Source organism: Triturus cristatus, chromosome 5_1, assembly GCF_964204655.1.
Source record: "Triturus cristatus chromosome 5_1, aTriCri1.1, whole genome shotgun sequence".
Taxonomy (NCBI): domain Eukaryota; kingdom Metazoa; phylum Chordata; class Amphibia; order Caudata; family Salamandridae; genus Triturus; species Triturus cristatus.
This window is the reverse complement of record NC_140587.1, coordinates 154565583-154853940: the sequence shown is the minus strand read 5'-3', so window position 1 is coordinate 154853940 and position 288358 is coordinate 154565583.

Here is a 288358-nt window from a genome sequence, read left to right as displayed (position 1 = left end):
GGCACAGCTGGGAGGACTCTGCACCCACCCCTCCTGTCTCTGGGCACTGCTGGGAGTGATAGGCACACACCCCTCCTGTCTCTGGGCACTGCTGGGAGTGATAGGCACCCACCCCTCCTGTGTCTGGGCACTGCTGGGAGGACTCTGCACACACCCCTCCTGTCTCTGGGCACTGCTGGGAGGACTCTGCAGACACTCCTCCTGCGTCTGGGCACTGCTGGGAGGACTCTGCACACACCACTCTTGTGACTGGGCACTGCTGGGAGGACTCTACACCCACCCCTCCTGTCTCTGGGCACTGCTGGGAGTGATAGGCACACACCCCTCCTGTGTCTGGGCACTGCTGGGAGGACTCTGCACCCACCCCTCCTGTCTCTGGGCACTGCTGGGAGGACTCTGCACCCACCCCTCTTATGACTGGGCACTGCTGGGAGGACTCTGCACCCACCCCTCCTGTGTCTGGGCACTGCTGGGAGGACTCTGCACCCACCCCTCCTGTGTCTGGGCACAGCTGGGAGGACTCTGCACCCACCCCTCCTGTCTCTGGGCACTGCTGGGAGTGATAGGCACACACCCCTCCTGTCTCTGGGCACTGCTGGGAGTGATAGGCACCCACCCCTCCTGTGTCTGGGCACTGCTGGGAGGACTCTGCACCCACCCCTCCTGTCTCTGGGCACTGCTGTGAGTGATAGGCACCCACCCCTCCTGTCTCTGGGCACTGCTGGGAGGACTCTGCAACCACCCCTCCTATTTCACGATATGTACGCTTAGAACATACACGGGTGTGGGTTTGCTCCATGCATACGCGGGTTGGGGTACGGGTCGTATTTACACTGTTGGGGTGGGGGGTACTCTCCATACGTACGCGGGTGAGGGTACGGGTCGTACTTACACTGTTGGGGTGGGGGGTACGCTCCATACGTACGCGGGTGAGGGTGCGGGTCGTACTTACACTGGTGGGGTGGGGGATACGCTCCATACGTACGCGGGTGAGGGTACGGGTCGTACTTACACTGTTGGGGTGGGGGATACGCTCCATACGTACGCGGGTGAGGGTACGGGTCATACTTACACTGTTGGGGTGGGGGTACGCTCCATACGTACGCGGGTGAGGGTACGGGTCGTACTTACACTGTTGGGGTGGGGGGTACGCTCCATACGTACGAGGGTGAGGGTACTGGTCGTACTTACACTGTTGGGGTGGGGGGTACGCTCCATACGTACGTGGGTGAGGGTACGAGTCTTACATGCACGGTTGGGGTGGGGGTACGGTCCGTACATCCACGGTTGGGGTGGGGGTACGCTCCATGCATATGCGGGTGAGGGTACGGGTCGTACATACACGGTTGGGGTGGGGGGTATGCTCCATACGTACGCGGGTGAGGGTATGGGTCGTACTTACACTGTTGGGGTGGGGGGTACGCTCCATACGTACGCGGGTGAGGGTACGAGTCGTACATACATGGTTGGGGTGGGGGTACGCTCCATGCATATGCAGGTGAGGGTACGGGTCGTACATACACGGTTGGGGTGGGGGTACGCTCCATGCATACGCGGGTGAGGGTACGGGTCGTACATACACTGTTGGGGTGGGGGTACGCTCCATACGTACGCGGGTGTGGGTAGGGGTCGTACTTACACTGTTGGGGTGGGGGGTACGCTCCATACGTACGCGGGTGTGGGTATCGGTCATACTTACACTGTTGGGGTGGGGGGTACGCTCCATACGTACGCGGGTGAGGGTACGGGTCGTACTTACACTGTTGGGGTGGGGGTTACGCTCCATACGTACGCGGGTGTGGGTAGGGGTCGTACTTACACTGTTGGGGTGGGGGGTACGCTCCATACGTACGTGGGTGTGGGTAGGGGTCGTACTTACACTGTTGGGGTGGGGGTACGCTCCATACGTACGCAGGTGAGGGTACTGGTCGTACTTACACTGTTGGGGTGGGGGGTACGCTCCATACGTACGCGGGTGAGGGTACGAGTCTTACATGCACGGTTGGGGTGGGGGTACAGTCCGTACATCCACGGTTGGGGTGGGGGTACGCTCCATGCATACGCGGGTGAGGGTACGGGTCGTACATCCACGGTTGGGGTGGGGGTACGTGTCGTACATACACGGTTGGGGTGGGGGGTACGCTCCATACGTACGCGGGTGAGGGTACGGGTCGTACTTACACTGTTGGGGTGGGGGGTACGCTCCATACGTACGCGGGTGAGGGTACGGGTCGTACATACATGGTTGGGGTGGGGGTACGGTCCGTACATACACGGTTGGGGTGGAGGGTACGCTCCATACGTACGCGGGTGAGGGTACGAGTCTTACATGCACGGTTGGGGTGGGGGTACGGTCCGTACATCCACGGTTGGGGTGGGGGTATGCTCCATGCATACGCGGGTGAGGGTACGGGTCGTACATCCACGGTTGGGGTGGGGGTACGTGTCGTACATACACGGTTGGGGTGGGGGGTACGCTCCATACGTACGCGGGTGAGGGTACGGGTCATTCTTACACTGTTGGGGTGGGGGTTACGCTCCATACGTACGCGGGTGAGGGTACGGGTCGTACATACACGGTTGGGGTGGGGGTACGGTCCGTACATACACGGTTGGGGTGGGGGTACGCTCCATACATACGTGGGTGAGGGTACGGGTCATACATACACGGTTGGGGTGGGGGTACGGTCCGTACATACACGGTTGAGATGGGGGTACGCTCTATACATACGCGGGTGAGGGTACGGGTCAGACATCCACGGTTGGGGTGGGGGGTACGCTCCATACGTCCGCGGGTGAGGGTACGGGTCGTACTTACACTGTTGTGGTTGGGGGTACGCTCCATGCATACGGGGGGGGTACGGTCCGTACATATGCGTCCCCACGCTATGTGATGCTTGTGCGGGCCGTACCCAGGCCTTTGCCACGTGGGTACAGCCGTCCCGCCATTGTTGGGATGACGTAGGTGTGGGCGTGGTACGACTCGTACCCACGCTCTTAAGCGTATTGTAAGTGTATTGTTGTGTTGCCGGTTCGCGTCGTCAAGCACTTTTGTTGTGGCGGACGCTGGCTTTGCTGGACATGCCCCCACCCCCTCGTGGTGACCAGGGCCTGGGGGTCAGCTATGTCCAGGGCATGTGTGCTGTGTGACTTTGGTGGGGGTTTTGTGGCCTGCCCCTGCTCCTGCCCCCCCCTTTACCCCCTCCCTTTGTTGTTCTGACCTTCTGTAGCGTCTGCGTCCGAACCTGTAGAGGAGGTCGACTGCTATGAGGGCCGGGATGACACGTAGGTTCGGGTCCATGTCTGTCCGTCACGTACAGGTACTCCTTGTTCGCGTCGTCCTGATTTCCCGGCAGTTTTTGGCAGCCGGAAAATATTCACCGTGCGGGATGACGTCGGTGCGAATCGTGATTCCGGGTTCGTGAATGGCAGGCTGCGTGCGTCCCGACGTCACGTCGGCGCTTTCCCGGATCACATTTGTATGTTTATTTTGGTCGGTCGGGGTTTTGTACGATTCGTACGGAAATGGTGTTTCCGTGCGAATCGTAATTCCATGTTTGTATATTTTGACGACCGGGAACGCGTCGGACGGAGAATATGCTCCGTCCGACGGTTCGTACCCGGTTTTTACAGGATCGTGATCGGCACCATAATAGCAATTAAAATAAATTTCAAACCATCAAAAAACAAACAAAAATACTTTCTCTAATTAGTGTAATATAAAACAACACTAAGAATAACAAATAAACATTAAAAAAATCCAAAATACCAAAATAAACAGAACTATATAGTTACATTAAAAGAGAAACACTAATTAGCACTCAGAATAAAAGGTATTAACTGATAAAAAAAAAAACTAAACAAAAATATCCAATAAATACAACCATAAAGCAAACTATCCAATAATAATAGAAAACTAATTAAAAGTACAATATAAAAGGAACACTTATCACATTAAAAAATTCTAAAGCTGCAAGACAACGACAATCTGCAGTGAGCAAAAATGTATTTAAATATAGTGGAAAGTAAGTGATTTAAAAATACAAATAACTAACCAAACTCTCTATTTTAAGTTATCTACAAAACTTTAGGTACTATATAAAAGTACAACATCATCAACAACCTACAGACCCAACAATAAAATTCAACAATTGAACACCAGGAAAAATGAACATAAAAAGTAAGCATCATCAAACCACTTCTGAATAATAGCTAAATCTTAAGATTAAAAAATAAAACTAAAAGCCCTCAACCCTTACAAACTGCCCACAAATAAACACTTAAAATATAACTAACAAACCTTTTTTCCCCAACAGCTAATAAACCACATGATCCACATTAGAACACATTTAACGGAAAACTGAAAAATAGAACTGTAATTATTTTATTCATATCAACGATATAGCCCCATTAAACAATGGATATATATATATATATATATTTTTTTTTTTCAAAACAGATATGTAAAAACATCGTATCCATCCACAATTGGCTTTGTGCCACCACCAGTTTGCCACAAGTAAGAGCCTATTTTCATACAATTGTGTTTTCACACAGATTTAATAACTGAACGAATGAGACTGTGACAGAATGATAGATTTTACAGGTGTGACAGTTTGGAGAAACTGAACGTTCTATGATCGGCTGATCATTGAGCATTGGAGAAGGTAAGGGCTTATGAGCAGAGGAGGCTTTTAGAGATAGGGGTCCTTATGGTCAACAACTAAGACAAGGATATTTCTCTTTTGTGTTTTCCAGCTATTCTGGTCCTGATGAGAATCCCCAAACATTTGGAGGGGTTCGAAACGAGTAGACCATTGGGTTAAGGCCAATCAAAGACCAAATCTGCATATGTTTTCGATTTAGAGAAATCTTTTTTGTTGATGACCTTGTTCAATCAATCAATCAATCAATCATAACATTTGTAAAGTGCGCTACATACCCGTGAGGGTCTCAAGGCGCTGGGGGGGGGCTGCTACTGATCGAAGAGCCAGGTCTTGAGAAGTCTTCTGAAGGCAAGCAGGTCCTGGGTCTGTCGTAGGTCGTTGGGGAGAGTGTTCCAGGTCTTGGCGGCGAGGTGTATTGGAAAAATTTTTTTTTTTAATTTTTGTTAACATTTTGTAAATTAGTTGGGTTTTGTGTATGTTGGTATGTGAAGAGTGTTTCTTGATGGAATGAGTGAGGTGGTGAACCTGTTAGAATAAATGGAGAGTTGAGAGCATGTTCAAGTAAAGTCTGTATGAAAGTAAATGTGTTTTATTGTTGTCTGTGAGGGTATAAAGGGTGTGTAGAGATATATGTCTTATTAAAAATTCAAAGATGTTTGTATTGTGGTGTTTAAATCTTTTTATGTGAATTGAAAAAATTGGGATTAAATCCAACGGAAAAGGCGGTTGATGTGACATTGTTTCTTTTCAATGCACGGTTAATAGAATTTGAATGTAGTAGTAGCACTGGCATTCTCTTTGTTATGTGCCTACAACACGCAGGGCAACAGTCCCACCACTTGTGACAATGGAAACAGAGGATGAGGCACAAGTAACACCAGTGTCTGGCCTGGCTCAAGTAACACCTACGCCGACTCCCCAAGCACAGCCCCGGAGCAGCACAGTCCGATTCAGGCGGCGACAAACCAGGTCACAAAACACACGGCAGGAGGAACAACCAACTGATGTCTGGGGTGGTCTGGAGGGCCAGATGTTCCGGGTGCAGCGCCTGCAGGCGAAAAACATGTGCTCAGTGCAGGCTCAAATAGGGGAGATGTCAGGCAACATTGCAGTCCTGACAGATTGAGTGAGGGAACTGACCAGGGTGATGAGGGGGGGGACATGTGTCACAGAAAAGACACCATCGCCAGCTGATGCAGCGCATGCATGTATATGCCAAATCAAATAATAGGCTGGCCTTGACGACTGCACTGCTGGCACGTAGGTCTGTGACAATGCAGACTGAGCTGTCCCATTGGTGTGGGGATGTGGCAAAGGCACTGGGCCAGGTGACGACTGCAGTGGAATTAATGCAGGCTGCCACAGTTGGGTCTAATATTGCCACACTGGAAGAGGGAAGTGAGGAGGCCTCAAGCCTCAGCAGTCTATCTATTCCTGTCTCCACTTCAAGTAGGTGCCACACACGGTGCAGTAAACCCTCTGCTACCAACATGAGGGATGAAGATGCAGCATACGAAAGGCGTCTGGGTGTGTGTGGGAAGAAGAAATAGACTGGCATGGCCACAGACATTCCGTCATGGTGAGGTAACCATTGACGGAGACAGTTGTGACTGACTTTTGATTCTAGATATTATTTCCATTTCCATTTATGTCTGTTCATTAATGCTATTCCTGTGCCATTGGGAACATGATATGTGTGCATCAACACTAAAGTCCCTATAATTTGATATAAACAAAGTTGGATAGCAATAGCCGTGTGCTGTCTCATCATTACTCACCTCAGAAAAAGTTTTGTGTGATTTCCGTGCGTCTCCTGCGCCCTTCTGTTGCGCTTGCCCCATGTTCTGCACGTTGGTGTGGCCCTTGCTGGTTGTCGTCCTTTGACTCGCTATCAGACACCTTTATAGGAATTCCTTTCCTTGTGGAAATGTTGTGTAATATGGCACATGCAGCCACTGTCCTGCAGCATTGTCTGGTTTGTATTTTAATGCTCTACCTGTTTTGTGTAGGCATCTGAAGTGGCTCTTCAACAGCCCAAACGTGCGCTCAATCTTGTTCCTTATGGAGCATTGTACCTCTGCTCATTGGGGGTTGTAGGATTTAGGTACGGCGTCATGATGTAATTCCGCAAGGCGTATGCGCTGTCACCTACATGGAAGTAAGCAAAGGGTCAGTGGCGGTAGTGCATTGGAATACGTGCTATGTTGGAGAGAATTAATAACACATGTTTGCCAAGCAGATGTCCCTCTCCAAATTCACCCCTGGACAGACAAGTGGCTCTGGCAGAATATATAGGAATCATGGGCGCTTCCTGGGTATTGAGCCACTATGTCAGATATTATGTTTTTTTCATTGCATACTATCTGTATGTTTAGGGAATGATAATATTTCCTATTCCTATACATGTATTCATTACCTGCATGGGGACATATTGCTACATGGGTGCAATCAATACAACCTAAGACTTGTGGGAAGCGGGCTATCTGATAAAAATTCCTGTTTGGTCTTGGTTAGGTCATGTGCGGTTTTGGGGAAGCTGATGTGGGAGTTGATCCAGGACATCATGGCATTAAGGAATGCTTTAAAGATACGTGAAAGTGCGCTTTGGGACACACCTACAGCTACTGCTATGACCCCATGACAAATACCTGTCTCCAGTAGGTGCAAGCAACATAGGACCTGCACATGTGTATTGCATGTATTGCATTGGTCCTACGTGTCTGACGCTGCAAAAAGGGATCCAATTCAGTTATTAAATCAATGATCATTGCAGCATTGAGCCTATACTTGTCGTATATCTCCTCCTCAGTTTGTCCTAGCAATGTAATGCGGACACTGAAGATGCACTCCTGTATTCTCCTCCTTCTGTGTGCTGCTGCCTGTAGCCTCATCCTCCTTGCCATCAGGTAAAGCGCTGCCATTGTGAAATGTTCAGGGGCATTCTGGGCGTGTTTAAGTAAGTTTCTGTTGGATTTAAGCTGTATGTGATTGGCACTCATGATTACCACCTGGTTGTGATCCTTCTTATATCGCACTTGCTAAATTGTGATTTTCCAGGAATTAGCAATTTACGATTTTACATGCATAGGATTGCGATTATTTAATTGTGATTCACTAATTGGGAGACGCAATTACAAATTCGCAATCCTATTCTCAGAATTATTTGCGATTCCTTATTTTAGCCGAAACGTGTTTTCGCAGTATTTTCGTTCATGCATTGCTGGCGGGTACTCTGCGCTCGCAAATGGGTTATTTTTGCGATTCGCAAATTTGGCGAATTTTTTTAAGGTTGATGCATGTGCCTGAAACTGTTCCCAAATCACATCCTAAAAGGTGGTACAGACAGTGGCATAAACTCACGCCCAAACAGTTTCAAGACCTTTTCATACCACCACAGAATTCCAATTCCGATAGTATGGAGGAGCGCTTAGCATCCTTCAACGCCAGTATGGAAACCACTGTTATTCACCTAGCCCCCTTAAAACAGGGCTCAATATCTGCCAAACACCACCAGACTACGTGGTACTCTGCCAAACTCCGAACTGAAAAAAGTCATTGCAAAAAACTGGAACGCCACTGGCGCCTCTCACATGACCTACTAGACAAAGAAAGATTTAAACTAGCACCGACCCAATACCATAAAAATCTGAAATCCGTCCGTAAAATGCATATTGCATCACAACTGGAACAGGCAGGGAACACCCCTAGAACACTCTACCAGATTTTAAAAACTTTCACCAACCCTAAGGCATGCGACACCAAAGAGGCTCCAACCCAAGTCCTATGCGATAATATAGCAAATCATCTCACCCTGAAAATTGAAACAATCTACAACAAAATCACCTCGACTAGTGACTCCCAGAAAGGCACTAAAATAGATTATCCACTGTCTACTCCAAATGCTGTAACTCTGGAGAATGTTCCTGCACTTACGCCGGATAAGGTAGAATCCCTTTTTAAAATAGTTAAATCTGGGTCCCCATTAGAACTTATCTCTGCCAAAACCACTTCCCTACTATCCAAGCAGCTCGCTGCCCCCATATACTCAATTCTTAATAGCTCCTTGAAGGAAGGCAGTCTCCCTCCAGAGTGGAAAGCTGCACAGATTATCCCCATCAGGAAAAATTCTAAAGCCCCCTTGGACGATGCATCCAACTATCGTCCCATCTCCCTGCTCCCTTTACAGAGCAAACTCCTAGAAAAACACATCAGTAAGCACCTGTCTGAATTTGTCGAAGCCTCAAACTGCCTTGATCCCTCTCAGTCGGGGTTTCAACCCAGACATAGTACAGAGTCTGCACTGGTGGCAGTTACTAATAACCTCATAATGTCCCTAGATAATGGTCAAGCAGAACTTCTGGTGCTGCTTGACCTATCTGCAGCCTTCGATACTATCTCTCACCAGACTCTTCTCAGGAGACTTAGGGACAGTGGCCTCCAACGGAATGCTTTAAAATGGTTGTCCAATTTCTTGGCGGATAGAACCCAGACTATGAACTTGGGCCCTTTTCGTTCCCAGACCACATAAGTGACCAAGGGAGTACCGCAGGGCTCCTGTTTGAGCCATACTTTAATCAACATTTACGTCACTCCCTTGGCAAGACTACTGAGGAAATTAGGATTCTGTCCTATCTCCTATGCTGATAACACTCAGCTTCTACTCTCCTTCGACAAAACTAACCCTAACACTCAGACCAGCTTTACGGAGGGTATGAGGGTCATCGCTGACTGGATGAGGGATAACGTCCTCCAGCTTAACGCAGGAAAATCAGAGATAATGTTGTTCGGAGACGCTGTGACAAGGTGGTCCCCTGGATGGTGGCCAGAGGAACTAGGTTCTGCCCCAATCCCAAAACAGGTGGTTAAAAACCTAGGAATTTGTATAGATCAAAAAATGACACTAAAGGAGCACGCCACCACCACGGCTGGGGCTTTCTTCCACACACCCGCCACCCTAGCAGTGCTGGAACCTGCCGCCAGTAGTGCGGCGGTCTCGCACCGCCAATTAGGATGCGATCGCCACTGTGGCGGTCGCATCCCACATATTCAACATTGTGGCGGGCGGTGCTGTGAGTAGGACCCGCCACAATGTAGAAAATGCATGTTGTGCATTGGCATGCACAACGTGACAGGCACCGCGCAGTGCTTGCCACCTTGTGTATGCCAATGTAGGGGGGTACCATGGGTACCCCCTTGTGCAGCCTCCTACTCTCCCACCCCACCGGGGGCCCACAACGGCGGAGTCTCTTCCATGGAAAGGCATAAAACCGCCTACATCATAATATGGATGGCAGTGCCTGCAAGTCACCGCCACCATATTATAGGCCTTTTCTGCCCGGTAGGCAATCGTGACGATTGCCTACTGGCGGAAAAGCGGCAGACGGTCTTTCCGTCTGCCGTGGTACCCCCCCCCCCGCCATGCTAATGTGGCGTGGGTAAAAGGCCGTCTGGCGGGGTGTTTTGGCGGGTGGAAAGCCACCGCCTGTTGGGCGGTGGAGATTTGCCCCCCATGCCAATAGGCCCCTTAGTCTCCTACGAAGAGTTTTCCCTTTCTTGCCATCCTCCACGTGGAAAACTTTGATCCAGACATTAGTGCTAAGCCGCCTGGACTACTGCAATGCTCTGCTGATTTCAGCCAAAGAAGTTTCCTTGAATAAGTTGCAGGTTGTCCAGAATACTGCGGCCCGCCTGGTTACCAATGCCCCTCCTAGAACAGCTTCTCTTCCCTTACTTCAAAAGCTCCACTGGCTCCCGGTTCGGAAAAGGATTAAATTCAAGATCTGCTGCGTTGCTTACAAATCTTTAAACGACCTGGGTCCTACCTATCTATCAGACAAATTCATCAGACACCAGCCATCCAGGTCCCTCTGGTCAGGGTCCAAAGCACTTCTGCACATCCCATGCTTTAAAAAAGCTTGCATGGGTGGCAAAGCGTTCTTCCATCTAGCTCCCCTTTATTAGAACCAACTTCCTATCCACCTACTCCTATGTACTGACTTCCTGGTATTTAGAAAGCTGCTGAAAACCCTATTGTTCGGAGTTGTCCCTCCCTAGTTGGTTACAGCAGTCATAGCGCGGAGATACCCCTGATGGGGTGATTCGGGCACTTTATAAATCAATATATAAAATCAAATATATCACCTCACAGAGTAGTCAATTAATCTTGCATATGGACTACACTTACAGCCAAGAAAGCACAAGGTTCGAGAATGTTAATTGGAAATGTACAAAATCATACTTAAATGCATGTTATGGGAGGGCTACTATGAAAAAATATGTTGTCAACATGAATGAACACAACCACCCCCCTAATGTCACCGAAATTTCAATAATTCATGTACTTCAAGATTTGAAAGAGGCAAGCACTATTCTCAAAATCACACTATTAAAAATCAAAAAGATATACTCTTAAACTACCTGTTAACACATCACAGGACAGCTACCAGCTATACCCATTTTAAAACACGAAATAGCCCAAATTAACAAAGCTAGTAGTGATACTCCTGCTGCTCCTAGAAGATGTGAAGACATCCAAATTCCTGAATACTTAACTACCGCAAATAACGATGAACCCTTCCTCCTACATGAAAACCTTAATAATGACAAATGTATAAGTATATTTTCTACAGCAGATACTTTATTAAACCTAAGCCAATATCAAACATGGATGATGAACGGAACATTTAAAATGTGCCCAGAACCAGTACTTCCTAGAATTTGTAGAACCACAACCCAATATTTCGAATGACAAACTTACCTACCTAATCCTATCTAGCTTTAATTGACATGAGGGGGGCAATGTTTTAATGTAACTGAAGTATCATGTAGTAGCGCGCTGTCATTAGGATATAGGAACTTTTCCATTGAAAGGGCCACTGAATTTGCACAGAGATAACGTTTTACTGATAAAACTACATTGCATACAAACAATAATGTGCAGAAATCAGGTTTTAGTGAATATTTATCATTTGTGCATCACCAAGTAAAGCATAACGTGTCAGAATTACAAAAACAGGCCTTAATTTTTGCTTTCTTCGCTGCTGAATGTGTATAGTTCATTTACAGGAATTTACATTTTGTTGTGTGGTACAAAAAATTGACATCCTAAAGCCTTTCCTTTCACATTCCCTGTACCCCAACAAGATTGTCGGATAATCTACTTTACTTTACATTTCATTCTCTGACTGCAAAGTGAGTGGGGTTTGTAAACATCAATCCCCATGAAAAAATAATCAGCAATATGGCAGAAGACATAGCTTAAAATTTGACCCCAGTCTTTGAAGCGCAGCAAATGTGAGTGGATAAATACTAAATTTAAAGGTGTCTTCATTTCTTGGAATTTTGTGACCCATCAAAAATCATTTAATGACCCACTTGTGGGTAGCGACACACAGTTTTAGAAACACTGCCTTAAACATTCCCTCAGATATACGCCACACATGGTGAGTATCAAAATGCTAATTTACCCCTCATATACGTCTTGCTACCCAATAAACCAAGTAGCACTCGCTGCAGTTGCGAACTCCCATTACCCTTTGAGAGCTTGTGCGGCGGTCGCAAACCCCCTCAGCACAAGCTCCCATAGAGAAATGGGAGTCACTGTAAATCCATGTACCGTGTGGCAGGCACCTCACGGATTTACAGGGGGGCACCTTAGGTGCCCCCTCGGCCCCCAACCGGAAGCCACTACAGAAGGGGGCCCTGCTAGGGGCCCCCAAAATCGCTTTCCGACAGGCTTTCCATGTTCGAAAGCCCAACATTGAAAGACTGTTGGAAATCGACATCATAATCCTGATGGTGGAAACGGAATCCATATGGGATTATTGTGGCGGTTCCGACTGGCTGACGGGCCCCTTGAGCCTTTCAGAAGTCAGCCGGTTTGAATTCAGACTGCTGCAATCGTAATACGGTGGTCGGAAGTCAAACCAAGGATGCGGTCGGAGGCTTTCCGACCAACATCCTTATTAGGGCCATTGTAATGACATCAAATACACCTGCCTAATAAAATATAACATTCCCACCTACAAATAAATAAATATATTACATTTACAGTTCTCTAGCTGTAGATCTCCATCCACATCCATCTTGACAAAATATAAGCCACCAAAAAGGAAAAAGGAAATTCCAAGAAAGCCTAAAACAAATGCAAAATAGTAGGCATGCAAGTTAAATCTCTCAAAGTAATCTAAAGAGTTGACATGTACTATCCCCTCTCCAATCTAACCCATTAGGGGAAGTGTTGAGCACTAAAGGGGTGTCATTTATTATTTCCACTCCAATGTAAGCCATTTAGGGGAGGTGTCTGGACACTATAGGGGTGAGATTTACTTTTCCCACTCCAATCCAAGCCCTGTATTAGAAGGTATTGGAAACTAAAGGGGTGTTGCCTTTTCACCGCCCTTTTTAAGGTGGTGAGCCCACCATGAAAAAGGGTGGCAGGGCGGCAACTAAGGGAGCCCTAACACGGCCCCCTGCTGGATCTGGGCCAGGAGGTGCATGCAGGGGGGAACATGTTGTGCCCCCTGTAATTGCTCCCCCTATTCCTGCACAGTGTGGCATGCATGTCACACCATGCAGACGGAGCTCTCATGACAGCGTTCTGCATGATAGGTTCTCCTATGAGTCTAACACTCAACTCTGAACCTGCCGGGTGGGCGGGTGCACCACAGCCTTGGCAGTCCTCCTGCGAACGGAGAGGAGGTGGTCCTCCTGCGAACGGAGAGGAGGTGGTGCAGGAGGACTGACAAAGTTGTAATAAGGCCTGTAATATAATTAATAGATAATAATTTTCAATCACGTATATTTAAATAAATATAGTACATTAAAAACACATCAAATAACTAAATATATATTCAATATGCAACCAACTTAAAGCAAAACAACTATGAATAATAAAAACTATTTTTCATATACTCTTTAAAAACATAGCACAACAGTAAACCTATACATTACACGCAAAAATTGATAATTTATTTACTTTTTCTACAATATACTTAGAAGTAATTTTACTTAAAATAAACATAATCTATTGTATTAATTGAATATTAAAAAATGATGTTAAATATGTAATAAATAACTGAAATGCTATTAATTATCCATTAATAAAATATAAAAATGTGTAATTAATCCACACCTAATATATATAATTCTAAAACTATTTATAATTCACATTTTTACAAAATTAAAAATGAATATAAAAATGTAAAACATTATAAATAATATATATTACTGCATAATAAAAATAAATGTAATTTAACATTAAACCGTAAACATAATTTTTTAACAAATTATATTAAAAATTTCACACTACAATAATTTGTAAAAATAATGAATTTAAATCAATATCTTTTTTGTCAATAAATTAACTTTATTATTTTAAATATTTTTACTGAATTATATAGCAAGTTTATAAAACAAAATAAATATTTAAAAAATACAAATCAATAGAACAAAATTCATTTTTTTACGAAATAATTTTTCAAACTATTCGAAAAAATATTCTCCTAAAACAGAACATTTTCAATTTTAAATTACACATTTTAATAAAATTACAAACTTATTTAAAAAATCTCCCAAGCCTTTTGCCCTACCAACCCAACACTTATAACATTATAAAACTTATTCAAACACAACATTCCTCTAATCAATACTTTAAAAAATTATTTCTTTTTACAAATTACAATAAATAAGTTAGAAATTAGTTAGAGGATAAGTAACCAGAAGATCAACAGTGCTTTCCCAGAGAGTTTCCCGTGGTCCAAGCAAACTGCTCCTGCGTGCCCCGTGTGTTGCAGTCGAAGTTCGGAATCGATGCTTAGTGCATGTGGAGTCAAAGCGCAACTCCAGTTGCTGTAAAGAAGTTGAAGACAATGAAACAATGAGACAAAGAAAGCTACATATCGGTGACCGAGAACCTGCTGGTCAGACTGCATATCAAGGTACTACGCTGCTACGCAATATACAGCCATGTGTAATCCAGAGGGTTAACGCAAAAGGCAGTTACAACCTGGCTTTCAAAGAGCAGCTATTAATAATCGCAAGTTTCAAGATAACGTTACAGTTTGAAAGTGGTGAAGACAAAGTGCACGTACAGAGATGTCAGAGAAAAAAAAAGTTCTTTTACTCACCAGAACCTGAGTAAAGTGATCCGGTATGACCTCAACGCCAGGTGCTGCAACCCAGACAAAGCACAGGGGTTCATGCGTATGATGCTGGTGGGACTTTTCAAGCCAACTGAAGGGCCGTGATGGCGGTCAGAACAGCAACATAGCAGTGGGCGACAATCAGAACAGTTGCAGATTTCTTTGGAATACTGAAACGTTGCTTGTCTAAAGAAGGCAAAAACCGAGGCTGTTATTTCAAAACTCATCATGGATGATCCATAAGCCAGCACATCTGATGACTCACATGAACTGAACCAAGATGAACCGCTAAGCGAGCCGGAGAGAGTTCCACGCTCAATATTAACCACTCCCAGAAATTGATACAATGCTGCTGCTTTCCTGAAACCACCACCACCGTTTGATACCGCCAAAAAGCAAAATATTGCATATACCATTGACTGTTCATGTACACCCACCACAAAATCCTACCTTAGAATCTGGCGACAACAGGTGGCTGAGTGTCGAGGTCCAATTGGCAAATAGCATCAGCACAGGGAAGACCTGTACATTGGCATTGAAAACAGAATCGGTCGTGGGACCCCAAAAAAAGGTGAGTTTTCACCCCTTCTTCTCCAGTTCTGCCAACCTGAGATTGGAGGTTTCCCACCTACAGTTGCCTTGTGAGTTAGGCACTTCATGATCTGGACGGCGGGAATCTTGGCGTGGGTTTTCTCTAACAGCAGCTTCAGCCTCTGACGACGTTGACTCTTTTCACTTTGGGACTTTAACTAATCGTTCATCAGATCTAACCGTTGACGGAGAGACTGAGTCTGAACCATCCGTGACTGCTGTTAACTATACACTGCAGATGCATATCCTGGATATTGGTGATAACAATTACCAGTTTTCGAGAACAAGATCAGATCAAACAATTAACGTGCCAAAAAGATTGATTAAAGAGATTTAATTGTGTGTGTCTATCTGTATATTTTGTAAAAAAATATATATATATATTTAACGGAGAGGGTGATGTAGTGTCTTGCAAGTAAGTAATAATGGAACCCCTTTGCCCCCTGAGAGACAATGTAGAATTGCGATGTAAGTGTTAGAGTGGAAAGCATTAAAGGCTTGTTTTCCAACGTTGGGTTCTCAGTTTCACACAGATTAATAAAGGCGTGTAAAGTAAGCTCCATGTGTGGTGTAGTCATTGGTGGGTAGGGTACCCTGGCTGGGGAAGAAGCTACACATGCCAGGTAGCGTTTTGGCCTCTTCTACTTTTGGTGAGGAGGAAAAACATTGGATGCAGTTGAATACTGTTGCTGCTGCATACACTTGTCAGAATAACATAACTTGTTCTAAAACAATCGTTTGTTGGTCTAGAAAGCAATATATAATGAAAGCATTAGGCTGTGTGTTAACATCTTCGATATGCAGTTAGCAAGCGGTTTAGTAAATTTCAGTGGCATAACACAAAATGATTGGGTCCTTCTGCAGAAAGTGATGATGGACTGAGTCTCCAATATCTCACAGATATACATGGGCCATTGGACCTTGGGTTGGATGGGTCCTTGGTAAAGGTTATGACTCTAGTTCCAGAAATGTGGCAATAAAACAGACCTACAGTGGCTAAGTACTTCAAAAAATGTATGTTAAAGAAAGGTGCAGCATTCACCATTGAGGTACCGAATACACTCCAAATGAGCCGGATCCGGAGTGTTTTCCGACGGAGCCAGAATCCTTCAGTCCGACCGAGCGAGTACGATGCGGCCGTATGCTGCCAGACTCGGTTCGGTCGGACTCCCATAGAAGTCAATGGGAGCCGATCATACAACGCGTACGTGGGCTCCCATTGACTGAATGGGTACTTCTTGCGCAAGGGCGACCCCTACAGTGGGTACGCGTCGGTGCCATCCACACCGTACATGCCTGTGTTGGAGGGACCCTTGGGTCTCCCCCTGTGTCCGAGTCGTAGGGCTGCGGGTGACAGGGGGTCCGACGCGGACCCCCAAAGGCAACCACCCGGATGTTTTGCGAGCCGGACACTCCGGCTCACACAGGCTGTCCGATGCGTGCATCGTACTGGCTCGGTCGTAAATCGCATCCATTGCATGACACGGTTAGCTTATGACCGAGACGTACAGAGCGGTTTGGACCCGGAAACGACTCGGTCGGTGAATTTTACGTAGCTCGCATCGTACTTGCTTGCTCGTACAGCTGTACGAGTCGGGCGGAAAACACGCGTACAGCTCGTAGTTTTTCCGGCCAGATCGCGTTCGGTGCCCTTCCGACCCGGATCGGAATTGGCCCCTGAGTGTCAGATGGTATTATCTGTGGTAGAAATAAAGAATGTTCAGAGTAATTAAAAGAACACCAAAATTAGGATGTATACGTGCCGGACAAACATTTTTAGTGTTTGCATTTTTGGTGGTGCACTTTTATTGCCTGTTAAACAGGGTATTCTGACAACCCCTGGAAGCGCCTCAGTAACATTCTTTTAGCTTCTGTAGTCTGGGCAGTGTTGCTGCCTTAAGACCATCATACGATTTAATGCTACAAAAAAATAAGAATGTTTAAATGGTTTTACTGCTCAATGATTTCTTTTTTGTATAGAAGAGATATTGGAAATATTATTAAACTGGCCAATAAAGGTTTTTCATTCATCCATGTATTAATTAATTCTGATTACTCAGATAAATCTTCCACTGCAGCTGAGACCAAAGCTCTCGAGTACTGTCATCAACCTGAGAAGCCAGCATCCAACGAGCAAGTGAGGCAACATGAGATGCATGTATAGCCATGAACAGACGACCATGAATTCTAAAGCAGCCATTTGAGCATGAATCCCATGCCTTTGCCTCACAGGACGCTGCTGTTGAGGAGATCTGTTAAGAGATGCCACAAGCAGAATGCAGTGACCATTGAAAAAGCACAAAAGATGATGTGAGGAATGCTTGCAAAAAGTCAAAACGCTGACAATCACTCGTGGTAGCAATCCAGCACATCGCTTTTCACCCATTGTGCCACTCTAGACAAAGGCCCGCCTCATGCAAATCCGTATCGACCCCGCTGTTCTTGGGAACAGTCCATCCTGGACTGCCAGGCGAGGCCTTCTCAAAAAGGGTACACAAGCAATTTGATAGAAGACACATGCAGGTCTCTCCAGACCCAACTCCAATGAATATCATTCGACTGTAGTGAAAAAGTGCCATCTGCCTCTTTCAGGAGCCCTCCATGAACTGACAGTTATGAACCCCTGTGAGACCCTTCATCACCTCCTTGGGAGAGGTACAGAGACCTGAGAGGATTCTGGCAGCTTTCTCAGCAAACCCCAGATGAATTTCGTTTTATCTCTACTGAAGAGGGATGAAATCCAGAAACACATGTGTCTAGAGATTAACAGCACTAACCTGCACCAACTTTGGTGAGACACTCTGCAAAATTTCAAGTAAGCATTTAAAATTGAACTGCATGTACCAGGATGCAAAGGGGTGAACTGTGCTGGGAGGTAGCAGTGTGCTCCCATCCCCCTTCTATCACCTCCTTGTGGTAGGGTGCCCAGTCATCCAGGCCCCTGGAGATGTAGATGGGCCACCAACTGAGCCAGTACTTTAGTGAATAATCTGCGGGTGGGTAGAGTGAAGAATTTCATCCTTGTCCAACAGTTCCTGCAGGGCCCATTCTCGACTCATCCTCTTAGCAGACAGGTGGTTGGCCATGGAGTCTAGATGACATCTGAAGCTGGAGAGAGAGAGGAGAACTCAGTGACATAGTCAGAGCCGACTACTTCAAGTAGCCAGGAGTCTGAAACATTTGCCTCTCAAACATGAGATAATTGCTCAGCCCACCCTGAAGTGGCCACTGTAGACCAGCCTCTGCATAGTCAGGAAGAATGCTTGCACTCAGGAGACGCTGTCTGCTGTTTCTGCAACCCCCGCCCACCACTGCTGATGTGGGATGATGAACAGAGAGCAGACTTATGGTGTGACAAGGGTGAAGGCTGCAACGTCTACTTCCTGAAAGACGAAGAGTGCTTCCATTGTTTGAGGATCGAGTGAAGCCCGTCCTGCAGTTCTTTCCTCCATGGTTGAACCGTCAAGGCTGTAGTCTTCCAGATAGCGTCTGTATGCCAGTCGTGGAGGAGAAGAGTGTGGCGTGCCACGGCCAAGGCACACGCAGAGAAAGCCACAGCCTGGACCCTGATAATGAAAGATAATGTCATAGAGGAAGTCCATCTGGCATTCCATGACCTCCAGATATGGCAAACATTCACAAAACTCCTCAACAGCCTTGGACAAATCCTTAAGGTCAGGGAGCAATGACGGGTGTTATAGCCCCTGTACAAACCAGCCCACAGACGAAAATGAGAGCCGGAGTACTTTTTCTTCAGAGCCAAGTCAAACTTCCTATTGGTAGGGTTCCTCGGACAGTGTTCTCTGCCCTGCCCACCAATCTAGCCATCAGCGAGTCACATGGACCCAGATCCAGGACAAGTTTATTCCTGTCCACCAGGGGATGCAACCTTGCATGGAGCGAGAGAGTCCATATCCTGCTGGTCCCTCTTAATGTACTGGTGAAGAGGCAGGCCAAGGTAATGTTTCAGCTGGAACTGGCACAAGAGAATGTAGAATGAAGTAATTGGGTCTTGTGGGGTTGAAAAGCCCAAATTGTGCCAGATTTTTGTAGGGCAGCCTAGAGGTTCTCCTTCTACTTCCCAAGGTGTTCAGAAGGACTACCTTCCTCAGCACTAGCCTGTGCAGCCTCAGGGGTTTCCAGCCCCTTAGACTGGGAAGGGTCAGTGGCCCCCCTTATGAGTCAGGTTGTCTTGCTTCCAAAGGGTCCACCGGGGCCTCAGCTGCAAAGCACAAAATCTTGTTAAAAAATCGAGACCACCATCATGTCGTGCTTTTTACAGGGAGTCGATGGGGTGCGGGACAAGGAGGACTTCGACTCAATGTGGTACACTTTTGTCAAATGTTGCCTGATGGCAGGAATCAGCAAATGGCAGACATGTGCACCCACATCCTTGCATTGATGCCTTTACCCAAGACCTCAATTAGGGTTGGGCAGAGCTGGAAAGAGGGGAAACACCCATTACAACGATGGCATTGCTACGTGGTGCCATGGCAACGCAACTTTTACATCTCACGATCCTTTGCATCGCATGCCTTTACAACGCATGCTATAACAGCGCACTGACATTTTCATCGCATGCTATTACAACGCATGTGATTATTCGGGATGCCATTACAGTTTCAAATGTACATTCATATTCGTGCTCTAATGATGCCTTTACAGTTTAAATGCTTGCAATTTCAAATGTACATGTAATGCTATCATGCTATAAATCACAATATTATTATTAAGATTACTTAAAATATTTTTATTTTCATTTTTTTTAAATTTATTTGGAATTATATTCCATAAATACATAGGGGCAGATTTATGAGCCCCTTGCGCCAGTTTTGCGTCACTTTTAACATGGGAAAAGTGACGCAAAAGTGGCGCAAGGGGCTCATAAATCTGCCCCATAGTTTGGATGTATTTTCCCACAGTTTCACATTGGAGTTCATGGCGAAAATTGTCCTTTTTTATTTTCACAGTAAGCGATGACGTTTGTGACGTTTGCGTTCATGCGTGCTTTTCGTCATTCATTGGGTCGTCCCGAGCCACAGAAGATGGCAGGGACAGCTCCGTTAAGGTAACACTTTTTTACCAAATTACTTTTTTTTTTGTATTTATTTATTTATAGAGCATTATTAATGTATTATTGTTGAATATTATGTAATATAATTCCAAATTAATTCTTTTGTATTTTTGTAATTATATAGCATTATTAATGGATTGATGCTGGGGTACTAATACTGTGATTTATCCCAGCCTCCCGGTACTCCTTCCTTTAGCGTGCTGCTTAATGGTCTGAACTGGAGTTCCCCGGAGGAAGCCTGACCTGCGCTGTTTGTCTTTATGCCTCGCCTTTTGTTTTTCTTTTAGTTTTTTGTGTCTGTTGGACTTAAGTCTCCTGTTCCTTTAGAACTATCCGGAGCCACTACGGGGCCGAGCCCCGGGAACCGACTGCAGCCTTAATAAATGTATATTTCATTCTGTACTTAGCGGCCGGCCCTGGTGGTTGTAGGCCCGTGCTTGTAATCGAATTATTGTTCAATAAAAAAATTTAAAAAAAATAAATAAATAAAAAATACTGTGATTTATAGCATGATAGCATTACATGTACATTTATGTAATATAATTCCAAATTAATTTAATTGTATTTATTTATATAGCATTATTAATGAATTAATGCTGCGGTACTTTTAATACCCGAGTACTTATTATCGTACTCAGGTGCTATTCTTATAATGACATTTTTAGTACACTACCCCACCCTAAAACCCCTGGTTTCCCGACATCCCATCCCAGGGAGTTATTGGACTCAGAAAAAACAAGCATTGGCATAGCCAATAGGTCTCGCCTTTTGGACCTTATAAGTGTTTAGCTATGCAACAGTTGCATAACTAAATACTTATAAGGTCCCAAAAGCGAGACCTATTGGCTATGCCAAGCGACCGTGCGGCCACAAAAGTGAAAGTGATCGGGATCAAACATCAAAGCGGCCGTGCGCGGCAGCGAAAGGGAAAGTGATCGCGATCGCAATCAAACATCAAAGCGGCCGTGCGCGAAAGTGAAAGTAATCGTGGCGCGCGCGCCCGCGCTCATGCACTGTAGCTCTAGGCTGGCCTGGTAGCACTTTTTGGAGCCCTCTCAATAAGTCTCGCCAGACCAGCGCATGCGCTGGGTCAGGCGAGACCTAAAAAGCGTTGTAACGGGAGATGATTTTATCGACTGCGTTGAAATGGCAAAAACCAGCTGAGACACTACAACTGGTAGCAACAGCATGCAATGTAAATGCGTGCGAGGTAATTGCTTTTACGATGTAAAAACGGCGTGGTGGTAGCTTGCGTTGTTCCAGTTTACGATGTAGCATCATACATCCAGCCATATTATGGTAGCCGCCCATCCACCAAAGCTATGGTTCCCCTGCTATATTTATAGTCCGGAGAACAGCCGGCTTTCCCTCTGTGGACGGTCTGCTGGGTCGGATGAAGACAACCCCCGATCCAGCAGTCGATTCACAAAAAATGCTGGGTCATAGAGGCAGTCGCTGTACCCTATTAAGGGCGAGGCGACAGCAAGTCATTTTCACTGGCTGCTTCCTCCATGGATGGACCTGGGCAGGGAAAATGCAGAATACTCCACTAAGGGAGAAAACTCCCTCTGTGTCGGGACAATTTATTTTCTGTTTAGACAAAAGTAACTCATGCTTTGAGAGTTTGCTTTCTCTGAACAAATACATTTCCTGAACAGGGGCTTTAAATGCGTTGCCTTTTGGGCAGACTTTAATGCTGTTAGGAGAAACGCTGTGATACCCAGACTCGGCAGATAAAGATCTCTAAATAGGACAAACAGTTCTCCACTAGGGTGGTGGAGGCCATGATCTTTGCCCCCTCAGGGACCAGTGTACCCTCTGCTTGGTCTACATGTGCTTGCTCGTCACAGTTCGCATTGATGGGTTCCACAACAGGGGGTATATTTGCTAACTTTTGCTGTAACGCAGCACTGCAGCCAAACTTGGTTCACAGTGTACATCAAAGGGAGAGAGAAAAACAGCACCATATCTACTAAGATATACCTCTTTTTTTTTCTCCTGGCCCTCGCGCGCAATGGGCTGCCATGCGGAAAGCCCCTACTGCCCTTTTCTTGCTACATCACATAGCCAGGTAGAGTGCACACTGGCGACACACGTGCACGCAGTCCATCCATGTGTGTGGAACGCTTCCACAGCGGCCTGTCACAGTTCACACAGCACAGCATCCGATGACGTAAGGCCCCGCGCGCCGAGACGACTGACCAATACAAATGGGTTAACACGCTAAGGGTCTTTCAGAAGCGCAATTAATTTGATTATGCGTAAATAAACTCCAGCTTCGGGACGGAACTAGCGGGGATGTTTTAATCACAGGCAGGAGATGGATCGACGGCGCGATAATGCCAGAGTGCTGGACACAATAACGGTAATTTATGGCCTGCGTTGCCACATAGTCAATTTCGCTTTAATTTTGCTCTATTGCTGGGCCTCTTTTATTGCCGCTATCTGTAATGGAAATCGGATGCTGGGAGGCAGCTGCGGTTGCTGCATTAATAGGGGAAAGGTTATCCCAGATGCCACTTACCGTGGTGCAGAGGAGAAGCGCCTCCCTGGCATCCCTTCAGCTCTGTCCTGTACTGAAGGTGGTACCCTTAGTATTTATTATCTATGACTTCCAGCTACCCGCATACCATAACACGTCAGCTGCTGTGATGTCACACCAGTGTAAAAACACATGAAGCCATACACTATTCAGGTTTTTGTACAGCATGCACTGCAAACAGGACTAGTGCCAGGTGTTCTCAAATTGGTCATCAAAATTGATGGAGAATGAAGACAAGCGATCTGCCTAGGATCACACCATTTGGCCAAGTAGTGAAGCAGGGATTTGATCCTGTTTTCTGGTTGTACATTGTGGAGGTTGAACCACTGGATGAATATCGCGCTATCACGTTTTTTCGATCTGACACTCTATGTGCACCTATAATAAGCTAAGTGTAAAAGAAAACCGGTTCTTAATACTTGACAAACACAATTATTTTGGAGAGGCTCAGCACCTCCATTTTGGCACTTGAAAAGATTAGCAGAACAGAGAGGTCTTAGAGACCCCACAGAGACTGCTCTTAGGTTTCACCCCTACAAGAAAACACAAGAAGTGAAGCCGAGCATAGACGTTCTGCGTATCTTTGAACCCCAATTTCTACTTTGCTGCATTGCCCATCTTTGCAAATCAGGGTAGTTTTGAACTTTTAAACATGGTGTATACGTTTTTTGCAAAGTATGGAGACTCTATGCATTTGGGTTTGTTGCAGACGGTGGTTATGGTATTACCAGAGAAATCAACAGTAAAACAAGCATTGGCAGTAGGCGCTGGCCACCAGCCTTATGGCAATTTTTCTTATTGTTTTCATGGTTTTTGCAAACGTTATTGTTCAAAGCTTCAGAGCCCTCATCAATCCAATAAAACTTTGGTTAAAAGCAACAAAGGTTTTGGTCTAAAAAAATCAGACATTATCATCGAACTCCCTGGCACTGAAAGGAACTAATTTGTGGGTGGATGTGCATCTTGTGAAAGGGCCGCATGCCATGACCGTCGCTCCATTAACACCATTTCGGTGTGTCTTGAAAAACCAAGAAAACGCCCTTCACGTGCATTCAAACTCTAGACTCGAAACTTTGAACAGCAACAACAGCCAACAAACACAACAGACAGGAACGTAAGAAACTTGATGTGCAATTCACTGAGAGGGAAATGCTAAACCCTAAATACTAAGAGGCTCATATAGACAATCAAAGCAATACCTGTTAACCGCTGTCACACCTGACAGTAATACACAGGAAGAGTATTAGATCGTAGGGTAAATGTGTGGTAGTTGTGGACAGACTTCACAGAGTCCCCCCCCTATTTATAAATTTGCTGCTATGTCCAACCCATTTCAGGTCAACTTTCCCAATACATTGTGAAAATAAACTTGCAGGTCGGATAAATGCTCCAATGATCTGGGAAGGGGATTTCACTGGGCCATATGACTGCTTAGAACAAGTCAGAGCAATGTCAGCTTGTTGGACTTGGCCCTTTTTGCAGGGTTATCCCCAAACTTGTTGCTTCTTCCTCCTATTTATTCCTGTCCTGTTGTTGGTTTTAGGACTCTGGGCACTTTACCACTACTGATCAGTGCTAAAGTGCATATGCTCTCTGTGTAAATTGTTATTATGATTGGTTCTTCCTGATCGGCATATTTGATTTACTGGTCAGTCCTGCGTAAAGTGCACTGAGTGTGCAGGGGCTGGTAAATCAAATACTACTAGTGGACTGGCAGGATGGATTGTGCCACCCACATGAGTAGTTCTGAAACTCAGACCTGCCACTGCAGTGTCTGTGACCAGTTGTTAACTGCCATGTTGACTTGGCAAGTGCACCTACTTGCCAGGCCCTAACCTTCCCTTTTCTTACATGTCAGTCACCCCTAAGGTAAGCCCAAGTTACCCCTGTGGGCAGGGTACAGTGTATGTGAAAGGAAACAGCCTTTTTAATGCCACCGTTACAACGCATGCGGTTACATCGCATGCCGTTGCAACGCAAAAGGTGTGTAGCAGTGGGTAGAAGGTGTTGGATTTAACTCCAACGCCTTCCCTACTGTTGTACACACTGGGGTTGGAATAGAAAATTAATCTATTCCAACTTCCAGCGCTCCTCCGACAGAAAGTCGGGGTAAAGTTTTGCGTTGCAACGGCATGCGATATAATAGCATACGTTGTAATGTCACATATTTGTATGTGAACGGTAGGACATGTACTGGTGTGAGTGTGACATGTCCTGATAGTGAAATACAGTAAATTTAGTTTTTCACTATTGAAAGGCTATCTAGCCCCATAGTACAGAATGGGGAATGCTTTGTAACATTTTACAAGCATATCCTGCCATAGGGATAAGAGGGAATAATAAAGTTTAGGCTCTCTGAACTCAGAATTTAATGACACCTCTTTTACTAAAGATGGTTTTTACATTGTGTGTTTGAAAACGCCACTTTTAGAAAGTAGGCATTTTCTTTTTTAACCATTCTGTGTGCATCTGCCTGTTTGTGTATTGACTGTCTGGTTTTGGAGTGACAGGGGCTGGGGAGGTGATGTGTGTCCTGCCTTTCCTGAATGAGTCAGGGCTGGGCTGAATAGACCTGGGCTGCATTCAGAGTAGGGGGAGGAATTCTCACAAGCACCTAAATAGGCCCGGTCTGCATTTAGAATGGTGGGAGGAGATTTCCCTTGCACCTGAATAGGGCCTGTCTGCCTTACACAATGCTGTCTCCACCTCCTGCCGGGCAGCTGCACCAGAGAGGACAGAATTGGTTTGGACTGGACTCATAGACCCTTGCACAAAGAGAACAAAGACATTTTGGGGTATAAGTATTGGACCTAAAACCGCTGAACTTTAGACTACTTCTGGAATCAAGAGGACCTTTGCTGAGTAGAAGAGCTGGAGAAACTGAGAAGTACTGCCATTGCTGTGTGTCTGGGGTTGGCCTGCAGTTGGTGTTTCTGCCAAAGAAAGGAGAAGGACTTTGCTGTTTGCTGTGTCCCCTGCTTGAGGAAAGTCTCCAAGGGCTTGAGTAGAGCTTGCCTTCTGTTTTAAAGTTTTAGGAACACAAAGACGTCACCCCCCCCATCTCCCCAGAACTTCCTTGCTGGGAGTTCTGACCTGCCAGGAGTGACTTTTACTGTGTGGGGCCTCTGGAGGTTGTTTCTGCTGCTGGGAGCTGGAAAGCAACTCAACAGCAAGAATATCGACGCATTGCTCTTCTGGCGACGGTTTTTCCGCTGCAACGGCGTGGTGCAAGAAGAATCTCCCCACACCGCCACGCTGCTGCTGAAACCGACGCAGCGCCTGTTGCCGCTGCAAGAATCGATGCATTGAGGTATCGTGTCTGAGAAGGTCAATGCAGCGCCGCTCGCTGACGCCACATCGTTCCCCAACGCATTCTGGATTTCCACGCAGCGTCCCTGTGCTGCAGGTTTTCCCCGATGCATCACCCGCGGATCGGAGTCGTCTCAGAATTGACGCATTGCTTCCCCCTACAGACCGGACCCGATGCATCGCTCCCCCGTGTACAGCGGAACTGTCGCATCGCATCCCCGAAGGTCTCAGGAATGACGCATCTCTTCGTTTTTTGACACTTTTCATTGCTGTGGCTATTTGTTTGGTGAATTTTGTCGCAACAACAGGTACTTTGCAAGAAATCACACATCCTTAGTTTTCTATGGACTCAGTTGCTAAAACCTTTTGTAAGTCATTTTTCTTAATACTTTTATGTTGGATTTTTGTTGTTTTGGTCTTGTTAAGTTTAGATAAAGATACTTTATTTTCTAAATCGGTGTGGTGTCCATTTGTGGTGTTATCACTGTGTTACTGTGAGTGTTGGTACAAATACTTTACACATTGCCTTTGGGATAAGCCTGTCTGCTCGTGCCAAGCTACCAAGGGGGTGAGCAGGAGTTATCTAAAGTATGTATCCCCCTTACCATGACTAGAAGCAAGGGTCCTTATTTGGACAAAGGTGCCTACCTCTGCCTACTAGAGACCCCCATTTCTAACACAGCTCAATTTTGTAAATAGCTTCCTCACTGCAACATCTCAGTCATATGGAGAGCCTCAAATCCACTGTGTTGAAAGTGGGTTCCACCCATTTAATATGTCCAGATTTTTGCTTTTTCATAACCCAGTTTTGGACCTTTGTTGTGGATGAGTCCCACTGCCTGAGTCTCATTCCCAGTCATTTGATGAGTAGTGCATGTGTTTACCGCCAGTGTCTGCCTTTTAAGATAAGGTTGTTGCTACGCAACTAGGATAAGGAGCACTGGGATGGTTAAACATGAACAAGTGAACGCACACACGCATGTGTGAACTGGTGCAGGCTGCACGTGAAACTACAGTTGTGCCAGTTTTACATGGCAAATTTGACCAGTAAAAATACCCTTTTTTGACACACCTAAACCTTCCTTTTAATTATTAATAAGTCACCCATGTGTAGGCCTCATTGCCCATAAAGGCATGGTGCAGATATTCAAATAGGGCGTGTAGAAATTAATATTGAAAATGTCCTTACAGTGAAATACTTCCAAAAACAATTTTCACTGTAGCATGGCTGGCTGCAGTCCCAGGGATTCATTGGGTTACATTGTTACATTTGTTGAATGCTACAGTTGAGTGGGTAGCAGCGAGTAAAATACTTTGTAATCTATTTTGAACTGTAACTTAAAGTTCTTTATAAATGCTTAGGTTGGATTTTAAATTATTTTAAAAATGCCACATTTAGAAAGTTTGCCATTTTTCCACCTAAAGTTTCTGGGAGTTTCCAGCTGCCTGGGCGGTGAGGACTTTGCCAATGGGAAATGCGTATTTTAGCCAGACATTGCACAAATAGGACTGCGTTTCGAGAGGAAAGGGTCTTTCTGATAGGATAACTAGTGAGGAATGGGCCCTGCACTGGTTACACTTCAAGGAGATTTCCCCAGCACACACAAAGAGATCCGACACCAGCACTTTATTTCAAGAGCCAGGCTGGACCCAAACCCAGGGTTAGAGGGGAGAACTGAACAGAACCAATTTTGGGGTCATACCAATGGGTGTCCCATAGGCTGGACTTGGCACAAAAGTGGCATTTCAGAACATAAAAGAGAGCAAGACTTTGACCTGGACTACAACAGCGGCAACACCATGGACAGTTGGAAGGACATGCTCCCTGATCCCCTAAGGGACTGAGATTTTTGTCTGCAGCTGACCCCAAGACTAGTGGTCTCTCCAGGGCCAGTGATGCTCACCCCCTACCCTGGGCCAGCATATATTTTGAAGGAGGCCCATGACCTAATCCCCAGGCACAAAGATAAATATCAAGTCCAGAGACGCAGAAGAACTAGACTTCTCCCCACCATGGGGAACGTGTTTCTGCACTGCAGGAGCAGGAAAAACAGATGTTGCCAGCTCCCACCCAGCATGGAGCAAAGCGTGGAGAGCTGGCAGGGGTCACGGGGGCCTTATGTTTCCCCTGGGGCCTCCACAGGAAAACCTTCCTTGTCCCGGATGGGGCCGGGCACCCTCATTTGAGACGAAGAAAAAAGAGAGAGAGAATAAGGATCACAGCTCTCTCAACACAGCAGAAGATGCTTCTGTGATATTCCCTGCTCCACAGAAAGAGCACCCCATTCTGTAGGGCTCAATGGGCAATTTTCTCTGCTTGTGGTGGCCGTGCGAGGGCAGGGGCACCACCACTGTAAATGTTAGGGATTGTGGGTGCTGGAATGTTTGCAAAAGCCCCTAGGATGCATAAAAAAAAATGGATTCCTATGTCTTCTAGGTCAAAGGATGCATTCCCTAGAGAGGCTTTTACATTATTTTTCAAGCGTTTCTAAGGCTGGAACTTTTGTTCTATGGCCTGGGATGGCAGGGACCTCAAGTGGCTGGTTCGATGGCTGCATTTTATATGCCCTAAATGTGTGTAAGAAATATTCAGACACGTAATGTTGATTTTAAATGCTTTATTTATGGTATACTGCTATCAGTGATTTTTGATAAACATTACCATGTTGTATTGACAATAATGTTTGTATTTAAACATGGGTACTAAGCTGAATGATATAATGGTGATTTTTAACATGTTTGTTGGTCTTTTACTGTGATGACCCCTTGATAAACCCACAAGGATTGTAAAATAATACGTATGATTTAGAAATGTGTGTATTAAATGTACTTTTCCTTTTTTAAAGAAACTACTGACTGGACAATCATGTATTGAGTGTTATTATTGCGTGCCAGCGAACAGCGATTGCTAGCCCACACCACCTCCCCTGAGGAAGCCTGGGACTACTCTGCTTTGCTACCCTAAGAGAGTCAAGTGCTACAATAAGGTGCTTGGTTCCCAGTAAGGATAAATTGTGGTTCTATTATTTGTTCAGATCTCACATCCTGTACAACTAATAGCCCAATTTCTTAACCACTGAAACAAGTTGCTCCTTTAATTGCCCGGTCCACGACCTACACTGAAGGCTGGACCTGTTTTATGCACCCCACATTTGCTGCAGCAGAATAAAGAGACTGAATATATGCGGAAGGCTCTTTCAGCTCATAGCCTCTTATTATTAGCCCTCACATGGGATAGGCCTAGCACATATAGGCCATCATGGCGAATGCAAGTGTTATTTATTTATTCACAGATTTGTAAGTGCAACTGTTGCCCATGAAAGCAGACATCCTGGCACGGTAAGACGGCGAGAAGCCCTAACATCTAAGGTTTGGTTAAAAATGAGGTTTTAAGCTTTTTCTTAAATAAGTGAGGATTGGAAGCATTTTTGATGTCAAGGGGCAGAGAATTCCATGTTTTTTATGGTAAGATCAGAGAAAGTGCAAGCCTGTGAGCAACTACGATGGGTAGAGGGAATAACCAGAAGGCTGTCTGAAGACGTCCTCAGAGGGAGCGAAAGCAGATAGCGGAAGAGTCTGTCCGAGAGATAGGGGGAGGTGCATCTTATGACGGCCCTGTAAACTAAGCACGGACATCTGAAAACAGGGCGTTTGGCCTTAGGTAAGCAATGGCGCTTCTCAAGGTGTAGGAAAACAGATGTGTGGGGAGGGAGGTCAGGCATGATTCGGGCAGCAGAGTTGTCCAGGCAGTCGAGATATAAGGAACCCCTGTAATCTATTCTGATGGTGATTAGGACCTGAATCATTGTCCTGCAACTGTCCAGAAGAAGGAATTCAAAAACCATGCTCAACACCATAGTGAGATAAAAACAGACAACAACTACTTGGGTACTTGTGAAGTGAGGGGATAGCTCTTGATCCAACAGGATTGATTGTTTGGATTCTGGCTATTGGAATGGGGGAAGGTGGAGTGCCCAAGTCGAAGGGTCACTAGGTTGAGAATTAGGGTAAAGGTGGGTTGCCAAACAGAATGACCTCCATTTTTTCACTATTGTCATTCTGACAACTGGAAGCCATCCAGTTTGCAACCAATAACTTGCAAGATATGAAAGCAGCTTGAGAGGCAGAGGGTTTAGCTGAGATTTTCAGGATTATTTGAGTGTTTTCGGCATATGAGTCTATGTCGAAGTAAATGAATGACTAGAAGAGGGCGATGATGGAGCATAGCTGTTGATGCGCTGTGTTGTATAAACTCTTTTTGAATCTGGCCCTAAAACTTTAGCCCTTCCTCCTCCTATTGTATTTTACACCATCTTTTAATTGGCCACGCACTGTATTTAGTACCTTCTGAATCTAGAATGAAATTAGAATTCTAGAACACAGTCTAAAAGGCAGAAACAATCAAATCCCCACTACCCGAGAAAGAACAGTCATAAGTTCACCAAGTTTGTAGGATGCTGAAGGTAAGCTCCTGTAAAACTCTGTGTCCAGAAGGGCCTAATAGTAATTGTTCTCAGTGCATTGCACTCAGTCAGAGCTGGCGGTGAGGTTAGACCAGTTAGCAACTCAAGGGGACATGTTGTCTGCTGGAGAGGCAATTTCAAGCTTCGTATCTCAACAGTTGTTGTTTGCATGCACCCACTGGGCCCAAAGGTTTACCCGGTAGGAACATGGGAAGTAGGATTTGGGGTCAGGAGCCAGACAACACCTGGCCCAACACAGGGAGGAGCTTCAGACTCAGAGCAGAAAGGCAATGGTTCACTGAGTCCAACAGATATTGTGGAGTATCAGGGCAGGGACCCAGGACTCTAAAAACATGCAGATTGATCACTAAGACCACATATCGACAAAGACAAACTAGAGGGGACTGATCATGCTGCTCAGATACACACTACATCTTCCAAGGACAACATTCCTATTGAACATGGACTTTTGGTCTCATACATGTAAGAGACAAACATGTAACATGTCACACTCAGTGCTTATCAAATTTGCTTACCATGGGGAGGAAGGTAGCTCATCTATTTGGGGTACTGCACAGGGGAGAGGCTGGTAGGTCATCTCCCCTCCAGTGGGACAGATAAAATGGCCAAGGCTCTGGGGCCAGAATCAGCTAGCACCTACTGTTAGTATCCCCATAGCTAGTTACTATGGTTATGGCTCTACTCTTGTATTATCTCTACTGTCTTCTCTCTTGATGATTTCACAAAATTGCTTTCACCGGGGGTAAAGTACAGAGTAGGTCAGAAAATGTCAAACATGGGCGGGGTGGTATAGCTTCATGGGTCATGGAAGGACCTTTGACCCTACAACCACCACCATCACGTGTGCAAGTTAAACTACGTCACCAAGTACAAAGTGACATTTCTTTGCTCTTGTTAGAAGCCCTACTAGCCTTCTCTTTCCTTGAATTTCCTTGGTATGCTTAAAATGTGAATCCCAGACTGGGATAAGAGCTGTAACATCATCAAAATACGCTAATTACCACTGTTCCAGTCCAGCTTACCCCATTTTCATAAACAGTGGGATCACTTGTCCCATCAAAGGGATTGATGATGTACTCAAAGAGTCAAAACAAGAACATAAAGGATACTTTGACCTCTGTTGATCTATGACCTTTATTTGATGGTATCCTAATGTCATGAAAATGTACACTGAATGTCCCCCTCATCTACTCTCATGGGTGTGATTCTCGCTTTGCCATCTGGCTCAGAATCAGAACATGTCTTTAGAAGCTTGCAGCATCAAATTTTAGGAAAAATGGAAAGACAGGCTATTGATTAGCAGCAAGGTGTAAGCCCACTGGATGTCTACCAAGAGCGCTGTACAGGCACAGTACAAAAGGCCAAGTAAATAGCAACCTAGGACATGAAGAAGATATAGCAGTCATGTTCTTGGATGAGATCTCAAGCAAAGAGCTGCCAGGCTCATGCTACGGCTGCTTTGTATACATAGTAGTTAAGTGCACCACTGGTCAAACATCTACCCTAATATGTGCACTGCAGTAACAGCTACCTGAATAAAGCGCCCTCTTCTCCTCAACTAGGCACAACTCCTTCTCAATGTATCCTGCTAATTCAACGGAACATTAGAGGAGATAACCATGTGAACTTCTTCGCTGGGGATAGTCAACGACTTGGGATCCAAACTGCTTTTCCCAACTGGGCGTTGAACCCGGTCGTAGTCCTGACCTCATCTTCTCCCAGATCCTGACCCCCCACGTAACAAAGTACTGCAATTTGTGTGGTCTGATCATGTCACCATCTTTTTCAAGAACTTCAATGAACAGCATATAGTGCGGATAAAACCTCAAGTTTAAAGCACTCCATCCTTCCACAGAAGTCTGCTCAAGATCCTTCCCATTCCAGTTCATCCAAATACTCTCCTCTATTGAGATGCCCATCTACAGCCCAGCTGCAGACATCCTGGCCCCTATTGTGCAAGTAGTGACTCAAGCCCATGTTCAACCATGTGGTTCTCACTGATGACCTCCTCACTTTTTTAAGCCTGGCTTTACAGCCCAGCTGTCCTCTGCACCTATAGTTACCAAAACTTACAAATATACATAGAGCGAGTGAGCTTTGGTTCCTCTCAGAGGAGTATTTCTCTTTCACCTCAATAAATTGCTTGTTTGGTGTATCATTTTGCACAAGGGACTTCTTTAAATCTCAGAAATATAGTCAATTGTTAAATATATCTAATACACACGTTGTACTCCTGAGGCGGAAGCCAGGAGGTAATTTTAACGCTCTATTGTGTTTGACCCGCATTGTAATTTTAACTGTTGTTAGGCCACTTATGCTCTCAATCCTCACCCATATTACCTGTGTCTTGCTGCCACTGCCATTGTTCGGACCCGTCGCGATTCTGCGAGCGGAGGACTTGGTTGCCAGCAGCAGGCTGCCATCTTGGGTGGGGGTTGCGGTTAGCGTTCCAGGCGCCGCGAGCCCGAGGATACAAATCCCGGATGCCAGCGCAAGCGCATAGCACACGTTGTACTCCTGAGGCGGAAGCCGGGAGGTAATTTTAACGCTCTATTGTGTTTGACCCGCATTGTAATTTTAACTGTTGTTAGGCCACTTATGCTCTCAATCCTCACCCATATTACCTGTGTCTTGCTGCCACTGCCATTGTTCGGACCCGTCGCGCTTCCGCGAGCGGAGGACTTGGTTGCCAGCAGCAGGCTGCCATCTTGGGTGGGGATTGCGGTTAGCGTTCCAGGCGCCGCGAGCCCGAGGATACAAATCCCGGATGCCAGCGCAAGCGCATAGCACACGTTGTACTCCTGAGGCAGAAGCCGAGAGGTAATTTTAACGCTCTATTGTGTTTGACCCGCATTGTAATTTTAACTGTTGTTAGGCCACTTATGCTCTCAATCCTCACCCATATTACCTGTGTCTTGCTGCCACTGCCATTGTTCGGACCCGTCGCGCTTCCGCGAGCGGAGGACTTGGTTGCCAGCAGCAGGCTGCCATCTTAGGTGGGGGTTGCGGTTAGCGTTCCAGGCGCCGCGAGCCCGAGGATACAAATCCCGGATGCCAGCGCAAGCGCGCAGCGGACGCGCGCAGCGGGCGCGCCAAAGGCGCGCTTAAGGCAAGCACGTCTGCGCCCGTCCGCGGCAGTACGGGACCAGGGGCCTGCCACCCTGCCCATTTCTACTCATACTCCGCTAATGATTTACGTGCTCTTCACCATGACTGGCCCGTTACTCCTCGCCTAAAACGGAAGTTATCCTCTTGCGGGATTCTATCTCCATGGCACACTTTGCCAGCACTCCCCCGCCCACTGCACAGAGAGTGTTCTCCTGTCCTCCCGGTAGATACTTCCAACCCTTCTCATCATACCAAATTGCCTTTGAAGTTCTACTACCTCAATACGCGATCATTACCCAAACATCAATTAGAAATCTTCCACCTCCTTGATTCCGAAAAACCTGATGTGCTCTTTCTTTCTGAAACCTGGCTTACGGATGACTCTCTACCAGACATCCTGGCCGTAATCCCTACGGGGTATTATATATTGCAGACCAATAGACCCTCTGGGAAGCCAGGTGGTGGTGTGGCTGCTATTATTCATCACGATTTACAATTCACCGCTTTAACTGTTACTAATATTCCCTCTGTGGAGAGTCTTGTTATAAAGCTTGAGTCCTCTTATGCCCCCCTTATTTGCGCCCTTTTCTATCAGCCTCCCCATTCCACGCCCTCCTTCCCTCAGTTAGCTGGGGATCTAATCTCCCAACTAGTCATCAACAACTCCAAATTAATTATAATTGGTGACTTCAATTATTGGCCCTCTGACCCCAAAGAAAGTCTCAATTCCCGAGACTTCACAGATCTTCTTTCTGGCCTTAACTGTACCCAGCATGTCCACACTGCCACCCACACTAAAGGCCATCTCCTGGACCAGCTCTGGACAGCCAATCTGCCCATTTCTTCCTTGTCCATTTCTCCCTGTCCTTGGTCCGATCACCACTCTATTCAATTTTCCCTGGACTTGCCCCGTTTGGCTAAACCCTTGACACTGGGTAAGCTTCAAGCCAGGAACTGGAACCGGGCCAACAAAGATGAGTTCTGCTCCCTACTCTCCACCTCCTTACCCGTAGAAACTGACTGCCTCAACGATCAGGCAACTGCTATCAATCACTGGCTAGTCTCTGCCAGTAATATCGTTGCCCCTTGCAAACTCTCTACACTTAGACGGCCTCGTGACGCTCAGCGTTGGTTCACAGAGGATCTTAAACTAAAAAAACTCTTCCTTAGACAAGCGGAACGGTGTTGGAGACGAAACTACTCTCCAGATAAAAAAGACATCTTCACTGGGCTCCTAAATGAATATAAAAAATCTATCATTGTGGCTAAATCCACATATTTCTCAACAAAAATCATGAGTTCCGCCACCAAAACTAAAGACATCTTCTCTATCGTGAATGAATTATCTCTGCCTGATAGAGTAACTGTCAAACCTCCACCTACTCAACACCTTTGTGACGCCCTTAATGATTTTTTTGTTCAGAAAATTATTACTATCAAAAGGAGTATTCCTCTGCCCACCACTCCCTCAGTCTCGGGGACCCTGCCTAAGAACACGCAAGTATTAGATCAAATACCTCTGATCTCCAAAGAGGACTTTTTCATACTTCTAAAAAAGGTCGGCTCTGGTTCCCCTTTAGATCCCTGTCCCCCCCTCTTTCTCCAGGAAGCTTTTTTCTCCTGCCCCGACCCTCCTCTTGCACTCCTTAATAACTCCTTAAAAACAGGTGTTGTCCCTGACTCCTTTAAAGTGGCAGAGGTCATTCCCATTCTAAAGAAACCTAACGCTGATCCCACTAACCTCACTAACTACCGCCCCATCTCCCTTCTTCCTTACTTGAGTAAGATCTTGGAAGCTCATGTTACGCATTGCCTTAGCTCCTTTATCGAACTCTCGTCCTTTCTTGACCCCCAACAGGCTGGTTTTAGGCCTGCTCATTCCACCGAGCTGGTCATACTTGCCGTCATGAATGAGCTCAGAAAGGGGGCCGACAACAATCTCTCCCAGGCCCTTGTCCTTTTGGATCTTTCTGCCGCCTTTGACACGGTCGATCATAAACTTTTGATTGACCGTGTCAGGGAAGCTGGCGTGCATGGCACGGCTCTAAAATGGATCTCCTCTTTTCTGGAGAATCGGTCGCAGGCTGTTCGCCTTGATACCTTTTCTGCCAAAAGGACCAGCTTGACCTGCGGTGTACCTCAGGGGTCCTCTCTTTCCCCTCTTCCATTTAACCTATACATGGTCCCTCTAATCCATTCCCTCCGCAACTTTGAGGTAGCTTGCTTTAATTATGCCGACGACCTCCAACTTGTGTTTAATATCAATTCCTCCCCTATGTCCGTCTCCAGCTTTCAGGCCACTTTATGTTTCATTAGGGATTGGATGAACGCCAGCCAACTCAAGCTCAATCCGGATAAGACCCAGCTGGTTCTGAGCGCTACTTCCAATCCCTGGAACAACAATTTTTGGCCCCCCACATTAGGCAACCCCCCTTTACCTACTAAGTCCGTTAAAAGCCTCGGAGTGATAATCAGTAATGATTTGACCATGAAATCTCAGATCTGTGCAGTTACATCTTCATGCTTTTTCATCTTCGCAGAATCCGCAAGATCTTGAGATTCCTAACCACCGAGGCTCTTACTGTGGTCCTCATGGCTTTAGTCATCTCTCGGTTAGACTATGCCAATTCACTCTACGTCGGTATTCCTGTTTATCAACTCCACCGCCTTCAATTGGTTCAGAACCAAGCTGCTCGGCTTATCTCTCATCAACCACGTACTCAACACGTCCGTCCCCTGTTGAAACGCCTTCATTGGCTTCCAGTGGCCAAGCATTGTTTGTTCAAACTGGGCTGTACTACTTTCAAAGCCTTAGCCGGTCTTGGTCTAGCTTTTATCTCCTCTTTAATCTCTCGCTACATCCCATCTCGTGCTCTCCGCTCGTCTCGTGCTAACTTTCTCACCATCTCTCACTTTAACCGGAAAAAACATGGTGGACTCAGTTTTTCTTTTTTGGCGCCTCAAATATGGAATTCTCTTCCCTCGGAACTCAGACTTGAAACATCGCTTCCACGTTTCAGAACCCTCCTGAAAACTCTCTTATTCACGCAGGCTTACCTATAACCTCTTGGTCTAGTACACTACTGCTACAGCGCCATGAAACCGTTTGGTGTACGAGCGCTTTATAAATAATTTTAACATAACATAACATAACATATAGTGTGTGCAGAAATAAATTTGCTGCACGTCCTCACTCCGGTCCATGTGTTTTTCTCTCGTCCAGCGCGGGCCCCAACCAACTCCCCAAACCAATCCTGGTGCTGCTCTCATGCTATTAACTAGCAAGAGAGAAGCGCAAGGATTGGATGGAGCGGGCTCTCTCAGCATTCCCATTGGCACTGGAGGCCTGTGCTTGTTCTCCACCCAGCTGCCTATAGCTGGGTTGGAGAGGCTTAAAGTGCACATGTCTGGCTAGCCATCGCAAGAGAGCAGGCCGAAGTGACATGCACACTTTAAACTTGAGTGCCTAGCCCACCACTCCTCCCTGCAGCTGCCACTCAGCAGCAGTGGTCCTGCCCCGCCCTCACACTCAGATCAGGACACGGGTTAGTTAAAAATAAAATTTTAATAAATTAACTTTATTACCATTTTATTTGTCATCTCTGGGGCATTTTCTGGGGAATTTTTATTAGATGGGCGCTGCTCCTCCACCCTAATGAAAGAACCGCTCCTGGTCTCTTATTGATGTTAATGTTAATGTTAACAGGAATTATAAAGCGCACGAATACCGCGGGGTGTCTTGGCACGGAGGACACAGTACGCCCGCACTAACGTCTAATTCATGAACAGACAGGTTTTTAGATCTTTCCTGAAGGTGGAAAGGGAGCTTGCACTTCTGAGCTCACTCGGAAGAGTGTTCCAGAGTTTGGAGGTGCTGTAGGGAAAGCTGCAGCAGGCCCAGCGCAATGTTCGAGTTCTGGGCACTGTCAAGAATCTGGCCCCTGTGGAACGAAGGTGTCTTGTTGGTTCATACCAAGCAAACAGGTTTTGCAGACAATAAGGACCTGTGAGGTTCAGTGCTTTATACGCCAAACAAAGAGCCTTGAATTTGATGCGTTGTGCCACCAGAAGCCAGTGCAGGTTACGAATCTCTTTGGATACAGATCTTCCCCTAGGGATGTTGACCAGTAAACGTACCGCTGAGTTTTGAACCATCTGGAGCTTTTTTAAGCACTGTTTCTGTATATTCAGGTAAAGCCAGTTGCAATAAGCCAATTTAGACTGGATTAGCGAGGTTACCACGGTTTTCCTGGTATCCACAGGAATATAAGGAAAATTCTTCCTTATTTTCTTGATAAGAAAGTGGTCTGCTGAGGGAGCGATCATTTGTTGTCAAACCATACTTCAAGGTTCTTAGCCTTGACCGCTGGTTTTGGTGGTTCTCCCATCTCTGCCGGCCACCACAGATTACCCCAGTTTGGCTGCATATGTTCTGGTGGCCTTGCATTCGAGGTCTCTCTGATCTTCTTGCTCTTCGTGGCTGTGCACTGTGATATCTCTTGTCTCTTTATGGTGTTCTGGTGACTGTCCACCTCGAGCTCTTGCTGATCTTCATGCACATTTGGTGGCTGCGCGCTGTGTTATCTCTCCTCTCTTGATACTGTTCCGGTTGCCGTGCACCTTGTTGCCTCTCTTCACTACTTATGTCATATATGTTTCAATGTAATTACTCTGTGCTGATCTGGCACTCTACATCTCTACCCTTCTAGGTTTATATCATGCAGTGGCACGGCGTGGGTTGCCAGCGCCCAGGGCAAGCCAAGTATTGTGTGGCGCAATTTGCACCCACAATTTTGTGCCCCTAAGAATTTTACCGCCCATGTGGGTCCCACGTTACGCAACTGATATCATGCAAACGCATCAGATGGCCGGGGATTCAGAGAGCCAAGGTGTGCCTTCCCGCAGTGCCATTAGTCAATGTTCAATGAACACAAAATTCAAGCGACACTGTGAATGATGAGGCACGACTGCGGCACTTTGAGATGGACAGCAAAACATGTGTAGCTGATGTATGATGCCTGGCATGGAATTCTGGTTGCTATTCATCAGATCTCTGCCGCTTCTCTTTCTGCTTCATGCAAACCTGATAAATGTGCACTTCTTTAAAAGTGCATCTCATTTTTTAACAGTTTAATTGGCTCCTTTATGTTTTCTTCGTGGTACTCGCTGGCAAGCAGCTCAATGTTTAGACTTGGAAAATGTATTTTATGGGCTTGGCATCTCTCTGCAGAACTCACGCTGTCAGGCCTCCTACAGGATAGTAACATAGTAGAAATCTCCATTGTGATAGTGTTACTGTATGCCACAATATCGCCTTTGAGCTATCGGCATACAAAAACATTGCATGTACTATATTGACCACTGCTATATCGTCAAGGTAAGTAGTTATATATAATTAAAACAATTTCCTATATTAGAATATTGGAATGTTGGGAGCTCCATTGAAAACAATGGCGTGCTCCGGGCTTTTAATTGCCGGTAGAGGCCCGAAGCATCAACATTCCAATGTTGTCGTTCACAGCTGTTGCTGTGAGCAAAGACCTCACGGAACCTGAGGGGATATCATTCCCCTCCAGAACTTCTTTCCCCTCGGGTTTAGTTAAAACCTTTGTTTTTCATTTGTTCGTACATTATGTCCTCCAGTGGCTGAATGTTCTAATAGCCTTATATCCCTTCATAGCTGGGCTATACCAGCAATAAAGTCCCGCTCCCTTGGAAATGGCCTGAGCTGCGTTAGAGCGCTATGGCAGGCTAAAGGCTATAATAGGTGACTGGAATGTTCAGAGCTCCGTTGAACACAATGAAGTGGCTTGGGGCTAAATAATAATAAGTAGAAGCCTTCTGCACCAGCATTAAAATGTTCTATGTCTTTCTGTTTCTCGCTTTTTAATTGAGAACAATCTACCTTCAGTGGGTGGAGTTCTAAAAGCTTTATAGCCCTTCGGCCTTGGTCTATACAGGTTGTTAAGGCCCTCTTGTGGGTTGCTGGCTTGGTATGTGGTGTACACTTATGTAAGTGGGCACCATGCACCAATCCAGACAGCCCTTATCTTGATTTTAGTGGTTTTAGACAACCTTAGAAATCTCTCTAAGTGGTAGCTGTGGAGAGCAGCCTTCATGCTTAGTCCAGAAGGAGTGTAAAGCAGCTTGTTTTACCAGAACATAATCTTATTGATATAGATTAAGTGAACCACACAGTGTATTTATATAAATATGTATCTATTATATAACACTCACTAACAATTACAGGTATCTTCTAGCTGGAGATACACACAATGCACACAATACTTCTCTTTTTTTTTTAAACAATCTTTATTCATTTTGCATTTTCAACCCCCTCATACCCCACCCACCTCCCTCCTCAGCTCAGACAGGTATGATTATAATACACATCTAAATCCCAAAAATTCCTTACAATATTTTTTCATGTGCAATAAGTTAATCACGTCAGCTATTACTTAATACAGTACACTTAATTCAACCTACGATAAACAGCTAATATGACACCAATAAAAAATACAAAGTGACGTGCAGGGTTTTCCCTTTTAATATAATACAATATAAGTTCTTGCTACCTTTTTTTGAACCCACTGAGTGGGGTAAGTGTTCTTACTGGATCATTCCCCACTTTGGGTTTGGATCCAAGTAAGTAGGGGGTTCCAAATGTTCATACCTTTCCTACGCAGGTTCCCCCTTTTACATTTATAGATGGATATTTCTAAACTATACTTTGCTAACAACCTGCCAAGCCATTGCTGGAAAACCAGAGCGTTGGGATCCAACCAGGCGGGTGCAATACACATTCTTAAAACTGCCATAGCGATAAAAATCAATTCATGTCCCACTCTTACAAGATTAGTTTCGGAGATCCCTAGCAAAATTACTTCATCAGTCAATATTATTTCGTTTTTTAAATCTACGTTAAAAAATGTTGCTATATCTTTGATTAATTTTTTTAACCCGCTCCATGATGCAAAGATATGAACACTATCTGCATTATGGAACAATAGATGACAGTGAACCCTGCAAAGAGACCAGCACCTGACCCGCTATCCCCAAAAATGTATACGTGCGGTGGAGATCGCCCACCATTAATGTGTGCACACTGTTAATGCACCCAATGTCCCAGTGCCATCCAATACAGGATAATAACAGTTTGTCTTTAAACTATATGCATTATAAAGTACACATCGAGGACAAAAAGTTCCCTTTCCACCCCCCCATTTGGCGATTTGTCAGGTGTGTAATACAAAAGGAAGCAGGTTTTATAAAATTGTGCCTGTAACCTAGTAGATATTAAAATGGACTGTAACAGCTCATATGCATACCTAAAGGTCCCGTCTGACACCCCTACTTTCGCCTGCCACTCCTGTTAATATTTATCCAGGTCATCTGGCAAGGCTGCATTTATAAGTATGCATACCTCATCGATAAAGCTTACTTTGTCCTGGGTTATTCTTTCAATGATTTCCACTTTCTCAAATTTGCCCCCCCCCCCTCCCTTCCATAACAGAAAAATCTCTAATCTGGAGAAACTTTAAAAAGTCTCGCCAGTCTACAGTAAAGTCTCTTTTCAATTCTTCAAAGGATCGGAAGCCAGCGGGGGAAAAGAAGCAGCCAATCCGATCAATTCCGTCTCTCTTCCATTTTCCCATACATGAATCTCTAAAAACCTCTGGGAGAGTATGATTATAATCTAAAGGTGCATAGAAAGATAGTCTACCAATTCCTAATACTCTCCGTATGGCTCTCTATACTTTAAAAACGCTAAAGAGGGTTTTAAACCGGACTTTTTTGTAGTAACTATCATGTAGTTGATGCCACAAACAACCGCTGGTCTCTCTCCCCAACAGAAGTTCAAAGATGGATGGTATTTTATCTGTCCGCATGCTATCTGTTTTGATCTGAAGTAACTCTCGACTATAAATTATTGTGGTTGTAATATAATTTTAGGTTCGGAAATGCCAGCCCCTCCCCGTCCCTAGGTGCACACAATACTTCTCAAAAGAAACAGGTAAGTAGCATGTAATACACAATGGTCACCGGGGGACACAAAACCATATACTAAATTAGAGGAATGCGAACCATGACTTGAGTCAAGACTGCGCCCAGAAGACGTAGAATTTTCCGGGACCCAAGGAACCACCCGAGGTAAATAACTAGGAGCCCCACAGTGGTCGTGTGCTAAGTGGAAACACCACCGCGTGATCAATACAAGTCAATGGATACGTCGCAGTTGAAATTTTAAAGAAGAAGGACCCTTCTCAGCAGACCCTGAAGAAACCCTGTGGAAGACAGAGGTTGGAGAGCCACCCCACCTGTGGATACCTTAGGAACCAGGATACCTGCCCCAGGGAAGCCGGGTGCATAGGTGGGAAGTGGCATTGGAAACCGCCGTCAATTCCAACGGAGGACTTCAGAAAGATGCTGCTGCTGGAGAAGGTGAAAGTGTCCAGTGGAACCCAAAGGTGGATTCAAGCTGTGAAGAACCTGCAAGCAGAGGAGACAGAGTCTATGTCACTCAGAAGTGACCAGAAGGCACGGAAAGCAAATGCCCACCGATGTCGGGTGCTGCAGGGGAGCTGACGGTGATAACTGCAGCTGTGTGGACCAGGCAAGGCTGTGGAAGATCAGGAGCTGTACACAAACTGTCCCACATTGGATGTCAAGAGTTGAGGGGTCGGTGTCCGACGGGAGCACTAACAAGCCTTGGCAACTGCAACCAAAGTGGAAGTGGACAAAGGTGCATTGTCTGGACCAGCAAGGTCCAGGAGACTCACCACAAGCATGGGAGTCAGGGCAGGCCCCGATCAATCAGGGGAGCCCAAAGAATACAATGACGAGCCTCAAGAGGTCCCACAGGCTGGAGGCACTGGAGTCACAAGAGGACCTCGAACAGCTCACCAAAGATGCAAGCCCATGATGCAAGAGATGTGGTGAGGATGAAGATCTTGGTCACTGGAGATGCTTGAGGTTGGGGCTACTTGGAGCCCAAAGATCTTGATGGAAGGAAGCCAACAAGCCTTTGTAACTGCAAGTCGACGCAGAGCACAGGGGTTCAGTTCCTGCGGTTCCTACAAGGGATACTGGCCTCAAACTTGGTGAGAGGACAGGGCAGGCCTTGACTTATGTGAAGAACTATCATTTGTGTTGCTTAGCCTTTCGGAGTCCGTGGGAGCTTAGGATAAGCAGGCCAGTCAGCTTAGTTGCGGTGCCTGCAGATGCAGGGAAGTGACTCCTTCGATTCAAGGGACATTCCTTCAGGTGTCTTGGATACCCACAGGCCTTGGACGGTTCCTGTATGGGACACAGGCATGAAAGTTGCAGCAGACGAGCAGGGTGACGAGATCAGGAGTAGCAGGAATCTTCTTAGTTGCAGCCTTGATGCAGGGAGCGAAGTCCAGCAAAGTCCAGAGCGCCCAGACGGTCGAAGAAGCAGTGGTGTCGGAAATTAATCTTGTCCGACAACAAATCTAGGGACCCACCCACAGGTAAGCCCTTAAATACCCTAAGGAAAGGGTTGGGACAATTCAGGGGTCCCTCCCAGAGGAGGAGTTGGACAAGCGGGAGGATACTTGCCTGTTCTTTGTGCAGGTATGCGCCAGAGCGGGAGCAACCGGCTCCCTCAACTGGTATGAGCTGGACTATGCATGGAGGGCACCTAGTGTGCCTCGCACGCAGACTATGTGGCGCTGGCCAGCGCTCCCACCCTGCCCCAATACACTAAATCCTGTCTGGGGGTGGTCACACCTGCCTGTGACAGGATGCCTATTGTTCTACCTTCCCCTGCCCGAGCTTGGCTCAGCAGCAGGAGGGCAGAAACATGTCTCTGACCGACAGCAGCCCTGGCTTGCTGTCCAGGTCTGGAAGACTGGTACCGGGAGTACTGAGGGCCTAACGGAGGGCCTTTCCAGCGCTTGGAATCATACCTCCCACACCGTTCACGGTGTGGGAGGTATGATTCCACCATGTTTGAAACCAAACATGATAGGATTCGTTGCAGCCAGTTTCGAGATGGTCACCGCGTAATGAAGCAGTGCCTCTCTATATGTCATATGGCTGCCTCACTTGCAACCCGGGAGAATAGACTCCGTAGGTCGTAGGGGTGTCCTGCTCATGCAGGGGCATCCTCACACTTAGAACCAAGCATCCTGCCTGCAGGATTGCAAAGGCCTGCTGTAGGGGTGATTTATATGTTTTAATTGCAGTGACCTTAGATGTAGGGAAACCTATATCTTTCGTAAGTGGTGCTAGCACCAGCTTACACAAGCTGCAATGGCAGGTCTGTAGAGATAGTTTGAATGGTCTCCCATAGGTGGCATAATACATACTTCAGCCTATGGGGGACCCATGGGGTACCTATGCCCTACGTAACTTAGTACCATTTACTAGGGACTGATAAGGGTACCCCGGTATCCAATCTGGGATGTACCCAAGTACTTACCATCACCATTTAGGGGAGAAAGCACCAAGACTGGGTTCCTGATTAGTAGGATCCCAGTCAGATTAGTCAGAAACAGCCTAGCACCAGGCAAAAAGTGGGGGTAATCATGCAGAAGGATCCTACTTTCCTACACCTCTTCCTCGTTAAAGGCCCTTGCTTGGGGCTCAGACCTACAACTCAGGTTCAGGGCCTTTAACAACCAGTATTTCCCTCACCACCGAGCTATAGAATAGATTTGTTATTCTTAACTCCACATGTTTATAGCTTGAGGATGTAGTGGTAGTCGATGCGATATTGTGGATGCACTATTTTTGTAGATCGATATTTTGTCCTTGATAACGCACCCCTCCCACCCATACGCTTATAGTCAAGGTGAGTGAGTTCATTACCCTGTGTAAGGATGAATGTCCAGAGCGATCTGTTCCAACTGGACTGTCTTGTGAATCCGCCCCCACCCCCCAAGGATATACTTATATTGCAGGTTTGTTCACCATGGGGATTGTGGCGTAGAGACCACCCAAGTGCCATCAAAAAGCTACCTTCTGGTAAGGCTAGCCGCTCTGTGGTTGAAGAGCGAAGAGCATTTAAAGTGCTCCTCCTTTTATCCCCAGGGAGACATTCCATGGAAGGCTGTGGGTGACTGCCTGTTTCGTCACAGTATGTTGTGAGCCCCAGGATTTGGAATAAGGCCACCTCCTCCATCAGAACAGCATCAAACCTCCTACAATTCAGGAAAAAACTGGAAATTCAAATGTTCAAGGAACACTACCTCAAATGGGCTAACTTCCCACCCCTTCCACTACCTAAACATCCTCCCTCTGTTCCCTCCCCTTTACATCCCCACTGGGGCTTGCCCACTGTACAGTGCTTCATTGCGAGCCAGCTGGGTTTGTGCTTTGAACATATCAAACATAAATACATAGCTATTAGCCTGGTGAATGTGGCTTGGTACAAGCCAGAGACCCCTACTAGTGCCTGTACCAATGTTGCCTAGTAGGTGGCTAGGTTATCATGGGTTATCCCGAGAAGGTCACTATCGTTTCGCCCCCCCCCCCCCCCGTCTCATACCAGGATGGTCTCCCCAGCATCCTGCTTCATGCACGCACTTGTTTTGTAGCAGCCGAAACAGCACAACTGTGCCAGCCCTGGGCTATGAATCTGTAGTTGTTCTCAATAGGCTGACAGGTAGATTTTGACAAGCAGTAATATGCGTGTATATATTTATAGTCTATTAGAAGAATTCTGCATGTATGTATTTATAGGGAGCTGATCTAGTTACACAGCAGAGGGCGCTTTACAAAAAAGGGGAGGGTTACAAGATAGGCAGGAGTAATGAGAGGACTGTACACAGGAAATGGAGCTTCTAGAGGGAACTGGAGGGGCTGCCCTCATGTGGATGAGGAGGAACAATGGTGTTTGTCAGACCTGGGCTGGGATCCTCCTCCAAATTCGCAGGAGAACACTTGGGGGGTATATTTACTAACTTTTAGTGTAGTGTTTCTGACACAAAGGTGACACACATCGATGCAAAATCTTTTTTTACTAATTTACTTTCCCGTGCTAAACTTGTTTATCGCTGGAAAATCACTCTAAAGGTAGTGCAAAGCAGCGTATAGCGCTGCTTTGATCTACTTAGCGCCAAGGGGGTGTCCCATGGGCGGTGCATGGGCGTACCCATGCAACCTCCCAAGGTTTCTGATGCTAAGCCCTATTTACCTTAAAAAGTAGACAGTATTTAGCGTGAGAAAATAGTGCCCATTTCAAATAGGCGCTATGAAGGAGGAATGTTTTCATTTCTCCTTTCTTTTCTGACTTTGTATATGTGCTGCACTCTACAGCACACATACAAAGTGGGAAAAGGTTTCAGGTTAGTCTAAGCCAGGGGTCTCCAACCAGTAGCTTGTGAGCTACTGTAGCTCTCCAGCTGCCTCTTAGTAGCTCACCTGTGTGCAGCCCAGCTCATTAAATTAGAAAGCTTTAGCATGGTTGAATTAATATACATATAAAAAATGGAGATTATGCAACAGAAGCATAGTACTTTGTACTGGAAGGCTTCCCTTCCAGCACAAAACCTATGGTAGACGCACGGAGACAACCTTGCACCATGATGCAAAGGTGTGCCTGTGGCGCACAGAAGCATATTTCTGCGCCGGCACTAGAGAGATAAGAGGAGAGGAGAGTGCCATATTTCTGTAAATATGGTGCGCACCTGCTCTCTCCGTCTCATGTAGCGCAGTATTTGCAGCTGCTACACTGCGCTCCGTGATAATTTAATACATCTGCCCCTTGTGCTTTGTGTTTTTCCTCTTTTTTGGCGCCTTGTGATTGAGTTTTCAAGCACATGATGTTGCTGATCCATTAATGGTGGGTGGCTTCAACATGAGAAGTACAGATCTACCTCCGAGCATGAGAAACACAGAAGCAGCCATGTTTTGAACAGTTAGTGTTGAGTACAGGGTCACCTATCTCCTCTGCCCAGAGATTGTGGACTCTGTGAGTAAGAGCAGATCCAGAGGTCCTGGAGAATGGAAAGGCGAACTATTAAAGTCTGACTGAGCAGTGCTGGAGGAGTCTCCCTACCTAAGGGACGTACTCCCTTGCACCAAGGAATGGCATTTATACAGCTCCCACAGACCTCTGGCTGGCTGACATAGTGGCCATCCCCAAACGAGGCCAACCCACAACACAATGCAACTCCTAACGTCCCATTCCACTCTCAATGTGGATATGAAAATATGGGTGAAAGCCTTGGCTAACCGACTAATAAAGTCAGTGGAGACTCTGGTTCACCTATGCCAATCTGACTTTATGCCAGGCTGAGCAACAAGGCATTATATCCATTGGGTACAGAACGTCCTGGCACTGGCACCCAGGTTACCGGAAGAGAAGGCGCTGCTCCTTGTTGACTTCCACAAAGCATTGGCTTGGTGGACTGGTCATATGTTTTTGCACTGCTGTCCAAGATAAACTTTGGTCCCCTCTACTTCAGCTTTGTCAAATTACTCTGACCATACTCTGGTCCGAATAGGCAGCTCAGTGTCCCACATGTTTCCCGTACAAAGGGGCACACGCAGGGAGGCCCCCTGTTGCCCTTGCTCTTTTCACTCACCATCGAAACCCTTGTGGCATGGCTCAGACTGGATGCGCTGCTTCAGGGGCTTGAGTGGAGCCCATAGGTATCAGTTGAGATACCATTATGTGCGGATGACATCCTCATTTTACTGGCAGATTTGTGGTGGTCGTGCCTACAGGCTCTACACATCTTTCCGCTCTTTGGAGATCATTCGGGCCTGCACATCAACACAGCAAACACTTTACAATACCAATTGGAAAATCAAAGACACGTGGACCCTTGGGCACAGGACTTAAAAGTGAGTGAGGAAGGGTTACCGTACCTTGGGGTTCACAATCAAAGGGACGGCCAGAGGGCCTGGAAGGAAAACTTACAGCTCCACCTCGCTAAACTACACAAGGACTTTGACTTGTGGTCCACGCTTCCCTCTCCCTCATGAGCAAATCGTCGATCTTCAAGATGGTCAGGCCCCCCCTCCTACTGTATCAACTACAAAATTTCCCCTAGCCCATACCCAGGGCATTCTTCACCCACCTAAACGCAGTGTTGCAAACTTCCTCTGGAGCAGGTGGCCACCCAGGATCGTGTTTGTTAACTGCTTCAAGTCCACATTCGACGGTGGTCTAGCTACACCCGACATACTCTCCTACTATAGACGGCACAGCTAGTGGTACCCAATGACTGGTAATTTGGAGATGCACACTTACGTGTACATGCCACAGAGTGTTTGGCGATGCAGAATACCCTGGTGCACAGGGCCTGTATGGGAGCCCTCTCCTCCCATAGCTTCCTCCCGTGACGAGGGCAGTGTACAAGGTGTGGTGGGACACTCTTTGAGCATTGAACTGGAACAACCGCTTGACTACAGAAACTCTGTTCTGGACCGGGGCATGCTTCCACAGGTGACTGCATTAGAGGAATTCAACAAATGGGATCTCATTGGCACCTCCTCATTGGGATATGTATAGAAGGGGATCACCACTAATCCTTTGCTGACCTACAAGAGGAATAGGGGGGCATATGTATGACAAAGCCGTTTTGCGAATCCTTATAAGCGAATTTTAGCGAATCGCTATTAGGGACCCGCAAAATGCTATGTATGTAGGAATCGCAATAATAATTGCGATTCCTACATATTCCTGAAGTTGGTGGTAATTTGCGATTTCTTAAGCCAAAATCACACCACTTGAGTGCTTCCTACATTGCCTTTAAGGAATCGCAATTTGCGATTACTTAAATGCATTCGCAAAATAGGGAATTGCAAAGTTTGCGATTCCATATTTTACGAGGTCCGTTTTGGATGATACATCCCAAAAGGCTTTTTCCCGTTTGCAAACGGGCCGATTCTGAGAATCGGCCAGTTTGCGAACGGGAAAAGCACTTGATACATATAAGCTCTAGAAAACCCCATTCTATCGCTTCCTACAGTTCAGACATGCACTTACTCGTACATCTCTGGAACTGCCAGAATTTAGCCCATTGGAAGCTCAGGTACTGCTAACCGTACCTATCCGACACAAACTGTCCTTCATCTACAAATCATTAATCATGCATACCCAAGACACACTCCCATTAATGCGGAAGACATGGGCACGCAACCTAGGACGGCAACTGGCGGGAAGCCCTGAGTTCCCTGAGGGACTCCGCTATCACTGCCCAATACAGACTCATACAATATAAGTATCTTCATAGGACTTATCTTACTCGGGCCAAGCTGTGGCGAATGGGAGAGATCACTTCCCCGCACTGACTTTGTTGTTTCAAACATCCCGGTGGACTTCCTACACACGACTTGGAATTGCCCAGTCCTGTCCCCATACTGAGAGGGAGTGACAGGCTGTCTTGGGAGGGTCCTGGAGTGGCCCCTCCAAGATCCTAAGCTCATCCTTCTCATGTCATGGACAACATTGAGGGCAACTGATACAAAAAGCCCTGCTATGGCTGGCATTAATGATAGAAAAACGTGACATTGCCAGACACTGGAGGGCCCCAGAGGTCCTAAGCCTGGCAGAATGTAAGGTGCGATTAGAAAAATGCATGGCCCTAGAACAACCGGTCTACGCAGCCAGACGTTGTATAAAAAAACACGAGAATGTTTGGGGAGACTGAGCCCAATATAGGGGATATCACTCACTTGGTCGACTACCAAGTCTCTGTGACACACAATGCGTGAACTTACAGTACTTGAAGAGGAGACCCAGCATACATGCACCAGAGAGAGGCATGGACTCACTGGGGAGGGGACACTCAAGCGATGGAGATATGTGCAGCAAGCCCTGGAAAGACCTTTTCAACACTCTTTTGTAACTAACGTGATATCTGGGAACGGGAAGGGATGTTACCGTGTCGACTTCTCCGAAAAGGGTGCTATTTATGTTTTTAAAAAATCCATCAAACGTGTTAGAAAAAAAAGAATGTCATTAGTTTCTACTTTTGAGGAAGCCTACTATTATGTGCCCACCTGTATTCTTCCCCAGATGTTGTGTTCGATTAGGAGCGTGAGACAGCTGCGTGAGTGCAGGAAACACCTGGACTCCCAAAGGTCTCCTGCTGGCGAGATGTTGAAGGTCCGCACTACTAGCCTCACCAAACAATAAGCAGTGATTCTGGAGTCACATTTGTATATACAAGATCCCCTAGCCTGTTAGTCTCCAGGCCTCCACTTGGACTTCTCCCCCAAAAATTGATTTCCCCGGTTGGGGGACCTAACTCATAAAACTAGTATCGCTGGAAAAAAGGTGTGCAAGGAAGGAAGAAATATTTCAGCCCATAGTCAGGCTGTGGGAGTGATGGGCGGAAACAGAAGCGAGGAGGCCGAATTGGTGTTATATTGGGGCGCTTTATTGTTCAAAAGGGCTGGGCACAGTTTGTATAGGGATAGAGTTCAAAATAAGGAGAATAAACTACTCGGTTGTGGGGCGCGTCACTGGGGGGGCGCGCCCTACCACCGATTGGCTGCCTGCGTGACCCGGATGTCGTTAATCGACATCCGGGTCGGAAGGGAGGGGGGTGGGCCACTGGGGGGGGGATAAAGCGGTGGGGAGCGCCCAGGTGACCCCCTTGTTCGCTGGACGCTCCCCCACATAGGACGTGCCCCGGCGCTCGGGGCGGATAACTTTTCTTCTTTGTTTCCCCCCCCCTTGCAGGTGCGGCGATTCCGGACGGTGAGGCGCTGGAATTTCTCACGAGCAGAGGAAGGCAGCTGATCCGGCTCCTACAATTGGATTTACCGGGACTGCGGAGCGGCGAGCACGGACGTCGCTGAGAGACGGCTTGGCGTTCGAGTTCGTGTTGATGAGAGCGGCGCCGGGTGGGTCTACGCAAAGGTAGCGGCTGATTCCCGGAAAAAGGTACAATCGGCGGTTCGAGGCTGCAAGCGCCACTGGAGCGCTTTTACTAAACACAGTACGGTAGGAGGGCACGTGGTGGAGCGCGCTCGCGTGCGGCGATCGGTACAGTAGGAGGGGGGGGGCATTTAAAAACGGAGGGAAGCGCGGCGCTTTGTGAATTCTGTGCTTTGCTGTACGGCAGGAAGTTTGTGGGTCTGCTTCTGGCTTCCAAGCATCAAGGAAATTTGCAATTGTACGTAAATCTAACTGTTCATAATCATTTTGACATTCTTTTAATGGCAGTGATGGCCACTAGGTGGGGCATTACCAGTCGATAATTTCCTGACTGAAGATAGTGTCTTCTACAGCCCCATGGTCTTGCACTTAATCCCTGCTCCGGAACTTTTCAATGACCGTTCACCCCCGTGTGCTACTTATTGCTTAATTGTCAGCTGCTAGGTCGTCACCTTTGAAACCTGACACTGTGCGATCTAATGGGATGGAGTGAGGGAGCTCCTTAGGACATCACATGAGGAACGATTTAATTTGAGCTTGTTGTGTAACGTTCAGCCCTGCTTGTGAGATTGCTGGGTGAGGTAATTAAAGTGTAAGCTACTTACCTTTGTCTGAACGTGGTGCAGTCCGTTTTCACCGGCTGGTTGTATTTAATACTAGCATGTATTAATGCATTTTCTATTTTAGGCACATTAACGCTGTATCCTGTATATCACGTAGCGAGCGGAGTGGCGGACTTCAGTGTGGTCGCGGGCGAAATTCCGGCTGGAGGTGCGCCGGCTCTTGAACGGTAAGAGGAGAGCGGGGGGCTTGCATTGCATTGCTTCTAGTAGCCGCCGGGTGGGTCTACGTTAGAGTTTACTCACCCCTGACAAACCGGATAAGCCGGGGCGTTGCGGTTACGGTTGCATGGTGCTTACAGCCCCCTGTATATCCTCCATCTGGTGAAGGTAATAAGCGTACTTACGCCTGTATTAGGGTATTAGTGTAGGGCGGTGCACCTAAGTCATGGCGGGGCCAATGGGTGGTGAAGGGGGGTCCAGGATGGAGGCTATGTTGCAGGCCATGATGCAGGAGATGAACAGCATCAATAGGAGATTGAGTAAGGTGGATGAATTGGAGGCCCGCATGAATGAAAGGTTTACTGGCCCCCCAGTTTCTTCAGGCAGGCCCGCGCGGCAGCGGAAGGCACCCTTGTCCAGAGGGGATTTTGTTAGCCCGCCCAAGACGTCCAAGGCTAAGAAGCGAAGGCGCAGTGCCCCAGCCCCAGTGGTACCGGTTTCAATCACACCCGCGGTTTCGGTACCCCTGGTACCTGATTCAGTACCCCTTGTACCTGTCCCGGCACCCGTTACATTGGCTCCTGCCATGCCGCCGGCGCTACCTCCTGTGGGGCCTACTCCCCCGCCCGTGCTACCGATCCCAGTGCCGGGTTTGCCGGTACCGGTCTCTCCATTGCCTACCATGCCAGCGCCACCGGCTATGCCTCCCGGGGGGCCCGTAGTCCCAGCAGATAGCCCGGACTCGGTCCCGCCTGAATTGGTATCTCAGATAGCGGCTTTATTACCTTGGCTAAAAAAGGGGGGGGTGTTACCAGCGTCATCAGATCATGCAGCAGAAGCAGCACAGTTGGTAGAAAAGATTAAATCAGCAGCGGCAGCGGATAGAGCTGCGGTTCCCCCCTCTTCTTCACTTGCAGGTTCCAGCCCCGCCCAACCGAAGGCAGATGGTGGTCAACCGGTCGCGGCGCAGGAAAAGGGTAAGGAGGTGGCACTGCCCCTCTTGGGCGATGGGTCATTGCCCTCTAGGAGTGAGAATTTGGCACAACATGTGTCCCAGGCAACGAAGAAATTGATTTGGGCGGGGAAATATGTTTACATTTTTTCATTGCTACTGGATCACAGGGAGATGGAACAGGCAAAGACACTAAAGGAGTGGATGCTTCCAAGTGAGTGGAGGGCACAGTGTGCTAGGTTTAGGGTAGAGGAATCTTTGGTCAATTGGGTTAGGGCTTTCGCAGTGTTCACGACCATCATGGCCGAGCGGCCTCCTAATGTGCAGGCGTCATTGGCTTGCTACCAGAGTAGAATCGTGGGGTGGAGCGAGCAGTACCCGGGGGATGCCTGGAAGGAGTATGATGTCAATTTCAGGAAAGCTAGGGAATTTGACGCGTCATTGGCATGGGATAAGGTGGACTCTGTGTCATGGCATAGGCAGTTCTCTGGGAGCTCTGCCCCACTACAGTCTGCCACTGCGGTCAGGGGGTACTTCACCAGACCTCAGCACCCCTTTCGGGCGGCTCAGGGGAGTGAGGTCCCGGGTAGGGGTAGGGGGGGGGGGTTTGAGAGGAAAGGGGTGTGTTGGGACTTTAATAAGCGTACCTGCACGAGGGCCCCGGGCACTTGTAAATTCAGACATGCATGTTCGATCTGCGGTCATCCCTCCCACCCCGAGTCATCTTGCAGGTCCAAGCAGGGCAACCACAGCCAGAGGGGGAGGGGGAAGCCAGCGTAGTGCAGATATTCGGGATATCCCAACCCCTATAGATGTTTTGGCAATGATCCCTTGGTTGAATAGGTACCCGAATCACACAGCGGCCACTCTACTGCAGGAAGGTTTTTCTCAAGGTTTTAGGATCCCGGCAGGGGGCTACACAGGTAGCACACATTGCAGGAACCAACTGTCGGTGCAACATAACCCCGCAGTGGTGGCTGCTAAGATTAGCAAGGAACTGTCCCTGGGTAGGATAGCTGGCCCTTTCCAGAAGGTGCCTGTCCCCGATTTTGTGTGTTCTCCACTAGGGGTAGTACCCAAAAAAGAGAAAGGGGAGTTCAGATTGATCCACAACCTGTCGGCTCCGAGAGGTGCGTCACTGAATGATGCGATTGATGAGGGAATTTGTAGCGTCAAGTATGCATCATTTGACCAGGCAGTGGATTTATTGCGGGCACTGGGGCCAGGGGCATTGATGGCAAAATCTGACATAGAATCTGCCTTCCGCCTCCTCCCAGTTCATCCTCTGGACCATCATCTTTTAGGTTTCCCTTTCGATGGCAAGTTTTATATGGATAAATGTATGCCCATGGGCTGTTCTATCTCATGTGCTTACTTTGAGGCGTTTAGCTCATTTTTGGAATGGGTCATGAGGGAGGTGACGGGGCACCGGCAGGTGATGCATTATCTGGACGATTTCCTTTTCTTGGGTGCGGCGGGATCTCAGGAGTGTGCTTGGGCGTTGCAGGAATTTTGCGTGCTCATGCGGGCTTTTGGTGTCCCGCTAGTGCCGGGGAAGACGGTGGGCCCGTCCACCTGTTTGGAATTCCTCGGTATCGAAATTGATTCCGTGGAGGGATGCTTCAGGTTACCCAGGGCTAAGGTATCTAGCTTTAGAGCAGCCCTACGGCAATGCCTACGCAAAGACAAGGTTACATTGCAACAGCTACAGGAGGTGGTGGGGCAATTGAATTTTGCGCTTCGGGTTATCCCAATGGCACGCCCTTTTCCACGCTCTATTGCCCAAGCAATGAAAGGACTACGGGAGAAACACCACCACACGAGGTTGTCATCTGAGGTTCGCCAGGATATGCTCATTTGGATGGCATTTCTGGAGGATTTTAATGGCAGAGTAGTGTGGCCGGGTCCTCCCTCCACATCGGCGGAATTGGGCTTATGGACGGACGCTGCTGGGAGTACCGGCTTTGGCGCCATTTTGGGTACCAGGTGGGTCGCCCAGCGGTGGCCAGCGGAATGGAGGACACAGGGTCTGACTACCAATATTGGCTTTCTGGAGCTCTTTCCGATATGGGTAGCATTTATGGTCTGGCCGGAACACTTACGCAACCAATCCGTGGTGTTCTGGTCGGATAACATGACGGTTGTGGAATGCATAAACCAGCAGGGGGCACGCTGTCCATTCATACTCCGTTTACTGAAGGAGATTGTGTTGCAATGCTTAAAATGGAATGTGGTTTTCAGAGCCAAGCATGTCCCTGGCGTCCTCAATAATGCAGCTGACTCCCTTTCTCGCTTTAAAATGCAGGTTTTCAGGGAACATCTTCCGGCGGCAGATCCCCAGCCGGCGCAATTCCCGGCAGTACTTTGGCAGATTGGTGCCCCAGATTACAGGACCTCGTGGTCACTAGCTTAGCCCCCAGGACCAAGACAGCTTACGAAGGGGCGTTTTTGTCTTACCGGGCTTTCTTGGGGCGGGAATGGGAGGCTAGGTGGTCCCAGGAGGACAGCTTTGCAGCTTACCTAGAATCAATGCACAGGGAAGGGCGCTCAGTGGCGACTGCGAACAGACATAGGGCGGCAATCTCCTTCTTTGCTCAGAGTAAGGGTATGCGAGATCCCACTAACACCTTTCTGGTGCGCAAGGCGTTGAGATGTTGGCGCCGTGTACAGGGTTACCGGGGCGATAGGAGAAGGCCCATTGGATTGGCACGGCTGACGGCCTTATTGAGGGCGCTGCACAGTGTTTGTAGCTCCCAGTGGGAGGTTATCTTGTTCAAGGCGGCATTTTCCCTGGCCTTTTATGGGGCTTTGAGGGTTGGGGAGTTAGTTGCTGGGTCAAAAACTGATAGAGTGGGGGGACTACAGTGGGCCGGGGTTGAGATCAAGGAAGACGTTATGCGAATAACAATTCAGAAATCAAAAACCGATCAGGACTCTCGGGGTCACACCATAGTGCTCCATCGGGCGCGGGCCAACCCCTGCTGCCCGGTTTCTCACGTGGAGGCTTTCTGCAGGCAGCGGGAGTGCACGGCGGGGGACACACTGCTGTGTCACGCCGATGGTACACCATTGACTAGGTACCAGTTTAGGCGAGTCTTGGAGCTAACGGTCAGTCTGGCAGGGTTCGATCCAAAGGAATTCGGCACCCACTCATTTAGGATTGGGGCAGCAACTGAGGCAGTGGCGAGGGGTCTCTCAGTGGAGAGTGTGAAGACACTGGGGAGATGGTCGTCTGAACGTTACAAGAGTTATGTACGAATTGACATGTTGTGACAAGATGGTGCTCACGCCCTGTATGTTTCTTTTGTTTGCAGTTTCTCAAACCTGTCACGCAGGGGAGGAACTCGTCACCGGGCGACAACGACCGACATCGGCACAGCACGGAGGACACAAGAAATTGGTGACTTGGATTGTGGGCCATTCTTATGTTAGGCGTGCGGAACATGTTTTTCTTTCAGGAGACCGTAGGACGAGTGCAGCGCAAAAGGGGTTGGATATATCATTTTTCGGGAGAGGTGGTTTATGCCTCAGCCAGTTTCGGAGTTTTTTCCAGGGAATCTTAGCTCAGCAGCGGCCCCCCCCGTCAGTGGTGATACTTCACCTGGGGGAGAATGATTTGGCAAAATTGGGGAGGCGCGTGCTCATTGAGGAGATCATTTCCACTGCGGGGTGGGTGGCCAGGGCTTGCCCGGGTTCCACAGTAGTTTGGTCGCAACTTATTCCTCGGTGGCAGTGGCGAGGGGGGGTCTCGGTCAGGGCGTTGAATCACTCTGTACGGAGGGTCAACACACAGTTGGACAAATTATTTCGGACCCCCCAGTTGCAGACGATTCCACATGGGTGTATCTGGGGCGAGCATTTTTACTTGAGGGACGGGGTGCACTTGACGGAGGCAGCGAACGTCTTGTGGTCTGATAATGTCTGGGCCTGGTTGGAGGGGTTTTTAAAAAAAATAAGCGCGCTCCTGGTTTAGGTCTGGGTAGAGGGGGAGGCCAGATCGTCGGTTAACAATGCTGGCCCGTGGCGGTAAGGTCATGACCGGTGAGCAACTATTTGAAGGTCTGAGGGGGCGGGCATCATCCTACGGAGGTGCCCGCCCAGGGGGAGGGGCCATTGGCCCCTCCTAGAACTTCAGGGGCAAGGTAACTGGTGCTTCAAAGGGGCGCGGGTTGGGGAGTCACGCTTTCCTTAGGCTGGTAGCCACCCCGCGCGCGCATACTCATGACGTCACCGGATGGCGCAGAGTAAGGGCCCTCCTTTAGTGGGTAAATGAAGTTCACGGCGTGGACCGGGTAATTACCGGGCCCGGCTGCGCATGCGCACACCTGTAGGGGAGGCGCAGCTAGTAGGACCTGACACCGGTTAGCGACCTTGCCATATGGCCCAGAAATGTTAGTATACAAAAATGCAGAGGAGGATGTTAGACTCGGTTAGGAAACAATCTGTATTAGAGTCTTTGTTAAGGATAGACACTCACACCTGTTGACAATAATGTATCTAATGTCCTGCTGAATTTTTGTATAACCGTTTATCATGCAAATTTGAAATTTATTGTTTTGTACTTAATAAATACGGCCGGGGGGTTTCGTGACCCCCCGCCTTCCAAAGATACCACGTCTGGGTGCTGTGTCCGGGGGTGGTGTGGTCATAGGGGGAGGGCGGTAGCCAGTCACTGACCATGTGGAAAGGGGGGGCTCTTGGCCCCCCCGCCTGCATGGCTGTGCGGCGACCTCCCCCGGACTACTCGGTGGTGGGGCGCGTCACTGGGGGGGCGCGCCCTACCACCGATTGGCTGCCTGCGTGACCCGGATGTCGTTAATCGACATCCGGGTCGGAAGGGAGGGGGGCGGGCCACTGGGGGGGGGATAAAGCGGTGGGGAGCGCCCAGGTGACCCCCTTGTTCCCTGGACGCTCCCCCACATAGGACGTGCCCCGGCGCTCGGGGCGGATAACTTTTCCCCACCCACCATCCCTGGAGTACGTGGTTGATGCGTTGCTAGACCAACTAGCGGGCATTGGGCGCGTGAAACTGTCATGAGATGTTAGTTTCTGATGAGGTTTTTGCTGTTAGGACTTTTTCTCCCATTGTAGTGATCAATATGGTATTGTGCAGTTATGTTCTTGACTATGTTTTCTTGTAGGCCTTTTTTCTCCCAAGGTAGCGAATGATACTGGATTATGTGTAAATGTTGCAGTCGTGTTTAGGCCTTTTCTTTCCCTTGTAGCTTTATGATGTTATACATGACGTATGATTTTAGTCAGTGTAGTTGTCCTTTAGAATTTTCTCCCTTAGGTCGTCGTATTTATTAGGTATGAGGGGCATGCGGTAAGGTCATGACCGGTGAGCAACTATTTGAAGGTCTGAGGGGGCGGGCATCATCCTACGGAGGTGCCCGCCCAGGGGGAGGGGCCATTGGCCCCTCCTAGAACTTCAGGGGCAAGGTAACTGGTGCTTCAAAGGGGCGCGGGTTGGGGAGTCACGCTTTCCTTAGGCTGGTAGCCACCCCGCGCGCGCATACTCATGACGTCACCGGATGGCGCAGAGTAAGGGCCCTCCTTTAGTGGGTAAATGAAGTTCACGGCGTGGACCGGGTAATTACCGGGCCCGGCTGCGCATGCGCACACCTGTAGGGGAGGCGCAGCTAGTAGGACCTGACACCGGTTAGCGACCTTGCCATATGGCCCAGAAATGTTAGTATACAAAAATGCAGAGGAGGATGTTAGACTCGGTTAGGAAACAATCTGTATTAGAGTCTTTGTTAAGGATAGACACTCACACCTGTTGACAATAATGTATCTAATGTCCTGCTGAATTTTTGTATAACCGTTTATCATGCAAATTTGAAATTTATTGTTTTGTACTTAATAAATACGGCCGGGGGGTTTCGCGACCCCCCGCCTTCCAAAGATACCACGTCTGGGTGCTGTGTCCGAGGGTGGTGTGGTCATAGGGGGAGGGCGGTAGCCAGTCACTGACCATGCGGGATGGTGTCTGCGGGGTTTTCGGCTTTGTCTCTCTCTCCGGTGTTCCTCTCCCTCGCCTCTTTCTTCTGGATTGGCTTCCTCCAGTCGCCCGCCGCCGTCCATGTTGTCTCCTCCTTTAAGACAGCTGGCTGGTTCACTTATGGCACACCTCTGCCCCTCAATTGGTCTGCTCGGCTGAGAGCGGAAGTCTCCGCCTGCGGGGACGAAAAACAGTACGTTTTCCATGTTTCCCTTTCATTATCGCCGGAAATGGCAAGAAAGGAGACTGAAGTGCTGGATACCTATCAGTGGCTAAGGAAGCAGGGGACCACCATACTGCCAGTGTCCAGCATTAAAACAGGAATTCCTAGACACAGAGTAAAGCAGTCTTATAGCAGACTGTTAAGGGAGGAAAGGATGTAGGGAATGTATAGTTATGTTACACTACTTGTGATTTGAAGGAACTAAATGTTGTAATAATAATCATATGCATAATAAAACAAGCAACAGAGCATTACCATGGAAGAGTCGCTAGCATGAGATGCGGCCCGAAAGGCAGGCAGTTGTAATTTTGGCCAAAGTGACAATTACAGAGTGTGATTTTGAAAACAGTGGACGTACTCCTCTCACGCTTTTGAGATAACATTGGCAGGAGTTGATGGCAGCATCATACTGCATGCATATGGAATTCTTCCAATTCAGGAAAGAACTAAAGACCCATCCCTTCAAGGAACAACACATTAGTTACTGACCCAGTCTCCATCATCTATCAGGGCCCCAAACACAAAGTATACATATTCCCCTCTGCTCCCCTATTATTGTATGTTATGTGTGTTTGTATGGGGCGTGTATCCCCCAAAAGGGTATCCTGGCGCCTTGAGTAGGGGGATGCTGCCCTGATTAGGGACTATTAAAATAGCCAGGTTTTTACGTTTTTTATGAAATTCATGGACTGAGCTTGTGGCTCTGAGGTGCAGTACAGAGTTGTTCCAGGCTTTAGGAGCCAAGTATGAAAAAGCACAATGACCGGCTCTGGTTCGTCAGAAGCAGGACACATGGTCGAGCAGCAGTCCAGGAGAGTGGTGGTGTCTGGTCCGTGTTTGGACACTGATTGGACTGTTGCTTGATTTTGCAGAGCTTTGTATGTGTGAGTGAGAAGCTGGAAAGAGCCACGTCTGTGAATGGAGAGCCAGTAGAGGTCCTTGAGGTATGTGGATATGTGGGTGTGCTGGAGCAGAGTTTTCTGTTGAAAATTTATCGAGTTTTAAGCTCCGGTTTGTCTATATGTTATGATTAAAATTACTAATTTAAAAACATTAATTAATAGTTTGTCTTGTTAAAGTCAGATTAACCAACATTACTAATGAGAGAAACTACACGTGGGAATGCATATATGTTGCTTAATAATAATGTGCATTTTTACTAAATGAGTGTCGCAAAAGTGCTATTTGTTTTGTGTTTATGCTTTTAAAATAACGTGTGTTTATGCTTTATTGTGTTGCAGAAGGCTAGATAATTACATATACATAAGGGTATTAGTGGGGATTAACACTGTATAATCATTATGCTGTGGTAACGTTGTTTTGTGTTTCTTTAAATTAAGATGGTCTGTTTTGGCCTAAACAAGATGGCTGCCATTTACAGCCTGCGCTCGAGTGAATGAATTTTGACGAGAGGCCCTACTGAACATGGTCGAAAGTCACCTGACCACAGCCTCTGCCTGGGTAGAAAGTTTCCATGAGGACAGTAGCTCTGGGAATGATTCCAATTGTCCTTGGAGAAGGATAAAGCCACAATGAACAATGACCAGTCTGCGGTGGCTCTGCTGAGATACCAAGGAAGAGCATTTACGAAAGTAACATTTGCAAACTCGAGTTTCCTTCTTCCGTATTTTTATTTTTGTGATTTTTCCTGAGCGGAGGTTTTCTAAATGTAACCAAGGGACATCCTTTCCTGCTTTTCGGCTCAACGGATATACAAAGTTTGATTGTAACTTTTGTTTTGTTATTTTCCTTATAAATATGTTAGACTAGAGAGGGTCTGTGTTCCATTGCGCTCATTACATTCGTTGCGTTCCTTGCTGTTCATCGCGTTTTGGACTTCTTCCTGAACCTATGCTGAGGACGGCAGCTCGAGAGACTTTACCGAGAGACCTGTCCTGACCCATTTAGCTAGAATAGGTAACTATGAGAATAATGATCTTGCTATTAATTGACTTTCAATTTTCATTAATTTAGATAAACAATCATTTGTTTGAATTCTAGTGTCGGGTGGTTATTTCTTTGTCATTTATTGAGATTCTAATGTATTTCTTATGTTTAAAATCATGACTCAGGACAATGTCTTCACGGTCTTATTGACCTCGTTTAGATGCAGATTGGTTTAGATTTCTCTCCTTTATTCAGTGTGGATAGAGTAAATAGTATGAATTTCAGTGTGATGGGCCCTAGCATATGATGTATGTATGTGCGTGTGACTGCAGGTTTACTCTGTCCGTGGAAGCAGGGAGATTTTATATGCGCCGATCTGCAGCAGTTTCCTGGTAGCAGTATGATGGTTAGATTATTGTCTTGATCTGATAGATTGCTTGTACATAGGCTATTGGTTTATTGATTGATGTTGGTATATGTACTAATACTATATGTTGAGGTCGTTGTATTGAGTTCTATGTAGTGTGTACGGCTTCTGGAACTTGGGAGCTGGTGACGGTTCCATAGTAGGGCAGAGGGAAGTGAGTGCTGCTCTCGGGAAAGACGGGATTGTTGGAATTACCTGTATGTATGCAGGAAAAACATGTGACAATTGAAGTTGCGCGTCACATTGTCTGGGTTCGGAATCAGTGACATCGTCGTGTGTTACTACTAGGGATATATTTTCGGTATAAAAGGAGTGCGTATGATAGTGAAGGTTATCTGTGAAACTCTGGTCTTAAGTCCCAGGGATCCGTAAGGTTCGCCGTTAAAGCTTATCGCGGGAGGAGTAATAGATATTCTCTGAGCTTGTCTAAAGGACTGGGCAGAGGTAAGCGCTGCTTGGTTAACGTGTGTTATAATTCTGTAGCGGGACAGACTGTTCGCTGTTCTCGGGAAAGGCAGAATTCTGTGTGGTTGTGCTATATTTTCTGGTGTAAAAGTGCGTGAATGTATGAGCATTTAGTTGATTGTAAGACTTTTAGGAGCAGTCCTAGAGGAAACAGTTAATGGATGCATGTTAGAAGGGCAGAGTAGAGGGATGTGCTACTGTGTCAACGAGAGTAATTAATTCCGTAGTGGAGCAGAGGTAAGCGCTGTTCTAGAAAGAAGCGGGATTCTTGTGAGAAAGAATTTTCTTTACTATTCTGTGGTTAGCGAAGCAGACAATGGAGATGTTTATATGTTGTAACTAATAGATTTTGTAGAATCTGGAACGAAGTCCACTGAGAAGGCTTTGTAAAGGAGGGGTGGACGAGTGACAGGAGACAGGAGCAGAAGCGACTGCAGCGACTGCTGACGTCATACAGACCGCGCTGTGATTGGGTAGTGGATCAGAACAGTGCTCGCGCTAGGATTGGTGCGTTGGTGTGAGCCGCGCAGGGATTGGAAGGAGTACAGGGTGACGTAGACGCTCCAGGATTGGTGTGTTAGTGTGAGTCGCGCTGTTATTGGGCAAAAGATCGTACAGTTGCGGAAGGGACTAGAGAATATTGGTAAACGTTAAAATGTATTACCAACCTGAGGAAAAGAAGAAAAAATCCTTGTTCGGTAAAATAAAAAGGTGGTTTGACAAGGATAAAAACATTATAACTAGAGAAGGTGAATTGCTACCTCCGACGAAAACTCCTGCATCCTTCATGGTTGCGAAATATGGGTATCATACCTGTATATGGTTAGATAACTGGGCTAAGTATACTAAAGAGGATGGTGTTTTAGCGTTCCCGGAACATGGTTCATTTAATTTGGCCCTGTTAAGAAATTTACGGGAAAAAATGATGTGTCTAGAGCCTAGACCAAGGCCGACACAGTTCGAGGCGTTGGTGGAATGGGAAGATGAGGTGCATGAGCGAGAAAAGCAGAGGAGTGGAGGCAACTATAGGTACTTTTTTGGGAGGAAATATGATCGTGAAACTCATCATGATCGAATGAGAAGATGGCGAGATGCTAGTATGTCAGAGGGATTATATCCAATGAGAACAGTTGAAGAGAAGGAAGAGAGGAAGGCTACAGAACGGGTGCCTAATGCAGAAGTGAGAAGGTATGGAGCTAATGATTATGAGGATGAGGTCTTGGAGGACATGATTTACAAGAGACCACCTCCGTATAGACCAGAACCAGAACAGAGCACGCCAGCTGCTACTCCTGTAAGAGATACTTTGCGGATTATTAAAACTGAGGTTGTGACACCTGATCTGAAAAGTGGTAGCTCTTTCACGGAAAGGGAGAGAGAGAGAGAGCGAGAGAGAGAGAGAATCGAGTTAGTGATGAGAAAACAAGAGAATTAGCCAGAACGACATCTGAGTTGACTGAGAAAATCCGAGAGTTGACGAAAAATCTTGAAGCAGTTATGGTACCTGTAACGATTGGTCCGGTTGTGCCTATTTTTGATAAACAAAGAATGGGTGAAAATAGTTTGACAGTTCCTTATGTTGGAAATGGTTTGGTTGGTACTTGCACTTTGGAGGAATCAGGAATGAGAACAGGAGGAAATAATTTGAGACAGTTGAGACATGATGCCTGTAGTGGAGGATTAGATGTGCAGCCTAATTCAGGATTGAATACTGGCTGTTTGGGAGGAACGATTTTGGAACCACAAAGGACGACAGAACAAGTGGGTGCAGTGAAGAAGTCTACTGAAATAACAGCTAAGGATTTGAATGATTGGTTGAAGGTTCTTCAAAAGAAGGATAGAGATTCACAGGCAATTGATGTAGCCAGGTTGCGCATAGAATTGGAGGAGCTTATTGCAGGGACAATTCCTACAGATATATTGAAAACCCATCACGATGGAGAGTTGTTATTAATGTGTAAAAGTATCACCTGGAGGGCTAAGAGTACACATGACAGGTTGAGAGCAATAGCGAGTGAACAAGGAGTTGACATGGATAAGGTGAAAGCTTTGCAGAAGTCTTACAGGATGGATTTTACGGATAAGGATATTGAAAATCTGAATGGTGCTGGCAGAACAGGACAGATTAAGGAAATGATTGCCTTATTGCGAAAATGGGGTGATGTGGAAAAGTGGAAGGATAGGTGGTACAGGAAAAGGGAAGATTCAGTGGACAGGACTTACTCAGCTTTTCCCATGAGAGAAAAAGAGAAAACTGTGGATGCTTATCCTATGAGAGAGATTCCTGGAGGTGGATATGTACATGTCCCATGGACTAGACAGGATATTCTATCATTTACGAATGATTTCCCTCGACTAAGAGAAAAGCCCGTCGAGTGGTATAGGCAGGTAGACAGGTTTGTGAAATTGTCAAAGGTGCTGTGGATTGACCTGAATAGTCTGTTTGATATAATTGTTCCAGCAGACTTGTGGGCTGAGTGTAAAATAGTTGTAGATTGGCCTGCAAAGGAGTATCCAAGGGATCAGAAAACAGGAGCACCAGATCCAGAGGTAATGAAGAAATACGAGCAGGTAATTGTGTTCCTGAAAAATAAAGTACCCCCGAAAGAGACAGACTGGGTTAAGATAGATCGAACACATCAGGAAGCAAAAGAATCAGTTCATGCTTTTTACGAAAGGCTGATACTGGCTTTCAAACAGTTTAGTGGAGATGAACACCTGGGTGACAAGGATTTGAGTCATTTTGTATACAGATTTGTATATGGCTTGAGACCCGAAATCAGTGAAAGAATACGTGAGCATACAGTTGACTGGCAGAGTAAAAAGATTGATGAAATCTTGAGACATGCAAAGTATTTCAGTGATGAGATTGAGGCAAAACAGAGAAAGCTGAAAGAAAAGGCAATGTGGGCACAGGTGAAAGTTGCTGAAAGACAAGAAGCACAGTTGATGGAACAGGCAAATAATCCAGGAATTAGACCCAGATATGCGGGAAAAGGAAAGGGGAATTTAGAGGAGGCCAAAAAAAAGTTCCCTTGTCACAACTGTGGACAATTGGGGCATTGGAGATCAGAGTGTACCAATCCACCATTAGTGAGTAATGAAAATAAACCCTTAAATCAACAGGTGCAGAACGAGGGGTGTAATCAACAGCAGCAACAGCAGAAGGTTGTCAGACAGCAGAGCCAAGAGCCAAAACCGCCCTTGCCGCAGAATAGAGGGTCCCAAAAGTATAACCAGGACACAGGATTCTACAATGATGAGCAGGTAAACAAACCGAGACGTTCAAACCTGGTACAACAGTACTGGTTAAAGAATGAGGGGAGTGAGTCTGAAGGGGACTATTGACGGTGCCGAAGAGAGGGGGAAGAGTGCATACTTGGTGCAACTCTAGAAATAGACCAGGCAGGACCATTTGTAGATGGGAAAATAAATGGGGAGAGTGTTACTTTTTTGGTAGACACAGGAGCGATGAGATCAACTGTCAGGTCAGCAGATATTAGAAATCTTCCTCTCTCGGACGAAGCAATCCAAGTGGTTGGTGTAGCCAATACACAGATTAAGACTCGTTTTACCGAACCAGTAAGGGTAGGAATAGGGAAATTTTCAGACATGCACAGATTTGTGGTCTGTGACACTAGTCCAGTAAACTTGTTAGGTAGGGACCTATTGTGCAAAATGAACTGTACAATTTTCTGTACTCCGGATGGAATAGCTTTTGAGACACCAGATGAGGATGTTTTGTACCGGATGACTCTAGATAATAGAGAGAGTGAGATTGTTGGTACATATGCAGTGTTTAACCCAGATGATTTGCCTCAGGAGTTGAGACACACAGTGAAAACAACAGTTTGGGATTTTACTGGAGAAGATGTGAGATTGATGAATAATGTAGATCCAGTGAAGATTTCAGTGAAAGAGGGGATTGTTTATCCTAATATTCCTCAGTATAGATTGACACCAGAAATAATTGAGGGAATAACTCCTATAATTGACAAGATGATTCAACAGGGTGTTTTGAGGGAGTTACTGAGTAGCCCGTGTAATTCACCAATAATGGGGCTAAAGAAACCTAATGGAAAGTTCAGGATTGTACAAGATTTGAGAAAGGTTAACAAAATTGTGGTGGCATGTTGTCCCATTGTGCCAAATCCGTCAGTGATTTTGTATCAGATTCCTCATGATGCTGAGTGGTACACGGTGATTGATTTGTGTCATGCTTTCTTTTCAATTCCATTGCATCATGATAGCCAGCCGATTTTTGCATTTCGGTTTGGCCAGCGTATTTTAGCATGGTGTCGTATCCCACAGGGGTATACAGAGATTCCTTCAATATTCAATCAGTTACTGAAGAAATCATTGGAGAGTTTGATCATGCCTGAAAGCTCAGTACTAGTGCAGTATATCGATGACCTACTTGTGGCATCGAAGACACGTGAAGCTTGTGAAGTAGATACCATAGCTTTACTGAATCATCTGGCAGATGGAGGGTTAAAGGTATCTCCAGCCAAATTGCAATTTTGCAAGAAAGAGGTGCATTATCTCGGACATAATATTGAGAAAGGTCTGAGAAAGGTGACTGAGGACAGGCTCAAAATTATCAGAGGAATGAGAGCCCCGATGACCCAGAGAGAAGTGAGGATGTTTCTGGGGATGGTGGGTTATTGTCGTCAGTGGATAAGTAATTTCTCCCTGATAGCAAAGCCACTGATTAAGTTGACCAAAAGTGAGGTGAGAGACCCATTGGAACTGGATGGGGAACAAATGGCAGCATTTGAGGAGTTGAAGAGTAGAATGTGTGAAGCCCCTGCTTTGGGAATGCCAGACTATGAGAAAGAGTTCGAGTTGTATTGCAGTGAGAGAAATGGATGTGCACTTTCAGTGTTAATTCAGAAGCATGGACAACTGAGAAGGCCGATTGCGTACTTCTCATCGACACTTGACCCCGTAGCTGTGGGTTTGCCAGGTTGCCTGAAAGCAGTAGCTGCTACATGCAGAAGCTTGGAACAGAGTGAGGGTATAATAATGGGATATCCTGTAAGGGTATTCGTACCTCATGATGTGGCAATTCTTTTGACAAGAAGCAGGACTCAGTACATGTCACATAGTCGGCTGACTAAATATGAGAAAATCATTCTGGGAGCATCAAATGTGACTCTTGGGAGATGTGTGAATGTGAATCCAGCAACGTTGTTACCAGATGCTGAAAATGTGAATGTGGGAGATGATGTTGATCATGATTGTTTGGATGTGCTTGACTACTGCACAAAACCAAGACCGGACATAAGAGATTTGCCATTGCCAGAGAGTGATCATGTGCTGTTTGTGGATGGATCATGTTTGAGGACTGATGATGGTGTGCTAAGTGCAGCATATGCAGTGTGCAAGGTTTCAGAAGTTATGGAAGCTTCGCCTTTGAAAGGAGTAGGATCTGCTCAAGTAGCTGAATTGGTGGCATTGACGAAAGCTTGCAAAATTGGGAAGAATCTGAGAGTGACTGTGATGACTGATAGTCAGTACGGATTTGGAGTCGTTCATGACTTTGGCCAGCTTTGGCTACAGAGAGGTTTCTTGACGTCGAGTGGGACTCCAATAAAGAATGCTGAAGTGATTGGAAAGTTGCTTGAGGCGATATAGCTGCCTAAAGAACTAGCAGTTGTGAAGTGTGCTGCTCATGGACAAGGAGATGATTTTGTTACTCTTGGTAATCGTTTTGCCAATGACATAGCACAGTATTGTGCAAAGAACAATCATTCGATTAATAGGGCACGAGAAAGGGAGATGTCTTTTTGTTCTGTGATGTTTACTAATGTCCTAGAAACGTGGCATGAAGTGAAACAGTTGCAGGATGAGGCAGGAGATGAGGAAATGAGAGATTGGATCAAGGCAGGTTGTGCCCCAAGAGAGACAGATCATGTTTGGATCTATAGAGATGGTAGACCAGTCATGCCTAACTCAATGCTGTCGACAATGGCAAGAATGTATCATGGCCAGGGACATTTGGGAAGGGATGCGATGATTAGGTCTTTTAAACAGACCTGGTACAATGCAAAGTTCAGGTTGATTGCAGAGAGCATCTGTCAGAGATGTTTGATTTGTCAGCAGTTCAATACTGGGAAAAAGACAGTGGTGAGTCTAGGAACAATAGGCAGAGAAGGAGGTCCTTTTACCAGAATGCAAATAGATTTCATTGAAATGCCCCAAGTGAATAAATTGAGGTATGTTCTAGTGGTAGTTTGTTTGTTCTCAAGATGGGTGGAGGCCTATCCGACTAGGAGAAATGATGGAATAACAGTTGCAAAGTTACTGTTAAGAGAGTTGATTCCTAGGTACGGGTTCCCAGTGACAATTGAGTCTGACAGAGGTGGACACTTCTATAATGAGCTCATGGGTTTAATTTGTGAAGCATTGAGCATACAGCAGAAGCTACATTGTGCATACAGACCAGAGGCTTCTGGAGTAGTTGAACAGATGAATGGCACAATAAAAAACCGAATTGGTAAGATGTGTTTAGCCACTGGAATGAAATGGCCTGATGTCTTGCCTCTAGTGCTGATGACTATTAGGTCTACTCCAGATAGAACCACAGGTTTGAGTCCGCACGAAATATTGATGGGACGTGCGATGAGACATGCTTTCATGCCTGTCAACAAGTTGATGACAATAACTGATGACATGATTTTGGATTACTGTAAAGGCCTGGCTGACGCAGTTCATTCTGTGTTTCACCAGGTTGGAGAAGACGCTACCACACTTGAGAAGAAGCAAGCCCATGATCTGAGTCCAGGGGACTGGGTGAGGATTAAGGTGCACAGAAGAAGAAATTGCTTGGTTCCAAGGTGGGGAAGGCCATTGTGTTCCATTGCGCTCATTACATTCGTTGCGTTCCTTGCTGTTCATCGCGTTTTGGACTTCTTCCTGAACCTATGCTGAGGACGGCAGCTCGAGAGACTTTACCGAGAGACCTGTCCTGACCCATTTAGCTAGAATAGGTAACTATGAGAATAATGATCTTGCTATTAATTGACTTTCAATTTTCATTAATTTAGATAAACAATCATTTGTTTGAATTCTAGTGTCGGGTGGTTATTTCTTTGTCATTTATTGAGTTTCTAATGTATTTCTTATGTTTAAAATCATGACTCAGGACAATGTCTTCACGGTCTTATTGACCTCGTTTAGATGCAGATTGGTTTAGATTTCTCTCCTTTATTCAGTGTGGATAGAGTAAATAGTATGAATTTCAGTGTGATGGGCCCTAGCGTATGATGTATGTATGTGCGTGTGACTGCAGGTTTACTCTGTCCGTGGAAGCAGGGAGATTTTATATGCGCCGATCTGCAGCAGGTGTGCGGTGGGAGTTTGAGCGCAAGTCTGGCTGCTGTGTTTTGAATGACCTGGCTCTTTGTGAGCTGTGCATGGATGCCGACGCCGGGTGAATATTCATACTCCAGCTTCCTGGTGAACAGGCAGTGGGTGATGATTCTTCTGGTGTTGAGCAGAAGCAGTCCGAAGAGCATCCTGACGAGCTGAAAGTTGTGAAAGCAGGAGAGGGCGACAGTGTTTACCTGGCTGGTCATTGAGATTTGATGGTCTACTACGAAACTTAGGTTTCTAGTTCTGAGGGCCATCAGGCCGAGGACCAAAGGGAGGTGTATTTTCTGAAAAGTGCCACCTCTATTGAAGCTGGGCTTCAAATAGTTAGTCTTCATCCAGTTTGTGACTTCGGACATGCAGTTAATGAACTTCGTCTGAGTATTGGAGGTGTCTTCATCGAGGGAGAGAATGAGCTAGGTGTCATTAGCATACAAGATGATGCTGAGTCTGTGGCTCGGTTTATGTTGGCGAGAAGGATGTAGATCTTGTACAGCGAGTGGTTGAGAAAGGTTCTGTGTGGGGTGCAATAGATCAAGTTGGTGGCAGAAGAGGTGTACGGCCCAAGCTGACTAACTGGATGCATCCTGAGAGAGAGGAGTTAATCCATAAGAATTTGGGTCCACATATTCTAGACTCATGTAGGCGTTGGATGAGGATGTGGTGGGAGATGATGTCGAAAGTGGCAGAGAGGTCGACGAGGATGAGTGCTGCTGTGTCTCCTGTCTACATAATAAGATGAATGTCATCTGTGGCAGTGATTAGAGCAGTCTTGGTGCTGTGGTTGGGCCGGAATCCAGATTGGGAAGAGTCCAGGAGGTAGTTAATTAGAATGAAACACTTTACGGACATCCATTGCACAGCTTCTCCCCTTTATCAGGTCGATAAGGTTTGCTTATATTCCAAATTTTTACTTCTCAGGTCAGTCCAAACGCCGATTTTATGGGCCTTTCAAAATCACAAACACCATTAATCCTGTGGTTTTTCGAGTCCAATTGCTGAGGAATTAGAGAGTATACCCAATTTTTCATTCCTACCAATAAAACCCATATCGGGTGAATACTTTCAAAAATGTTTTACTCTGGCTCCTCCTGTTCTAGTTGACAATGAATCTGAGTATGACGTATAGGAGATTTGTGATTCCTGTCTTCATTGGAATAGACCCCAATTCTTAATTCCCTTGAAAGGGTATCCTACTAGTGAGCAGTCTTGGGAGGATAAAGCTTTTGTTTATGCTCCTGTTTTGGTTTGCTGCTTTTTCCGCCTTTTCCCTCATAAATCCAGTGCTTAGGTGGGGAGGCATACTGTGGCTCTGTCACTGGCCCTTCCTGATGCCTGAGGTCCTCCTGTCAGGCGGGCGGGATGTGCTGATGGAGACCACCAGGCTGGGCGAGCTGCACACCAGTGAGTCGCTGCGCCGCAGGCCCGCACTTATCTTAACGCGGCTGACCCGCTGGTGTCATCGTGCCTCTTCCTGTAAGAGGGAGCTAATTAGGTCTTCCTCTTCCCAGAATTTCCTAAGGGGAATTCTGGGCTTTCAGACAGCCCAATCCAAAATGACCACCCTGTAATAGTATCCAGTACCTTCTCCCAATCCAAGATGGATTTCTAGTAATTTCCTGTTTGGGCCTATATAAGGAAGTCTGTCTAACTATTCCTTGCGTCACAGCTTTTTCCTCTGTTGGCATTCCTTCTGGAGGGCACTTTCCTGCTTGGATGTTTCCTGCGTCGGCACCAAAATAGCTCCTAAAAGGGGCGCAGACCAGAACAGTCAAGAGCTGGCGTCCTCCAACAGCACACGACCTGGGATCCTCAGCTAATGGTCAGTTCCCTGACAGGGGTTTACTTTCCAGCTCCAATCCTTATTTGCATTGGAAAGTCACCTTAAAGTTACACAAAGCAGAGACTTGTGCTACTTTGCCTCAAGGTGCCTCCCCGGACTATTCCCATGCAACCCCCCCTGGATTTTGGTGCATAGCGCTATCTACTCCTGAAGGAAGACAGGTCTTTGCACAAAAAATGTACACCTCCCTGAGGTAGGCGTATCATTGTCGAAAAGGTTTCTTGTGTAAAAACGTTTCTTTCTTTCCAACTTGGGAAAGTTTTAAACTATGTCTGAGCATAGAATTGTTTCAGGGAAGGTACTATGTTAGACATCACACACCCTTGCACTAGGGTGCAGGGTTTTGTGCATGGCACGAGGCAGCCTAAAGTGCACCAGCACAGGGGGTGAGATAAACAGCGCCATATCTTACTAGATGTGGCGTTGTCCTTTGGTGCAACATCGAATATAACTAAATCTGGCCCACGGTTTCTCCCCCCACTAGGTTTGTTTATAATTCACTTTCATACATTGCAAAACAACATTGCGGCGCGGTAGATATAACGTATCGCTGTCCATCACTGGATACGTGGTAGTAAAGTTATTGGCAGCCACACTGAGCTGTTGGCACGAGCCAGGACCTGCGTCGCCATTCCCAAACACTGGCCTCTGTGCCGGCTGATTTGTGGCCTGGCCAGATGATTTAATGTCGTGCCGGATGCAGCTCTGGAACTGATGTGCATGCCATGTGGAGGGGGTTTGAAGATCTATAAATCACCAGCAGATCTGCAAGGCAGGGCTTTATTGTTGGATAAATATCACTGTGGTCAGATCCTGGTTTCATGTGCAGTGGTGTGGGTGGAAATCGAGAACAGACTTAGATCCCAGCCAGCAGGCTCTGTACTGTGGTCAGTTGTTCACTCTAAGACGTTTGTGCTGTCTTGCCTGCCTGGTTTGTGTCTAATGTGCGCACTGACTTGAAAAAAAACCTGCTCTACAGGGAGGTACACGTGGTTGGCCCTTTGTAATGCACCATTTTTTGTAATGTCGTTTTGATTGGCCAGTTCTTAAGAACATTCTGTGCCTTTACAGCTACTTCAGGAGGCTCTGACAGATAAAAGAGAAAGGGAGGGGGCACTAGTAGTTGTCTCGTGGTCATGAGGTGGCAGGACTGAGGGAATGACAGTAGATGCTGAGGGGAGGGGGAAGAGCGTGGATGCAAGGGGAGGGCGGAGAAGAGGTGAGATGAAGTACAGGGGATGCAAATGCAAGGGATCCCAATGTGTTACACCTGAGGAGAACAGAGGACAAGTGCGGTGGTAAGGGACAGTTGAGAGGTGAAGGGGTCCCAAGGTGTTACACCTGAGGAGAACAGAGGAGAGAGGACAGGTGTGGTGGTAACGGTTAGCAGGAAGGGGTCTTAAGGTGTTACACCTGAGGAGAAAAGAGGAGAGAGGACAAATGTTGTGGTATTCGACGGCAGAGAAGAGAAGAGGTCGCAGGTGTTACACCTGAGGAGAACAGAGGAGAGTGTGCTGGTAAGGCACAGTAGAGAAGGGCAGGGGTCGAAAGATGTTACACCGGAAGAGAACAGAGGAGAGAGGGAAGTGTGGTGGTAAGGGTTAGCAGGAAGGGGTCTCAAGGTGTTACACCTGAGGAGAACAGAGGAGAGAGGACAGGTGTGGTGGTAAGGGTTGACAGAGAAGGGAGGGGGTCCCAAGGTGTCACACCTGAGGAGAACAGAGGAGAGAGGACAGGTGTGGTGGTAAGGGTTGACAGAGAAGGGAGGGGGTCCCAAGGTGTCACACCTGAAGAGAACAGAGGAGAGAGGACAGGTGTGGTGGTAAGGGTTGACAGAGAAGGGAGGGGGTCCCAAGGTGTCACACCTAAGGAGAACAGAGGAGAGAGGACAGGTGTGGTGGTAAGGGTTGACAGAGAAGGGAGGGGGTCCCAAGGTGTCACACCTAAGGAGAACAGAGGAGAGAGGACAGGTGTGGTGGTAAGGGTTGACAGAGAAGGGAGGGGGTCCCAAGGTGTCACACCTAAGGAGAACAGAGGAGAGAGGACAGGTGTGGTGGTAAGGGTTGACAGAGAAGGGAGGGGGTCCCAAGGTGTCACACCTGAGGAGAACAGAGGAGAGAGGACAGGTGTGGTGGTAAGGGTTGACAGAGAAGGGAGGGGGTCCCAAGGTGTCACACCTAAGGAGAACAGAGGAGAGAGGACAGGTGTGGTGGTAAGGGTTGACAGAGAAGGGAGGGGGTCCCAAGGTGTCACACCTAAGGAGAACAGAGGAGAGAGGACAGGTGTGGTGGTAAGGGTTGACAGAGAAGGGAGGGGGTCCCAAGGTGTTACACCTGAGGAGAACAGAGGAGAGAGGACAAGTGTTGTGGCAAGGGACGGCAGAGAAGAGAAGGCATCGCAGGTGTTACACCTGAGGAGAACAGAGGAGAGAGGACAGGTGTGGTGGTAAGGGTTGACAGAGAAGGGAGGGGGTCCCAAGGTGTTACACCTAAGGAGAACAGAGGAGAGAGGACAGGTGTGGTGGTAAGGGTTGACAGAGAAGGGAGGGGGTCCCAAGGTGTCACACCTAAGGAGAACAGAGGAGAGAGGACAGGTGTGGTGGTAAGGGTTGACAGAGAAGGGAGGGGGTCCCAAGGTGTCACACCTAAGGAGAACAGAGGAGAGAGGACAGGTGTGGTGGTAAGGGTTGACAGAGAAGGGAGGGGGTCCCAAGGTGTCACACCTGAGGAGAACAGAGGAGAGAGGACAGGTGTGGTGGTAAGGGTTGACAGAGAAGGGAGGGGGTCCCAAGGTGTCACACCTGAGGAGAACAGAGGAGAGAGGACAGGTGTGGTGGTAAGGGTTGACAGAGAAGGGAGGGGGTCCCAAGGTGTTACACCTGAGGAGAACAGAGGAGAGAGGACAAGTGTGGTGGCAAGGGACGGCAGAGAAGAGAAGGCATCGCAGGTGTTACACCTGAGGAGAATAAAGGACAGAAGAGGGAAGGGAAGTAGTCATTCTACCAGCCTACCAGTGACAGGTCGTGGCAAAACTCTGAAGCATCTCAGAAAGGTTTCTTTGTGCTGAGGTAGGAGGTTGAATGTGCCACAGTGTAGTGCCCTGTGAAGGGTTCTGCTCCTAAAAGCTTGTCAGGCAGTATATCTACTAGTGTCAGGTAGGCTACACCTAGGTTTTCTGGGTAATATTTCCAGAAAACCTTGGTGGAGCATGCCGGAGCAAATCTTTGGAGGGCCCCACTGTGGGCAATGAGTGGGATCCTGAAGCCATTCACTTCCTGGACCAACACACAGGTGTCTGAATTCAGCCTGTTTATGCATCTGGGGACACACCTCGTCGGGCGGCGCTGACTTTATGCAGACCCGAGTGCTTGTTTTTATGTGCCTGCAGTGTGTAAAGGAAATTAATTTAACCCAATATTTTTATGGTTTCGAGTATTATTTTACACGCACCGCTCAGCAAAAAAAAAAAATAGGTAAACTTTGCTTACTGTACAAATCAAGCTCGAACTCCAAGAAATATCGGGTTGCTGAATTAATTTAGTTTACTCAAGCCCCCCCCACAGTTGTGTGAGCGACTCATGGGCCTTCTTGTTGTTCTTTCTTACCCATCAATTATGTACACCAAGACCTTTTGTGGTGTTAGAACGGCCGCAGTTTATTCACATCATAAGTAGGTGCACACTTGTTATCGACATGCTCGTTTATGGCTCAACTTCGACTACAACGTAAGGCATTTTTAACAGGTTATACAGTGTACATCATATAAAGTGTTGCGTAATATTAACCATAACTTCCAACCATCGTGACAGCTCTACTTCTGTCAATCTGTTACAATGAAAATGTGGCCATGCAGGTAGGTGCCTATGCAACACGTATGCAGACAGGATCAGACTCTCGACATGACCTTCGAGTGCAAATTGATGAGTTTACAAACAACGCCTTTCATTGCTGCACTTCAGCTAGGGATCAGGGGCACATCAACTAAAGCGGTGTTAAGAGAGCAGGGCTGCGCTTTTTATGTTTCAATGGTTTTTATTATGTTTTACATATACTGGCATGCAGATAGTACTTTCAAAACAACTTCCTGACTTAACAATCGATACCCTCCCGCCACCCCTCAAACCACACCAAGCAAAGCACGTAGCAGAACATAGTGGGCTACACACTGGAATCAACAGTGTGAGCTGTACCATAACGAGGCAATAAATCTGTGTCAAGTAGGCCCACGGCATGGGGTCTCTGCAGACAAGTCCTACCCCGAACGTCTAAGGTCAAGTAGGTACGAACTGGGTCCCATAGTTTGTGGAAGAGATGTGGTTTGTCCACCAGGTCATGAGCGATATGTTTGTGGCTCAGCAGTAGCCACAATTTAGGAAGCCTATGCCTGTATGAATCAATGGTGGTTTTCCCCAGAGTGAAAGAATAGTATGTTTGCCTGCTGTGGAGTCGAGTAAATTCCCTCAGCAGGTCCGCCTAAGATCACAAATTCAGGGAGTTTGTCTAAATCTCGGCCCTGGATCTGATAAATCTCGGAAAACTTGCATCCCAGAAGTCCTCAAAGGGCAGGACCATAGGATATGTATGAGACTGGCAGTGCAGCTACATCTGTGCCAGCATGCCTCAGAGTGGGCTTGATGAGATGCAAGCGGTGAGGTGTAAGATGCCAGCAGTACACAATCTCATAGAGGATTTGTCTGGCTTGTGCCTGACTGGCAAAGTTGGTGTTGCGATGGAACACTGCCGGCCAGTGTTTAGTGCAGGTGTTTTCAACCAGTGGCTTGCAAGCTCCCAGACACCTTCAGAGTAGCTTGCAGCATTGAGTTCATTTTTAGGTCTCGCCTGACCCAGCGCATGCGCTGGTCTGGCGAGACTTTTGAGAGGGCTCCAGAAAGTGCTACCAGGCCAGCCTAGACCTACAGTGCATGTGCGCGGGCGCGCGCGCCCCGCTTCATCGCGATTACTTTCACTTTCACGGCCGCACGGCCGCTTCGATGTTTGATCCCATCACTTTAGCGGCCGCTTGGCATAGCCAATAGGTCTAGCTTTTGGGACCTTATAAGTATTTAGTTATGCAACTGTTGCATCGCTAAACACTTATAAGGTCCCAAAGGCGAGACCTATTGGCTATGCCAATGCTTGTTTAAAAAGCACAGGGTCACATATTCCTTTTAAAGTTAAGGGAAGGCTGTGTTTACTTTACATTATCATCATGCTGCAGATAGCAGGGCCTGATAATAAGAAGTGCTCAGTCAGATTTATGACCCAGGCTGGGGCACAGAGGTGAGCAACTGAAGCACTGAAGTTTTAACTCTTAAAGGAAAGGTCATTGTAGACTCAATATTGGAGCTTGAGAACAACATTTTGTTTCTGAATGAGAGAAAAATAAAATTAAGTTACCTTAATAATTAACTCTTCATTTTCATTTTCTCCCATTTCAAGCAGCAGGTCTTTTGCTCCCAGTGGCTAGTAGACACATGCCATATTTATAACTGACAAATAGTCTTTTTTTTCAAATAGGAGAATTTTAAAGTGAAGAAAACCTTTTCTATGAAGCATTAAGTATTAATCTCTTTCTCCACTATCAATCAAGCCAACTATGTCTTAATGTTTTATGAAGCATGTTTCTTCACTTAAAATGTCTCCCATTTAAACAAATGTATTTTTCTGTGGTGTTTGTAATTATGAGAAAATGTAAATGATGAGTTTTATGGAATCCAAATAAACAAAGTTAACTAGTTCAGTTTAATTTTCTAGACAAAGTACCATATTTATAAGTGAAAATTACAGGCATCGTTGTAAGTGTGAGAAATTGAAAGTGCAGAAAAATGTACCATATTATGAACATTTCTTCAGAATTTTGGAGAAATGTATGGCGAAAGGTATGTCCTGTGCCACAAGTGATGCGACTCATTCTCATTCACCCGTACACCTGTATTCCATTCATACACACACATGTTCATACAGCCCCAAAGACTGCACTCTCACTGACACACATGGCAGGCCTGTCATAGTGCCCTCAGTCACAGGATTTTGTTCAAACCATAGTATCTGGCTCCATGGACATTAGGTTTAAGGTCAATGTAGCTGGGCCTGGGAGTGTCTGGTAACTGTGCGAGTTGCTTCGCCTTCAGTAGCTCACAGTGATTATCACAGATCAGAATTAGCTCTTACCACAGAAAAGGTTGGAGATCCATGGTTTGGTGTCTGGAGAGCACTGTAGATCCTTATCCCAATGTAATTGGTAGGATGCTTTAAGTATTGCTGTCCGGGCATTAAGAAGGCTATAGATATTAGAGACAAAGGGGCAGATTTATGTTGCCTGGCGCATCTCTGCAAATCAGCAGGGATGCGCCAGGAAAGATGCGGCAGGCAAGTTTACCCTTGCGCCACCCATGATGCGCGGCATTTACAATGCGGCGCATCATGGCACAGGAATAAACAGATGCGTGTCGCATCTGGGGGGCAAAGTTGGCGCAGTGCTGAAGTAGTGTTGCGTGCGACACGCAACTCCAGCACTCTTCCAACTTACCCTATCTGTAACGTGGTGTGTCAAGCCTTACGCCTGCTTCAAGCAGGCGCAAGGTTTTGACGCATCAGCGCTGGAAAAGTGACTCAGTGAAATCTTGTAGATTTCACTGAGTCACTTTTCAGGGGCGTTCCTGCGAGGGAACGCCCCCCCCTGCGTAGAAAAGCCCACATGAAACCTGACGCAGGTTTCATGTGGTGCAGGGCTTTACACCGTGACGCATCTCCATAGATGCGTCACGATGTAAATAGGGCACAACGTGGCGCAGGGTTTGCGCCGCTGCTACATCACAAAAGTGATGCAACGGCGGCGTAAAAGTGGCGCAAGTCCAACATAAATCTGCCCCCAAGTGTTTGGAAGAGGTGAGGCGCTGGAGGAACTGTCAAAAGAAGTGAGAGCACCAGTTGCTCGTGACTTGGCTGCACATTTTATATCTGAAACTCCACCTACAAGATGTCACTGAAGCAAGTGTCCAGGGTAAGAAGGTTTCTATGTACATCTGTGCAATGTGCCCACAACAGAATGAGAATCAGACCCTCATATTGTAAATTAAATATTTGTTAGCTGGAAACACCCGCCTCTTATCACACAAGCTCTGGGCTCCCTGTACCTGAGGGGCTGAAGGTGTCCTACGTTCAGTGTGCCCCTCCAGTGTGCCCCTCCAGTGTGCCCCTCCAGTGTGCCCCTCCAGTGTTCCCCTCCAGTGTGCCCATCCAGTGTGCCCCTTCAGAGTCTGCAGCGGCTGCCGAAGCAGGAGTTCAGCTTGAACCGTGGGACATCTGAAGATAGAATCAACCAGTATGGTATGACATTTTCCAGGTGTGATCCTGGCCACTGCCTAAATATTGTAATGTAATCGTAGCACTGTGATGCCTCATCAGGGGTAGTAAGCGCTACATTCATAGACTTACAATTACTCCGTGTATATGAAGAAGTTCGAAAGATAACATAATAAGCAGCAGAAAAGAAACTTCGCGAGAGAGTTGAGAAATCAAATTCTTTGGATGTTAGCACGTGGAGGAACAGACAAACTACATTTTTCTTGCGGAATGTGGCCCACCCCCAAAGAGAGAATAGTTTCATGCACACAAACAAAATCACAGGCCTTTCTTGGGAAACAAAGACAGCCATTAAGACCACTTGCTCTTCACTGTAAAAAGTGAACTGGCTACAACAGTTTCTCACACGAAGTCTTATTAGTGGTGATCCTTTTAGTTCAACTGCAGAATCAAGGTGGAAAAGTGGAAAGAACGGTAGATAGTATGTGTAAATATACTTGTGATTGCAGATTTCTATTGAAGCAAAAAGATTCACAAACGTCTCCTGTCTTGTGCAGGTTTCCTGCCCTCGGACCGACACCTTCACCCAGTAGGGTTTCCCTCCTTTGGCCATTCCAAACTTCAGAGCATATCTACAGCTGAACCGGTGCTGCCCAAAGGTGGGCTCTTGGGAGCACGCTAACCCCTACAATATGGAGTCTGGCAGAATACTGTCCCGAAGAATACATTTCTCACAGTCAGCATACTTCAGAATGGTTACCATTGATGACCGACCCATGGCTTCAGCTGATAGCGTAGCTCATTACACACCAGATCACTCTACTATTCAACATGAAGCCATATCCCTGGAGGAACCCTTGCGGTACACCACCACTAGAGTTCCTGTAGTGGTTCAATGGCCCTACCAATTTGTAATGTGTCTGTAACAGCTCCCCCCACTGTCCCTTGAACTGCTCTAGAGCACTTTGCTGAGCAGCCTAACAAAGTAAAAGATTTTCTAATACAAGTCCAGCTTCATTTTGTTTTTCAGCTGACAGCATTTCCTGATGCTCAAACAAGGTTAGCCCTTTTTAACTTGTACTTAGGAGGAGATGCAGCAGGTTGGAGATTCACTTATTCATGGAAATGGTTAAATGCTGTATATGCGGAAAACCTACAAAACTAAATTTGAGAGGGTATGTTTAAAGAACGCTCACAAAGTCTATTGACAGGGAGTTACTAAAATTAAAACAAGTTTCAAAGGTCTCAGAGCCTGATGTATCAAGGCATTTCCCCATTGTATGTCTATGGGGAAGTATGTTGATACATAGAGACTATTGTAATTAATTTAATGGAATTGAACCGTTAAGTGTCAGAAACCGCAGGCCAATAGGAGAAAGAGCAGGTCTTGTCCATGAAGGTTTGAAGGATGACTTAAAAAATATTCTGGCTCTGATTGAGACAAAACCAGAAACATGTATTCATCTGATAAATCTTACCTGTTGCTTAGTTCACTGACAGGCTGATTTAAAAGGAGATCGTCTGAAACAAGCTGTGAAGGTACCTAGGAGATTGGATAAACCGAAAGAAAGACCCTCTTAGGTGGACAATGGGTAACAAATGGAAATAGGTGAAGCTAGGGGGCAATTAACAAAGAAAGAATGTGATTCTTGTCCCAAAAATGGACACTATCTGTATTGCTGGGAAAATGGTCATTTCATGACAGACAAGTTGGCTCACCCCAAGTCTAAGGTAATTCCCCCTAACAGTAAAGGAAACTAGAATGCTTGAGGCCAAATCAGCTTGTATCTCAGAGCCTTGTTGGTAAGAACTGTGAACTCTCCATAGCTAATGCTCCTAAAGCACTGTTCCACCTTTAATCTTGAATATGATTTTGACCTTTCAGGATTCCAAGGCTATTTATGTAACAGTTATAGTAGATTCAGGAGCCACAGGCAACTTCTTTGATGAATAGTATGCAAATAGATTTTACATTCCTATTGTTGGAAAAAAGTAGCCCATTTGAACAGCAGATAGTACTGTGCTTGTGTCAGTCCCCAGCAAAGGGCATATTGTCCTTTTGAAACTGAAATGTGACATGGAACTTGGGTGTCACGTGGAGCAAGCACAATTCAGCCTTATATATGCAGCACCTCAATTTGAAATCATTTTAGGACTGCCATGGCTTACCAAGCATTTCCCCACCAGTACCGAGGAATTACTTGCCATTTACTTTGAGCCTTCTGGGGTAAAGTCTCCAAAGAATGTAAGGTAGTTGTGTAGAACATAGACAGAGGTGATGAGACCCAAATGTACTCAATGAAGCTCTTGTTTGACCCAGGGTGTCAATAGAGCAGATGGAAGGAGGATGTCCAAAAAGTTGGATCATGAACCATACCTTAGCTGGTTTGCAGGAAATATCATCTCCTTCCACTAAATTATGTGTCAAAAAGTCAGAAACGGGGATTGTGCCGAGCATGCTCTGTTGTCAGTATTCTTATGGGGGAATGTGAGACTACAACTCCCATCGTGCAAGCTGTTCTCGAACACTCAAGAGAGTGGGAACATCTGTATAAAGCATGGATTTATACCAAACTTGACATGCAACAGAACTTCGCGCCAAAAGCATGCTTTTGTAGATTTGTGTAAATCTATTCAGTAATTTTTGAGAAATTAGCAATTAAATACTGTGTTGAATAGACATTAAGGGGCAGATTTAAAAACCTCTTGCGCCACTTTTGCATCACTTTTCCCATGTTAAAAGTGACGCAAAAGTGGTGCAAGAGGCTTGTAAATCTGCCCCAAGTACCTAACATTTAGAGATATCTTAGTCGTTGTGAACTGTCCTTGAAGCTGAGCCCAAGGAAAGTTAAGGACCCAATCTAAAAAATAAAGGAAAGTCACTGGATTAGGAAAAATCCCCCTCATCCATTCATATTGGATGTGAAAAGTTTCTCTTGCGACCACACAAAGAGAGACAGAGAAAGTGAAAGAGAGAGTGCGTACAGTAGGTGCTGCTACCACAAATCAAGCTAAGAAAACGTCTTCATTTTTAGCTTCCAACGCAAATTCGATCATATTCACCATCTTGGGTTCTTCAATTAACTAATTAATTTCTCACCTTGATCAGCTATGAGTGCTAGTAAAGAAAATAGTGAAGCCTGGTCACAGCAAGGACAGCAGAAATGATCATATCTACAGTTAATTGATGCAACAACATGTCCTCCTAGACCCCCCTAGTGCCACAAAATTACATAAACCAGTGAACAGACACCCAACACAAAATATGATGGGAAATAATGGTCATTATAAAACATTCCATCAGCTGGAAGTTCTTCTCTGCACAAGCATATAATGCCTTTGAAGGTCTGAACATAGCCATTAATCTAACCTGATTACACAACATCAGGCAATTGGTCACCGACCCCACCACGCTAAGTCAGAACACTTAACCTCATACTCAACAACTTTGACCATGCCTGCACTGTTCCCATTTTGACAGTGACTAGTCATCGGCCTATTCCATATTACATTCTTGCCAACTGCTATCCTCACTCAATTAAGCCTCTGAAAACAAAAAGACTCACCCATCTACTGAGGAAGTCTACCTCATACGCCTTCCTAGAGCGCATCCCTCCTAACCATTAGCATCACGATCTCCACAGGAGTACCAAAGGTGTTACACGCAACAATGTCAAAATGAAAACAGCTACTGCGGACAACCTTGCCCCTCAACAATTTAACATTTCATAGAGAAGGCCCAACCAATATGGGTTCTCTGAATCCCTTGCCTAACAAAGAAGCAGGCTTAGAAAAGTGGGAAATTAATAGAGACATTCAAAAGAGCCTAAATTACTACATAGCCTCAGGGAATTAAGGAAAGACTACAATGTCTCCATAACCTCTGCTAAGTCTGCCTTCTCCCAATGCCACACAGTCTCTGTTTTGACATGTCAAACAACATTCAACTCCACACACTGAACAATCAATTACCTCCACAAAGGAGGAATACAAGGAGTTCCTCACTTATTTTACTGACAAAAATCCAACTGATATGAAATAACTGAGACTGAACTGCACAATCCTCACCCCCCGAAACATTCTCATACATGGAAATACTTCTTACCCATCACTACATATGAACTGGTAGCATCCGTTAAAGACCTAGGAGCAACAAATGACTTTGGTGACGCCATACTTGCCACCATAATCTAGGCCATTTTCCACAACAGTCATGACACATGGTACAATCTGCTTAATGCCTTCATTGACCAAGATATCTTCCCGGCTTTGAAAAACAACGTAATCTATAAAGAACACCTCCTGATTAACTATCACTCAGGATTTCCTGGTTTCAGTTTCGAAATTGCAGCTGTAAAAGTACCGAAGGGCATATTCCACATTCTGGACAAAGGAGACTCATGCCTGTGAGTCAAGCTAGATTAATATTATTATTAACAACTTGTAATGCGCACAGCTACCCGAGGGGTTTCCCGGCGCAGAACGTTAACAGAGAACTGTTCTAACCAAATAGACTCAGAATAGCCACATTTTCAGCATCTTACAAAAAGTAAGCAATGATTGACACTTTCTTAAATCAACCGGTAATGAGTTCCAAAGCTTGGGGCCCAGGTAGGCAAAGGAGTGGCACTTCATACAGGTCAATTGAAACCAGGGTACACCGAACAAGGCCATTGTTAGGAGGTACCTGAAGCTGTGAAGACGGATTAAACGCTTTCTTCGGCTGGATTCCTTTACTTGTCATTTATTCTTTACTTGATGAGATTATCACACTTTTTCCACAGTAGGGGGTAGAAGTTCTTGAATGTACAGTGGTCCTAGGCCAGGTTTGGCCCTGAACATATAGCACAGTGCTTTGAATTCAATACTTGGCCACATAAGCCAATAAAGTTCTTTTAATAAATGGGACGCCGAGGCAGATCCAGGTAAGTGTTAAAGCAGTCTAGCAGCAGCATTTTGGACAGTTTGCAGGTGCTGTAAGGATGACTTGTCTGCACCTAAGTACAGCACATTGCCCTACTCCAGGCATGAAAAAACCAGTGCTTGGATACCGGGCCTCTGTGTCACTAGAGGAATAAGCCACAGTACCTTTTCAGCCACTTAAGGACCGCAAAACAGGAGGCCGCCTTCTTAGCTATCTGCAGTTTCATGGAGAGCTTGTCACCTATAAGAAAGCCCAGGTTGTTAACCTGAGATACCGGAATGGGGAGTCGGGTTGGGGGGGATCCCAAGTAGTTTTGGCCAATGCTTGGCACCCCAAAGAGAGGGATTGTTACCTAGAACTAGGACGTTGGTCTTATCGCTGTTGAGTTTAAGTGAGTTTTGATTCAACCAAGCTGCAATTTTAGTCATCCCTTGATGAAGTAGAGATGGATCATTTCTCTGAGCCGAAGTCAAGGTGAAAACGATCTGAGTATCATCTGTGTAAGAAAAGAGGGCGAGCCCACAGCTCTCTATCATGTTAGCCAAGGAGTGCACGTAGATGTTGAACAGCAACGGACTTAAAATGGACCCCTGCGGAACTCCGGAAGTCAAAGTCAATGTTTGGGATTTCACGCTAGATGAAAAAACCTGGAACTTCCGGTCCTTTAAGAATGAGTAAACCCACCCAAGAACTGAATCTGACAAACCTATGGATTTCAGTCTCTGAGCCGGCATAGAGTAGGACACTTTGTCAAAGCGTGCACTTATATCCAATAGTATAAGTGTGGCCGTGCCTTCTTCATCCAAGTGTTGTCTGCGGTGTTCTGTCACACCTAAGAGGGCGGATTCAGTGCTGTGTCCAGCTCTGAAGCCCGACTGAGAGGGGTGGAGAGGATAGTGAGCTTCGACAAATGATGTGAGTTGGACGTTGACATGTTTTCCAGTACTTTGGAAAAAAAGTGGCAGCAAGGAAATGGGGTGAAAATTTGAGGGACAGTCATGGTTCAAGTTGGTCTTTTTTAGAACGGGAAGGACTAAAGCATGCTTCCAACTCTGGGGAGCCACCCGCTCTTTAAGAGATGCATTTAAAACCACCATAATGGTCAGTAGGATAGGTGGGTCCAACAGGCCGACCTTATCTGGGGGAAGAGAAACTAGAGGTGAGCCTGTTTTAACTAACCGGAGGGTGCCAACAAAGGATGAAAGGTCCAGGGGAGACCATTTGCTCAGGCTAGCAACACCTACACTACTAGATGTCACGTTGCTGGGCATTGATTTAGGACTGACAGGAAAATTGTCATTGGGGTTAGTTACTAGCAACAACGAGTCTGTGGCCAGCTGAGAGTGAATACTTTCCACTTAGTGAGTGAAAAAGAGAGCTAATTCATCATATTGTTGTTGGGACAGAGAAGACTTATACAGGGTGTTACTGACAACAGAAAGTTCCTTTACCACCTTAAAAAGGGAGTTCTGGCAGTTATGGGCCTCAGTGATTTTAGTAGTAAATTAGGAAGCACGGGCTGACTTACAAGAAGCATGGTAGACTTTGAGTGACTCTCTGTATCTGGATATAGCATCTGCAGCGTAAGACTTCCGCCATTGTCTTTCCAACGCCTTATATTGTTTCTTTTTGAATCTGAGTGACTCGGACGACCGAGGAGCAGGAGGGTAGGTACGAGCCACCCCTTTAGTGAGCACAGGAAGCGTGGTCTCAATCGCAGTGATGAGTAGCTGCTTATTCAGTGCTATAGGATTTAACTTAGACCAGTTCCTCGTTTTACATTTCAGGGAAGGTTGTGTGGTGGCACAAGGGGTGAGGTTCATCCAGATCTTAAAGGGTACTGCAAGGTGGTCTGACCTGCATAGTTGAAGTGGATGGTCAGTCAATAAGTTCTTGATATTAGAAAGAATGGGATCTAGGCGGTGCCCTGCCATGTGTGTGGGTGCAGCATTGCGAAAAGTCAGATCAAGGACGCCAAGTCGTCAATAAACGATCAAGTGAGAGTATTGTCCAGTTCCTCAAGGTGAAGATTGAGGTCCCCAAGTAGGGTGAAGTTGTATGTATGCAGAAAATGGAGGGCTAAAAGGTCAGGTACGTAGGTGCACCATTTCCCTGAGTATCCAGGAGGGTGATAAATCAGCGCCCCAGAAAATGAGAATTTAGGCGTCAGAGTAAGTGTAAATGCCAAGGCTTCACAATTTATTTATTGGTTTTGTAGAGCGCCTGAATCACCCCCGGAGGGGTATCTCTGCGCTTTGGTTGAAGCTGCTGGCAGGCTGAGGAAGATGTTAAAACAAGGAGACCTTCAGAAGTTTCCTGAAGCGCAGATAATCAGGGCATTGCCTCAGGTGTATGGGGAGCAGATTCCAGTAACGGGGAGCGAGGTAGGAGAAAGATTTCCCACCTAGCCTGGCTTTCCTAACTATGGGGCCTTGAAGAAGTGATTTGCTGCAAGACCTAAGAGTCCTAGAGGGGGTATAAGGCTTTATCTTGCTAGAGATATAGGAAGGGCCAACAAACCTTGAACTGGACACGCCTACGAATAGGGAGCCAGTGGAGTTTTTGTAGCAAGGGAAAGGAAGGGGTTTTGGACAGAGAGTTCATGATGAGTCACACAGCAGTGTTCTGAACCACCTGTAACCTGCTAAGAGATGACTTATTCACAGAGACCAAGAGAGCTTTACAATTGTCAAGACGGCTCATGATCATGGTCTGAATGAGAGTTTTCCGAGTATAGTCTGGCAAGAGAGGGAAAACTTGTCGTAGCAGGCCCAGCACATAGAAGCAAGTGCTATCAGTGTGGGCAGCATGCTCCTTTAGTGTTAAGGCATGATCAAGGGTTTTGGGTTTAGGGGAAGGACCAAGGGCTACCGGCCACCAGAGAAGAGGGGCATCTCCAAAAAGCATTATCTCCGTTTTTTCTGCGTTAAGTTGTAAAAAAATAGCTTTCCATCCAATGTGCAATAGCAGTCATTCCTTCAGAGAAGATGGACAAAGCTGAGGAGGAAGATTTATTGAAAGAGAAAATAAGCTGGGTGTCATCAGCATAGGAAATAGGCAGGAAACTACAGGATCTGAGAAGGTTGGCCAAGGGTGCAATGTAGATGTTGAACAAAGTAGGGCTCAAACAAGAGCCCTGAGGGACACCCTTGATCAGTTCCGTTGTCTTAGACCGGAAGGGTCCTAAATTGACAGTCTGAGTGCGGGAGGACAGGAAGCTGGTCATCCACTGTAATGCAATTCCGCTAAATCCAATCTCCTTCAATCTCCTAAACATAATCTGGTGCGACACCGTGTCGAATGCTGCAGAGAGGTCCAACAGCACAAGGATGGTGGAGTGGCCACTATCTAGGGTCATTCTGATGTTATCCGTGACCTCTAGTAGGGCCAGTTCCGTGCTGTAGTTGGGCCTAAAAACAGATTGGGAGAGGTCCAGACAGTTGTTATTTTCGGCATGGGTGGAAAGATGTTGGTTAATATATTTTTCCAAGATTTTGCTTAAATGGGGTAAGAGGGAGATAGGGCGGAGATTGGAAAGTTCTTCCATGGAAGCCTTAGGATTTTTCAGAATGGGGATGACCTGTGCCGCCTTCCAAGGCTGTGGAAGATGATCCTCTTTCATGGAAAAGGTGAGTCTGGTGCTTACAAGAGCAGAGAGTTCGCTGGAGATGGAGGAGGCACTGAGCCTTCATGAAGCCACATCTCAGTGAGAAAAAAAGCATCAGGTTTATGGTCACATAGAAAATTAAATGCATGTTGTGTTGTTTAGAAAGCAAACAGCATTTTAAACTGAAAAACAGGGAGGTGTTAGTAGAAAGGCAGTTAGCAAGAGTCCCTACACCATGGTGGTCTTTAAGGCCAGCGTTTTTTGGGGAGCAGTGTTGGGCCACATGCGGGAGATTGGAGCAGGTGAACTTGCACCAATTGCAAGACAGTGAACCAGCCCCAGGGTCAATGACCTGACAGCAATTATTAGGCTCTGGTCGCAATGAATGTAAAAGCGCTGACGTAAAAGGCTCACTCTTAGTCTCTGGTATTGACTGGCAGTCTTTGATAACAGTTGATTATCAAGACTACTGCAAACTCCCGAGCACCACACAGGCTTTCGCAACAAGGTCCAAACCTGGGTCAAATCCTTCCTGACCAGCAGATTCCTATTAGAGAAAATTCCAGACCCAAACTCTATCACCACCAAAATGCTGTGCAGGATGTAACAGGGCTCAATTCTACCTCTGACCTTATGTAATTCCTATAGGGAGCCCCTACGCGTAATCATAAAAAAATCAGGCGTAACCCTCCACCAATATACAGACATCCAAATACATTCACAAACCCAATGATCGATGACATCTCTACCCTAAGACACTCCCTTTCCTAACTACAAACATAGATGCTTGAGACCTTTCTTCAATTAAATCACAAGAAAACAGAATTCCTCCTCCTCTCCTCATTCCTCAAGAGCACTTTCAATTCTAATCACCTGGACTCTTTGAAACTGGATGGTTTCTCACCAACACTAACACCAATGGCCAAGTCCCTGGGTTTTATCCTGGACTCAAACCTAACCCTAATTTCTCACATTAACTATGTGGCAAAATCAGCAAACTTCCACCTCAATACCTTGGGAAAAAAATCCAACACTTCATGGCCCCAATCATCTAAAAACAGAAGTTCATTCATCAGTAATTTCAAGGATCAACTTCGCAAATCCACAAGAATCCTTCGTTCACTCTGACGATTGATAGGACCACATTACCCCATACGCAAAAACCTACACTGGCTATCCATCACCTCCAGAATCACTATCAAAATTTGCTGCCTTGTCCCTAGAGCATTCAAGAAAATACCCTGCGGGGGGGGAGGAGCCTAGCGCGCATCCAAGATGGTCGCGTGAGCACAGGGCTCCCCGGACCCTCGCTGCTCCTCGGAATTTATCCTGACTTTATCCTGACTTGGTTGATGGAATCTGGAAGACGAATGTTGGCTGAACACTAAACTCCTTTCGGAAACCAAACCGGACCTGGGAATCCTGATCTATGGTGGTTTGAACTTTTGAGGCCCAACCGATGGCTGTGCCCGGTGCGAAGGTGAACTGTGGAGCCGGGGCGTAGTTGAACAACAACGGCAGCGGGGCTGTGCCAGTGGCCGTCCCATCACTTTCGGTTTCACTTTTGGATCTCTGAGGGGCTGGACAGTGGAATTGCTTGGTGCGGCTGGGTTTCATTTGGCCTTCGCTTGATGCTTGTGTCTCCGCCTGCTACCAGTGTGCCCATCGACTGTGGTCCCCTCGCTCCGCCACATTGCGGCCTCTGGTGCGGCCCGTGTCTGCTTGGCCTGTGCCCCTTCGACGCTTACTTGGTGGCCCCCTTCGGCGAGCGTGGTTCTCATGGGAGGCAAGGGAGACGTAAGACCAAGACATCCCTACGTGGGGGACCGGTCCAGACTAACAACATGGACCGCTACACTCAAGGTAAAGGGTCCCCCGGGACGGCCAGTGTCCCCCCGGATGATGCCGGTGGTGGCCCGTCCGTTCCTCCGGATTTGTCCCTGCAGGACATCATGGGCGCAATTAATGGCATCGGGGAGACCATCGCTACGCAGTACGAGGCCTTGGCCCGCAAAATCGACACGGTGGCCATTGATGTGACGCTAATTCGGGCGGATCTCTCTAAGACCAACGAGAGGGTTCAATCGCTGGATGTGCGGACGTCCTCCCTTGGTGCGGACGTGTCGGACCTGCAGACTACTCTCGGCGACCTCAAGTCGGCTAACGATCTGATGGCCCGGCGGCTGGAGGACTTCGAGGGACGGGCTCGACGCAATAACATCCGCGTCATAGGTGTTCGGGAGACTTCCGACAACCGCCCGGTTGATCTCATGGTTGAGGAGCTCATCCTCGAACAGCTTGCCCCCGCTGGCCTGAGTAAGTTCTTCGCCGTGGAGCGGGCCCATCGAGTTCCAGGTGGTCGGCCGCGACCGGGGCCCCCCCCCCGAGGCCTATTGTTGCGAAACTTTTTCATTACAGAGACCGAGATGCGATTCTGCAGGCCTCACGGGTCCATGGCCCGGTCCGATATGAGAACTCGTCCATTAACTTTTTCCCGGACTTCACCCAACTTGTCCAGAAACAGCGGATGGGCTTCCAGGGGGTGAAGCGTCGTCTCCGGGACCTGGGTCTCAAGTACTCTATGCTTTTTCCTGCTAGGCTCCGAGTGGAATATGAAGATCGGACTACCTTTTTTGACTCTCCTGCGACTGTGAGTGACTGGCTGGATTCGCTGCCGGACCGGGGTGACCGGCCTGGGCCCTCTGCCGGTACCGAGGGTGGCGGGTCTCCTTCGGAGTGACTTTTGGTCCTTGACTTTGCCATTTTGTATTGTTCGGCTGGGTTCTGCTTCCTTTGTGCATTTTGTTTCATTCTGATCTGTGTGGGGGGCGGGCGGGGACGGGTCCCTTTCCTCCTCCGGGGTCTTTTCGTAGAATGGGGTTTGTAGGGCGACAGGCACACTGCAAGTTGGGGTGGTTTTTTGGACCGCAGGGGTGCAGGGTGGGGGGAGCTGGATTCGGGGGGGGGTTGACGGGTGGGTGGGGTTGTTTGGATTTGTGTTTTTGGTTCTCAAGGCGAGGTATTGGCTATGGTTCATTTTCGGGTGTTGCGCTATTTGTTAGGGGACCCTTGATCTACTGGAGGGGATGGGGGGGGACGGGTTGAGATTGATGTCTTGGAACGTCAACGGATTGGGGGACCGTATCAAACGGGGTGTTGTGCTGCAATATTTGCGTCATCTGACTCCTGATGTGGTGTTCTTACAGGAGACGCATCTGGTTGGTAATGTTTGTCATGCCATGAACAGGGGGGGATACCGACTCGTGGCCCATTCTGGTTTCACCACTGGTTCCAGAGGGGTAGGCATTCTCCTACGATCTTCACTTCCGTTAGAGATCACCAGGGTAGTCCTAGACGATAGAGGGCGCTATGTGGCTCTGACTGGGAGGTGGGAGGGGCAGTCCATTTCCTTGATCTCGGTCTATGTTCCCCCGGGCCTCCAGAACTCCACCTTCTCAGACTTGGGTCGTATGCTGCTTGGGCTTCCTGACAGTCTTTTGCTTATGGGTGGGGATTTTAATTCGGTTGTCTCGGGTGACCTGGATCGCCACCCGCCCAGGGCCCTCCCTGCTGCCCAGGCGTGGCTTGGCGGACTCTTGGAGACCTTCGGTCTGGTGGATTGTTGGAGGTTAATGCATCCGACACAGTGTCAGTACACATTTCACTCTGGGGCCCAAGGGAGTCTCTCCAGATTGGATTATTTTCTTATGCCCGTGGCCCAGACTGCCCGGATTCGAGAGGTTAAACACCTGGCCCGGGGTATCTCTGATCATTCCCCACTGTGGTTGCTTTTTGACACTGGCACGCGGTCCGCTGGGCGGATCGCTCCTATTAACCCTTGGTACCTGCGAGACCCCAAGATCCGTGATAGCCTGATTAAGTCGATTGATCAATATTTTCTTGAGAATGATGGGTCGGTGTTGTCCTCAGTGTCCCTGTGGGAAGCTTTCAAAGCAGTGCTCCGCGGACATGCCCTGTCCCAGATAGTGGATGCTAAGAGGGTTAAGAATGAGGCGGTGGTGACGCTGGAGACTGAAATATCGGGGCTGGAGGCAGCCTTGGAGGCGGGTGTCACTCCGGATGGGCTGCATGCCCTCAGCCTTAAGCAGTTTGAATATAAGTCTCTTGTTACTGACGCTGCCAAGACCATGTATAGGGAGCAGCAGGGTAGGTTGTATGATGCCGGAGACAAGGCGGGTAAACTGATTGCCTGGTTGGATAAGAAGGAGAGAATGAATCGTGTTGTCCCGGAGCTTCGGGTTTCGGATGGAGTGTGTGTGACTGAGCCTGGTGAGATTGTGGAGTGTTTTGCTGAACACCTCCGGGCAGTGTACTCCCCGGTGTCTGATAGAGATGAGGACGACTCTCGTCTTCTGCTGCGGGATATTGCCCTGCCCGGCTTATCCGTCGAGGACCGCGAGCTGATGGATGCCCCCTTGTCTGTCGAAGAGATTGCTACAGCGATTCGCTCCGTTCGCTCAGGCAAGGCTATGGGCCCCAATGGCCTGCCGATTGAACTATATAAATTACGCCCGGATAAAATCGCGCCTTTCCTCCGTCGTATGTTTCAGGAGTCGCTCGAGAGGGGTTCCCTTCCCGACGACCAGCGTCTGGCTACTATAGTGGTGATTCCCAAGGATGGTAAGCCCCGTGACCGCTGTGCCTCATATAGGCCTATTTCCCTACTAAATGCCGAACCCAAAATCCTTGCTAAGGTCCTCGCTAATCGCTTGCTGAGCGTCATATGTGACTTGATACATCCGGATCAATGCGGCTTCATCCCTCATCGTAATACCGCCCTCAACTTATGGCGTCTGCACAGCGTCCTCGCTAGGGCGGAGTACTTCTCTGAACCGGCCATATTGGTTTCCTTAGACGCCACGATGGCCTTTGATACCATTGAGTGGCCATTCCTCTGGGCCGTCTTGGCGAAGTTTGGCTTTGGGGAGGGATTTCTTAGCTGGGTGAAGCTTCTTTATGCTGGACCAATGGCTCAGGTCGTTGTCAATGGGCGGGTTTCTCGGCCTTTCACTCTCGGGAGGGGTACTAGGCAGGGGTGCCCGTTGTCCCCTCTGCTCTTTGCTCTCGCCTTGGAACCGCTCGCTGCCTGGCTCCGTTGGGAGCCCTCGATCAGGGGGCTCCGGTGGGCCCCGGGCTTCGAGGATCGGGTCTCGTTGTACGCGGATGATATTCTCTTGTACCTCACCTCGCCGCGGAAGTCGCTCAATGTTCTTTTTGATGTCCTTACTTCCTTCGGGAGAAATTCGGGTCTGATAATTAATTGGTCCAAATCTTGCGTGTATCCTATCTCTGGTGGCCCTCCTCTCTTGCCGTCTCGGCTTCCGCTCCAAATATCTCAGTCCGGCTTTAAATACCTGGGGGTGTATGTTTCGTTGGATCCGGCGGTCCGCTATGAGCAAAATCTCCTGTCTCCACTCCGGCGTTTGAGGGTGGATACGGCCCGGTGGTGTAAGTTGCCCTTGTCTCCACTTGGTCGCGCGGCGCTGTTTAAAATGATGTCCCTTCGGGGGGGGCGTGGCTAGCTGCCGACTGTAATGGCCGCTGCCTGAAGGAGCTCCGGGGGTGAGACCGTTCTCCCCGCCATCCGTCTACTGATTCGCGCCTTGTTGCGAGCCCTCTGTCGACGCATATCACGCTGCAACGAAGCGGCACCCAGCGACACCGCTCCGGAGTCTCCCCGTGGCCGTTGGCGCTGCCGGCGGTCTGAAGGAAGTTCTGGCCTGTCTCCTCGGCCGCAGCCGGGGCCTCGAGTGGTGGGACGCGGCCCGAGTGCTGCGCGTGATCGCCGCGCGGCGGCGCCCCCTCGTCCTGCCATCGGGCGTCCGGGCTGAACTGCTTTGAGCCTGACTGCCCTGGCGATCGCTCGGCTTGCCGGGCGGACTCACAGCGCACCGGAGGCACCGCCGGACTGTTGAGAAGGGGGCGGATCGGCGCTACGGAGCAATGGCCGCGGGGCATCTGCGACGCCGGGAGTGACCGGACTGCTCGCCTGGAGGTTCCGGGGACTGCAGCAACGATCCGACTGGCTCTCTGATGCGCCCTGTCTGAACGGGCTTCAGCGTGTGTCCAGCCCGTGCGATCCGGATGCGGAGGAGGTGCTGTACGAGACTAGAACGGACCACGCGACGAGGAGATCGGCGGACGGTGGCTTAAGGGCGCGCACGGCTGTTGGAGCCCTGGACTGCTGGTGAGTGGCCTGCTATTGTGCCTTCCGGGGGCAGTCTGAGACGTACCAGTGCCTGAGAGGTGGCGGTGTGGCCCCGGGCTCCACGTGCAGAGCTTAGACGTCTGATTGTAACCCCTTGAGCTGTGGTGCTGATAGCCCTCTGAAGAGCCTGGTCCCCGGCCCCATCATGAGTGGTAAAGGGAGTAAGGCGCACCAGCACGGGAAACTGGATAAATATGCCTACACTAAAGACTCTCCTAAGGTGACGGACCCAGCATTTCGCGCAGAGATGGCCCCCGTTACCACCGACCAGCCTAAAGTGACATTGGAGGATATCATGGCCGCCTTGACCAGTGTACAAACGACGGTGGGGTCGATATCCACGGACGTGACGCTCCTCCGGGCTGACTTCCAGAAAATGTCCGCCAGAGTCACGGAGGTTGAACAGGTGACTGCTACTCTGTCAAGAGACTCCAGCTTGCTGCTCTCCAGAGTGTCGCAACTAGAGGCCGAAAACAAACGCATGGTTGAGAGGCTTGAGGACCAGGAAGGGCGCTCCCGCCGAAACAATGTACGCATTACGGGCATTCCGGAGAGCGAAGGGAGCCCAGCCATGGATCTCTACGTGGAGAATCTCATCAAAAATGAACTGCAGCCCAGGGGACTCTCTGCCTTCTTTTCGGTGGAGCGAGCGCATAGGGTGCCCGGGGGTAGGCCCAAGATTGGGGCCCCCCCCCGACCGGTCCTGGCTCGCATTTTCAATTTTCGCGATCGTGATGTCATTTTGCAGACGGCCCGAGTGGCTCCCCCCTTGCGTATCCAGAACTCACAAGTGTCCTTCTTTCCGGACTATACGGCGGCCGTGTCGGCGCGCCGGAGGAGCTTCCTGGAAGTCAAAAAGCAGCTCAGGGCCCGTGAACTTCCTTATTCCATGCTATTCCCGGCCAGGCTGCGAGTGGTGGCGGATGGAAAGACCTGGTTTTTCGAATCACCTGAGGAAGCGCATGACTGGCTTGAGGGATGGCGGCAGGTGAAACAATCAAGCCGTTCAGACAGGCGACACCGCCCGCCCGGAGAGGCGGCAGACCCTACTGGCCGAAATGACGCTCTGGAAGCAGCGGCCCGGCTGCAGCAGGAGGCGTAATCCACTGGCGATAAACTTTGACTCTTTGATGGGTGGTGCGGGGTAGGGGGGATGTCTCCGGGGTGGCAGGGTGACTGCACACTCCTGATGTGGCTCGGAACACTTACACGTCCAACATGGGGATGTCTCTGGTCTTCCTCGGACCTCCCGCTCCCTACACGCAAGTTAGGTATTGGGGTATGGGATGCAAGCACTCTGCTGAGTTGGGGTGGCGGGCAGTTTGGAGTCCGCATGGCAGGGGGGCAGGGAGGGGGCGAGGGGAATGGGGGTATTCTTTCGGGTTCGTTTCTTTAGTTTTGTTCTTTTGTTCTGGTTCTATAGGACATGGCCTTCAAACTTACACCACGCACCTGCTCTATACACGACCCGGGTTGCCTTTTACACTATCCGACTCCTGCTTTGTCGCTTCACCCGCCCACCGTGAATCTGAACTCGTTTAGTGGGATAGCCCCTGGCACTGACAGGATCCCGGTGCAGCCCCTCTCATTGCTTACCTGGAATGTTCGGGGTTTAGGAGATAAAATCAAGCGAGGCCTGGTCTTGCATAGTATCAAACGATGTGCCCCGGCACTGGTCTTACTTCAGGAAACCCATCTCACAGGCACTGCTACTAAAGCACTGGACCGCTGGGGGTTTAAGATGGTGGTGCACTCTGAGTTCACCTCTGGGTCCCGGGGGGTTGGCATCCTGATGCGCAAACAGTCCCGCCTAATCGTGCTGGGTACACATGCGGATGGGGCCGGGCGCTTCGCCGCTGCCCACATACAATGGGAAGGTCATCTCTACAACGTAGTGTCTGTTTATATCCCTCCTGGGTTGCATGCTGCGGCGCTCCCGGCGCTTAGCGAATTTCTCCTCACCCTACCGAAGGGGGAGGTATTACTTGGGGGTGACTTTAATGCAGTGATGAATGACCAGGTTGACCGGACTCCGCCTCGACCGCACGGCAGTGGCGCGTCGCGACTTGCGGGCTTCACGGCGGCGCTAGGGTTCACGGATCTCTGGCGATGGTACCACCCGGAGACGCGCTCGTACACGTTCCACTCCGGGGTCCACGACACTCTCACCCGTATCGACCACTTTCTGGGCTCCCCCGGTTGCCTTCACAACATTGCCAGTATTGACATTAGACCCAGGGGCATCTCTGATCACTCCCCGATCCTCCTGCACTACAATAGTCCTCACCTAATGCGCCGACGCGTATACCCGATACGGCCCAGCTACCTGCGACTCCCGAAGATTGGTAAAACCATCGCACGGGCGTCTAAACTCTTCTTTCACGAAAACGCCGCGTCGGTCGACTCCCCTACGACTCTTTGGGAGGCGTACAAGACAGTGCTGCGGGGCCAGGCAATGGCAGCCATCACAGGTTATAAGAGAACGCAGACGACGGAGCTGCAATCGCTGGAGCTTGCGCTCCGGACTGCGGAGGCCCGCCAGGCCGAAACCCCCTCCCGCGAAGCTTCACACGACCTGCGCTTGGCTCAGATGCAGCACAGGGAGCACCTTACAGACCGGGTTAGACAACGACTTGAGGCCTCGCGACACACGGTCTATGATGTGGGCGATAAAACCGGCAGATTATTAGCGTGGCTGGAAAGGCGCGACAGCGGCGCCCGATGGATCGCGCAGCTAGTCACGGCCGAGGGGTCGAAAACATCAGACCCGCGAGACATAGTGCGCGCCCTGGCGGGGCATTTTCGCGACATATATTCCTCCACCTCTTCCATGTCGATGGAGGTGGCACTGACGTATATCAAAGATTTACGGATGCCCGGGCTCTCCCCGGAGGCTAGCGAGTCCCTGGAGGCCGGCCTCACGGTTGAGGAGCTGCAGGTGGCCATTGCCGCGCTGCAGACCGGTAAAGCACTGGGTCCCAACGGTGTCCCGATTGAGCTATATCAACGACTGCCCGAGATGTTGGCCCCACACCTACTGAATATGTACAACCACAGCCTGGAGGTGGGGGAGCTCCCCGTAGATCAACGAACGGCCACCATCGTGGTGATACCGAAGCCGGGTAAGCCGGCGGACCAATGTGCCTCCTATCGCCCCATATCGCTGCTCAATGCCGAGGCCAAGATTCTGGCGAAACTGCTGGCCCTCCGACTCACGCCTCATTTGACTGACATAGTGCACCCGGACCAGGCGGGCTTCATGCCAGGGAGAAGTACCTCACACAACCTACGGCGCTTACACAGTGTGCTGGCCCGAGTGGACCGGTTGCAGGAACCGGCTGTCATTCTCTCTCTTGATGCCCGCATGGCGTTTGATTTGGTGGAGTGGCCCTTTCTCTTCGCGGTACTAGCACATCTGGGGTTTGGGCCGAAATTTTGTGCCTGGATCCGACTCCTCTACACCAAGCCACTGGCTCATGTCGTGGCCAATGGGCATATGTCGGAGGATTTCCCTCTGGGACGGGGTACGCGTCAGGGATGCCCGCTCTCGCCGCTGCTTTTCGCCCTCGTACTCGAGCCCCTCGCGACTTGGATACGGTGGGAGCCTATGATACGGGGCCTCCGCTGGTCGCCGAGCTGGGAAGACCGTGTCTCCCTATACGCGGATGACATACTGCTCTACTTAGCTTCCCCTCGGCACTCTATCCTGACGTTGCTTAACATCTGCGAGGTGTTTGGCCGGGCATCCGGCTACACGATAAACTGGTCGAAGTCGGTCCTCCTGGTGTTGCGGGGCCCCCCCCTCGACTGCCGGAGGGCTGCCGGATACAGGTGGCGGAGGGGTCGTTTAAATACCTAGGGGTACACATTACACGGGAGCACCAGGAATTTTATAGGCTCAACTTGGGCCCTCAATTGGACCGCCTCAGGCAAGATGTGCAGCACTGGGGAACGTTGCCCTTGACCCTGGTGGGGAGAGCGGCGCTCTTTAAAATGATGGCCTTGCCGCGGTTTCTCTATGTGCTGGAAAATACTCCATACCCGGTGCCCCCAGCCTATTTCCGTGCGGTGGCGGCGCAAGTCTCCAACCTTCTCTGGGACAACAAACCGGCACGCATCGCGCAGGCAAAACTAGTCTGTGGGTGGTACGACGGGGGCATTGCGCTCCCAGATATCCAGCTCTATTACTGGGCGGCGCAGCTCAAGGTGATCAACCACTGGCTCCATGCGCCCCAGTCGGATCCCGCGTTTAAGGCAGATAGGGACATACTGGGTGAAAAGGGTCTGCTGACTCCACTATATGACGCCCGGTTGGCCCCGAAGCTGATCGGTCCTCTGCGACAGACTGTGTCTCTCTGGTATGCGGCGCAAGCCAAGCTGGGGTGGCGAGGTGTTCTGACGAAACTAACGCCTCTCTGGGATACAAAACGACTGGGGCGATTGAGGGACAGCAAGGGCTTCGATGCCTGGGATGCCATCGGGATCTCGGTGGTAGGCGATGTGGTACAGAATGGGGAGGTGGTTCCATTCACTCGCCTACAGCAGCAATACGAGCTAGCTCCCTCGGAATGGTTCCGCTATTTACAGATGAAACATGCCCTGACGGCACAACTAACCACAGGTGTGCCGATTCCGGAGGCCTCCCCGCTGGAGGACAGGTTATTGACCGAATACATGCCTAAGAAAGCCACATCCTTTACGTACCGTAAATTGGTCAACAATTTGCCTGACTCTATGGGACTGTTGAGGGAGAGGTGGGCAGGCGAGGTCGGCGAATTTGATGACCCAGACTGGCGGGAGGCGCTGGCCTCGCCGCGTGAGGCAGGTATACCCTCGAGGCTGCGGTTGGTGCAACTTCGTATTTTGCATCGCTCATATTACACCAGGAGCTTGCTACATAAACTGGGAAGAGCGCCGCACTCCTTCTGCCAGCGGGGTTGCGGGGAGGAGGGCACCTTCTATCACCTGATCTGGGACTGTCCCGTTCTCCAGTTATTCTGGAGGCGAGTGCTGCGCACGATGTCACAAGTGTGCGGGGTGTCATTGCTGCCAGAACCCAGGCGCTGCCTCTTGAATGTGTGGGAGCCCACAGATCTCAACCGTCAGGCGCAGGGCTGGGTGACGCTTGGGAACATGACGGCCAAACGTAACATAGCCCAAAAATGGGGAGCGGTGGAGACACCGTTGCTATCAACATGGAAGGGCGAGATGGACAGGGCTATGTTTGCTGAGCGATCCGTCCTTGTCAGGCGGGGTTGCCCTCGTAAGTGGGCCAGAGTGTGGGGAGCATGGAACAAGTATAGAGGTAACATATGTGATCCACCACCTCTTTCTGATGAGGACTCCTCTGATTCGGATGGCTAGGGAGGCCGTGGGGGAGGAGGGGGGGGTGGGCGGTATGGGTGATTGTCGGATATCCAATCTGGGCCTATTTGGAATAATTGTGACTGTGCACGGTGATTTTCTAATGTACTGTAAATGCGGCCTGATTCTATTTTTGTTGTTTGTCTTTGTTGCAAAAACAATAAAAACGTTTTTAAAAAAAAATAAAAAAAATAATAAAATGATGTCCCTTCCCAGATTTCTTTATGCACTCCAGAACTCCTTCGATGTCATTCCGGCGGCTTACTTTAGGGAAGTGGAGAGTTTGCAGAGGAGACTGGTTTGGGACGGGCGAGCGCGTATCGCTTTGGCAAAGCTGACTCTCCCCTGGTATGACGGGGGGGCATCGCGCTTCCTGATATTAGACGGTACTATTGGGCCTCCCAGCTGTCTGCCATTAACCATGCTACGTACGCTCCTGGGTTGAACCCGGCATATGAGATGGATAAATTCCTGCTTCCCGGCGGTAACTATAATAGAGCGCTCTACTCTCGATCCGCTGGTAGGACCCTCACGGGCCCTACTAGTATTGCGGTACGTGTGTGGAAGGCGGCGAACGTAGCGATGGGCTGGAGTGAGCGTTTAACGTGTGCTACTCCTTTATTCGCCTCAGAACGCTTGGGAAGCCTCTGGACAACGAAAGGCTTCGAACACTGGGACACGATCGGCATCAGCAGAGTGGGGGACTTATGGGTTAAAGGAGCGGTTAAATCCTTCGCGGCGCTCCAGAGCGAGCACGAGCTTAGTGACAGAGAGTTCTTCCGTTATGCACAGGTTCGGCATGCCCTGCTCTCGGTCTTTGGGGAGGGGACCACGGTCCCTGCTTCTTCGCCTCTCGAGGACCGCATACTCGACAGTCACGTCCCCGACAGTACTATCTCTCTGATTTACAAAAAACTGATAAATAATCGGGCTGACCTCTTGGTGCGTCTTCGGGAGGCATGGACGGGAGATGGGGTGGAGTTGGACGACGAGGACTGGCAGACTGCACTGTCATCCCCTAAGGAGGTGGCCATCCCGGCCCGTCTCCGTCTGGTCCAGCTTAAGATTCTCCATCGTGTTTATGTGACGGGCCCCCGCTTGGTCTCGATGGGGTTTTCTGACGACGGGCTCTGTAAGCGTGGCTGTGGGCTCAGTGCCACTTTTCTCCACATCCTATGGGAGTGCCGCGAGGTGGCGAAATATTGGCGCCAGGTGCATGATGTTATGAGACGAGTCACTGGGGTCGCTCTGCTGCCGGAGGTGCGTCGTTGTGTTCTGAATGTATGGGAGCCCAATGACTATAATGCGGCTCAGGCTCGGTGGGCGGCCTTGGGGAACATGATCGCAAAGAGAGATATAGCGCAGCTTTGGGGTTCCCAACGGCCTCCCACCGTGTCCGTATGGAAGGAGAACATGGACTGGTGCATGTTCAGGGAGAAAACTGTGTATGTGGCTCGCGGTAAACCGGGGGCATGGGGTAGAATTTGGGGGCAGTGGAACGTGTATCGCGGGTCTATCTGTGCTCCCCCCCTGGTGGATACGTCTGGGGTTGTCTCGTCCCCCTGATCCTTGAGGGTTCCTTGCTTATCTTGTACATCTGAGTACAGATTTGGTTCTCCCGTGGCCCCCCCTCCCTCTCAGGCCTCCTTTTATTGACCGCCCTCGGGTGGTCGGGTGTGGAGTCCCCCGGCTGTGGTTCGACGCCCATTTCATGTCGTTTCGCCTTGCTTTTTGTTTTTCTTTATTTTTGTTGTTATGTATGTTAAAAGTGTGTATCATGATTTTCCTTATGTGCAGTCTGATCTTCTGTAATATAGCGGAGCCCCTATGGGCCAGTCATTGTTTTTGAACTGCTTGACCACTTTACCTACTAGCGGCCGGCCCTGGCGGTTGTAGGCCCGTGCTTGTAACCTTTTCTCTGCACAATAAAATTTTTCAAAAAAAAAAAAAAAAAGAAAATACCCTGCACTACCTCGTCAATCTACTCATTGTCACCGGAGACCCAAGGCGCCTTAGAACTAAGAAGACTCTTCTTCTGGAACCGCCTAACGGCGGCCGCAGCACAGTCGCAATCTTCCTCCGGGGTAGCCGCAGCTGCCTCCCAACCTCAGAACACCAACCCCACTCACAACCTTCTGTAACTAGTTCAAGGCTCACTTTTTCACACAATTTCTAGACTAAATTCTATACTAATCCTATAGACTCTTACTGCAAGTTTTAGCTCTGATGGAATCAATGTTTTTGTAATTTCTGGTTAATCGCTATCCCCATCTCGCGGTAACCCTAGTGATGTTGACCTCTGTTGTAACGTACAGTATCCTGATACTGACTGGTCCAGGTGCTTTATATAAATGGACAAATAAATAAAAATAAACCTGTCGCGGGCCACAGTATCAGGACAACCCCCCTTTCCCATCACCCCACACCCCCATCCAAACTTTGTGCCGCTCTCAGGTAGTGGACATCATATTGGTTTGTTCAGATCCCAACACATTACAAACAACGCTACACAACCTTCTGCCATCTCTGCAAGCTGAGACCTCCTAAAGCAGGAATGAGGAGGAAATTGTGGCAAAAAGAATTATTGGCAGCTCCGAGGATCAACACACAGTAAAACGTAAGATTGCTCCCATGGGACCTGGGAAGAATGAGGGTGAGCCGTCTTGGCTGGATACAATTCTGTTAATTCTCAGGTACAAAACAAATCTGTTCAACAAGCTCATTAGCACCACAGATAGTTCAACAGCATGTGGGTGTAGTGTCAGGTGTAGGACTGGATGAATTGAACTAAAGGATGGTGCGAGTGTAGTGTGAAAGTTGGCATCCCAGAGCTGTTACAACAAGTGGAGCGTTGAAAGGTCATGGTAGTGCGCTCTGTCACGTGATTCACTGCGTCACATACAGGGCCTGCACAAACAGAGAGAGTCATTCATTTGCAGCCAGTTTCTGTGTCTTTTATTTCCCAGAACAATTTATTTTCGGCTAGCAAAGGAAAATCTGTACCTGGGTTTGGAGATGGGAATTTGCTTCCTGATACTCCATGACATGGCAGTGCGACACATCGCCTTCGAAGACCCCACGACACAGGAGGATGGCTGCATGGGCACCCTCTCCTCAGAAATGCATTTCATTTGCGGAAATTATGCGAAATTTCTGAAATGTATGCGAAATACATGAACCACGATTCAGTATTTTGAGATAAACAGTCACTCACATTCTGTCTGTTCATATTGTTCACGTGCACCTGTGGTAAGAGAATTTAACCTAAAGAGCAGCTCAGTTAGCCAGCATTGGGGGAAGGCATCATTTCAGGCATTTCGCATAATAAGCATAAGGTGAAATGCTGGATATTACGCAATACTACACCGGTATAATTTACATTTTTCTTGGTCTACTAAAATCTACTGAAATTTACCAGTTATACTTAGGTAAACTAACCATAAACCGCGCCCCTCTCACACACTGCTTATGAACTTATATTTGACATCACCCATGATGACATGTTAAATGATATTCCTCATGACATCTCAAGTAACATCCATGATGACATCACTGAAGACAGTATCCAGAGGACCAATAGTCTGCCTTTGGCGTAAACAGTGGTGGTTATCTGCATGACGGTGTCCAATGCCCTGTAAGCGACCAAACCACACTGAACATAGCCTATGTTCTAATGCTAATCTTCCACAGACCTGTGGCAAGGCACTGTGTCCAGACCACCGCGGGGTTGCCCAAAACGCTTGGCCTTCGATAAAAAGTAAGTGAAGATTCAAGGACTAGCTCACAATCGAAAAGTCAGCCATCTTTTTAGTTTGTGCACCTTTCAAAACATCTGCAGGCTCCCTGCTACAAAAAGTCTCAAAAATACCCTACATTTAGAAATGCTAGGTGTTTAACTAGCAGAGCGTTGGTGTTAGAACAAATACAGCCGGCCATCAAAGGGATATCATACGGGAAGACTCCTGGCACTGACGGCTTGCCCACTGAGATTTAGGCCACATTAGGCGCGCAGTTGGCACATTGCCTACTGCAAGTGCACAAAGTAGCCCCTGTAAAGGGGCTTCTGCTACAGTCCATGAGAGAGGCATTACTGGTGGTGCTTCCAAAGTGGAACAGAGATTATCTCAATGCAAGTTTGTACGGCCAGTTGCCCATTTTGATCTTTGGTCCTAGTGTTACAAAGAATAATAGACCCAGATCAGAACAGGTTTATACCTGGTAGAAACACCCTTTTGAATATAAAGTGTATATTAATGGTTATGGACTGGTCAAGGTTGTCGGGGTCCACTCGTTAGATATAGAGAAATCCTTTGACACGCTGTGCTAGCCATATCTTTTACAGTTGCTTCACAAGGTGGTTTTGGGCCACAGAATTCTGAGTTGGGTGAAGCTTCTTTACTCCTTGCCATTGGCAAGAGTTTGTTCGGATAAAACGATTAACCCTGGGTGTAGCGAGCGTAGTGCCTCTACGCGCATTTCCACAGAGTTTTAAAAAAACTTAGTGGAAATATACTACGCTCACTCCCCCCTCCCAAAGTCTTTAAAAATGTAAAAAAGAAGCCACTTACCTGAGGTCTGCCGCTCCCCTGCCTGGTCGCTCTCCGTACTGCTCCTCGTTCCTCGCGTCCCCATTCTGTAATTCAAAAAAACACTACGTTGTACGTCTGACGCGCATCAGATGTACAACGTAGTGTTTTTTTGAATTACAGAACGGGACGTGTGGACCGGGGACCAGGACAGAGAGCTGCCAGGCAGGAGAGGCGTCAGACACCAGGTAAGTGCCTTCTTTTACATTTTTAAAGACTTTCGGAGGCTGGAGGGAGCGGCTAACTCAGCTCTGCCACAGAGTTTTTTGCCTACTCCGCGTTCGCCACGGAGCGTGGAGTAGGCAAAATCTCTGCAAACTCCGCTGGCGGAGTGGAGTTACCCGCCCAGGGTTAAAAACGATATATGACCCCATCAGGATACTGAGAGGCACCCAACAGGGATGCCCCCTCTCTCCTATCCTATTTGCTTTGGCAATAGAGCCATTGGTTTGCCTGCTGCAAACTAACAAACCCGACTGGGGGAGTCAAGGTGGCGGGGATCTCGCGATGTGCTGACAATGCCCTAATTTTTATGTGTGACAACAGGAATAATTTGCCGCAATTGATAAACTTGTTGAACGAGTTCAGCTGTATATCAGGCTTACATATATACTAGGGCAAATATTGTTTTCTCCCCCGGTTAAAATACCACCAGAACGTTAATTTCTGCTACTTGCTACAGATCTGAGGTAGAACTTTGATACCATTAGGTATCTGGGGATAAACATTTTTCTTTTTGAAAAGGACCTGTGAAAGGCAATCTTGGACAAGAGCTGACCACAATAAGGCAGTTGATGGCGTTCTGGTGTGCGCTCCCGCCATCCCCTATGGGCAGAATTGCCCTCTCCAAGATATTAGTACTTTCCCGCCTTTTGTATTTTTGTTTTGCGGCGCTTCCAGTAATGATTAAACAGGAGTTCTTTTTGGGACCTAGGGACGCAATTAGTAACCCTGAAAGGGGGTACGGCAGGCACAGAGTTGCAATATCAAAGCTGTAGGCTTCCTTGGAGGATGGAGGATTGAGTGTTCTAAATTATGAATCATATTCTGTGGCTACTCAGAAACAGCGGCTGATGTGATGACTGAGCTGTGATCTCAGTGTGTAACCGGAGAACACCCCCCTGGGCAGTGTTTTAAATGGGCTGGTACTGCCATACCATGTGATTTCCCCCCTCCCACAATAAAGACTAACCTTCCCCCCTCCTTCTTCTTGTAAATACCACGTAACACGACACAACACCAATGAATGGTTGGCCTGGACTACCTGGGATGGATGTAATGAATAGAAGCGAGGGAAGAGGACTCAGAGTAATGAAATTACCTTGAAGTAATTGAAGCATTCCCAACCTGAGACCTCTCCTCTTCTTCAGACTCTCTTATCACATGGGCATGACAGGCGGGCACTTGCAAGCCTCTACCTTGCTTTGCACATCGTGAGAGGACAGACATGATTTGCCTAGTTAAAGAACGGTGGGAGTTATAGGCCTGAACAGCACTTTCAGATAAAGAGTGGTGGATTTCCCTGTGGAATACGAATAGTGTTTCCGGAAACACAAGATTGAGATACACACAGTATACCAGCCCCACATATATCTGACTCCTTAAAGGATAGGGCACATGTATCCTGGAGCTGCTTACCTTTACCTGAAGTGCATGGAGAAAAAGCGGTTTTGGGGTAAAACCCCTCAACAGCCAGGCTAGCTTAAGTCCAGTGGCAAAGTGAGCAAGGGACCCACGTCTGGGCATACCCTGCCAACTTAGGGCGAACAAAGCAAACACAAGGAGATGATGGACGGAGCACTGAAACCTTTCAGACACTCAACCCTAGTCACAGATCTGGGTTGAATCCATCATCGCTCTTTAGCTCACTTTGCCACCCCTGTTCAGACACAGCTATATGCAAATCAATTTTTACCCTATGTCTCACGGGAACAGTCCAGCCCGAACCGCCCAGCCATGTTTTCCCTGGACCAGAAACAAGCATCCTGGGACCGGTTTCTGTGTAACACCCCTCATCAGCCAGGCTAGCTTGAGTCCAGTAGCAAAGTGAACAAGGGATGATGTAACGTCATAAAAAATAGTTTTTTTCTCTGCAAGATCATAAACTACTACTTCTTACTCCTGAAACTTTTCTGAAGGTTTAATCCACTTGGTCATGTTTTATCAGGGGATACAAGAAACTCAGGAGAGCCTGCAATTTTTAAACTCGCATTGGTTGAGGGAGGGTGGGCTCTACCATTTCTTAGGGCCTACTATTGTGTCTTTATGAGCAATAGACTCTTACACATGATAGGACATAGCAAAAAAACATTCGATTTGTTTGATCCCTTCTACTGGTGTGCCCACTGAATTTCGAAACCACAGTATCAACGGGACACAATATCGAGGACAGAATATAAAAAATAAAATATTGACAAACACGTCAGTCGAGGTTTTCTATACCCAATTTGACATATATGTACTTATGCAGTATAAATGTATCTTCAGGGTACAGAGATGTGGAGTGAGGATATTAAATCTATATTTTCCTAAATGAACTTACCTTTTGATATTTTGTTCCTCAATGTTCTGTCCTTGACATTCTTATACCACAATATTGTTGGTGTTGATATTACGTAGAGCAATTCCTTGTACAAGAAATTTGTTATTTAAGACATTATGGGGTTTTTACTCAATATGGCAAAACTCGCTAAGAACTATTTTAAATCACCGAATATACCAGATTTATAAAAATCTGGATTGATAGCTTTTGCTTGAAAGTTTTTATGATTCAAGAAATTCAAAAGGCCATCAAACTGGTATGTACGAATTGCGTTCATTCTTTTACAAAAAATCCTTACAACTTTTTGAAGTACTTCAGAAAGTTTTTAAATACCTCATGCAGGTCTTTATAAATAACTGAAAATACAAGATTTCTTGACTTTAACACCTTTAGGAAACTTGGATCTGGAAACTTTAGAATTAGAGACACTGATTAATAACAGTAAGAAAGGCTGAATCAAAAATCTGTGTAAGATATTTATGAAGGAAGAAGAAACTAATATGGGGCACTGGGCAAATATGTGATATGGAAAGTTCAGATCCTGGAACATCATCCGAGTGCCCTGGGTTTAAGCATATGATGTTGGATTGTGCTGTAGTGCAACAATTCTATTGGAGGACATAGCTCATACAACTTGTTGGACTGATATCTAATGGGTAGAGCACTGTTTTCTGGGGATTTAGTGGAGACCTAATTAGGCAAAGATACCACGAGGGTTGCTGACCCAGCTTTGCTGTGAGCCAATAGTGCTCTAACGATGCCTTGAAAGTCCTCTTAGCCTCCCCAGCTGGCCATCTGGAATAAGGTAGGCACACAATGGTTGAAGACAGAGACACAGTCACTTCACTGCGCAGAAAGGAAAAAGGGGTCATGTGCAAAAAGCTAATAGTTGAGAACTGGGACACTCTTATCCACACCCATAGGGAGTCTGAGGGAGATGCTTGAGGACCTCCCTAGGCGAGCCCGCCACTTGACGCACAAGCAGAACCTGCCACGGAAGACATTACACTGAATATACGCATAATGCAGGAGATATTTACCTGAAATTTACCTCTCTGGTCCCTGTCTATCTTATGTTAGCACGCTTCTAATAATGTGTCATGCTATGGTTACATTACACTTAAGCAGTAGACCAACTAATTGTGCAAGTTTCTGTGATAGTTCCAGTAAGCAGGCAGATTTGAGAGATGGAGCGAATTTTCTTTCTGGCTGGACAACTGAATAGGAGGTGGTTTGAAATTTTTGTTTTTTCACTCAATGAGTACAGAATCTGTATTGTATGGCATTAAAAAAAATATGGTACTTACTGCGGCTGATGAGTGTAACACCATGGCCCTGATTATAAGTCGGTCAGTATTTTCTAACCCGTGCAAAAACTCATGTTTAGGTTGGGTGTAACACAACTTCGTTACATTTTGACAGGTCAAACCTGCTGGAATTTAACAGGGGAAAAGTATACACTATTTACCATCCATAAAAACTCATGATGGGAGTTATTTATCGCATGCAATAAATAACAAACCCTGTGGTACCGTTATTTATGCGGTACCTTAATTTTCGATGAACTCGGAATACGGGTCCATTTGTTTGATCTGCTAAAGTCAAATGTGCAAAACAAAGTAAGGATCAGCCTGCAACGAATAAAGGGTGAGTAACTGCATGGAAATTACTGTCATGTTTGGAACATCAATAAAATGGCTTTTGGAAACAATATACAACAAATAGTCTGGAAAGCTCAGGGAGACAGAAGCAATCACAGAAGAAGATATTGGAAATAGTATTCTTCGAGGGCAGTTTATGCCAACTTCGTTCTCAAAATCCATCACTTCTAAATAATACGAGATCCATATTATGCACCTAAAATTTGAATCAGTGGGGTGCGGATTAGATTCTTGGGGCATTATTTACAATATTTTGATGCACGGCAGCACAGCAAGCCTTCATGCTGCATTGCCGTGTGGCAAAAGAAAAGGGCAGGAATGTGCCTTATCTATAAGATACGGCAAATTCTGTCCATTTCCCCTTCGCTGGTGCACAATGAGCTGCCATGCATCAATGCCAGCACCCTTGCGCCATGGTGCAAGGGTGTCTGCATTGTAGGGGTGATTGATTTTGTTCAGGAAGGTAGAACTTCCTCCACAAACTAAAATCACAAGAGGTGTTTTCGTCTTTCTATGTGTGCTGCATAATGCAGCACACATAGAAAAAGGAAAAACTAGGAGAAATAAAGGTATTTCTTCTTGTTGCACCTCGACACACCTCCCTTGGGAAGGCGTAGGAGTCTGACGCATTCCCAGGTTTATGAAACCTTGTAAATCTGGGAATGCATCAGGTTCAATGGATGTTGCATGGGAACACCCCCAGCAACACCCATAGAATGCCCCTTTCACGCAGAGTAATACATGAAAAGGGGCCATATTTACAAGGCCATGAAATGCCACGCAGGGTGGCTTTATGTGACCTTGTAAATATGGGCAGGCCCACTGCGCCGCCGGTGTCCAATGGGCTTGTAAATAAGCCCCTTGGTGTTTCTCTGTGTATTTAAAGAAGCTGATCTTTTTCATTTGCTCTTCACATGTAAAAAAATACTGTTTTTTGGACAATTAGGTGCCGATTCCGATCCATGAAAAAAAATTACCGTACGACTCGTATCCGTATTTTTTTACGTACGAATCGTACAAGTCCCGTACAATCGGTGAAGTACGATTCGTACGTGAAAAATACATATGAATCGTATCGGGAAAAGGTCTACGAGACGTCCCTGGACAGTTTTACGTACGAGTCGAAAAACTGAAGTCCGAGCGGACAAGTCTGATCCGTACCGGCGTTCCGAATACACAAGTGTATGGAAAACGTCCCGTACGGAGCGAACTTTGTACGACATACACGTACATACGTGAGGATTGGGGTATGCCTGGGGTATGGTGCGGACACACGCGGGTGGGGGTTACGGTGCGGACATACGCGGTGGGGTACGGTGCGGACATACGCGGGTGGGGGGGTACGGTGCGGACATACGTGGGGGGGTACAGTGCGGACATACGCGGGGGTACGGTACGGACATACGCGGGGGGTACGGTGCGGACATACGCGGGTGGGGGAACGGTGCGAACATACGCGGGGGTGTACGGTGCGGACATACACGGGGGGTACGGTGCAGACATACACGGGGTACGGTGCGGACATACGCGGGGGGTACTGTGCGGACATACGCGGGGGGTACGGGGTACGGACTGTTGGCCTATGTACGGTGCGTACATAGGCCAACGCACCGTACATATGCAATGTTGGGGTACGCACCGTACATGTTGACACGTATGATGTGGTTGATGGCGTGTACGTCGCGTACCGGGCCCCCTTTTCGTCGTGCATCGCAGCGTACTTAGCTTTTCCGGTACTTTTTGGCTCCCGTAAAAAAATAGCCGTGCGGAGTGCTGTAGGTACGAATCATACTTGCTGGTCCGTAAAACGCTGCCTGACTCCGTGCGGACATCGCGTACGCGCTGTCCAGGATCAGAATAGTAGGTTTTTTTTAGCCGTACGGTGTTTTTTACGATTCGTACGGAAATGGTATTTCTGTACGAACCGTACTTGCTGGTTTGTAAGGTGGATTTCCCGGGTACGAGTCGTACGGAGAATACGCTCCGTACGACCATTCGTACCCGGGTTTTCCAGGATCGGAATCGGCACCTTAGTTGTAATGAAATTCCTATTTTTACTGGATTACATTAACTACTATAACTACTTGATGAATCATGCTCAGTAACTCAGTCGAAATACTCGAAGACTATGAAGACATGGTTTTTGATGTAATATTACTCACAAGGCTGTATGTTGCAAAATGTTGGCTTGATCCCAGGCCTACTAATTTTCAATTTAGGTGGGCCAGTTTTATGGACTTATTGTAGCCTTGAAATGTTTATGTTGTTGGTTACTGCAAACAGTATACTAACTATGTAGAATATGGGGTCCTTTTAAGCAATGGGTGGATTTATGGATGGAATAATGAGATTATCAACACATGAAACAACTCAAGATGGAATAAAATAATTTGCTTTAGTTCTTTTTAATGTATTACGAATGGAGGTTTCCATGTTTTTAGATGCAGTACGATTATCTGCATCACAGCTTATGCCTGGTTTTAGTAATATAAATATAATGGATATTTTCATACAATTTATTTTTAATTAAAAAAAGGAAATTTAACTATCGCTACTTCAAAACCACAGGACAGATTTACACCAAACATGGCATGAAAATAGGACTTCAGTCAGAAAGGATTCTTTTTAAGTCTGGCATTAGCCAAGACTGTTTGATTTTACAAAAATTAGATGTATAATGTATACTTGCTAATAGCGGCTTTCAGCCAGCCTTCTTTACCCAGTGGTCTGTTTTTATGTCATTCCATTTTTTCTTCCACCCAGTGCAGCATACAGAATGTGGCAGTGGGTCACCACTCATCACCCATTAGTTAACTGGGGTGACTTCATACTGCCCTTTCTCAAGCAGCACATCCACGCACAAAGTAGTTTCCTCAAGTGCCAGGGACTGCTATGGCAATGTGCACCTTTTAAGACTAAAAATAGCGTTTTTTAGGTTGATGAGGGTTTACCATCTTTGTCAACTATAACGTTTTACACAAAGCCTTACAAAACAAGCACTGACAAAGCAAAAAGGCCCGTTGCCTATGCCAGACCTATTGGCTATGCCAATGATTGATTAATTTGGTTTAAAGTGCTTGGAACTGAATTATCTTTTAAGAGGCCGGCTGCTCATTATTTCAGACAAGTGTCATCAATAGACTGTTTTCTGGATCTAAACATGATTTTTTCCAATGTCCATTTTGTCTCAGACATATATTTATGTACGTATGTATGCATTGCAGGCGTGATGCCGCATCTAATTGGTTACTGCATAGAAAAAGGTAAATTTATTTAACCAATATCTCAGGTGCTACCTGATAAATCTGAACGAAACTCCTTTGCACCAAAAAAGAGGTTATTCATCTTGATTGCTGAAAATTGGTTCAGAATGCTTTGAAGGGGGATAAGTAATGAGGAGGAGACGAAATCATAGAGACAGATATTAAAACATCGAGAAAAAACAGCTTGAAAGAAAGAAATGTTGCAAAATGCAGCATGTGCACCAAGCTTTCTTCTTTGTGTTTCTCTAAATTGGTGAAAAGTTGCCAAGTAGTTCTTGTGTTTAAAAAGAAAGCCAATGGAGGGCTGCATAGAGAAATACCCAAAGTCCCTGGATGTCCGCAGATTTCACCGTTTTATTAATTGAATTTGATTGGCTGTTTGGAGCCGGATATTTTGCTGCATCTGCCACCTCAAGGATATCTATTAGATTTTTCAAAATTTGGAAATCCGTTCAGTAGCTTTTTTTTTTTTTTAATTCTTTTTATTTTGCAGACCAAACATCAATCAATCAATCAATCAATCAATCAATCAATCAAAGCATTTCTAAAGCGCACTACATTCCCGTGAGGGTCTCAAGGCGCTAAGCAGTGGGGGAATGCTGCTACTGTTCGAAGAGCCAGGTCTTGAGGAGGCTTCTGAAGGTTAGTAAGTCTTGGGTCTGCCTTAGGCGGATGGGGAGGGTGTTCCATGTCTTGGGGGCGAGGTGGGAAAATGATCTGCCGCTGGCGGTCACTATTTGGATGCGGGGGACAGTGGCGAGGGCGTGGTCGGAGGAGCGGAGCTGGCGGGTGGGGGTGTATTAGCTGAGTCGGCTGTTGAGGTACGCTGGTCCGGTCAGGTGGAGTGCTTTGTGTGCGTGGGTGAGGAGCTTGAAGGTTATCCTCTTGTTAACGGGGAGCCTGTGCAGGTCTCTTAGGTGAGGTGTGATGTGGCTGTGGCGGGGGATGTCGAGGATTAGGCGTGCGGAGGCGTTCTGGATGCGTTGGAGCCGTTTCAGGAGTTTGGCCGAGGCGTTTCCATAGTCCAGTCTGCTGCTGACGAGGGCCTGGGTGATCGTCCTTCTCGTTTCGGTGGGGATCCACTTGTAGATCCTGTGGAGCATGCGGAGGGTGTTGAAGCAGGAGGAAGAGATGGCGTTGACCTGCTTCGTCATGGAGAGGGTGGAGTTGAGGGTGACCCCTAGGTTGCGTGTGTGGTCGGTAGGCGTTGGAGCAGTTCCTAGTGCTGTTGGCCACCAGAAGTCGTCCCAGGCCGAGGGGCCGGATCCGAGGATGAGTACCTCCATCTTGTCCGAGTTCAGCTTCAGTCGGCTGTTCCTCATCCAGTTGGCGACGGCCTTCATTCCCTCGTGGAGGTTGGTGTTGGCGGTGTGGCAGTTTTTGGTGAGGGAGAGGCTCAGCTGGGTGTCATCGGCGTAAGAGATGATGTTGAGGTGGTGCAATCAGGCGACGTGGGCGAGCGGTGTCATGTAGATGTTGAACAGCGTTGAGCTGAGGGATGAGCCCTGGGGTACGCCGCAGATGATCTCGGTGTCTTCAGAGTGGAAGGGGGGGAGGCGGATGCTCTGTGTTCTGCCGGAGAGGAAGGAGGTGGTCCAGTCCAGGGCCTTCTCTTGGATCCCGGCGTCGTGGAGGCGTGTCCGTAGTGTGCGGTGGCAGACCGTGTCGAAGGCGGCTGACAGGTCCAGGAGTATGAGGGCCGCGGTTTCTCCGTTGTCTAGCAGGGTCCTGATGTCGTCGGTGGCGGCGATGAGGACAGTTTCAGTGCTGTGGTTGCTGCGTAACCCGGACTGGGACGGGTCCAGGATGCTGTTCACCTCGAGGAATCTAGTCAGTTGTTTGTTGTCGGCCTCCTCGATGACCTTCGCCGGGAACGGGAGCAGGGAGATGGGTCGGAAGTTCTTGAGGTCCTTGGGGTCCGCCGTGGGTTTCTTGAGTAAGGCGTTGATCTCGGCGTGCTTCCAGCTCTCCGGGAAGGTTGCTGTCTTGAAGGAGATGTTGATGGCTTTCCGGAGATGGGGCGCGTTGGTGGTGCTGGCTTTGTTGAAGATGTGGTGTGGGCATGGGTCTGACGGGGATCCGGAGTGGACGGAGTTCATGATCTTGATGGTGTCATCGTCGTTGACGTTGACCCAGGAGGTCAGGCGGTTGGTGCGGGTGGAGGTCGTGGGGGTGGAGGTCTCGGTGGTTGCCGGGTCAGTCGCGGAGTTGAGGCTGTCGTGGATTTCTGCGATCTTGCGGTGGAAGAAGGTGACAACAAAAATTCTGTAATTCATCATTATGACGAAGCACAACAAGCTTCCAAACTCTCAGCGTATCCACACCGCTCCAACATGTCAGCTCCTTGTAACCAGTGGCTTTCTTTGTCGTTAAATTAAAAAAATATGAATGTCTAGGCAAGGAACAGTTTGAGGCCTAAAGACATCCGCAGACTCCCAAAAACGTGCGGATTATAATGTATATAACCTTTTTATTTTTTTACTTACTACCTTAGTTTGCCAAAATATAGAAAAGATTTTTTTAAAAGATGAAAAAAGAATCGGCTATCAGTTTTGAGGTGGGCCAAATTAAAAGAGTGATAGCTTAGATCATCATCATCACCATGGGTGCTTAGATGAAGGTTGTACTTATTTGTTTACAACATGTTCAGTTATTTATTTTATGTATTTATATTTGTGTTTTTTGTATAACACAGACTGTGCTTAACTCCTTCGCTGCTCGGCCTTCCCCCTCTCCACATGCTAAGCTTTTTTTTGGCTATTTTGGGGTAGTTTGCGCTTAGGACCCTGTAACATTTTGTCCACCTAAGATATCCACCCCAAATTTGCGTCCTTTTCTTCCAACATCCTGAGGATTCTACAGGTACCCAAGGTTTGTGGGTTCCCCTGGAGGGGACCGAGAAATCAGCTAAAACACAGCTACGTGTTTTTTTTGGAGGAAAAATGGGAAAAAAGTGCTGCAGAAGAAAGAGTCTGTATTGTTTCCTACAAATGGTATCAACAAAGGGTTTGCAGTGCTGAAATCACCATCTTCCCAGCTTTCAGGAACAGGCAGACCTTTGTCAGAAAACCAACATTTTCTACACAGTTTTGCCAGTTTAGTGGGACATGGCCTACTTTTCTGTTTTTTTTGTTCTTTCAACCTCCTTCCAGTTAGCGGTTGAAATGGGTGTGAAACCAATAATGGATCCCGGAAAGCAGGGCGGACTGGCCAAAACGGGCACCAGACGTTTTCCCGGTGGGCCAGAAGGGTGGGGTTTTAAAGTGGTGGGGGTCCGTTTTGTTACTGGGGGCCAGTTTTGCAGCAGTGATGCAATATCGGCCTCCTGTAACTAAACCAGCAACAGTGCTAAAGCGAAAGCAGTGTTGCTTCTCGCTAGCAACCCACCACTTCCCCTCCCCCGGGCCAGTCTGGCAGAATTGCCAGGGCTGGTTTGTGTTCCCAGTCCGGCCCTTGCGGAAATCTATACATTTCTGAAAAGCAGACAAAATTCTGGATTCAGCAAGGGGGTCATTTGTGTAGATCCTAAGTCTCCGGATATAATAGCACCTCACTTGTATGGGTAGGCCATGTGCCCGCAGCAGGAAACTGCCCAAAACACAGCGTGGACACATGATATTTTTCCAATTAAAAAACTGTCCCTTTTTTCGCAATGTGCCTAGCTGTGAATTTGAGACCCTTGCTCAGCCGGCACCTAGGGAAAACTAGCGAACCTGTAAATTTTTTAAAACGAGACACCCAGGGAATCCAGGATGGGGTGACTTGTGTGGCTTTCACCAGGTTCTGTCACTCAAAATCCCTTGCAAACCTCAAACTTTGTTAACAAAAACACATTTTGTGATGTTTTTAGCTAAATTTGATGTTTGCAGCGGATTCTGAGTAAGAAAACATTGGGGGATCCACGCAAAATACACCTCCCTGGACTCCCTCCGGTTGTCTAGTTTTCAGAAATGTCTGGGTTTGGTAGGTTTCTCTAGATGGCTGCCGAGCCCAGGACCAAAAACGCAGGTGCTCCCCTTGCAAAATCAGGTTGTTTTGTGATAGATAGTTTTGATGTCTCCACAATATGGTGTGGGTCCTTCCCTGTCGCATGCACATGGCCCACCCACACAAGTGACGTACCATTTTTATCAGGAGACCTGGGGGAACGCTTGGTGGTAGAAAATGTGTGTCAGTTCAGTGATCCAACAACTTTCCCACACATAAATGGTGGTTTTTGTTTCTGGCGGCCATCAAGGTAAACCTCCCAAACTTAGACATTTCTGAAAACTAGACACCCGGGGGAGACAAGGGAGGTGTGACTTGCGTGGAACCCCCAACGGTTTCTTAGCCAGAATCGCCTGCAAACCTAGGGGCAGATTTACAAGCCCCTTGCGCCTCTTTTACGCCACTGTTGCGTCACTTTTGTGACGCAGCGGCGGCGCAAAACCAGCGCCATGCTGCGTTGTATTTACAACGTGACGCATCTGGGAGATGCGTCACGTTGTAAAGCCCTGTGCCAGAAGTAGGCGTTCCTGCGCAGGGGGGGCGTTCCCTCGTAGGAACGCCTCTTTAAAGTGGCTGAGTGAAATCTACATGATTTCACTCAGTCACTTTTGAGCCCATGCTGCGTCAAAACCCTGCGCCTGCTTGAAGCAGGCGTAAGGATTGATGCAGCACTGTGAAGATAGGGCACCCCAGAGTCTTGCTGGAGCTGCATCGCGCTTGCGACGCAACTCCAGCAATGCGCTGCCTTTACGGCACAGATGCGTCATGCATCTGTCCGTTTTTTGCCCCATGGTGCGCCGCATTGTAAATGCGGCGCATCCATGGTGGCGGAGCCCTGACGCACAATAACTGGCGCATCCCTGCTGATATGCAGGGATGCGTCAGTTATTGTAAATCTGCCCCCTAAAATTTTGCTAAAACCTCATATTTTCCTCACATTTCTGTGTGGGATCAGCTGGCCAGAACAAATTTCCTACCACCCGGCTTTCCCCTCTGTTTCCCGATAAAAATAATACCTCACTTGTGTGGGTGCCCAAAGCAGAGTCATCCTAAATACATTTAAAATGAAAAACTGAGTGGGAACCAAAGCGTGTCCATTAGGGCAGTTTTGTTATACGTTTTTAGGCTGACTCTGCTTTGGGCACCCACACAAGTGAGGAATCATTTTTATCAGGAGATCGAGGTGAACACCGGGTGGTAGGATATTTGTGCCGGTGCTGTGATCCTTCAACTTTCCCACAGAGACATATGAGGAAAATGTGACTTTTTAGCTAAATTTGAGGTTTGCAGTGGATTCTGGGTAAGAAAATGCTGGGGTATCCACGCAAGCCACACCGCAAATAAAGCAACAGTCCTCCCACACTGCAGTCAAGTGCCAGTCCACGCACACTGCCAGCAAAGCGACAGTCCACTCACACCGCCAGGCAAGCGCTAATTCACAGACACCACTAGCAAGCACTAGTCCACACACACCACCAGCCAAGAGCAAGTCTGTGTCAGGTCTAACTCCTCCTGTTCTATATAATGGAACCGGATATAAGCCTTTTTTATTGTTGATGCATGTCATGTTTGAGTGTGCTTTCTCTTTTGAGAGGATCCCTTGCATTTACACACGCATGGGCAGACTGTGCATTTGTCCACGTTGCTTGTCCTTGTTTAAACGTGACGTCTCAGGAATAAGCCCTTGCTTGGCTTACTCTTACGGTTCTCATAACCACGCCCCATTTCTCTCGAATACTGACTGTTCTCTGAAGGAGAAGAAACTTGGTATCAATCCAGTTCTCAGTGCTGGATATCATTGGTTGTTTGTAGCAAGTGGCGTCACCTTCCATTCCCCGTGAGCAATTATAGGGAACTACAAACCCTTCGTTGTTCAAACCCTTTCACCTTGCTAACGCTTAGTTGTATCCAGGCGCCACGTCAGATTTCAGTGCGGCCATTAGCATATACTCCATTTCCTCTCGTAGCCCGTGGTGCTTCCAATTTCAGCGTTGCTGCAGCCTTCCTTACTGGCTTCCCGGCTGGAGTATGTTCGCACCGCTCCAGGGGCGTAACAAACACCCCTGCAGCCCCCGCGGTGTGGGGGAGCCCCCACTCTTCAGTAAATGAAGGGGGCCCCCTCAGCTCTTGGTAGAGAGCTGTGAGAGAGAGGCTTGCTATAAATCAAGCCTCTCTCTCTAACTAAAGCAGCCTGCGTGGAGCTCCTGCGCTGACCCAGGACTGAAGAGAAACAATGTAACAAGTTACATTGTTTCTCTTCAGTCAGAGCCACCAGCCAGTCCCGGAACAAGGATGGGGGTGGGGGCCCCAGAGAGAGCAGGAGGCAGCACAGCATTCCCCACAGGGCACTGCCTCTGAGAAGGGAGAGGACAAGGATGGGGGTGGGGGCCCCAGAGACAGCAGGCAGGAGGCAGCACAGAGGAGAGCTGACAAGGGAATGGATGGGGGTGGGGGCCCCAGAGACAGCATTCACCACAGGGCACTGCTCCTCTGAGGCAGCACAGAGCTGACTTCAGCCAGCAAGTTTGCAGCTCCAGAAACAGGATCTGCTGGGACACATCAGAAGGTGAGAGTTAGAGCTATTGATGTTGTAATGGACAATGTATTTTACCTATGCGTTTTCTGTTTGGAGTGGAGGGAATGTGTGTGGTGTCAATTGGACATATATGGTTTGGATTGGAATTGTTGGTTGTGGAATTGTGTTGCGTGGATTGGATCTGTGTAGTGAAATAATGTGGCATGGTGTGCAGTGCAATTATGTGGTACTGAGTGGAGTGGGATTGTGTTTTCTTGGAGTGGGATTATCTGGAATGGTATTTAGTGTTGTGGAGTGGTATGTAGTGGAGTTTCCTTATGTGGTGTGCTGTTAAATATTATAGCATGATGTGGAATTTGTGGTGTAGATTGGATGTGTGTGGTGTGTTGTGCATTTGTGGTGTTAGTCTGAATTATGTAGTTTGTTGTGAATTATGTGGTGTGGAATGGAAATGTGTAGAGTTGAATTGTGTTACGTGGAAGTTGCGGTGTTGAGTGAAATTATGTTGAGTGGTATTATGAGGCATGGTGTGAAGTGTAGCTATGTGGAGTGTTGCTACGTGGCATAGACTGGATTTATGTGGAGTGTATTTATGCAGTATGGAGTAGAGCATAATTATGTGGAGGTTAATTATGTGGAGCTGAGTGGTATTATGTGGAGTGTTATTATGCTGTGTGATAAATTGTGTGGGGATGAATTGTGGAATTGTGTGACGTGTGGAATTATGTGGCATGGTGTGGTGTATAATTATGCGCAGTGGAATTATGCAACATGTTGCAGAGTTGTATTTTGTGGAGGGTAATTATGTGTTTTAGAGTTGAGTGTAAATATGTTGTGTGGAGTGTAATTATGTGGTTGGGAGTGGTATTAAGTTGTGTGGAATGTGATTCTGTGATGTGGAATTATGTGGTATGGAGTGAAGTGGAAATGTGTATGTTTTGGATTGTAATTATGTGGTATGGAATGTTGTAGGGTTAAATTATTTATAGTTGAATTGTGCAGTGTGGATTTATAAGCAGGGGCGTAACACAGGCCCCAGGGGCGTAACACAGGCCCCCACAGCTCCCGTGTTGCGGGGGGGCCCCAGCGCTCCAGAGGCCCCCTCAGCGGTGCCAGCAAGCACCACAAATCCGTGACTGTCTGGGATAGGTAATTAATTAATATAGGTAGGTTATGTAACTTACGCTTGCTCTAGACTTTTCTTTATAAATTAAATGGTAACATTTAAAAAATGGTAATGGTGCACATTGCGCAGCGTGCAGATGTCTCCGTCGCCGCGTCTGCGCGGTCTTACTCTTCACCCTTAGGGTGGGGCTGGTGACCAATTGTTATGCGCATTGCTGACTGGTGAAGCGAGGAGGCATCCTAGAGGCCAGAGTGGAGACAATTGAGAGGTACCGTGCGGCGGCGACTACCTGCCATAATTTAATTATTTCTCTGGCTAGCCTTGTTTGCCCTGTCTTCTGCGGCTCGCGCAGGTGAGTATGTCTGTTCGCCCAGTCTATGCCACCCCCCACAGACAAGTGCACCCTACCCAAAATTAATTGCGAATACCACTTGTGTGCGTAAGGTCTCCAGTTTAGTGTGAAGGCATTTAGTAAAAGAAAGGCGCCTTTGGTACATGAAGGTTGTTTGGAAAATATGGGGGGGGGTTATGTTACACATTAAAGATTAAAAGTGCGTGTCATCAGTTTCACCTGCAATTTATATTGATTTGCGGATTTTACAGAAAACACAAAAATCGTCATTGAAGTTTGTGGGCGCAAGAAAATATACCCTTCACCTATGAATTTACACCTTAGTCTGTGACTTTGGGAGAAGTTTCCCGGTTTCGCCCGACTTTGTCAAGGCAAAGTGATACCCACTTCCCCCCAAAACTGACCCGATTTGTTGTCGCTGATTTCTAGTTGTCAAGTGATGTCGGTTCTGAAGGGGCAGGTCCAGCTGAACTGGACAACAGGGTGTGAGTGGGGCAGAGAGGGGGAGGATTGGGGCTGTGGTGGCAGTGGTGCTACATAAATTGCAGCTTGCAGATAAAATGGTTTCTAGCTGAAACAGTTAAAAGTTACTAAAATACAGCACCATGCATTGCTGCACAGTCGAATGCCCTTCGCTAAAATTGACGGGCCATCTTTCAGTTACTCTTTGTTGTTTGGTTGTTAAACTGAGACTGAGGTGAAACATTTGCTAGAACAGTCTTAAAAGGTGCAAAAATTACAAAAAATTAAGTATAAGTATCACAAAATGTGCGGCATTAGACCGCATAATTTGCCTTTTCCTGCTGCATAATTGAGTACCTGCAGCATAATTCTCATGGCACTGCATACCATGAACTTCCCCTCTGTTTACTGCTGTCGCAAAGAGCCACCAATCCTACCCCATTGATATGAAAGGAAAAAAAGAACATTTACAGCCTTTCTATGTTACGAAGCATGTTCTACCAGAGGTTGCACGTGACGTTCGTGGAAACAGGCACCAGCGTGTGTAACACTCTTCTCTTTCTGGACTTTTTTTTTTTAACACCAGCACAACCTACCTCACATGCGACCTTTGAACTGTGGGGCGCTCCATGCACTTTCCTGTACTGAAGCCATTGTACTCCACTCAGTAGCAGTAAAAGGATCAATGTTTCTGGTCCATAAATGACTCCAAATCCCTGACTCTGTGGGTGTGACAAGATCACCCAGCATCCTGCCCCAAACACCTACCAGCCCCACAGTCCTCTCAAGGCAGAGAAACCTGCCATCCCCACAGACCTCTCCAGCCACAGAAATCTGACAGCCCCACAGACCTCTCCAGGCACAGAAACCTGCCAGCCCCACAGACCTCTCCGGGCACAGAAAGCTGCCAGACTCACAGACCTCCCCAAGCAGAGCAACCAGCCAGCCCCACAGACCTCCCCAGGCACAGAGACCTGCCAGTCCCACAGACCTCTCCGGGCACAGAAACCTGCCAGTCCCACTGACCTCTCCAGGCACAGAATCTGTCATCCCCCACAGACCACTCCAGGCAGAGAAACCTGCCAGCTTCACAGACCTCCCCAAGCACAGAAACCTGCCAGTCCCACAGAACTCAAGCAGAGAAACATGCCAGTCCCACAGACCTCCCCAGGCAGAGAATCCTGGCAGTCCCACATACCTCTACAGGCATAGAATCCTGCCAGACCCACAAACCTCCCCGGGCAGAGAAACCTGCCAGCCCCACTGACCTCTCCAGGCACAGAATCTGCCATCCCCACAGACCACTCCAGGCAGAGAAACCTGCCAGCACCACAGACCTCCCCGGAGACAGAATCCAGCCAGTCCCACAGATCTCCCCAGGCACAGAAACTTGCTAGCCCCCACAGACCTCCCCTGGCACAGAAACCTGCCAGTCTCACAGACCTCCCCGGGCATAGAAACCTGCCAGCCCCACAGACCTCCCCAAGCACAGAAACCAGCCAGTCCCACAGACCTAAACAGGCACAGAAACCTGCCATCCCCACAGACCTCCCCAGATAGAGAACCCTGCCAGCCCCACAGACCTCTCCAGGCAGAGAATCCTGCCAGTCCCACAGACCTCCCCAGGCGGAGAAACCTGCCAGTCCCACAGACCTCTCTGGGCACAGAAACCAGCCCGTCCCACTGACCTCCCCAAGCACAGAATCCTGCCAGTCCCACTGACCTCTTCAGGCACAGAAACCTGTTAGCCCCACAGACCTCCCAGGGCACAGAAACCTGCCAGTCCCACAGACCTCCCCGGGCACAGAAACCTACCAGTACCACAGACCTCACCAAGCAGAAAAACCTGCGAGCCCCACAGACATCCCCAAGCACAGACACCTGCCAGTCCCACAGACCTCCACAGGCACAGAATCTGCCAGCCCCACAGACCTCCCCCAGCACAGAAACCTGGCAGTCCCACAGACCTCCGCAGGCACAGAATCTGCCAGCCCCACAGACCTCACCAAGCATAGAAACCTGCCAGCCCCACAGACCTCCCCAGGCACAGAAACCTGCAGCCCCACAGACCTCACCTAGCACAGAAACCTGCCAGCCCCACAGACCTCCCCAAGCACAGAATCCTGCTAGCCCCACAGACCTCCCCAGGCAGAGAAACCTGCCAGTCCCACAGACCTAACCCAGGCAGAGAAACCTGCCAGTGCCATAGACCTCCCCATGCAAAACAAACAGCCAGTCCCACAGACCTCCCCAGGCACAGAAACCTGTTAGCCCCACAGACCTCCCAGGGTACAGAAACCTGTCAGTCCCACAGACCTCCCCGGGCACAGAAACCTGCCAGCCCCAGAGACCTCCCTGAGCACAGAAACCTGCCAGTCCCACAGACCTCCCCAGGCACAGAATCTGCCATCTCCACAGACCACTCTAGGCAGAGAAACTTGCCAGCCCCACAGACCTCCCCAAGCACAGAATCTTGCCAGCCCCACAGACCTCCCCAGGCAGAGAAACCTGCCAGTCCCACAGACCTCCACAGGCAGAGAAACCTGCCAGCCACACAGACCTCCCCAGGCACAGAATCCTGCCAGTCCCACAGACCTCCCTAAGCACAGAAACCTGCCAGTTCCATTGACCTCCCCGGGCACAGAAACCTGCCAGCCCCACAAACCTCCCCGGACACAGAAACCTGCCAGCCCCACAGACCTCCCCAAGCACAGAAACCTGCCAGTCCCACACACCTCCCCAGGCACAGAAACCTGCCAGACCCACAGACCTCCCCAGGCAGAGAAACCTGTTAGACCCACAGACCTCCCCAGGCAGAGAAACCTGCTAGACCCACAGACCTCCCCAGGCAGAGAAACCTGCCAGTCCCACAGACCTCTCCGGGCACAGAAACCTGCCAGTCCCACAGACCACTCTGGGCACAGATACCTGCCAGTCCCACAGACCTCCCCGGGCACAGAAACCGGCCAGTCCCACTGATCTCCCCAAGCACAGAATCCTGCCAGTCCCACTGACCTCTCCAGGCAGAGAAACCTGTTAGCCCCACAGACCTCCCAGGGCACAAAAACCTGCCAGTCCCACTGACCTCCCCAGGCACAGAAACCTGGTAGCCCCACAGACCTCCCAGGGCACAGAAACCTGCCAGTCCCACAGACCTCCCCGGGCACAGAAACCTACCAGCCCCACAGACCACACCAAGCAGAAAACCCTGCCAGCCCCACAGACATCCCCAAGCACTGACACCTGCCAGTCCCACAGACCTCCACAGGCACAGAATCTGCCAGCCCCACAGACCTCCCCCAGCACAGAAACCTGGCAGTCCCACAGACCTCCACAGGCACAGAATCTGCCAGTCCCACAGACCTCACCAAGCATAGAAACCTGCCAGCCCCACAGACCTCCCCAGGCACAGAAACCTTCAGCCCCACAGACCTCACCTAGAACAGAAACCTGCCAGCCCCACAGACCTCTCCAGGCAGAGAAAGCTGCCAGCCCCACAGAACTCCCCAAGCACAGAATCCTGCCAGCCCCACAGACATCCCCAGGCAGAGAAACCTGCCAGTCGCACAGACCTCCCCAGGCAGAGAAACCTGCCAGTGCCACAGACCTTCCCAGGCACAAAAACCAGCCAGTCCCACAGACCTCCCCAGGCACAGAAACCTGTTAGCCCCACAGACCTCCCAGGGTACAGAAACCTGCCAGTCCCACAGACCTCCCCGGGCACAGAAACCTGCCAGCCCCAGAGAACTCCCCGAGCACAGAAACCTGCCAGTCCCACAGACCTCCACAGGCACAGAATCTGCCATCTCCACAGACCACTCCAGGCAGAGAAACCTGCCAGCCACACAGACCTCCCCAAGCACAGAATCTTGCCAGCCCCACAGACCTCCCCAGGCAGAGAAACCTGCCAGTCCCACAGACCTCCACAGGCAGAGAAACCTGCCAGCCACACAGACCTCCCCAGGCACAGAATCCTGCCAGTTCCACAGACCTCCCCATGCACAGAAACCTGCCAGCCCCACAGACCTCCCCGGGCACAGAAACCTGCCAGCCCCACAGACCTCCCCAAGCACAGAAACCTGCCAGTCCCACAGACCTCGCCAGGCAGAGAAACCTGCTAGACCCACAGACCTCCCCAGGCAGAGAAACCTGCCAGTCCCACAGACCTCTCCGGGCACAGAAACCTGCCAGTCCCACAGACCTCTCTGGGCACAGATACCTGCCAGTCCCACAAACCTCCCCGGGCACAGAAACATGCCAGTCTCACAGACTTCTCTGGGCACAGAAAACTGCCAGTCCCAAAGACCTCCCCAGGCAGAGAAACCTGCCAGTCCCCACAGACCTCCCCGGGCACAGAAACCTGCTAGTCCCACAGACCTCACTGCCGGGGCATATGAGAACGTTTTTCTATTTTGGGCTGTGGCCAAAATAGAATAATCTTACTATGGGCTAATTATTGTTGCTATGTCAGTGCAAAATTAATTTGTTCTGTTTTTTACCTGGTGTTAAAGTGGATGTCTTATGGCCCGAAGTTGTAGGTCTGTTGTTTTTCTAATGAAATAGGTCCATAACTGAAATAAAAGGCATGTCTGGCATCTTCACAGTGGCGTAAGATAAGCCCCCGCAGCCCCCTCGGTGCAGGGTGGGCCCTCAAGCTCCAGGGGACCTCCTCTGCAAAAGTGGTAGGTGGTGGCCCGGAGAGGGGGCCTCCTCCGTGTACTTTGCAGGGGGGCCCCCTCAACTTTCGTTACGCCACTGCACCGCTCCCGTTACCCTACCTCTTCTGACACCGCAGAGTGCACCGCTTTTGTTTCTGACGCTCTATTGTTCTTGCCTCTGCTTTGGGGGAATCCATTTGACTGCTACCGAATTCGAGACCATGGACACTCTGAACCTTACCTCATTTATCAGTGCCTCGTTTTCTAATGGCTCAGTGGTCTGCAGGTATGTGAAAGAACGTGACCCTGGATGGGAGAACTTATAGCGTCTATTAAGAGGAACTATTTTTGTATTATTTTCATACTGCCACATGTTCTGCATAAGAGTCCTGCTCCTGCAGCTTCAAGGGGAGTAACGTTAACTCCTTATATTCTTCTAATTTAGGAAGATTGGGAGTATGTAGCTGGATCTACATGCTTATACTTGACATGCATTACAACAGCCATATAGTGTAAATAGCTTCACTATACACAGTACTAATAGCTCGCCCTCATTGTTTCCCGTCCTTCTTCACTGAAGTAACTTGTCCCTCACGCAGGGGAAAGAGTTGTGGTCACTCTATGAATCTTTCCCCACACCTCCTAGGAGACAGTGATCTGTGAATGATTATTAAGTATTCATCCAGACGCTATTTTCTGGGAGTGTGAGAAACGCCTCTTCGTTCCTGTGGAATCTAATCGAATACAGGTTAGTGAAGGGGCCTGTGCTGTGACAGTCTCCACACACCGCCAGCAAAATGCCGGTCCACACAGAGCCAGCCGAACGCCAGTTCATGCAGCACGTCAGTTGAACTCCAGTTCACACACACACAGAAACTTTCCCTGGTATCTAGTGGTTTTCTGCCCCCGAACTAAACATATTGCTGATCTACCCCGGGTAGAAACAGCTAAAATGTGTGCCTAAAAAAAAGGGGAGCAGCCCCATTGTCAAGTGACATGTCCATAAACATATCCCTGGTGGGGGGGCGGTCAGATCGAGTGTCCCAGAAAGACTGTACCCATCTTTTTCTGGGGGGTGGAGGGGTGTTCCGCATGCCCATTCTGGACAGCCCCACTCCTACAGGGACTGTTGTCCATTTTTTTTGGGGGGGGGGGTTGAGCCACTGGCATGCCCCTTCAGGGCAGCCCACGATATGCCCCCGGGGAGCAGTAAGAGTGTCCCTTTTGTGTTTGGGGTCAGGGGCATTGGCATGCCAATTTTGGGCGGCCCCAAACCCCTACATATTAAAAAAACCTCCCTGGTTCCTAGTGGTCTGTCCGCCACCCCTGAGGGGTACACAGGGGGTAATAACCCTCATCAGCCCCCCCAGGGGGCAAAAAGACTGTTAATATTAGGGTCTGGGGGGCGGGGCATTAGCATGCCTATTGTGGGCAGCCCCCACCCCTCTTTTATCAAAAATAAATCAATACTCCCTGGTGCCTAGTGGGCTTTCTGCCCCCTAGGGAGCAGATCGGGGGCTATTTTCCCCATCTGTGCAATTTTTGGGAGGGGTGGGGGCATTATAATGCCCTTTTCGGGCAGCCCACACCCCTAAGTATAAAAAAATCCCTGCTGTGTTCTTTCTGCCCCCCTGGGGGTTGGGCAGAAAGACTGAATATGGCCAAAATATGATGGGGAGCAAAAGCCCTTGCCCAAGGGGCCGCTCCCTCCATGGTGTCCAGCGGGTGGATCCACTTAAGAAGGGTACCATTGGAAAGGGGAAATTCTCCCCTTTCCAATGATCCCTCTCCATCTGCCTACATGCTCGGGGGGCTGAGATAGCCCCACAAGCACATAGGCAGTGAAAGTGAAATGAGCCAATTGGCTTATTTCACTGTCACTTTCAGTGTAATGACATTGGCGCGCTATGCGTTCCGATTGTCACTGCACTGAAAGAAAAATGCCTTTGGAGGTTGGGGAAGCTTTTTTCCAGCTCCCGAAGCTGAAAAGAAATAAAACATTTGGTACTTGTGTGCAGAGGACGGAATGGTTCTGTCCTCAGCACACGACCAGATTTCTACCTCTTGCATACTTGCTGCAGCACCCAAGGAACGTTGAAATCGCTCTCTTTATTGTCAGAAGACGGGTTTCCACATTACTGCCTTTGTCAAATCTAAGAACCCATCCCACTTGGAGACTTTAAAAAATGTATTATGGAAAAACAAAACAGACTCCCTTACTCGCCCCGTTAATCGCAGCCCTGCCATGTACCACGCATCAGGCGTGAGACTAACGCATTTCAGTGTGGAGGTTGGCATCACCGCACTGAAATGCAAAGTCACGCATATTAGGCATACCGCCTCCTCGGCTGTCAAGCCATGCTGGCGCTGCTAATCATGCACCAATGCTAAACCAAAGATGGAGTGGCAGCGCGCTATGCCCGCTGTTCCTCCAGATAGACCTGAGGCTTGGGGGAGCTGACTGAGATCGCTGGTACAATGTATGAATCCTTCCTGACACCTGCAGGTGACTGGTCATGACATTTTAGCAAGGCACACTTTAATAGGCTGAGGCGCGGTGTCATGAACCGTGGCTGCCGGAGCCATTGGTTGAAGTTGAGTTCATGAAGTTGTGGGCGGCTGCAGCAGTGGCAGGCAGCGTTGCTGGCACTGGCGGGTTTATCTGAAAAAATGAATGATCAGACCTGACCCAACCCCAAGGGACCCTAAGGTAATGCAGGCTCAAATTATGTGGCATAGTTGACTAAATTATGTGGGAAGGAAAATTGAATTATTTTGCATACTATTGCGTAATTGTGAAACATGCAGCACACAAGGCACTTACCAAATCGAACCCACTAGTGCGATAACAGGGTCAGAAACCAGACAAGACTCCTGTCCTTCCTGTGGATGACCCGTGCGCAATCATAAACACACAGGGGCAGATTTATGATCCCCTTGCGCCACTTTTGCGTCACTTTTCCCATGTTAAAAGTGACGCAAAAGTGGCGCAAGGGGCACATAAATCTGCCCCACAGTACTTACCGGACCTACACCACCAGGTGCTCCATGTGTGCAGTAAAAGGGCCACAAAAAGAGACATGTCTCCTCCGCCCCACCCCGCGGATGCATTCATAATCTCAGAAAATGTAACCTACGTCACACTCTTAGCTATAGAACACAGTCCCCCAGCGTGTGACCCGCGTGTTCAGTGATTATGGATTTTTTGTTAATTCGGCTGCCTTTTACCTCGTTGTTTTAATCTGCGGATCAGTAAGATGCTCTGGAAGAATGAACAAGCATTGCTTTTTTTTTGTCTTAACTCAGTTTGGATTTAAATGCCTGTGTTTCTTTTGAATGTACTGTTGTGTGACTGATGAATCACAAGCCACCAACCCCCAGAATATAACTTTGCTGCTGAAGCCACGTCACTGAAGTGCAGCCACCAACACCTGTCTAGGTTAGCAGGCCAGACTGTGGGAAGGAGCCCAAAAGGCCAGTTCATGGCATACACACATCACTGCAGCAAGTGTTCAACCCTCTGAGCCTTCTTGCTGCGAACACCCTATCTGCACATTGTAGGAGACAGAGACTATTCCTCTGGATGAAGCAGAAGGAAATTACACTGAAATAATGAAAATGTCACACACAGCAATCTGAAACCTTGGCAACTGTGTAATCGTCTTTTTCCATTGAGCATAAGCAGTGCATGTTACATAATGTACAAACTGTTAACATAAGTTTTCATTCATTTTTATGTCGTTTTTTTTACTTTTATGCTCAACGAATTGCTCATTGCTAGACGACAAATATTAACAATCCCCCATGCTGATTGCCTCATCTGTGATAACATCTTTGTATTCAAATATTGATTTTACAAATTGGATCGCTATCACAACTCCCCTCATTGCCTCGTCTTAATGGTCGCCCAAAGCTCTTCAAATTACATTGAAGTGATTATGCCCCTAAAATCACAGCCGAGATAAAAAAGTCTAAGCAAAAATACTCGACGAGACGGGAGGGTTCACCTACATTTTATGGCTATAACAAAAGGCACTCATTGGCTGCGTTATATTCCGGCAGTCACAGGCGCCTCCCCCCGGTCTGGGAGGGACGAGGCGGGTGGTGATTGGTCCCAGGTCTCACACACAGTGTGAGGTCAGGAGATGGTGGCGGCTGCCTTTTTTTGTAGAGTTTTATATAGCGCGAACTTGACCCAAATCGTATATCAGAGCGCTTTATATAGCACCAGTTGCGTTACATGAGGACACATTCATTTTTGTTAGGCACCGGGAGATTAAGTGATTTGCCCAGAATCACAGGATGTTCAACATCATTGCCGAGACTCGAACCCAGTTCCCCAGATTTGAGGTCAACCGCCCTAGCCGTTAGGCCAACTCCTCTCCCTTGTTTCAGCAGTAACGGGGTCCCCTACGCGCTAAAGCAAGGCAGGTTACGTCAGGCCGGTACTCACTCTCTGTGCAATATTCAGCACAGAAGAGCACCTCCCGGTCGCCCCCGGCCCGGCCTGATGAAGATACCCTGGCACTCCTTCTGGCAGTGAGTACTGAGGCGGCACTTGTCACAGGTGAGCTGTGCTGTGAATGGGATATGGTGGCGAGGGATAGGCCAGTACGGTTGTGCCACCTTACTCAGGGAATAATACCGACACTTTGTTCATGTTAGAAGATTCTGCAAAAGCCTAGACATGACAAACAGCACTTTATACAAATAGTCCGTATTTCTTTTTAACACTGCTTTTCTGCCTTTTATTACTTTACTTTATTAGTCGAGGACCACCAAAGCAGCTCCGCAACACATTTTAATGTGCTTTACTCGCATGTTTCCTATTTTAAATGTGCACTGATAAGAGGGGAAAATGCTAGCTGGGTGATTTTTGTGCTGGGACATTAAAGTAATAGTCAGGCAGAAAAAAAACAGCCAAGTAGCAAAGGTATCGGCTGGTTCTTGTAGCTGTATCTGGGGCTAGAATCACTTGAACTGACGAGGTTGCATGGATATTGTGTTCGCATGCATCGGGCACGACTAACTGGATCATACTGGGCAGGGCCAGGATGGTTCTGTATAGGGTTAAATGGCCTAGAATGGACTGGGCAGGGCCATACTGGTTCTGGGGCGTACAAATGGAGCTAGAATGGAATTCAGCTGGCTCAGATTACTCTGATGGAGGTAAAGTGGTTAGAGTGCATTGAGCAGGGGTAGATCTGCGGGAAGTGTGCAGGGTTCCAACACACTGAGTGCCCTGGCTGTTTCTGATCCTGTCAATGGAGTTAGGATGCACTAAGTGGGTCAGGCTACTTCTGATTGGCTGTTAATGGTGTTAAAATGGACAATATTCTTAGGTTAGTGCTACTCATTGCCCAAAAGGTGGTCATTTGTGATATTTAGCTCTCAGTATGGACTTCATTGCTTATTTCTACTGATGAGAAAGTGTCACTCATTTTGTCAGACATTGGGCAGTAGAATGTCATTCATAAGTATACTAAAACCATGGATATCTCACACATACGCTGTCTGAAAACTTGGCAGCTATGTACATACCGCTTACAGGCTACCAGATTTCCTATATGGATAAAAGTTAAACTTCGCCTGAACTTGTTCACCTTGGATTGTGACTTGATTTTGCTTGCGAGAACGTGTCACTCATAGTCGTTGAAATGTTACTCATAACTACACTAAAATTATGAAAATGCGACACACATAAATTTGAAACCTTGGCAGCTATGCAAACAGTCCCTTACAGCAGCGTATTTAGAGGATATGAAGTAGTTAACTAAACGTCATAGTAAACCGACAGCAAGTAACCATTAGAGAAAAACAGGTCGAGCCAACATAGGAGATACAAGCAACGATCCCCATTTTAGCCAAAGTGTCTTTCAAATAGAAGGATTTTGAGCTCTTTTTTAAATGTGAATAGACACGATGTTGTGCGAAGAGCTGGAGGAAGGGAGTTCCAAAGCGCTGGTGCACTACCAGAGAATGCATGTCTCATGCAGTCTCTTGACTTAAAGTGAGAGGTTCGAGCACAAGAGACTCATTATTTCTTGATACTCGATGAGGTCCAGAGACTTTTTCCAGTTTTCCAACCAAATAGGAGGGAGTCGGGTTCTGAGGGACTTTATGAGTAAGGCTCCCAGTTTTCAGTTTTTAAAGTTTTATACAGATAAATACAGACTGAAAATAATGTGTTTCCTGTCTATTAAGGGGCCGATTCTGATCCGGGTCGGAAAGCATTCCGACCGAGTCGGATCCAGAGTGTTTTCCGACCGAGCCGGACCCCTAAAGTCCGACCGAGCGAGTACGATGCGCCCGTATGCTGTCGGACTCTGTTCGGTCGAACTCCCATAGAAGTCAATGGGAGCCAGTTGTACGACGCGTACATGCGCTCCCATTGACTGAATGGGTACGTCTCGAACAAGTGTGCCCCCTACAGTGGGTACGCGCCGGTGCCATCCGCGCCATACATGCCTGTGTGGGGGAGTCTCCCCCTGTGCACGAGTCGTACAGCAGCGGGTGTCGGGGGGTCCGACGCGGACACCTGAAGTCCGACTCCGGGAGCTTTTGCAAGCCGAACACTCCGGCTCGCACAGGCTGTCCGATGCGTGCATCGTACTGGCTCGGTCGTGAATCGCATCCATTGCACGCCACGGTTAGCTTACGATCAAGACGTACGGAGCGGATCGGACCCGGAAACGACTCGGTCGGTGAATTTCATGTAGCTCGCATCGTACTGGCTCGCTCGTACAGCTGTACGAGTCGGGCGGAAAACACGCGTACGGCTCGTAGTTTTTCCGGCCGGATCACGTTCGGTGCCCTTCCGGCCCGGATCAGAATCGGCACCTTATTTGTAAAAGCGGAAAAATACTCAAAATGTTGCTTTTTGTAACAGACTCTCCATGCTGTCTTTCATGAATTCCAGGCAAAAGTGGAGCAGAGAGACAGGTAGAGAGTTAAAAAACATGATGAGATTTCCTTAAATACAGGCATATGTTGACATATATTTGTATATAACACTAATATGCACCTGTGGGTGTTGTGTTTTGTTATTTGTGGCTGCTTAATTAGCTAAAACGCGACAGGTTTTGATGTCTGAGTGAACGTCTAAAAGTTAAATAAATATGGAAATTAACAATTTTATGACTCAATTTATTCCCAAATTACAAAATAAATACGTATTGATGGGCAAAAATAAATATGGATAAAAACAGATGGAAATGTAAATAAAAAAATACCATAAAACCAGGAGCCCTATTTATGAGTAATGCAAGCAGCTTTGAATTTGGCTCTTGCACAGGGAGCCATTGCAGGGTGTGAAGTGGCTGCATTTCCTGTGGCTAGTCACAAATCAGGCAGCGGCGTAGAGCACTGCTCTCAGAGGAGCCTAGGGCATTCTAGGGAGACCAGAGAAGAGGGAGTTACAATAATCTAGTTTGGAAAGAACTAGTGCCTGCACCACAGGTTTGAAGTCCTGCCCAGAAATGAACTGCTTGATGCCCCAGAGCAATCCTAGCTGGTGGCGCGCACCTTGACCAAGGCTGAGATTTGCCTCTGGAGGTCTAGATGGTTGTCAAGGATAAAGCTCAAAGATTTGGCTTTCTACACAGTGGCCGGTTTGCAGTCCCGGGAAGAGAATGTATCCTGCACTCTTGGATAAGGGGGTTGGATAGAAATTCAGTTTTAGGTGGATTGAATTTTAAATTGCCGGTTGGTCATTGACTTTTTAAACTTGTGGAGGAGAGAAAACTGATGACTTCAGGGCTTGATGTCTTCATGTAGATCTTGATATGATCAGCATATGGATGATAAAAATTCCCGATTTTCTCAAAATCTCGCAAAGATAGTCCGGATATAGATCAACCAGGATTGGCCAGAGGATACAGCCCTGCGGAACCCCTTGTTTTAAATTGATTTTGCCCGAGACAGGACTTCCTATTTTCACTATTTGCAAACTGTTAAACAAATAGGTGTCAAACCACTTTAAGCCTATCCCATTGATGCCCACCTGTACCTTGAGGAAGTTCATCAGAACCCGGTGGCTGACTGTATCGAAGACAGCCGAAGGTTCCAAGAGCGCAAGTAAACAGAAGTTCCCCGAGTGAAGGAGGGGGAGAAGGTCGTCCACAATTTGCTGAAGGGGTGATTCTGTGCTACAACCCTGTCTGGAGCAAGATCGGAAAACATCAAAGTGGCTACAGGCCTGGATGTGGATTGATAGCTGTTCTGATATGAACTTTCTGATATCTACCCTAAAAACAAAAGTGTTGAACTCAGGTGAAAGTTATTCAGGATACGATATTGGAGACAGTTTGGGACTTTTTCAGGATAGGACCTGGACGATGTTTCAGACTGTTGGGGAAAACCCCTTGCTTCGGTGAAGAGTTCACTAGATAGGTAAGATATGGTAGCAGCATCTTGGCCATTCCCCTGCTTAGTGAGCTAGGTAAAGCATTGGAGAGGTGTTTGGTAGGTGTGACCTTAGCTATAGTTTCAAGTAACTCTGACTCTGAGATTGTGTCAAGCTGCGACCAGGCCCACTGTTCTTTGGAGGTGAGCAGGCAATCATCTGGCACAGGGGATTTTGGCGGGAGTGATAAAAATTGGTAGATACAAATATACTTGAAAAGGCCCCCGTCCAATTATTTCAGAACAAATCCAGCTATCTTTCCCATATTTAACTGTTTAGCGAGTAGAAGAATAGAGCTTGCCCAAAGATGGATTTCTCTGTCCCACCATTAATGGCCTTGTGGACGCGCCACTGAATGGAAGATGCACAAAGGGAAAGCAATATCACTGCAATTCAGTAGAATGGGCCAGTCTTCTTGATTACTGGAGTAAGAGTGGGTAGGGATGGGAGGTGCAGGCCCCTCCATGGACAGGAGTTTTATGTACGCTATGGGGATGAACACTGCTAGAGCTGATTAATGTTGCCTCTCTCTCTTTGCATAGTGTAGTGGTTTTAGTTTTATTGGGATTTGTCTGGTGTGGAAGTCTATGGGCGTGGGCTCAACGTTTGCAGCGCTTAAATGTATATTTCTATTTGTTTTCTTTTGACATGCTGTGCATTTATAGTATTAGATAAGCATTCAATTGTCCCACGCTTAATGCACTAAATGCTTTCTATGATTGGTCAGTGCGGGATCTGTCTTTCGTACTATATGATTGGACATGCCCGGGTTGCCCCGTGTGAGATGTCTCCGATTGTACTGCATTGACTCCAGTGCTTATTTTGTGTTGGTGTTTGCAGGTGGTCGGCACCGAAACTTATTTTTGGCGAACAGGAGTTATTTTTCATCATTAGAATGTGGCTCAGAGAAACAGAGAAAAAGACATTAAAATGGATAAAGAAAGAGAAATCTAAGAAAAACTGTTGCAAAGGGAGAAAGCAGTGATGAAAAAGAACCTGCAGGAATGAGGTAAAGCGGTGGGAAGGTCTAGGGTGGAGGCAGAAGGAGGCATAAGGTGGAGCCCACCACACTGGGCAGGCTGCATTCGACAACGCCAGCAATGAATTACATTAGGTACAGGTTTACTCCATCCGCAGGCACGCGCTCTTCTGTTCTGACGTGCCATTGGACAGACTCTTCCGCGCACTCAAGCCTGGTTTCTTCTCTCTGACACGTGCAGACAAACTGCATCGGATAATGAACTCCCGGCGCTGCCCGCTTGATTTAAATGCCAGATTTACGGCGTGTTTCAGGTTTTGGATGAAGAAATATAGGTCTGGTTTATGGAGCAGGTCGTCCGGCTTGTAAATCATGCACTCCAGAGGCTCTGTGCGTTGTAACTTGTGCCAAAGCAACGCGCATTCGGCTCTAAAGCCCCGGGCCCGCCAGAGCGGCACTCAGCACCCGGATACAGAGGGCACTGGCCTGTGAACGTCACTTCCGACAGAAGCAACGCGGAAGGGAGACTATTTTACCTCATTGTTGACCAATAATACGAGTTTAAAAAGCAGTGGATTTAACAAGCAACATGCCTCCCTCTTTAAAATGCAAATAGTGCAGAAAAACATGTTTGCTGCATGCACTTTTTTTATTTTTTATTTTTTTAGATCTGGCGTTGGCTAAAAGAAGCATTATATACCTGTAAGGGCTTTCAGGCACTCCTCTTCATCCATTGGTCTGCTATAGTGTCATTCACATTTTCCGTCCACTTGAGCCATTTGTTACTTTCTGGGTGAGGGATGGCATTCTGTCAACGTACAATGGTGACATCCACACAGAAAGTAGTGCCAGGGCGTTTTGGACCGTTGCTTTTTTCCCCAAAACAATAATATCTTTACATATTTTGAAATCTTTCTTTAAACTTTGCAATTATCTGGCAGTTCTCAAGTCACTGCTAACGGGTTGCCACTGCTGTTGGCACTGTTGTGTATCACCCATATGCAGCTGCCATCTTTGCTGCTTCAGACCATTCCTAAGGGTGCCCTTCTTTGAATATTTTTGTAAAACCTAAAACATTCTAAGTGTGTGCAAACAAGCACAGCTACCCATTTATATATTATTTTAATATATATGTAATAAAAATTTACTAAAACACTTTAAAAAAAAGAAAAACTGGCAAAGCCAATAGGCTGGCTGCCAACATTCGACCTGTTAGCTTTGCTAATGCTTGATAATAAAGTTACTGGGCCCTGCTGCCCAACGCACCATGGGCTACATGTACGAACAGTAGTAATAGCGATTACCAAACAGAGTTTTTGCAAATCGCTATTTGGTAATCGCTATTACTAATATACAAAGGGGTTATTTAATGTGAATTAGTATTTGGAAGAGACATCCTACTCATGCACCTTCCAAATACCGATTTGCAAACCCAAATTGTGATTCGGTAAGAGATTACCGAATCGCAATTTGGGCCTTGTACTATTGGAAATGCCTTTTTGCGTTCACAAACGTCCCGATTCTGCGAATTGGGTCTTTTCAGACCTCAAAAACGCTTAATAGCTCTAGCCCCATATCACAAAATGTAGTTTGGCTTCCTAAATGACTAAATAATACCAATTTCAATACATGATATGTTAATATTCCTCATAAATCTTCATAACCAAAACATGAAAGCCTCCACATCCCATTCTAGTTATGACCTTCGGGAAAGAGGGGATTGTTGAATATTTTTGCCACATTTGCAGGAACAATGCCTTGCCCACTGGTACAATAGCGGCTGGTGCTGTACAAGAGTGGCGGGCAGGGGGGTGGGAAAGTGTCAGGGGACAGAGTAAAACAAAAAAACAAAACAAACTTACCTGCAGCCGACCGCATTGCGCTCTTCTAATCCTCTTTTCGCAGGCACAGGCTACCATACTCCACTGCAGCCAATCCTGATGCTGCTCTCATGTCATCAGAACAGCTTCAGGGTTGGCCTGACCGCTGATGATTTGCGCTCCCAGGGAGACTGGGAACCTGTGCCTGCTGTCTCCAATCCAGCAACGCAGCTGGTTGGAGACAGTTTCCGTGCGCATGAAGGGTTGGACGGTCTGAGACGGCCGGCCAAACTGTCATGTGCACTCATCACAGTGTACTACCACTCCTCCTGCACCTGTCTTCCCCCATGGCCATGCCCCCGAAGACTCGTCAGGAAAGGAAAAATAAAATGATAATAAAACGTGTTTATTATTGTTTTCTTTTTCATCTCCAGCCGTTTTGAGGCAGCTGGTGGGGGGGGCTCCCCTGCCATAGCGGAGGAGCTGCTCATGCACCGCTAACCCCTCCATCCTCTCACATCCCCTTGAAACCCATTTCCAATACAGATGTATGTCTCTTCACTGGCCAGTTAGCAGATCACACCAACTCCCAAGGATCTTTACTGGCTGTCACTTAATCACGCATCAATTTAAAATCACTCTGCATCGTCACAGCCATCCACAACTTTAAAGTGAAATACCTTGATAAAAACATTCATCTCTCAGGTTGCCCCCACAGCACGAGCCTGATGAAACTGGACATCCCCAATGCAAGAAAAGTAAAATTAGAAGACAGGCCTACTGGTTTTGCTCCAAATTCTAGGACAATCTCTGTATTCACACTCTGCCACCTGGCCCCTATCTGTGTGCATGTCTGTGGATCTTCCTATGTTTATGAAAATAATTTCAGGCTTATGTAAAGCTCCAGCCATGCTTCTCTGCCATACATGCCCTGGCGCGCAATTCCTGCCCCATATAAAATGCTCCATTCACACTGGAGCCAGCTCTGTGATGCATAACCCTCCATTTTAACAATATATGCACCCCTCCTAGCCTTGCTTTCCCTTGTTCTTCCAAGCCATTCTTATTCACTCTGATGTCTTGTAAAATGTTGAGGTAAATGTACTGACAGTCTTCATAGCATTCCTACTCTTTGACTTTACTATGTGGGCTGAAAGATTCAATCACAATTATGGTAATATGTCCCATAAGCCTCTTTTGACGGCTTATAAAGCCATGATCCCTCCGCAATTCCAATATGGTTCAGAAGTAATTTTTACTCTTTGACTTTACTGACTTTACTAAATGAGGGCAGACCATCTTTATAGAGACAGGAAAGGGGAAGATTTCCCCCGCCCCCAAAAAAACTAAAATTGAAACTCACTCCAGTTAGTGGGGTACAAGAACCACATTTCCTCACCCAAAATTAAGGCTCAGGTCAACAAAAAATCAGTAACTAACTTCTCAAAAAAAGTGATGTAGAAGGTGAGGGGAGGTTTCAGGTGTTTTTCCAGGCCCTGATCACCTGGTGTATCACCTTCTCATCACAATCTTTTATAAATGAGGCTATAGCAAAGCGATTTGCCAAACCACCAATTTCTAAAGCAGGACATGAAGCAAATGCGTACAAAACCACAAGATATACATATTATAAAGAAAAGGCCTATGAACCGTTATCAAAGGCCTTTTCTGCGTCTATGACTATTGTGGCTAAGGAAGAGTGTAAGGACGTAGCTTTTTCCAGAGCATGGCACAATGTTGAACATTATTACTTGACATTCAACCTTAAGGAACCCCTTCTGGTGCGGCTGCATCGGCTTACCCAAAACGTTTTCTGGTCTCAGAGGTAAGACTTTAGCATAGATCTTACAACTAGATTTATAAGCGAAATCGGTTGATAGTTTTTAATGTCAGCGGGATCTTTCCCTTCTTTAGGGAGAACGACTATTGTTGCCACAGTAGCTGTGCCTTGTGTACTTGTATCTGAAAAAGAAAGAAACAAATTATGGAGGGGTGTAAGTAGTATTCGTGCATATGTCTTATAAAAGTTACTTTGGAAACTGTCTGGACCAGGAGCTTTACCTAATTTTAGACTAGATATGACTTTGAGGATTTCGTCCCGTTCTATATGGTTATTGAGACTATCTCCAGACTCTGGACCCAGGACGGCTAATGATAAGTTGTTTAGAAATTCCTCACGGAGATTAGCATCAATTGTATTATTGGGGGTGTGTAAGGTTGCATAGAACTCTCAAAAAGAATCAAAAATATCTGTCAGAGAAGTGACATTTACGCCATTAGCATTTTTGATAGTTGGCATTACAGAATTGTTTCCTCCAAATTTGTATTAGTTAGCTAGAAATGGGCTGGTTTTATTCTTTTAATAATTTCTTCTGCTATTTTTTTTACCTCAACCCATTTATGAGCTTTAGTGCTCAAAATGTTGTTATATTCACATTTAAGAGATTTTAGCCCAGGAAGAACCATGGAGCTCTTAGAGTGGTGTAGTTTAAATTCCAGAGCTTTGATTTTAATCTCTAAATCATTTAAGCAGAGGTTATCCTTTTTGTTTTTGGTCGACATGAGGTTCATCATGATCCCTCTTATGGTATCTTTGAATGAGTTCTAGAATAATTCAGGAGGAATTTCATTATTTATGTTAATGAAATGTGTAATGGCATTTTGAATGGAGGAGTTCATAACTGCATCAATGATTATCAAAATCATTAAATCTCCATTGTTTAGCTACTGAGGCGGGAACACCAATTTGAAGTTCAACACAGATGCACGCATGATTTGAAACCACAATCTGTTCTATCTGTGGGGAGGCTGACTGTTGAAAAAGCCAATAATCTACTAGAAGATAGTCAATCATAGAGAAGAAGTCCTGGAGGTGAAAGTAATAAGTATATTCACTACTCGTAGGGTTGTGGATCCTCCATACATCGGTGAGATTATATGTGGTACATAGATTCATGAGTTGAGCATGTGATCAGTTATGTCTAAATTTTACTTCAGATAAACAGTTGAGCATGATGCCCAGGGGGAGGTTAAAGTCACTACCTAAAATAACGCCATTACTTTGTCTGTGACAGTTTGATTGAGAGAAGACCAGAATTCAATTTCATCGATATTTGAAGCGTAGATATTGATGACATAAAATACAATGTCCCATTTTCTTGGCTAGAATGAATACCCAAAAGCTCTCTTTGTCAGGTTTATGAAAATGTAGAAGAGAAAGGGCAGTGGGGTACAGGCTGCGCAAGGTGATGTAACTGTAAATTACAAAGCTAAGCAATTCTATTCTCTCGGCTATGATAGTGCTCCAAGGAGATTGAACAAAGACCACCCCACGTTGTTAGATGGGTGTGAGCAGTGCCCACACTCATATAGCAAGAAACAAAATCAAAGTCATGAGCCGCAGTCATTGAATTAGTATCAGAATGAGTCTACGCAATAGTCTTCTCAAGCAGTTTTCTTGATGTTTTATTCCAATTCTCGTAAAGTATGTACTTCAGTTCTTCATCTTAACAACAGGTAGCCACAGGTTGAGCCAACACGTGTTTCGTCCATAGGCATTAACCTAAGACTTCATCAGGGCTACAGCAAACAAATACATAAAATACTATTGTAATGCACAAAGTAATATATCCTCGATTCTAAAAGAACCTCCACCAAAATCATAATTAAGAAGTGAAACACCTAGTGCGAAGCCATAATCAATCCAAAAAGAGTGTGAATCAATTCAAGGAAAGCTGGAGTATTCATGAAGGGATGGGATGAGTAGAAAATAAGTGAAACTCTCATAAAAAGGTTGCAGATATTGTACGTTTAAAGTGCTCATCAGAGAAAATAAAGACAAACAAAACAAACAAAATTAAGCCGCAAAAAATGGTAAGTGCCACACCCCATGTGCTGCATTCTAGAGATGAACTTAGGTATTAGGTTCCAAATACGAAGTGCACACGTCCAATGTGCTAATCTATCAAGAAACTCACCGCAAGCAGCAAATATCTGTAAGCGTAATGTCAAATAAAGTTCTCTGCCACACTCAAGTATTGCCGTCCTCAAAAACAAATAATGCCCTGTAGTCTGGTATAAGTAAAGGAACCAAATTAAACTTTAATTCCATATGATTAAGTGCATAAATGCAGTTACTTATTGGGCATAATTGCGTAGTATGCGGACAGTATGGCTGACACTCACTGCCAAAAGCAGAATCACTAACAACAGCAATGTAGCCTCCTTAGTAAAGAAACGATCTTCATAAGTTCAATTACCGTCCTAGAAAAGCGTAAGGATCACATTACTAATCCGGCCACTCAAATCAAGTCCGTGAAAAAGCAAATATTTTAAATCAGACAAAGTGCGACCCGAATGGATATAACTAAGCCAGTTTCCTATCAATGCCTGTCCAGTATTTGACACTGACAATTATGTACCATATTAACTAACCATCTATATTAAAATAAATACCGCATTAACTATCCAAATATAATCCAGACGAATAACACAATTACAAACAAAAACGGGAAATACCTAGAAAATCTTAAATTCTCGACGGAGAGTACTCCAATCCGAATCCTCGTGTGTTGCATCAGCGCCATCTTAAAGTGGCTATTTATGCAATGCCACTGCATAAACAGTGAAAACGTCCTCCCATGAGTGGGACGCAACCATAAGTGCTAGTGTCAGTGCCATCTTAGAGCTATCAAAAAGTATTACGATCAAATTAACAGAATAAGAAAATGGCTGGATAATTTTGTTATTGACCTCAGTATCAAATGTTCATGGAAGTCATCCTTGTAAATATAATCAATAATCAATATAAAAGTCAAATAAGAATTCTAAGTTAATCTGAAAAAATCGGACAAAGTCAAATGAGTAGTGTCAGCATACACAATTGAAAACTATAGAGAAGGCACTAAGGTTAAAACTATGAATTCATTTAAAACAATTAGTTGATCACTAGAGGCAAAACCAAAGTTAAGAGCGAGTGCGGTGAGTGATCTTTGGTACCACCTCGGGAACAATGACTGGGACATTACTACAGCTCCATTTAAGTGGTATCAACTGTTGGAACAAGTTACCAAGTGATGTCCCAGTACGATTTATCTATCTATTACATGCTCAGTATTATTATGTAGTACTATATACTGATAATAGCAACAACGCGAACAAACCGAACTGTAACGTGCAAATAATCATTAAAAAGCGAACCACTGTATGAGCCAAAAATCACCACCATACAGCAGAGTAAGTCATAGTAGGAGCACCTAAAAGAAAGGACAATAGTGTGTGAGGAACGTCCCAAGAAATGTTAGTATTAATAGGAAGACAAAGACTTATACAAAGTGGAGTGTATATAGAAAGTTCCAAAAAAGGTTGGTAGGAAAAAATGGACAGACAGCATACCAAACGTCCACTAAGAAGAGGGAGCGATGGTCAAATCATGTATGTTACTTGTAACAAAAATTAAAGTTTGTTCTTATAGCATGATCTTGGCAAACAGTACAAATCATCAGTATCCTGAGACACACATCACTTATGGTTGAATCGTGTATGTTATTTATAACAAAAAGTAAAGTTTGTTCTTATAACATGATCTTGGCAATCAGTACAAATCATCAGTATCCTGAGACACACATCAATTATTAACGAGTCTACATATTTATGTTCCCAGAAAATATTGTAGCTCAGAATCAATACTGATGCCTATCTCCACTGCATGCAATTTTATGGTTTTTTTTGCTGTAGCCCTGATGAAGTCTTAGGTTAATGCTTATGGACGAAACACGTGTTGGCTCAACCTGTGGCTACCTGTTGTTAAGATGAAGAACTGAAATACATACTTTACGAGAATTGGAATAAAACATCAAGAAAACTACTTGAGAAGACTATTGCGTGGACTGATTCTGATACTAATTCTATAACTGTGGCTCAGGACTTTGATTTTGTTTCATGTTTATGAAAGGTGACTGAAATGTTGGAGCTTTTTAAGATAAGGGTTACAACTCAATTTTTCTTACGTTGTGCAGATGAGTCAAATCAATCGATTATCCAGTGGTTTTTAAGTTTCAGGGAATCAGCAGAATCCAGTTTCATCTCCTGCAGTAGTATAATGCCACCCGTACGTTTATGGCAGTAATCAGCTATCTTCCTTCTTTTAACAGGATAATTAAGACCCTTGGTGCTAAGTACACAAATCTTTCTTGAAAATATAGTATATTGTTTGCAATATCTCTTCAGATCCTCATGTATCATTGTGAAGTGGACAATGTGATACGAGTTGAGTCGGTATGTAAACCAGCTAAGACCTGTGATGGGTCTGCATGTATATAGACACTCAATAGAGTTAAACAGATTTCAGAGGATTGAGAGATAGGTAAGGAAGGAAAAGAAAGAGAAAACTGAACAAGTGATATGCAAAAAAGAAACGAACAACCACCCCCTGATACCAAAAGAGTTCTAGGACTCAATAACCCACCCAATATTACTAAACAAAAATGAAAATGGAAACGGGAGAACCGCGTGGAGGCCTCCTAACATGATAACAATATTCATTTTGGGGAAACCGATAACAATTTTACTTATGAAATCATTGAAAAACCAGTGCAGCTGCTATAAGAAATTGATGATTTCCATCTTAGTCATAAACTTAACTCCTTAGAAGGAGGGAATAATAGTAGCACAGAACTTACATAACAATGTAGAAATGCAAAAAAACAAACGATGTTAATCTTCTGACAGAGAAATGCTGCTAAAAAGCCCAGCTACCTTACATAACACGGAAGAGAACACATAGGTAAAACATTCTAATATAGTATCAAAATGTATCGATCTGTGAAACTTGGCTATTGAAGAGCCCAGATCAATTTGCATATTGAAGGGAACAAAGTGAGTTTTATTAGTCCCTATTTAGTTAGAAGGTGATCTAAGAAAGAGTCAAGACTATATAAACATGAAACAAACTCTCAGCATGTAATGCTCAAGCCGAGTGTCAGATATCCTGAAGATACTTCTGGAGATCAGCAGGTCCCGAAAAAAGTCTGGGTTTATCTTTGAATATCATATTGAAGCGGAAGCACAAATAAGTGCTGGATGGAGAGAGATCTGAGTTGGTGTCTAAGGGCTAAGGCACCCTTCCTGTGGATGATGTTTTTTTATGCAAAATCTTGAGATTAGGCCTGGGCTAAAATTCCCTTCCGCTCGCGGAAATTGCGATAATTCGACATTTTCGCGTTCCGCGGAGAGCGCGAAAATGTCAAAATTTCCGCAATCCGCATTTTACCGGAAATGTTTTGCTTGCTCGCGCTGTAAAATAATACATTCTCGAGTGCGCGCGATCGCCTTACCTGAATCCCCGCGTTCGCCGACAAGTTTTCCCGATCCGGTCGCGTTCTCCGCGAGATGTTGGATTGTTGGTAGCCATTTGCGCTGTCTCGTGACAGTTCGTGCCCGCAGTAACGTCATTCGTCGCGCGATCATGCCTTTCTTCTCGCGATCATGCACCCCGAGACAAGTGAAAACAAGATGGCCGCGCTCGTGAGCAACCGCATGGGTAAGTTGGCGAGCCGCGACCACACAGAAAATACTGCGAACGGGCGGGAAAAAAACGTCCGCATCTTCGCCATATTTCCGTGTGTTTGCGGAGATTTTTAACATTTTCGCGATAATTTGCGAAAGTGAATTTCGCAAATTCCGCCCAGCCCTACTTGAGATACAGGTGTTTTTCGTATATTCTAAAATCCCATCCATGTGCTGATATCTTAGGGGTTTAAAGATCAATGGTCCACAGTTGTTTTTTTTACTCCTAGAAGAGTCCTATGTTTGTCTGCCAGGGGTGATTCAGTGAGCTCTCTCAATATTGAATTCTTTAGAGAAGCAGATGTTCAAAGTATGGGGGATCCATGTCTCAATGATTACACGTTGGAATAAGCAGCATCATCGAAGTGGAGGAAGGTCCTTCTCCTACTTCGCCACCAAGACATGGAACACCCTGCCCCTTCACCTCAGGCAATCCGTGTCACTGACTCAATACAGGAAGGACCTCAATACCTGGCTCTTTGACTGAATCTCCACACCCAGATGGATTAGCAGCCCCCCCCTGGCCCCAGCGCCTTGAGACCCTCACAGGTGAGTGGCCGTGCTATACACACCCCTGATTGATTGATCAATCTACTCTTTCCAGGAGGCCAAAAATTCATAGGTTCCCTCTACAGTGGTGGTTTTCTAAGTCCATACCTTCAGGGAAAGAAGTCTATTTGGAGCACATTGATTCTGAAAGTTTTTGAGAGCTCTTTCTATTGTTTTCCTGGCAGATTAAACAAGATTCAGCTTCCGTAATCCTCCTCGATAGATCTTTAAAATCATCGCTTAAGACCTGAATGTCTGTTTGCATCAGATCTGCGTTTATTTTTGTATTTTGTGCCAGATCATGCAGGGCAGTTAGTCATTGAAGAATGAGCTCCATGTTTGTAGATTGGTCCGACTTGGATTTTAATGGTGAGTCTGGTTGGATGGTGTGGATTTAGGCCGTTGCTGGACAGTTTTCAGTTCTTTAGCATCTTTCATTTCTTTGTCACTACCTTTGGCTATATTTGCAAGAAGGAAAAGTACACTGCCAATGAGAGACCTCTGGTAGGCTGTAGAGTATGTTAGAGATTAGAAAAGCAGTTCACAACGGCATATTTGAAGTATTAATGTTTATTGAGGTTGTGAAGGAGGTAAGTAGATGATCTATACTTAGATCTCTAAAACAGTCGTGAAGGATGAGAGCTACCACATGGAGACTCATTTCTTCCATAAGCAAAACATTTATGTAGTCAGACACACCCTTTTAGGTATTAGGATCACCCAGTGATGTGGGTAACATAACTCACAGACATTTAAAAGCAAGATATCGAGCTTTCATTCATGGTGGGTGTTCAGAATCCAATGCCTGACCCACAGACTTGAAAAGACATAGGTAAAGTTGAGAAAAAGAATAATTCCTGGGAGAGTCAGATGTAAAGAATATGTATAAGTGGGAACGACCACTTTCCAAAAATGTAGGCAATCATCCAGTGTATAGCACAAAATGCAAGAAATGCATGGTGGAGGCCATGTTGTTGCCTGACCTTCACTTCGCCCGTTCCAAAGCTCCAGTGTTCCTAAAGCAATTTAGTTAGGGGGAAAACGGTCTCCACAATGGCTGCAATGGTAATCCAGGTGACCGTCATCAAGAACAGTTTCCCTCATGCCATCCGGTCCCCTAGTGCAGCACAGGTGCTCTCGATCAGCCAGAGAGAGCGCTCAGGTGGGTATTTTGGTTATGCACTAACCACGCCCCTATGGGGTTGATTTTTCAAAACTTATGAAAACCGAGGATTACAGACAAAATGATGGAAAGAAGATGATTAGAGATCAAGGGAAGCTAGGGGAAAGACATAACAAGGGGCGAAAAATAAAAAATGACTATTAAGTAAAATAGATCAATAGCTACACCTAAATGACACTTCCTGCAGAGTCTCCTGAAGAGGCAGCTGTTTGTGTCCTTGTAATCCTCAGTTTGATCACCTGGTACGCGGGCCGACACTTAAGCCAACTAAAATGAATATCTTTGCATATGGATACGAGTTTCCATTGCCCCTCTGTGGTGTCTTCCACAAGGAACTGGTGCACAGTGACAACTGAGTAGGTGTAAAAATGTATATCACTCAAGACTGCAAAGCGTCTCTACTAAGCAGTCAGACAGCTGAGCGGCTACAGCTAATACATCTCTCCTAGAGGGTTCACGCGAGTGATAGATACTCTCCAGCAACAGTTTTAAAGCCTGTTTGAAGATATTAGATGTTTGAAGGACCAAAAGGAGGATGAAATTGTGCATCAAACAAACCTGCCCCTCTCTCCCACTGAAAGGTTGCTCTCCTCTTCAGTCCCAAAGTAGAATCTAAACTACTGAATACTGAGAAAGCAGACACCACGAAAGGATCAATAATGCCCAAAGGGTGCCTCTTGAAAGGCAATCGGCTGATTAGTCACTGCGCCATAGCCCAGGCAAACTTCACAATTGGCCCATTTCATGCAACAAGAGGTTGTGAGGACCAAGAGTTGGCTTCACAGTAAGGCTGGTTTCCCAGATTAGATCAATGATGGTAGGATAAGCAATTTGGAGGTATCCCCACTGCCAGACAGCTGTCACACCTAAGTAGGCAGTGCCCATTATAATGGAAGACAATCCACCTGATCCATGGGCCAGAGCTAGGGCAGAATATAGCGCTCGTCATATGTTAGTAATCATTGATGACTATTCGAAGTACCCGCAGAACGGCTAGAAAAAGTTACGGCCACAGCTAGAAAATTTGAGGGTTATCAAAGAACTAAGAAATGACAACACCAGGATACATCCAAGTACTTGTCCTCATTAAGGATCAAACACATGAAGATAACTCCACGATGGCCGCAAGCCAAAGTTGAGTGCATTATGAAGGCCGTTGCCAAGAACTATCCAACTTGCCCATAGTGCTGGTCACAATATTGAGAAGGCTATCAATGTCTTCCTGTGGAAGTATCGCTTAACTCCTCATCCCTCCACCAAAAGAGCACTTGTTCATCAGAGCCAAGAGCGAGTAGTTAATGATGTGATCCTGCATCATTCATTGTGGACTCCAGAATCCCCTGATGATGAAGTGGTGTTTGCTCGAAAGCGAAGAGGGAATAAGAAATGCAGTGTCAGATGAACAGCCAAGTTACCTGTGATGGCTCAAGGTGATATGGTGCTCCTAAAAGAACGGCACCCCTGGAGCAAGTGTCCTGTTCGAAACTTCTCCCTGTATGTGGCAAGGGTGAAATGAACCCAAGTGACAACTGAAAAAAAGATCGAAAACAGTTATACGAAATGTGCCATTCTCAGAAGATTTAAATGATCCCTGTACAATACGAGGACAAAGTGTCAGTGATGTCTGACCTGATGCCACTCATCAGTGATAGCTCTCGCAGTGCAGTAGGAGTCTCAAGAACGGATAAGACTGTGGCCATGCCTACAGAAATCAGTGGGTCACCAGTCAGTGATCTGTCAGGTCAAGTATGTACAATATCTGCCAGATCAAGTCCCATCCTTACCTGTGACAGTGGCCTTAACCATCGACAGAATTTAAGAGAGAACCCTCCACTAGCCCAATGCCATCAAGACTTTAGTAGTAGACTGACATATATATATCATTTTATTTAGTTTCATAGGCAGGAGGAATGTAGTGTTGCACATACTGGAACTGGTGTTTGTGTCTTTGTTGTCTCCCATGTGATCCATGTTTAAAGTGATTCCATTTAGTGCTTAATCTGAGCCGGAGTTTGCAGATGGTGCCCACCGCTAGTCATTTTGGATCACTGACAGAATATCGGAAACAAAAATAGTGTGTGGATAGAATATCGTTTTAAAAATATTGAGGACCAAATTATAGAGCAGGGAAGAGCAAATAGGTAAGTATAGATTTACTATTCTGACCTCCACATCTACGTACCTTGACGAAATATATATAGTAAAACTTTGCTTAGCTATAGAAACTCACCTTCATAATATTTTTGTCCTCGATGTTCTTAACACAACATTTTGTCCACACAATATTTTTTCTCTGATATTTTGTCTAAATACCTCAATTTGTGGGGAATCACACTTATAATCATCAAACCTCGACCCGGAACAAGAGAGAGAAAGCCTTAGCAGGAGGGAAAAAGGAGGAAGAGAATGTCAGAAACACAGTGACAAAGCGAGAGAGCAGAGATGAAAGACAACCAAGAGTGATACAAAGGGGCAGAAAGTGTAGGGTGAGGGGCAAAAGAGGCATGAGGTGGAATCAAGGCTAAACAGGCCTGGTATTCTGAGAACCCAACATTCCTGAGTGCTGGCCGTGCTTCTGAGAAAAACTTGGAGTACCGCCACTTATTACTGTACAAATTAAACATTGGTTGCGTCTTTGAACGTAGTTAGTTTCAATAAATAGGCTAGCCTGTGCCCATGTAGGTGGCTCCAGCCAGGGAACCATAAAACCGGCTCACACACTGACCTCTCAGACCAGCCCGCTGGGCACTGCCTGAATGCCCTAAAGAGCAGTCCGACCCTGGTTCCATGATAGCCACATGAAAACCAAGTGTTGTGCACCTTTTTTGTCCTCCAGCCCAACTGGGCCTACCACCCGGCTCAAGGCCAGATTCTTCATATGTTGTTTAAGTTCTTGAAAAATGTGGTGCATGCTGATGGCCTGTCCTCAGATCCTGGATGATTCCACTCAGTGCCTTTCTAAAAGGGTCTGTGTTCAATTAGACAATAGCAGGTTTATGTGACAGTATGAACTACAATGGACATGGAAGAAAGGCTGGCCATTCCGGTCATGTGATAATGCTGCACCAATAAGATTCTTGGGAAATAGAGTGATGGATGGTAATGGAGACAGCGTTCACTGTTCCTGCATGTTTACATCATATTCTCAGATCTTCATATGTTTTATACTGCTGAGTTCACAGTAAGCGAGTTTAAAGATCTTTAATGACATACCACGGTATTAAATTGACAATAGCAGCTCCAATGCTTTATTTACTTTACTCTTAAATTTAATCTCTATTTGAAATAAAGAATTTTATAACTCTTGATGAAGCAAATTTAGAACTGCATTGAGTACAATACGTGAATTTGACAATTTATTTTCGATCATATTTTGTATGATACAGAAACGATGATGATCCAGGAGCATTACTAGATTTTTGGGGTTTAAACATGAAGTGTGTTGTGATGTGCTTATTATCTTTACACTCTCCCTACTCTGGCTCTCTGCCTGCCTGCTCAGCCTTTGATGAGGTATGATAGAATGTTGAGGGTGGTTGGGATTCTAGGGTGATCAGTTGGTGAGAAGGGGCTGAGCAGGGAGGACGCTGCTCCTGGTGGGGCATTAAGAAGGAACAGAACATCTTCCTGTAACATGTAACTAATGATTTGGATCTAAAGAATAAAGCATCAATCATCAATACAAGACCATGCCTGCGCCCATTCATTCCTTTTAACAAAGTACATTTATAGTTGTTATAAAAAAGGATTATGGGTTGAGGAAAATAACTATATCAATGTTGCTCTGTTTTGCCCGAGTTTCTTCTTTTGTGCCCGTGTTCTCTCCCTTGTGTTACTCCTCCCTTCGTGTTGCTTTTACCCCGCCTGCTGTGCTACTTCACCGCCACCCTATCTGCTCATCTCTTATATTCATGTTTTTTTAAAGCACTTTCGTGCTCCGTTTTTAGAAAGAGCTTAAAAAACTTTTTATTTTTATTTGCTGATCCATCTCGGATTGGCAAATTACAAAAATAGCTGAGGTCCTTTTGTAGCATGTTAAACACATGTGCGTGCCTACAAAATGATGCACTGGCTGCGTCATCATGCTTTTTTTTAAGCGGTGCTGTACAGCATGGGTAAAAAACATTAGAAAAGACAATGTGGTCTCAAAGACAAAACCTAATGGCTTTGCCAATGCGTTTTTAAGAAGAGGAAAGCGTTTATGATTTGCCAGCAAATGAGACAATCTTTTAAGGACTGCTTTTGACGTTGTGCTCAGAGACACAAAGCAAAAGTACTAGGGGGTCCAGTTTTGGCAACTTTTTAAGAAGATGTTCTGTGGCTGAGTGCTTCACACAGATTAGAATGCAGACTCCATGCCACAAATTCTAAACTCACTTCACTTTACTGCCTTCCTTGAGAGGATTTCCTGCCCATTTGTGTTGCCCCTCTTTTAGTACTCAGACCCAAGCTTCTTCTAAGCACATTACTCCCCAGACTTGATCTTCTTCCTGGAAATCTAAGAGATATTTCATCATTGAGATGGACAGACTAACACCTGATGAGATGATGAGTGGCCAAAGTAAGCCAAGATCCTATTCACGGATAGGTTGTTGGAGATTGCCAGAAATGTTCATTAGTTACCGGGGATTACGAGATCTGCAGTAACTTCACAGGAACGGTGTGTTTCACCAGGGAACCCAAAGCAAACTGGCAATTTTGCCGGAGCAGCCTCCGGGGGACAAAGGTGCATGTTTGAAGCACTGCTGCTTATGTTACTGGGGGCCAATATTGCACACTGCTTCAAAATTGGCCCCCACTGCTGCAAAATCGGTCCCACCCATCCAACCTCCCAGGGAAACGCCCGATGCCCGCTATGGCCAGTCCGGCCCTCTGTTTCACCCAGACACTTCAATTGCTGAAACCAACCTATGTTTCCAGATAAAACTCTGGTAAAATTAATCATTTCTGAGGTCACCCTCAAGGTACACCTCATAATCCTAGGTAAATCCTTCCCCCCAAAGAATCACCAATGGCCATCCAAGGCTAAAAATATAAGGGGCTCATAATTAGCTCCTAAGTGGGGCGCTCTCTGCATCAATCTTCTAAATTGTAAATGCAGCCCAGTGGCATCACTAGGGGGGTGCGGACCGCACCGGGTGACACCCTCACGGGGGGTGACACCAAAGGGCCGGTCCGGTCGGTGTGGTGTGGTGCACTGCAACCGTCCGTTCAAAATTTTATTGAAACCAGACCACAACCAGCAGTCCAGAAACCGAAAAGCAACGACGCGCGCAACCTAACCTTCAGCAGGAGGTGCCTGTGCGCAGCGCGCACTGTCTCCTCCTCCGCCGCATCTGCGCACCTCGGCAGTGACGTCACGTCATCACTAGAGGGGTGCAGTCGGGCGGCTTTGTTGGAGGAATCCGAATTCCGCAGCATTGGGCCCCAAGTGCGCGTGACTTGGCATCACGACGAGGGACGAGGAGCGGAGGTGAGGAGGTCTCAGGTCGCCACTGACACTGCCACTATAATTTAATTTTATTCCAACTACTGCAAGGAGGAGCGGAGCGGAGTCTGGTTTTTAAGCCTAACGGCCGCGGGCCGCCGACCGAGGTAGACATGTTAGTCATACAGCATGTGATATGAGATTATCAGTGCAAATGAAAGGGGCAGTCCAGGCTCGGACGACCCTTTGTCGAAATGGGGTCTGAAATACCACTACCCCAGGGCAGGGTTCTTGCAGTCTGTAACTGGGTGGGCAGAACCATGGTCTGGCAAGAAAGTTTCAAGAGACTCGGAAGAAGGCGGCTAAAAGCGTGGGCGGGACGAGATCTTGTTGCGGGAGGAGAGAGTACTGGAGCCGCCGTACAGCCTCCTGGGAGACATGGGGAAGCGGCTGGTGTCCAGCTGCACGAGCCAGCTCTCGGCTGCGTCGTCCTTCGTTAGCCCTGCTTCCTCAACTTCCTCTGGAGTCAATAACTCTCCTCAGGCAGCGCTGGACGAGGAAGCGGGGGCTTTCTGGCGGGTCGCCGGGCCGCGTCACACAGAGAAGGTAGCTCAGACAGGGACCCCGGCCGCTTCGGTTCCCACCTGACCTCCCTGCGCTAATGACACTGTGTCTGCGAGGGCTTGACATGGGGATACACTTTCGTAACATAGGAACTAGTCAGTCCTTAACCAAACTCCTTTCTCTCCCCTCACCAAATGCAATGGGTCTTCTCCTGTGTCTGCCTTCAAAAAGGGCAAACTGAAAATATGGACGTCTGTGGGACAGAGAGAGAGACCCCCCACCCCCAGCCACTGCTCCCCGTCCCGAGGGGCTGCGAATATCGGATGCGAAGCAGCAATCGTCGGGATAACAGGAGTACAGGGGGGCCGGGCTTGACGAGAGGTACTGGTCCACTCCTACCCCCCCCTCCTCTGCTCCAGATTAGATCACAATTGTACTGTGGCTTCTGTCACCCCCTGCAGCAGCAGCTTCTATTATCTCCCCCCCCCGCCGCCTTGGGGTCTCATCGGACTCCACCCCATGCTTTGGTTGCATTAGTCTACCCAGCGAGCGCTGTCTCAGATCGCACGGAGTCCGTCACCCACTCCAGTGTTGTGTGGCAACAATCAACTCAGCGCCAAAGTGATGTAAGCTTGCATTTCCTAACACCCTTTATGTGTACCCCACTAACTCTCTGTGGCGTTACACCCCAGGGGATCAACTGGTGCAGCAAGTGCAGTGGCACCAGGGCCCAGAGGTTTATGGGGCCCACTGGATCCAGATTATTGTTGTATTTTATATCTAAAACAGCGGCCCATTTCGTTTATTGGACTAAGGCCCACCGTGGACGGGACATCCGCCATGTTTGCGACGGAGTATACCATCCACCAAACTGTAAACGAGACACATGATCAGGATCCACAAAACAGTACAAGAACCTAAATTAAGCCAACATAAAAGAACACATATCCAGACTGGACAGCTCTTTCTAGAAAGAGTGAGTATGAGTGACGGTCAAGGTGTGAGAGTCAATGAGTGCGATTGTGGGTTCAGGTGTGTACGCAAGACGGAATCTTAGATGTTTGGGATCCTTGGCTCCAAATATGTGTGCATTTCTCCTCTGCAGGTCCACTCCTTCCCCACGTGCGTGGGACTCCTTTCAATGGTGGCCTAGGGCTCAGAAGAGGCCTTGGCTTACAGTGCCCATCCCCAAACCATCTTTTATGCATCAGCTGTTTTTTCAGCTCTCTGGCTACTGGGATTGAATGCACAAAATAGCCTAAGCTTGGACAGCTCTCTCACAAACCAGTTTCCAGGTTACCAGGCTGAGGGGAAGGGCACAGATTTGACAAAACGCCCAATTGGTTCCTGTCTTGAACCTGAAATAAATACTGCAGCTAACTGCAAAACGGGCGGTTGCCCTTTTCCCTGAAATTGGAGATATACTGTGCCCGATGCCCAGTAGTCAAAAGCTGGTGATCTAATCTTGAACTCCCACACTTGTGACTGGTCACTTCTCAGGACAGTTAACAGAGCCTCTGGGGTCCATACGCTACTCAGCCAGGACCCAGCTCTGCCCAAACAATTCCCTGCCGCTAAGAACCAACGAAGGAGTTATCAAAACTCCAAACCTCCAGCAAGAGTATTTGCCTGTTCTGCTCCGTCCAGAGCAAATGGACAAATGGAAAGGGACAAATGATGGTGGAAGAATGAAAGCCCAGGGTACGGAGAGCGCTTCAATGGCGACCAAGAATGTAAGCTGGACCAACAGTGACCCTGCCTGCCTCGATGTACTGGGTCCTACACCACAATTTACATTTTGTCCTGGTTCTTGCAGAACAGTGGCTCGGTGTCCTCCTCCCATGTTCGCTTTGAGGGCTTCTGGAGACAACTGGGTTCCCCATGGTTCATGAAACCTTCAGCCTTCTTTGCCTCAGGATCCTGTACAGTTGGAGAGCTGAAACCTGTACGAGGAGGAACCGTGAACCAATAGTGACCCGAAAGCAGCATCCTTTTTCTTAACACAACCTTTAATTTCCGAGAGATCAGGCTCTGCACTTTCCCTGGTAGATCTCAGCTGCACCAGCCACATGAGACTCCCAGAGCAACGCAAAAAATAATAATAAAAACCAATCACGAACAGACCCTGTAGATACTGGCTCATGAAGATTTCCAAGTAGCCTCAACTGCGAGAGCCAAGGGGACCCTGGATCAGAGAACGTTTGGGAAAAACATTTGCTTGAAGATCCTATGGAAAAGCCCCAGACCATTTATTATACTGCAATTATTTTGTAGTTGATTTGTTTTTTGTACTTGTAGATCACTGCTCGTCCTTGTAGCACTGGAAACGTGAACACTTCCGATTGAATAGATATATGAATATGCTGTTCTTAATGAGGAGGATGACTGAATGCAAGCCCAAAGAACAAGTACAATTTTGGAAATGTGGTCGGAACCCCCCCCCCCCCCACCCCCCCCCCCGGCTGCAACCACCAACGAACTCAGCAGGTGAGTGGCCTAGTATTGCCTATTCAGTGCAGGGCGGTGGGCGATTCCATGTGTTAGTTTCTGCGCTGTAGGTTCAAGCACTGTAAGGCATGGGTAAATAGAACCGGTCTCCGTCTCTTGGTGGGATATGCCAGTTCAGCCTGTCAGTCGTAGCATTTGTGCCTAATTTTGCCTTTATGTATTCAATCCTCTGTACTAAACTAAGTATGCCGTTTGTGTGACTTGCCTGGATCGCTCTATTCTATGCAGTGTCAGAGGTTATTTCAAAATATTTCAAGACGTTTCATCCAATTGTTTTTTCTTAACTTTTTCCCCTCAGTATGGATAGAGGAGTGTTGTCTTTTTTTATTCATTTGTTGCAGCCACAGCAAGTGGATTTCAGGCCCATTGGAAAAGCCCTGGTGTCACCACACCCAATTGCACTTGTTGATGGTCTTTAAACTTCTCAAATAGCATGTGCTTTTGCAGGACTGAAACATATGCTATCACATACTTTACAAGTATTCTAACCAGGGCTTTAAGTATAATGAAAAAAACTTGGGGGGTCTCTACAAGGGACGTGGTCGATGCAATTAAGGGTGTGGTTTAAATAAATAAGCTGAAAATCTGTGCTTAGCATATCGTGACGCTCATCTGATATAATGCTGCTTCTGAAAGTTGCACTGGATAGCCCCTTTGACATACAGTAATTGGCACTAAGCTTGAATGGTGTTATGCATGTTATTGAATGTGGTACTTTATATTGGTGTTATGTGGGATTAATTGTGGGTAATGTTTTGATCTTTCGTTGGCAGATAGTCTTAGCATTGTACAAAAAGAGACTCCTAGTTGGAATTACTCTTGTTTTAAAAACCTGCAAGCGGTGCGTAAGCACGCAGTTTGCACTTCAAGTCCTTGCTCACCAGAAGCGGCTGACAGTAACAGGTGCAGTTACTGCCAGCCTTGCTTCTGGTGAGCAAGAACTAGAAGTACAAACTGCGTATTTACGCACCGCTTGCAGGTTTTTAAAACACATAAATAAAAGGCATTGTCATTTACAATGGCAATAGCTCAAGCTCTCGCAAATGCGAGACCTATTGCATTGCAAATGCGTGTTTTACCTGTATTGACAACTTCAACCTACTTGGACTAAGCCCTTCCCAAGTGGCAGAGATGGACTTTGAACCCTGATGTGTTTTATCCCCCCCCCCCCCCCCACCCATCCGCATGTCTGATTTCTGGGCAGAGTGGCCTATCTCTAGGACAGGCAGAAGTCAGAGCATGTGACTTCTGTTGCTAACTAAGCAGAATCCGAGACTACACTCTATCGTGGTGTTCCTATACACACTTTGCATTTATCACATCCTATTTCTTGGTAGTGGTGCTGTGGCGCACTCAAATTCTGCAGTGCGCACGCGCTTCCTCTTCTCTAATGCCCGCGTTCCCTCCCCCCGCCGACAAAAGCAGTAAAAACACACAGGACACCGATAACAGAGGTCAAGCAAGGAAAACGAATTACAACAAAGAAATGAAGAGGAAATGAAAGGGAAAGAAAGCAAGATGGAGGGAGAGGGAGATGGGTGGGAGGAAGAGGGAAATGAAGGGCATATGAAAATAAGGAAGGAACTGTGACAAGAAGGAAGGGTAAAAAGGATAAAAGGATGAATGCATGGGCAAATGGGCTGATGGATGTAAGGACAAAACAATATTTGCATGAGTGTGAGAAAGAAAGTGGCTGGAACGATAGAAGTCTGGATGGATGGCCGCCTGGATGGAGGTGTGGAAGGATGGACTGCTGGACTGATAAAAGGAGGGTGAATTGGTGGATGGATGAAGAAGAATGGATTGACGAATGGATGGGTAATAGGATGTATGAATGTTTGGAAGTGTGAGCGAAAGGATGGATGGATGGATGGAAAACTAAGAATGAAAGGGTGGATGGATGGAATGGTGAAAGGATTCATGAAAGTATGAAACGATGGATAGAAGGATGTATACATGAAAGTCTTAAAGATGAATGGAAGGGGATAATTAGGGACCTCATTACTGTTTGTTTTTATTTTCAAAATCTGCACAGGCCCAGCAAGGCACATCATTATCATGGCCATGGATGCAAGGCAACAATAAAACATGGCCAGAGAACTGGTGATTGATGATCCTGCTGAAGAGCAGTCCTTTGCCTGTTGGTAGTTTTGAAATGCAGATAAACTGTATTTTATTTGGATAGCTCAGTGGGTTACTGCCTTTGTCACAGAGATTCTTGTGTTACTTGCAGTTCAAAAGTTACAATCCTAACACAGGACAGTGGCTATGAACTGTCATCAAAGACCTGCAGACAAACATGAATGGTATAGTTAGAACTTCACTTTTTTTGTGTTACTATAAAGTTAGAAATTCCCCAGTCTTTCATTATTTTAATGTTGCTAAAAAGAGTTTGGGCCGATATACATTTTTATTAGAAAAGCCAAGCCCCAACCACTACGGTGTGCTTTAAATCCTGAGTTTGTGCTTCCCCAGCCCAAACCCTCTTTAAATTTACTGCCGACCAGTATGGATGCCATGTGATTCCTACATCTTGTAATCCTCATTGGCTCATGTGACATTCCCTGTAGATGGAATTACATACTAGCGATAAAACCGGTCCTGTCATTGCCTTTCTGTTTTTATTTAATTAGCAATCAGGTCATTAGGGCAACTGTGGAACATATTTTAAAGTGCGTGCTAATTATATTTACTGCTATATTTAATGTTTTAAGTTTGAAGGTGATTTTGCTAATGTTTTTTACGGGAATAATGAAAGTAGAGCTGGATGGGGCTGATATGGGGCTGGGGCCTGAAGGTCAGCTGTGAGATAAGGTACACGGGAGCGGGATGGTCGAAAAGTGGATAATCGGGCCTGGAAGTAAGTACTTGTGTTAAAACCGGGCCTGTTGGAATTTGAGTGTTTGCACTTACATCCAGACATCGCTCTTACTTTCAAATAACTCTCCACATGCTCTGTATACACACAGAATTGATCCGTTGTATACTGGTGACTGTTTGCAAGTAGATATAATCTAATCTAGGGCTTGTAGGCTAGTGGACTCGGAGCGGAGGAGGTCCATGCGGTAAGTCATGAGGGGGTGACACCATGAGTTACCCGCACCGGGTGACACCAACCGTAGTGACGCCACTGATGCAGCCCACTTTAACACTAGCAACACATGTCCATGTTTTATATGACAAAGACATTTCGCAGCCACAGAACATCTTCTTAAAAAGTTGCCAAAACTGGACCCCCTAGTACTTTTGCTTTGTGTCTCTGAGCACAACGTCAAAAGCAGTCCTTAAAAGATTGTCTCATTTGCTGGCAAATCATGAACGCTTTCCTCTTCTTAAAAAAGCATTGGCAAAGCCATTAGGTTCTGCCTTTGAGACAACATTGTGTTTGCTAATGTTTTTTACCCATGCTGTACAGCACCGCTTAAAAAAAAGCATGATGACGCAGCCAGTGCATCATTTTGTAGGCACGTACATGTGTTTAACAAGCTACAAAAGGACCTCAGCTATTTTGTAATTTGCCAATCCGAGATGGATCAGCAAATAAAAATAAAAGGTTTTTTAGCTCTTTCTAAAAACTGAGCATGAAAGTGCTTTAAAAAAAATGAATAAAAGAGATGAGCAGATCGGGTGGCGGTGAAGTAGCACAGCAGGCGGGGAAAAGCAACACGAAGGGAGGAGTAACACGAGGGAGAGAACACGGGAACAAAAGAAGAAACTCGGGCAAAACAGAGCAACATGGAGCACGGTTGGGAGAAGCACATGATCGAGAGAGAGCAATATGGGTATGGGGAGAGAAGCACATAGGTGAGAAAGAGCAATGTGGAGGGGGAGAAAAGCACACAAGGGAGACAGTTGGAAAACACATGCACTCTCATGGAGTGTTTAAATAAAAAGAAAAAATAGCTCCCTAAAAAAGAGCAAAGGAAGCATATAAGCCAGACAATCAAAGAGATGGTAAAGAGGCTATGCTCCATGGGCAGGAAATTCACAAGATGGACAGGCTGAAAATTGAAAGCAAGCAAATAAGAGTGCCAGTAAAGACAACCAGTGGTAAGCAATGGGCAGGCTGTAAGCCCCTATATGTTCTTGGTAAGCCAACAATATTTATTTTACAACCAGACAGCTTGTGCTGTCTGCTAGGCTCGACCTAAAAAGACCCTGATGGCTCTTAGTCCCCATGTCTCAAAAACATTCCCCTTAATAAGTTCACACAAACACCTTCTCCACAGCTTTGTACCGTTCCAATGTCCTCCCCACAATTGCACCCAATTCCTCCCCAAACTCCTGTGATTCTTTTAAAATGCAACAGCAGCCATATTGTGCTTCCTACTCTGCTGGAGCCAGTGATTGTGGTGATCCCAGGCGTAGCTCTCCCTCCTCGAGACTCAGTATGAGCCCATCCAAACACAGGACCTGGTTACCTTCCGGGGGCAGTGGGGTGTGCTCTGACAGCACTGTGGTGAGTAGGGTCTCTCCTTCCCAACCCCTTTAAGACACCTCTCCTACTTACATCTTTTATAATGCGGCGCACAATCCTATCACTGATGTTGCCAGTGCCCGGTGCTGTTGTTGAGGCGGTGGTTGGAGTTGGGGGCCTCTGGCACTCATTATTGGGGGCCAGCATTTATTCCCAAGAGCAAGAGGGGGCAAAACGCACAAACGGGAAAGAAGGAGAAAGAGAAAGACGGAAAACCCATCAACAAGGGTGAAAGCAGGAACTTGCAAGAGTGACATAAAAGGGCAGTGAATGTCTGGTAGTGGATTAATGTTAGGGTGACCAGATCTTGAGAACCAAAAACTGGGACAGTTTGCAAAAATAGAAGAAGGACTACAATTTGACATCAACGGTGCTGTGCAGAATGACAACTCCTATCAACATAGGAACACAGAAGAAGCACAAACAAAGTAAATAAAATGTAATTTTTAAAACCAGCAACATACCTGTTAATGAAATTGCTTACTTATAACAGCTGCTCACTAGCACAACTTTAGAACACCCAATAAGTGCCTCTCACTGGTTTAAGTCGACCCCCTCTAAAAACCCGGACATGAGCCAAAATTGTCGAAATCTGCCGGGACAGCTAGTGAAAAACTAGGACTGTCCAGGCAAATCCAGTACGCCTGGTCAGTGGTCACCCTAGTAAAGTGGCCAAATGTGGCTTCAGGCCTACGCAACGTTGGTGTTCAGCGTGCTGCCATTTAATAGCGCCGGCCGCAGGCTTCTGGGCAGCGTTGTGCGACCGGCTCACAATATTTTATAAATTAAGCACTGGTGAGCAGAGGATTTATACAGATGGATCACACCAGATTTCGAGTTTGTCTCAGCTCTGCTGTCTTACAGTGTTAAATGTATGTAAGTTTTCAGAAAATTACAAAATACAACATTCATTTTGCATAGTGAAACTGTCTTTGACAAACTCAATAGCATGCACAATTGAGCTTTGAGCGGTTTGTTTTGAATGCCTTCTTGTTTGTGCCTTGCATGCTTGTAGTATCTTTACTATTTCTCTGCTGCAGTATTTCAAATTGTAGCCGCTTTCTCGGTCCGTTAATTAACCGTAATCAACCAAAGAGAGAATGTATATTTTTTATTTTTTGCTGTCTGAGCTATGAAAACTTAAAAATAAATTTTTGTGGCGCATCATTTAGAAAAACGCCTAGAGCACAGATCATAAGCTCATATTCAATATTTACATGGTGCCACACTTTCCGCCGCTTCTGCTGCTTAATTACTACATCACTTAATTAGCTAAACATGTCCTGATGAGACAGATAATGGATTGCAATTACAGATTTCTCCCCTTCTCCATAAGTCTCCCTTCGTTGGGGGAGGGTGACACTTTAATGCATATAGTTATCGCGGTATCACCTCGCCAGAGCAACTGATACAAAGAGGCAGATTTACTAAGATTTTACGCCGTGTTTGTGTTACAAAAGTGATGCAAATCGGCGCCAGATCTTTTTGTCCAATTTACTTTCCAGAAATAACGTGAAAGTAACGCAAAGCAGCGCTATCTTTGCAGTACTTAGTGCCAAGGGGGCTGGGTGGTGCATGGGCGTTCCCATGCAACCACCCAAGGTTTCGGACGCTAAACCCAATTTACTAAATAAAGTAGAGAGGGTTTAGCCTCCGAAAACAGCGCGCCCTTCAAGCAGGCGCTATGAAGGAAAAATATTTTGTTTCTCCTTTATTTTCCGACTTCGCATGTGTGATGCACTGTACAGCACACGTACAAAGTGGGAACATTTTTATAATTAGTGTAAGCGTAGTATTTTGTACTGGAAGGGTACCAGTACAAAACCGATGCTTGTGCTCCAGAGAAAAACGGGCAAATTTACATATCCTCCCTGCGTCACAGACCTGTCATCACACTTACTCATTCATACACGCATTCATTGGTGGGGCCCATAACACCAACACTCTCACGTCTCACTAAATGTCTGCACACAGGAGGAAAAGAAGCGCTGGACATGTGGAGGGGTACCTTGTTACCTATCGGGGAAAATCCCTTACATTATATACATTAGTACTTATAGAATCCTAAGTTTAACATCAAGGCACTCCACCACTTGGTCAATGGACCAATTAGTTGGACTGGTTGATGGTGATTTAGAACCAGCTAAAACACATTAAAGCTTCGGAACCTTTCAATTAACTTTCAATACCTTATTAAAGAATCACAGACTCATTTCTGGTTAATCAATGTGTTGTTTATCTTATTAATTCACTCTGTTAGCATATTCAGAATTACAGCTCATATCAAAATTTTAACAGTGATTTTAATCTTTGCTCTTGAACACAATCTACAGAAAATTCATTTTTACCTAAATTTGAATATTGACAACCATTTCCAGAAGAACCCGTCAACCTACAGCATAAATCCAAATCTTATCAGATGTAATCGTCCCTTTTAATCAACGAGAAACCCAGGTAAGACCAGGAAATCTCCCTCTGCACGACGCAGTCCCCACAATTTAGCCAAGGACCAGGCGATCGCACCAGCAAATCGATCCTCCATACCCACAGTCACCGACGGAAAATGATACAGACTTTTTTCCTCACCTACGTTCCCCCCTTATATACCCTTTTTCTCCTTACTTTTAGGACGATGTGCAACATTCTAGGAGTAGAAGTGTTCTGATTGGCTAAATCCTCTGAATTTTGTAATACTTTTCAATATTCCCAGGTTTGCATGTTCCCATGAGACCGAGCATGACATATCCCTAATTGTATTCCTCTCTGCCGTTTCACAGGCGAAAGTTCCGAAGTAACAACATGTAAACCTTCTTGTACAGGTCGCTATTGTCCTCTCAGTCATTCACACTAGTTTGAATTTTGGCAGTCCTCCACGTTCCTATCCTTGACAAGGAACATCACGTCTTTCTTCGGAGGACGCCTGGAGATCTTCAGAGCCATCCGAGTCTGCGCAGTAGACATCGCGCTCACATGACGGTGGCCATATCCAAACTACATTTTACGTACTGTGGCCTAGTTGGCACGAATGCCAACTTAAGCAAAAACAAACATAACAGTAATTAATATATGGAAATGAAGATTCTAATGTTAAACCCACACTAATCCCAATATATATTAGTATTTTCCTAGCCCGTAGCAACATTAAAAGCAATAATACTCACCATTCTGCTACACTGGAAGCACAAACCATCCCAAAGGCAACATTAATCATGCAATTCTCTATTTCAACACATCCTACAGTTAGTTTACGTACCATAGTTAATCATTGAATTATTTAGCATTGCAATTTAGCATTTTAGTCCCACGTGTATCTTGAGTTTATTAAGGTGCAAGAGTTGGTTAATTATAACACTCCACACAATTAGTACGAATTAATATTTAGAATGATTACATAATTAATATTTTCATGCAAAATAGAGAAGGTATACAAATTTTTGCTTTACCTGCTCCATCAATCTCCCCTTTAGTGATTTTTAACATCACCACAAATCCCACTAAATGTCATACATTTTTTGTGAAAATGATTACTCAGTTCCCTTACACTTGGTTACGTTACATTATAGTCTCTCCCATCTCATCATCTCTTGTTTTCTTGTACATGTTTTCTTTCCATTCTTCTAACTCTATATCATCTACTTCTCTTTCTCTCATCTCCTTCTCCTTTCTTTTCGCAACTTCTCTTTTTATTCTATTTTGTAATTTTCTTCTTTTTATACATACATATCCTAATCTCAAGATCAGTATTAATATTATCACACAAGTCACTGGCATTAGTATTTTACCTACAAATGAACTACCTAATTTTGTTAATAAACCCTTTATAGTAGAAAAACCTTTACTAAGCTTCTCCCAAACACTTTCAACCTCAATGGAACAATTTCCTCATGCAAATCAGTTATATTCTTAATATATTTCTTTAAATTTTGGCTCTCGTCAGGAATGTAAGTACAGCAATTTTGTACCTTCAGCATTCCACAGACTCCTCCCTTTCGCTAAAATAATATCAAGGGCAAGTCGATTTTGCATAATCATGGCTCTCATGGCAACCATTTCAGTTTTTACCATTAAGAACCCTCCAGTTGTGCTTGTTGATAAACGATCCACAACTGTAGACAATTTTCTAATTTTATGTGCATTCAGAGATATTCCAACGGCTGGTATCAGTGCTCCAAAGATATCTCCTACAATTTCTGACCAACTTTCCCTCCTTCTACGTGTTAGTTGCCTACCTATTTCATGAAAACCGTCCTCTCCCCTTCCCACATGAAATATTTTTGGAAAGACCAGGCCTAGGTAGCACGTACCATACCAATGGCCCGGTACTCTACAATAAGCCCTGTTCCCACAGATGTAATATATTCCAGGGAATACCGGATCATTTCCTCCTTTAAATCCCAATCCTCCCATGATCTTATATTCATCATGGCATTCACTGGCACCTACAAAATAATTATCATAAACAGTGTTATCTCTACTGATGCGCAATTTCCCTCTCTGTGGCCAATCCAAAGCCATTGCAGGATTTGTTTCTCCCTTTAAATGGTTTTCCTTCTCAGCATCCCCGAATGTTGTTTCCATCTTTTCCCCAGACACCTTTCTTTGCATCTTAATTCTCCTCTCTTCTCCCATGTCCAAGAAAGTCTTCTCTTCTTTTCTCAGACTACAAGTAAGATTATTCTTAAACACTTCTTCTAAAGTTAATTCTCTAGTTTCTAAGAAAAATTCACCTAAAGTTTTACCAGGAATCACATTATTTAGTTCAGGAACTACAGGTACTTGCAAGAAAACATTATCTACTATCTACATTAGTATAATAATATTCTAATTTCCCTGTTCTATAGAACAAGCTTGCTAATACACTACATGTTATTCCATAGGTCAAAGGAATATGATGATAGGTGATTCACTCTGACACCGATGCAGGTAACTGTGTACAAACATAGCAATCTCTAACGTCCATAGTCTTCACATATTCATAAAGTAACTTTGAAAAAACATTATTAGAAAAGTCAGTTATAGATCTATCCTTATGAAAATCTGTTCTATCTACCTGTTTAGTTGCATGAGTATTATAAACCTCTTCTCTATTTGTCTTATTCTCAGTGTGGTTCTCTACCCTTTCGAATGTCACTTTAAACAAAATTGTTATTGCTAATATGATCCATAGAAGCATTAGTAATCCTGTACAACAACAACACACCTTGCACCATCTTCGGAGAAATCCACATGTAGGTTTTCTACCTTCTGCGTTTGCCATTTGGGAAATGATCAGTGTCTTTTGACTTAGCCTTTTTTATTCACAATTTAATTTTGTCTAAACCCAAGGCTTTAAGTGCCTACTTGGTTCTTTCGGTTATGTGTCTCGTCCAGTATTTTAAAATCTTTGCATCTTTCTTTGTCACTTCACCGGCATTTGATCGTCTTTGTCTCGGTTTTCACAATCTTGGTTCAGAACTTCCTGATCATCCGTTTCTTCACTGATATCAGATAAGATAACTCTCAGGATTTCCGAATCTTCTTCTTCTTCAACCACTTCCGGTATAGTCACTCCTAGACTTCCTTGGCTGTCTGCTTCCTCTTGTATATCAGGAAGTGCCACATACGTCCATTCCGGTGACTTGTACTTCTGGTTGGGTTTCCTGATTCTCTTTTCTTTCTTCAAGTGTGCGTGATCAGTGTCTCCTGATTTCTCTTGACTAGACATTTCATTCACTTGTTCAGCGTTGGAAGATCTTACTCTCGTCAATCGGTATCTCAATCTTTTAATTTTATTTGGCCAAATTTCCTCTTTCGACGGTCTTTTCAACCTGTTCCCCTTCTCACCTCGTTTGGTTTTCCAAGCTCTTTTCCTCAAGATTCGTCCTCCTTGGCCTTCTCCTTCACTTTCCTCAGACTCTGTATCAGTTTGACTTTTACCTTCTTTAGACTTTACTCTCGAGACCTCAGGTTCCCTATCTACTGTTTTCCCTCCTCGTGTTTCTTCCTGCTGCCTAACTGTCCCTTCTTCTACCTGGATGTGTATTGTCCCTACACCTCCTCGGGGGTCTTCCGCAACAATCTTACCCTCACTCTCTGTATCTAATTCCTCACCTTCTAATTCTATTACCTCCGGCGGAATTTCTCTTGTGCTTGCACTTGGTGCTTCTTTTTTAAGAATTTCTTGTTCAGTTTCTCCACTGTTTTCTTTTATCCTTTCTTGTATTCCCACCTGTTCAGTCTGTGATTCAGAGCTAGTGTCAGAGATTTCCAGTCGTCTCCTCAGTGGTATGTTATCTGGCTCCGCAACTTGGCTCAACTCCGATTCTCCCACTCTTGAGTTCTGTCTACTTCTTGGTTCTTCTGATTCCGACTCAGAACTGGTATCAGACTCTTCCAAATACTCTTCCTCAGGTCTATTTATGGGACTAGTGATTCGAAGAGTATGACTAGCATGAATCCAATTCTTTACCCTGGCATACTTCACAGCAGTCGTTGTGGTCAGAATCACTTCACGTGGTTTCCCCCCAACATGGGACCAGACAATTTCTCCTTCTATGCACTTTGATCCGCACCCAGTCTCCAGGACACAAATCATGAGCTGGCTTCTTTTCAAGGGTGGTTGCATCCGGTCCAACCTGATGAAACACAGAATGAACGGAATCAGCCAAACCCTTGCAATAATCCAAAACAAAGTCATCAGATATAGGCAGTAGTTTGTTGATAGGAATGAAAACATGTCTCATTGCTCTACCCATAACAATTTCATGGGGCTCAGGCCAGTGTTGCTATCAGGAATCGACCTAATATTCATGAGCACTAGAGACAAGACATCTGGCCATTTTAAGCCTGTGGCCAAACACATTTTTCCCAACCTGTTTTTAATGGTGCCATTCATCTGTTCCACCACTCCAGAAGCCTCTGGACGATAGGCACAATGTCGTTTTTGTTGTACATTTAATGCTTCACAAATAAATTTTATAATTTCATTTTGAAAATGCTTTCCTATATCTGATTCAATCGTTACTGGAAAACCATATCTAGGAATGAATTCTCTCAATAGGAGTTTCACTACAGTAACTCCATCACTCCTTCTAGTCGGGTATGCTTCCACCCAACGTGAAAACAGACAAACAACTACTAGAACATATCTTAGCCGATTACATGGGGGCATTTCAATGAAATCAATCTGCATTCTAGTGAAAGGACCTCCCTCCCGTCCTATTGTTCCCAAACTCACCACTGTTTTCCTTCCTGGATTGTATTGCTGACATATAAGGCATCTTTGACAAAGGCTCTCAGCTAACTGTCTAAAGGCCTTCATCTCCTCTTTATTCAGTAAAAGGGGGTCTTTCACATCACTTTTTGTCAAGCGTACCAAAGGTTTTGCAATCAGCGAAAAGTTGCTGATCCACTGGCGACAATATCCCACCATTCCAAGAAACATTCTCAGTTCCCTCTGAGTCATTGGTGCTCTCATTCCCTTTATTATTCTGATCCTGTCTGCAGTCACTTTCCTCAGGCCTTTCTCAATCTTATGACCTAAATATTGTACTTCCTTCTTACAAAATTGTAATTTCGATGGGGATACCTTAAGTCCTCCATCCGCCAAATGATTCAACAACGCAACTGTGTCCACCACACATGCCTCTCGAGTCCTCGATGCCACCAATAGGTCATCGATGTATTGCACGAGTACTGAACTTTTGGGCATTTTCAGATCTTCTATGGACTTCTTGAGAATTTGATTAAATATCGATGGACTTTCTGTATACCCCTGTGGGATACGGCACCATGCCAAAGTACGTTCGCCGAACTGGAACGCAAATATTTGTTGGCTATCGGGGTGCAATGGGATAGAAAAGAAAGCATGACACAGGTCGATGACTGTGTACCATTCCGCATCATGGGGAATCTGATATAGGATTACCGAACAGTTTGGTACAATAGGACAGCAGGGTACAACAATTTTGGTCACTTTTCTCAAATCTTGTACTATCCTAAAAGTTCCGTTAGGCTTCTTCAAACCCATGATCGGTGTATTACACTGACTACTCACTATTTCTCTCAAAATTCCCTGTTCAATCATTTTGTCTATTACAGGTGTCACTCCAGCAATTATTTCTGGTGTCAATTTATACTGGGGAATATTCGGGTAGCTTACTCCTTCTTTTACGGTTATCTTCACTGGGTCTACTCTTTTCATCAACCCCATATCTTCTCCTGTGAAATCCCATACCTTGGGTTTCACTGTCTTCTTCAATTCCTGAGGCAATCCCTCCGGATCAAATACAACAAATTCCTCAGTAGTTTCAGGTTCCGAATTTGCCATTGTCATCCTTAACAGTATATCCTCATCCCGAGTTTCAAATGCTATGCCATCAGGGGTACAGAAGATCGTACAGTTCATTTTGCACAATAAATCTCTCCCTAATAAATTCACAGGACTAGTATCACACACGACAAATCGATGCATGTCGGTGATTTTTCCTATTTTAACTTTAACAGGATCAGTAAGATAAGTTTTTATCTGTCTATTTGAGACTCCGACTACTTGGATTGTGTCACCCGAGAGAGGAAGATTTTTAACATCAGCTGATCTGACAGTTGAACGAGTAGCACCAGTAGCTACTAGGAAAGTAATATTTTTATCATTTACCTTTCCATCCACAAAGGGTCCTGTCTGGTCTACCTCCAGAGTTGCGCCAAGTACGCACTCCTCTTCCTCTCCTAGGCACCGTCAATAACTCTCTTCTGACTCACTCTCATTGCGCTGCAGCCAATACTGCGAAACAGCACTAGCACGCGGTAGCTTCGTTACCTGTTCCTTGGTGTATAATCCTGTCTCATTACTGTATCTCTGAGGATTTACGCTCTGTGGAAAAGGTGGCTTTGGCACCTGACACTGTGGGGCAACAACCTGCTGCTGTCGCGGCGGTTGACAACTCACCTCATTCTGCACCTGTGGATTCAATGATGCATTATCACCATTAGCACTCGGGGGCAACTTACACTCGGATTTCCAATGCCCTAATTTTCCACAATTATGACATGGCCATTTCTTTTTTGCTTCCTCTAAGCTAATCTGTCCCTTTCCTTTTCCAATATTAGGCTTTTGTCTAACTTGGCCCATGCCATTAGCCTGCTCAATCAACTGGGCTTCTTGTCTTTCTGCTACCTTTTCTTGTGCCCACATTGCCTTCTCTTTCAGTTTGCGTTGTTTTGCTTCGATTTTATCACTGAAATATTTTGCATGTCGTAACACTTCATCTATCTTTTTATTTTGCCAATCCACTGTATGCTGTTTGATCATTTCGCTTACTTCACGTTTTAAACCATAAACAAATTGATATACAAAATGACTTAAATCCTTCTCACTCAATTTCTCATCGCCACTGTATTGCTTAAAAGCTAAAAGCAACCTTTCATAACAGACGTGGACAGATTCCTTAACCTCTTGGTGAGTTCTATCAATTTTGACCCAATCAGTTTCTTTTGGTGGCACTTTATTCTTCAAAAAAGTAATTACCTGGTCATATTTTCTCATCACCTCCCGATCAGGGGCTCCCGTCTTAGGATCCCTAGGGTACTCCTGAGTTGGCCAACCTACTGTGATTTTACATTCTGCCCATTAGTCTGCAGGTACAATTATATCGAAAATACCATTCAAATCTATCCACAAAACTTTTGATAATTTAACAAACCTTTCCACCTGTCAATACCACTCGACAGGTTTTTCTCTTAACCTTGGGAAATCATTGGTAAATGACAAAATGTCCTGTCTAGTCCAGGGAACATGTACAAAACCCCCTCCTGGAATCTCCCTCATGGGACATTCAGTTACTACTGTCTCCTTTTCTCTTACCGGGAAAGCTGAAAATGTTTTGTCTGTAACATCCTCTCTTTCGAAATCATCTACTTTTCCATCTGTCTACATCACCCCATTTCCTTAACAAGGCAATCAATTCTTTAATTTGAGTCAATGTCCCTGCAGTATTCAGATTTTCAATATCTTTCTCAGAAAAATCTACTCTATATGGCTTCTGTAATGATCTTATTTTCTCAAAGTCAATGCCCATTAGCACTGGCTGTCTCTTCAAGTTTCTCATGCAAACTCCTCGCTCTCCAAGTTATACTCTTGCAGAGAAACATTAGCTTCTCGTCCTGATATGCTTTTAATTTTTCAGTTGGAATAGTCCCTACTATTAATTCTTCCAATGTTACTTTTAATTTTGCCACATCTAAAGGTTGAGGTTCTGTATCTTTTCGCTGTAAACTCCTTAACCAATCGCTCAATTCTTCAGAAGTGGGACCTACAGGGATTGTTTCACTTCTTATTCTTTCCGTATTTCTTTCAGGGGTTTCTGGTGCTGATTCTGTTGTCATTAGCGTCTTACTTGCTGGACTTTGATTTATAGACAGATTTTTAGGAGTACTTAACCCTGATGTTCCTACCATTTTTCTCCATGCATTTCCTCCAGATCCACTTCTTTCCGTCTCGATTTGTTTATTACTGTTGTAGGGAACTGTTAAACCATGCTCACTATCTTTCTGTTTATCAACAACAGGCATCACTGGCTCTATAGTTACAGGTAGCGTTACTGCTTCCATATTTTTAGTTAATTCTCTCATTTTCTCAGTCAATTCCAGAGTAGTCCTAGCTAGTTCAGCCGAATTTTCATTTCCAGTCCTAACAGGTTGTGCCATTTTAAAGTCCCTAAATGGATTATTTTTCCCTAAATCAGGTGGCGTCAGCTCAAAATTTTTATTTAGCAGGGTTTCTTTTACCAGCGCACCTGGCATCAGCAACGTAGAATTTGGTTGATACGGGGGAGGACTTTTATAAAACATGTCCTGTAGCACTTCATCCTCCGACTCATTCACACCATACTTATAACCCTCTGACCCTGTATTGTTTCTCTTTTCTGTACACTTTCTACCACTGGTCTCTTCAGCATTTCTCAATGGAAACATACCATCAGTCATGTTTGCATTCCGCCATCTTCTCATTTTGTCATCATGATTTTCCTGGCCACAATGTCTACCAAACATGTAATTATACCTTCCACTCCTATGCCGTTCCCTTTCATACATCTCTTCTTCCCATTCCGTCAAAGCCTCGAACTGAGTAGGTCTAAGTCTCGGTTCTAACCTCATCATTCTTTCTCTTAAGTTTCTTAATACAGCTAAACTAAATGAACCACTTTCTGGAAACGCTAGGACTCCGTCTTCTTTTGTATACTTTGCCCAGTTCTCTAGCCAAATACATGTATGATACGCATATTTTGCTACCATCAAAGATGCAGGCGATTTCGGTGGAGGAAGTATCTGTCCTTCCCTAGTCACAATCGGCTTATCCTTTTTAAATAGACTTTTAATTTTCCCAAACCATGACTTTTTCTCTTTCTCAGGTGGATCGTAATACATCATTTTTATTTATCCTTAGTTCTGAATCACTAGACTTTTCAAATCACTTCCCTTGTGACTATTCCGTATGGTCTCCAATCCCAGCGCAACTCACACTAACGCACCAATCCTGTGCGTCTACGTCAGTCCTGAAATTCTCCAATCCCAGCGCGACTCACATTAACACACCAATCCTCTGCGTCTACGTCACACTGGCAATTCTCCACTCCTAGCGCGGCTCGCACCAACGCACCAATCCGTGAAAGCTTCATCTCTCTACCGCTGGCCAATCGCAGTGCGGTCTTTCTGATGTCAGCGTTTCTCGCTACTGCTTCTGCTGACCCCTCCCTTACAAAATTTATCGGCAAACCTTTCCTACGTTTTCTTCAATCAAGAACTGTTAGTAACGACATAAAAACACCACCATTGCCTGTTTCGCTAAACCAAAGAGATAGTTTTATTCATTTAAACAAGAATTCTGTATTTCTAGTAGGCAGCGCTTACCTCTACCCTACCACAGAATTATTCCGTTTCGCCGATAAAGTAGCACTTCTCTCTACCTTACCCTTCTAACAAGCAAAAAGGCTAACCGTTTCTCTGGGGATAAAACACATGTGGAGACTACACTGCTCCTGAGAATTAAGGCCAGAATTTCACGAGAGAACCTGTTGCTATTGCACTCACGCACAATCACACAGAAGTGTCCCTAACGATAACACACGACGATGTTACCAACTCGAAACCAGACAATGCGTTGCACGACGTCACTTGCCACACGTTTCCCCGTGTACCTACAGGGCAACCAGACAATACACTGTGTGACCATCCCTTCCTACGTCCCGGAAGTCTTCAAAACAACATAAAACGCAACACGACTCAACATAGAATGTTAGAACATAAATCAATAATCAAACCAATGGAATAAAACCATCAATCTGCTACCAGACAACTGCTCCAGCAGAAAAGGGCAAATTTACATATCCTCCCTGCGTCACAGACCTGTCATCCCACTTACTCATTATTACACGCATTCATTGGTGGGGCCCATAACACCAATACTCACACGTCTCACTAAATGTCTGCACACAGGAGGAAAAGAAGCTCTGGACATGTGGGGGGGGTACCTTGTTACCTATCGGGGAAAATCCTTTACATTATATACATTATATACATTAGTACTTATAGAATTCTAACTTTAACATCAAGGCAGTTGGTCGATGGACCAATTAGTTGGACTGGTTGATGGTGATTTAGAACCAGATAAAACACATTAAAGCTTCGGAACCTTTCAATTAACTTTCAATACCTTATTAAAGAATCACAGACTCATTTCTGATTAATCAATGTGTAGTTTATCTAATTAATTCACTCTGTTAGCATATTCAGAATTACAGCTCATATCAAAATTTTAACAGCGATTTCAATCTTTGATCTCGAACACATTCTACAGAAAATTAATTTTTACTTAAATTTGAATATTGACGACCATTTCCAGAAGAACCCGTCAACCCACAGCATAAATCCAAATCTCATCAGATGTAATCGTCCCTTTTAATCGACGAGAAACCCAGGTAAGACCAGAAGATCTCCCTCTGCACGATGCAGTCCCCACAATTTAGCCAAGGACCAGGCGATCGCACCAGCAAATCGATCCTCCACACCAACAGTCACCAACGGAAAATGATACAGACTTTTTTCCTCACCTAAGTTCCCCCCTTATATACCCTTTTTCTCCTTACTTTTAGGACAATGTGCAACAATTTAGGAGTAGAAGTGTTCTGATTGGTTAAATCCTCTGAATTTTGTAATACTTTTCAATATTCCCAGGTTTGCTTGTTCCCATGAGACCGGGCATGACATATCTCTAATTGTATTCTTCTCTGCCGTTTCACAGGCAAAAGTTCCGAAGTAACAACATGTAAACCTTCTTGTACAGGTCGCTATTGTCCTCTCAGTCATTCACACTAGTTTGAATTTTGGCAGTCCTCCACGTTCCTCTCCTTGACAAGGAACATCACGTCTTTCTTCAGAGGACGCCTGGAGATCTTCAGAGCCATCCGAGTCTGCGCAGTAGACATCGTGCTCACATGACGGTGGCCACATCCGAACTCCATTTTACGTACTGTGGCCTAGTAGGCCCGAATGCCAACTTAAGCAAAAACAAACATAACAGTAATTAATATATGGAAATGCAGATTCTAATGTTAAACCCACACTAATCCCAATATATATGAGTATTTTCCTTGCCCGTAGCAACATTTAAAGCAATAATACTCACCATTCTGCTACACTGGAAGCACAAACCATCACAAAAGCAACATAAATCATGCAATTCTCTATTTCAACACATCCTACAGTTAGTTTGCGTACCATAGTTAATCATTGAATTATTTAGCCGTGCAATTTAGCATTTTAGTCCCACATGTATCTTGTGTTTATTAAGGTGCAAGAGTTGGTTAATTATAACACTCCACACAATTAGTACGAATTAATATTTAGAATGATTACATAATTAATATTTTCATGCAAAATAGAGAAGGTATACAAATTTTTGCTTTACCTGCTCCATCACTTGACTCACAGAGACATCCTTGCACCATGGCGCAAAGGTGTCTCTGTTGCACACGGCAGCTGATTTCATGGCAGCTGTTTTCAGCGCTACAGAAAGGGGAGGAGAGTGCCATATTTAAATACATTTGGCGCTTTCCTGTTCTCTCCTTCTCACGCAGCGCAACGCAGCATTTGTGGCTGCTGCACTGCGCTGTGTGAGAAGTTGGTAAAACTAGCTCACAGTGTGATGCAATTATAGAGGCTAAATTGCTATATCCTTTCAGTTCTGACCTCGGCGTAACCGTAACACGAGGGAGTGTGTGTGTCAAGACAAATGACTGCTAATTTCAATCCATCAAGCTATGCATGTTCCCTAGAAGTTAAAAAGAAATTGACCTGTGCTCTCCTTCCCTGTGATGTCATAGAGCTATCTATTGTTGTGTAACACCCTATAACATTCAGTGTACCCTACAGGTCCTGTGGTGAGTGTTATCATTCTCTTCCACCATGCTTCAAAAATGCTCCTTCCACTCTTCGATGCAGAGACCCCGAGGACTCATGGTACCTGTAAGAGAAATACCTCTAAATCCTTATCATGGTCTGCGAGTGGACGATTGACCGTGTAAGTAAGTGGTATCACATGTGACTCCACTGTACGGTGGTCACTGCCTGGGAAGGAAGGGAACAGGAAGTGGTCAAGGGTTGATGGACTTAAATAGCTCTCCCAGGAAAAGTATGGGCTGAGAGGGGCTTGTCCAGTTGTAGCGGGACAAGTATCAGTAAGGGATCTTCGAGAATACAATGAAGGTTCTAGTACTCAGACCACCTGACTGCTATTGGTTCTGGTTGCTTTCTGCATCTCTGGCACATCTGACCACAGGAGGACAGCAACTCAGACAGAGTCATCCATGTCCACGTGATGGCATTGCCCCTCCCCCCTTATAGGGAGACCCTTTGGTGAGAGTGTAAAGCAATGTAAAATCTTTTAAGATAGTTTGAATCAAGCAACCATTGGTTAACATCTGCTATTGAACAAGCAATTCTTTTATCGTTACTCACACGTCTGCAAAGCAAACGAGTCCAACAAACTTAACAGGAAAAATAATCTCCAGTTTTAAGAAGGCCAGTACCTATGCCCAGGCTGAATGTTGCACTGAGCAAAGACCACCTTTCCATGGTTGTGTTGTACCAAAAAAGCCCAGCGTCAAACCATGCTCTCATTCATACTTATTTATTAATTTATTTATTTATTTTTATTTATTTTGGAGTTTTATATAGCGCGAGCCAGACCCGAAGGTATCGGGGCGCTTTACAACATTTGTCAAATAATAGTTGAGTATATAAGGAGTGGAGCAATAAATACAGTGTTCAAAGATGGGTCATTGATTTGTATAAGTCATGTATCATTCGAATGCAGAGTAGTAGTGGAGGTGGTAATAGTCAGGGAGAGTAAAGTGCGGGGCAAGAATACGATGCTGTAAGGAGTTGGTCTTATTGTAGTGACTGGTTCCTCAGTTCGTGTCAGATCGATAATTATAGGACCTTTGTCATTTCGAGAGTGCTCGATTGAGGAAGAGCACTTTGAGCTGGCTTTTGAATTCTTTGAAGGAGGGGTTAGTCCTGATATGTATAGGGATGGCATTCCAAATTCTGGGTGCATTTCCAGAGAAAGACTGAGATAAGGTCTTTTGTTTGCGGGTTTTCGCGGGGATGAGTAGCATGGTGTTGGTGCTCCTGAGATTTCTTGTCTGTCCCGCTTTGTTGAGTTTGGCGGCTAGATAGGTGGGTTTGTTAGTGTGGAGAGCTTTGTGGGTGAGACAGGCAGTTCTGAAGTTAGCACGCAATTCTATTGGGAGCCAGTTGAGCTTTTTGAGGGCGGGGAAGATGTGTTCGTATTTCTTTACTCCCGTCACCATTCTGGCTGCTGCATTTAGGGTAGATCTAAGAGGAGCAAGGTGTAGCTTAGCCGTGCCTGTGAGGGTGACGTTCCCGTAGTCAAATCTGGATAGCACGAGGGATTGCGTGACTTGCTTAAGGTCATTTGGAGGGATGAAGGGTTTGATTTTGTTTAGTAGTTTTAAGTTGAAGAAGGCACATCTTGCAGTGTTCTTGACCATGTCAAGGTTGGGGTCTAAAGTTATTCCCAGTGACTTGACGGAGTCTTCCGGGATGAGAGTGCAGTTGAGAGCATCAGTAGACTTTATCCATTCGGTGATTCGGGGGGGTCTGGCCTTTGCTGGCTATGAGGAGGATTTCCGTTTTGTCCTGGTTAAGTTTCAGATGGTTTTGGGACAGCCATTGTTGGACTTCTATTAGGGTGTCATAGAGTCTTTGCATGTCTGCTATGGTGGAGGTTTTGAGGTAGATCTGGGTGTCATCAGCATAGAGGTGGAAGGGTATGTTGGCTTTTTTGAGGATGATGGTGAGTGGCTCCATGTAAATGTTGAACAGTGTGGGTGAGAGAACTGAACCTTGGGGAACGCCTCTGGTTATAGGGTGTAGGTCAGACGTGAAGTCTCTGATTTTTATTCTTTGAGAGCAGTTTTGCAGGAAGGAGTTGACCCATTGTAAGACCACAGCAAAAACCAAAGGAAATGATGGACGGAGTGTTGAACATTGCAAGCACTCACCCCCAGTCAACTGATCTGGGTTTAATCCATCACTGTTCTTTACCCCACTCTGCCAACCCAGTTCAGACATGGCCATATGAAAATCAGTCTGACCCTGTGCCTCATGGGAACAGTCCAGCCCGAACTGCCAAGCCATGTCTTCCCTGGACCGGAAACAAGCTTCCTAGGACCGGTTTCTGGCATTTCAGCCATCTTCAGCCAGGCTTGCTTGAATCCAGTGGCAAAGTGAGCAAGAGACTCACGTCTGAGCATACCCTGCCAACTTATGGCGAACAAAGCAAAAACCAAAGGAAATGAGGGACGGAGTGTTGAACATTGCAAGCACTCACCCCCAGTCAACTGATCTGGGTTTAATCCATCACCGTTCTTTAGCCCACTCTGCCACCCCAGTTCAGACATGGCCATATGCGCAGGGAGGCACAGGGTCAGGCTGATTTGCATATGGCCATGTCTGAACTGGGGTGGCAGAGTGGGCTAAAGAACGGTGATGGATTAAACCCAGATCAGTTGACTGGGGATGAGTGCTTGCAATGTTCAACACTCCGTCCATCATTTCCTTTGGTTTTTCCATTGTAAGACCACCCCATCTGCTCCTACACTTTCTCCAAGTACGTTGACGAGTAGTTTGTGGTCAACCGTGTCAAAGGCCGCCGAAAGGTCCAGGAGTATGAGTAGACAGCAGCAGTCCAAGTCAAGTGATTTGTGGATGTCATCAATGACATTCAGGATGGCAGTCTCTGTGCTGCATCCTTTTCTAAAGCCCGATTGGTGAGGGTCGAGGAGATCGTTGATGTCCATGTGATGGGTGAGTTGACGGAGAACACATTTTTCTAGTAGTTTTGCTAGGAATGGGAGATTGGAGACAGGCCTGAAGTGATTGAGATCATTTGGGTCAGCACCTGCTTTTTTCAGTAATGGTTTTACCTGACCGATTTTGAGGCAGTCAGGCATGATTCCTGTTTTCAGGGAGCTATTTATAATCTCTGACCAGTGTGGGGATAGGGAGAGTTTGAGATTTTTAGCCAGTTGGGTGGGGAGAGGGTCCTCAATGTGAGAGGAAGGCTTGGATCCAGTAGTCAGTTCAATAATGTCGGTTTCAGTGATGGGTTCGAATGTTATCCAGTTTTTTTGTGGATTGCCTGAGTGGGATCATGTCCTCTTTGTAGAGTAGCGGCTCTTCATTGGGAGGACAGAGGTGATCCTTAAGAGAGAGCTCAATCTTTGATATTTTTTCATCTAAGAAATTGGCAAATTTGTTACATAGGCCTTTGGAGGCCGGAATTGCAGACGGTGATGGTTTGGATGTTTGTTGTCTGATGATCTTGAATAGTTCGTTGGGGCGATTTTTAGCATTATTGAGTGCACCACAGAAGAAGGTGGATTTTTCATTTATGATGTGCTTTTTATAGTTCCTATGTTCCTTTTTGAGTTGCTCAAGGTGGGTTGTCAAAGGGCTGTTGCGCCAAGTTCTTTCTGCAGCTCTTAGTTGTCTTCTTTCCAGGTTTAGGTCAGTGTTGAACCACGATCTCAATGTTAGGGTCTGTTTTTTTCCGTTTCAAGGGGGCTATTTGGCCCAGCATGGCGGTCATAGCTGCATTTTACTGTGAGGTAAGTTCTGTTGTGGACCTGTCGCCTGCGGTGGGGGGGGGGGGGGGGGGGGGAAGTGTATTTAGCCTTTCTTCTAATTCTTCTAGGGGTATTTGTCTCAGGTTTCTCATCCAGTGAAAGTGTTCGTTTGTGCTATGCGGTCGATGTTTCTTTTGATTGATGTGAAAAAGAATGAGATGGTGGTCTGACCAGTCAACAGGGAGGGTACAGTCGATGGTGATTGCATCTTCGTGAGCTATGATGGCATCCAGGATTAAGCCTTTGTTGTGTGTTTGTACGGTGCAGTGTTGGATCAAATTGTTATTGTGAAGGAGTTCATTTAAAGTTTGTATCAGAAGGTTGTTTCCTCGTTCCAGTGAAGGTTTAGGTCTCCTAGAATTATGTAATTCGCGTCTGATAGTGAGCAGTGTGTGATCAGGTCTGCCAGATGTTTTCCAAATGCGGGAGTGTTGCCTGGTGGATGGTAGAGGAGGTGACAGTGAAGCATTTTGTTGTCTGACGTCTTAAAGGTGGCGGTTAGGTATTCCAATGTATTGTATTTGAAGGAGTCCGTTTCTGCTATAGAGAATAGAGATGTTCCTTTTATGTATGATTGCGGTCCCCCCCACCTCGCTGGTTTTTTCTGACCTTGTTGATGATTGAGAAGCCTGGCGGTACTAGCATATCAAAGATAGGGGGTGAGGATTATTTCTGTGATGAACTTGATGTCTATGTCGTGTGTTAGGATGGTTTCTGCCAGTTCGGTTGCATGTTTGATCGCAGATCTGCAGTTTATGAGCATGCAGTTAGTCACCCTCTTGTTGTTGAGCTTCTCATTTGGGGGAGCCATAGGAATATTGGTGAGGGGAGCTGGTCTCACTGTTCTCGGTGGGGTATGATCTCTACCAAATATAATGATTCCTTGGATCACAGCCATAGGAATATTGGTGAGTTGAGCTGGAGGTCTCATTGTTCTCGGAGCAGTATGTTCTCTACCAAATCCAGTGATTACTTGTATCACAGAGCTAGGGGCGGGAGTTGGGGCTGCTTTATAGAATTCAGCAAGATTCCTCGCCTCTTGCATGGACATTGCAGCACTAGTCCTTTTGGTTCTATGTGGTTGGATTCTAAGAGGAGGTTGTCTTTCATCTGACTTGTTGCGCCTTGTGGTGGTATGTGTGTTTGTTGGGAGTGACTGTGTGTGTGAGGGGTGGGTGTTGGGTGGTGGAAGTGGTGCGGTTAGATAAGATTTTATTAATACCCTGTATAACTATTTCTAGCTGGTATTCCAGTCGTGCCAATCTTCGGGCTCTACTCATGAGGAAGGAGTGGGGGAGTTTGGTCTCGGTGTGTCCAGCGTCTGGCCTCTATGCATGGGGGTGCTTGGTTGTGTTCGGGGAGAGCTAATCTGTGTGGGTGAGGCTCCCTGTGCTTCTAGTATCTGTGAGGTTGTTGGGGAAAGTCGTGGGGGCGGGTTGTGAAAGGTTGTTTCGGGAATTAAGTGGCGATTTCACTGGTTTTAGTGCAGGAAAGGAGTTTGGGGCTGTTGTCTGCAGGCCGGATTCGTTGGTTGCTAGTTGGGGGTACTGAGAGAGGGGGAGACTGGATAAGGGCTGTAATGTAACATCTTGAACGAGCCTTGTGATTGGTGTGGCTAAAAGGGATGGGTTGAGTGAATTGGGGGGAGTTGGAGGGGATGGTGAGGCTGGGGGGAGATAGGTTGGAATGTTGGGTTTGAATCAAGGGATTGTTTTGATAGTTTACCAAGGACGGTTGGCTCGAGGATAGGGTTACTTTCGAGTGAAAGTGGGATAGGTGAGTATAGGTGATACGTATCGCGGGGAAGAGTGAGTCGAATGCGTCCAGGTTGTCATTGTTGGCTTGGATCAGGACTGTTCCATTGCTGTAAATGGTCGCGAAGGTGTTGCCGTTGCGTGTGTGGAGGTTAGGTATTAGGAAAGTTAGTTTTCGCTGAGAGGGGTGCTAATAATTTTAGAGATGTGGAGGTGGGATCTGAGAGTGGAGTTCCATCCCGCCAGATTCTGGGTGTGGAAAATAATGTCCATTTTCTGCATGCCTTTTGAGGAGCAGTGGTATATGTCTGCAATTAGTGTTTCTTGGTGCTGTCTTATCATCCTGTGTTTAAAATTTCTTTTCACTTTAGGTGAGAGATTGGGGAGGTAGATGACGGAAAATGAGTTCTGGCCATGGGGTTTTCAGCCATGTGCTGAGTTGGCTCGAAGGGGGGTTAGACTGTCCCGTGATCTGTTTTTTCTGTTATGTGGGTGCACTGTTGTTCTAATGAGGGCTAGGAGTTAGGGGATGGACGGTACAATCTGAGAAGGATGTTAATTTTCAGGAGATATTACTGGACATCTGCCTTGAGTTCTTCCAGCTGTATTAGACTAAAAAGTGTACTGTATTGGGTGACAGGCTCTTTCTAGACAGCGTTCTGACCGTGCCTGGTTGTTACTTGTGTTTGATTCGTCAGGATTGTCATGAGGTTAGTTGAGCCGCTCCATTTGTAACCTTGTTGGTCGCCGGCTTAGTGTGGGGTGCTGAGAAATACCTGCTTGCAGGACCTCAATGCTACAATTTGCTTAAGACCTATGTTATCCTGGTTGTTTTTCTAGAATTGAGGTCCTGGTTTATCTATTAGCGTCACAGTGACCCGACCTGGAGCCTGAGTTGTTCGATGGCTGTGTTAGGTTGATTGACTGGGCTGCCCCTCTCTGGAGAAAATAATGTTGTCAATGGTGTGCCTGGACTCGGGAAGCCGCCATTTTGTAGTCAGGCATCCGGTATGATTGTGTTGGAGTTAGAGGCAAAAGTTATTTTGATTGACTCACTGCCTATTGGAGTATGCTTGGGTTTAGATGCAGCCGCTCCTTGCATTTGGTGAATCCGGCTTCAGTTTTACTGCTCGGCCGCAAGACGTGGACACCTGTGTGCCTGGACCCGAGGGGACGCCATATTGGGGTCAGGCTTTTAGTATGTTGAATTTATGGGGCTTAGAGTTATGACTTTACGTTTATTTGGTTGTGATTATAGATATTTATTATTTATTTATTTATTTCTATATTTGTGTGTCTGGTGACCGCTGTTGGCGCTGGGTACATCAGGACTGTGGAAGACTTTATTGTCGGTGTATCTGGTCCCGTGTGGCCGCCATTTTGGAGTCAGGTCTCAATTGTAGTACTTAGCTTTGTGGCATAACCATCATTTGGCTGTGTTAGTTGGTTATAGAGCTCAAGGTGGCAGCTGCTTGTGCTGGTCGCAAGTCTTGACTTTGATGTTCAGCCAACAGTTGGTTGGAGTAAATTAGTTTTTGTGATTTGTTAGGCATGTCTCGATACGCCGCCATCTTAAGGTCAGGCACCCCGTAGCGATTCACTGGGGCCTTGTGACGCATCCGTGGCCCTGGGGAACCAAAGCATTAGACCCACTCCACTTGCCTCCGTAGCACTCACCGGTGGCAATGTGACGCACCCGTCAAGGGCAGGAGACCGGAGATCCGTACAAGGCAGGGTCCTGAACCTTCGCAGACTCCTCCCCAGAGTAGGAATCCTCGGAGGGTCGTTCTGTTCACAGGCAGGGTCCCGAACCTCGGCAGCACCCTCCCTAGTGCAGGAATCCTCTGAGGGTCGTTCTGTTCACAGGCAGGATCCCGAACCTCAGCAGCCCCCTCCCCAGAGCAGGAATCCTCAGAGGGTCTGCAATTCAGCGATCCTCCCCGCAGCTACCTCTTCGCATGTGGTGGCGGCACTATCTGGAAGGGGACATTTAGATTGTCCTGATGGCTGCAATGCTCCCGATCGCGAATCTCTTCATGGATGCCAGGTGCTCTCCAGGGGTCTCGTGGGGACCGACTTCGGCTCAGGTCCTACGACGGTGTGATTCCCTGGTCGTTTCTCCGTGGTACCTCTTTGCGACCTGGGAGTACCGAGGTGCGGATCTTCGGGCACTACTGTCCTGTGTAGTGCACACACCGCTCGGGTCGAGCAGTCTTCTGGTTTCTGGATTCCGACTTCCTGCTTTCCGTACGGCCGGTAAGTCCCGTTTGTAGTTCGATATCATTATGTTGTTCCTATGGGGAGGGGGGGTGACAAGGATTTTCACAAAATCGTGATCCTGGTGTCCGGAGCTCAGCATCAGAGCTCCTTCCCCACCGTCATCTTTCCGTTATGCCGTGTTTTTCATACTTTAGTATATGGCACGTCTTCACACTTGCGGATTAGGGTGGGTGGTGAGGATGGTTTTGCAATGATGCCATTTCAGTCTATTGCCCACTGAAGGTCTGCAACTCAAAGGGTCTCTGTTTACCCCCCACAAATACTAGGGGCCCGATTCACAGAACCAACTTAAGACAAAATCCTAAACTTAGTACCATTTTAGTATTCACAGAATGCACTTACTACTTCTGGTATTCACAGAATGAACTTACTACTTTTGCGATTCACAGAATAAACTTACTACTTTTGCTATTCACAGAATGGATTTACGACTACTAACTTTACGTCCGCACTCGGGTCGGAAATTCCGGCCCGGAGGCGGGGCTTCTGGGCCGGAGGCGGAGCTTCCGGCCCAGAGGTGGAGATTTTAAATCTCCGCCACTGGCCGGAATCCCCACCTCTGGCCTGGAAGCTCCGCCTCCGGCCCGGAAGCTCCGCCTCCGGGCCGGAATTTCCGGCCCGAGTGCGGACGTAAAGTTAGTAGTCTTAAATCCATTCTGTGAATAGCAAAATTAGTAAATTTATTCTGTGAATCGCAAAAGTAGTAAGTTCATTCTGTGAATACCAGAAGTAGTAAGTGCATTCTGTGAATACCAAAATGGTACTAAGTTTAGGATTTTGTCTTAAGTTTGTTCTGTGAATCGGACCCTAGATCTTCTAGACCTCAACACTTCCTCATCCTCAATCATCCCCATGTCCCTACGCCCTGCATCGACTCCCGTACACACACTACCTTTCCCTAATCACAAACTTAACTGAATACAGATACAACCTGTCATTCATTATCAAAGACTTAAGAGATTAGGCTCAACCATATTTGCACACACACATACAATACACAGGCACACACTCGCAAACACACACGGCTGCAAAGAATCGCCGCTTCTCAACAAAGTCTCACACAGGTCCTGGTGAAATCTTACTAGACTAGACCACACTAGAAGCACCCTGCTGACCTCAGAGCAACTGAAAAGTGCTACAGGTCCCTGGCACACCACAATAATTACACAATCATTATCATTATCTTTCTGCAACACTAAGGCCTCCAACCACATATGACGCACCATTGAAGCTCACACCAAGAGGCAGAATTGTTGCTACACCTCAGGCCTTCTCTCTCTTGGAGATTCCATCCTTATCTATTGCTCTTGCCAGAGATCACACCACCACACTATACCACTCACACCTGGCAGCTCCAGTCGTTTTCTCCCATTCACCCCCTAACTTCCTCGACCAACGTGCGTCCCCATTCAGACCCAGCCCACAGCACCATTACAGCACATTCCCCACACCATTAACTTTTTCTTGTATAGTCTATATCATTCCAGTCAGAACTATCACCCAACATAAACTCCAGCTTCAATTGATCCAACCACACTTGCTCCCTCATTATTAGGCACATCAAGCTCCACATGAAGTGCCACATGCCACACACTTACAAACAAAACACACTCAACAAAGACAGCAATAATCAGCATCAGCGGCATCTCAACACAGCTATAAAAGCCTTGTTCTCCCACCACTTGACTGACAGAACAAAGTATACAACTTTATATAGACTACCAAATGACAGGAACACCGTGCCACCTTCACCACACTAGTTAAGAAGCACCGTATGCCCTCTTACACATGTCAAGCAATGTACATCTGCCATCCACCAAAATCACTCAACCTTCATGCATACTGCCCTGCAACATGCCCCAACTCCCCAGATCCCATCTCGGCGCGATGCTGCAATACTGGAGGCCCCAACTAAGATCCCAACCAAGAGTTCATTTTTATCACCCTACACACAGACATGCATTTCGCTCTGCCCATGCCCACCTGGTCCACTGTGATGGATAAAAACTAAACATGCTCCCTAGGCATGCCAAATACTATTATACACACACACACACAGTACAACACTCCCTGCTTTAGGCACACCAGGGTCACCGGCACAAGACCACAACAAAACAAGCTTATTTTTGCATACAAACCACCCTTCTACCCCAAAAACAGAACCAGCTAACTCATATGTATGCAATTTAGCTTCACATTTTTCCACCCACTATCCACACAGCCTCCACTCTAACCCATACCCTAACCCGTCCGCCCACAATCCTCCCACCACTCTGGCCACCCACCCATCCAACCAGCCAACAGTCAAACAATTCCTAGAAACAACTCCCCTATCTGAGGGCTGACCACCTTCCGGCCCCATGCCACAACTCCCAAAACAATGCAAGTAGCACGTAATAGAAGCCTGCAATATAATGATGTCCATGCCAAATGCTCTGTCAGGGACAGGCCAAGTGAGGCTGCGTGGAACATGAAAGTGTCAATGTTCAATGTTTCCGTGGTGTGGGACCATGTCGGATGGTGTGCCATCCAGTCCACCCCAGTCAATGCAGCTTACCTTCAGGGTGGTAACAAACCCAAGAGAAATCCAACCCCACCAGGTCATCCACCCCACAGACAGGAGGATCTACCTCCTCACAAGTCAACTGCCGATCGTGGGGTGACTCTCTGGCCCGATGGACCCCAGCAGTCGATGAGAGCGAGTCACCCAAGTCTGATCCCGACTCCAATTGGTGCTCAGAGCATTGAGGAGCGAAAGAGTTTATGCTGTGAAGGGAGGCCTCCAACACTGCTTGGGCGTGCACTGCCGCCATCTGATCCTTCGTTGGTTTCGCCTTGAGCCATCTGCACTTGCACCGTCTTGATTTGAGTACCAGCCAGTCTCCGACACTCAAGTTATCGGGTGGAGTACGCACCAAATCCTTAGCATGGAGTCAGGTCTATACATCTTCCAGTGAGTGGAATATGTGGGTCATTTCGCCATTAAACACTCTGAGCTTCGCCGGAAACAGAAGAGCATGGGGGCACTTCTTGACTTTAGAATAAGAACCCCGGCGGCACTCTACCTTTATCATAAAGTCAGGATACGCCTTGATCGTTACATTTCCAAGGGCCCTTGGTGCGGGACTGTTACAGCAGCAGATAACGATCGTTGAGGAGTCGTGCTATGAAGGGCCGCGGTGGGGCACCAAGGAGGGGGCCAGCCTGGTGATGCACTCGTTCAATGGAAAATAATTTTGGCACCTTATCTTCAAGAACCGTCTGCACCAGCCATTCTGTAAGGAATAATTCCACACTAGGACCTTCCAAGCATTCAGGGAAGCCCAACAAGCGAATATTATTGCGTCTAGTCCACCCCTCTGTATCTTCTGCTCAGTGATGTACGTTAGTAGCCTCCTCTTCCATGTGCTTCAGCCACTCCTGTAGGTCCTGCACCGTCAGCCTCACCGTAGTCAGGGTGGACTCCGATTCTTCCACTCTGTCTGATAACTTGCGGTGATCAGCTTGCAGCAAATTCATGTCTAGTGAGACAGTGTCAATGCACTTTGTCGAACTGAGTAGAATAAGGTTGAAGGGTCGCTTCAAGGATAAGAAGGCTGTTGAAGGTCCTGTCAGCAGCTGCGGAGATTGGCATCGCCTTACCAGCACCAGTGGGCAGTGGTTTAGTGGCCTTGGGCTTCGCCATCATGGTAAGACGTCCGGGTGATCCCAGGGGTGACTAAGGAGCAACAAGTGCAGCAGACGTCTGGCGGTTGCATGAAGGATACCCAGGCTTGAGCCCACTGGACAGAGCACGTAGTGGCGCACCCCAAGGCAAAGCAGCCAAACCCCTTCAGAGGAGTTCAAAGTCAAACCAGGGTAGATGGTCCACCACCAAGGGAAGATACTTGTGATCGCAGGTAGGAGACATAGGACGTGATGCAGGAGGCAGACCGTCCAATGTCAGAGTCAATCCAAGTGCCCCAAGATCATCCAAAGCAGCAGAGACAGGGCAGGGCGTAGGCCTTTATGTCATGAAGGTCTGAGGCAGAGAGGTGCACTTTTCTCCAGGCCAAATTAATTGCTAGCACAGGAGCCAGAGTTACTGGATAATACATACAGTTCATGCAGGTTCACCCACGTGCTGGGCCCTTCCAGAGTGACAGGAGGTAGGGTGGCCGTGTGATAAGGAGTTCTGGGCAATTTGAAGGCCAGGTGGGCATGAGGCTGGGTAGGCGTGTGTTATACAGGCGGCCGCTGTGATTAGCAATGCATTGAGGCCAGACGCTGGGCGAACAACAATAATTAACTCACCCCATTCAGTGTCGCTGGACCTCACAACAATAACCGTAGTCATTGTCAAGTTGAAAATGGCCACTGCAAGCCCAGAAGGGATGATGCTCAATCATGGGTTGCACTGGCAGCAGATGGCCCTCACACCAGGCATTATGCCTAGAGAGATCGCAATTTACGTCCCAAGTGGTCTCAGTCAGGTGCGGCTCCGCTCACAGGATCAGAGGCCTTGAGCTGAGGGGTTGAGTGTCATCGGCTCGTCGCAAGTAGTACACCCGACAATGCATTTCCTCAGCAGCAGGGGCATCGGCAGGCCAACGAGCCACAACTTCAGGGTAGGTGGGAGGAGGGTCATGGCTCCTGGGGCAGACCCAGCTGAGTTCCGTTGCTGGCAAGTCCCCGCAGCTCCAAGACAACAATCAGGGGCGACCATAAGCCCTATCAGGTCCCCGCTCAGCTGCACCAGTCCCAGGCCCTGGCAATATGTGGACAGTGGAAGGCTGTCCCCAGGGTACCTTAAGAGCAGTGGTGGGTGTCAGCCATCCACACCTCCCAAGTGCACTCCGCCGCCGGTGCTGGTATCACAGGCGCATGGTCCTCACGTGGGTGCAGGGCTGCACAGACTCAGGTCCCACACAAGGCCTACTGGCGCCTCACGCCCGTGGCCACTGAAAATAAGGGGTGCTGCTCGCTGGAAGCAACATCGGGCGGTGTCTCCTTACTGTGCGAGGAGCCGGGGCCGCATTTTGTAGGGAATCAATGCTGGATATGGCGGAGGAAAGCATGCTAATATAAGGGCCGGCCATAGAGCACTCTACAATGTGTCTGATGCAGCCGCCATCTTGCCTCGCCCCTGCCATAAGCATCATGCTGACATAAAAAGTGATGACTCACTGCAAAGGACGGCAGGCCAATGAGAGCACAGGACAGAGGGAGCTATTGGGGGAGATTGTGACACTAACCAGTTAATTTAGAGCTGACCATTCAATTAAGCAGAAACCCCCTCAGCACATATAGCATTTGCACTGCGTGCTTCGGCACCCGATTTAGAGATGGTCGCTGAGAGCGCTGAACAATTTGTGCAACGAGTTTGCACTTGTTGTGTATGCATTATTACTCCCTGCAATGTAGGACCTAGTGGTTCCTGCCCAAGTACACATAGAAGTGGGCGTAATGTGTGCTAAAACCCTAATGGGTACTAGTGGTAAAACATGCAAATTGCGTTTGCACCCATTTCTGCGTTAGCTCATGTGAGTGAATGATTCCCAAATCAGGGGCCACAAAGTGGTAGCATCACATAGCTGACATGAATGAGCCAGGCAAGGCGATTGGATGTAATTAAGGCATATGTGAATAGTAATCTTAGTAGGGCAGATATAATATGGCATAGAAAGCTGGATCTGCAGAGGACCCAATGAAATTGGAGGAGGCAGCACTGGAGGGCAGTGTCTGCACACAAGCATAGAAATTGTGGAGTAAATCCAAATGTCAGCCACTGGTGTTGAGGGAGGTGATGTATGCGCCGCCTCATTAGCTGCTTTCCAGTTAGATGCAGTGGTATCTTACCATCGATATGAACTTCCCTTGGAAAGTAACGTCAATGTTAAATCAGCAGACTTAACTGGCCCTTCCTCTGCTGTTGTCTCTCCCTGTACATCTATCACCACGATCCACAGTGCCATGGTGTACCTTGGTCACAATGTAGGCATTTGGCTTTTTCTCCTCCTCAGCAGAGAACCTATAGGCTGTCCACACACCCAACCTCATCCTACCAGAACCTTTTGCACTTTCAACAACAGCCTTGTGATCTTGTCTATACACCATACCAGAGCATGATCTCCCATTCTAATGCATGTCGTGGATTATGCCGCCACTTCACACAAGCATTTGAGAGTACAGGAAGTAGCACTGAAGGAGTACTCTTTTAAGTAATCTTACTTGCCTTTGTGAATTGGTCCTGAAAAGTCCAACTTCCTATTAGTAGAAGTGCACAGAGGGCACAGCCCTTTCCATCTGTACTAGATGTATTTGACTTTTTATCACTGTATTGCCTTTCTAGATGCTCTTTTGGCCAATTCATAAAGGCATGTAGAGCACATAAAAGAGTCATTCAGGTGGGCTGCTTAACATTCACCAAAGTGCCTTAGTGAATAAGCTTTTAGGTGTGGGCTGTAGTGATGCATGATCCTTGCCAAAGACCACTGGCATAGAAATGGGAGCACATCTCTGAATGGCCACACTACTTGCACTCCTGTTCTTGTGAGTCTCTGTTTCACCAATGCATCCCAAGGTCTAGACATTCATCCTTAAGCTGCCGGTACGTCCATGATGGTGCTGCTGTGGTAGTTGCCTGGGGGTTGCCTCAGGATGTCCCTTTTCACTCTGTATTAGGACTTGCCTGCTGATGTTGTGCGCCATGATCATATCTTTAACAAATCACCTACTGCCAGCAGCTCCACATGGCCCCCTCCTATCCCTGAACATTCCTTGATGCAGAGGAACAAGGCACTGTTCAAGTAACAAAAAGCCTCCCTCAACAGCCCATCTTGCCTCTATGTTTGCCTCATTCTATCTCCCATCCTCCTGGTCTGCATGGCTGGGTTGGGGTTTCACCAACGGATATCCACTGTCACTTGTTGTAGGACATTCAGGATCATGAGAACCTTCAGGTGTGGGGAATGCACAGCGTGGTGTGTGGGCAAGCATGTGATGTGTATGACACTTCTTGCCACTCTACACGTCAAGTATGGCAGCATCTTTTCATGAACCAGGGATATGTTTAGCATCAGCAATCAAGCAGAGATCATAGCGCACCCACTGTAGGTTGTATATCCCTTGTTGCAGCCTTCTTTATGGTAGTAAATTTGTATTTATGTTGTACACACTCCTTTCGACATCCCAGAATTCTTGTGATGGGTCTGGAAGAGTGACAGTACGTGTGACATGGGGCTTGAGTTTATGCCTTACTTGTAAGAATTATTTACAGGTGGATGGTTGGGGAACGTCGAACGAGTCTCTCATGAATCTTTCGAGGGAACCTCTAGCAAACTTTCAAAGCACACAATTATTTTGTCTCTTCACACATGGTCTCACGCTTCGTATTACTGTGTTTCATACAGGGGTGGACTGGCCATTAGGCCTGGGCGGTAAATTCCGTTCCGCTCGCGGAATTTGGGTAATTTTGCGTTCCACTGGGAACGCGGAATTGCACAAAATTCTGCGTTCCGTGGCTTCGTGGAATTTTTTGATTGTTCACATTCTCAAAATACGTGTCCACGAGATATTTCCCCCCCCGAGCACGCAAACAGCGTTCGCGAACAGGAAAAAAGCATCACGAACAAGCAATTCCACGTGTCTGCGGAATTTCTGCGTGCTTGCGGAGATTTTTTTTTTTTGATAAACACATTTTTATTGTGTTTTGCGGCATAAAAGACAGTATCAAGAGTAAGATACAGCAGTGCATTGAACAAGGCATCAGTAACTGCATTTGGATAAGCATCAATAAACCATTGCAAAGACCCTCCCACCCTCCCCCATCCTCCGTCCCCACCCCCTGCGCCCCCACCCTTCAAATCATGCCCCCCAGCCACTTCCCCCATATCTTGCGGAATTTTTTGGGGCAGCCTCGCGCAGCATACAACGACCGCTCCTGGGCCGCACACCAGTCCACCCCTCTACTCCAGGTAGCCACTCTGGGTGGGTCCGGTTGTGACCATACTGCCGCTATGTCTCTCTTAGCCACCATAAGGGCAGTGGTGAGGAAGTACTTTTCGTTACGGGATCCGTCGATCCCATCCATGATGCCCAGCAGGGCCATTCTAGGCTCATGGGGAACCTCCCAACCCAAGACCTCCGCTAGCTCAGTTTCAATCGCTGCCCAGTAATCGTGTAGACGGGAACAAGACCACACCATGTGGAAAAAATCTGCCGGAGCCACCCCACAACGGGTGCAGGAGGCGTCCACACGGAGACCCGCCCGGTACAGGCGGTCTGGGGTCAGGTAGGCGGTGTGTAGGTAGTAGATTTGGATGAGCCGCAGCCTAGCGGAGGTGGTAAGCGACCGAGGGCCCATAAGGGCATCCCTCCAGTCCGCCTCGTCCAGGGGTCCCACCCAGGCCTCCCATCGCTGTTTGAGCCCGCTCCAGTCCACCGGGGAATTGTTAATCAGGGATTTGTAAATGCGGGATATACCCCCCTTTCCCAGATACCCCAGCATCACCTGAGCTTCAGGTGGGCTATGGGGAGGCAGTCTGGAGTCTAGAGGGACGTGAGCCCGGACCGCGTGGCGCAGTTGAAGGTAGCGGTAGAATTGGGAGGGCCGCAGCGAGAAGCGGGTCTGAAGCTCTTGGAAGGAACACATGCGGCTCCCACGCCATAAATCGCCCAGACAGGAGATACCAAGAAGATCCCACTGCCGAAAGCCCGCCAATCCCACCACCTCCCGCAGCCAGGTCCCGTGCCAAAGCGGAGTGAGTTGTGTGGACGTCCCCGACCATCTAGTGTGCCGCAGTGCCGCGCGCCACGCGAGGAAAGGAGCCCGCACGACGTCGGGGAGTGATAGGGGGACCGTTGTGCCATAGAGCATGTTTTGGATGGAGGAGAACCCAAGGCCTTGCACCTCGAGACGATAAGCCGGGTCGCCCCAGCCTCCCGAGAACCAGTCATGGATCACCAGTAACTGGGTGGCCAGGTAATAAAGATATAGATTGGTCATACTCAGACCGCCATCATAGGAGGGGACCCTGCATCGATCCAAGGCCAGCCGAGGCCTACCGCCGCCCCAAAGGAATTTGGTCACCATTTTATCCAGGTCTCGGAACCACGGGCGCGGAAAAGGGCATGGAGTATTTTGTAGTATGTAAAGAAATTTGGGGAGGATCATCATCGTGTATAGAGCGACTCTCCCTAGCGGATTCAATGGGAGGGACTGCCACCGGAGCATGTCTGACCTGGTTTTGTTGACTACCGGAGCCACATTAAGGGCCCAGCATAGTTCCGGAAGGAGGGTGACCCAAATCCCCAGGTATTTAAAGGAGAGTCTCCGGAGGGGGATGTCCGACTGCCAGTCGAAACATTCCCGCGACGGGTGTAGCGGGACTAGGACGGATTTTTTGGGGTTCAGGTGAAGACCCGACGCTTGGCCAAATCGATGGAGGATCCGACGGACCCGGGGTCCCGAGGTCGCTGGGTCCGAGAGATAGAGGAGGACGTCGTCCGCGTATAGGGCGATCTTGTCGGGGGCCACATCCGGCCATTCCCATCCTCGAAGAACAGGATCCGCGCGAATCAGCACCGCCAGGGGTTCCATCGCCAGAGCGAAAAGGAGGGGCGAGAGCGGACAACCCTGGCGCGTCCCCCGGCCTATGGGAAATGGGTGAGAAAGTGCCCCATTGACCAACACACGGGCCCGCGGGCGCGCATAGAGGACCATTACCATGGCTCGGAACCGGGGACCGAAGCCCATACGCTCCAGGACCTCACCCAAGTACGCCCATCCCACGGAATCAAAGGCTTTTTCAAAGTCGACCAAGAGGAGGGCCAGATAGGGGGAGAGGCGGCCGCGGTGCGCCATCGCGAGGTGGAGGCGCCGTAGACAGTGTCTGGTCCCCCGCTCCGGCATAAAGCCACATTGGTCCGGATGGACCAGGGAGGCGAGCGATGGGCGTAACCGTTGTGCCAGGACCGTGGCATAGATTTTGAGTTCTGTGTTAATAAGGGATATCGGCCGGTAGTCGGAACAGGACCGCGAGGGAGGCTGTGTCTTGGGGAGTGCAACTATGGTTGCTGTATCCGTTTCGGGCCGGAACGAGCCCGTCTCCACCACGGCCGCAAAGAGGTCTCGAAGCCTCGGGGCCAGTGTCTCACGGTAGTGAGCGTAATATTCCTGGGGGAATCCGTCAGGTCCCGGGGTCTTCCCGGGTGCCAGGCGGCCGATCGCTTCTTCAATCTCCTGTAGCTCGATCGGCGAATCCAGGGTCTCAGAAATCTCAGGCTGCAGCCGCGCTAGTGTCGCCCCGTTTGTTCCCAGTAACTCATTCAGGGAGAGCGTGGATGGTCGGAGACGGTACAGCCGGGAGTAGTAGTCAGCGAATGCCTGGGCTATCGCCACTGAGACCGTGTGGACTCCACCCGCAGGGTCCGCGATAGCTGGAATGATCCTGCCCGCCCGGGGATAGGTCGCCAGGCGGTGGAGAAGAGTGCCGTTTTTGTCTCCCCAACCGTACACCCGGGCCACCGAGGAGCGCCATAGGATCTTCGCCGCTTCCAGGGAGTGCAGGCGAATCTCTTCCCGCAGGAAGGCCAAGCGACGAGACCGTGCGGCATCGGCTAAGTTTCCCAAACTACGCTCCAGTTCTAAGGCCTGGGCCTCACAGTCCGCGAGCTTCTGGGATTGAGCCCGTCGTTGACGTTGCAGGTGCCCTTTAGCGGCGCCCCGAACAGTCGCCTTGCCAGCCTCCCAGAGGACGGCGGGGGAGACGACAGAGCCCTCATTATGAGAGTAGTAGTCGACTATCTCGCCCCCGACCGCCCTCCGAAAAGCCTTGTCGTGAAGGAACCAAGCGTTCAGACGCCATATCGGACGGGCAGAGAAGGGGGGGGGACCGAGAGCGAGGAGCACCGGCGAGTGGTCCGAAAGGCCCCTCGGAAGAATGCGTGCGTCCCGCACCCCCACGCAGTCGGTAGAGGGCACAAAGATGAGGTCGATCCGGGCATGGGAGTGATGGGCCGCCGACGTGTGGGTGTATTGGCGCTCCTGCGGGTGCCAGATCCTCCAGACATCGCAGAGGCCCTGGGATTCCGCCCAAGAGGAGAGTTGTTTTGCGCGGGCGACGCGGGTCGAAGAGACCGGACCCGTCGAGTCCATATGGGGCGAGTAGACAGCGTTAAAGTCCCCGCCGAGTATCAGGGCCCCTGCAGGAAGTGTCGGGAGGATATCCGCTGCGTGGAAAAGGGCTGACGGCAGGAGGGACGGCGCTGCGTAGAGGGACATCAGGGTAAGGGGTCGGCCCTCCAGAGTGCCACACACTACCAGTAGCATACCCTGGGGGTCCAAAAGCACCCGAGTCAGGACAAAGGGAAAAGACTTGCGAAGCAATATGGCCACCCCCCGGGATCCCCGAGCAAAACCTGAGTGCCATACCCTGTCATAGCCGTAACGGCCAAGGAAGGGGCAGTTGTTACCCAACAAGTGAGTCTCCTGGAGGAGGAGTACATCGATCTCTGCCCGTTGTGCATATTTGAGGACCGCCATGCGTTTGAAACGGTCCAGGAGGCCATTGACGTTCCAGGAAAGTATGCGCGTGGCGGCCCTAGGGACAGGTGGGTCAGCCATAGTCAAGGACAGAAGAATGGGCCAGTGGAGGCGCGTCCGAGTAGGTTCCCAGAGAGGAGGGACAGCGGAGCGCCGGGTGAGAGAGCGGGATAGACAGTACATGATACCTTAGCACAACAGATAAGGGGGAGTCACCCCCCACCAACAAATTCTCCCCAACGAGGAAGAAGCAACCCCAAACCAACCCCAATCCCCCACCCCCCGCCCTATACTTCAAAAACGGAAGCATCTGTCGCCCGAACCAAATGGAAGAACCACCAAACTAAAACGCTTGGGCTTGAGCGCTAGTGGACCCCTGATACATCAAAAGTGAAGCCTGATTTACCTGCCCTGGCCTAGAGCAACACTGACAGCGGGACGTTCCACCCCCGCCCAAACATTTCCCACCCCCCCCACCCCAAAGGTAAGCAAAGAAAGTCAGATGGTAGGGCTGCGAGAGAGGTCCGAAGTGTCCGCCAATTCAACCGGGTGGGTTGCAGGGCCTGTAAGCCGAGGTGACGCGGCCCGCTGCCCATCCGCCACGGGACTGGTGTGCGCGGCTGAGGAGGCCGATGAGGTTCTCGATCTCTGGCTTGGCCGGCCCCCAGAGCGCGTGGTGATCGCCTCCCCCGTTGTGCGCTCCCGGGGCAATGTCCGATGCCGCCGACGGGTCTTCGATGTCCGGGGTCTCCCCCGTCTCCCCCGTGGACCCAGAGGCGATCCGCGCCCAGAATGCTGCAAGGGGTGCTCCTCCGCCAACCAGGTCCATGCCGCCCGCGGTGTATCGAAGAAGAGAGTCTTTTGCTGGAAGATGACCCGGAGGCGGGCTGGGAATTGGAGCTGGTATTGGAGTCCCAGGGAGCGCAGTTTTTGTTTCACTTCAATGTAGGAGCGGCGCAGCTCCTGGACTTCGCGGGTGTAGTCCGGGAAGACCATGATTTTGTGGTTCTGATAGTGGAGGGCATCCCTGCGCCGGGCTTCACGGAGAATGGCATCTCGGTCACGGAAGTTCAAGAGCTTTAGGATGAACGGCCGGGGTGGAGCCCCTAGGGGCCTGGGGGCCAGGGAGCGGTGGGCTCTCTCCACCACGAACGAAGCCGACAGGCTGTCCGCCGGCATCCAGGATCGGAACCAGCGCTCCATGAAATCGTCCGCCCGGCCCGATTCAACTCCCTCCGGGAAACCCACTAAGCGCAGGTTGCTGCGTCGGGCGCGATTTTCCGCATCCTCGACCCGGCGGTGCAACTCCTTAGAGTGGGTGGTCAACTCCCGAACCTGGTCTTGCAGATGGCGGATGTCGTCCTCGGCCGTGGATATCCGGGACTCGGCTTCCGAAATGCGGGCGGTGGCGTTCCTCAGATCTTGCCGGAGAAGAGCAACGTCCACTTTGACCTCACCCACCATGCCCTCGAGCGAGGCGCAGGACGAGTTGATGGCCTGCAGGATGGCAGCCAGGTCTGCAGCAGGGGCCGGGGCCTGTTCGCCCGTGGGGCCGGGCCCCTTGTCGGAGGTTGTGAATTTGTCCATCCTGGTTTGGGTGGCCCCGGACACCGGCTTGGCGGCTCTGTCCTTACCCATTTCTGGGCCGTCCGTCAGCGAAGGAGGGCAACTAGCCGGTGACACGCCCGTGGGACGGCAACGGGCAGCCGGGCCGCCGCGGGACCAACAGGAGGCCCGTCCGGGAGGACCACCGGCCGGGAACGGCTTGGGAGCACCAGCCTCAGCGGTCAAGCCCCGCCGGGCATCTCAGCAAAGCGGGATCCAGCAATGTAGGTCTCAGTTCCAGGCCCCCGGCCGTCGCTCGGGGGCCCCCCAGCCGGCCGTCGCAGGGCCGCAACCTCCGGCGCAGCCCAGGTCTCCAAGGGAACAATTAGCCGGGTCTCCCCTCAGTGCCCAGGAGGGGCAAAGTGTCACTCGTCAGGGTCCGCAGCCGGGAGTCCAAGCGATGGAGGGGGGGGGGGAGGAGGGGGGGACAGCACATACACCCCCTCCGGCCGCCGGTATGCGGCCCGAATCCGCGAGGGCCCCCCCGCACCCGGAGTCCGCAGCCGGTCTGGGGTCGATGGAGCCGGTTCCGCGCCGCCACCAGGAGGAGAGGGGAGGGAGAAGGGGGGGGAGCCAGGGGCCCGGGCCCCCCCGGCCGCCGACACACGGCCCGATGGGAGGGGGCTCCCCCGGACAGCCAACCCCGCAGTTGCCCCGATGCAGCGGTCACGGCCAGCCCCACTCACCGCCTGATTCGCCGCTCTGCGTCACGCGGGGGGGTCCGATCCAGCACCCCCGGGGCTCCGGATGGCGTCAGCAAAGCAGGGCAGCACCGGGCCAATGTCAGCAGCACCCGCGGCAGCCCCGCGGCCACCGCGTCCCTCAGCCAGCAGTTTCAGGCCTGCTCCCCTCGTGGGCGCCGCGGGCTAAATTTCTTCAGCGTGGCCGCGCCGCGGTTCCACAGCCGCCACTGCACGCCGTCGGTCTGGCTCCGCGACGGCTAGGGAGGCTCCCAGAGCCCGCAGCGCCCCAAGATTCGGTGCGGGGCGGCAGGGCAGCTTCACGGACCCCCGCACTCCGAGGGAGCCGGCCAGGGCAGTCCAGGAAAGGAGGAAGCCGGATTTGCGGGGACCGATGCCGGGAGCCTTAGTGAAAGGCGGCCATGCCGGTCAGGCGCCACCTAGCGCTCCCGCTTGCGGAGATTTTTACCGTTTCGCCGAGCTTTGAGTAGCGCAACTATGCAAATTCCGCCCACCCCTACTGGCCATAGCGCGCACCGGGCATTTCCCTAGTGGGCCGGAGGGGTGGGGGCTGGTTTTGTCACTGGGGCCGGTTTTGCAGCAGTGCTGCAATATCGGCGCCCTGTAACAAATGCAGGAGCGGTGCTTCTTGCTAGCATCCCCCCTTAATCCCCCCCGCCCTTTGCCCGGGCCTGTCTGGTTGCTGTTCCCAGTCAGGACCCGGTTACAGGTGTTTGCTTATAAGGAATATGTTGCTAATGATGTTCGATAATAGGCAGGAACTCAGCATACAGTCCCACTCAGAGAAGTCCCAAGGTGTCAATGTGTTTCTTCTGTGTGATATCCTCCTTCTTATGACTGTGACCATGTAAATGTTTGAGGAGGGCTGTTCTCATGAGAAGCAGGGTTAGCACTGAGGTGCATCAGGTGGGCCTCTGCCTAGAGGGCACAGTGAGCGAAAACATGGATTGCATGTTATTTGCAAGCATTCCTTCCATCACCTTCTGGGTGCCCAATAAAAATGTGAGCCAGTTGTAGTTGTATTACCGTGTGGTGCAGCTCGTCTCGCAGGAGGTAATAATCACTGGGTCTGTTCATCTTGGGATCACACTGGCTCGGTTCTGCTGGGTGCCCTGTTCTCTCTGTGTACACGTCAGGAGAGGTGGGTTTGAGCAGTACCGCTTGACTCTATGGCAGTCAGTCAAAAGTACTGTATTCGGTTAATTAAAACCATAAAAGCATACTATACAAAAATTAAAATTAACAAAATATTGGTTAACAGCAAAGATTGAATAGTCAGGAACAAACAATCTATAATATGACATTTATAAAAAACCATAATACATGAAAGTCAATTAATATAAACTAGATCATGAAAATCAATCTCATTATTTTCCCTCTATGTCATTATTATAGTGCATGTATTTTTATTCAGTAAGCGTGGATTGGTTTTTTCTCCAACTGAATTTTGCCTATTTTGTGTTGCTCTACTTTTTTGTAATAAAGGCTTTTTCTTTGAAAATGTGTCTCTTAAATGTTTGTATTTTTTGACATTAGTTATTAATTACACATACAGGGTTTGTTCCCGAATGGGTGAAGCGGTAGACGTGCCTTTTTTGCATTTAGTTTTTTGTCCATTACAATTTAGGTAATTCCACAAGTGTGTGATTTTCCATTTGGACATCTAAACTGTTCTCCTTCCGGGGCCTATGGTAAAATGGACATTCAAATAAGGTAATATTTGCCTTACTAAAGCCACTTTGGCAGCTACAATCTTAGGGCCTCATTTAGAATATTTTGACGCATGGCAGCGCAGCAAACCTTCATGCTGCGCTACTGTGTGGCAAAATAAAAAGGCAGGAATGCACTGTATCTACAAGATATTGCGCATTCCTGTCCTACTCCCCTGCGCTAGTGCGCAAACAGCAGCTGTGCACCAGCGCAGACACCCGTGCGTCATTTTGCAAGGGTGCCTGCCCTGAGGGGATGAATGATTTTGTGCAGGAAGGTACACCTTCCTGCACAAAAATATCCTTAAAGTCATTCTCCTCTTTCTATGCATTCTGCAGAATGCGGCACGCATAGAAAGAGGAAAAAACTAGGAGAAAAAGATGTATTTCTCCTCGCTGTGTCTTCTTATGCCTCCCCTAAGAAATCGTAGGATTCTGACGCATTCCCATGTTTACAAACGTTTGTAAATCTGGGACTGCGCCACGTTCCATGGATGTTGCATGGTAACAACCACAGCAACAGCCATGGAATGCCCCTTTCTTGCAGAGTTATGTGTGAAAGGGAAACCTATTTATAGGGCCATGAAAAGTCATGCAGGGTGACTTTACGTGGCCTTGTAAATATGGGGAAGCCCATTGAGCTGCTGGTGCATCAATAAAAGTGACGCAATGGGCTTGTACATAGGCCCCTTAGTGGCTCCATCTTACATAGTTGCTCGATCTACACTAACAAATGTAGTGTTTGCAATTATTAACTTATGGGGCAGAAAGGAAGGGACACCTAGGCATGTGAGAAGATTTATTGTAATGAATAGTCACAAGCAGTGGAGTGATGACCGTACAGTGAGACCACCGACATCTGAATGATAATAATAACACAACTTATGTGTAGTAAAACTACAACACATCTCCATCCTTCATAACAATATAAAAATGCACAAATTAGGGAGAAAGAAAAAGAAAGATGAAGAAAACAAAGGAAAACAATCCAACATTAAAACACGGTGAGAATTGAAAACATGGTAATAACTAAGGACATGGTAAAAACTAAAAGCTTATCCTAAAATAAACTCTTTAAAGATTTTGGGTGCAACAGTTTGTCTCTTAGGACGGCAGTCCACATCTGTTTCTCTAATGGATGGGGAATCACTACTTTGACCTGATGGCATGGTGATTTCATCATCCCCTTCCAATGAAACATGGACTCCCTTCCTGTTATCCAACAACACTTCTTAATCATACAGTGAATGGGATAACTCACATGCACCAGAAGATAAACTTTCACAGATTACATTAGTTAGACCTGTCAGCCCTAGGGTGGTCTCCCCCTGTATTTTTGACCGTGCCTCATTTTTCCACCCTCATTTTTGTGTTGGACTTAGGTCTCCGGGCGCCTTTTCATTGCCAATCAGTGTTAAGGTGCAGGTGCTCCCTTCCCCTAAGATGGCTGCCACAGGGCCCTGCTACTGCGGAGTGGCCTTTCTAGTAGCAACCTAGCTGCCAGGAGCTGGCTGGAACCCCACAACAATGTTGCGACACCAGCCCGCCTTTTTTGTCCTATAGTTAGAATGGGGAAGCTCCTGGAATGTGCTGGAACCTTCTAGAAGGGAGGTGGGGTTTTACTTTTGCCGCCTTAGAGAGTGGTCACCTGACCTAGGGCTACTTAACAGAGGGAGGGAACTTTTTCTAGGCAGTTGGAGTAACGCAGACCTGGGGAACCCACGCAGGAGTTTTAGGCGGTAGGGCCTAGTCAGGGACTTATGCCTCTGAAAGTGACAGGGCTTAGGTGCTGCCTTTTAAGTGAGTGAGGGATCCTGTACTAGCCCACTGATCTAGCCCAGCGGGAGGGGAACCCAGGAGCCATCTGCCAAGCTTGACTAGGAGCGAACTAGTCACCAACTCAACCCCCCCCCCCAAGGAACAGATCCCCTAAGGGCGCCAGAGCCATCTGCGCCACTAAGACTGCTGAAACTTAATGCTGAAGTTGTTTGCTGAAACTTAATGCTGAAACTGACTACTGAAACTTATTTCTAAAGACTCACTACTGGACTGCTGGGGTATCAACCAGGTACTAGCGCTGTGACCCCTGCGCTCCCCGACCTTGCCTGGGATCCCCCCTAGTCAGTCCTGCCACTGGCGCTGGGCGCCGAAGTCACCCCTTAATTTCTGCCCCCCCCCCCCCCGGGTGAAGGAATCGGAGGCGCACTGACCGCTGCGTCCCAGGGCCGGAAGGCTGCCCCCTGTCGTCACCGGGGCCCGCGGAGAAGCCCGGGGCCCCGCCGCTGCCGCCGCAGCCGAAGAGTCGCGACCCCCAGCGCCGAGAAGGCCTGGTTGCCTTGCCGCGGCCGCGGCCGCGTAGGCCTGAAGCCAGGAACTCGAGTCACCTGACGGGGGCGGACTGCTAAACGCCGCCCCCGCCATAGCCCCATTGGTCGATTGGGCCGCGCCCTCGCAGACCGCACTGCCATTGGCGGCTGCGGGCCCCTGAGGTAGCGAGGAGGTCCCCTGAAGCACCGATGAGGCCGGCGGAGCTCCCCGGTCACGTCTGACCCGACCGGGAGCCCCACGCTTTGTCCCCCACTCCCCGCACCACTCAACTCGGCGGGAGAAGCCCGCGAGGGAGGCCCTCGACCCAGAGATCGCCGGGAGGCCCCCGCTGAGAAGGAGGAAGATCCGCAACGCAGGTAATCTCCGGGGAGGAGGGCGGGAGGCCCCCGAGGCCCGGAGTACGCCCCTCCCCCGGGGAGATCCCCCGCGAGGTCTCAACTGCCCCCTAAGCGTGCCAGAGACTGGGCGGACCCCTGACTGCCTTCCAGACACCGCGCTGTGTGGAACTGCCTCATGTAAAGCACCAAGGAGTTACCAAGCCCCACGAACTGCTAGGGTTCTCCGCCTCATGGTGTCTACCAAATTCGACACTCTAAGAGTCTGCCAGGTGCCCTGAGTTCCGTGCTCCGATTAAACGCGCTATGTTCCTAGGTCTGATTTAACGCGCTATTCAAATGCCATGTGCAGCGCTATGTTCTTAGGCCTGATTTAACTCGCTATTCAAATGCTATGTGCAACGCTATGTTCTTAGGCCTGATTTAACGCGCTATTCGATTGCTATGTGCAGCGCGATGATCCTATGCCTGATTTTAAACGCTGTTTGATTGCTATGCGTAGCGCTATGTTTAACCGCTGTGCTTGACGCTCCCCAGGATCACCAGGTGTCGCGTCTTGGTCAATGTATTCAGGTATTGCCAATTGAAGTGTAATGAGATGCTTCTGAACCTGACGGTTTACTGTATTCAGGTATTGTAAATTGAAGTGCAATGTAATGCTTTTGAACCTGACGTTTTAAATGTATTCAGGTATTACCAATTGAAACCTAATGAACTGCTCTTGAATCTAACCTGATTTAGATAAATCTGATTAATTTTCATTGAACCTGCTGTGTGGTGTCAGTTATTGCGTGAGCTTCCTGCTTCAGGGGATGGGTGTGTTGTATGGTCGCTTTACACTTAAGCCTTCGGGTGCCTACCTGCTCGAGTCACGTTACCCCCTTAGGGCCTGGTGACCCCCGGTCCTACAACATTGATCTTGGAATCTGTACGAGAGGAGAATTGTGAACCAAAATCAACATCATCATCAACAAAATTCTCACTCTCATTCACCTCAGAATTCCCTTTGCTATTCAATAAGCGCACATCAACTTTAGCCAGCCTGTTCAACCTCCACCAAGGCCCATTATTTAGTTCGGCAGATGTTTTTCCTACCCTGACCACATTGAACATGAAACGAAGATTTAGCCTTGCCACAATCTCCCACCTCCAGACCAGTATTTTTGAGACACAGTTTGCTCTTGATACCCTTCATTGAATCAGCTTTCCTTTTAACAAAAATTGTGTTCTTGGCTGAATCATACATCTGATTAAAGATTCAAAATGGGTAATTCTCTCTTATTTCAGAAAGGAACAAAAGAAGTCCTAGGTACCCACCCCTTAAGCATGGAAAATTGAGAGAATCCTGTGGCTAGATCTGGAGTAGAGTGATAAATCAAGCGTTTCTCCTCAACAAACACTTTAACATTGACCTTAAAAGCAAGTGCCGCCTGCACTGCTTTCACTACACTCTATGAAACCTCTCCACAAGACCATTCATGTTAGCTGAATAGAGGGAAGATTTCAATTGTGAAATGTCATTTTTCTTGATAAAAGTTTGAATCTTTAGGGAAGTAAATTGTTTATCATTGTCAGTGACAATATGGCTCGGCAATCCTTTCTTATGGAAACACTCCTGTAAGGAGTGAATAGTGGTTTCAGTAGTGGGATGGGATACCCACTTCAACTCTGCCAATCTAGAAAAGTAATCCATGAGAAGGAAGGAATACACCTTGCCCGTGGTGAAATTCTCAAAAGGTCCTAGAATGCCCAATGCAAGTTTATCTCACGGCCTAGCGGGAAACCGACTGATTATAGTTCGCCTTGTGGGTGAGGAAAGATTTGTCAGAATGAATACAGATGGAACACTGTTTCATGTGTGAATCACAATAAGGCCACCAGAATACTTCCCTAACCTGTCTTTTGGTAAGGGTCTCACCCAAATGACCTGTATGGCCCAACCTAATGACAGTGGGATGAATATCTCTGGGTGAAATTACATGTTTTTCCTTCAAACTCAAATCACCAGAAAAAGATATGGTGTCTGTAACCTTCCCCAAAACTTGAAGTGCAGGGCTTAACAACTTTTCACGATGCCAACCATTCTTGGTAAACTTTATGATACTTTTAAGTTACTCATCTGACTGGGAGCTTCTCATCCAACTTTCTTTTGATAACTCACTACCAGACAAGGATAGTACTTTCTCAATAGAAGCAACCACACATTCTTCAGCAGTATCACACGTTTCTTGAATAGCTCCCTTAAGGGTTAGCTAAATGGCAAAACCTGCATACAAACCTGGAGTAAAACTCACACAATCCAAAGTAAGATCATAAATGATCTTCATCTGTGGGTATGGCTAATTTTTCAGTAGCCTGAATAAGACTAGGTTTTGGTAAGATGCCCGTGCTGGAAATAACATGACCAAGATACTCAACCTCCTAGGTGAGAAACTTACACTTCTCCATTTGTAGTGTCATACCCAAGGCTTTGTAAAAATGTGTAGTACGACAGATAACTGTGAGTTGTACAAATGTGCAAATCAATTGAATCAGCAACCTACATGCCCCTAAAAAGCCTAAACATGACCTGATCGGAAAACGGACGCTGCAGACGCTTGTCCGAAGAGCATGTACACATACCTAAAAGCACCATCAGGAGTAATAAATGACCCTTCTCCAATTCAATTTGGCGATATGCAGACTTTAGGTCTAATCAGGTAAAACATTTTTGCACCCTCCAATTGTGCTAATAATTCCTGGATTTTGGGCAGGGGATGACAATCCACAATAATCTGTTTATTGAGTGACCTCAAGACTATGCATAACCTCAAGGAACCAGATTTTTCCTATCTAAAACAATGGGGGAGACCCACGCAGCCGAATCCATGGCTTCTATGACACCATCAGCTTGAAGATGTTGTAGCTCAATACTGAGATCCTTCCTGACACTAAGTGGAACATCCCTGAGTTTGTGCCTAGCAGAATGCGCCATAGTCTCAAGCTTTGTCTCATGAATGAATCCCTTTACCATGACCAACTCCTTCCTAAATATGTCTTTGTAACAAGTAATAACACCATCAAGACCTTGGTGAATGGTCATACAATACACTGAGATGTCAGAAGCTGGATCAAGAATGAATCCAAGGTTTCCCTGGTGCCTCCATTCTTACTCGTGTTGACCATTCTTAACAACATACATCTTTCCAAAGGATGGTGCGGAATAGAACTTACATGGACGTAACAAAGTAACCTGCAATGTTAATTATTGACTTTCCAAAACCTAAAGCTTCTTAGTCATTTTATTTAACAGACGAGTAAAATTTCCTTTTCCTCCTCGCAATCTTTACCCTCAACCAACAAGACCATGTTCTCCTTCACCGAGGCATCTCTGTTTTGTTCTCCATAACCATGTTAATGCTGCACTGTGATCTACACACACTAGAAAAATGACCAGACTTCCCATACTTGAAACATTCGTTAGACAAGGTTGGGCATGAAGTCTAGTTGACATGCATATTGGAACCACATGTGGCACATTTAGGTATGTTGGAGAGAGCACAACTAGTGTTCCTGCTGCTAAACCTGTTTTTGATACTATTGCGTACAAGGGCAATTTCTGAGTGGTCGTCTTCATTAAGCCCTTTACATGATCTTACCGATCTTTCTATTCCTTTCGAGATTTTGATCATTTCAGCAAGCTGTGCCTCATGGGAACAATCCAGCCCGAACTGCCAGGCCAGGTCCTCCCTGGACCGTAAACAAGCAGCCTGGGACCGGTTTCCGGGCATCACCCCATATCAGCCAGGCTAGCATGAATCCAGTGGCTCAGTGAGCCTGGGCCCCACGTCTGGGGATTCCCGGTGCACTTAGGGCGAGAAAGCAAAAGACACACAGATAATGGACGGGATGCAGAGCAAATAAAAATATTCACCCCTAGTCAAAATATCCATTGTTCTTTTGCTCACCATGCCACCCCAGTTTAGACCCAGCAATTGCAAATCAGTCTTGACCCTGTGCCTCATGGGTACAGTCCAGCCCGAACTGCTAAGCCAGGTCCTCCCTGGTGCAGAAACAGGCAAAACAAATATGGATTTATCCCAGATCTGTGACTGGGGGCGTAAATGTTTGATTAATTCAGCATTCCATCCATCATCTGTTCTTTTTGCATTTGTCGCCCTAAGTGGGAAGGGTATGCCCAGACGTGGGTCCTGTGCTCACTACACCACCAGATTCAAGCTAGCCTAAATGACCTGGCTTGCAAAAAAAGATTAATTCAACCCAGATCTGTGACGGGGGTGAATTTTTGATTAATTTAGTATTCCGTCATTCATCTGTTCTTTTTGCATTTGTCGCCCGAAGTCGGAAGGGTATGCCCAGACGTGGGCCCCGTGCTTGCTACGCCACCAGATTCAAGCCTGGCTGATACCCCGAAACCAGTCCTAGGATGCTTGTTTCTGGTCCTGGGAAGACCTGGCCTGGCAGTTCGGGCTGGACGGTGCATGAGAACAGGGTCAAGACTGATTTGCGCATGGCTGGGTCTAAACTGGAATGGCATGATGCTATGTGTAGACATGGAGGAAGGTGTCACACGAAGCTAGGTGACGACTCCTTTCTCAATGACTTTGCAAAGAAAAAGAAGGTGCATGACAGATAGCGAGGTCATTCAGTAAATATTAGATATTTATGGAGGGGCAGGATCTGTTAGTTTTGAGAGCATGTGTGAAGATACTTTGGAAAACGATATGCTGATGATGCTTAATATGGGCATGAGTGCTGCGCCTGCTATAGTTTTGTGAAAGGTCATCATTTTCATAGGAGGTGTCCTTCAGCACCTGGAACAAGCTTGTTGGTTCCTCTTTGGTGAGCAATGCGTAAACCACCAGCCACTTTTTACTAGACTAAAGTGCTTAGTGATCTATGGTAAGGACGTGTTTGGGTTGCTTCCTCCACCATGTAAAGATCACAAACTTTACACATTAATGCATACTACTCAGAGATCAGTGAAGAAAGTTATGGAGTCTTTCAATATCTTTCCTTTGCCTTCCAGTGTCTATCTCAAACATAGCACAGGTAATATCCATGATACACTTGTTTGACCTGACATGCCACAGCTAGGCCAATGGCATATGAGCATTAGCCGAGTAAGTACATACAAATAACAGCAGCAGTCCTACCACTGCTGTGAAATGAGTACCCTTCTTGTTCACTTTGGTCTCCCCTATGCCACTTTTCCAAACAGACTTCAGATCTACAGGCCTTTGTATTTTATTTTGCACCTTCAAGATTACACAGGGCGTGCTGGACGGGGTGTACACCAAGGCGACCAATGAAGGGTGGCCAGTGCCTCCTCACCATTCTATGGGAACAGTGACAGCCAATAGTAGCTGAATGTTTTTTACAGGAACACAGCCTTTCTATCTGAACCCTGGGATGGAGACTACTGACTGTTTGCTCAGTGCTCAATTACTTAGGTCCTTTACTTCCCCCTAGATGTGGCTTGTGCCATGCCAGGGCACAAGACGCAGGCTCCCCAGAGAATTATTTTCTCCTAGTGCGCAAGACAGCCTGCAGATAGCCTTTCATCCATCATCTTCCTGGGAGGGTTGGAGAATACTCCTTTGCACCCTGCCACGCCTGGAAAGCTCTACTGAATAAAAGGAGGGACTAGACTTCTAAGTACATTAAATATGCAAATTGGGTGTAAGCCAATTCTACCATGTGTTAAGGAGGCAGCACGAGCACCTTAGCACTGGTCAGGAGTGGTGAAGTGCACAGAGGCTTAAGGCCAGCAAAAATGAGTTGAGAAGAAACTGAAGGGTATAGACAAAGAAATTCGGAGATGACCCTGCAGAAAGGACCAGATGCAACACCCTGGAAAAACCTGGCAGTTAATGTCCATTCCACAGAGAATACTGCACATGGTAAATACAGTCGCCTGCGCTATCGGTATCACTGCGCGAATAATCAGGATCTAAATAATGAGACCTTATTCTGTTCTAATTCTGCTGGAACTAGAAGAAGTTTGTTAACAGGGATTTCAATAGCAATACACAGTCTCGTGCATTAGCAATATATGAATCCATACACGTGTAGGCGTGGGGAAATTGTACACCCCAAACTAGTACTTCAAGAATACGCTCACAGGTGGGTAAATTGGAGACCGTGTTAAATCTCAATTTCATGAATTTCATGAGGCAATCTGTCCCCAAGATAAAGCACTGTACAGCATGCCAAGATACAGTCAGGTAAGGGCAGATTCAATAATTGCATTCAATGGCAAGAACAGAAATTTTATAGATTTTTTAAAAAAATTGTAAAGGTGTGCTACAGAAAGCGTTACGCTCAGGGACCAAATCCTTATTTGTGGTTCCACGCTGTAAAAAATCTCGTCTGGGTGGCAAGCCCTTCTTCCACTTAGCCCCTATGTATTGGAACCAGTTACCCATCCATCTGCAGGAGTGCTCCGATTACCTGCAGTTCCGTAAGTTCCTTAAGACTGCATTATTTTGATCTGTCCCTCTTCTCTGGCCGTCGAAAGCAGTTCAGTAGCGCGCAGAAACCCCTTTGGGGGGTGAATCAGGTGCTTTATAAACCAACAAATAAATAAATAAAACACAAGCAGCAAAGTTTGTTCAGCAATACAGAATCTGAATACTTCTAGCCCCAAATGAACAGCAAAATCAATAGGAAATCGAGCAGTATCCCTAGTAGCAATGGAAAGTCTTCATGAGAGCTCTCTGGCTCACCCCCACAATCTGAGGTTTTATATAAGGTTTTCTTGCATATGAAATCATTATTTTTCTGCAAAATAATCATGGTGTGAGCAAAGGAATTACACTCTTAGCAAGTCAGAGTACGATTCTATTGAACGCCATATTGCTTTACCACCTAAGCACTATCCCACCATATGAATATTGACTCTGTGGGGGCGCTAGAGGGCGCGCACGCAGTATGGCCGCACTAGCGTGAGGCTCCTGCTGCCTGGAGGCAAGATCCTGAAGTTATCCTGGTTATCGGACTGCTGGCTGTGCCACGACTGGATGTGATTGTAGCTGATGTCCCCGCGCGGCTCCGGTCCAAGTTTGGGGGCTGTCCGACCTCCGGTGACGGAGATAGAGGCGCCGCGGTCCTGACCGTGCCCCTGGCTGCTGCGGGGTGGAGCGATCGGCCGGACACTGCGTCTACGCGACTCCGGTGCAGTCCACGAGGCCGGTGGGCCCGGCGGAGCAGACTGATGAGGCGGCGCCTTCCCGGGGCTCGAACCGGAGCATCGACTAGGCGACAGGTACCGGAGGGGACCGGAGTGGCGTGGGACTGTCTTCTTGCCTGTGGCGGCCCTCCCTCTCCCCCCCCCGCATGCACTCACTTCTGCAGGGCTGGAGGAGCTGGGTCGCCTGACCTGCCGGAGCGGACGAAGTCTGGGGGGACGGTGAGGTCCCTTGGTGCAGGGGGCGTTCTGGGCCCCCCCCTCGCGCCTCTGGAGCGCCCTGGACCGACGGGGGTGCTGTGGTGCCCCCCCCCCTCTCTGTGCAGCGCCCGAGGCTGCTTTCTGGTGCCTGGTGTCCCGCCCTTTGCACTCCTGTTTCGGCTCCCTGGGGCCCCGGCGATGGAGCGGCGCTCCTGCTGCGCTTACCCCCGCTTCTCGTGAGGATCTGGTGCCGGTGGCGCGGCCTCGACATTACTTGCTGCTTGGACGGCCCGGGGGCACTGGCGACCGGAGTCGCGATCTGACTGCTTGGACCTAGATGCGACACATGCGACGCCCGCTGTGAGTGCGGCCTCAACAATCCTACGGACCCCTGCCGCGTTGTCGCCACGTGGCCCATCCACTGTTTGTGTGTCGCTCTTCTGGTGGGACGAGTTGCCTGGAGGGGTCCGGGTGGCGGTGCGGACTGACACCGTGGATCCTGTAGCTCGGCCTGACGTCTCCCTGCGCCGGGCCCACGATGGGCAAGCACGACCACAAACAGTCTAAACTCTCCTTTGCGGCCCCGGCTGTTAAAGCGGGGCTGCGGAGTGCGCCGGATGCTGGAGACGGACAGGGCCCTCCGGTGGCGGACGGGGACGGGGCCGCTGCGACGCCGGATCTCCAGCAGATGATGCGGGAGATGAGGCAGGGCTTTGCCACTGTTGTGGATAAGGTGGACCGCCTTTCCTCGCGAGTGGATGCGTTCACCCAGAAAATAGATGCCCACGAAGAACGCATCACTGAGGTGGAGCGCCGAATATCGGATAATAATGATACCACAGCAGCCCACTCTACGAAGCTTACAAAAATGGACAATGTACTGAGGGTCATCGCCGCTAAGAACAAGGAGTTGGAGGCCCGCAGCCGACGTAATAAGATACGCGTGGTAGGTGTGCCGGAGTCCACCAACACGGGGTGCATGGAGGACTACGTGGAGAGGATTCTCCTGGCCGCTGTTGGCGCGGAGGCCCTCTCTAAACAGTTCATCGTGGAGAGGGCACACCGCTCCCTCGGACCGCGGCCCCGTCCTGGCACTCCGCCTAGGCCCATCATCGCGCGGCTCCTGAATTACCGGGACCGTGACGCTGTGCTGCGGGCTGCACGTCTGAACCAAAATTTATCTTGTGATGGGGTCAGCTTTACTATCTTTCCAGACTTTACGCCTGTGGTTCAAGAACAGCGGCGCAAATTTGTTGAAGTCAAGAAGAAGCTCCGGGCTCTCCAAATTGATTACGCATTGCTGTACCCAGCGAAGCTACGAGTCACGCATCAAGCGAAGCAACACTTCTTCTTGAACCCTCAGCAAGTTGAAGACTTCTTGAAATCTTTGCGGAAGGTGCGGGATGCACGACCTGAAGAGGAAGATGCCGATTGTGGTACTGAACATTGACTGCTGACTCGCCTGCCGTTGAGGTCGGGGTCCTGCCTCGTAAGCGGCCCCTCTGCTTTTTTCCTGGTGGCTCGCGGCGGACGTCCCTCCTGCTGGGCGGTGGCCCTGGCTGACCGAGACTGTTCTGGTCGTGTGATGGCCGATGGTCGGTATAGTATTCCAGGCACCACCCTTTCCCCCGCTTCCTGTGTCTCGGAGGGGGAGCGGGCTGCAATGGGTGGAGATGTGTGCCCCCTGGATGTCCCCCGTAGGGTGTACCCCATTGACTAAAATGACTTGGTTGCTCCTGTTGAGCTGTTTGATTGCACTGATGGGTGGGGGGTGGGTAGTCTTTTCTGGCGAGTTGGGGCTGCTTCAGTGGGTGGGGGGTGGGGGGGTGGATTTTGGGGCCTTGCAGGTTTCCTCCATTTGTCTCCTGGGGGCGGCTGGGTTGCTGCTCCTGCGGGATGCGTGGTGCTCCCTTGGGGCTCTACTTGACTCTTCTCCCTTATTGGGTTTCGCTGCCCTTCCTGTAGGGGGTCACAGTGTGGCCCCTAGGCTGGACGGCTTGTTTCGACTTCTTGTTACCTATTCTGTTGAATTGAGCAGCGGGGCGCATGACGCGGGATGGGGGTGCGTGCGGATCTCAGTTGGGTGGGAGTTAGGGGTTGAGGGTGGAGGGTGGGCTCCTCTCCCGGGATGGGCAGCTCGACACATCGGTCTGAGAAGGCTGCACGGCAGGGTAGGCTCCTGGATGGTATATGGCGATCCTGGCCCCAGACCTTCTGTGTGGGGCTGTCACACTCCTCCTGCTCGATTAGTACGGGGGCTTTGCATAGGCTTCCAGTTGATGTTGTTGTCAGGGGTGGTTGGGAGTTCGGGAATGTTTCATATGGTTGATGCACTGTTGAGAACAGCTGTGGTTGGGATAATACTGTCCACGACGATGCCCGGGGTTGTCGCTGAGTGGGCGGGACATGGCCCCCTTGCGTGGTGGGGTGGTTATACAATTGAAGACGTGGTATGCGGATGTGGCCTTACGGATGGTGGGAGCTGTGGAGAGACAGGGCCTCTGCGAGTGATGTTTAGAGTAGAGGACGTGCGTGCCTGTTTGAAGGTGGATGGCCGAGGGCCCTGTGCCGAGACCTACTGCTATTTATATGTTCTGACCTGCCTATGGGGGATACTGACCTAAACATCATCACTTGGAATGTCAGGGGCCTCGGAGATCCTAATAAACGTCGGCACATCCTGTCTTATTTAGATCGGCACGCAATCCACATCGCGTTTCTCCAAGAAACCCACTTTCGAGCGCAGTCTACTCCTACCTTTGCGGGTAGATGGGCGCAGTGCACTGCCTTTTCTTCCTACTCTACGTACTCCCATGGGGTTGCAATATTGGTCAGAAGAGGTACCCCCTTTGTTCTGGCGGGTACTAAAGGCGATGCCCAGGGCCGCTATAGCCTGATGTGGGGCAGACTGGGGCACAGGATGGTTACGCTTGCGTGCTGCTACGGTCCCAATGTGGACGACCCTACCTTTTTTGCAGACTTGGGCGCAGATATAGTGGGTGTGGGCACGCAACACCTCATATGGGGGGGAGATTTTAATGTCGCGCTCCGCCCTGCGATGGATAGATCCCACCCGGCCCGCATCATTATACTAGGTCCCGGGAGGCGCTGTCTGCGATCGTGGAGGAGCATAGACTAATAGACACATGGAGACACCTCCACGCTGAGGTCCGTGAGGGCACACATTTTACAGCGCAGGCCCGCACCTGGGCCCGGCTCGACTATGTCTTCCTGGCCCCGTTATTCCACGCGGCGCTGGTTACGGCGCGACACCTCCCGCGAACTTTCTCTGATCACGCACCAGTGCGGGTTACCTTGCGGGCTGCGGACCTCGGCCCCCCTCTGGCGGCCTGGCGCCTGCAGCCCCGGATGCTCCTCGATCCCCCTTTCCAGGAGGAACTGCGGGATGATTGTCTGGACTTCTTTAGGCGTAACAAAGACTCCGTGCGGGATGTTGAAACCATCTGAGATGCGTTCAAGGTGACCTTGCGAGGCCTGTGCATTGCCAAAGGCTCGGGAGTTCTGAAGAGCATAATGTCGCGCCTGCGGGCATTGGAGGCAGATCTCCAGGCGCTTGAGGCGTCGCTGGCTGTAGGTCCGGATGATGCCACGCTTGCTAGTATCCGAGACAAGGTCTCGGAATATACTGCTGAAGCTGCAAGGGAAACGAAGTTTAGGGGTAGGTACTGGGTGGCCCGGAGCTATGGGGAGGGTGAGAGGCCAGGGAAAGCCCTGGCGGCGACCATGCGACTAGTGCGTCCTTCTAATACGATCATGGAGATAGTGGGGGCGGACGGCACGCTTTATAGGGATACTGCACACATCCTCAACACCTTCGTGGCACATTACCGTGTGCTGTACGCGTCGTCTAGGTCAGAAGAGCTACGTTTGCACGACTACCTCGAGGATGTTTCCCTGGGGTGGCTTAGTGATACACAAAGGGAATTCTTAAGTTCTCCTTTTGAACTGGATGAGGTAAGGGAGGCCATCATGCACATGAAGTCAGGCAAGGCCGCCGGGCTCGATGGGATACCAATCGAATTCTACAAAACCTACATCGATTTTATGGCACCGGTTTTGCGAGAGGTGTATGAAGACGCCCTGGAGGTGGGCCACCTCCCCCCCTCTATGCGCATGGCCCTCATCACTTCGCTTCTGAAGCCAGGGAAGGCGGCGAGTGATTGTGACTCTTACCGGCCCCTATCCCTGCTAAATTGCGACGTGAAACTCCTAGCTAAGATCATAGCCACCCGCATCAACCTCCTTCTCCCTAACCTGATACTGCCCGATCAGTCCGGGTTTGTGCCAGGTAGGGCTACATCCCACAATCTCCGCACTTTCTTCTCGGTCCTTAATTCTGTACACGAAGACCTGCCCATGGCCGCCGTCTTCCTTGATGCCACGAAGGCGTTTGATTCTCTTGAATGGGACTATCTGTTCCAAGTGCTGGGGCGGATGGGATTCCCGAGCATTTTCATTTCGTGGATCAAGTTGTTATACATTGATCCTAAGGCTAAGGTGTTGGTAAATGGTCAGCTCTCCCCTGCGTTCCCTATTACTAGAGGCACCAGGCAGGGATGCCCCCTCTCGCCCCTGCTATTTGCCTTGGCCATGGAGCCACTGGCGGCCAAGTTGCGGCAACACCATCGAGACAAGGCGTTGCGTTGCTTCCAGCGGCAAATATTGATATCCATGTACGCTGATGATATCACCCTTTACGTCCGTGACCCTAAGGAGAACCTCAACCCGATCCTTCGAGAATTTGTTCGATTTGGCATGCTTTCTGGTGTCCAGATCAATTGGAGCAAGTCTTGCCTGTTCCCACTGACTGCCTCTACTGCGCGATTTGAGCTGGACTTCCCCCTTGCCTGGAGTGAGGGGGATTTCAAGTACCTGGGCGTCCGCGTTGAGAGGAGCAGGGACGAGCTTCTTCGGGCTAATTATGGTACTGCGATGTCTCGCATTACGGATTATGTCACTCGCTGGATCGCGCTGCCCCTCTCCATGGCTGGCAGGTCATCATTGATTAAAATGGTAATATTGCCGCAACTGTTGTACCTCTTCTTAAATATTCCTTTTTCCCCCGGTGCCTTCTTCTTTCGCCAGCTCCGTTCGGAGCTCACCAGATTGGTGTGGGGAGGTAAGACGCCTCGGCTCAGGTGGGAGATACTTATTAAGCCCTACGACCAGGGCGGGTTTGGCATTCCCAACTTCGAGCTCTATTACCTAGCGGCCCAGGCGCACTATGCCTACTTTTGGATACGGCAACCTAGATATATGCCACAAGTTGCGGCTGAACACTGGCTGGCGCACCTCATTCCTATAGAGGGGGCATTGTACATTCCGGTGCAGGGGAGAGATAAGACGCCCACGACGCTGATTAGCACAGTGACTGCGTGGCAGAGGTTGGCTACCATTCTAGGATTGGACTTGCTGTACGCGCCGCTGTTGCCCCTTGCTTACCACCCGAATATGCCCCTGTTGCAGGAGGCAGGTTTTCGGAAATTGCTTCACGTTATACATGTTGAGACATGGGGGGATTTGTACCACAATGGCGCGTTCCGTTCTATGGAACACTTGTATGGCGGTATGCAGCCTACTCCCCTAGATACCTTCCTGTACCTCCGACTCCGGCAGGGGGTGAGGGCACTCACGCCCGACTTTCCGCAGGAACCCCCACATATGGTCCCACTGCAACGCATATTGAATGACGACACTCCTGCCAGGCTCGTTTCCAGAATATACCGCTCAGTGCATGCTTCGGCGCCGGCGCCGCAGCTGGCGGCTAGGGAGAAATGGGACAGTGAACTACCGGCCCGCTAACGGATAAGCAGTGGCAATTCTGCTTAATGCAGACGGATCGCGTTTCCTCCAGTAGTCGCCTTAGAATTATCCATTACAAATACATCCACAGGCTTTACTATACCCCGGCTAGACTTCATAGCTATAAGCTTCGCGAGGACGACCGGTGCGAGCGCTGCCGGGCTCCCGGTGCGGACTTTCTCCACCTAGCTTGGTCATGTGCGGCGGTGCATCAATATTGGTGTCAGGTGTTCGAGGCGCTCTCGAAGATGATCTCCACAGCTGTGGCGCCATCTCCCCTCCTTGCCCTGCTGGGTTACGTGGAACCTATACAGGCGACGCACCGCAAATTCATGGCACTTGCCTTTCTGCTCGCTAAGCGACGGGTGGCGTGTCGATGGGGTAGGGGCAGGGCTCCGAAATTCAAGGACTGGGTGCGGGATCTGGTATACTGTCAAGAACAGATATGTACTTACTCTGAGCTTATGCCCCCGACGTCCAGGCCCACGGATATTTGGGATCCGCTGCGTTGCTATTTGCGAAATGAGGGCGCCGCCACAGGTGATGTGCTGGCAGCTGAGTAGTGGTGTGCTGGTGACCGAGGAGACTGGCGTAACTGGATGCCTGGGCTGCTGGCATGTGGCAGGAGCGTGGTGAGTGCTTTGGTTGTAAGTCGTGCGACTGGCTGCCTCGATATGACTCCGGTATGAGGTGTGCAGCGTCTGGGTTCCCTCCCTGGGGCGTGCGCGCCGGGCATCGTTGTCGGCGTTTTGAAACAGAAATGTTGGTTTGCATTGTTCTCATGCTGATGCTCTAGCTTCTGTCATTTGCGCTGTACTACGAATCCCTCTATCACGCCGAATCTGTCTAATGATGTTTGTTATGTGATTCAGTGCTGCTCCTTGACCACAGCTGTATGTTTTGCTCTAAAATTCTCAAAAATAAAGTTTTAAAAAAAAATGAATATTGACTCTGTCCACTCTATGCTAGTGTCATCTGGTGATGGGGCAGACTAGTTACAAGAACAAAAGCAAACTATTTTGAATGAATTCAATATAGAGCTAGTGGAAGGGCCTTGAGAAACTCCAACATTATTGTGTTCTTGTCAGAATTCTTTCTTCGAGAACAGCAAGAACAACGTCAAGGAAAATAAACAAATAGGACTTTGCTTGACTGTATGCTGCATTAAATGATGAATATTTAACATGCAGGAGGAGACATTCATTTAAAAAAAGATGGCGTTAAGGCCTAACTGAAGACCAATTAACCAAAGGTAGGAAAAAGCACTTTAACAAGTCATAGCAAATTTGTTTCAAATGCAATAACGCATTATCAGTGTGTTCTTATAAATTTGAGAGCAAATCCACATTCTGCACGTTGTTCATAATACCCAGAAATATACACTGCACAAAAACTCTAACACATGCATGGATGCTGGAAGGCCTAGATTCCCTCCCACACTAGAGGAATGGAACAATTGTGATTAGGATCCAACCGTGATTGTGGTCTCTTTATTAGATAGCTTAAGCTGCTCACTGTAATGAAGATCTGCACCTTCAATTAGATTTAAGAGGCCGCACTTGATGATATGACAACCAGGCGGCCATTTTCTAGTGTCGCTGGTTTGAGTGCTGTTGCTTGCTTGCAAGCAAACTTCCAGCACATGGAGAATAAATTGAAACAAAACCAGGCAAATATTCAACAAAACTAATTATGATGCTCCTTGTTGGTCATTTGCATTCCTTACAGAATTAAAGGCCTAATTTGATGCACCAGGATGCACTTCAGGTATTTCTAGTGAATCGTTTTTTTCATTTCACAGACTCTAGGCTCTGAGTAAATGTGAGAAAAAAGGAACGAGTACAGTACTTGCCAAAATCCTCAACCACTGGCAATCACCCAGGGCCACATTCCAGTCCATCATTTTTGGCCACTATTCCACTTCAAAGACCAGCCATATGCAAATCAGCCTTGGTCCTACTCCAATAGGAACAGTCCAGCTAACCTGCTTCCACTGGAATGCGGCCTGAGCGATTGGCAATGGCTGGGACTATTTGCAAGCATTCCACCGTAAGTGAACTGGTGCTCACTGTGCCACAGGAACTAAACTATACCTCACTGACAGAACAAAACTGGTCTGGGTTGCTTATGTTAATTTAGAAGGACCTGGCCAGACAGTTCAGGCTGGGCTGGTCATATTGGAGCAGGATCAAGGCTGATTTGCATAATGCTGGTCTCTGTCTGGAGCACTGGTGGGCGACAAACGATTGACTGGAACGTGGCCCGAGTGATTGCCAGTGGCTGATACTATTTGATAGAATACGACCAATCATCTTTGTGCTTTCTGTAGCAAGTAAATATACAACCTTCCACCCTTGGAAGAATTTTAATTTGAAACCCTGAGTGAAAGGCACTACGAGTAGAATAGAAAGGTAGAAACCTTCCCCACCCCTTGACACGGATAAACTCTGAATCCCAAACTAGGTTGGGAGCAACGGAGCGCTGAAATGTTGGGGTGATCTGTGAAATACAATTCAAGAACATTACACTCAGACTGAATCTGTAGGACGGTGGTGCTGTTTGAAGATTGAAGAGATGCGTCTTCAATACATTTCATAGTGCAAGAGTGTGGGAGCCGCTCTGATACCATTCGAGATGTTCCAGATCTTTGATGCGTAGATGGAGAAGACCCGCCTTTTCCAATCACCTTGTATGGGATTCTGCTGGTCTTGAGATAATAGGATAATGTGAGCTTGGAGGGAGAGCCATTTTAGGTCCTTCACTGCTGGGTTTATGTGGTCCATCTTCGGGCACTTGGAACAACCTGCGGCGTGTTAAATGCGTTTCAAGGTGGACAGTGAGCTTCAGAGGGGGTTGGGGGTGGGGGTCAGCAGAGCGCCGCCTACATCCAAGAGAGAGGGAACCAGCACGTGCACATTAGTTCTGCAGATGATTTTGGCTAGACTTGGGTAACCGTGTTGCCAACTCCTTGCCAGCTGATCTAGCTAAAGCAGTGAGGAATGAATATTGTTTTTTGTCAGCATTTTCTATACTGCTGCAGACCTCAAGGTGGGAGTCACACTCGGCAAAGGAAAGGGTCAGGAATATGGAATGTGGGTCTGCTGGGAGCAGAGGAGGTTTGAAGAGGTGTAAATATATACCTATAGCAGTCTCAGTTTGCTCAGTGTTTGGTTCTGTGGCGTTGTAGGCCTCAATTGGAGGTTCTTGTAGGTGGACTTTGGATACATCTCAGCTAGATATACTCTCGTTGAGGCCAGGCAGTACAGAAAACCAATGGTGTGACAAGTCTTGTAAGCAATCAGAGATGGAGGAGCTGACCAAAGCACCTCTGGACAACTGTTGCGCCACTAACCTCTACCTAGGCAGTGCCAGCTCTTCACTGGATAAATGTTTCCAGTCACTGAGTTATGTCATCCAGACTAGTATTCTGACTGTTCTCGCTTGTGAGTACAAAACAGCACAGTTAATGATGTGCATAAATTGTAACAGGTGCGCCTGTGTGTTTGGACTACTTTCAAGGCTCATGAGAAATGGACCCAGAAGGAGTCTGTTCCCCCTAATGCAATACCAGAATCTATGTATCACATTGTTCCACTATCTTTTTTTTAAATTAGTTTTTTATGTCAGTGTGTATTTCATGTCACACACTTTATTGTATGTGTAGCACTGAGATTTATGGAGAAACTGAGGCCCCTGACATCTTACAGGCTGGCTGCTAGTCTGTGTCTGAGCCTTAGATTTTTGTACCACACAGTCAGTTAGTAAGTCTGTCTGTCTATCTTCTATGCCTGAGCTTCAGTTTTTTTAGACCACACAGTCTGTCTAGCTATCTTCTATGTCTGAGCATCATTCTTCTGAGACTACACAGTCCATCTATCCATCCATCCATCCATAGTCCATGTCTGAGCCTCAGTTTTTTTTATCTATCTATCTATCTATCTATCTATCTATCTATCTATCTATCTATCTATCTATCTATCTATCTATCTATCTATCTATCTATCCATCTATCGTCTATGTCTGAGCCTCAGTTTTTTTTACATCTATCTATCTAGTTGCAAATTAATTTCAATGTTTCTGTGCACTAATGAGACATATTTGACAACCTCTGTTCTAAAATGAACCATAAGAAAACATTTATAGTTATATTATTTAAAAATTCGTCTTGTTACATTGTAATGTAACGTTGATTTTGTCTGTATTTTCTTACAGCAAAATAACTGTTGTTAACCATACAACCCAAAAGAAGTACTATCAAAGCCAATAGGTCTGGTCTTTTGCCGTTGCAAGTGCTTTCGACATTGCTGTGCAGCATTTGAAAAAGAAGAATTGGTTTCTGCTGGTGCTGATCAGCATGGGCTAAAAAACAACAGTGCAAGGGTGTCTATGCACATATGCATAACAGGGAGCAGAGAAGCAATCAAAGGAGACTGACAAGAAAGCCAACCAATAGAAACAGTGGGCTGACCCAAAGCGGGCCCCTGTTTATTGGTATTGCACCCACTAGTCAAGATCTAAAACGTGTTGTACAAAACCTTTTTAAGTTTTTCTCAGTTCTCAAAATGTAGGCAGAGGCATTTTCATGAACGTTGTTCCCCTAAATTCTTAAAACAGCAGTGTGGTCTTTTCATGCAAGTTGTTCCCCCCTCTTTACAAAACAGAAACAAGTAGTTCCCTGTGCTCAAAATGTAGGCAGTGTATTTTCATACAGGTTACTCTTCCATTGTTTGAAATGGAGGTGGGGCATTTCCAGGTAAGTTGTGCTGGCGCGTTCATGCTAACTAAAAGGTGGGAAGGAGGATATCTGTGGACGATAAGATGGTGACTTTATGATGAAACGGCTCGTTCACAGCTTCTGAAAACTCCCCGACACCAAGTAAAGTATGACCTAGCTACTAGGACATTTAATGACCATTTTGAGGAAGGGCTTTGGTCTTTTTGGAAGAAGGTTCTTCGATTGCTAAAACACTGAGGAATGGGCTTAATTCCAGCCTCTGCGGCCCCCATTTTTTTTTAATAGCCCAAACTTGACCCAAAGGTATTGGAGCACTTTACATGAGCACCAGTTATATTACACAAGGACACATTCATTTTTTGGTAGGCACGGGGAGATTCAGTGATTTGTCCAGAATCGGAGGATGTTGAGCCGACGCCCAGACTTGAACTCGGTCCCCTTGCTCCAAGGTCGACAGCTCTGGCCGTTACACCACATCCTCGACTCTTTTTTTTGCCCAAGGCCAATGAGTATCTGTGAGATATAGGCGACTCAGGGGCCCTCATCATATTTTGCAAGAGTAGGCCATCATTTTCCATTACACCACTGTACTGAAGTTGTTCTCAAGCTTCTCCCATTATTATTAACCCTAAAGCTATCATGCAGCCATTCAAGTTAATACTCTAAGGACTGGTTCTCTAAACTAAACCCAATTTTCTGCATGCGCCGAATATGAACCGGCGTGCTCTGCTCCCTTAGCCATCTCCTGCGACGCCACCGTTGAGAGCGGCAGTGTGATTTCCGTAAATGGAAGCCAAGGCAATTTGTTAATTAGAGATCAAATTAACCTGATTGATTTAATGAATTAAAAGTGGTCTCAGAGGATGCTAACGAGGCTACGGTTTGGTACAGATAGGAGGGGCTTGCCGGCAGAGGTGGGGAGTCTAGGTTCCAAACCCAGCATAGATCTGAGTGCATGTGCTGCTTGCATTTGTTGTTAGGAAGGATCTTGGGTACTCTAAGTAGTCTGTGCTGCTCAGGAGAGATTACTGTTCTCAAACCCTGGAGGGTGTGTCTCCTTGTCTCTGCTGTGCATATAAAGTCAGCACAAACCAAAGTAGAGTATAACAAAATATATAGTCCCTTAAAAAATATTCCTCCACCCCAGCATGGGATTTGAACTGACAGTCGTTGCACGGGAGGTGATTAGTTCTCTGACTATGATACCAGTTGGACTTTAATGTCGAGGTGAGGTACTAAAGCACTTTATGGCGAGTAGCATGCTACTCCACAACCCAAAAGTTCGTGGGTGATTTGGTGAGTTTTGGGAAATAAGTTTCATCTTGTGTTATTATAAGATACGCATTCTCAGATGGTACACCTGGGATCCCGCGCCTGGTGCTGCTTTACCACTGCTTTACTGGTGGGAAAGTTTGTGAATTGAAAATAATCGTAAAATATATTCACATGGAGATGTCAATCTCAACACCTGTACTTTTACATTTTGTCATGGATCAGGATCTACATTTGGTCTGTTCCTAATACGTATTGACTGAAGCATAACAATGTCTCGTACACAATAACCTAAGTTCAAAGGGGCATATTATCGAGCACGGCGTTAAAATGATCGCCGCTTTAGCGGCAGAAAACAGTCGTTAAAGCGGCGATAATGGGCTTGATAATATGCCGCAGAGAATTCCAATAGAAGCCCATGTTGACACCAGAACATGGGCTTCTATGGGAATTCCATAGAGCATATTATCAAGCCCATTATCGCTGCTTTAGCGGCAGTTTTCTGCCGCTAAAGCAGCGATCATTTTAACGCCGTTTCTTGATAATATGCCCCTTCGTATTAGCAAGGGCTAGCGATATAATTATCGCCGCTTTAGCGTCCGTTTTTGGGCGAAAAACGGCGATAATTATATCGCACTATCATCAAGAACACGCTAGCGTGTGTTTCCTTGATGTAGAGCCCGTTTTTTCACAGCCTCGCCTCGCATCGCTAATGAGATGCAAAGAAGGCGTGGCTGTGAAAACAACACATGTTAATATCGTGAAGGCAGCTTCGCGATATTAACAAGGAGGTGCAGCGATAAAAAAAATTGCGCTACCTCAGCCTTAACTCAGGAATTTAACGTCTGTTAAATTCCTGACTAAGGCATACTTTTAATGGGAGATGGATTATGCTGATAGGACCACAGGGTCCTATCAGCAAAGTTATCGCTGTTTCCAATGGAACATCGCTGGAAAACCAGCGATGTTCCATTGAAAACACCACTATCACTGAAATATTATCGCCATAGCGCTATACGTTGTAAATATAGCGTTATCATGGCGATAATATTCAGCGATAGCCGGCGATAATATTTCTATTGCTATGTACGGCCAGCGATAATTATCGCTGGCCGTTTATAATATGCCCCTAAGTTCTTTTTTTTTTTTTTGCACGATTAGTCAAAATCATTGCAATATTTTTTTGCACGATTAGTCAAAATCATTGCAATAACCTAAAACACGCACCAGTTCTTGTAGAGAATTTGATAACACAGAACATGTTCGTAGGCACCTATACACATTGAAGGAATCTGTACAACAACACAACAGATATGTTGTAATTTCTACAATACAAAAGTAAAATAGGCACTATTTGTAGGACATCAATACACAATACAACACCACAACAGTGTTGTGTTGCATTCCTGGCGAAAAATGTACAAATCTGTTCTATGAAACTTTTCAACCTGTACCCTACAATTATTGAAGACGAATGACATTTCATCTGTGCGATACACTTCTTTCATTTAAAAACAATGCCAGCAGTTCTGTGTTTTTTTTAACATTTGGATCACCTGTGGGCTTTTGGCGGGTGGTGGGGGAGGTCCTCCCTCACCTCCTTTGTTGTCTTAGATGGGTCAGCCCATTTTCGTCTCCTCCCTGCTCAGGACTTTTAGTCTCTTGCTGTACCAAATGTTGACAGCGACCAGCGGCGGCTGATTTTCATGGGCGTGAGGGGCGTCGACCCCCGCAGCCCCCCCCCCCCCCCAAAGAGACAAAGAATTAGGAACACCGAACAGCTGAAAATACATTTCACTTGCTGCTCGATGCCGTCCTGTATCTGAATCTGAGCTTTTTTTCAGGAGAGGGAGGGGGCGAGGTCTCCCTCGCCCTTGAGGCATTTGCCAGAGCAGTGACGACACATTAGTGGGCGTGGTGGAATTCATTGACAGGTATGCGGTTCCTGTTTGGGCATTACTTTTAACGACCTGGGGGAGCATTTGCAGAGTACAGTAAACATAATAGCCAGGAGTGGGGCAGGCCGATGGGGAGAGTGTTGGAGTGGGCGGGGCCTCTGCTACCCAACTGCTGTTGTTTATTATCATGAAGAGAGAAATCCAGAAGTTTCCTCCCACATTAAGTGAGTTAGGTATCCAGGCCAGCAAGGTCAGATGGGTGTAGGGGCGTCCACACCACTAACGTGGAAAAAGGAGTTTAATGTGCTAGTTTGGGAACAGACAGCAAGTCTGTATGTGTGCGGTTGTTTAGTTATTTTAATCCGTGTGGCTGACCTGCTGATGCCCGAGCCAGTCGAACCCATGAGTCTCCCCTGCAGCCTTCACTTCTACTGCCTGCGCTGTGCCCCTGCCACCGAGTCACTAGGACCTTGGTAATGGACCAAGATCGGAAATTGATGTCAGGAGGCGCTATGAGTCAACGTGAATAAATTACTGTGGGGATATATGTTAACTTCGAAGTAAGTGGCGGGAGAGCAGACTCCCCACATGCAGGATGTTCGTGTATATTTCAATGGTTCGTCCAGACCGTGCCAGTAGTAAGGTTGGCGATGTTGGGGCAGAGTCACTCATAAGGCTGCCTTGACTGTCTGTAAAACAGCCCTGTTGGCCTTACCTAGGCAATAACTACAAATTAGAGGCCTGAGGAAATACAGTATTTGCTTAGGATCACACAGTTTAGTAAAACAGGGATGCTGGGATTGAGCCCAGATAAGGTGACTTAAAAATTAAAAACAGTGTATTTATTTAACATGCAGATATGTGTCAACTTAGTACATCGGATCATATCTGTGAATTAAGAAGTCTTTATTTAATGTGCATTTTTTGAACATGAAATGAGAAACTTTCTGTTGGAAAGTGGATTATTGGTAGGGGCAAATATAGGTCTGCCACTGGAAATAGGCCACTAACACATTATAGGGCTTAGAGTAGGTCTTAGAAAATGATTCCTATGCTCAACCCTTGCTAACGTGGCTGCGAGCAGACCGGCTTAACTTCAAAGACAGGTATGTGAAGCATTTAAAAACACCAATTCAGTAAATAATTAATACACAACACAAAACAAGCGTTCATCAAACAAATACACAAATGGTGAAATATTTTATTCAATTCACAAACAAATATAAAAAACAATCAACTTTTTAAAAGGAAGGTTGGAGCTCTTCTAATTCAGTTGAGGCCACCCTTCCTCTATACCATAATCTGTTAGATGCGCTTCCGTTGTGCTCACAACTCAATGTAAGGATTCCAACTAAATTTTAGCCTCTTACATCAAATTCCTTCACATTTACAGAACGTTTCTGAATGTTCAATTTTACATTTAGCTTCTTTAGTTATATACACCTTACAGTTCTCATAATAATATTTAATTTTCTTAGTAGTTGCAGACCCCCTGAGTATGCGCCCCTAGGGGTCCCAGGACTACAGGTTAAGAACCCCTAATTAATGACATTTCCAGAGTGTCTTTCCAGCACTAACCAGATACATATCAAGTGGAAATATGACTCAAATTGGTTGCCTTCTTTAAAACATAAATAAGTAGGACAAATTCCTGAAGCACATATTTTTGATGAGGAGTTATACTTGTGGATAGAATGGTCACAATAAATGAAAATGCATATTGGTTTCCACTGAAGTTCCATGGCTAATATATTGAGTACCACTTTGCATTAGCCCCCCTAGCTGAAAATATTTCCATAGTTGTGAAAATGGAGTTGAGTTATGGTGGTGTACAGCCTTTCTGTTGTAAACATCATTTCACACTCTTACAGACCTATTTCTTGCTTGAAAGGCAAATATGCCTTAATAGTTGATTTACTATTTCTGCTTACATGCGTTTACCACTTTCCATCATAATAAACCTCTTTCATATTATTGTAACCTTTCTTTTTTTTTTTAAACAGATTTTATTCAATAGCACTCAATCATTTAGGATCAATAGAATGGAAATCTAGAGCTTACATCGTACTTTCGACATTAGTTATCGACATCCATATCCGATGATCGCACAACACCAATTTCAGAGTCTCATCATGTCTGAGTCTTTTATAAAATGTCAACAGTGCTTGTAGGTCAAATCAGAGTCCTCAGGAGAGCCATGCTCTATATCCCTGTAGCGAGTGATCGACATCTCAACAGTCTGTACCATTACAATCTCGCGAAAATCACAACGAATAAAATAACGGAACCCTCTCTCCCACTCAACTCCTGCCCACCCCCACCTCCCCAGGCATGTCGCTCAATCATCCATGTCTCTATGGAGAATAATATCCAGTCATGTCAGGCGCCACAATTCCAGTAGGAAGGGATCTAAAAAGGGGTAAATCCCTAAGCAATATATCCTTTCAGTCAACCAGGCTATGTGCACAGATAGAGCAGCTTTTCTTCGCCCACCTACGGTTCTACTCATTCGAGGAGTGGTTCGTTATCATCAGTCGGTTTGCCTGAGCAACTCTACTAACGCCACCCACGCTCTCGCAGCTTCCAGTATTTTTTATTACCAGTTCTTTAGGCCACTTTATAAGCTCCCGCAGCCACCTCAAGACGCTAGGGGTACTGTTCGCCTTCCAGTGGCTAGAAATTTCTCGTTTAGCCAGGACCAACCCCAGGTCTATTAATTTGCTGGTAATCTTGTTCCGGGCGGTGTGAGGAAACCAGTGCAGTAGGCAATACCCCGGGGTCAGTGTTATGTCGCGTTCCGTTATGTCACCTAATCTAGTCGATACCTCCCTCCAGAACCCCTCTAGCAATGGACAATCCCAGAACATATGCAAAATTTCAGCATTTTCTAAGTCACAGCGCAGACAAGCTGATTGGGCCCCAAAATACTCATTAATCTTGTGCGGGGTGAGATATGCTCTGCGGAGGACAAAAAAATGGATTAACTGGAAACGCGCATTCCTGGAACTTTTCCACGCTCTTTCTACCAGTGCCTCCCACGGCTTCTCATCTATGGGCATGCCGAGGTCTGTCTCCCATTTAAGACGCAGGCTCTCCAAGGGACATCTTATCTCCTGGGTGATCCACCTATAAAGGCAAGTGACTGCCTTGATCTTCCCGGCCGCCGATACTACATATTGGCAAGGTAGAGAGATCGGTGGTTTTACCATCCCCTTCTTCCAAAGCTCGCGGATAATGCCGTCAAAGTGGCATGTAAAAGAAAGTCCCTCCTGGGAAGTTCGTAACACTCTAATAAATCATTAAAGGGTAGCAGTGTATTATCCTCATAGAGGTCTCTAATAGTGGAGATTCCCGCCTCTTCCCAAGCCCGTAACCCCTGCCAGTTTCCACCATGGGGTAGGGCCTCGCAGACCAACAGTGGAATCTCGGGCGCATATGGGGGTCCCTGCTGGGCTCTTCTACCAGCATTGGCACAGCACCCATAGGTCCCCCGGGGCTTCTCTTTCGTTCAACGGGAGCCACAGCAGCACGTGGGAGAGCTGTCTCAGATTCGGATCTGTACTCCCTTTGCCCTCCTCATTGCGCAGCCTCCCCGCCATCCACTTCGTGAACCACTGTAGTTGGGCTGCGTGATAATAGGTCTCCAAGTTTGGCACTGCAAAGCCCCCCTCCCTTCTAGGTCTCATCATGGTGGTGAGCGCTACCCTACGTCTCCCAGAGCCCCATAAATATCCCATAGTCATGGTGTTAAGTTAAGTAAAGAATTTTCGCGGTACCCAGAGTGGTAACGAGCCAAAACAATAGAGCAATCGCGGCAGCGTGACCATCTTTAGCAGTGCCACCCATCCTGCCACTGATAGCGGGAGAGTCCCCCAGAATTCAAAGTTACTTCTGGTGGCTCGTATAGCTCGTCCGACATTACCTTCTAACAGATCGGCGGCTGCGTGATATATGCGAACTCCCAGATAAGTCAGACATCTACTTTCCCATACTACATCTAACGCGTCCGGTGGTTCATTCCTTCCACTTAAAGCAGGGAAAAGGCACGTCTTGTTCCAGTTGACCTTGAGGCCCGCCACTCTTACCAGCCTGTTCAGTACGTCCCTGGCCCCCCGCAGGTCGTCCGCAGAGTTGGCGAGGAACATTAGAAGATCATCTGCATATAATGCAATAAATTGGGGTTGACCCATCATGTCGAGTCCCCGAAAGTACCGGCCTGACCTCGCAGGGACGGCCACAGGTTCCACCGCGAACAAAAGGGGAGACAGCGGACACCCCTGTCTCGTGCCTTTGCCTACATGGCAGGCCTCTGATATCAAACCTCCCGTACGAACTCTGGCAGTGGAGCTCTTATACAGTATTGCTGTCCAGGCTACAAATCCCTCTCCTCGCCCAAAGGCCCTCAAGACTCTAAAAAGATATGGTCATTTGAGACTGTAAAAGGCCTTCTCAATGTCAACTGATAAGATACACGCCTCATCTATAGCATAGGTGGGCGCGTCCAGCAGTCTAATCAGTCGTCGTATATTCATGGCCGTGTTCTGGGACGGAATAAAACCCGCCTGATCCATGTGTACAAGTGTCGTCATATCAGTCATCAGGCGACTAGCCAAGATGCGGCTTAATATCTTATAATCTAGATTGAGCATGGCTAGGGGTCAGTAGGCAGTGCGATCCCAGGCTGGTTACTCCGGTTTTAGGAGCGATATAATTACCGCCTCCCTCGTCGAGGCAAACATCCATTCCGCTTCGATCTATTGTAAAGAGTTATCAAGCGGGGAGCCAGAGCGTCCACATTTGTGAAGTAAAACTCAACCGGGAGTCCATCCATACCAGGAGTTTTGTTTCTGGCCATGTGTTTTATGGCCCCCCTGATCTCGCCTAGTTCTATATCACGGCCTAGGGTCTCCGCTGCGTCCGCATCAATTTGAGGCAGTTCGATATCATCTAAGAATCCCTCCCCTTCTAATACCCCTGGGTCTAGTTGACTCTGATATAGGGTAGTATAGTATTCCAAAAACTGGATTTTTTATATACCGTTGTCCATAATGACTCATGCCATCCCTACCCCGTAGTTCTAGGATCGTCATCCCTCTATGCGCAGGATTGGCCAGCCAAGCCAGCAACGCCCCAGACTTGTCTCTCTCAGCATGTGCCTGTGTCGCATAAGCCCTATAGTCAAAGCATCTCAACCGTTCCCCCTGTACCGCTAGCGTTTCCCTGGCCTCTAGTAGATCTGCTTGCCTGTCCACTCTCTCCGGCCTATCCTTTTCTGCGTCTCAGAGCCGTTGTTTCGCTTTCTGCACGTCCCCCAGGAGGACCCTCTGTACTCCCACTGCCTCACCAATACATCGACCCCTAAAGACAACTTTGAAAGCATCCCATTCAATGAGGGGGCTGGTAGCCGTGTCAGTATTATTCAGGAAATAATCCTCTATAGCAGTGCCTATCGTGGTGCGAAATACCTGGTCCTCTAACATCTCCAGACGGAGTCGCCAGCTAGGGATTGTAGGCCTAGTCCGCACCCAGTTCAAGGATACCAGTAGGGGATTGTGATCAGATATTGTCCTAGCTAAGTACTCACTCAAGGTGATTCTCACATGTACCTCCAGGGAGCAGAGAATGTAGTCCAAGCGAACATGCAGCTCGTGTAGAGCCGAAAAATAAGAGTAGTCCCTCTCCATCGGATGATGGGCTCTCCAAGTGTCAGTCAACCCCCAATGTCGTTGCCAATCCTGCCGAGCCTCTGCAACCCTGTGTGTAGGAGCGTCAGGGAGTGGTGGGTGGGAACGATCCAGATTGACATCAACAATGCTATTGAAGTCCCCTCCCAGGAGTACCGATCCAGTCAGTACCTGCGCTAGTGTCTGTGAAAGCTGAGCCAAGAATGCGGGTTGGTCAACATTAGGGGCACATATACTCCCTATGGTTATATCTCGGCCATCCAAGCGCCCCAACACCACTACAAACCTGCCCCCGATCTATATTGTCTGACACATTAAAAGGGGACTCCTGCCCGCCCCATATTAGGGTCTCTCTGGCAAAAGATGAATACGTAGTGTGAAACACCTGCCCTCTCCAGCGGCGCTGCAGTCTAGCCCCTTTCTGCTGCGTTAGATGAGTTTCTTGCAATATTGCAATTTGCACCCCTCTTCTGACCAGATAAGCATGGATTTTATGCCGTCGGTTCATGGTGTGCATCTCCCTAACATTCCAGGTTATGCATTTGATACCTACGGTGGGACCCATAGTACAATCCCCAGCTTCTCTCGGTGTACCTCTCCTATAGCGACATGCCTGGCCCCAAACCAATTCCCCCCAACCATAAAAACATCCCAACTCCCGTTCCCTAGGACAGGCGTACACAAACAAGTCCCCATCCAAACTAAGGCTCTCAAACAGTAAATCATGGAAGTGGCAAGACACGTACCGATTCCATTGGACCCAGAACCCCCCCAGACTCCCTCCTCCACAGACATAGAACACGCGGTAAACCCCAATAGCACAGATGTCCCCTCCGGCAGTCCTCAAACTGAGCATCTAATATCAAGGGCCAGCATTCATCAACAAGCAATCCCTTTCACATACGACCTGTTGTACGATCAGCTGAACACGCCATTTGCTGTTTGTGGTGTGACGTCCGGGAGTTCAGTATCTGAGGCCCCATGCACACTACTTGATCTCGAAACTCTCAGATCTGTCCACTTCAGTGTCTGTGGTATTACTGGACGGGCTTGTATCCCCATGACTAATCTCAGCCACTGCCTGCACCACTCTGTCTCATTCTTGGTGCCGCCCAGAAGGCGGGGGGCCCTCCAAAGGGGCGGAGAAGTGGTTGACTTCCGTCAGGGCGAATCCAAATGTGGAGAGCGTGGTCCATTGCTGCGTCATGTTTCTAGCCAGTCCGAAGCTTCATGCGGGGTAAGAAAGAAATGCGTCGCCGCATCTGCAGTCACTCGAAGGCGAGCTGGGAACAACATGGCATAGGGGAGCTGTAGCTAGTGCAACTTTCACTTAACAGCCAGGAAGGAAGATCTCTGCCGTTGAACCTCCCTAGTGTAATCCAGGTAGATCATCACCCTGCTGTTTCCGATCTGTAGGGACCGTTTCTCATGGGCTCGCTGTAGGAGGAAATCTCGATCCCGATTCTGAAGCAACTGCACCACCAGTGGGCGGGTTGGGGCACCAGGTTTAGGCAGCCGCTCCGGGACTCGGTGGGCACGCTCTAGGGCATAGAAGGGGGAGAGACCCTCCGGGACCACTTCTGTTCTTAACCAAGATTTCAAGTACTGAACAGCATCAGCCCCCTCTTCATGTTCCGGAAACCCTACTATGCACAGATTATTTCTTCGTGAGTGCGCCTCACTGTCCTCAGCCCTCACTTCCAACACTTTAATCCTGGTTTCCACCGTTTTCAGGGCACGCTGTAGGGTGACGACCGCCTCTGGGATGTCCTTCATAGTATTCTCATTGGTGGTCAGTCTCTCCTTAAGTTTGCGGTGGTCGTCCTTTAACAGGGTGAGATCCGTCCCTATGGCGTCAATCTTCGTCTCCAGCGCTTCTCTCGAGGAGGTGATGGCCTGCATGATGTTGGCCAGGGTAGGGTCCCCAGGTGTTCTCTCTGCCCGCCCTCCAGGCGCACTCTCATCTTCGTCCATGTGCTGCTCCAGTTCGTTCACCCGCAGGACCTCAAACCCCTTTTTTCTGGGCACTCTTCCTATCGTGCAGCCTGCTACAAGAGGTAGCGGGATGGTGCAAAAGTCACGTAGGCCCCAAATCCCCGAGCCAAAGTATAGTTTGGCGCCCTTTAATGGATGCAATAACCACTGCTTTCCAGCTCCCGTTGATGCATCCCAGTAGTCGCAATCGCACCTTCGCACAGAGGTTGGCGGAAAAGTACCCCCGCACAAGAACTGGAGGGATATAATTTGTGCGTGTAAGTCCTATAGGCAGTTACCTCAGGTCCCACAGGGGCATGCAGCAGTCATCCAGCAGATCCGTGGCGTTGGCCCAGTCAACAACATAGGTCCAGCACCATTCTGAAGGTGTCAGTAACCAGGCAGCAGCTCAGTGGTACCACTCGATCGCCTCCCTCCAACAGAGCCTTGTTCCAGCGCTGCCTGTCGTGAAATGAGTCCTGAGCGAGGACCAGGCCACCCAGCCCAATAGTCCACAACCTCCAGTGTGTTGCTCAACTGGCGCCCTCTGATGGTCCAATGCACCCCACGGCCTCTCCGGACTTCAGGTTGTCTCTACGCCACAGTCAACCTCCTGCTCAAGCGGGGAGCACCGCGTCTCTCCCAGGGCCTCTCACCTGCAAGAGCACTGGGCTCCACGTGTCTCTCTGCACTCGTCTCTCCGCAGGTCCGCGCTCCCACTGGTCTCCCTCAGACATGCTTGGCGGGGCTCCCAGCCGGCTCTGATACCCCGCCGTCTGTGAGATAGTCCTAATTGCAGGCTTTCTCGTGCAGTCAGTAAATCACCATTGCGGGTGGAGCGAGCTCTCCCCAACCGCTTTGCTCGATCAGTGGTGAGGAAGTTACTGCGTCGCAATAGAAGTTCCCCGCGCCGCCATCTTAAGGTCAGGCTTCGATGGCAGGGCGCGCTGCGAGCCTCGTCTTTTCCCCACGCGCCCCGCTCAGCTGGGCTTCTGCCATCAGCCAAACCCCGCACACCACTCTGCCGGTCAGGAGCCGCTCACGACGTACCGTCCTCCGCAACCGGGGACCCTGCCTCAAGTCGCGGCCGCCATCTTAGGGTTAATCCAGCCGGGTTTCGGGCGGGGGAAGGAACCGCCGTTTTCTCCTCTTCATGGCTCCTCAGTGCCTCGGGAGTTCACCCAGAAGGGCACCAGGTATTCTGCTACAGGTTATGCGGCCAGGGGCCACCCCAGCTTTTCAGGATTGGTTGCGGTGGAGGGAGGCCACGGAGGAGCTCCGAGGTCCGCTGCTCCCTACATCGGCGTCAAGCCACACCCCTTCATTATTGTAACATTTCACATGCAACGTTTTTTCGTTGTTTTGAACCATTGGCGTATTCTCAACTTGGATAAAAGAGTCTTAATATATTTAATCTAGAAATACATAATGAAAGTGAGAAAAGGCACCTTGAAGAAAGTTTTTGTGTTGGGCACAGTACTCAGCACTGTGTACATAATACACAAAGTCAGAAGCACTGTAAGGTGAGACTTTAAATAATAGCTTCACAAACTGTAATTTATCCTTTACTAATGAATGAACGTTTCCAAAACCAGAGACGTTTTAAGGCATGGGGAAAGTGGGCTCTGGCCCAGGGTCCCAGCATTTCAGGGGGGCCCTGATGGAGCCAGCTCTGTTCTGGAGAGAGTACTGTCCTGACTACCTTGAATAGTTATTGATCAGAATTGTTTAAAATGCCATTTTCCTTTCATTCATTTTTAATGTGGGTAATGTTTGAGAGTCTATTACTGATATTTTGCAGAGAAATGTTTTTATATTCCAAGCCCCTAGCTCAGTATGTGGATCACATGTTGCTCTATAAACATATACAATAACGGTGGGGTTACAACAGTAATTGCAACATATATCCCACTGGAATATAGTGTTGCAATTAATGTTGTTTTTTGATTACTGTTTTTCCTAAAGAATTGGATGCGTTAAAACCCCACTGTTATTGTACATGTTTAGAGTGCAACACTTGATCCACATACTGAGCTAGGGACTTGTTCTTTTCCTTGTTTAGTCACCCCGTCCCTATAGCCAATAATAGGGTTACTCCTCCTTGTTTAGTTTTATATTTCAAGCAACATCCATAAAAAAGTTTATTTTAGAATTCAACATGACCTCACATATGTGAAATGGGAGGGTGTCACAGAGATTATTTGCAGTAATATTAGTGATCTGCTGCTGGGTTACAATATTGAAAACACACACCACTAACCCTGAATATTAGATTAAACACATTTGGAATTTGTATGTGTGTGCCTGTGCACTGTCAGTGACCCGGCCACAGAGGGCGTGAAAGAGCTGAAATTGGATTGTAAATTCAAAGCAGTTCGGAACAGGGGCCCCCAAAATATGCGTGCCCCAGGTCCGCCAGAGCCCTTAAGATGTCCCCTAGCCACCAAAGGTTCCAAAAACTTTTCATCAAAATTTCAAGTGAAATGTTTACTGCCACCTGTTTAAGAAAGTTCTCTGTCACATTTCCTTGAACTGCGGTATCCACTTAGGTTTTTTCATGAGTCAACTACATTTACGATATTAATTGACAATTGCCTGGAACGAGTCCATCTGAGTGTGTAAACTCCAGTATGCGGAATTCAGTGCCATGTATGGTGAATCTTTTTGATAAAAAAATCACATACTTGTCGAAAAAGATATTTTGTACACTCTATTGTTTAAGTTATTTTTAATCTATTTATTTGACTACTGTGAAATGGGCAACAGTTATTTGCCTCGTCTGTAATGAACTGCTGTATCTAGAGTTATAAGAAAGTAAGTTAGCATCCGCCTTCTCAGAAACCACTCCCAGCCTCAGCCTTTTCTGGCAGTTTTTGTTTTTAAATATAACAGACACATTGGAGAAAATTTTAATTTTAAAATTTGTTTTAAAATCAGTTCTTATCCGTAGCTAGGGTTCTATAAAGTAATTTGTGTTTCAACCTGTTTATTCTGTCAGGCGTCTTCCGCTGAACACTACCTACACAAAGCCCCTCGCTTTCTATTTCGAGGCAGGGTCGGACTGGGACAAAAAATATGTCCAGGCACTAAAGAATAAAAGTGGCCCCCCATTAGTAAACCAGGAAGCTAAAAATGTGTCCCACATCAGGCCATTTTTTAACTTGTAAAGACATGGTGTATGGGTATTTTGCAAGGTATGGGAAGCTGCATACTTTTGTGTTTGCTGCGGCAATGCTTGTGGGAATATCAGGGAAATCAACAGTAAAAACCGGCCCACCTGGCCATAGAATTGCCCCACAAACTGCTAAGAACGGTCCACACACTGGTCTGTGAGACCAGCCCACTGGGCACTGCCTGGTTGCACTAAAGGCCAGTCCAACACTGTGCAGATGTCAAGGTGCTCTGGCCCCTCTTCACCCTACCTACCAGTTCAAGGCTCGGATCCCTTTTGCGTAATATCATGGACTGGGTCACTGAAAAGCAACATCAGCCTTTTTTCCCTATGGTAAAGGCCTGATTCTTTCCGAAGGCCCTGGAGGTACATTTTTTTCCTGTGTTTCTTTAAACAATGGGCCGAGAAGGAGCAGGTGTTAGAAAGTCCATATGACTCTTAGCTGTAGCAGAAGATATTATCTTAGATAATTTTTAATTCTTTTATTGCAACACCCAGGAGGGCACTTTTTCTGGCTATAGCAAAGATACACTATCCCTCTGTTCATCCGGTGTTTATGATATATGCTTGAGGGTGACTACCATATCTGAATACATCCTTTCCTGGGATGAATTTAGAGTTTCCAACATACTCATCCGTTAATCTCTTATTTTTTTTTAAAAAGTGGATTCTGCTTTGTGCAGATGTTAATTAAATTAGTGCAGTCAATTTATTGCAACACCCAGGAGGGCACTTTTTCTGGCTATAGCAAAGATACACTATCCCTCTGTTCATCCGGTGTTTATGATATATGCTTGAGGGTGACTACCATATCTGAATACATCCTTTCCTGGGATGGATTTAGAGTTTCCAACATATTCATCCGTTAAACCCCATCCAGGCGGCGGACCTCCCCTCCCTGCTTCCCCCCGTCGTACCATCCCGCTATGCTCTGCTACCTTAAATCACCACTGACAACTTTTGTTGGGTGCCTGAAAAGGTCGCAGTTTATTCGCATCATACAACTTTCTACATTTGTCACACATTGCTCATGGTTATGTACATGTTGCATTGTTATTCTTGCCCCAGCTTTATCAATCACCTGGGAGAGGAGGGAACCCTTTCTGTGTTTCCTGCTACCGGGTTTAGGCTTCAGCTTGCTACCGATTAGGCGGGTCTCCGTTTGGACCTGTCTGGGCCGCAAGTGCCGTCCCGCTCGCCCTGCATGGGCTCTTCCTTCTCCCAGAGGCCCCTGCCGGCTGGCATCCCAAGGGCCTTTCTTGCGTATCTACTTAATTTCTTGTGACTGGGTCCTTTGCCTTTTTTCTCCTTCTGAGCCCCTGCCGTGAGGCATCCCAAGGGTCATGGGGAGAGTATTGTCTCTAGTCTTTGCTGGCGGCGTGCCGCCCTTTTGGCTCCCTCAGCGCCCCTGCCGTGCGGCATCCCCAAGGCACTGCGAGAGCCTCTCATCTATCTTCTAATGGGTTCTCCCCTTTAGTTTGTTAATTTAGTCTGTCTAGCTCCGCCACGCTCCCTATGGTTTCTCGATCAGAGGGAGCTCCCCCCCTGCCGACTCCTACTCTGCCTGACTGTCATAGGAAACCCCTCTGTTCCAGAACCCCTACAATATTCAGCAGGAACATATCCATCCCCACCCCTGTGAGGTGAACTCCGTCCTCCCTGTGATACCCCGGGGATCTTAAGTTTATGAACCCATGACGTACGAAACCCCAGCCATTCGCCTTGCATACTTTTGCCATAGTAATGTTGAGTTTCCTCCTAGACTTTTCTACCGCCCCTAGGTCGATTGCCCCCCTCCAGGCGTTCCGCACTATGATTTCGGAAAAGATTATGTCTGCGGGGCGTACCATGCGTGCTACCGCCGTGAGGCCCTTCTGCATGTCTTCCAGGAGTGCCTTCCGCCCCATTGCTGCCAAGTCATTCCCGCCCAAGTGTACCACCACTGCGTCTGGCCTGCTGCCCCGCTGTAATGCATCCCGCACCATGGACAGCAGCTCTCCCCATCTTATCCCGGGGCGCCTCCACCATTCTATGTCGGTGTTCCGTAGCCAGATCCCGCCAAAGTCCCGTCTGGCCGCTGCCCACCGTTGTGCCCGCGTAACGTACGAGTGCCCCACGATCCACACCTTCCTGTGTGCAGCGTCCGGATCTGGAAGAGAGGGGGGGGAGGGGGAGGGGGGGCTTAGCATATTGATGGCGTATGTAACGCTTGTACACGCCGGATGTCCACCGCCCTATCCCCTTAATTGCGCCCCCGCCCATGCCCAGCCCAGCCGCCGTGGTGGCCGCCCCAATCCGAAATGAGTGCGACCCATATTTCCGTGCGGGGAGACCCAGGGATTCTAACACCTTCCTCATTACCGCTATAAACTGAAAACGGCTGAGGAAAGACCCATCTCTATGCTGAAATAGCGGCCCCTTCTTCCCCTGATTGCCCTCTAGATGCAATCTTAGTAGACATACTGGGCAATGATCTGCATTGTTCGTGCAGTGCAGTCTGGTCCATACACCCTTGCCCGTCTGGTCCGTCTTGGACCTTCTTAGCAGTATGTCCATGTGGCTGTCCTGCATGACCACCCCTTCTCTCCGTATGCATGCTGCTCCCGCGTCCACCACTGAGGGGGCTACCAACTCGCTGACCCTGTATGCCCCGAAGAATGCTACTGCAAATGCTGCCCGGAACAATGAGATTTCATGCCTCGAGGAGCATATCCCGGCCAGGGCCCCCAGCATCGCCTGAAGTAATCTGAAGTGGATGGGGCGCCTCACGTCATCTGGTGCCCGCTGTAACCTACCCCACCCTTTCATGGCCATCCGACATTCAAACGCCCTTGTTTGGTCGTCGCGCCCTGCCATCTTTGTGTAATATGCTATTGCACTTAAATGTGCTTGTGCCCAGGATTTTGACTTCCCTTCCTTGAAGGCCCAGTCGATGAATTCTAGGATGTCCCTTTTCCTGGCCCGTTGCCCCCTCTGTAGGCCAACTTTGGCCCTGAAAGTCTCCCAGCACCTCTGGTACCGGCTGTTGGTCTTTGGGGCCAGTGCATTATCCAGCAGCCATCTCAAACCGCTTCCACCCATGCCCACGCTTCCTCCGGCATCGGGGTCATCTTCCTGTCTGCTCCCGGGGCCAGCTTCCTGAATCTTTCCCACTGGAAACGAGAAATAGCATCCGCCACTAAGTTTTCCGCCCCCGGAATGTGCCTTGCCCTCAGTGCAATGTTACCTTTCAATTGGCAGCCCACTAATAACCTCAGCAAGGTCGCTACAGCTGGGCAACGCGCCGCTCCTGTGTTGATTGCCTGCACCACTGCGTGGTTATCCGACCACAGTGTGATCTGCCTATTCGCTAGTTGGGGGGCCCAGATGTGGAAGGCTACAACTATGGGGAAAAGTTCTAGCAGTGATATATTCGCGGTTAGCCCGGCTGCATGCCACGCCTCCGGCCATGCCCCTGCCGACCACGCCGACCCCAAGAGGGCCCCGAAGCCGTACCCCCCTGCTGCGTCAGTGTAGAGTTCTAACTCGCTGGCCAGGACCCAGGGGTCCCGCCAGATCAGGGTGCCGTTGAACTCTGCCAGAAAACTCTCCCATTGGACCAGGTCGTCCCTCACTCCCTGTGTAATGCGGACCCTGTGATGCCTCTGTGTTAAGCCCCTCGTAATCCAGGCTATCCGCCGGGCGAATGCGCGCCCTGCGGGAATTACCCTCATGGCAAAATTCAATTTCCCCAGTAGCTGTTGTAATTCTCCCAGAGTCGCCTTCTTCTGTTGCCTCAACCTACGTATGTCGCTAAGCATGTCCGCTATTTTATCGGTTGGCAGCTTGCATGTCCCTGCCACTGAATCCAGCTCTATCCCCAGGAACGTCAGTTTCGTTGTGGGGCCCTCGGTTTTCTCGTGAGCCAGAGGGATGCCTAGTTCCTGCGTCAATGCCCTGAAGCTATTGAGGAGGTTGGCGCAGTCCTCTGTGTCTGCCCTTCCCACGAACAAGAAGTCGTCCAGGTAGTGGACCCGCCCCCCTCTCGGTGTCCGTTGGCCCAGCTCCCACTCTAAGAAACTGCTAAAGGCTTCGAAATGTGCACACGAGATTGAGCAGCCCATGGGGAGGCACCTATCGTAGTAGTAACCCCCCTCCAGTCTAAAGCCCAATAAATGATAGCTGTCCGGGTGCACTGGCAGCAGTCTGAATGCTGATTCTATATCACACTTGGCCATGAGGGCCCCCGCCCCCTCCTGTCTAACCAGGTCCACTGCATCGTCAACCGAGGCGTAGGCCACCGAGCATGCACCCTGCTCTAACCAGTCGTTGACTGACTCCCCCTCCGGGTATGACAGGTGGTGAATCAAACGGAATTTACCAGGCTCTTTCTTGGGGACTAAGCCCAACGGGGATATCACCATGTCCTCTAGCGGTGGGGAGGGGAAAGGACCCGCCACCCGGCCCAACCCAACTTCCTTTTCCACCTTTTGCCTAGCTGCCTCGGGGTTGTCTTTGACTGACTTCAAATTATTGCTCTCCCGTGTCCCAATGGGGCCGTCATATGGTATGGGGAAAGCCTGCGTAAACCCCTCCGCCAATAATTCCCTGTCTGTTGATTTATGGTACCTGTGCAACAGTTGCAATAGTCTGCCTGCTCGTATGGGTGTTGGGAGCGCCTGTCCTCCGCCCCCTTTCCCCCCGGCCCCTCCTGCTGGGGCCTGCTTCTCATTTCTTTGGTTCTGGCTTTGGTTTCTCTGCCGCTTGCCCTGTGGTTCGCCGGCATCGTATCGCAGGGTGGTTCCCCCCACAGGACCCGCATTCATGCTTGAACTTGCACGCGGCCCCCCATTTACACTCGTCTTTGTCAAACTTCCAGCACGCCTTGTTGGATTTTGTGGCTGGTTGGCCCCTCGCCTTGGGATCTTTCCCGTGCCCTTCAAATCTGCCCTTACTCCCGTAGGGACGAAAATTAAGCTCCTTTGCCCCCACCCCTTCTCTGGCTGCCACCATGTGTTTGGAATAGCCTTCCATGTCCTGGCAGTCCCAGCCTATCGTTGGCAATACCTGCATTTTTTCCCTGAAACCTTCGTCGTACTGTAGCCATGCATTCCCCTGGAACTGCTGCTGCGCCTCGTGCGCCTTCTGCTCATATAGGATCAGTGATGCTGCACTCTGCGGGAATTTCTCAATAAACACGCAAGCTAATGTCCTAAAGGCTTTCAACCAGTTTTCTATATTTCTGTCCACCCTGGGTTTCCTGGGGCCCCTCCTGTCCTCGTCCTTCCTGTCTTGTGTGGTGAGATCTAAGCCTGCCTGCCTTACTTCGAGCAGGGAAAATATGTCAATAAACTCCTTCCTCCAGATTCTCTCCTTAACTGGGAGTGGGATGAGGTTTGCCAGACCCAACAACCTTGTTGTCGTGGGCGGTTCGCTTGGGGATGGGCGCATATATTCGCAGGCTGGCTTACCCTCGCCTGCCCCGGCTGTACCTGCGCCCTCCCCCGTCGTGGCCCCTGTGCGCTCCTGTTGAGCTAGCTCCGCACCTGTCCCTTCTCCCTGGCTGCGCCCTGGAGGCTCCCCTTGTGCCCCTGGGTTGGCTGCTTTGTCTACCGCAAGGCTCCTTGTTGGGCCCCCTGTGGCCCAAGGTGCATTTCCCGGGAATGGGACCCCACTTCCTGGCCATTGCCACCAGGGTAACCATGGTGGCGGTTGCATCACCCCCTCTGGCCAGGCCTCCCCCTGGAAGCTCCTTCCCCCTTGGCCCGCGCCTGTTTGCCAGGGGGGTGGCGTGTGCCACGGCCCCTGGGCTGTCGTGTTGTGTTCTATACCTGTGTTAGCCTGTGGCCCCTGTCTGTCCTGTGGCCCCAGCCCCCTTGTTCGCCCCTGTGCGCTGCGTGGTTGTCCATGCTTATCCAGGGTGCTCTTCTTGGGTCCATCCTGAGGGGCCGCCGTGCTGGCAACAGACCCCTCGCCTTCGCTGCCCTCTTCCGAATCCGAGCTGCACACCTGTACTGCCGCTGCTTGGGCCTTTCTCCTGGACGCCTGAGGAGGGGTTCCCTCGGTATTTGCCTGTGCTCTGCTCCTGCGGGGGGGCGCCGTGGTGGCTGCAGACCCCCCCCTTTTTCGTTTTCTTTGGTGGTGGTGGCGGTGGTGAAGCCTGGCCCTGTCGTTTCCCTTTCCCGGGGGGGCTTCCCTGATTTGCTGCTCCATCCAGCTCCTGCCCTTCAGCGCCACCAGTGCCCTTGCCTGCTCTAGCATGTCCCGCAGATCCTCGTCCAGATCGTCCTCCTTGTGCTTCCTTGCGTCTGCCTTCTTTGCGGCTGGCTGCTCCTGCAGCTCCCTGAAGCGAGCCGGGGGCTGCTTCTTCCTTCCTGTAGCCCCTTTCCTGTTTGCCATCCTCCGTACTGTTTATCTTCTCCTTTCGCGTTGGGCAGCTCAGTTTCGACTGCTCCACTACCGCGTACTGCCCTTTAAGGGGGCGCGCCTTTCTCAAGCGCGCTCAACTCCCCTGGGCGGAAGTGCTGAAGGCGGGGACGCTAGTGAGGGAAGCTGCCGGGGATCTTGTGTGCCGCCGGGCAGATCGCGGCTGATTTTGCCGTTACCTCCGCTGCTTCCCGGGCTCCCTCGGTGCGCAGACGCCGTGTGTGCCTCCTCCCGCTGCCTGCGATGGGGGCGGCCCCGCTCCGCTTCCTTCCTGCTGCTGGGCAATCCGTTTGTGGCTTTTGGCGGCCGGACCGTTGCTCAGACGAAAGCGGGGCTCCTCCGAAGCGTCCAACGCCCACGATCCTTTCCTGTTGTCCCTTGGCGAAGCGTGGGCTGAGCCGATGCTGGAGCCTCCGAGTCCTCGACGCGCCACGATTTCGGCGCCAAAATCCGATTTTCGCCGCCGGTCGCCTCCAGGTAAGCCCACGATTCTTCTTCTTTCTCCCTTGGCCCGGGGAGGGGATTTGTGGTTACTGGCCCGGGTGTCCCCCCTTTTATTCCCCCCCTTGGCCCCTGAGCTCGCTCCTTGATTGGGAGGGGTTGCTTGGGCCATCGGGGGCCAATCCTGGCCCCGTCGGCCTAGCCCTTATGCAAATGCCTGAGAGGGGGTGGCCGGGGGAGGGGCGCCGCCCCCAGACGGCGTTTTGCCCAGGCCTCTACTTGGTCCGGCTTCGCCTCCCCGGCCCGGGTTCTATCTCTTATTTTTTTTTTCCAAGTGGATTCTGCTTTGTGCAGATGTTAATTAAATTAGTGCAGTCAAGGTGTAATAAGTAAGCATTATCCACACACCCGAGGGCTAAAATTGCTGTTAGTGGCTCTCTTCCCCAGTTATTCAACAACAAGGAAGAGGGCCTTTAACGACCATAGACTCCGGGGCAGAAGGGCTGTAATGCTATTAGAACATTTCACCCACTGATGGTAAAATGTGGTAAATTAAATAGAAAGGCAAACATTGGAATGTTGGAGCGGAAGGCCTGTAACAAGCCAATTATTGGCCCTGAACATCTCTTTTGTATTCAGTGCGCTGCCGACATTGCAATGTTGCAATAATATTATGACATAGAGTAGATATATCTGTTGTAGCATGTGGACTATCAAGGTATATCAAGTGTCTGCAATGACTGCTGCTCTTGGGATGAATTTAGGTAGGCTCGATTGGCCCTTCCAGAATTCGGTCCCCAAGTTCTATGTGACATTACATGGTTGGAAAATCAAATCTCTTCACCATTAATATCTCTTCCTATTAATATCACGATGTTCCCTATTCTGCAAGCCGCCACTTTGGATTCATCATAGAGCAGTTCATGCATGGGGCATTGTAGGACAATTTACTGTCTATTGTGATGCAGAGATGCTTGTAGGACTCCACCCTTTCCAACTTCATACTTTTTAGTCTAAAGATGTATTTTTTCTGTGTTGAGTCTCTCAGCTCGCACTTCATCACTTATGATCAGCTTTATTTTCAGGTGGTCTTCTACAAAATACAGTTTGACTGCAATTAGCAGCTTGAGGAGTGGAGGCAGGGCTCTGGCTGCATAAGAAGGGATCAGGATCTTTCACGAGCCTAGGGACATCGTCTTTTATCTCCCAGATAGGTACGTATAGGTTGTGAGTGGATTAGTTAAAAGTGTGGGTGCCAGGAGTCAGCTTTGTGGCACCCGCTTATTGCAGATCTTCACAGACCTTTGTTCTGACAGCCCTACCTGCCCTGTGTAGTTTTCTCAAATGTAGGTGAACAATGGTGGACAGTAGATGCTTCCTCTTTTTGTATTAGTCTGGGCCAGTGATTGTGGGCAACCAGTAGCTCACAGACACCTTCACAGTAGCTCAATGCCTTCAGTTCATTTTTAAATAAGCACAGGGTCACATTTTCCTTTTAAAGTTAAGGGAAGGCTGTGTTTATTTGACATTTTTATCTTCAGGCTGCAGATAGCAGGGCCTGATAATTAGCAGTGCTGAGGTCAGATTCATGACCCAGGGCACAGAGGTGAAGAACTGAAGCACAGAGGTATTTACATTTAAAATAAAAGTCCTTGTCAACAAAATTATGTTTCTGAATGCTTTTAAATGGGGGAAAATTAAAATGAAGAGTTAACTTAATGATTAAGTTAACTCTTCATTTTAATTTTATCCCATTTCAAAGTGTTGCATTTACAAACAGCAGGCCTCTTGCTCCCAGTGGCCAGTAGACACAGCGCCATATTCATAACTGAAAAATACTGTTATTTTTTTCAAACGGGAGAAATTTAAAGTGCCTAAAAATATTTCTATGAAACACTGAGTCAATGTTATTCTCGACTTTCAATTAAGCAAATTACATCTTAATATTTTATGAAGCATGTTTCTTTACTTTAAATCATCATTTTAAACAAATGGCAGTATTTGTCTGTTATAAATATGGCACAGTGGCTACAGGCCACTGGGTGCAAGATGCCTGCTGTTTGTACATGCGACACTTTGAAATGGGAGAACATTTAAATGATGAGTTTTATGGGATCTATATAAACATAAAGTTAATTCTTCAGTTTAATTTTCTCCCCTTTCAAAGTGTTGCATTGACACACAGCAGGCATCTTGCTTCCAGTGGCTGGTAGACATGGTGCCATATTTATAACTGAAAAATACAGCCATTTTTTTAAGTGGGAGAAATTTAAAGTGCAGGAAAATGTTCCATACTATGAACAGTTTTTCCAGAACATTTTTCTGCACTTTAACCCCTTCGCTGCGGAAGGAATTCCGCCGCGGCGCTGGGGGGATTTGGAGGCAGTTGCGGTGCCGCCGTGCTCGTGACGGAACCACTCCGTCATGAGTCACGGGCGAGCTGTGCTCATGACGGAGTGGTTCCGTCACGACTCCGCCCACTGCGCTAATCGCCTGCACAGGCGGGGAATTAGCGCCGCGTGGGCGGAGCGGCCGCCAACGGCCGCAGCATGACGGAACCACTCCGTCATGAGCACACGGCACCCGTGGCTCATGACGGAGTGGTTCCGTCATGAGCACGGAACGGGTTAAATTCCTCCCATTCAAAACAATTGTTGTATGTTTGTGTTATACATGTAACAGTGCCACATATGGTGAAAGAAATGTCTTTTGCCACAAGTAAATATGACAAAAGCTCTCATTCAACCATACACATATATCCCATTCATACGCACACATATTCATACATCCCTCAAGACCACGCTCTCACTGACACACATGGCAGCCCTGTCATAGTACCCCTGGTAAAAGTAATTTGGGCAAACCATAGCCTTTGGTTCTATGGACATTAGGATTAAATTAAATTAAGCTGTGCTTGGGGTGTCTGGTAACAGTGCGCGAGTGGCTTGGCCTTCTGTAGCTTGCAATGATTTCCACTGATCAAAAGTAGCTCTCAGTACAGAAAAGGTTGGAAACCCCTAAACTGAGCCCACAGGCTTTGCTAGAGTCCAGCAATGCTAGCTGGAGAGGCAGAAGTACCCAAGTGTGAAGACCTGGTCAACTGTTGACAACCCTTTCTATAGCCCACTTGTGTGGGTACTATCATGGCCTTCTCCTCTCTCTGTGGGGAGTCGTCATGGTAATTCACCAGGATAAGGTCATCAGACTCGTAGTCTTCCTTCTGGTATTTCTCAAAAAAGAGTTGTATCAACACAACACCTGAATTTGTACACCACAGCCGCATATACACAGCCCAGATAATACATCCACACTTCTATGTAGCCAAACTCCATACACTTTAATATTCTGATCTATTCATACATGAAAAGAACACACACATATGTGCATACACAGGCGCAATCTTACACACAGCTTCACATAAATGCACAAATATATTTGCACATTCCCTCGAATATGGTCAGTGTGATCAAACCTTGTCACTAACAGCTGGCACTTCTTACTCCAGGATTAATAGATGTACTTACTCACCCACATCATTTAAAACATAAATATTAGAAATTAACTGTGAAGAAGGTTTCATGAGTTAAACCAGTCATTGGTTCCAAATAACCTGAACAAAATTAAAAAAATACAAAAACTCAGAAGTAATGAAATGCCTATGTTAAGGCATTTAAAAAAGATCACTAAGAAAATGGTGGTAAAAGCAGACCTCGATGTGTCAAATTAGACCCACGGCTACATATTAGCGCTCTACAAAAAGTCAAATAATTTAGTTCATAACAGAACCTTAACAATTAAAATTACACTGCCATACAACGTGACGCTACACGATGCCTTACTGCAGTCGAAATAAGGATGTACTACTGCATTTATTTGTAGGTTTTGTGAAATATACAAAAAGATCATCTGGCCCCTGAAAGACAGAGTTTTATGTCATTTGTGATTTTAAAATGCCTTTTTAAAAGGATTGTCTTGCTCTCATTTTAATCCTAGCTCCTATTTAAAATGTAGGGGTTCTTTTCTATTTATCATTCATAGAACCTGAATTTTTGTATTTTCACAATATTGCTCTTAGCCAAGTATTGCTTCTTGTTTCGACTTTGAAGACAAACACATGTAGACAACACTCCTTTGCCAGCGCTACAGCATGTGACCAGATATTAGCAGTCACCACTCATCACTGCCCTCAAACAAAAATGATGACTTTAAGAACGGAGGAGAATTTTATGACACTACTTTTATAAAATCTTAAACTATGCAACGGGTCCTGTTTATACGTGGGCTCTTACGTGTGAAATAATCTATTATTCTTTTTCTTAAAAGCTTTATTTTTCTATTAGGACAACATCAAAAACGTTTCTATTAAAAATGATCTTAGTTGTTTCCCGGATTGTCTATTTTAACCTCTAAAATGTTGCATCTAATGCTGTTTTTGGGCGATGAATTTTTTCATGAGGTGTTTGTTAAATTACTATTACTGCCTTTCTTTCTCGAGCTCCCACGTGGCCCGAGGCTAAACGATCCTTACATACATTTCTGTTTATCGACAAGACTTAAACCCTCTTTAATGGGTCCCCATGGCATAACAAACGTACGGATTTTATGAACCATTACACCTCTTGTTTTTCCTTGCAGTTTTAAGTATTTTCGAGGTGAAAGAGCAAAATAAAAACAATGCACAATTTGTCCACGCATAGTTTCGCTATTTCCAATTTATTGACATAATATGCATTTTTGTCTTTATGATAATACTAACCAGTGGATTTCACATATTCATTGTTTTTTGTATATTTTTTCTGCACGGCTTCAAAATTCAGATTCTCTGCACATGCTCACGTGCCTGGTGGATTAGCTTTATTTCAATAATCCCTGCAAAATGATAGCTAGTTAATGGTTTGGCTTCGAAGTCGATGACATTTCTCACAAAGTTTGTATCGCCTTCTGAAGTGTGGCATTAAAGAATGAATCGAGGTGACAGAGTGGATGTAGTTCAACGGTCTGCTCCTCAAAGGAGGGCTGAACATCTGCACATTTTAAAAACAAGCACAGGCTACACTGTCCCCAATCCCGTCCTCCCGACCTTTTTCTCGAGCTCGGACACTTGCAGTAGTTCAAGATAAGGTAATGGTGACGTGGTTTTTGTGCGTATTTGAATGTTTTGTAAAGCCACCCTGTTGCCTCGTCGCCATTTTGTAGAACTGTAGTGTCCTCCTCATCTTATTAATGGTAGAGATCTAGGTTGTGGAGGAGCTGATGGAGTCCACCTTGGCATGGTCCAACGCATGCCTTCTCTTTCGTTGGAAGGGGACAGTAGCGAACCTACAGTCATTCAGAAGATGGATAAAGGCAGGGTTACAGACAGTAACATGATAGGAAATATCCAATGATCAGACCAAGACCGCATCAACAAATAGAGAAAAGAACATACAAAAACCTATAAATTGTCTACAATAGAATGGCATTTTCATACCTAGCTGGCATACATAGCCAAGTCAACAGTCTTTAAAAAGCAGCTTTTTAAAAAAGAAAATAAACCCCAAATCATCCAGGGCTAGTTCGGGTTACGATCAAGTCGGGTTAGCGGACAAACTAGATTGGTTGGAATTTTCTTCATAGAAATCAATTTAATATTCAGAATTTCTCAAAGGTACTTAGGAATTCATTCTGCATCCAAAGGCTTAACAAAAACAAGTTTGAATGATTGTCATTGAAGACAATAAGCAAGTAATGTAAATTATACCCCTGGTTCCTGTCTCAGCTCTGATTAACCTGCGCTCGGGGCATCGATTATTCAGCCATGACACCTCTGAATGACAGGAAGGCAACTTTGACTACCTACAAAGTAGGTTGATCTCTTTGTTCCACCTTGACCATTGGACATCTGATGGCTTAAGAAGAGGAAAAGGTACCTCCCAACTGGCAAGTGACAAGTTGGAGTGCCCGCTCCTAAATTGAAACACCAAAATAGAGAGATTTCTAGCAAAACATTTGATCTCACATCACCAAGGCGTGCTTTGCCTGGCAGATGGCAGAAGGGCTGATTGCTTAGCACTGCATGTTTGACATCTCACGAAAATAGCAGCCTGATGTGGCGGTAGGCCTGTAGCCATTGTCAGCTGTTACCTGAGTTGCAGTGGGAGGGGTATGAGTAGGTTCACACTTCCAGCAACCATTGCAGACACTGCCAGGGCCTCATGTTGATCTTCAGCCCTTCTTCTTCCTTTCTCTGTTGTTTTTTTTTTTTATCGCTGGTTCCTGTGTGACAGGTGAAGCGACACTGGTGTCGCAAGCGGTGGCTCCAGGGCTTCCGCACCGGGGGAGGTGAACTTGCTGCTTCAGAAGGGACAAAAAAGGTGGGAAACTGACGAACATCTGTTCCCTTTGTAAGATGGAAACAGTAGTTCCCGAAGATATGTCGGGGAGGGGGGCAGCTGCTCTTTATGGAGTGAGCGGCGTCTCAGATAAGACGCCTGAAATCCACACAAGGAGCGGTGGTGCCTGTAGGGAGTATGTCTAACAAGTGGTACCTTCTTCTGTCCCTTGAAAGTCAGGTACGCTGCTGCAACTCCATCTTATTGGCAGAAACCAAGGCACCCTTGAGGGCAGCGCCTCAGGCTACTCTCTTTCATTATTGGTTAACTATCTACAATCAGTGACCTGATCTTAATCTTTAAGCTGGTTTCTATTCAGCTAATAAAAAAACCATGGTAGTATGTGGAAAATATAATTGAATACATTTCTGAGTGAGCTCTGAGAAGTAATATTTGGGACGTGGTGTCAACCCGTAGAGATGGAAATTGTGGAACCCCAGCGGCGCCCCGTAAAGCATTACGAACTCATATTTAGTGAATCTCCATGCTTTACCTGATGGGAGTACAAATCCGCTGCACCGGAAGTAATCACTATATGTGACAGTGAATTTCTTAATTGTGCTTGAGGTACACCTATTTTAGATCTACTTGTCGGGTCAGTGGAGTTTATGACCAGAGAAATTGCAGCAATTTTGTCAAACCTATCATGGAAATTCTGTGAAAAATTGAAAATGTAAGGGGGAAAAAGCATGAGACACTTATGACATATTTTGTGAGTGGCAACTGACCATGTAGAGGAATTAGCAGTGGATGTTTCTTTTAATGACATTTATTGCTTTCAAATGGTATAATCAATGCACCAATTTAACAATAGGTATTAGTTTGTTAAATAATAATGAATAAAACAGTCTCATGTAACTGTTATCAATTAAATATTTCAATATCCATATGAAGACCATGACGATAGATGAGAAAAATTCCAACGCATTCCAAGAGAAAGAAAATGCATTTCCATACTGAACCTTCTCTAGGGAGCAGCACTACAACCCTCATTAAATTTAACTACAAACTTGCATTGGACAAAATGCAAGAGAGACAAAGACACACTAACACACATCATGCATTTCATGGAAAGAAGACCATAGCCCTTCATATTTATCTAAAAGAGAACATATTTTGAAGGGGCTCAGGGGAACTTTCAGATAATGAAATCTTAGACTTGTGTTGGTTTTACCAGATGTTGTCATATTAGCTTGTCCGGTGTATGCATCAAAATCACTGTAGCTTTAGGAATAAAGTCCAAGATTAGTTCTGAGGACAGCTCACAGGTCATACTTCAAAAGTTTCCTCCCTGTGTGTTAATCCACAAGACTGGTCTGAGGTCAACGGATCACACCATAATAGAGGATTAGTGCAACACTACACAAAAGGACAACATACAATGGCCTAGGGTTTTATACAGTCCTTACTTCTGTGCTTGGCCCAACCTAACAAATACTGGTGCATACGCAATGACTTGTCTACCCAGCCAATAAGAGCCAATTTGGTTAAATGAGGCAGAATAAGAGGTTATGTTATCCTTCTCCAAGATAGGCAATTTAGCCAAAATTCAGTTTTTCCATAAATGCTTAAAGCTAGTAACCTAGGGCCCGATGCGGCAAAGGGTTCTACATATTCATAGTCTATGGAGAAATGTGCTAATACAGAAGGGTCTTAGAAGGAAAGTAGCGGTCACTCACAAAATCAGGCAAAACAACATTTCTGCACCATGGCATGAAACGAAAAGACCATGGAGCTGACTCACAAAAAAGAGTAAGTAGGGGAGTAGATTTAATCACACGTTTGGCATAGATTAACTCCTTTTTCATGAGAAATCACAGAATTTCAGAGAGTTTAATTAGGAGGAACTACATTTGTCAGTTTCTTTTTCAGACCCTTCTAACACTAAAGGGTTTCGAGGACAGGTTTTCAGTGCATTTCATAACTGTAAACCCCATTATTTCTCCACAGCCCCTCCAATATTATAGATGTGTTCAGAACACACCCATGAAATTAAAGGGATATTCCCTACAATTTCACACTGAAAACCCACATACTCCTTCTTTCAACCCCACCCGCACCCGCTCACCTCAGCAACTCTCAAGATAGCAAAGTATAAGTGTTTGGTAGGAACGGGATCTGTGCCAGACCAGGAAAAGGCGAGGTGGAGTAGTTAAGAGAATGTCTGGGAACTCAGCCCACCTCAAGGCACTCCTAATGAACCCAGAGTGCAGATGCACCAAGTAGAGAGAATGTGAGTTGTGTCTGTTTTCTGAAAAAGAGGACGTTTGTCTTAATGTTGGTTTCAACAAATGTCGCGCTTGTGGGGTTAATGGCCTGTGAGCACCTTTCATTTTCAGTGGCATGTTATTAGTTTTTGTGTGTAGTTTTTGTCAATAGAGCGAATCTAGTGACAAAGGGCGTCAGAGTAGTTTGCAAAGGCTGCCAAGTGATACAAATTCAGCAGAGGATTTCTAGAGAGTTTGGCATTTGCAACTGGCCCAATTATCTCAGAAGCAATAGATTAAAACGGGTGAATTCACAGCAGAAAAAAATATTTTTTTCCCCTTTGGTGTTAGAGCTTCTACTCGGTGACTGTCCGCCCGGCAGCCACAAATAAAAAGCGATCCCGGGGTGACATTGACAAAAGAAAAAGGAGGTGCTGCCGCTGAGACACTGCGGTACAAAAGGGGGTGGTGATGGACGGAGCATCAGAACCAATCAAACACTCACACCCAGTCAACAGATCTGGGTTTGATCCATCACCGTTCTTTAGCCCACTCTGCCACCCCAGTTCAGACACTGAGACACTGCGGCAAGGGATCCACAGGGGAGTGGTGAGGGAGTGGTACAATGGAGTGTCAATCTTTAAAATTTTAATTTTGGCTCAGAAACAAGGGCAATCAGTTTATCTGTGGCGGCTCCTCCACAATGGCGGCGGAGACTTGCCCCACTGGCTCTGAGTCAGCAAATGAAAAAGAAAACAATATTTTACTATTGTTTTATTTTTCAGCTGCTGGCTCAGTAAGCGTGTGTAGGGAGGGACGGGGCAGGGCTGGGCCGTGGGAGAAATGGTGTACATGTGCACTTCTAAGTGCGCATGTCTGATTGGCCAGCCGACTTAGGCCGGCCAAACACACATGCACACTTAGGTTTCTACAACCCAGCTGTATTGAACAGCACAGACTCCCTGTGCCTAAGTGAGCGTTAAACCAGCATGCTCAGATCAATTCTGGCGCTGCTCTCGTAGCATGAGAATTGCACAGGGAGTCTCTGCTGCTGTCCCAGTGTATGCTGGGACCAGGATGAAGGGTAACACCAGGCGCGTAGCTAGGGGGGGGCGGTGGGGGCGGTCCGCCCCAGGCGGCACTATTGTTGGGGCGGCAGCCGCGCGGCACTGGTGGCCCGTTGCGGCGGCCTTTATCATTTATTTGTGGACACTGACACTACTGTTACAGTAGTGTCAGTCAGTGTCCCCAAATAAATGATAAAGGCCGCCGCAACGGGCCACCAGTGCCGCGCGCGCGGCCCTGTTTGAAATGCAAGCGCATGCGCACCGCCACCACCTAGCATAGGCCCGTGACGTCGCAGGACACGAGCTTCTGCAAGTTTGACAGCGATCCGGGCGGAGGTGGTGGCAGGCCGACGGAGCTGCAAGCAGAGAGGAGATACAATACAAATCTGCGAGTCTAGAAGCGATGTACCGCCCTAGGCTGGAACTCGAAGCAGTTAATTGTTCGGGGACGTGGACTACAGGCAGGGCAGAGACCAGAGGACCCTCCACGGCACTTTCTAAGAACGCCGGGCGCAAGTAAGTGATATTAGATGAAGGGGAGAGGATGTGGTCCGTTGGCCGGCCTAAACTGCCGCCTTTGGTGTTCGAGCCTCGAGGTCACCACACCACACCAGGTGCTGACTTCCTGGGGGCGCCGTGTTTGAAAGTTTTATTATGCTTTTGAAGCACCTGCTGCAGCGTTTCTTCTCCCCCCCCCCCAATTACCAGGCCTCACATAAATGTCAAGATAACTCTTGTGATTAATTACCTTCCTGGCGAGAGATCAGCATTTTGTATAGTTGAGGTTTTGATTTAGGTGAAGTTAGTGCAGAGGGTTAATATGGCTGCTGCAAAGAACGTGTACCAAGTAGATTACAGAGTACGTATGATGTAAACAGATCAACAGGTTACTGCTTTCAAAAGAGACATCCTTTTGTTACTTGCAATTTATAACTTAAAGTCCTAATATATAGTATAGTGAGCTATTAACTTTCATCCTGGAACTGCATACAGACTGCAAAGTATACATTATTAGAACATTAATTAATGTTGCAAAAAGGGTTAATTTGGCTTGAAATCGATTCTTATTATTAAAGAAAACTCCCAACTATGCTGTTTCATTTTCGCCTCGGAGTTTGTGCTTTTCCACACCAAGCACTCTTAAACTATACTGCCTATCAGTATGGATGACATGTGACTCCCACACTTTTAGTCCTTTGGCTTATGTAACATTTCCTATACACTGATTTACACGTGTATGATTGATTGTCTCTGTGTAATGTGTGTGTGATGTAAAGTGCTCGGACACCCTACACTGGTATGAGTGGCGCTATAACTAATTCAGTGCATCTGAGAGAGTGTGGTTATGGAGACTTGGTCACTGTTAAAGGGTGCTAGCGAGAGATACCTGTGGTGGTGGAGGTGGTCATTGGGGGGTGCGCCAACAAACATTGTCGCACAGGGCGCCACCAGCACTTAAGCCGGCCCTGGCTCTAATACCTTCGGGTCGAGTTTGCGCTATATAAATATGCAAAAAAAAAAAAATGTCAAAGTACACAAGTTTTGTGAGTTCTGCTATAAGCACAGTTGCTCCAATGTGCTTCCGTGTTCCGAGTGGGGGTGAAGGAAGGTGTGTTTGTGATATGTTTATAGCTTCTTTAGTTTCTTGAATTAAACTTGCCATGGGTTTATGGTGAGCCTGTGTGTCAGTGTTGAGCTGTGATATCTAGCAACCATATGCATGACGTTACACATTCTGCAGTAAACATGTGGTAGGTGCATAACATCTTGAAATAGTTTTTCACGTGTGATGCACTGGACAGTCCATGAACTGATTGGCTACAGACCGCCACTGTTTCACAGCCTAGCTAATGCATGCAGTAGATGACCCGAGGCCTGGTGATTGCGTGCGAGTGAGCAGGTGATAGTGTGCGAGCAGGTGATTGCTTGGAAGTGAGATCACAGAGAGCCATCACTGGGTCAGATCTGTGGAAGTTCTGCATGCTTTCACAGATACACAGCACCAAGTGACAATGGCTGTCTCTTCAAAGCACCAGCCATAGTCTGTGCCTACCTGCTCCACAGGGTTGTATGTGATTTCATAGAAAAACGGTTAAATGCCACATAAACTGACTGTTGGAAACTTTCGGGATGAATTGCATTTACCATTTCATAGAAACCGATGAATAGATTTAGCATGCTTATTGTTTAAGGTGTAAATCAAACCCTTCAGGATGTCATGATTGCAAAAAAAATCACAATATCAACACTTTTGTAAAAATGCCTCGCATTTTACAAAAGTGCCTGTGAAATTTTGATAATGCTTAAACTTTTGCCCTCCCCACCGCCCGCTCGTGAGGTTGGATCACTGCATTTCTAAAATGTTTTAGTGGCGCAGGCCCTGCGTCTTCTGCAGCAAAGCAACTCTTTCTCTCCTCTTCAGCGCGAATATCCAAAACCAGCCTTACCCCAGCTAATTTAGCAGCAGAAGTAGGCTCCAGCCCCTGAAGGTGGGGCTAATATGTGCGTTCTCTCTCTTTAGTAATATAAAACCTGCGGGACTGTGAGACTGAATAGCTCCTCCGCACTTCTTTCTGGACTGATTAGTTATGTTTCAAAATGTGCACACACTGCACTACGATGCCGAAGGAGTGGGTGGCGGAGTGGTAATACGTCAGCAGCCAGCAATAAGGCCCAGCAAGTTAAGACCTCTAGTTTTACCTGCAGGTCAGAAGTTTGAATCGCAGTACGGTGGATCTTAGCCTTTCATCCTTTCAAGGTTGATAACCAGAGCACTCTGTGAGTAATTATAGAATATGTTATTTAATTTGAAAAAAAATCCAATTTACTTTTATTGTAGTAATGCTTCAGGTGCCAATAACTCTTATTTATTTGAAGTTTTTGAAAAGTGCTCTTACAATTGTCCTTTCTCACATTCTCCATGTATCCAAGGCTGACATTCAGTTCTCCAGTGTGCAGCATTGAAGTAACAATTACCATGCAGCACTGTACCCTGCCTTCTCATCACACCTCATTCCACCCTAGTCCACTCCTTCCTGTCCCACCCTATACCACAACCCTACCCTGTCCCATCAAACCAAACCCCCACCATGCCCATCTCATCCCTTACCCTCACATCTCATTTCTTCCCTCACATCTCACCCCACCCCATCCCATTTGCATCAAATCCCACCTCACCATCTTCTCAATCCATCCCATCTGAACGCTACAAGATCAAACCCCAACCCCACCTACCCTCTCCTCATCTCATCACATCACCTCGCATCATAGCCCATCCCAAAGACCACCCCATCCCTTTTACTTTCCCATCCCCTATCCCATTGCATTCCATCCCACCATTCTCCCATCTCTTTCCATCCACTTACATTCCATCCATTACACTTCAGTCACCATTGCATCTCCCTTCCCCACCCTCCCTTTTCCCATTTCATCCCATCTTCTCACGCCCCATCTCACTCACCTGATTCCAGGGGCGTAGCTAAGAGGGGGGCGGTCCGCCCCAGGCGGCACTATTTTTGGGGTGGCGGTCGCGCAGCACTGGTGGCCCGTTGCGGCGGCCTTTATAATTTATTTGGGGAATCTGACACTACTGTTACAGTAGTGTCAGTGTCCCCAAATAAATTATAAAGGCCACTGCAATGGGCCACCAGTGCCACGCGCGCGGCCCTGTTTGAAGTACGAGCGCATGCGCACCGCCACCTGCTGCTTGCAACTGCTGCCTGCAGCGTACGCACGCCGCCACCACCACCTAGCATAGGCCCGTGACGTCGCTCGAGCTTCTGCAAGGTTGACTGCACGCTGGGCGGAGGCGTCCGGGTTCATTGTGCTCGCCGCCTGGGGTCTGGTCCGGGTCGGGACACAAAATAGTACTTGCGCTTGCTGTGGACGGCGCTGTGCAGCGGAGCTTGGGGTGCCTTGGCTTGGGGTCTCCTGGTGCTTGCGAGGACTGGACATTTAAACCTGGAGCACTGTTTGTGGAATGTAGCGTGAGGGGAGCTTCATTCAAACAGGTAAGCCCCGGCGCAGTTCTTGTCTATTAGGTTCCTCTTGTGAGAGAAATGGGGACAGGGACACGAAACGTTTATCCTTGCACACAAAGGCTTTCTTCGTTACTTTTTAATATAATTATGTGAAATGGTGACAGGCTGTGCCCTTACAGCCCTAGATGATGCAGTCTTGATACATACAACAGTGTATTCCTGGTGTACCTACATAGAAGTTTGATTCAAACTGTTTGAACGTCAATATTCAAGCTTAATTTGGGAAATTTTATAAAAAAATAATGGAAACACAATTGTAAGCAGCTAAATATAAAAAAAAATTGACAAGGACAGTCATTTTGATATCTTTTTTCTTTTTTAAGTGGAACGGTCTCTTAAAGCTTCGCTAATTCACACACAGCATAGGGACAGTATGGACAGCTGGTATGCAACGTTTCCAAACACACAGAGCATTTTTTAGCATGTGTAGCAGCAGTTCTGTTATGTTGACCTGCCAGATATGGTTCAGAGTTAGCCAATTACTTGGCCTCGGCACTTTATGTAGACATCAGTCTGCGTTTGTGATTCATCCATCAGAGGTTTTCCAGTAGAGGAACTGAATCACATTAATGTGGGTGGCTGGCTTGGAAGACATTGGTTATCCTCATAGAGCTGTTCTATAAAGGGAGTTGGGGGGGAGGAGAGACTCTTGACACTTTCCAGCCTAACCTGTGTTAATGTTGAATGTGTTTGGGGGTTCTGCATGGTGGTTCACAGTGGAGGTTAGGGTCTTGAATCCTTCCCCCTAATTAGTGTCAGCTATGGTAGTGTTGTTTGAAAGTAATGCCATGTGCCCTTCTAAATGACACAGGTGGTTGATGTAAGAGTCATTCTAGTGCAATATTTGTGGATTTTATGTTTCTCCTTTGGTATGCATTGTTCCTCATCTAGGTTCAAATTCAAACATTCCACCCTAGGTTCTTATTTGCCTGTATCCTTGTAGTTGGAACTGGCATGTCTCTTGCTTTCATTGTCTCTGTTGTCTTGTTCTAGCCTTCCATTTCTACTCTGCCTGATGTTTCCCAGCCTAAAGCCGCTCAATATTGAGGTCTCTCTGTCTCCAAGGCCTATCTATTGCGTCTCCCGGTTCCTTTGTTTTACCTGTCCCACTAAAGTATGAGAGGCTCTCTTTCTCCAGACGGCATCCTGTAAGCATTAGTTCCTGAACCCCTCTTGTTCACTGGTTCCCTGTTCCCTAGTTGCTTAGACACCGTGCAGAGAGATTGTCAGTAGGACAATCACCTATTCAGGGATAGCTCAGCTGCTATTAAGGCATAGCTTTGCTCCCTGTAACTTGTTTGGGAATGCTCTGTTGTCTGGTGAGAGTAGCTCTGCTGACAAAAACCTTAAAGGATAGATTTGCTGTTTGTACTGAGTAAGAAATTAACCAGAAGAGCAAGGGATTGATCAGATGAATGGTACTAATCAGCTGCCTTTGACATGTGATGATAGCTGTGGTCACTGTGGCACGTAAGTAGTCTTTTTGCTATCTGTGACATATGAGTGATACTTGTACTATAAGCGCTGAGTGTGGAATAAGTCTTTATCTGAGCTAGTGGTGGCTGTGCTGTTAGCGCCAGTTAGACATGTGGGCTATTGCACCTGTCTCTGGGTAAATGTCAGTCTGTACCCTGCCCTTATGTTGATGTCTTCTTGTAATTCTCCTCAGGAAACAGCAGGGATAAACTGACCTCTCTGCTTCCATTCTCTCATTGATACATTTACCTGCGAGCACAGGCAAGCCTTTCTACTCTCTCTTCCTAAATAATGCATTCATCTGTAGAGCCTAGAGTTCTAGAGAGAGTTGAATGTTGTGTGAGCTATTTACCTTAAGCATTTTGGCTTGTGAGAGGAAAGGAACACAAAAGATTGAGATACAAGATACAAGAGAAGAACCTGGTATTCTCTGACCCCAGGGCACCAGGGCCTAGGTTACGAGAGCTCCAGTTGTGATGGCAGGTTGCCAGTGTGATTGCTCCAGTTAGTCAGCAGTTGTCTAGGCGCATCCAGGTCTGTGTCCACTAAGGTTATGAACCTTTTGAAATGCGTAAGGGATCTGATGAAGGGCTTTATTCCCGGATGTCTGTGAGTAGAGCGATACCAGTAGTAGCAAGCTACCACTGTCCAATGATTGAGCCGTGGACATTTTGAAACACACATGCGTAAAAGCACACATAACTTACTTCATATCCGGACTTCTTTTAAGTTGTTATTTTTCTCCAGACCTTGGTTCTGCCATCCCTACATTCGGGTCTGGGAGGCAGCTGAAGACGTGTGTTACAGGGACGTGTGTTACACAGCCTTGGCGTTCCATACTAGACACGTTATTATGATTTTACTGTTTTTGCGGACTTTTAACACTTGGTTACCATGAAAGTAATGTGAAAACAAAATTGCAGAAAAATGTAATGTTTCTTGTTTCTTCTGATTATTCACGGAGTCCCTTGATAGGGTTGAACATATTCCCATGGCCCCTATAGCTGTGTTTAAGGATTGTGATGACAATGTGTCTCCACTCCCTATATTTTAGCTTTGGGCCCCCTGGGTAGGCTGTGCACCATGTGTGTGCTGAGGCTGCTCTGAAGGAGAGATGCACTATTACAAGCTGGCTTTGGGTCCCAGGGAGTTGGTTGCTGCTGCTTAGAAGTAATGACAGGGCGTGATCCCTGGTTGTTGCCATTGGGCCACCAGAGCGGGCTTTGTATCTGGTCTGTGTTGGCAAGGTTGTGGAGCTGACTGACCCCTTTGTGCTGCGTTTAGTTCTAAGGGCACACAGTGAGTCATTCCCTGTGAATAATTAATTTGCTGTTTTTGAAAGATAAAGAATTACAGGCTTCGACACTGTTAAGTTGGCTCTGGGTCCTTAGAGCACATCACGTTTGTGCACGTCCCCACTGCTTTAATGGGGGGGACCATGATGTTTGGTCATTTATTGTCAGCTGTAAATGACGGATCCCCGAACAGTGTCATGTATGTGCATGTTTACATTGTGCTGAGGTGATAACCAGGTAATCGTTCACGCAGCTTTCTGATAGATGTCGCATGTGGTTTTTCTGAGTCCCCAGATAGATCATGCAGTCTGTGTGTCCTCCTTTGTACTGCCGGTCACTGGTGTATTCAACTGTGTAGCCTTGGACCGTGTCATGTATGTGCATGTAACTTGCATGATCGAGGTAACTATTAGCGGCGATGCTACGGGTCTCGGACCTCTTTCAAGTGCGTGTTGTCCTTTCCCCCCCCCCCCGCCCCCCCCGCACCGGGGCGGCAATCTGAGGGATAGCCCCGGGCGCCACAAGCTCTAGCTACGCCACTGGGTAACACCGAAGCTAGAGGTGGCCGGAAAGCTTCAGGTAAGTTTTTTAATTTTTTTTATTATTAATCAACCGCGCTCCCCCTCCCGTGCTCGCCTGCGCCTCCTCCCCCACCTGTTGTTTGAGTCGGCCACCACTGGTTGAACTAAAAGGGTCTCAAGCACAGAAGTTAAGATCAAACTATGCCATGCACAATGTCCACCTGGTTCTGCTACTAGAACCGGCTCCAGCAGGTCCCGGCAATGGCAAAGTAGATCCCACAGCAGACCCAAGACCACCGAATTCAAAATCAGAAGAGGAGGTTGTATGCAATAGACATTTTCTATTACATACTTTGGGACATTGGCACCAGGCACATCTACCCCTTAGTTTAAAAATAAAAATGTGTGCTTAATAATACTTAATCCTCAGGAGCCCCCAAAGCAGGAAAAAACATGCAGTGGCAGAGACCATTGATGGAAAAATTGGTGGGGGGGCCCTAAGGTGAAGGCACAAGAGGAAGCGGACAATAATCACGTGCTATGGGACACCCACAGAGGTACTGGCTCCCACTCCAGAAAAGCATTGTGCTGCAACCTGATTGGTGGAGAACAGTCTCCTTCCTTTCGCCACCGATGCACCGGCGACAAAACACTGGCAGAGATGGAAGCGCTAAGGTCTGACTGGTGGCATGCAGAAATAAGCCTCAAATGTAGGGAAAAACTAAAGGTTGGTTGGTCCTACCATCTTCAAGGAGCAAGACCAATGGGGAAGACGGTAGAAAAAAGAAACTGAGGAAGGACTGAGATCGATTCAGGATCTCTTCCCTAATCAGATGGAGCTTAACCCATGACGGGCTGGACACCTTTAAGCAACCCATGGCTCCAGGAGAATGAGATCATGGTGCACAGCACAAGATTTACCAGACTATCTGAACAGTTATTTTCCCATGAATACGGGAGAGCTTAAATAGCGAAGCAGCGCAGTCGAGTAGATTAGATCCCCAGTCTACGGATTCATATACTTGTCAAACTACGCGTTTATTTACAGAAACTTAGCCTGACAGTGCTTTGGACATTGAAACTCAATGTTATTCTTAGCATTTTTGGGATCTCTCCTGGGAAGGGTGGATCCTAATTTAAAATATTTGGTATTTTGTTGGGATTCTGGGATATAAGGATTGGGATGACGCTCCCTGGTATTTTCTGTGTTTTTCAATGTTGAGTTCACTGGTATTGGAGGATTAGAAATGTCTTACACCGCTTACCATGTTCGATACTTAGTTTGAATAGAGTTTTAAGAAGCGCGAGGCCATGTTTCAGGAGAAAGTTTATTATGTTTATTAAGACAAAGTCTTAGTGATAAATGATATGCTATCTGGAGAGGTTTTAATAAAAAAATAGAGAGAACTGTATAGCATCCAGCTACAGGCCGGCTCTGAGGTCCTTTTGAAAGACGGGCCACAGACGAGCCAGGGCCCAGCTCTCCTGCATGCACTTTCGGAAATGCAAAAGACACCCAGCCACTCACAAAACGAAGAACAGCAGTAAGAAACCATGAACAATATTTAGAACTGAAATTAATTTTTTTGCATCCTCCCCTTTTGCAATTTAAATTAAATGTAAAGCAACTAAAAGGAAACAGATCTACAATCCATTGAACTCTTCGCTGCCAACCCGATACAACTTCCAAGTCACAATCAGTGACAAAATTACCACTTATTAACCTATTTCACTGTCTCTCTGAAAGTGTGGGACTTTTTCAGATTTTATTTAAGTCAGAGAAGGCCATTGATATCAACATGGAAATGTATTGCTCCAGTATCTTTGTATGTATGTTTGCTCTGCGTTTAACAAGGGTACATGTTTTCTGGTACTCGCTATACTAATTTCCTGGCGGTGCTTAATTGCTAAAAAAAAATATGCATGTTATATTTAGTAGTCTGTTGCCGAATGCCTCAAGTGCCTAGTACCATGTTTTGATTCCAACTCGTACCATTCTTGCCCCACCCTACACCTCACTATGTCACTCATTTTCCAGCTTTCACGCTCTCCTCTTTTTTATTCTTTTCTCTCTCCTGCTGTAGGTCAAAGTCTGATGTTGAAAAGAAGTTCCACTTCTCAAAATGAGCATCACCACCGGCGCAAATTAAGCACTACTAATTTTTAGTGTCTGGATCATAGCCAGTTTATCCAACTTGTGTTCAGAAGGATTTCTTATTTTGTGCCAGGTAGATGGATATCGGATGCGATGCGCATACAGTGCAGGTCGGGTTTATTAAATATATTGGATAGATGCTCTCCAAAGACAACGGAGCACAAAGCAGAGATAGGGAAGTACCTCCTGTAGCTGTGACCTTCATTCGACGTTGATGCAAACAGCAATGCGCAATTACCACAACCACGACTTACTATACCACGGGGTGCGGTATTTTGAGGGTCTGGTATTAACACATCGATCCAAGTTTTGGACGTCAGAGTTGGGGATGATGCGCACTTGCAGGTGATTTCCTCCGATAGGTGGTGCACAAACCCAACTGTTGTGCTGTCTGCCTGCAAGATTTATGCCAGGTCTTACCTGCTGAAAATCTCCCAGGCAAAAAGCCGCAGCGCGTGCAAATTAAGTCTGCCTTGTAGACTTGATTCGGGACAAAAATGGGCGTTTGCATCCAAATCTAGATTTGTACCAAGGTCGGACTGAGGGCATATGCTACAGGAAAATAGGGGCTGAGATCCCAGCTTCCAGTCTAGAACAAATTGTTTGATCTTAGGAAAAAAAACACTTGATGTTCCTATACTACACTGTTCTGAACTACAAAACATGAGAGCATTGACAAATAAATCACCCAGATGTTATCGATTCACAAAAAATTAGCTCAATATACTTTAAGGGAAAGAAATGTTGCTCAATGCATGTTATGGCCTTTGCCCATTTATATACCGTAAACCAAGAATTTAACATTGAAATCTTTCTAAATTGTGTTTTTAGGAACTATGAATTTTATTAAATGTCACAATGTGATAATGTAATGCCATGTATGAAACTGAAACACAAATGTCAAAGAATTGTGAACTATGTTATGTTAAATGTAAGGCGTCTTGTTATGTTTTACAACCATGTTCTGTGAACAGCATGACTGATTTTTTTTAGGGCTGTGTTATTTTCAACAATCTAAACAAACAGTGGGCTTCTGCCTCTTTCAACTATTGACTTTCGTTGACCAGCCCCTTCTAGTCATTGCCTTAGAAACGTTGTCAATCGCCTCTTCACTCAGCCCAGTGCAGCACTCACCTGTCACCTAATGCTATTTGAGGGCATCCGTCTGCCTCCACTCTTTTACTTGCATTGAACTGCATGAGGGACTACTTTACAACTATAGTGCACTCTGCCTGCTCCTGCCAGCTCCTTTCTGTGTGTTGTGCTCTATTAGGGTAATGTTGCATGGGTTAGCACATTAAACCCAGACCTATTGGCTTTGCCCATGCTTGCTTGGCTTGGCTCGGCTCTGACTTAAAAACTGGAGGTGTGCCCACCTCTGTGACTCTGATCTTGTTGGAGAGATGCAGTGAACTGAAATCCCAAAGCAGTGGCATGAAAAGAGCTTCATGGTGAGAAAGAGTTACAGGTTACTTGCTCCCCTGCACCTGGCATTCTCTGGGCTACAGATATTTGCAGTAACAGCAAGAAACACAAAATATTCACTAAAAACACTCAAGCACGCAACATTACAACTCACTCAGACAAACATCATGAGATAGCCCACTCCAAGATCCATTAAAGTGTCACAAGCCTTCTAGGCGCAGATGCCCCACAACAGGAGTGCAGGATTGCCTTCCTTCCACAATAAACCACCACCTACAATACAACCAAAGACACAGAACATCACAGGTACCAGCAACAGCGTTGCACAACCACACACATGCAGAGCAGGGATGTAGCCTGGACTCACTTGCTATGCAGACAGGCACATTACTACACAAGGATAACACACCTTCACAGCAGAAAGTAGGATCCCAGCGGCACATCCGCAGCAGGTCCGCATACACAACCTCCTCCAGTGCTGGCAGTCAAGTACTGCATGGGGAAAGGTGTACAAAAGGTGGGGGGTTTTAGTGGAAACATTTCTATTGACAAGACACAGAACTCACATGGGACAGAAGGAAATCCCAACATAAGGGTCAAAATGAAGTTCATGCAAATCTCCCAACAGCGTAGAATAACCCCACAGGAATGTCTCACCCAGCTCACACCATGCAAACCCAAAACCCTCACACCTCCATGGACGAGACAAAGCCAACATCGACAAACCAGATTAAGTGAGCTATTGCCCAGAGTCACATGATGCTGAGCTGAGCTGCCACTGGCGCCAGGGATCGAACTATGAGCTCCACGCTCTGGAGTCTGCCACTCTGGCCACTGCACCACACCTCTCCTCCATCAACGCCCAATAGTAATTTGCTTGACAGGTAACATCTTTGTTGGAAAACCTAAAGTCCGTGCGTGCTCCTACACACAATATGCCGTACAGAAAGGGCTCTATGCATTAAAATGCCGACAATCAACATGAAATACCACTCCATCTGGCTTTGTTCTTCACAGACAAGATTCTTCTCACCAACCACCCTGTCTGTCTACCCTCCAGCAGGCTTCCTCTCTCCATGAGCATCACCAAGCCCTTAATGGAAAAAGTAGTCCATACCTTAGAAATGCGCGCCAGCAAGTCTTCCTTACCAAAGAACCGAGGCCTAGATGCAGCTATGTCTTGTAAGGACAACTGCAGGGATACTCTTTATTGGTGTGTAAATAACTGAAGAGACATCTCCATTACTTTCATGTTCTTGATCCGTATCAGTTGCACCCTGATCATGCTTTTGCGGTGGCTTCCAAGTAGTAGATAACATTCTCTCTGTTACAGGTTATGGTTTAATGCAATGTTTAGTCTTGATTAACCTCTCAGGGGCTGCGTGTGAATACATTTCCACTGTGTCTCGGGGTCAAAGAAACAATGTTGAATTGACTTTTTCAGCTTCAGGAGTCAGCAGGATAAACATGAGTCCACCTTATCACCCATTCCACCATTAACAGGTGTGGTCCCCCGGGCATCGCCTTTGTCGCTGCATCCTTTCACCATCCACATGCACCACCCCTGGCCCAGACTGCTTTGTATCGCTCACAGGAGGAGGATCCTACTCACTCAGCTCCTGATAAGCTTCATGAAGCCCAACTTTGGTAACCTGCTGAGGTGCCTCCATGAAATAGAGGCCTCGATGGCAAGGAGCAAGGATAAACTAAACGAGTAAAGGCAGGGGTCATTCTTTCCAGCACGCTGTCACCTGCATTGGCTGTGCCATCCATCCATGACTGAGTCTCATCATTACACCTGAGCTATGTTCTTACTCCTGTGCCGCCAGAAGATCCTACCGCTGATCCCTCTGAACCTGCACTCCACCCGAAGCAGGGAATGGTTCATTCCCATTCCAACAACAGAACAAGCATTGGCATAGCCAATAGGTCTCGCCTTTGGGACCTTATAAGTGTTTAGCCATGCAACAGTTGATGTTGTTTCACCAAGGATATTATGCTGCATAACTAAATACTTATAAGGTCCAAAAGGCAATACCTATTGGCTATGCCAATGCTTGTTTAATCTAAGTTGTATCACAAGCCATCAGATGCCACGTTTGGTCAGCAGCAGGTGTTCTTTTCTTTGCATTTTTGTGGTGTTTAGTTGCAATAAAATATAAATAAATACAACATTTGCACCTGCTTGCACAGGCCAAACCTGGTGGATTTGTCAATGCTTGTTGTAAACTTTGGGGAGAGAAATAGCAGGCACACTGCAGCAAAGATCGCCTTCGACACTCAGCGAGCAATCACAATGCAGAGGGGAGGCCGTCCATCAGATGGCATGATCCCTGCCTCTCCCACATCAAATACCTACCACGGTAGAACCCAGTGCTTAGACTATGATCCATTTAATATTAAACTATACAAGACCTTTACAACTAGACTTATAAGTAGGCTCAATTACACCAGTATATGCAGATTAAAAATATTACATCTAATGGGCACACACTAAACCCATGGCAAAGTGTTTCCATTGATTCATTAAGCGCTAAAGCTAGAACAAAGTTCTCTCTCTTTCCTGAACCTCAGGAGGCATTCTTCATTCTTCATGTACTATTGCTCAAGAAGCCCATGAATATTTGCCTGCTGCAGAGATACCAATTTCGGCCCAGAAAGTCAGCACAATGACATTGATTGGCATAACCAATGGGTCTGGCTTGCATTGTGTTGTGCCTCGAGTAACACATCATTTTTTTTTTTTTTTATCGGATGCAAAGAAAAAATATAACAGCATTCTATGTGCAGTGCATGCAATAGAGAAAAAATTTAATGTGTGATGATTCAGTGAACCTTTGGGAATAGTGATTGTTTTGGCTCAGGGAGAACATCAAAGCGGCTGTGTGGCCGCGAAAGTGAAAGTGATCGCAATCGCGATCAAGTGCGGCGTGCGCCCGCGCACATGCACTGTAGCTCTAGGCCGGCCATGGTAGCATTTTTTTAAGCCCTCACAAAAAGTCTCGCCAGACCAGCGCATGCACTGGGTCAGGCGAGACCTAAAAAGGCTTCTGTCGGTGTGTTCTAAAGGGATTTTGTCTCTTCTACATGGCGGGCGTGGCCTGGGAGATCCGGACAAGAGAACTTAAGTTTTTCTCCACTGAAAAAACATCAGTTCATGGACTCCCTCTCAGTTTTAAATACCTAATACGTCTGCCCTATATTCCGTTATCACCTGGTCCACCCGTATGCTCACGCGAGTAGTGTGCAGCCTCTGATCAAATTCAGTTTTCCCAGCTCCTCATAAACCATGTCCCTGCAGATGGGGGGCAAGTTAGGGATTTTGGTTCTTGACTTTGGAATGCTCCTCCACCTAGAAAGAGTCTTAGTACTGACAGTTCTTCCAAGAACAAATCCTTTCTTTTTTAAATCACTCCTGATCCCAGATACCCCTCACTCGCAGACCAGCCACTAATGACCGCCAAACTCATGAGTAGCTAATCTTTGGGACGGACTAACAATGTTAGAAAGCTCTAATAAGTAATTAACTTGGCTGTTAAATATTCATACGGTACTGATGCGTGGGATGATATTTTGTAATGAAATATTGAGACGGGAATGTTCTGTGCACGATATACAGATGTGCTCCCCTGCCCGAGTGCCTCACTGTGTGTATATATGATATCCTGGACACTGCACTAGTTATACATTGCAAGACATCTAAAACAAATATGTCACTGGCATTGTATATTGTGCTAATCTTTTGAAACGCATAGGTCGATGGTTAAGACATGTAAGGAATGTTAAAGCCTAATAAAATATCAGTGAAAAATGAAAGCAAGAGAGCGGATGGTGTCCTAATTTATGGTGCGTTGTGTACTAGGGATGAGTAGCTTAGAGGGATGGAGGCCAAGGATTGATATACCCTCAACCAGGTGACAGAGCGACTCGAGTGAAACCAAGGGCTTCACCAGTAATCACCTTGGGCTTGGATAAACCTTCCTGTTCTCCATCCTCCTTGTGTTCCTGGCTTGGAACCCAATTCCTTTCCTATTTGTGTCCTCCATTGTAACCTTGGAACCTGCCCTGGCCCTTACCCTCTGGTTCGTAACCAGTCTGCTGAGAGTTCTTCCCTCTGTTTGGCTTAGCGTCTATTCCTTGCTGATGACATCCAGATGCAGAAACCTCGTACATCATTGAGACTATGTTGTGGGTGCTCCATTTGGGTGATAGCCCCAGTGGTATACGCTGTAAGAAGCATCCCTTCACATGAAGGCTTATCTGGAGAGCAGCCTGGGGAGAAGGTTGAGGAGACCCACCCGATAGCGGTTCTGAAGTTTGAAACACTGAATCCACATCCTCGGTCTAGAAAATGGGATAACATTGGGACTCAAACCACCACACTTTGTTCCAATTACAGGCCCATCAAGACCGGGGAAGGGACTGTTCTAAAGAGTACTCGATGGACTACTGTGAGACCAGGGGTGGTGATATCCTGACAGCAAGCCGCCCAGAGGTGGAGGGACATCACCTGAAGTCTTCACTGTATGCTGGAAGAGCTAAGGGATTTCCCTACGCGCCTGAAGCCTGCCTGCCTGCGTGCCGAGAGAGGGAAAACATCTGCTGGCCCTGTGGGAGGGGAGACTGTCCTAGAGAAGAATCCCAGTGTATCCCTTGGACTGAAGGATATTGGACTACCTAAGGGTGAACTTTGAGTGCCCTGGGCTGCCAGGTGTCCCCTCTAGTCTTTCAAGATTGGGTCCTTCTTCCTGCACTGTGGCTGCATCAGTCCAATCGGACTGCATCTGCCATGTGGATGCCATCTGCCAAGTAGACAACAATAGCCCTTTTGGGGATGCAATTGCCTGTACCAGCTCGGTCAGGGGTACACCTGCCATATTGACAATATCAGCCCGATCAGGCTGCAAGTACCTTTGTGAGCCCAGTCAGGGCTTTAATCTACTGAAGTGACTGGGACAGACCAGGCCTGGCCAGGTCCTGCTTCAGGCGGTTGTCCCTGTTGGGACTGAGAACACTCTAATGCCAGGGCTGCTTTATAGCAAAGTTAAGCCGGGCGGCTGTGCATAGAGAGACACAGGCCTCGTCTGGTCTACCCGACTGCCTTTGAGACTGTCGACACTCACCGTGGGTCTCAGCCTGCGGCAAGGACTACGAGGCCACCGGATCTGTTCAAGGGGAGTGCAAAGGACTACTGCATTACCCCCTGCACCACCAGCAGTGAGAGACTTAAGAAAACATGAACTGTGTGTGCCTTTGGCTTAGGGGGATCTATGAGACTGCACCTGACCCGGATTCATGCATGTGCGCTAATTACTGGTGCGTGGGGGGAACCAGCCATCAAGCTAGCATCCAGCGTTTGAATAGCACTAGTGAACTCAGCGGTGTCGCACCACAAGGGAGAGCTGCAACCAGGGCCACTGGCTCGTCTATTAAGTTGAATTGTGTAGTAATGAGTATTGCTGAGTGATTAAAAGTTCTTTCTTTTCTTAAAAGACAAACACTGGTTTGGACATTGAAATGATTGCGTCTCTTGGTTTTTATGCTTCTGCATCACCGCACTTGTGAATACCGCCCTCACTACGCTGAGAGTCAAGTGTGCGGAAAGCCTTGTACTACTTTGCAGGGCAATAGCAGGAGGGAATCAAGTGGCAAACAACCTCAACCGCCATGTTTGGGGTGCAGTAGGCAGTAGCCCCATCTGCCCTATAATCCCACCCGGTGTTTGACAGTCCCTATGACGTGTGTATAATTTATACAGGTATTGCGTAACTTAAGCAGTAGTAGAATAGAACGGCGGGGCCGGCATCGACCACGCCAAAGGTATGGCGGTCGAGCCGGCCCCCTCCAGAACAGGAGGCGGGCCAGTCGCGCACATTAGTGACGCGACAGGCGCGCCTCCTCCACATAGGACCTGGCCCGGAGGCGTGACCCGTAAGTGATTATAATCACTTCCGGGTCGCACGAAGGGGCAACGTCCGGCCAGGAGCCCTGGCCGGGCCACCAAGGGGTATAAAGGGCTGGGGAGCACAGGAGTCTGTCTCTTCGCTCCTTGCTCCCCAGCTTGCCCCCACGCCTCGCTAGGAGGCTTTAACTTTTGTTTTTAATCGTTTTGCAGGTCTACGGTCGGAGTAGCGAAGCAGCTGCTGTTCGCGGGACCTTTCCGACGTCGTGACCACGGTCTGCTGTCAGGTCGTGTGCTGTGGCAGGAGAGCGGACACGGAGCTGATACGAAGCGGCAGGCGAGCGGACTAGGACCGGAGCCGGAGCGGGCGTGATCACCCTGTGGTGGAGGCTGAGGCTGCGGCGGCTGGACAGTCGGGGAAAAGTGCAGGACCCTGAGGAGGTGACGCGAGAGGCGCTCAAGAGCGCACACCACTCCGGTTTCAAAAGGATCATCTCCTGCACGCAGTTGCGTCTAGCGGTGCGTGCATGGGATAATTTAACTCACTGTCGAGGGGGAATTGTATACAGTGCTAGTGGAGTTGGCTGCACTGAACTTTACTGTCGCTGCCGCAAGAGCGCATTTTAGGAGTGAGTTTGGTTCGGTCAGAACAGCTTTAAATCACCGCGCGTAGGCGCCGTTAGCACGCGTGCGTCGGTCATTGATTGGGGGCAACGTTGGACTGTTGTGCAGCCTGCTTAGTACAGTGGGCAGAGCGTAATTTTTTTATAAATCAGAAAGTCCAGAGTTCAACTATTTGGTGGGGCTTTTAGTTAAGAATTTGTCTAACCAGGCGTTAGTTGGTTTCAGCTGGCGCCCACAATCGTTTTCTTTTACACTGTTTTGAACAACTTCGTTTGCATTGTGCATAAGCTTGGTTTTTCACTGTGTGAATAACATTGTATAGCATTGGTACAGTGAACTACGCGCATAGGCTGGGAACAGGCTCTAGATGCGTTACATTTTGCAACTGATTCCCAATGTAACTGATTCCCAAGTTGTACATTAAGCATTGGTACAGTGAGCTTACACAGTTGCCCGCTTACTTCACTGTGGTGTACAAATTCTGAATGTCGTTTTTAATCTAGACTGTATCAGTTAACTGCAGAATAAGGCTGTGAGACCCTTACTTTCAGGTTTGTGCTGTGTCTGGGCCCCCTTTACTCTCACTGTGGGTCCTCTCTGGATGCGGGTTTACTCTAGGCTGTATCAGTTAACATCAGTATACCTCGGGTGGTGTGCTGTGGGCAGAGTAGCCTTTTTTTTACGTGTTTATTGTATAAATGGCAGGAAAAGCGAAGAGGGGGGACCAGCGCTCTCGTATGGAGCGGCTGATGGAGGAAATGATGAAAAAGGTGGATGAGCTCGGGCATGGACTTGCTAATCTTAGAGAGAAAGTGGAGGGTCAAGACGGGCCAGAAGAGAGGGCTAGGCGCCCCAACGTGCCCCCCAAGGCAGCTTTTCCCCCAATCCCAAAAAGGGTTAGAGCAAACAAATGGGTAGGGAAGCGGCCTGCTGCACCCATCCCCCAGGTTCCCAGGGGTGACAATCCTGCTGCGACCACCCCCCACATGCCTCAGATGCCACTCATACCTCAGGGTGATATCCCGCATGTCCCGGTCCCAGTACCAGAGACTCCGATGGCACCGGTCCCTTTACCAGCCCCACCTGTAGCACCAATACTTGCGCCTCCAGTAGTGCTACAGACCCCAACACCACTGCTGGCTCTGCCTGTGACTCCAGTGCCAATACTGGCGCCTCCAGTGGCACCTCATGCCCCGGCACCACTGCCAGCTCTCCCTGTGGCTCCAGTACCCCAACCCGCCCCCACAGGAGCGCCTCCCACTGGCACAAGGGTCCCGGTCCCTGTTGCACAACCCACACCCACGGGGGAGACACCACCGGGGGGGGGGGTCCCACAAAACATAGTGTCACATTTGGTGGCAATCTTGCCATGGTTGGGGAAGGCAGGCATCCTCGCTCCGACTGTGGGGGATAAAGAGTAGGGTACCGATGCTTTGGCAGTGGCAAAGCGAATTGTGTCTCAGTTTAATGCGGACCTGGGGAAACAATTGCTGAAGGGCCAGCTGCACCATTACCTATCATTTCAGGGGGTAGTACCAGCACACTGGAGAACAAGGGATTGTCAGTTCCCAGTGCGGCAGCAGGGAATCAGCAGGAGGCACCTGGGACTACTGCAGCAGGTAAGCTGCCAACATTGCCAATGTTGGACGTCGGTGAGTCCCGCTCTGAGCATGAATTCTTAGGCAGACATGTTTCTCTTGAGTTGAAGAATAGAATTTGGGCTGGTGAATATATCAATATGTTTTTATTGCTGATTTGCGAAAGAGAAAGAGAGGAAGCAAGAAAGAACAAAGATGATATGCTTCCCAGGGAATGGGCTAGTCAGATGTTGAAATAAGAGAACTTACTCAACTGGATCAGAGCCTTTTCCATATTTATGGCAGTCACAGCTGAGTGTTTACCAAATTTGCAGGCGCAGATGGCTTGCTACCAAAACAGGATAGTTCTGGCCCATGATAAATTTGCAGGGGGAGGGTGGTTAGAATATGATAAGAATTTCAGGGTGGCTAAGGCATCCGACCCATCGCTGTCATGGGACCGGATCGACACAATAGTATGGTTGGGTCTTTTTGGGGGCGAAGGACATAGTAACACAAAGAGCCAGTCCCCTCAGTCCTCTCAGCCTTTTCATTCCTTTCGGTCACAGGGTAACACAAGTTACACCAATAATTCGAACGGCACTGGGGGGATAAAGGGGACGTGCTGGGATTTTAACAGATGGATTTGCACCAGACCGCAGGGTCAGTGCAGGTTCAAACATGCATGTTCCATTTGTGCCAACCCATCCCACCCCGAATCCAAATGCCTTAAAAAATCAAAAGATAAAGGTAGGAAAAAGCAGGAGTGAACCGGTGACCCCGCTCAATGCACGGTCTCCCATTGATGTAAAGGCATTGACGCCATGGCTCAACAAGTATCCCTGCCACTCTACTGCAAGAACTCCGTTGGGAGGTTTCAGGGACGGTTTTAGGATACCAGCTCTAAATTATGTGGGATCACCAGAGTGCAAGAACCAACTCTCTGCACGGGCCAATCCAGGTATAGTTTCCACAAAAATTGCTAAGGAACTGTGCCTGGGTAGAGTAGCGGGCCCTTTTGAGTCTGTACCTGTTGAGAGTTTTGTTTGCTCCCCGTTGGGGGTAGTGCCCAAAAAGGTGGAGGGAGAATTCAGACTCATACACAACCTGTCAGCCCCCAAGGGAAATTCGCTGAATGATGAAATTGATGATGAGTTTTGCAGTGTAAAATACGCTTCTTTTGACCAAGCGGTGGAGATGCTCAGGGGTTTGGGCCCTGGAGCATTGATGGCGAAATCAGACATTGAATCAGCTTTTCGGTTACTCCCAGTACATCTGGCCGGTTACCATCTGCTTGGTTTTAAGTTTCAGGGAAGTTTTTATATGGATATGTGTATGCCAATGGGCTGCTCTGTGTCATGCGCATATTTTGAAAGAATCAGTTCATTCTTGGAATGGGTTTTCAGACAGAAGACAGGGCATCAGTGGGTCATGCATTACTTGGATGACTTTCTTATCTTGGGGGCATAGGGCTCCCCGGAGTGTGGGTGTGGGTGGGCGCTGCAGGAGTTTTGCGCGCTCATGCAGGCTTTTGGGGTTCCTTTGGCCCCGGGGAAGACAGTTGGGCCAGCATCAACGATAGAGTTCCTGGGCATCGAACTAGATTCCATTCAGAGGTGCTTTAGGTTGCCCATGGACAAAGTCACCAAGTTCAGAGCCGCTTTACAGCTATGTTTGAACAAAGAGAAGGTCACACTCCACCAGCTGCAGCAGACAGTAGGGCAACTAAATTTTGCTTTAAGGGTTATTCCAATGGCAAGACCTTTCTCCCGGTCCATCTCACAGGCCATGGCGGGGCTCAGGGAGAAACATCACCACACAAGGCTGTCAGCTGAGGTGCGGCAGGACATGCAAATTTGGAAGGCATTCCTGCAGGACTTCAACGGCAGAGTAGTGTGGCCCGGTCCACCCACTGCCTCCGCGGAGTTGGTTTTAATGACTGACGCCGCGGGCAGTGAGGGATTTGGTGCCATACTCGGTACTGAGTGAGTGGCACAACGGTGGCCTGCATGGTGGGTGGAGAGCAGCTTGACGGGTAACATCAGTTTCCTGGAGCTCTTCCCCATCTGGGTGGCATTGACTGTATGGCTAGAGCAACTGCATAATCAATCAGTGGTTTTCTGATCAGACAACATGACCGTCGTCGAATGCATCAACCACCAAGCGGCCCAGTGTAAGGTGATTCTCCGCCTTCTTGGGATTAGGATGGGCTGAGAGATGGCATGACACTGGGACGCTCCTTCAGTACCTGGGTTTTTCACAAGGCGAGGGGCGTTCTGCTGCGGCAGCTAAGCGGCATGTGGCGGCGATCTCCTTCTTTGCCCAGATCAGTGACAAAGGGGATCCCACTAACAGTATCACGGTGAGGAAGGCTCTGAAAGGTTGGCAATGCCTCCAAGGGTCGGCCCCAGACACAAGGCAGCCAATCGGGGTAGAGCTCCTGATATCATCACTAGGGACCCTCCCCGCAATTTGCAACACCTCAGGGGAAGTACGGTTGTTCACTGCGGCATTTGCATTGGCCTTTTACGGAGCATTCAGGATTGGGGAATTAGTGGCCCAAAACAAACTTGATGTACATGGCGGCTTACAGTTTGACCGCATTAGGGTGAAGGGTGACACATTACTAATGTCAATTAGGAAGTCCAAGACGGATCAGGAGGCGCGAGGTGATGGGGTGGTACTACACTGGGCACATGGTAACCCATGCTGTCCTCTTTCACATGTGGAGAGTTACCTGCAGGTTAGACCCGGTGTCACAGGGGGGCCTTTGCTGTTACACGCGGATGGGGTCCCACTGACACAATTTCAATTCAAGAGAGTACTGGATATGGCAATCCAAAAGGCAGGTTTGAACCCAGGCAGTTTTGGAAGCCACTCTTTTAGGATAGGGGCTGCCACTGAAGCGACAGCCAGGGGTCTGCCTAGCAACAACATACTAAGGATTGGGAGATGGTCCTCCAATTGTTATAAACGCTATGTGCGATTGCATATGTTGTGAGTGGGATAGTTAACAAAACACTGATGCATGTTTCTTTCTCTGCTTTCATTACAGTTTCTCAAACCTGTCATGCAGGGGGGAAACTGAGGACACCACAACAGCAGCTTTGGGCAACGCAAGGACCATCAACACCAAAGGAAAGGCCACAGATAGTTTGGATTGTTGGCCATTCATATGTAAGGCGTCTGTCTAATTTTTTCCTTACAGAAAATTATAGAGACAGGGCACAGCAGGCAGGTTTTGAAATAACATGTCATGGGAAAGGGGGGCTCTGCTTCAGTCAGTTCAGGGGTATCATACTGGACCTACTAAAGAAGGGAGGGACTCCTCCCGATATTATCGTGTGCACTTGGGGGGGAACGATCTAGCAAAGCTGGGGGAGAAGAGGGTTAGTAGAAACCATAGTCACAGAAATAGGCTGGTTAGCCAAGACATGCCAGGGTTGCACTATCGGGTGGTCTCAGATGATGCCCCGATTCCAATGGAGGGGAGGGGACTCTGTAAAGGCTTTGAATCACTCTGCGAGGAGAATAAATAATAAAATTGATAGACTTTTCAGGGCTCCCCACTTACAGACCATTGCCCATGGGTGCATTAGGGGTGAACCGTGCTTCCTAAAAGACGGTGTGCACCTGTCCAGAGTAGGCAATGAGGTGTTCCTAGAGAATATATTGGCGTGGTTGGGTGGCCTTAGTTGCAGGGGATGACCTTTCTAGTGAGCGCGGGGGGGGCTAGATAGTCGGTCAACTATGCTAGCCTGTGGCGGTAAGGTCATGATTGGTGAACAGTAAATTTAAGGTCCTTAGAGGGCGGTGCCATTCTTGAATGGGGTCGCCCAAATGGGAGGGACAAGTGGCCTCTCCTAGAACTCCAGGGGCAGTTGGGTGCAGGGGAGGAGGGAGTCACGCTTTCTCTAGGCTGGTTGGCCATTCCGCACGTGCACAACGGCGCCTGTAAATGGCACACAGCTGCAAGGGCCCCTTTATGGAGATCAGGTAGAGAGCGTACGGGGGTAACCAGGGGGGGGAAGTCCCCTCACGGTGAACGGGCCCTCTGCACATGCGCACTCCGGCTGGAGGGCGTGGTTAGAAATTGATAAGGATCTGACACCAGTTAGTGACCTTGCTGTAGGCTCTATTAAGTACGCAGAAAATAAATAATGTAATGATTATTAAAGATATGTTAGATATGGATAGGAAACCTTTGTATTAGAGTTATGTTAAGGTTGGCCATCTGACATCTGTACTTATCAATTGGAATCAATGTAAAGTATATTTTCTGCTACATTATGTAAATTTTGTAATTTTGATAAATGTTTATTAATCTTTGTTTAATAAATACAGCCGGGAGGTGTTACGCCCCCCGCATCCAAAACTTCTCTCCTGTCCCTTGCTGGGTCTTGAGTGGGGAGGAGGGGGTGTAGGTAGTACCTGGCCATATGCGAGCGCGTGTTATGCAGAAGAGTCTCCAGGCATGCAATCACTCAAAAAAGGGGTGCTGCAGGATGTGCGCTGTAAATTTTGTAATCGCCCACAATGTATTAGATTTCGTGTTGCACATGTTCTGAATAGCGCAATGTTTGCCATGTACACAGCTCCTTGGCGCTCTCACAAAATTAGTGTAATCCTTTTTGTTAGGCGTCTCTCCTGGTTAGGAAGTAGGAGAAAAGATATCATGGGTGACATTATAACAATCAACTTTAGAGACAAAAGAGCTGTAAGACACATTCTAAACTATTCTTCTTTTAAACTCTCTAATCCAATCAAGGAACATGACTTGACCTACTTCTATCCCAGAGCACATTTCCCTGTCAAAAACAATACAAGCCTACTTATCCAAAACCAGGATAGGGGCATTAGTCCTTTACCTCAGCATCAGGATCCCTATCTTAGGCCCACCTACAACCGACAAAACGATTGCGCTATATATATGCCAAAACATTTAGAAAACTGTTTAAGGCCCCCTTTTTTAGACCAAAGAGATTATTATAACTTTTCTCACCAACACAGGACTAATACAGTTAGGTCTCTCACAGAGAACCACAACCACCATATTTCACCATCTTATTTACAGCGTAATTGTTTCATAACCCCAACCCATTATAAACTTGGTCACCCAAGGTCTTCTTTCCAACATCAGAAGTATCGCCCTTATCCTTCACGTCGTAATCAGGATGACTACTCCTTACCTAATCGATACGCAGAATTGACAGACCTGGAAGGAGTGGATTGACTGAATTTATATGAGGTAGAAAACACTGACATTGATAGATCACAAAAGGTCCCCTCCAGTAACACGGAGGACAATCTTATCGCTAGTCCTGCCACGCATACGTCTCAGGATGTCAACTTAATGCATGTCCAGAACCCTTCAGCATCTATGGATTTATTATTCAATTATACAACCTCGGATAAAATGCAACCCATTTCAAACATAGAACATAATTCAAAACTCTTTTGTACTCCCAATCCTCAGACACGCCTAGGAGATGAGACGAAATCTTATGCAACGTTCTTATTTTGGAACATAGCAGGTCAACTCACTAAGGTTACTAATGATATATGGATGAACTTCGCTCCAAGGTTTGATATCTTGGCACTCCAAGAGACCTGGACTGTCGAACCAATACACATGGCAGGTTATAAAACTTTCTTTTCTTCTGCTCAACCTTCTGCCTCAGGTAGAGCAAAAGGAGGTTTATCAATTTATATCTCAAACCTCCTAAACATAAAAAAAGTAGTCCCCATGAGCCTTGATCTAAATATCCAGATTCTTAGGCTGACTTTAAATGATGGGGACAGCTTTATTATAGTGAATTTTTTCAACAATCTCCCCGAGGCCGAAATAATCACTGTGGTATCTCAGATGCGGTCCACACTAAAATCCAGAATAATGAAGAAAATAAGTGATGCAGTGATTATCTGGGGGGGACTTTAATCTAGGTCCATGCCATCATGTTGCAAACGAGAACATATGTGGTATAGTGGATGAATTTGATAACCCAATACCTCATTTTAGACACTCAACCCTGGGTAACCACCTAAATGAAACCTTATTCGATCTAGATTTGGTTCAGGCAAACGCCAGGAATGGGAAGAATCAAACTTTGGCTCCCACATTTCATGGGAGAGGATGTTCAACAACCATAGACTACATCCTGGTTTCAAACGCTGAGAGGACAGAAGATGCTGTTTTTACTGAACATTTAGTCCCGCTCAGTGATCACTATCCTCTTAGCATCTCTCTTTCTCTGACTCACAAACTAAAGAGAGGTACGGGAACCATCCTAGCACACAACAACCTAGCACTTACTAGACTAAATGGCTACGCACTCAAATGGGGGAACGTAGTGCCTATGGAGGTGACTAAACAAGTGATTGCAAAGGCTAATTCATCTATCATGACTTGTCTTAATCCACATTCTACCCACTCAGAGGTTATTGCAAGCTTCGAATTGATCGTTGTGGCAATCAACGAAGCATTGTGGGTGGAAAGAAAATACGCCTCAAATAAACAAAAAGGCTGGTTCAATCATGATTGTACAGTCGCATATTCCAACTTAAAAACTGCGCTGAGAAAAACAACAAGGTCACCACATGAGATATTAATACTCAGGAAAGCTTATAACCAAGCCTTAAGAACTAGGAAAAAAGAATTAAAAACTCAGCTTTGGGAACAATTGCACGAAACCTGCTCACAAAAAAACATGGCAGCTTTCTGGCAAGTAGTAAAGTCCCCTTTCTTAAATGATAATATACACCATGCCAAGTTAGATGTAGCGATTGAGGAAAAGGAATGGGTCTTACACTTTTCTAAAAAAATTTCGGTAGGTAAGGAGTTATCTGAACTTCCGGATTTACACAATCTGAATCCTAATCTTCCAAATGAACCATCCTCAATCTACCCTATGGACCTAAAATTTTCTTTGGAACAGACCGCCTCGGCCTTGAATGCAAGTAAGAATGGGAAGGCACCGGGCCCAGACGGAGTTCCTATTGATTTATTCAAAGACCAAATGGATCTCTGGATCCCTATTCTAACCAGAGTCCTGAATGCAACTTGCAAGACGGGTCTATTATCATCTTGGTCAAAATCCGTATTAGTCCCCATCTTTAAGAAAGGTGATCGGGACTCAGTATCCTGCTATCGCCCAATCTCTTTATTAGACTCCCTGGGCAAGATGGCAGGGAGAGTTATTCTAGAACAACTACAAGATTGGGCTGATGAAGGTAGGCTTATTTCAGATCTACAGTACGGGTTTTGGCAGGGCATGGGTACCATTGAGCAGGTCTTAAACCTTTCCCTTCTGATTGACAAATACGTCTACATCAAAAAGGGAGACTTATACATGGTTTATGTGGACTTGTCAGCGTTTGACTGTGTTTCCCACTCCAAACTATGGGCAATACTGGCTGACATGGGGGTCCCTTCGAATTTACTTATATTTGTTAGGGAACTTTATTCCAAAGCCACTGCTCGAGTCCGCTATGGGGTGGGGGGGGAGCTGACGGACGCATTCCCAGTAGAAAAAGGAGTTAGGCAAGGATGTGTCCTTGCCCCTCTTCTTTTTACATTGTACACTAATGCACTGGAAAAAGAGATGCTGAAGGGTTCCCAGGATCTCCCAATGATAAGCAAACGCCCAATACCTGCATTACTTTATGCAGATGACTCGGTCATACTGGCGCGCACCCCCCGTGAACTACAAAAAAACCTGAATAGATACTCCACATTCATGGCAAGTCTTGACCTCAGGATAAATATAACTAAAACCTACGTCATGAGGTCAAGTTCCTCCCGTACAAACACAAACAAAATGAGGGGTATCTATTTGAACAATCAAAAGATAGCTACCACCCATACATATTCTTACTTGGGTATTACAATGGACCATAAATTATCATGGAAAGCAGCAGTGGAAACCCGAAAACTACTCTTCTTGAGAACAGTTACAGCCCTTTTCAACTTTATTAAGAAATTGGGCAATAGAGCCCCAATTGAAATTATCCAGATCTATAAAGCCAAATGCTTATCAGTGGCTTTATATGGGGCTGGTCTCTGGGGCCTCGTGAATATAGACACCATTCAGAAAGTCGAAAATTGTTTCTTGAGGTCTCTTCTTTCAGTTCCGGGAAGTACGGGAACCTTCGCTTGCCATCTAGAACTGGGACTTGTACATTTGGCGGACCTAGCAAAAGTGGAGCCTCTTTTGCTATGGCGCAAAATATGGACATCAGATAAAGCCACCCTTTCCCAGTCACTCCTGTCGGATTGTCTAACCCTGGATAACGCTCATAGGTCTAAGTGGTTGAGGTATATTGCAACCTTCCTCCATGATCTGGGCTGGGACAAGTATTTTTGCAATCCCTCATCAAAATGTGAGGTGTCAAGAAAGACCTTAAAAACCAAAGCACTCGCCCATCTGGAGGAGATGAGACTATTGAGTGAAGTTAGTAAACCATCTGTCACTCATAGCCTAATGATTCAATCGGCACCAACACTGCAGCCATACCTTACCCTAAATATGACAAACTATGAGCGCTATCTATTGGTCAGACTCAGGATGAATATTTTTCACCGAATAATAGCCTTCCCAGTTCAGAACAACTGGGCTAAAATTCTACCTGTTTGTCCTTGTGACCTCACTTCCGCACAATCAACTCTACATACTATTCTTTTCTGTAAATTTTTCGCAGAAAGTAGGAAAAAATTACTTGTTCCCATTTTGAGGTGCACTGGATATATGCAATGTCGTCCAGCATTACTTTTTTTGCAGATGTTGGAAGGAGACTTACTGACATTCAAGGTAGCCAGTTTTTTTAAATCTACTGCTTATCACCGAAAGATCTTAGACCAAAGAGCCACTGAGCCTACATAACGTTATAACTCTGTAAATTTTAATTTCCATAGCTATGCTTACTGAAAGCTCTTGTAACCTAGAGTACTTTCTTTTAACTTGGAAATAACTTTGTTCCTTTTTATATCTTTTAAAGAATTGTAATTTTATCGATTGTTTTTATTGTATGCTTTTTATGATTTACAATCTAAATCGAAATAAAGTAATATTGAATTGAATTGAATAGTGTAATGTGCTTGCAACAGCTACTTACCTCATAACGGCGATCGTGCACATTCCGAAAGTGGAATTAAGTGCATCAATCAATTTGAAATTCAGATGACCCTTTTCAGGCACAGAAGCCCTTTCTGGAAGTACTGCATTTACTAGGGAGAACAAGAATGAAAGGAAAAACGTACACAATTTTCATCTCCTAGCTCTGCTAGGACATAATATACTCAATGTATTAAATCGACATCTGTATAGTTACAGGAAAAAACGTAACGCACTTTCTGTGGGAATACAAAAAAAGTCCCTGGATATTTAGGCGATGGGCAAGCTCTACACGCATAAATTAAGTGTTAATGAAAACGTTTGTGAATTATCAACGCTCCTAACTTACAGGAGCAACCTTTTAGTTGTATAATGTATGACTTTCAACCAGTACCTTAGAGATATGGAACTTAAAGATTGTAATGTATACTTTCTTCTGAAATGGGACACAAAAGAGGTGTAACATGGCTGTCGAAATGGGGATGTTATGTTGTTTCAGCGAAAGACCACATGCATGCGGGGACTTGCACGCTTCGCCCTTTAACAGGAAATGCATTTATGTATTTATGCAGACGTTTTGTAAAGTGCTGGAACATTTAGTCTTGCAGTCACTAGAAAGCACTGACCGGTAGAGAAGTCTAACCCTGATCTGCCTTAATGAACCACAAGTCCCAGTGTGCTTTGGGTTCCTGGGTGAAAGGGCAGGACTGGCCCTAAGCCCCGCCCAGGACAAAGGGCCAAAGTGTGATCAGGAAAGCGGCCACAAAGAGACATTTCAGCTCGAACTGCGCCAAGGTCGCACAAATTCACTCGATGAATATTTCTTTAAAACTACAGAATAAGATAGCGCCACCCTGTTTGGGAAACACCAGCTAACATTTGCTCACAGGTACAAAAGGTGTTAATCACCACTTGAAAAGAACAAAAGCCAGAACAGCAGAACGCCGAGTAAATTCCACAACGCTGGGGTTGGTTTCAGGCGAGCTGTTGAAATATATAAAAGTATTTCGGTAATGTAAGCTCAGCACAGCCTCGACCTGTGATGGAAATGTGCGTGTGTCAGGGAACACAACACAACGTTACCCTCAAATGTGTGAAGGGTGCGACAAACTCGACAGTTAAAGTGCAGGAAACGAATTCACTTAGGGCAGAAATGATTTGCTGAGAACCATATATTCCTTTGTCTGACAAAGAGAGCAGACAGTGATTGGCTTCTGTTGAAGAAAATATTTCAGAAGCTTTTTTGCTTTAATACCAATTAAGCGGTCATTCAGGCACAGGCATCATGCAAAAAAGGTTACAGGGGTTTTCGCAGACATTTTTTGTACTACACCTGATTGGAAGTCGAGTGGAAATTGTGCTCAGATGCATTTTACACTCACATACCACAAGCTTTGCATTCCTGGGCCCATATTATGCATAGGGTGCACTATCCCTGTTTATGCCACAGCACACCTCTCAAAAGCTGCACTTGGCGCAGACCACGATAGTGCCCTCCTATTGGGATGAATGCACTGCCAACAGGACAGCCACAAATTGATGCTGCCTCCAGGCCAGCGTACTCAGTGAAATAACTAGCGGCTACTTCCAAACCACTCTGTGTTTCACCTGTACTTCTAAGAGGGCACAGAGATCCCCCGGCAGGTGGGTGCACTGAGCGGGCGCGTCTGCACCCGCCTGCAAGGGTTGTCTGGGAGGTTCATGGGACCCCCGTTCCCTCCTTTAGAGAGCTGCCCTCAGGGCACGCACACTGTGCCACTCTTTTGGGCACCCGGCCAGTGCTCCTCCTAAGGACATATTTGCCTCTGCGCCCGTGTCTGTAATACGCGCAGAGGCAAAGTGATTCTCTAATTTGCATGGTGCAGGCCCCCATATAAATAAAGGAACGCCCTCTCACGATGGTGATGGTGCCACATGCGCGCTATCACTAACAGTATTACAGAAGGGGTTGCACATGCGTCTGCAGCCCTGGGGCACAAACAGCAGGCAAACCTGCCATAAGTGCCCCCAGTTGCTCTAAATATCACCAAAAGGTCAGATTACAAATTTGCAATAAACTCCAAGGCGAAATTCAAGGACCCTAATTATTGATTCTGAATTGTATTTTCCTGTGAGTTTACAGCAATCATGAGATATAGTTCCCAGAATGAAGAATAACCAAGCAAACCAGGAATTAATCGATGATAAACAGGTGCTGGGGACTTCTGCACTCATGAGTACCACCTAATGCAAGCAGTCGGTAAATGTGAGCAGGGGGGCCACAGCAGGTTGCTATGAGGTGGGAAGCAAGTTGGGGGGCAGGTCTGGGTCTGCTGGTGGGAGCATTGTACTCTCTGTCCATTATTATGCTGGAGATCAGTTGGGGGTGGTTGTGCCACAACCTGGATCTGCCCTGATGGCCTGGTGGTTTAACTGTGTGTGCTTCAACATGTGGTAAAACCAGGCCCAGTGTTCCCACACTTGGGTTCTGCAACAGTTGTGTTACAGTTAATCCGCAGAGGCTAGAGAATAGAAAGCTTGGATTTTGAACTACAGATGCAGTGTCGGAGACCGGGAAGATAGGATGTGTGCAGCGTGCGCCAGGCGCTCTTCAACAGCTCGAGCGCCTGGCTCATCGAGTTCTACTCCTCCTGGTGCGGCCACTGCTTTTCTCTACCGCTGGCCCGCCTGGCTCGCCGGAGGTTTTGGCACGGGTGGGAACTGCAGTGCAGCTCTCCGGGACTATCTGAGCCTGTCGCCTCCTGTCCCTGCCGGTGAGGCGCCCCCTCTGATGTGGACTCTGCGGCGTACCGTTCTCTGAACTGTTGCCCTGGAGCCTGTGTCGGTCTTACTTCGACCTGGGAGAATGGATAAGACATTGTTGCCCCCGCTGCCCGGGTCCTGTGCACATGGATGGCACAGCTGTGCTTCAGAGACCGCCTGCCCCCCCTCCCCTTTTGACTGTCTGGCTCCTTTCCCCTTCTTGTTCCTCCTCCGTTGGGTCGGCTCGCTGGTTTTCTTCGGACTTGGCCCTCCTAACTCTTGGACTGGGACTCGTGTGTGCCCTGCCATTTTGGGACCATCTCCTGTTGTCACTCTTGTCCTTGGTCTGCCATCTTGCGAACGTGGTCTGTTCCTCCGTACCTGCTGGGCGACCTATCAATCGTCCTCCTTCTCCACGGACATGCTCCCTGTTTGTGACTATTATTTATACTTCTGGTCCCATCTCTGTTTTCTCTCTCTCTCTCTTTCCTGTCCCTATCTGCTTTTCTTACGGACCCCTCTGCAGAACTCATGTTTTTGTGCAATGCAACCGCTTCTAACTGTTATATTCCAAAACGACAGCTCAGATCAACATCTGTGAGGAAGGTGATCATTCCAAGGTTTCGAAAGGTTAGATGGGGTGGTTGCGCTTTCTCTGTAGCAGCGGATATATTATGGAACACACGGCCTATCCGTATTTCGTGTCTGAGTTCCTATGAAGTGTTTGTAAGCAGCTAAAAACCAGGCTTTACTCTAAACCGTAATGGTGTCCTGGTCTTCTCATCTTAGCAGTTTTTCCCGGTGCTAGCGCTTAGACACCTTTGGCTTAGTGCGCTTTATAAATACAAATGCTCCGTGGGAGGGGACATTCAGATGGGTCTCTTTAGGCATCCTCCAGGCCTCCTCAGGTACCCTAGTGTGCCCCCTGGTGATGTCATACTAAGGCAGGCTATTGCCCCCGATGGGCTAGTGATGCCCTAATGATGGCCTCAGCAACACCTCTGGTTCACTGTTTGCATGAGAATATAGCCAGAAAAGACTTCTAATGGGCTGTTTTTCTGTAACTCAGTAGAAAAGTCTTGGATAGGAGGTCAGGTGCACATTTGACAGAGCCATATGTTTTACAACACAGGACATGGTTTGTTAATTGTTCCGAATTACAAACTGTTGGGAATCTTTCAACACTGAAAATATGAGGAACAGGACCGCTTCTTGCCCTACACCTCTGTCGCGAAGGTTCAAGACTGAAACCAGTGAAAGGGACAATCCCTTGGCAGCTGTTACCTTCATGAGAAAATACCGCTGGCTGTGCTGTAACTGTGTTTGTGGCACCCGAAGCACTCCACAAAGACTTACCGGCACCCGGATTTACCATCACTGACACAAGGGGACATCAAGTTCCTTGCTGCACGGCACTAAGGAATATGCCAATAGTTAGTCACAGTAAATACTAGTCCTCTGGACACATTGAAAATACAGACATAATTGGCACAGTTATAGATCACACTTGTATTTCTTTTTATTCCATAGTTGTTTTATTTTTATTCTTCTGTGGATTGTGTCTGGGTACACCTCAGTCAGTTCTTGATGTTCCTAGCCAACACGTGTTTCGTCGCTTTATAAGGGATGAACCTGTGACTTCTTCAGGGCTATTGTCTTGTCTTTTGGAATTCCTTAATTTCGGTGATAATTCCAACCCGAAATGACCTCTGGATTATTTACCTTTTTCTTGCTGAGTTCGGTATATAGCAAATGTTGCCTCTCTGGTTCTGTATTCCTTCAATATAGTGGAGCTTCTAACCAGTGCCCCATCCTGCACAGGTTCTGGCTGGGAGCGTGTACCTTTGTTCTGCGAGTATGCAACGTACAGCCGAGGTTTGCATAAATTGTAATTGTTTTATGTGCATTAATAGTAGTTAATGCACATATTACCATTAATCAGGCTGACCGTATTCACGTCCTTAGCATTTTCGAGGTTAATCTGGGGCGTGCATATGTTTATATACACTTTTTCCTTTCAAATTTAAGTTTCAATATGAATTTAGAATTCTCACTATCTAAACCTCCGCACTGAAGTCAAATATATGTTTGCGACATGATGAAAACAATAGATGCATAATAAACCTTTTACAATTTGAGTAATCTAAGGGTATAAATACCTGAAAGTTGTGATGAATTCAACAATTGATCATCTGCTTTACTCTTCAACATCACAATAGCCTTCAACTTTTTATTTTTTATGCAAAGGTTAACTATACACAATATTAGATGTTACCTCTGCTAGCATCTGGCTTTTTCTCACATCCTAGTTAAAGTCTGCTATTATCGGCATGTAGTTACTGCATGATCAAATAAAATGCATCACTGAGAGTTATTAATTGTATATCATTTTGTTAGCAAATAGCTCAATTTCTATGGAGCATAGCAAGGGATACATTGGACATCGCTGCGGGATGACCGCAGCAGCTGAACTCATCTCAGGTAACAAACTGTCCATCAGAGTTCTTCCCACCAGATCACAGTTGTTGAGAAATAAAAGCTTCTATCATGCGAACTGTGGGCCACCGCAAAGACCTGCAACAATCACAGATCAGGTGTTAATGCGTATTGTTACCCCAATACTGATCTACTGAGACAATGTTCATTGGCAATACCTTCTATGGTACTTGAAGTATTACTGAGGTTATTGTTTCCACTAAGCACACCTTCCTGCTACTTTTTAGGTCTGGCTTAACTACCCAGTCGTCCTTGACCTCATGTTACTAATTCTTTACAATATATTTATATATATATAGAAAGAGAGAGCTTTGACTCCGCCCTCTGGAGTGATTCTCTCTCACCTCCTGCTAGGGCTGCTTGATCTATTATTCACACTCCTGTGGAGTGCTGCATTGGTAGGTATAAAGGACTACTTTACATCTCAAAAGAACACTGCAACATTGCAGACTAAATACTTTCTCTCATACACGCGTTGTACACAGTAAGCAATCGGGTTGTGTTTTGTTTTTTCACTGCAGCAGGCTTTCCTAACATCTGACGAGGACTCTTAAGCAAGTCATGCATGCTTGAACACACACACGCACATATGCACGCACGCTCACACTCACTCACTCTCTCTCTCTCTCTCCAGCTCCTTAAAAGAAAACAAACATTGGCAAAACCAATATGTTTGGCATTTATGTGGCAGCAGATGGTGCCACAGACATGCACAAATGCAATGTTCATGTATTACCACCCTGAAAACGTATCTATTCCCATTGCCAGAACTTGTTTAGTGTATGGTAGAACACAAACATAGCTCCAAACAACGAGACTGATTACAAAAAAACACTTAACAGGAACACCTGAAACATGAGGTGCTGTTCAAAGAAAAGAGTTTGGGATGCAATGTCCAGTAAGTCCTAATTAAAGAACCTACAGCCTGTCAGTATTAGACAGAAAATCGTGCAGTTGCTTTTTGCATAAATGGCACATATTTGAGTCAGAGCAAGAGGAGAAAACATGATTGCTGAGAGTCACAGTGCTTTTTGCTGTTTTGGTTGTTGAAATTAAAACCCATGTTTACGGGTTCTACTCCCTATTTTTCTACAAAATGTCTGATGATTATCATTCTACAAAACACATCATTTGAAACACCTTACTGCATTGCATATCTTGGGACTGCGTTGGCATATCATTCCAGCGCTCACACTTTGTATAGAGTAGCACACGCGATAGTTTTAAACCACACTTCTTTTGTTGCACTCTGCCCCTCACTTTTATCCTAGAGGGATCCAACATAGATAAGTGCTCCTTTAGAAACACTCCTACTCCTTTCCTCCGGGAACGTTGTAGCCCACACTGAGTACCTTGAGGTCCCAGTGTGTGGAGGGACCCAATGATGAAGCAGGTCACCCTTGGGTGAGTGAGGGTTCTCGTCCAAACAGCGGAAATGCCCTCACCTTTCGTTCCTATCCCTAGTTCTGTGTGTGCTACTCAATACTTCTTGGAAGCAGTATAGGGTCCATCGGTCTATTAGTAGCTTACTCTTCCTTCTGATCCCTTGTGTGAGACTCGTATCATTCCAGTGACCATGCCACAATCTGAGCAACGTAAGTAGCATTTTGTGAGAATGCTGCTAAAAGCAAAAAACTGAAAAAAAGTTTAATTCACTCAGTTTATTTATTGCCTTCTCCCCCAGTTCCCAATTTTAATTTCAAAATGGCTACCACCCACACTGCGTTCGCCCTTTCTTACTCTCCCCGTGTTAATCTTTGGCTTTACCTGTCAGTCCCTTTATTTCATTAATTTGGATTTCTCCTTTGCCCCCATCCTTTATGCTCTTCAACTGAGCAAACTCGTTTCCAACCCCGGCCCCAACTCAGGATTACATTTACACAAAGAGGCTTTAGCGAGTTTATTTTGGATATCATTAATTTTATAAACTTTCCCAGTGGTTGTCTTGGATGGTTTTGACTACTTTCAGCGCAGGGCTCTTGCAAAGAAGCAATTATGCCAAGGCTCTCAAAAAAGTTTAGATATTAGTGCAACTTCCATTTCTTCTCAAATGTCTGTTTAAAACGCCAGCACGGCGTGGATGTAATGGGCCAGCAATAGCATGAATATGTTCCCTAGAGTAAGACACTTCCTGCCTACATTAGAAACATTCTGGGTCTGAGTACGAATCACATCTGCCTGGTTAATAACCCCGATGTTTTTTAGATTTATGAGTCCTTAGGTTTAACCAGTGCAAGACCTCAAGTGTTGTATGCTTTGCATAAAATGACAGTACCCACACATCTGGAGTGAAGCCATCCTGCTGTACGGCTGACCAGGCCTGAAATAGGACACACACTAGGCTTCCAGTGAAAGGTGTGCCTTAGATCCCAACGTAGCGGGCTCTACCAGCCGTTAAATGCCCGCTCCAGTGTTAAAGGCCCGAGCGGAAGGCGAGGGCCTTTAACAAGGGAGGGGGCCTTTAATGGCTGATAGAGCCCGCTAGGAGGGCTATAAGGCTATTAGAACATTCCACCCCTAGATGGCACAATGTTCTAATTTGTAAAACAATGGCCCAGAGGGGGCTGGAATCCACAGCAACAGCTGTGAACAAACATTGGAATGTTGGCGCTCCAGGCTTCTACTGGCCATTAGAAGCCTGGAGCACTCCATTGCCTTCAATGCAGCGCTCCAGATTCCAATGTTCTAATAATATAATTAGCAGATTGCAAGGTTAGAGTACTCCTGAAGTGGACCTTCCCTGTTCAAGATATGCCAGGTTATGGTGGGACTCTAAAGCTGAATGCATTATGCACACAGACATGGTGTGTGTTCCTCACTGCCCTTTCATTTGCAGCTCCATTTTGGTTAAAATATTTACCTGATAATATTAAGAGCATAACCCACCCAAGTGATTTGCTTATTATCAGGGCCACTGGAATTATGCGATTCTGCAGCTGCTGCTTTTTTCGCATAATTATGGATTTGCCGCATTTAACACAAAATCCATTATCTGCTGCATAATCTGCAGATTTTAACCAAATAAAAGGTTTCTAGCTCTAAAGTATCAAAAGTTCCTAAAAATGTGGTGACGTGTTTGCGTGCAGTGAAAGGCGCTTCGCAAAGGTTAACTGGTCATCTTTCGGGTCCTTATTTCTTTATTTTGTTGTTAAATTGGTACTAATGAGGTGAAATCTTTGCTCAGACAGTATTAGCATCTGAATAAATTCCAAAAGAATGAAGTAATAATATCAAACAATTTACTGTTTCTGGTGCATAATTTGCCTATTCTTGCCACATAATTGTGTGCACCTCTGCCATATAATTCCTGTGGCCCTGCTTATTAAGAGCTCTACCCTCCTCTGAGGATGAAAACCTTGAAGACAGAGGAGGCCCAATAGTTTCAGAGCTGGGGCCATAGGTCTCCAGAAGGTGCACGAGGTCCCATCCCATCAAATCAGGCACAGGGGATGGAGATCTATATGCACTACAGGAGAGCAATAATCAAACTGAGTGTGAGAGGAGGATGCCAAGGCTAAGGAGTTAAGAAGTGTAGAACAAATTGATGTGGCAAAGGCAAACCAAAAGATCAACGTTTATACACTAGCAGTCCTTGGATTTTCAGCCAACACTGGAAGAAATGTGAGTAAAGAAACTGATTTGAAGTATGTTTTCCTTGGCGCATTTAGGTAGACCAGTGTGGGCTTGTTAAGCGTGTGATGAGTGCTGTTTCTGTACTGTGGTTGGGCCCTTTGTATGAATGATGCTATGTGTCACGGAAGATGCACTGTCTACATCACGGGGTATTAGCAGGGTAACAAGTAGCCACAGCAGGTTTAGGTTTTAAGTTTTAGGGATTTGTAGAGCGCATGGCTACCCTTAGGCATCCCAGCGCTAGTATGAAACAAGACAGGAAGAATTCCAGCACGTTGGCTTAAGGAAACAGCCATGTCTTTAGTCTCTTTTAAAGGTTACTTCGTTCTCGATCAATTGCAGCTCTGGGTCCATATTGTTCCATAGCTTGGGTACCAGGTGTTTGAGCGACCTCTCACCTCATCTCGATCTCTCGGTTCTTGCGGTGTTCATCACAAAGTTTGATGCTGATCTGAGATGGCGACGTGGGGAGTATTGAGAGATAAGATCTCGTAACAGCAGCATCATATAGGCTTCTCACCAGATTAGTTTTCAGTTGCTTTATTAGGCCTATTCATGTATAAAGATATTATTACACTATTCTTATGTATAAATAAGAAGAGAGAGGGTGGTTTGGCCTCCTGGCGGAAGGTGCTAAGACAACGACATACCAGGTAGCACATGGCAATATGTTTTGTGCAGAAAATGTTTCAGAGTTAGATGTTACAGAAATTAAGCACAAAATATTATAAATCTCGGTTTGTAAATAAATAATGTCCTTATTATTAGATGCTCCATCAAAAGTGGCTCACTGTGATCAATTGTCGCATACAAAAACAAATAAAATTCTTGCCATTTGGTCAATAATTTGAGATCTCATGCTTCCCCATATTAAGAGGGACCAACTTGCCCTTCTTAGCTCCACTTATGTTCAATAACCCACCATTGTTCTGATGATGATCCTTTAAAGAAACGCGGGGCGAAACAACGTAAACACAACTGGATCGATGAAAATATTTAATTTATCTGCAATAATATGTGTTACAATTGATTAACTCTACACCATCGTATTGAGTCTGAACGGTCCATCACAACATTTTGAAGGTACACACATTTTCTTCCTCTCGAATTTTATCCACGAGTGATCACCTGAGCATAGGGCATTTTTTCTTTTTTTCCTGTATGCGAGCAATGAAATTAAGTACAGCATTATTTTTCGCTAATTGCTGTGGCCTATGCTTATACCTAAACTTGGACTTTCCTTGAATTTGTCCACTGCATTCACTACAATTCAATTATATACCCCAAGGAACTACTCAATGTTCATTTGTTTTATAGCTGGATGGGTTTCCGTCACCCAACTACTAGTCCCCGATGGCCTCATTCTAGTTGTGCAAGGCTTATCTGAACAATTTTGCGAGGAAAGATTTTAGTCTACAGTCCAGCCGTGCTTTAAGGGAAGTCTGGCTGCATTTATGGACCAGCTGGAGGAGTCTGAAGGAGACCTGTTGCAAGGCAAGCAATTAGATCATTTTCCCTAGGCCCTGCACCTCTGATGGCTCCACACCTGGGATTGGTTTCCAGATTCAGAAGGGCAGCAAAGGGTAAAAAGAATAAACATCCCTCTTGCTAGGCTTGCCCTGAGAAGAAGAGGGGTCATAACATAAATGCTGCTTAAATGTATCTCTTTGCTGGACCGGGGCTCCTATGAAGCCTCGGAGCTTTTAGTTTCACTTTCTACCCACTACATGGACCTGGAAGGCCCCTAGCCACCCTTCTAAGGCAGCATTTGTGTGGTTTTCCATCATACACAAAATTGCCTTGGTTTAATTTTTAGGTAGAGGGTTATTTTAGAGAGGTGCATCTGTAAATCAGTTTTGTATTTAATTATGTTTTTTCTGTGTAATGTATAACTTCTTCAAATATGATTTTTATAATTTGATTTCATCTTCTCTTTTTTGCGCATTTTCTAGCGCTAAGCTTGACATGGCTCGTCATACATGCTAACGCTCCAAATTTAGGGGGGTGATTCCCTATTCTTTAAGTCAAAATTATGTTTAGCTTTCTGCTTCTTATAACCTCCACAACGGGAATGCTAGTTAAAGAAAAATGAGGTTCCCCCATTTCTAAATCTCTTTCTTAGATGCTCCCAAATGACAGCACGTATAGGAGAGCTTTACTGGTGGGGTGTTGATCTGACCTACTGTGATTTAGGTCCAAAATCTGCTGGTATATTTAAAAAAAGCAGACACAAAACAACTGGTCATGGGACGCACTCCTACTTACCAAGTGGCTCCTTAACAAGAGTGTCATGTTCAAACTGTTCTAGCTAAACTCACTTTGCCCACTAGGATATTTTGGGCCATAATCATGCGTCAAAAGTTAATTAAAAATTCCTGGAATGCACTCGAGGTTGGTTACAAAGTCAGAACTAGGAGCTTAACTGACATGGCATTAGGTGAGGCTTGGCGGGTTCTTCATCTCTTGAGACTTTCATCCCACACAAAGATATATCCATTTATTGTTTGCATGCTCTGTCTTGCCATGCTGGTGGGATCTTAGGGTCAGCTGCCATATGTAAAATTGACGAGCGCTTATCTTTTTGTATGATGGATACAGAAGGGTTTGTGGGAGGAGGAGAGACAGATTGAGGCCTGTGCAGTATATTCTACCTGCCTGTGTGGTGTTGTTTTTCTACAGCTATTAGTTTGAGCACTGTTTTTTTCTTCCTTGTGGAAGAACAAATCAGTGATGTTACATGATGCCATCTTCTTCGAATGTGTCTGGATTTAATCTTGACATTCAGGTTCGACACATTATACAAGCAGAACGTAGTACCTTGAAGGGCAGTTGCTAGCTAGAAGAAAATAAGCATTGCAAGAGAATATATTGGAGATGGTGGTGACTGAAGACACCAGGTTTAGTGCATCCAGCAGTCTTAGCAAGGTTGCTGCCTTTTACCACCCTCTAAGCGGTACCAAAGTAAAAGGATACAGCTGTTTCTCAGAGGATGGGGAATGCTTCAGCAACATTGTTTTGCCTGGAGCATCTTTGCAGGCGAAGTACACTGATTTGCATATTATAATCCAATAGCACTCACTAAGAGTAGAATCATATAGTTGTATTGTAATTGCATTTATATAACGCTTGCTACCCCTGACGAGACGTCGAAGCACTTTTTCGGCAAGTAGTACGCTACTCCGGAACCCATAAAGGTTTAGTGGTGAATTAGTATAGTGAAATATAAAAGTAATTTGATTGGTGGATATTTTAGTCAGTTATTTAGATTCAGAAGGATAGAGGAGGGATAGAAGAGGAAAAAGGTTTGCATTTATATAGCGTTTGCTACCCCTGATGAGATTTTGAAGCGCTTTTTAAGTGAGCAGCACGCTACTCCAGAAACCAACATGATAAATAAATAAAACACAGGTACGAATAGATTGACCATCACATGCACTGCAGTAAGTAAATCCGAGCTCTGGCTCCTACGAGTGTCTGTTGAGCCCGTTTAAGAATAGATCGACCAGCTCATGCACTGCAGTGAGTAAATCCCATCTCTGGCTCCTACAGGTGTCTGATGGGCCCTGTTTAAAAACAGATCCACCAGTCCATGTGCTGCAGTGAGAAAATCCCAGCTCTGGCTCCTAAGGGTGTCTGTTGGAGCCCTGGTTTAAGAATAGATTGACCACCCATGCTGTGGCCATACAGAATGCCCTTTGAAATCAGGTGCCTGTAATGCTATAGAAAGTAGGTGGCCAGTCTGGTCCCCAGTAATGATAATGGTCTGTTCATCAGAAGATACTGATCCTGGTTTCCTTAGTACCATTAAAGTCCAAGTATTGACAGTTTGGCAGGGCTGAAGCAGAAACGTTCTAGCCTGTGGATAGTTTTGAGCTGCGGTAGGGTTGCAAATAATCATCAGTGTTGTCATTCTTTCTACTGCTCCAGCGGAAAGGGGCAAATTTACATATTCTCCCTATGTCACAGGCTCGTCACTGCATTACTCATTCATTCATTGGTGGGGCCCATAACACCAACACTCATACGTCTCAGTTGAATCTGTGCACAGGAGGAAAAAGAAGCACTGGACATGTGGGGGGGTACCTTGTTACCTATCCGGAGTAATTCATTATATACATCTGCACCTATAGAATCCTAACTTTAACATCAAGGCACTCCACCAGTTGGTCGATGGACCAATTAGTTGGACTGGTTGATGGTTGATGGTGATTTAGAATCAGCTACAACACATTTAAAGTTTCGGAACTTTCAGTTAACTTTCAATACCTTATTAAAGAATCACAAACTCATTTCTTATTAATCAATGTTTAGTTTATCTAATTAATTCACTCTGTGTTGGCATATTCAGGATTACAGTTCAAATCAGATTTCTATTGAACGATTTTCGACCTTTGGTCTTGAACATAAATTGACATAACATTTATATTTACCTAAATTTGAATATTGAAGACCATTTCCAGAAGAACCCGTCCACCCACAGCAAAAATCAAAATCCCTTCTGATGGTATCGTCCTTTATAATCAACGAGAAACCCAGGTAAATCCAGGAAATCTCCCTTAGCACGACGTAGTTACCACGATTACCACAAGGGACTAGGCAATCGCGCCAACGAACCAATAATCCAGAAAATCGACCCTTCACACCAACAGCAATAATGATACGGATCTCTCAGAATTTTGTAAGTCTTTTCAATATTCCCAGGTTTGCCTGTTTCCCATGAGACCGGGCATGACATCTTCCCAAATGTATTCTTTTCCGAAGTAACAACATGTAAACCTTCTTGTACAGGTCACTCATTTTCCCCTCAGTCATTCACACTAGTCTGGGTCTTGGCAGTCCTCCACGTTCTTCAGAACCATCTGAGTCTGCGCAGTGGACATCGCGCTCACATGACGGTGGCCACTTCGGAACTCCTTTTTAAGTACTGCGGCCTAGCAGGCCCGAATGCCAACTTAAGCAAAAACAAACATAACAATAATTAATATATAGAAATGAAGATTCTAATGTTAAACCCACACTAATCTCAATATACATTAGTATTTTCCTAGCTTGTAGCAACATTTAATGCAATAATACTCACCATTCTGCAGCACTGGAAGCACAAACCACCACAAAAGCAACATAAATCATGCAATTCTCAATTTCAACACATCCTACAGTTACTTTGCGTAGCATAGATAATCATTTAATTATTAGCCATGCAATTAGCATTTTAGTCCCACGTGTATCTTGTGTTTATTAAGGTGCAAGGGTTGGTTAATTATACCACTTCACACAATTAGTACAGGTTAATATTTAGAATGATTACGTAATTAATATTTCATGCAAAAATAGAGGAGGTATACAAACCTTTGCTTTACCTGCTGCATCACTACTTTAGGATAGTCTTTAAGGTGAATTAATATGTACAAGTTTAGATTTGAATATATTTAATTATTTTTTTTACTTGTTTTTTATGGTCAGCACTTTGGTACTTTGTACATCCAATGATAGCCTTACAGTGGTTGCAATTAGAAAGAAAGTGCTATGTTAAATCCAAACCTGTGACAGCCTATTGTTGAAACAAAGTGAAAAGAAAGGAATGATTATAAAATACACAATCTTCATTTTAATCACAGGCTGCTTTGATCGGGAAAGATGCTTTGGAAGATAAAATAAGGAAGACAAACACCTATTCTACTGTAA